The following is a 288,358-nucleotide window of genomic DNA, read 5'->3' on the forward strand; positions in this document are numbered from 1 at the left end:
GGCTGCTCTGCTCTCCATCCCTATGTGTAACTGAGGACATCACCCACCCCTCTAAAATGTTCACCATCGCTGATATAGAGGATCATATAGTGGAGTTGTTACATAGAAAATGGTTGGATTAGAATATGTCTGAAATGCCTTGAAACAATATAATTCTATGATGCGAAAGGAGAAAAATTGACTATGGAAAGATCAGTCATTGGCTATGTTTTTTTTAAGCGGGTGAAAATGAAAACAATGACTAGGAGAAATAAAATTAGCAGAAACTTTCAGGAAGGAGGGCAGAAGTTTAATTCCTAGAATTTGGTCATTGTTTGGATACTGAAGGAAAAGGAGGTGTCAAAGATCCCATTGTCTTTTTTAATGATTTTCTCTTTTTTTCCAGATTACATATTGATGCAAATTTTTATAACAATTTTCTGACATTTTACAAACCATGTTTTCTCCTTCTTTACCAATTCTCCATCTCCCCAATACTGCAAGTATGATATAGATTATAGTGGGGTTATCATACAATACATATTTCTATGTTTGTCGTGTTGTGAAACAAGACACATATCACTGAAACGAGGGAAAATTCATGGAGGAATATAACATTGAGTCTTAATGTATGACTGAATGGTAGATAAAATCAAAAGAGCTTTAGACTGGAAGGAAAAGAGGAGGAGAATGATATATGTATGTATATATGTATGTGTTTGTGTGTTTGTGTGTTTGTGGCCACTAGGCTAGATGTCATGAAGAAAAGTTACTATGTTGGAAGAAAAGCAGCTGACACTATCAAATCCAAACTCACTTCTCCATACTTTCTCATTTTCTTTTGAGGGATACTATGGAACAACACTTGTTACTGGAGTGGCACATAGAGAAGATATTGGAAAAAGAAGAGATCTCAATTGACTTCTCTCAGTCCTTGAAAGACACTATTAGAACCAGCAATTTTAACATAAATTCTTTGTATCAGAAACATGACACTCAATCATCCAGATGCACACACATCTACAACTCTTCATTCTCTCATCCTCTAAATCCAATCAGACAAGTCCTTCATGAAGTCTTCCATGCTTCCCCTATCTGCTATTACAGCAATGAAATGAAATGAACACAACATGCTTTGTGTATGTAAATATATGTATGTACATATATATATGCCTAATCATATACATGCATGCATTTTATTACTAATATATAATATCCACATGCACATACATGATGTACATATACAACACACATATGTATTATTTCCCTTTAGAGAATGCAAGCTCCTCAAAGTCAGGGATGATTTCATTTCTATTGGAACAATGGTACGTATCATTGTAGAGGACAGAACTAAATGGCTAGTATTTGATCTACTCTCTACATTTAGATGGTTGCTTGGAGTTTAAACACTTTGAACATTGACCTCTCTTCCCTGATTCCCTCCATTCTTTGTAGAATTAATTAGCCACACTTTATTGCAAAAATTAGCTCATTTTTCATGTAGGGTAATATAATGATTGTTAAGTTCACATGGTTCCTTTTGTACCATTTTTTGGAGTTTGTTTATTAATACAGCCCCAGATTAGCACAATTCCCAATAATTGAGCAGATCTTTAATTCTGTCCTAATTTTAATTTAGGACATTTGTACTTAAATCCTGGCTCCTTCTATTCTCTCTTTTCTCAGAATGGGTTAAGTATGCTATAGAAAACATCACAACTGGTCCCATATTTCCTTATATATGAAGCAAAATAAGCATAAAGGAAAGACAAATAAAAGAGGGGAGAGAAGTATATAACAATGCTTATTACTGAATAGGCATGTAAGAGAAGATATTGAGAAAATAGATCTTTTGGAACTTATCTCAGTCCTTGAAAGACACCATAATAACTAAAAGTTTCCATTTAAGTTCTTTGTTTCAAGAACTCTTCATAGACCTAATGGACTCCTCTGTTTATCAAAGTTCTTTACTTTTTCTTACTTTTTCACTTTCTCCATACATCCTGCTTCACCACTTGCCTCCATCTCAGCTCATTAAGAAAGTGGGCAGGGCCTAGGATTCCATCTATTCCACTACCATTACCATTCAATTCATATGTAGTCTCTGCTTCTTCTCAGTCTATTCACTCGCTGACTGATTTTTTTCAAAAATTTCTTAGTGATTCAAGTCCAACCTCTTGTTCCAAGATCATTCTAGACTAAACCATTCTTGGGCTGAGGAAGAACCACTAGGGGAAAATTCAATTGTGAATCTGATTCTTATCCACAAAAATATTGCTGGAACAGAAATGATAGAAATATGAAAGGAAGTGACCGTTTTCTCCTAGAATTTGTGATAAACAATAGCTGGAAATAGAATGATATACTTTGGATTATTGGAAAGCAGACTTCAAAGAGTTTTAGGGAAAGACAGACAGTATCCCAGAAACTCATACTCTACAGGAGAAACCAGGCTATCAGGGCGTTGTCTTTCATTAGAATTGAATTCTGAGGACTCAGAGAAATAATTATGATGAAGAGTGTCTAAAGTTTCTGATGTGGATGCATAGAGAACCCTCCAATCAACTTGGAGCTTTAAAAGACATGAATAGAAAGGGGGATTTATACAAAATATGGAAAGGACCTATAAAATAGTTTCAGAAAAGCTTCAACTCAAAATAATCTGAGACTGGTAAAGAAAGGTAAGAATTACAAGGGAGCTGTGGGCTACATTCAAAGAAAAGATAGAACTTTCGCTTGATGGTAGTAGATGACTGACAAAAAGGATGCAGAGCTGATTATATTTTGCTTCTGTTTTAGCTGTCAAAGACAATGACCTTTGAACTGGGAAAGACAACAAAATTGGCTGAGAGGGAGTTGATATTCAGTATAAGTAAGAAGATAGAAATAGAGTTTGGATGAATTTGAGTCACTTTGTGTGGATAGAGCCTATCTTCAGATTATTTAAAGAACTGTTAGACACAATTGCAGAGTAGCTATGACTTCCACTTCAAAATTTGTAGACAGGTAGATTAAGCTGGGGGAAAAAAGGTAAATAACCTAATTTTTAGAAAAGGAAGAGAATGGAGTCTGCAACTCTTTGGCCAGTGATCTTGACTTCAAGACATTTTCATGAACACATAGCAAAATAAATGGTGAGAGCAACAAACTAATGTGGCTTCATCCATATAGGTTATATTAGACTAACCTTGTTTCTTATTTTGACAAGATTAATAAACTATTAAATTATAGAAATGCTGGAGACAATTTACTTAAATTTTAGCAAAACATTTGATAAACTCTCTTTTATATTATTCTTGTGGAAAACGTGGACAAATATGGTCTACATGAAAACACAGTTAGATACAGCACTGTTTGAATGTCAACACGAAGAGGAGTATGGATCTAAATGTGAAAGCAGTAGAATCAAGTTCTGGTTAGAGTCAGAAAGAACTGGAATGAATTTCTACATCTGATACATGCTAGTTATTTAACTTCTGTAAATTTAATTGCTTTCCATGCACCTTAGATAAATCTCTGAGAAATATCTTCTAAGTCATAAATGGGTACGTAAGATTTCTCCCTAGAAAATCATGTATATTTAATACACTTATATCAGCTTAATGGATATCTCCAGTGGAATGTCCTAAGCATGTGTTTGACCCCATACTATTTAGTATTTGTTTCAATGACTTTTATAAAAGCATAAAAGACATTCTTATAAATTCGTATATTATACAAAGTACAAAGGGCTAACAAATACTTTGATTGACAAAATCAGGATTCAATTTTTTTTCTTTTAGAAATGGGAATTTATTTGTTTTCTAAAGAATTTTGGTCTTTTATTTATTTTTTAAAAATTGGAAAGCTTTATTTAATTAATTAATTTAGAATATTTTTCCATGGTAACAAGATTCATGTTCTTTCCCTCCATCTCCTCCTGTAGCTGACATGCAATTCCACTGGGTATTATATGTGTCATTGATCAAGACTTATTTCCATATTATTGATATTTGCACTAGGGTGATCTTTTAGAGTCTATATCTCTAATCATATCCCCATCAACCCATGTGATCTGGCAGTTGTTTTTCTTCTGTGTTTCTACTCCCACAGTTCTTCCTCTGGATGTGGATAGCATTCTTTCTCATAAGTCCCTCTGAATTGTCCTAGATCATTGCATTGCTGCTAGTAGAAAAACCCATTACATTCAATTGTGCCTCAGTGTATCAGTCTCTGTGTATAATGTTCTCCTGGTTCTGCTCCTTTCACTCTGCATTAATTCCTGGAGGCTGTTCCAGTTCACATGGAATTCCTCCAGTTCATTATTCCTTTGAGCACAATAGTATTCCATCACCAACATATACCATAATTTGTTCAGCCATTCCCCAATTGAAGGACATCCCCTCATTTTCCAATTTTTTGCCACCACAAAGAGTGTGGCTATGAATATTTTTGTGCAAGTCTTTTTTTTCCTTATGATCTTTTTGGGGTATAAATCTAGCAGTGGTATGGCTGGATCAAAGGGCAGGCAGTCTTTTAGCACCCTTTTGTCATAGTTCCAAATAGGATACAAAATTTTTGACAGGCTAAAACTTTGAGCCAAATCCAACCAATTAATTTAATAAGGATGAATGTGGTTTCATAAATAGATTTAGAAAGTCAACTTCTTAAGTACAAGATAAGGTGAGTGTGGGTTTTAGTGGAACATAACCTCAATATGAATCAAAAGAGTGATATGACAGTGAAAATTTTTAATAAGAAAATGGGATGCATTAAGAGAGTCATAGTTTCTAGTTCTCTATCCTTGTTAGACCATTTTCCATAGTATTATGTTCAGAGCTTACATTTTAGGAAGGGCATTGACAATCTGGAGAACTTCCCAAGGGGCCATATAGGATATTTATAAGTCAATAATCCATGTAATATGAATATTGTTTGAAGGAAATGGAGATTTTCATTGTGTAGAAGAAAAAGTTTAAGAGAACCATGGTAACTGCTTTCATGTATTTGAAGGACTAGGATATGGAAAGATTATGCTTGTATTGCTTATACCATAAAGGCAGAAGTAGAAACAATGAGTGGCAGTTTAAAAGAGGAAAATTTAGGCTTGTTATAGGGAAAAAACAACTTAATCTGAGCTATTCCAAAAAAAGAATGGGTTGCTCTGGAAGGTAGTTGGTTCCAACTCTACTGAGATCTTTAAATAAAAATTGGGTGATTTCTTGTCAAGGGTAAAGCAGACTTCTTTTCAGACTTCTATACCTTTTCTCATTAAAAGGGACACAGAAAAGGACAAGTGTTATTCTTCTATATGAAGAATACTGAGAAAGAAGCTCATAGAAACAATTCATCTGCTCAGGCAAAGATTATTTCATCACCTTCTTTCCCAACTGCGGGTTTATATATGTCCAATAGGAAAACTCTTGAGTTAATAGAGATAACCACTTTAACACTATCCTGTTTTCTGATTATTCAACAAGTGTACATTGTTTGCTTGTGGTTTAGTTTGAAGAGATAAGGATTTAGAACTTGTAGTGGTTCATCACAATAAGTTAGAATGGACTGTTTTATAGAGGAGACCTCTACTATTTTAGGAAAGTTGGTCTAAAAAGATACCTTAGAGTGTAATTGAAGAATATACCATTGCACTGGCATCTGCTGCCTGGGAGGTAGAATCATCTCAGAGCCCAGGTAAGGGAGCAGAAATTAGGCAATTTCTGCAAATCCCAGCATTCAGGTGTCTGCCCATCTTAGAGTGTAGTATTACCGCTCAATCAAAGAATCCAGACCTAGATGAATGCACACATCCAAGTCCAAGAAGTCAAACACAACCACAGAGCAGTCTGGCAAAAGTCTCCCATCCAAAGAGAAAGGACACAGAGGTCTAAAACTCCAAACTTGTGATTTGGTTTGACCTTGTGTGCTCCCTAAATATGTTTCTGACTACTTTTGTGCCTTAAGTTTGTGCCCACTTTCCTTCACTGGTGCTATGTGCATGTATGGGAATGTGAATCCTAGATTTATGGGTTCAAAGTTATATCATTCTTTTTCCTGTGCCTTTTGAGCAAATGCTATTTCTGGGAGTTCTGTGAATCAGTTGGCTCATTTGTTCATGGGAATCAAACCTGTAGGAGCTTAGGAATATAAAATAGGAATGTAGCTACCTATAAGAGTTGCAGCAGCAGCTCCTCTAAGGAACCACTAACCAGATTGTTTGGGTCCCAGTTGGGTGCTGAAGCTAACAGGAAGTTAGGGAATATGTTGAAGAGGAGACCCCTTTCCAGGTATGATCCCAAGATGTCCCTTCCAAATCAGACGTTTTAGACAAGAAATCAACAAATATCTTTTAAACAATTACTCTTGTTTATGACAGAATACAGGTCCCCTATTAAGTTTTAGGGATAAAAAGATAAAAGTGAGGAGGAAGAACAAATTTGATAAGGAAAATTATTTTGAACATCATGAATTTAAGATGCCACTGACACAGGAATAAATGTTACAACATAGTTGGAAGTTCAGAACTGGATGTCAGGAGAGAGTTAAGCTTTTAGGGTTGCTTTCATTTATTTTATTTTTTTAAAACCATTACCTTCCATCTTGGAATTAATACCGTGTATTGGTTCCAAGGCAGAAGAATGGTAAGGGCTAGGCGATGGGGGGTCAAGTGACTTGCCCAGGGTCACACAGCTGAGAAGTGTCTGAGGTCAGATGTGAACCTAGGACCCCCATCTCTAGGCCTGGCTCTCAATCCACTGAACTACCCAGCTGCCCCTGGTTGCTTTCATTTAGGAGAGGAAGTAAGGAAAAAAGAGTAGGCAAATGTGACAGAGAAGGTATGATCAAAGAGGCAGGAGGAGAATCACGAGAGAGCAGTATTAAAGAAACAAAAAGAAGAGAGGGTATCAATGAGGAGAGATAGGTCACTGACATCACATACTGAAAGGTGATCCAGGAGGATGAGGGATAAGAAGAGTGCATTTGACACTCAGGAAGTTCCTGGTTATCTTTGGGAGATCTGGTCAAGCATTGACTTTGCTAGATGTATTTCGTTTCGTCTGGTATTTTTGCCACTAGATGGCACTGCCAATTGCATAATTAAGTGGTCCTCTTACTAATATTAGCATATATAATGGAGACTTAGAGAAATCATGGCTTGGGGTTCAGATTTAGAACTGAAAGAGACAATGATTCCAACTCCTGATTTAACAGATGAGGAAACTGAGGCCCACAGAAACTCAATGACTTGTCCAATTTCATGAAGATATCAAATGGCAGGGTTAGAATTGAACCTAGGTCTTCTGACTACAACTTAATCACTCTCTAATTCATCAGCACCCATGATTCAGACATATCTCTGAAAATAAACTCAATAGAAAACTGGGTATCTGAGATAGAATAACTGCTTTAAAAGGAGCAGCAAGAATTTCAATAGAAAAACAATTTTAAGTACATTTAGGGTGCCCTCTACCTCACTCAGCACTATTTTCCTTTTTGTAAATTAAAAAGTAACTATTGTACTCCTAGCTTAAAATTGCAAGTCACTTGGAAGTTACATTGAAGCTTGAAGTCTCTTTTTATTAGCCAGTCTTCTGCTTTCACTTATCATAAGCAGTGTAAGACAAGATAACCAAGTGTTCCATGAAATTATGTTTTCTATTGCCTTTGGATACACAATGAAACCAACTCTGCCAAGTTTATTCTTTGCTTCTCCAAGGATAACTTGTGAAACATCCTTCCATTTAGTTTCCATTTCCTTATATTTTCTAGTTTTACTTATTATAAGACTGTTAATAATGATATAATTCAGTTCTTCTAACAATATGGTTTTTTTTTCAGATATTGGACAAAGAGTTCACATTTAGAGCAGTTACTATCAAATTAATATAGCCCAGAGTCACATAGCTAGTAAAAATATGGATGCTTATTGTATCCTTTCAACCACTCCACTGGACAATGATAAAATGAAAAAAAGAGGGGGCAGCTGGGTAGCTCCGTTAATTGAAAATCAGGCCTAGAGAAGGGAGGTCCTGGATTCAAATCTAAACTCTGACATTTCCTAGGTGGGTGACCATGGTTGGCTTTACCACTTTTTTGCCTTGGAACCACAGTATTGATTCTAAGACAGTTGGTAAGGATGTTTAAAAAAGAAGTGAAAAAGGACAACACAACTGAGGGACATTTTTAAATTTTTTTTTCATTTCATAGGCTACCACAGGCAAGAAATCTTGCAAATGACCCATGTGCTAATGATGTACTTTGCCATTTTCAGTTGTATTGGCCCTTGGACAGCAGACTGGTCCTCTTGGCAGAACTATGCCTTTCCAGCATGGGAGAAACTCCCAGAATTTATTCTCTTTCAGCATAACCTTTGAGAATTCAGGGTAACACAATGAAAAAGTAAGTACTAGAATTACTTCTTTTGAAAAAGAACTAACCTTGTGAGAAAAATTACCCTAAAGGACACCATCACTCATATTAAACTCCCTTTCTCTTAAATTGTTCTATGAGAACCCACTTTCTAGGGTAGAAGCTCATTAAAATTGGAAAGGATCTTTGAAATAATAAAATCTTAAATAAGAAAACCAGACAAATTAAATGACTTGCCCAAGGTCACATTGCTAGTGAGTGACAAAGACAGAGCAAGAAACCAGACCCCCTGATTCCCTTTTTCAAAGCCCTTTCCACTATGCCTTATTATTCCTCAATTCTATTACAAGAGATTTCATTTAACAGCAGTAACTTTCTGGAGATGCAGTACCCATGATATTGGTTACTTTAAATACTAAGCAGAATCCTCAAGGCTGTATACTGAATGAGAATCAGTTATGAAAGAAATTGCTACACGAGGCTTGAAAAAATCCCTATGGAACACACCGCAAAACAGAATAAGAGACACGGAAATAACATTCAGAAAAACCTTCCTGCTTACAGACAAAGGTGAAGGCTATAAACCATCTTAAAAGCTCAGGGTCTTTGTTTAGTGTTTCTGAGTGGGAACACTATTGGATAAACAGAAAGACCTCAGACCACATTGTCCGACTGAAGTCCCTTGGGAGTTTAGGGATTAGATGAAATAGGGGTTGGAGCAAGGCCAGAGATGGAGCTGTCTAACACAAATCCACTGATAACCAAAAAAAAAAAAAATTCCATCCCCCATATTTCCTTTGAATCCATTTGGAGTGGATTTCATTGTAATGAAAGGAGGTAGGGGGTAGCCACTCTCCAAAGATTAGGAACAGCATCAACAAATATCATTCTAAGAGTTTATTCCTTTGTCAGTCATTTTTTTTGGTAAGTGCTTTTCTCATCACTCTTTTCCTCTCTCCCATCTCTCTCTGAAGGCTTTACTCTTTATCTTTCTCTTAGTCCTTTAATCCCCATGCCACCCCACCTTAAGGTATTTTTCCCACTTCTCTATTTCTCTTCCATTTCAGAGGGGGAAAATACTTTTTTTCTAAATGAATTTCAAATTTTCTACCTGGGTTGGTGGGGAGAGATGTTTCTCCTTAAGATTAAGTCATGCTATCGATTCAATAGCCTCATTAGATTGCTTCTTGGACTTCTCTGGGAATAGAATCTCAGAAACTTCTCAAATGGATGTTATTTATTCTTTGGAGAAATCAGGGATAATAATTGGGAGTCAAGATAATATTTCTCATGGATAAAATCAGTGGGATCACTGTAAAATTTATGCCCCATTTGGAATTCTACCCAATTATCGACAAACTGGATTGAAAAAGCATAAAGCTAACTGGCTCAACAGGCTCTTAAGACTTGATCATTCAACATTATCCAACAGTTTGATCTTTATATTCCCTTCATCTGGGTCCTCTTTCTCTTGTATTCTTTCCAATTTAACAGCTCTCATTGAGATCTAGCACTCTTCTTATGACACTGTATCCTGTTTTATCATTCCCAGTTTTCCCTCTTCTAGTATTTCCTTTGCCTTCATCATTTGGCAGCCTGTTCCCTTTAGAAATCTATTCATTCAAAATCTTCCACCCAATCAAAAAATCATGGCAGTGGTATATCAAACCCTAAAGTAATTTTCTCTCTTTTCCCAAAGAATTCAGCATCTGACTCATCATTTTCCATTTCTCCTCAACTCCTGCCCTTACACTGGGACATTTTACTGTCCATTGTTATAGGGATTAGTAAAAGCAATGCTAAAAAGCCAGAGCAGAAATCTTGCAGGCATATTCCATAACTCTGAAGAGGACACAGACAGTTTCTGCTCAGGGAGAAACAATTGTTTTAGATAGATCATCCCAATTCCCTTCCCTTCCTTCTCATCCTAAAATAAACTGTTTCTTAGTTATATTTATAGTTCATACCCATTATTTAATATACTTATTTCACCATGTAGTTATTCCTTCAAAGTCCCTAGTTTTCCATTTCTTCAACCTTCTTACTCCTTTGTTCTACTTCTGTCACATATAGGAATGGCACAAACAAGATTACATCATTCATTATTCACAAATGTTCCATTTTCCTAATCAGAAAGTTTGACATTCCCTTATCTGATCATGACCTTTTATCATTCCACATATCCCAGTGATTGGATTCATGCTTCCTCCATCTTTTCTTCAGCCTCATGGAGTCCTCTGATCTCTACAATCCCCAGTACTTCCTCATATAAATTATCTGTTATTTGATTTTACTTTCCTCTTTACAATCAATCCCAAAGTTAGCCATTTCAATTCTACACTGTCCTCTGATCTTATATCCCTCACTTCCATGTGTTATCACCTCTCTTGCATATCACATCCTTAATTTCTCTCCAAGACTCTTTCATCTCTCACTAGCAAATGGCTCTTACACGACTGTTTTCAAACATGTCCAAGGCTATCTATCAAAAAAAAACCCACTTTAGTTATCTACTTTCAAGTTATCACCCTATATCTCTCTTCCTTTTCTCAGCCAAACTCCTCAAAAAAGTTGCCTGGATAAGACATATGAGTTCATGCCTATCGTACTTGCTGATGAGGATGCTCAGGCTGGTAGATGATTTGAGTCTGGAAGTTCTGAACTGCACAAGGAATAAGACTAAGTGTTCACATAAAGTAAGGCACTGATAGGGTGAACTTCCAGGAACAGAGGGGCAGTAGGCTAACTCAGGAGGGGCATGCTGATTCAGACTAGGAAAAAATCAAGCAGGTTAAAGCTTTTCTTTTGATCAATATTGGGTTGAACCCATGAGTAGCCACTGAATTTCCAGTCTGTGTAAGAGAGGGAGGGGAAGGAAAGGAATTCAACTTTCTTTTCTCGCCTTCTTTTTGAATGAAGACTTTTCTATCCCTGGTTGAAATAGAAACTCCTGGAAGTTTTAGAATATTGATTTATAGATTTAGCACTGAATGAGACTGGTGAGTTCATCATGGGTCCTAAATCTAAGGTCTAAGAACTTCTTTTTAAATACTATTTTGAGAACTGTAATTCAATATAGTTGGTTTCCTTTATAATCCCATGTATTTTACTTTATGATTAAAACATTTTACAGATGAGGAAACAGACTCAGAAAGGTTAAGTATTTGCCCCAAATCACATAGCAAGTGGTGGTAAATGAGCCCAGGTCTTCTACCTCTAAATATAATCAAATGCCAAGTATCCTATGCTGTTGATATGAACTGCCCATTTTCTCTGGAAAAACAGAAGAGAAATTGAGAGGACACACTGATATATTTAGCCTTGACTCTTTACCTTCTTTTCTCCTTTAACCTAAAGAAGGTTCCATTTTGCCAGACTTCATACTGAAATTGGTTAAATGAGCCCCAATTTCAGTTTGGAGCTCACCAGTTAGCTTTGCTAATGAATTAACTAGTGCAATGGACCACTTGCAGGACTGTCTGCAATATAATGAATTATTTAGACCCAAACCAAGACAGCATCTTTCTTTCTCTCTGACAAGCATAATTCTTTATTCTCCCATTAGCTGGTTGCCCTGGTCTCAGTAAACTAGTTATTGACTTGCTCATTTACAGAGCTTCTGTCTAAATGCTCCTTTCCTTATTTAACCCAGGCAAGGTTCTCTAATTTCCCCTCACACCACCCAGGCAGAGCTAGCATGTGAAAACTTCATTGCTCATTTGTTGCAAAGAAATCAAGAAGTTCAGTAGTTCATCATAGATAGATGCTCAGCCTTCGGAGGTCTGCTTGCTTGTCCCCAGCTATAATGGATACAAAACTGTATAGGACTTAGTGGCCCCCTGTAAGCTCTATAGGAAATCTGAAGCAATGAATCATGGGGACAGACCCCAACTGAGCGCTGTGTGTCTGAACAGACTGCAAATAGGCAGAAATGCCTCGTAAGTCAAAGGCTTCCATATGACAGGAATGTATAAATTAGGCAGGAGAGAGGGAATATTTTGCAAAGAATGTTTGCATTATATAAAGACGACAATAATTCTTCTGGCCAGGGAGTAGTAGAGACTTTGAAAGCAAACTGTTAATTACCCAGAATGCCCTTTGGGCCCACATTGACATGTTTCATTGGTATTTTCTGCCACCTTTTAATATCCTCTTCTCTCCTCTCCCCCTGGTTTCGTGAGTGTTACTGTGTCAAAATGTCACACCATATTGGCTCACCTTGGTCATGATGTATTGTGTCAGGTCAGATGTGATGAGACATAGGAGATGTGACCGGCATAGCCTCAGGTAAAGATTAGGTGCCAGGAATTAAAGAAACAATCCTAAACCATCACTCCAAACTCAGAATTAAACTCCTTTCTGGTTTTCTCTCTTAAAAAATGCTTGACTGAATCATATCCTTCTGCTTTTAATTACAAGGAAAAAGAGTTTCCCTACTTCATGTTTTGGGGGTTCATTTCTTATTTTTCTACCTTTTCTCTAAATAGAAAGGGTGGTATATTCAACCTACCTTCCATCATATAAATGTAATTGTGCTCCCTCCTTAAATAAATAAATAAAAATAAGCAATAAACACCCCCACCTTGGGGAAACCTTGTTAACATTTTTATTACATTTTTTTATGTTTGAATAATGATTCTCTAATATATCTTTTTCTTGACTGCAATTCCCAGGGTCCTTTTAAGAGTAACTTGGCTTGGCAGCATAGAAATTCTAAGATAAAGAAAAGATAAATTAGGAAGAAGTCTATGGGGGGAAAAAGTGCATTTGAAAGTCGGATTGGAGAGGACAATTTGAAGGAAGAGATCAACCTGGTCAACCAAGTATAATGTTACTTTTTTCCCCCTTATGAGATGCTATATGGCGGGTCAGCATAAGAAATCAAATGGAAATTGTTGGGGAGTCTTGCAGATGACACACAAAGACCAGCGAATGGCACAGAAAAGTTTAGAAACTCAATAATGCATTAAATATATGTATTGCATTGTATAATATCAACATCTTTTCTGTTTTAATACCATAAGTATATACATTTCTTTTTTAAAGTTAAAATAAGTAAAATGTTGAAGTTTACAAAAAGGATGTGAATGTTAGCAGATGGCACAGAAAGGATGGAAATGTTAACACTGACCTACATATATAGCCCATGACTTAACCCAAATTTTACAATAACATAATGTAAACACCCCAAAAAGCAGGGAAAATTCAGACTTCTTTTCTGATATGAAGGGAGAACCAAAAAATTTGAGGTGGATTTTCTAGGTCCCAAGCCTTGTGAGATGAGAGGGACATCAGTTTGTGTGGTTATTTTTTGATGACTTTTTTAGAAATTAAAGTTATGTTACTTCCTTGATCAAATTGCCATAATAATTGCTCAAATTAAATAATAGAAATCTTTATACTAGAACTACTAAATTCTCAACTCCAAACTGAACGAGATGAGCTAGAACCTGGGCCAACCTGAGTTACTCTTTTCCTACTAATGCAGAGGGGAAAAGAGAAGAGCCAGGGTAGGGCCCTTTAGAGGATCCTATCTTTTGGAGAGAGGTTCAGGAAAAGGCAGTCTACATCTGCACATGTGGCAGAAAGTAGCAAGGGAAGATGCAAGGACAGTAAGTGTCCCTCCCAGGAAAAAAAAATGGTATTTACTCCCAAATGTCAGTGAACTCAAACAAAGTCCCCTTTGTCTATGCTAGTTAAAGACTCTGTGTCTGTATTGGTTGGTTCAAGATATAATTTACTTTTATTCTGCTCAATAAAATTCAATAGAATTTGGAAATGAAGCAGTTAGCCTGCACAAGATGGAACGAATGCAGATGAAATCCATATCCCTGATGAGGGAGAAACTGAGGCAGCACTAATCCCATCCCTGCATTATTCTTAGCCCAATCAAAATATTTTTGTTCTAAAATAGAAGTTGTTAATTTCTTTTTATAAAGGCAGAGCATAGTCTGAATTCAGAGTTAGCTGAACTCCAACTGCAAGCTGCCTTGGTGAGCTAATAAGCTCATTTGTCTTATTTCCTGAGTTTGCCTCATTACTAAAATAAGACTCAAACAAAGATTTCTTTTAACAAAATATATTAACAGGAGCAGCTAGGTAACACAGTATGCATAAAGCTAGAATTGGGGGCACCTAGGTTCAAATGTGACCTCAAGCTACTTTCTAGCTGTGTGACCCAGGGAAAGTCACTTAACCCCAATTGCCTAACCCTTGATGTTCTTCTGTCTTAGAATTGATACTAAAACAGAAGTTAAAGGTATATGCAAACAAAATATTATTTAAAATGTGTTTCCAAATGCCCTGCTCTTTGTCAAAACCACATATAGCTTCTTATATTCTAATTTAAAAATTTTAAAAATCTGCCATTTCCCATGAACTTTTATATTTTCCTCATTCTACTGTCTTTTCAGAAAATATTGCATTTTTCCTCTCTATTCATTCTTCAATCAACCAGTAAACATTTATTAAGCACCTACTATGTGCCAGGATTGTATGAAGTACTAGGGACAAAAAAATAGACAAGAGTGTTCCTGCTCCAAAGGAGCTTATAGTCTAATGAGGAGGAGACAAGATGCAAATAAAAATATATATACAAAGCAAGTAATATACAGGCTAAATAAGAAATAATTAGCAAAGAGAAGGCACTAGAATAAGGAGGTTTGGGAATGAATTCCTTAAGAAGGAAGGATTTGGGTTGGAATTAAGCCATAGGATTTCTGTAGTCATAGCAGAGAAACTATCTTCCAGTCTATTGTGGGATGGTAACAAAATAGTCTATTGTGAAAAATCAATTTATTTCCTCAACAAGCATACAGTCAATTTATATGGTGCTTATAAAGATTTTGTGTAGTTAAGAGAATAGGAATATAGGTCTATAGTTGCTGATGTTTTTGCAGTCACTTTCTTTTTGAACCAATGAAGTTAAAGTGCTTTTGCTTTCTTTCTCTTGTAAGTCAGTGGATCAATAGCCCCATAATTATGTTGCCTCAAGTACACATCTCCACCCCTCTAGAGCTACTTTTCCCATATTAGTTCTTTTTAGGGTCATTCCTACTACTCTGAAAGCTCTCAGGGACTCTGATGTTGAGTACAAATGTGGTTTTCTCCTTCCTTAATGAAGAAATCATTTTGTTATAATCATTTTTGTATAACTTTTCCATTTTTTCTATTTGTAGTTCTTTTTCCATTTTAACCATTTATTATCCTTTGCATGACGTTGTTTAGCTGAATAACTTGCTAAGACTGGTCTTATCTTCCACTGTTCCTCTGTTTTCTGAGAGAATACTGTTTTATCAGCCTCTGTAAGTTTTGTATAGTTATTTTAATATTCTAATGAGAGTTCATTACAAGTTATTAAAATGATGGTTTGCAATGAGAAACTCCATTGGAGAAAGAAAAAACTAAACACAGTTAGTCATGGTTCTGAAGAACTTTTAATTTTTTTCATTTTTGGCAGGACATTTATGAGAATTGGACAACTGAGAGGCCACTCTGTTGGGTTTTAAGTCTTATATTGCTCTATAACTTCATATTTCTCTTTTTCTGTGTCAAAAATCTCTTCTTGGGGCAGCTGGCTGGCTCAGTGGATAGTCAGGCCTAGAATTGGGAGGTCCTGGGTTCACATCCAGCCTCAAACACATCCTAACTGTGTGATCCTGGAATGATTTTTTCCTTTATTTCCTCCAATTTCTTTCCCTTTATTGCTTTTCTGCCCTGGAAACAGTATCAATTCCAAGAGAGAAGGTAAGGGTTTAAAATTTTATCATGTTTGTTGTCAAAGTTTGCATATCCTCTTTTTGAATTAAGTACCATTAAAATGATTTGGAATTTTTGTTCTCTTAAATTTAACCTAGGTGGAGGTAGCAATGAAAAATTTCTAATTGGTCCATTGATGAGGAATATGATTGATGGTTCAAGGTATAAGTATTAAGCTAGTATTTAGTTAATTTTTTTAACCCCAATGGTTCAGGAAAACTAGTATGATACTCTATCAAAGTATCCTTACATATTGACTGGAGAGAGACAGAGAGAGAGAGAGAGAGAGAGAGAGAGAGAGAGAGAGAGAGAGAGAGAGAGAGAGAGAGAGAGAGAGAGAGAGAGAGAGAGAGAGAAATTTCCAATTATTTATTTATTTATTTATTAAACGTTATATGCCAGGAATTGTGCAATGCTCTGAAAATGCAAAGAGTAAAAAGACAATTCCTGACCTCATGAAGCTTATATTCTAATAGGAGAAGACCGCTAATAAAAGGGAACTCCAGGGGTGTGGAAGAAGGTATAGTGGAGAAGTGTGAAGAATCAGGGAACAGAGTCAAGAAAGGCATTTTGAGACTTTTAACTACTTAGTTACTCCCATTGTTATCATCACCAACTGTCTTTGAGATAACAGGGAATTTCTTCTTTTCCCTTTTTCCTTCTGGGTATTAGGTATAGCATATTTCTATTAATATATGGCTTAGGAATATCTAGCAATCTTTCAGGACAATATGAGTTCTAAAGCAATGCTGACCTCAATATCAGCAGCATTTCTCCTTTCCCCCCTCTTACTTGCAATCTTGAAAGAAGGAATTGTCTCCTATTTAGATTTTACAAATCAATTTGTATTCTAATCCAGGTTGCCATCTATGTCCATTTAGTAAAAATATAAATATTGGGAAACTAATGTACTTCATGAACTCTTTTGATCTTCTACTTGTAATGATTCATTTACATTTGTTAAATTTCTAAATGAAACCATGAGTTGATGTCAACATAATTTCTATTGTATATTTCCTTGAGTATGTTTAAATAATTAAGTACTAAATTTTCTTAATTATATGTCATATCTTTTCATATTACTCTTTTTATTTAACATAAATTCTGATTTTATTTCTATGGTTTCATTGTATTCTGTTTGGAGGAAAACTCCCACATCTATGTCTTCTTTCTGTTAAAATGTACTCAATTTCATTCTTTGCATTGTTATTCAGCATCCCTTATGTTCATTTGCAAAACGACATTATGTTAATAATTGCAGATTAAATACCAAATTTGGTTATTAATAACAAAATGGCAGAGAAAATTGGCAAGATCCATTAAATCACCCAACATATACTTTGATATGTAGTAACATCAATGCAAGGGAATATATGGGCAAATGTAGTTCAGAAGAAGGAAACCATAGATGCTAGACTTTCAGATTACACCTACAGAAGCCTCATGTCTCTATATAATGAACATTTTCTTTAAAAAATCAAATTTTATAGAGATAAACTTAAAATCTTATATTGGGATTAAAAATTAAATTTCATTAGTAGAAAATTATTAGATAGTGTTTCATATGAAAAAACTATTCCGGATGAAGTGCACTATAAGTTCAATAAGAATTAACTATGAAATAGCAGGCAGAAAAACTAATAAAATTTTGAACTTCATGGAGAGCCATAGTAACCATATTGCTAATAATGATAATGATATAACTAACACATATATTACTTTATGGTTTGCAGACCACTTTGTAAATATTATTTCATTTTATCTTTACAAAAATACAGAGATAAATAGTTGTCATTATCTTCTTTTACAAATGAAGAAACAGAGACTGAGAGATTCAATGGCACTAATAAGTGTCTGAATCAGGATGATCTTAGGTCTTTCTGACTCTGAGCCCAGTACTTTGGATAAAGCTTTGTCACTTCACTGCTTCCCACAGTGTTCAAAGCAAGAGGGATCATGGTCCCACCGTGTTCTACTCTAGTGAAACCACATCTAAAGTATCTGTTCAGTTTTAGCTACTATACTTAGGGAAGTCCTTGACAAGTTGGAAAGCATCCAGAATCATGACATATCACACACAAGAATTTCTCTTAATAGCTGATGCAAAGGAATAAGGAAATATGTATTGCATGAAATACTAGTATAACCTATATTAGACTATTTACTGCCTCAGGGAGTGGAGAATCTGAATTGTAAAATATCAGAAAACAGTTGTCAAAAATTGTTTCTACTTGTAACTGAAAATTAGTTAAAAGGTATTTTTCTTTCTTTCCTCCTTCCTTCCTTCCTTCCTTCCTTCCTTCCTTCCTTCCTTCCTTCCTTCCTTCCTTCCTTCCTTCCTTTCCTTCTTCCTTCCTTCCTTCCTTCCTTCCTTCCTTCCTTCCTTTCTTCCTTTCTTCCTTTCTTTCTTTCTTTCTTTCTTTCTTTCTTTCTTTCTTTCTTTCTTTCTTTCTTTCTTTCTTTCTTTCTTTCTTTCTTTCTTTCTTTCTTTCTTTCTTTCTTCTTCCTTCCTTCCTTCCTTCCTTCCTTCCTTCCTTCCTTTCTTTCTTTCTTTCTTTCTTTCTTTCTTTCTTTCTTTCTTTCTTTCTTTCTTCTTCTTTCTTTCTTTCTTTCTTTCTTTCTTTCTTCCTTCCTTCCTTCCTTCCTTCCTTCCTTCCTTCCTTTCTTTCTTTCTTTCTTTCTTTCTTTCTTTCTTTCTTTCTTTCTTTCTTTCTTTCTTCTTTCTTTCTTTCTTTCTCTTCTTTCTTTCTTTCTTTCTTCCTTCCTTCCTTCCTTCCTTCTTCCTTCCTTCCTTCCTTCCTTCCTTCCTTCCTTCCTCTTCCTTCCTTCCTTCCTTCCTTTCTTCCTTTCTTCTTTCTTTCTTTCTTTCTTTCTTCTTTCTTTCTTTCTTTCTTTCTTTCTTTCTTTCTTTCTTTCTTTCTTTCTTTCTTTCTTTCTTTCTTTCTTTCTTTCTTTCTTTCTTTCTTTTTCTTTCTTTCTTTCTTTCTTCCTTTCTTTCTTTCTTTCTTTTCACTTTTAAATAGTAGGTAGCTAGGTAGCTCAGTGGATTGAGAGCCAATCCCAGAGACAGGTTCGAATCTGGCCTCAGACACTTCCTAGCTGTGTGGTCTTGGCAAATCACTTAATCTTAATTCCCTAGCTCTTATAGGTAAGGAGGTTTGTTTGTTTTTTTAATCTCTCCCAATATGAGAAAATGGGTGTTCATTTTCTGTCATTGGAAGAAGTCCTCATATCAGTGAAGTTATTAATCTACTCAAATTTATCTATGCACAGTACTTTTATAGCTAAAAAATATCCTCTATGTAAAGTGCTAAGACCCCGTGAAGTGACTCATATTATTATATCCTTTTCACAAGAGAGTAAACTCAGAGAATGAAAGTTAACTGATTCATCATCAGCGTGTTCCTAAGTGTTGGAGCCAAGACTCCAAATCAGTTCCTCAGACATGAGGTCAAGAGCCTTTTTAAAAAAATTTCCTTATCCTGCAAATGCCTTAAGCCAAAGGAATAACCAATGGGAAGACTTAAAGATTTAGTGTGAATACTACAAGTAATATATATTATGAGGTATAAGGGTCTTCCTGAGACTACTTACATTCCACTCCATTGGTTGCTACCTAGTTAACCTAAAAGTATGTTTGGCCTAAATTAGTCCCTCTGATGACATTGATTCATAGAAAGATAATTGATCATAGAATCATAGATTTAGATGTGGAAAGGCATTAAGTCTAGTCTTTTTATTTGAAAGACAATGAAATTGAGACCTATGGATATTCAGTGACTTGTCCAGGCTCACAATGTTAATAAGTATCCAAGGCAGAATTTGAACCCAGGGTTTTCCTAACTAAAATCCTAGTGTTCCAACCATTCCATTATGATTTCTCATAATTAGAACAAAAGTTGTTAGCAAAAAATGCTACTCAGAATCATTCTATTATAATGTGCATTGGAAAGATCAGGATAAATAGGAGTTTAGGATCATCACTGGGGATAGAGATAAATGTAGCAGATCCCCTGGACCCAAGTATGCCTGGTACATCTGAAATCATCTGGGTGAAGAAAATCACGGGAATCAGGCAGAAGCAGAATTAGAAAATTCAAAGTTTGGCATTATTTAAGGCAGAACCTGGGGACTAGAGAAGAGACAGGCAGGAAAGTAATTCCAGAATTAAGAATGGTTCCAAATAAACTATTTCTCCAACAGAAATTTCAGGTCTTTGGGGCCTTTTAGTACCCAGCTATTGTAAGACTAGAAGGCAATTCTCAAATCTGAAAATGACAACATGGGTGAAAGGATGGAAAGATTTCTGGCTTAGAGTCAGACATAAGCTTGAAACCTAATTATTCATATTCAAAGACCATGAATGGGTCAGTTATACTCTTTAAACCTCATTTTCTTCCTCCAAAACATGGGGATGATATCCTACCTGTCCCAGAAAGTTTTTGCCTTGAAGCCTTAGAGATCTGTCCACAAGTGACCTATTATTTTTAGTATGGAACTGGGTAGGACTAAAAAGGAACCCACAGTAGTTAACGCTGATCTCTGACTCCTTCCAAGTGGGGAATTCTCTTCCTCAGTCTATGATAACCTTGTCTGAAGTGAGATCTGCAACCTCCAATCAGATTTGAGACTCCCACAGACAAGATAATTGTCCTCCTAGAGACTTGTACAGGCAGATCCTATTTAGGAGAAGTCCAGACCCTGTAGTTGGGGCCCAGGCCTTCCATTCTTTCCACTGGGCCAGGGTAGGGGGCCCTGATACTATTTGTCAAAGCTAAGTCTCCAACTCTCAAACAGCTAGGTTGTGGGGAAAAGCTTCTGAGGACTTTCCTGTCTGCAGCAGTAGGGTGCTTAAAATGGAAAATGACTAGCTAGAGTTGCCTCAGAGATGTAAATGAAATCTGCCTGGTCTTCTTCCTTACAATTTACACTTATTTTCCCACCCTAGAGACTACAATGCGACTTTTAGGACTGAGAAATAAAAGGAGAAAAGATAGACTCTGGGCAAAATTGGAAAGTAGAGAGTTTTGTTTGGGAGTCATCTCATCCCTGCTCCTTTCTAACTTGCTGCTCTCCTCTTAACTTCTTGTATTTCTCCTCTCCCCAGCCCACCCATTTCTTGTTCTTAGCTGGTTGGCAACCATCTGAATAAGGTTCTAGCTGAAAATAGCTCCAGGTGTTCCCTCCCAGGATATTTTCATTTTCATAGCTAATAGATCTACCTCCAAGAGCCAAAGAAATAAATTGCTAGCATTTCAGGCACCATAATAAGGAGTAAGAAAGTAAGATCCTTGGACACAACTTTCAACTCATACTAGATAGACAGCAAACTACCCAGCCATCCTAAAATGCTAATTTCTACCAGTTTCAAGTATGAGTAATTAGGGTAATTTACTATTGGGTCCCTCTTAGGGACTGGAGAAGAAAACAATTGTAACTGGAATATTAAGTATATGCTCCACTAATGTGGCTTGAGAACATCCTTTTATTTTAAGATTTTTCTTAAAACTCTAAAAGTAAAATGCAGGCAGACTAGCCTTGGTTAATAAATTTCCAACTTATAAACATCTCTTCCTTAGAATCAATTGACCCAGCTGGACACTTGATTCTCCTTACTTGAATTTCATCAGAATATCTCTTCCATTCCATCACCTTTACCGAGAGATGCTTTCCTCTCCCTGGCTGTTAAACCAAGTGTTTGGCCTCCCATCCTCCTCTTCTTTTGTACTCTATTTCTTTCATTGTCACTGTTATCCAATTTTTCCCAGAGTCTATCATTTCTCCTTTTATTTCTCAGTCCTAAAAGGTGTATTGTAGTCTCTGGGGTGGGAAACACTTTCCACAATAAATCTGTTCTGTTGCTACTGTTTCAGACCCTCCAGACCCTGACTCATCACCATTGTCATCTATGTTCTTGATCTGCTAGTACCTTTTAGACCCCTTTCTTCTATCTTAGGCAAAAAATTTGACCTTTTGCTATCATCATCAACTTTGCCCTTTCCCGGTACCAGTCCTCTGGTACTGACACTTGGCTCCTGCACTTCCTCTATTATGAAACCTCTGCTCAGGACCTGTCATACCCTGAATTTTTCTTTGCCACAAGAGCTGCAATATTGTAAGCTCAATATGTCAACAGTATTATCTCTGTTATTTTTAAACCTTCCCTTCTGTATGAAAATTGATTCTGAGTATCGGTTCCAAGGCAGAAGAGTGGTAATGGCTAGGCTATTGCCATTAAGTAACTTGCCCATGGTCATACAGCTAGGAAGTGTCTGAGGCCAGATTTAAACCCAGGAGCTTTTGTCTCCAGACTTGGCTCTCTATCTACTGAGCACCTAGCTGCCCTAACAGTATAATCTTTTTAAAATATTTATTTGACTTTTGTAGAGACCTTTGATGTCATCGGTATTAAGACTCCCTCTACAAAACCCAGGTGCAACTTCTCAGCAATTTTCTATCTTAAAAAATTGGCTGGGACCCCGAGATGTTAAATAATTTGCCTAGGGTCACAACACCAATAACTCAGAGTTGGGACATGAACCCAAGTCATTCTGATTCTAAGGTCAGCTTTTTATACGTAAAGTCATTATACCTTTCCATTAATAAGACTGTTAAAAAGCTATTATAATCTTGAACTTCATTAAAAGACAAAGGACTTTTCAGAATAGGGAAGTCAATGGTCCCATAGTACCCTGCTCTAGTCAGACCACATTTAGAGTATTATTTTCAGTGATGGACACTATAGCTTAGTAAGAACAGAGACCAGTTGAAACACATCCATTGTCATTTTTGATTCATTTTTTAGTTGTGTCCAACTCTTCATGACTCCATATAGAGTTTCCTTGGCAAAGACAATGGAATAGTCTACCAATTCCTTCTCCAACTCATTTACAGAAGAGGAAACTGAGGTAAGTAGGATAAAGTAACTTTCTCAGGATCCCATGGTAAGTGTCTAAGGTCAAATTTGAACTCAGGAAGATGAGACTTCCTGATGCCAGGTCTGGCACTCTAGTCCATATTGCTACTTGCTGCCCTAAAGAACACATCTAGGGAAATTAATTAATTTGATGAGAGACCTTGAGTTCATGTGCTATGAGGATCAGTTTAAGGAACCCAGAAAAGAAGAGGGGACTCAGGGGAAATATGATAGTTGTCTGTAAGTATTTGGAGGACTGTCACCTAAAAGAATAGAGATTCGATCAGTTTAAGCACAAAAGGGAGATCCAGGAGCAATGGGAGGAAATCACAAGAAATAAGCATAGGGTTGATATAAGGAAACATTGCCTAACATTTCAAGCTGTCCAAAAGAGAACTTGGCTGCCTGGGATAGGGAGTAGATTCTCCTTCACCAGAGCTCTTCAGGCAAATGCTAAATGACCACTTGTTTAATATAATATAACTGGAATTCTTCTTTAGGTACATGTTTGACTAGATAGCAACTAAAGTCTCTCAGTTCTTCAATTCAATGAGTCAGCAAGCTGTGTAGACCCCACTTTGGCTACTTGGGCACATACAGGATGTATGGAAGCAAGAAGGACAATTCCTCACTTCTGCTGCCTCAAGTTCCTACAGCCTACCGTGATCAGAACACAGTGCTCAGTATTGGGAAAGGTACAAAATTTACATGGGCAAGGTTCTTGTCTTCACAGAACTTAAAGTCTAGTAGAGAGATAGTTGTAACACATGAAGTATGTTTAGAAATATGTAAAGTCAACAGAGAAACAAGTGGAGAAGTGAAGGTGGAGATTCAAGGAGAGGATAATGCCAGAGATGAAATAGTCAAAAGACAAATTTCCTGATCCTTAATGAGTAATTAAAAAAAATAGAATGTAAGGGGAAAGGATACCTTGAATTGCCTCTTGGACAATGGTTTAACAAATTTAGATATACAGATGTAATGGAATATTATTGAGCTATAAGAAATTATAGAGACAATTTGAGATAATGCTGAATAATATGAATGGATGCAAAGGGAAGTAAGTAGAACAAGGACAAAGACATTGTAAAGAAAAATATCTTTGAAAGATTTAAGAACTCTGATCTCTGATCTTATCAAAAGAGTTAGTAGCCTGGATACCACCTCTCAAGGGATCTAGGATGAAGCATGTTACCTACTTCCTGACAGAGAGATGATAGACATAAGGCAGAGAGACATATTTTTGGACATGGACATGCTTGGCTATTCTTGTTTGTAAGAAGATTCTTTAAAAAAAACTGTTTCTTTCTCTCAGTTAATTTTGGAAGGTGATGGCCAGAGTAAAGGGCTAGCAATAATGATGCTCAAGAAGGAAGACCATTTTAAAATGCACAAAAGAGAACAGAAAGAGGTTTAGAATAAAGTATTGTCAATACATGTAAAACCCAGTGGAATTGCTCATTGGCTATGTGGGGGGGGTAAGAGGAGAGGAGGGAAACATGAATCATGTAACCATGAAAAAAAATTCTAAATTAATTAATTAAATAAAAATTTTCAAATAAAAAAGAATAAAGTATTGTCAAGAAGGTCAGTTTTAAAGTTAAACTTCAAATTTATTATATATGTACATGTTTTTAAAAGCAAGTAGTATGAAAAGTGGTATGGTTTCATACAGAAACTTCTTTTCTACTGTGTGGATGAAAAGGAACATTTTTCATTTTTAAATTAAGAATTATTCATAAAAGAAAAGAAAAATAATAGGCTTTACTGAATTGCAAGTTCAGTATGTGGATAATGGGTTAAGCCAGTCAAAATGACCTTACAAGAGGCATAGCATATAAGTCTAGGGATGTGAGTTCCACAGTACTTGTCCTTGATCAGAAAACAACAGCAACAGTAGCTAGAATCTATATAGTGCTTTAAAGTTTCCAAGATGTTTTACAAATATTATCTCATTTGATCTTCACAACAACCTTGAGAGGCAGGTGATATTATTATCTTTATTTTATAGATGAGGAAACTGAGACAATGATTTTCCCAGGGTTACTGAAGTCAGTAATCAAGAGGACGAATACGATGGCTTCTTTAGGTTTTCAATACTTTTCACTCTTAGTTCTTCTCCTAAGGTTTTAAATTGGTGGCCACAACATTACTTTAGAATCCTCATATTTAGCATAAAAACTAAATATAAATTCTTACTCAGATTTTTCTGAAGCTATCTCTCTTTTCATTTCTTATAGCATAATCATGTTCCATCACAATCATATACCATAGTTTGTTTTCCCATTCCCTAATGAATGGATATACTCTCAATATCTAATTCCTTGCCACCATAAAATGGCTGCTATAAGTGTTTATGCACATATGGTCCTTTTTCTTTTTCTTTTATCTATGTGGAATATAAATCTAGTAATGATATTGCTGAGACAAAGAATAGCATAGTTGTATAGTCCTTTGGCATAGTTCCAAATTGTTTCCCAGAATGGTTGGACCAGTTCATAGTTCCACCAACAATTTATTAGTATACCTTTTTTTCCCACATTCTCTCCAGCATTTATCATTTCTAACAGGTATAATTTTATCAATATTTAACTCAAGTTTTATTTTTCATATTAAAATTTTCTCCTACACCCAAACACTAGCAACTAGGGTGGGGGGAAGAGAAAACCCCAAACTATCTTGTATTTAATTTGTATATATTTATATAAGAGTTGGGGCTGATCCCAACCCCAAATAATCACAGAAATCCAAAACATCCTGATTGAATTAACAAATAAAATGGAATTAATAAATAATAAAGTAAGTGTAAATGAACCCCTTAAGTTTGAATAAAAGAATTTCATAAGCATTAATTCATTGAATGAAAGCAGATGTCAAACAGGAAATATCTTGGGATTGTTTCAAAGGAATCAGTCACGCCCAGTGAAGTTATTGGAAACTTAATAGCAGGTCTATTAGGAATTTGCATTCTAGTTGTCTAGTGATGAAGAAGCCCTGGGAGGAAATCTAAAAGCACCTTCATAAACACAATCCACTCAATATAATGATCTACAATTTTCAAATGTGACATAAGAAAGAGTTCATCTGAACACAAAAGTGTGTTTATGAGAAGCAACTGAGTCGCTCAATGGATAGAGTTCCATGCCTGTAAATGGGAAGTCTTGGGTTCAAATATGGCGTCTGACACTTTCTAGCTGTGTGACCCTGGGTAAATCACTTAATCTCAGTTGCCCAGCTCTTACTGATCTCCTGCCTTGGAACTGAAATTTTGGATAAATTCTAAGACAGAAAGTAAGGTTTAAGAAAAGTGTGGGAGGGGACAGGGGTCTACTACCAGAACAGAGTAAAATATGTAATGTCTTGCAAAGTTTCCAAGTGGAGTATTTTTTGTTTAATTGACTTTTCTTTGTCATAAAGAAAGGTTTAATCTAGGGCAGCGGTCTCAACCTCTCAATTTGTAGCAATGAGAATACATAATGCATATCAGGTATTTACATTCCGAATCTTAACTAGCAAAATTACAGCTTTGAAATAGCCACCAAAATAATTTTTGGGTTTGGGGTCACTGCAACATGAGGAACTGTATTGCAGCATTAGAAAGGTTGAGAACCACCGCTCTAGGGGGAAGGGGATGACTATGAAGAAAAGACAAAGGATAACAATAAGGCTTTTTTTTTTTTTTAAGCCCATCAAAACTATCAGCTGGCTCTCTCTCTACTCAAAGGATATGGCCCTCTCACTGTCATCTTTTATTTCTCAATCAACAACAGTGTTATTAGTATTCTCAGTTCACAGATAAGAAAATTAAGGCAGGCAGAAGCCAGGTTGGCTTTGATCAGCAGGAAACAAATGAGAATTTTAGCATGTAGATAACTGCACTGAATAATTTTTACTAAAGAACATAGTATGGAAATTGGATTCCCCCAACTTGTTGGGCAGTAAAATGGATTTATTAAATGTATAAAGTTTCTAATGACTCTTTCTATCCCAAGAGCCCATCCAACACCAAGCATCTAAAGGTGACATTGCAGATATTTGCTTCTAGAGGCTTCAACGGAATTGAATTCAACTCATTTGAATGAGCCCTTAGTAAGCCCTAAATATGTGCAAGTGCTATGATTAGAATTATCTGTAGTGAGTGATTTTAGGGTAAGAATATAAATTTATTGATTGTATCAGGATTATTGGTTTAGGCCAGTATCATAACTGATAAAGTAATATAGGTCCCATGGCTCTTGTGACCAGGGGTGACATGAGCTGGCTCAGGCAGCTTAATAAATGTATATTTTAGGAGCTCATTATTCAGCCTTTCTCTTGAATATCCCAAGACATCTTTAAATGGTTATAGCTAATTAAGAGGTGGCCCATCAACTTATCTACCCCTTTCCATACCTACATCATGGGAAACAGGTACACAGGGAAAGAACCCTTGCCCCACTCATTTATTAACCAAATTCTGTTAAAAAGGAAGACATTCTTTGGGATTTTCAAGGACAAAGAAAATGCAAAAAGCAGCAGACTTGATGGTGTCTCTGACCCAGATCCCAGACACAAGAACACACAGTAGTTTCATTAATATATAGGAATTAATACAGTATATGAAAATGATCACACAAGACACTGCTCAATTCTTCAGATACAAAGACAAAAATGAAACAGCTCCTGTCCTTCAGAAACATATATGCTACTGGAAAGATATAACATATACACATAAAGCAAAGATTCAAATCCTGTTCCAGATACTTAATAGCTAAATGACCCTAGAGAAGTCACTTAATCCTTGTTTGCCTCAGTTTCCGCAGCTGTAAAATTGTGATGTTAATAATAATAGCACCTACCTCCTAGGGTTGTTGTGAGCCTCAAAGAAGACAACATCTATGAAGTGCTTTGCAAACCTTACAGTAATGTTAATACAGGCAATTAAGTGACTCAGCGGATAGGGCACTGGACCTGAAGTAAAGATCTGAGTTTAAGTCCAGCTGCAGACATTTGCTAGCTTTGTGACTCTGGGAAAGTCCTTTAATCTCTGTGTGCCTCAATGTGTTCATCTGTAAAATGGGAATGATAATGGCACTTAACTCCCAGGGTTGTTGTGAGAATAAAATGAGATGATATTTGTAAAGCACCATACAAACCTTAAAGCAGTATGTAAGTGCTAGCCATTAGCTATTATTAGCTATTAATTATTAATTGAAAGAGACAGAGAACACTAACAACTGGGGAAATAAGGCAGAACTTTAAGAAAGAAAGGGCAAAGGGCACTAATACACTTCTGATGGAGCTGTGAACTGATACCACCATTCTGGAGAGCAATCTGGAACTATGCGCAAGGGGCCATCAAACTGTGCATACTGACCTAGCGATGCCATTACCAGCTCTGTACCTGAAAGAGATTAAAGAGAGAGGAAAAGAACCTAACTGTGAAAAAATATTTATAGCATCCATTTGTGGTGGCAAAGAACTGAAAACTGAAGGAAAAGGCTGAACAAGTTATGGTATATGTTTGTAATGGAATATTATGGTGCCAAAAGAAATGATGAACAAGATAATCACAGAAAAATCTAGAAAGACTTCTCTGAAGTGATGCAAAGTGCAGTGAGCGGAACAAGAGAAAGTTGCACACAGTAACAACAATGTATGAAGATCAACAGTGAATGACTTAACTATTGTCAGCAAAGGAAGGATACAGGACAACTCTAAGAGACACCTGGCCAAAAAATAAAAACAAACACAAAAACAACAATATCCACTGCCATAGAAGAAACAGATGGAGTCTGAATATAAATTGAGACATACTATTCTTTACTTTATTTCCTCTACTTGTCTATTTTAAGCAATCTGTGTCTTCTTTCACAACATGATGAACACGGAACTGTATATTATATAATAATGCATGCACAACCTATATCATATTACCTGGCTTCTTGGTGAAAAGGTTGGGGTGGTAAAGAGAATGTGTATTCAAAATATCAGAAAATGAATATTAAAAATTACATTTTCATGGAAAATGGAAAAATATTCAAAAGAAAGAAAGGGCAACTTTTTGTAATGGAAGCTAGGAATTCTTTGAGGCATTCTGTACACAAGGGATATCCTCTACAATGGCATAAAGATAGGGGATGGAACAAGGAAGAGGTAGGAGACCAGTGGGCATATTCCCAGCAACAAGATTGTAAATAATATTTTAAGAGCTATATTATGAAGCAGTAATTATCAAAACTGTCTAGTACTGGGTAAGAAATAGAAAAGGACATCAGTGGAAAAGAACAGATGTACAAAAAAAGTTCTTAAAGATTATAGTAACTTTGTTCTTAACAAAAGTAAAGATTTAAGTTGTTGAAATAAGAATTCACTATTTGGTAAAAATTATTGGGAAAATTGGAAAGCAGTATGGCAGAAACTAGATATAAACAAACGTCTTACACATTTACCAAGAAAAGATCAAAATGGAACCTAGACATAAAGGGAGATAGCATATGCAAATTAGAACAGGGAATATATTACCTGTCAGATTTATGGATAGAAGAATTTGTGAATAAAAAGCAGACAAAAATATTGAGACATAAAATGGATAATTTTGAAAGCAATAAATTGAAAAGGCTTTGTAGAAGCAAAGCTAATATAGGCAAGATTAGAAAGAAAGTAGTAAATTGATGTGTGCGGGGAGATCATGGACACTTTCTGGGGAAGCGGTCTCGTATCTAATGTGTAGAGAACTTTGTCAAATGTAGAAGACGAGTCATTTCCCTAATGATAAATGGTCAAAAATGTAAACAGGCAGTTTTTGGATGAAGAAATCAATGCTACATATGACTATATTAAAAATGCTCTAAATCATTTTATCAATTAGATAAAACTGATCAAAAATACTCTAAGATATCTCATCTCTACCAAATTGGCTAAAATGATAAAAAGCCAAAATGACAAATGTTGGAGATATGGAAAAATGGGGACACTGTTGGAACTGTGAATTGATCAAACAATTTTGGAGAGCAATTTGGAATTATGCTCAAAGAGTTATAAAACTGTATATACCTTTTGAACCAATAATACCATCATTGTGTTTATTTCCTAAGGTGATCAAGGAAAATGAAAAAAAAACTATAGGTTTGAAAATATTTAAAGCAGTTCTCTTTGTGGTGGCAAAGAACTGGAAATTAAAGGGATGCTCATCAATTGGGGAATGGCTAAAAGAAGTTGTGGCGTAGATTTGTGATGGGATACTACTGCACCATAAGAAATGATAAACAAGTTTATTTTGTAAAAACATGGAAAGACCTACATGAAATTATGAAGTTTTTTTTTTAGAATTTTTTAAAGAATTTTTCTTAAAGAAGATCTTTTCCTAGAGTTCAGGATTATTTAGTCTTACTTATTGAAATCTGAGACTGCTATATCATCAAGTGTATAAGATTTCACAAAGGAACCGTAGTCATGATATTGTACATAATCATTCAGTTGTTTAACAAACAAAAATATATTTTATTTTTCCCAATTATATTTGAAAGAAATTTTTTAACATTTTTAAAAGTATTAGTTCTAAATTCTCTCTTTCCTTCCTTCCCTCCCTTCCTCCCTAAGATGTAAGAAATCTGATCTTGCAATCATGGAAAACATTTTTCTATATTAGTAATTTTCAACAAACATTTTTAAAATCACTATCACAGGGGGCAGCTGGGTTGCTCAGTGAATTGAGAACCAGATCCAGAGATGGTAGGTCCTAGGTTCAAATATGGACTCAGATACTTCCTACCTGTCACTTACTTCCTGATACTTCCTGGGCAAGTCACTTAACCTTCATGCCTAGCCCTTACCACTCTTTTGCTTTAGAACCAATACACAATATTGATTCTAAGATGGAAGGTAAGGGTTTTAAAAATTAAAAAATGTTTAAAAATCACTATCACATACCAGGCTCTGTTCTAGGTAATATGAATCTTAGAAACAAACTAGCCCCTCTTTTCAAAGATCTTTTAAAAATTATAATAATATTAAAGCTGAACTTTGAATCAAGAAAATTTGAATTCAAATTCTGACTCACATTCTTACTTCCTGTGTGATTCTGGGCAAGTTACTTTCTCAAGCGTTAGTTTCCTGATCTGTAAAATGGGGACAATAAAACCTTTCTCCCAAAGTTGTTGTGAACATCAAAAGAGATAATATATCTAAAATTCTTCACAAATTTTAAAGTGATCTATAGCTATATTCCTCACCATCATGATTATGTAAACATTTAAAAGTGCCTATAAACAAAAGTGATGGACTTCACTCTAGCACTAGAAGAGTGAGTCTCTCAACATGCCTTAAGATGATCATTAATTTTTAATAGCATTAATGTTTATTAGTGACAGATGATTGGTTTTAAGTAGCTTATGAATAATAGATAAATGTGGTGGATTTCTGGTGCCTGTCACAGATTTGTTTTCCAGGCCTGTGGGACTGACCTTCACTCATCTAAAAGGACTTTGCCTGCAAAGACACGACTGCAATAGTCCCCAAGGAATCGGTGTGGACTTCTCAGATTTTTCACATTGAGATTTGTGGAGTTCTTGACATTTCCTTGGGCATCCGAGAGCCTCCTAAAGTCCTGGGATGATGGGGAGCTCATCTTCACAGTTAAAGCAAATAGAAAACTGCCAGAAAGGCTTCTCTTGTTCTCCAGCCCTGCTGCCTTCATAACACTTAAACACCTGTGTCCATCAAACAGAATACATCGGATCTCAGTCAGAGCCATTCTTGACTTCACAATTTCATTGACTGACAGTTTAATATCTATTTATTTTCACATCTGACACCAGTAAAGACAGGCTCGTATCATGAATGTCAAGATAGTATGCTGACAACTGTATTTTTTTCATTGCTTGGGGTGGGGTGCTGGGGATGGAGGCGGGGGGAGGGCTCAATATTTTTATGTAAAGGATAAGCCAAACTCTAAGAAGGACCAAAAGCTGGTTCTGATCTAATTGGTTGTAGCTGTTGATAGGTTACCTGTATAAGAAGGGATACAAGGGATAAGTCTCAGACATACCAGCAAACTCACTGTTGAAATGTTGCTCTGAAATGAAATGTGTAATTATGCTATTTAAATGGTTGAAACAGCTGCCATGACTGCGGACTCTGTAAATAGTGATTTCCAGGCTCAAATTGAATATTGAGAACATGGCCTCTTATTTTCAGCAGCTCTCATTTAGTCTCCAAAATAAAAACAAGGGGCTTTGCCCCATCCAAATCCCATCATGTTGAACAGAATTTTATGGTGAAACTATATAATATGTGAGAAATTTTATCCAAGTCAGGCCTGAATGACTAAAAGAACTTCCACAGACACAACCGATTAATAAAGAAGAAAAGGAGATTTCCCATTGGCACTGGGAGAGAAATTGTAACTTTGCAGACACTGAGCAACCAGTTTGTACCAAACTATCCTTTGCCTTCCTCATTTCCTTTCTGCCACGAAGCCAGAAAAGAATTCTATTGATTTCTTCTCTATCACAGGGCAAAGACCTTTCTGAAGCTGAGTTCACCAGACTTTCATTCTAGTATCTCATGAGCACCCTTGCTTTTGCTAACGGTAAGATTACTCATCTATAGAATCAATCTTCCCTATGGGTTCGTTAAGGAAATATCTTATAATCAGGCAGCATTGAACTGAATGACCTTATTGTCTTTATAGCCCATAATTGAAGTGTAGTAACTCATTGTATCACTCTACTGCCCAATAGCATTTTGCCAAGTACTTTGAGAATGAAATGTGCTCTCTAAACCTAATTTTTGCTCAGAGTGCATTCATTCCCTGGAATGGGTCTTGAGACTGATTGTGGATCTCCACCAAATCGCATCAATTTCAATTCTGGGCAGCTACTGTATAATTAGTATTATTGACACAGCAGCCTCATCCACACATGTTTTCAAAGCCCTACACTTGTCCATAAGCTCCACTTAGAGATTACATTAGCCTTGGACGAATTAGTCCATTCAGCTGAATTATTCCTTGGACTGGGAGAAGAGTTAGAGTAAAAGCTTTACAATATTCAGTCTTGCTCAGGTATTGCTCAAGCAAATCAATTGTTCCTGTAATTATTGCACTATTTGAAATCTGAAGAATAGAATCCCTAAGACCATTGTCCTTTTCCTTGCTTTATATAACCACTTTCCTTAATTTTTCCATATTTTGGGTCCACTAGTAGCCCACCAATATATAATCATTATTATTTCATAATATCTAAGGCATCAGTTCTCAAATCCATATATTTACTTATCTCCCAATGGGCTTCAGTACCTCACCCTCCACAACCAAAATATAATGGAATCATTCCACCATTGAGAAAAAAAATGCTTGTTATTCATGGTGATTTTTAGAAGCAGCATAGAATAGTGCATTGAGAACTGGCTTAGAAATCAGAATGGACTAGATTCAAGTCCTGCCTCTAACATAAACTGACTTGTGACTTTGGGCAAGTGTTTTAACCTTCCAGTAATCTAGGCAAACATCTAACTCTCTAAGTTCCATAGAAGGTGCCATCTTTTGACTTATCTCTTTTTGAAAGAATCATTCTCTTATCAAACAAAACCTATACAACTAGGGATGATAAAGAAGGTGCTACAAGTGTATGTGCAGTAAAAAAAAAGTGATTGCATGAAAATGAGAAGAAGAGGAAGTGACACTAGTTGAAAAGTAGTTAAATCATTGAATTATCTTAACTAGCAAAACATCGATGATCATTAGGTCAAATTCTTCACTTTTCAGATGAGGAAATTGAAGACTACAACGTTGATATGACTTGCCTAAAGTCAAAACAAGGTAGTAGCTGGCAAACACTAAGCTTAAAGAATCATTGATGCAGATAAATCACTGACAAGAGGCATCAGAGTCCATCTCATCCAGCCCATACCTGAATAGAAATCTATTCAACAACATATGATCTTTTTTTTTTTAAACCCTTATCTTCTGTCTTGGAGTCAATACTGTGTATTGGCTCCAAGGCAGAAGAGTGGTAAGGGAGCTAGGCAATGAGGGTTAAGTGACTTGCTCAGGGTTACACAGCTGGGAAGTAGCTGAGGTCAGATTTGAACCTAGGACCTCCCGTCTCTATGCCTGACTCTCAAACCACTGAGCCACCCAGCTGCCCCCAACAACATAGGATCTTGAGATAATAGGATGAGATTGAAGAGGTAGGGTCAAATCTCTAACAGTGGTCTTCAACTTCCTGCTGGAAAATCTTCATTGTGGAGACAATTTGAAAGGCAGCTTGTTTTCCTTTTGAATCATTCTAATTTACCTCAAGTAAAAACCTGCTTTCTGGCAACTTCAACATATTGTTCCTAGTTCTTCCCTACGGGACGAAATAGAGCAAGTCTAATCTCTCTTCCACAAGATAACTCCTCAGTTACTTGATGTTAGCAATCATGTCTCCACTCTTCCAAATCTTTTCTCCTTAAGATCAAATATCCCAAATTACTTCAACTGGCTTCTAATTCCATGCCTCTAACCAAGCTGAGCATAGAATTAAAGGAGTATCAAATATTAAACCTGCTACAACCTGCTTCACGATCAGTTCATGAGCTTTTTATTGAATACTTCTAATTCAATCAAAACACACTATTTCCCATGGTAATCCACACTTCTTTTAAAATTTTATTTTATTTTTCCCTAATTACATGTAAAAACAATTTCCAGCATTTTTCAAATATTGAGTCTGGAATTCTCTCTTTCCCTCCCCATAGAAATGTGTAGTGATTTCCCATAAATTTTACATGTGCAATCATATAAAACATATTTCTATACTAATCCTTTTGTGGAAGAAAATTTGAACAAAATATTATGAAAGTAAAAAAAATTTTCTCTGGTATGAATTCAGATTCCATCAGTTCTTTCTCTGTAAGCAGATGGCATTTTTTTTATTATGAGTGCTTTGGGATTGTTTTGAATCACTGTATTGTTAAGAACAGCTAAGTTATTCAAAGTTGCTCATTGTACAGTAATTCCTGCCACTGTGAACAATATCCTTCTGGTTCTGCTTAATTTGTCTGCTTCAGTTCATGAAAGTCTTTCCACGTTTTTCTGGGCTCCTCCTGCTTGTCATTTTTTAAAGCTCAATAGTATTCCATTAAATTCCATTAAAATCATACACTATAACTTATCCAGCCATTTCCCAGTTAATAGGTATCTCCTCCCTTTACAATTCTTTGTTCCCACAAAAAGAGCTGCTTTAAATATTTTCATCCATAGAGGTATGTATAAAATTTTTATCTCTTTTGTTTTTTATCTCTTTGGGATACAAACCTGGTAATGGTATTGTAGGGTCAAAGGGTATGTATGGTTTTATAGCCTTTGGGACATAGTTCCAAATTGCTCTCCAGAATGATTGACCCATTTCTCTTTTTAAAAGATTTTATGGGTCAGAAGTTTTCCCTTTATCAAGCCCAAATATGCTTCTTTTCAATTCCCCTTCTCCCCATTATTCTTTGACCTATCCTTTGTGGTGAAACAGAATGATTGAATCTAATCATTCTTCCACAGGATAATTACTCAGTTTTTAAATACAATGATCATGCCAGTTGTCCAACAGGAGACCAGGCCCCTTCCTGAGCTTATGGCTAGACCCCACTGAGCAGTGATGACAAACCTTTTAGAGAATTAGTACTGGGCGCCCATTTCCTCCCACAGGGAGAGAGAAAGCATTTCCACTGAGCTGCTGGATGGAGGGGTGGGTGAAGTGAGGAATGTCCTCAGCAAGTGTAGAGAGGGAGAGGGGAGTGGTCTGAGCATTTTGCTCCCCTCCAGCTCTGCCTCTTGTGAGCTGCCCACCTTACCCCCTATGCATTCCCATTGGGCTGCTGGGCAGAGAGGCAGATGATATAAAAAAATTCATTAGACATGGTGGAGAGGCAGAGGGGAATAGTTGCCCAAATCCCTCTGCCTTCTAGTAACAAACTCCAGGGTTGGGGAAGGAAGGCAGCTGCATGCCCACACAGTGCATTCTGTATGCCATTTTTAGCACCAGTGCCATAGGTTCTCCATCACTGCCATAGAGGAGGAAACAGACTTTCTTTCAATTTCTTCAAAGCAAAGCATTGTCAGTTCTTCTAATTCCTGTATGCATGATCTGGAGACCTTTCTACGTGTCCTCCTCTAGATATTTTCCATCCTGCCAATTCTAATCCTTAAATGTGGATCCTTCATCTGATAATGAGCCAAATAATGCCCAAGCATAGCAGAGTATAGTGAAGCAATGGTGTACTTGGGCATGAATACCAAATGCTTCTGCTTCCTTTAATGCAGTATAAAATTCCATTGAGATTCTTGGCTGCTATGTCTCCCTATTGACATATATCAAACTTTCAGTCCATTAAAATCCTCAGATCTTCTTCAGATATTTTTCTGTCTACAATGTCTCCTCTGTAGTCTGCTTATAAGTTTGAGTTGTTTTTTTTAAATACTGATTTTTCTTTATATCATCTTGGATTTCTTCCAATTCTCTGCTCACCTCTTAAGAGATCTATCCCATTATAACAAAAACGATTTTTAAAAGAATAAAGGAAAAAGGAGAAAATATTTTAAAATCAGCAAAACTGATGAACACATCAAAAAGTCTGAAAATATTAATAAGTGCAATGTTTTATACCTGTGGGCCTCTAACCTCTGCAGAGAAGTGGGTAGAAGTGGCATCTCTCTTCTTTGGATCTAAGCTTGTTCTTTATAATTCTTGAACATCCATTTTTGGTTATTTTATTGTGTGAAGGAATTGAAGGGATTAGGGACAGCAAGTGGTTAATTGTGGCAACTGAGTGAATCACACAGATTTTGTCATGCCTCAATTTTATTCCCTCATCCCCTATATCCAAACACTGGAATTTGTTTATATGTTGTCTACATTTTTTTCATTATGAATGGGGAGGACTCCCCAGGGAGGAACCCAACCCATCTCTCCCTCCCCAGTTTCATTCCCCTTTCCTAGGTTGGGTGAACCTAGGTCCACATTCTGGTTTCTACCCACCATGACTTAGCTTAGATAACTATAGATAGCTCACACTCATCCCAAAAGGAAGGAATAAAGACTTAGAGGAAAGAGTAGATGGGAAAGGGCTGCTGCCTCTAATGACACATTTTAAATAAAAAAAAATGGACTCCTTGAAAAAAAAAAGTAAGTACCTTAGTTTCTATTCAATTATGGACCTAGTCCAAATTCTGTCTTATGAGAAAGATATGTTCAATTGTAGGTATTGGGAGACTATTGAAACTACCCCTTAATGGCTGGGATACTGGACCACCAGTACCTGCTGTTTAGAGAAACTTAAGTAAGTTGATGGGAAATATAGTCAGATCCTATGACTTGCTAAGGAGTTTTTTCGAAATTTACATCTCAAGAAACCCATATGTCATATCTGAAAGCTGATCCTATATTGTTTAATCAATTAAATTATTGTTTCCATGTAGTTTTTATTGCTTAAAGATACTTTGGAAGGAATGAAATATCACTTTTTCTGAATTCAGGGAATTGCACATGTTCATTCTTCCCATCCCAACTTGGAAACTCCCTAATCTTTCATCCAATTAGAAAACAGATTATCTAATGTTGTATTGTTTCATTTTAATTAGTCTTCTTTGATTGTTTTTAATGTGCAAGTCTGTCTCTCCCTCTATTTGGGGTCCAGCTCTAAGCTAAGGAAGTGACCTAGTCCTTTGTTGAGCAAGTAGTATATATTGTCTAATAATCTGATATACTCAAAAGATCAAATGTTGGTTTCTTCAGGAATTTTATCTTTTGCTCATTACAGTGGTTATTCTTTCTACTTTCATTGTCTTCACTATTTTAAATACATATATATGCATATATATATTTATATAGTCTTCTTGACTTTGTTTACTTCACTCAGCATCAGTTCATGTAGCTCTTTGCATGCTTCTCTGTATTTATCAGTTTTGTCATCTCTAAAAGTACAGTAGTGTTCCATTGCACTCATGGACAATGATTTGTTCAGTGATTCTGTAACTGACGATCACCTACTTTGTTTCAGGTTCTTTACTATCACAAAAAGTGTTGTTATTTATATTTTGATGTGTATGAAGAATTTTTGCTAATCAATGATGACCTTGGAATATATCCCAGAGCCAAGTGTCTTGAGATTTGCCTACATCTTTGAAACTAATGCTTCTCAGTTAAGGATTTTGGTTTCGTATTCCTCACCTAATAAAACTTTGTTTTATAATACTATAAAACGATATATCTGCAAGTGAAGGGAATCAACCTCAGTACAATGGAAGAGGGATGGGGGTCAGAGGTTTAATGAAGAGGAAAAATGTGTACATGTACTAGATTTCCTGAATAGAAATCACAGCAAAAAGAGTGAGTCCCTCAAGAGCATCTGAACTTTTTCTGCCATGAGTCTTTGATACCAGCAGTACTTAAGTACAAAAAGAAATCTGGTAAAACTGTTTCATGAGATCTGAGGAAATTCCCTTCTCTTGGGAAACCAAATAGAACAAAAAGGGGAGCATGGTGATGTGGATGCAGGGGACCTAGAACACAAAATATGTGTAGAGAATTAGAATGAGATAAAGCTAGGTAAGTAGGTTGAAACCAGACTACATTGAGATGTGAATGATAGAAACAAAATACATGATTCTCTACTTAATTTGGAACCAATGAAGGTTCTTGAGTAGAGGATTGGCATAATCAGAGTGTGATATTGAAAAAAATGACTTGCATAAAGGCACTTTGGAGATGTGTGTGTGTGTGTGTGTGTGTGTGTGTGTGTGTGTGTGTTTGGAAGTGTGTGTATTTGGAAGATGGAGTCAGATCAAATCTCTTGTTACTTTGGTGAACTCCTGTGAGAAAACACCCACTATCAGTGCAGGTTAGCACTTACCCTCTAACTCTTATTATTAGAGAACTAACCAAGGGTCTGAGAGAAGCTAAGTACTTTGCCAGTATGCCAGAGGTTGGACTTGAACCCAAGTCTTCCTGACTCTGAGGTTATCTCTCTACTACATAGTACTACCTCTTAGGAGCTTGTCATAATTGTAAGAATTTAAATTTAGGTTTTATGCTAAATATGAGAATTCTAAAGTAATATTGTGGTTGTCAATTTAAAAATATTACAGTTTAAGTCAAAATGACCTTTAGCAGCTTTATTTACAAAGAAATGGAAAGATTTAAAGCAGAAGAAGATAAAGAGACAGAAAGTACTGCCTCGCTACAAAATACTCTAAGTTTAATCCTAATGTCTCAAGATGCAAATGGGAATCTGAAAATGAACCTCACCAGAGTCCAAAGTCCTAAACAGGAAGCCAAAATCTGAAGAACCAGGAGATGCTGAAGAATCTGCTAAGAACCTTCAGTGCACAGGAGGCTAAGACTGCCAAGAACCTCACCAGAATTTCAGCTGAAGGGAATGTCCCACCAGCAGGTCAACAAGCAGAGAGGGTCTCCTCACCAAAGAACCAAGGAAGGAATCACTGCACTCTCCACCACAAGCAGACACAGGATCCAGAGAAAGTCTTCTCCTCCAGTCTGGTTTACCAATGCAGAGATTCCTTAGGCCAGCTTTTTAAAAGCATTTTTCTCCTTGTCATTTCCTGTTGCTCCCCCACTTTAGAAGAACCAATTGCAGTCATTCAATTTGCCTAGCACTACCCAAAGAGGGTGGCAGTAGCCTTTGGAGGTGTGAGCTTACTCTAGTAGGTGACTTGTGAATTCTCTTACTTTGTTTCAATTAGGGGTTGCTTTGAGTTCTTGATTTGTTTAACTAAAAATAGACAAGGGGAAAGTTAATCCTATCTTCATGTAATGGAGACTCATGATAGATACTATTAGAGTCAATTACTATAAAAATCTAAATGAGAAGAGACTTGAGCCTAAATAAAATTTGTCACACAGTTGTAGTAGAGATGACTGGACAAATGAAAGTTGAGAAGCAACTTGATATGATGTTTAGACTGTTGTCCTCAAAGTCAAGAAAACTTGACTTTGAGAGTCCTCTCTGTATGAGAGTCCTCTCTATCTCTGATATAGTAACTTCATGACCCTAGACAAGCCACTTAAACTTTCAGTGACCTACACAACTCTCTAAGTTGCAGAGAAAGTTACAAACCATGTTGGTAAAATATGTTCCTTATCAGGAGCTTCTTATATAGATAAAATTGCAGGACCAGTCCAAAAAATGAAGGTAGGATATAAAGAACATAGCAACTGAAAGAATATGCAAGGGGAAAGAGAGAAAGAAGGATGGGTCCAAAAGACTTCAAGATTATGAAACTTCAAGGATGGTGATCCCATTAACAGAATTAGAGATGCTTTGGAGTGAATATATGATTTTAGTTTTAGTTATATTAAGTGGGAAATGTCTGCAGGGCAGTAATGGAGAACCTATGATGGAGAACCTATGGCACACATGCCAAAGATGGCACTCAGAGACCTCTCTGTGGGCATGTGTGGCATCACCCACCAGAGTTAGTTACTAGAAAGGCAGAGGGACTCAGAAAGAGCTGCTCCCTTCCCCTTCTCCACCGTGCCCTCTGCTCAGCAGCCCAGTGGGAGTACTTATTCCCTCCCCTGAGCTGAGTGCTTAGACCATTCCTCTCCCTTTAGCTCTCCCCTGTGTAAGGTGACGGAGGGTGGACTGGCACTCCCTCTCTGAGGGATCAGAATATGGCATACAGTCTGGGGTGGGATCCAGCATGTGATCTCTAGAAAGTTTACCATCAATGTTGTAGGGTATCCATATGGGAATATTCAACAATTGGGAATACATATGTGACACTGAGAAGAGTTTGGAGAAAGTGAAAGAGATCTGGGGGTCAACTGAAGAGAAGTGATAATTGAGACTCTGGGAGCAGATGAGATCACTGAAGGAGAGAGTGGAAAGAGAAATAATAAGAGGGCTTAAAAACAAACTTTTAGATAAATCTATATGTAAAGAACAAGAGATAAGGAATAAAAAATACAAACAAAAACAGGAGTAATCCGGTATCTCAAAAATCATGAAAATATTACAAAGTCAAGAGCAGAGAAGGTATCAAGATGGATGGAGCTATCTTGATTATCCACAGGGTAAAATGTCCTCACAGGAGTCAAAGAGGATGAAAGTGTGTGTGGGCGGTAGATTTCTGAGCCTCAGTCTCTCCATTTGGGGAAAAAAAAAACACAAGAATCATAATACTCATGCCACCTTCTTCCTAGGCTTGCTTATTGTAAAGATCAAGTGAAATGAAATATGAACCAGATGCATTTTGTAGCCATTAAGAGCTACAGAAATGTCAACTCTAATAGTGGATGACCCAGACCTGTGATTTCAATGTGAGAGGCAATTGTGCCCCCCCCCCTCCGCCCCAGAGGAAACTCATTTTGCCAAAGTAGGTTGTCAGTTACTGGGACATTTATAATCTTAGAATTACTAGAATTACCTAACCATTATTTGGATAAGTGACTTGTCTAGGTTCATGCAACCAGGGTGTGTCCTGGACATGACTTGAACCCAAATCTTCCTGGCTTTGTAGTCAGTCACAGTATAGTGCCTTTCTTTGGTTTTAGAGGACATTTAAGACCTTCTCCACCACCCAGAGCTTTTTGCTTCATTCAGAGGCTAAGGCAGGCACAATTCCAGCTCCTTTGCTTCCTGATCTGCTTCCAGCTTCCCTGCCTGAAGACTGTCTACTTAGACTTTCCTAATCTTATAACCCTTGGCCATGATCCCTTAGCCTGGATATCTCTGACCAGGCCAGGCTGTACATAGAGTTAGTGCATGTCTGTTGCATTATACCCAGGAGTGTACTCTCAGGAGAGCAGTGAAGACAAATGAGCCTCTCCCATGATCATAATGTCACTCTTTATATACACATAAAAAGAACAGAATTTTAAGAGCTAATGCAATTTTCCATTATAATGTCACCCTTAATAACAATACTATACCACTGAAGAGAGATAAACAAACAGAATGGAAAATGAGGTCATGCCATAAAGCAGATGCTTTATTTGGGGACTTTAAGACATTGTCTTGAAACATTTACTAACTTTAAATAACTAGCAGCAAATGTAATAAGAAAAAAATAAAAAGACCGCCTCTCCTGACACAAGATTGGAATGTTTTTTTACATGACTCTCCCTGCCACCACCACCATCTAGCATAAGTGGCAATAAGAGACACCATTCCAAACAGCGAAAGGGATGCATTGCAACAAACATCACACGCTGCGTACACTTTTACTCTGGCAATAATGGGTGGCCCCACCTTGATCTGTCCAGATTACTCCTCACCCAGAGATTATAATCACCATCACAAGTGGCGCACTCCAAAATGAAGGGCAACTCGAGACTCCTTAGAGAAATTCAGTAGCCACAAATCAAATTGGTATCTAATCAGCAAGAGGGTACATCTACACTGCCCTTTTCTTAGCTCAATGCAAATGCATCACAGCTACAGCTGATGAAATATTAAAATCTACCTGTGTTGGTTTCACTATGAGAAGCAGCATATCTTCCAACTTGCTTAAAGAACTGGAAGGAAATAATTTGAAATATTTTGAGACTAGCATACTGAGAATCTTGTTGGTACCTGAGAGTAATAGCCAATGTAACAAAGTGGATGGAACTAGCCTTACTTCCAAGAAGACCTGCATTCGAATCTTGATTTTGACCCAAACTAGCTATGAGAGCCCAAGCAAGGTGCTTGATCTCTCAGTAGCTACTCCCCATCCTCCTCACCACCATCAATACTCTAATTTGCAGACCAGTTGCCAGTGTGTATTAATAGTGGGGATTCCCTTGTAAGGAGTTCCATATACAAGGAATTCTCAATTCTAGATTTGGGAACCTATTTTCTGATATTATAATATATTATATATATAAATAATATGTTAATAATATATAATAAATATAATAATAAATAAAAAATAAAAATCGCATACAACCAGGATAGGGAAGGTGTTTGTTGGGATACACCATCTACAAAGGAACCAGTGGTACTAAGGTTTTTTGAGTTGGTTTCAGGATCTATGAGCCTCGGGGTGAAGTGATTGACTTGTGTGTATGTGTGTGTGTGTGTGTGTGTGTGTGTGTGTGTGTGTGTGTGTGTGTGTGTAAGACATAAAACACAGGAGGGACACAGAAAGAACTTTGAGGAAAATGATCAGAGAATAACCCAGTGACAGTGAGAAGAGATGGTATGATTGCAGAGATCCAGAGCTGGAAGGGACATGAGGTCCTCTTGTCCAAACTCTCAATTTTAGAAATTAAAAAATAAACTGAATCAGAAAGGCTTTGTGATTTAATAACAATAGTTAACATTTGTATGGGACTCATTATATTCAAGGTACTGTGCTAAGTGCTTTACAACTATTATCTTGTATGATCCTCACAATAAACCTAAGAGGTAAATGATGTTATTATCCCTATTTTACAGATGAGGAAATAAAAAGAAGCAAACAAATGTTAACAGATATATCTACTAAAAGGGTAATTTGAATACAAGTCTTTCTGACTCCAGGGGCAGTGATCTAGCCACTGTATAACCTAGCTTCCTAGGGACTTGCCTAAAATTACCCAAGTAGAGTGAGGATTTGATCTCAGACCCTCTATATTCTAGACCCACTATATTTTCCACTAGACCAACTGAGCCTAGGTCGCTAGTGAGCTCCTTCTTTCCAGGAATCTGTGGGTGCAGCTGGATGAGCAATCATTACTTTAGAGTAAATCAAGACAACATAAGTCTGGGAATCCATCTGAGCACAAGTGAGAATTGGAGATATCTAGCACCCAGAAGAATACCCAGTACCAGAACTGTTCATCCCCTGCAACTCATCACCTGCTTACCTAGCAAGTGCCAAGTGCTAATTGCCTTTAGGGATGAAGAAATCTTTCTTTTCTGTAGTAGGAGACAAAAGCATCTGTTTCCTTATTCAATCTCTCTCCCCTTGCTATGGTGAGGAACAAGCCCAGGGAGGAGAGGGAGATAAGACATATAACCTTCTGGCCTGGGATGGAGTGGAATGAGAAAAGATGAGGTGTATAGCTTGGCCACACATGTTAGGATGGCTGCTGACACAAATTCCCTTGATTTTTTCCCTTTTTTTCTAATGAACTTGTTTGAGGTGATGCATAAGTAATTTGCAGGGGCTAAGAGGAAATGGGCAATTTCCCATAGGTTAGGGGCCCATATAACAGTAGAACCTGGTAGTAATCGTTTTCTCTTACCATTTCATTAATGGATAGCACCTGTTACAAGAGCAATTATATTTTCAAAGTGCTTTTTGCATTTCATTTCCTATGTTATACTCAAACCTTTAAGAGAATACTATTTGGGCTGAACCTGTGATTTCATTGGTATGCTGACTTCTTGGTGAGAAATCTTCCTCCACCAAATCATAGAACCATTCTCAGACTCAGTTTCCTCTTCTATAAAATGAAGATAATACTAGCATCTATATAATAAAGTGTTTTAGAAGCCATAAAGTGCTACTATTATCTGTATTCAATGAATGGTCTTAGAGAGTGGCCTAAGGGAATTAAATGATTAAGTGCTTTGTCCAAGATCTCTCAGCCAGTATGTTATGGTCTTAGAATTTTCCTGACTTAAGATCATCTCTCTAGCCCAGGTGCCTCTACAAATACAATCAAACAAAGTCTTAAATATATCCACTAAGACTCTAAAAATGGCTGGAAATTCCAGTTGTTAAATATTTGTAGCAGTCCACACCTAGCTATGGGCAAGGGAAACAGTTAGTATGTACAGATTGTCTTAGAAGAGAGCATGCTCAGTCTTGAGCATGCTCAGTCTTGCACTTGGCTAGGAAAGCCTCTGACCCTTGACCCCAGCTTCCCCCAGGTTAGGCTGGAAAACAGGTTTCTTTGTGTTCACCTGGTTAAGAGAAACCACACCTATACCTTGACGATAACCAATGATAATCATCCTTATGTATTCTGTATATTTGCATATCAAAGAGATTAAATACAGCCACAGCAATCTCTGCCCTCTCTCTTCCTCTCTTCTTCTCTTCCTCTTGGATCTCAGCTCTCACTGATGTCTGTCCTTGCTGGAGCTTGGCCTCTGGCCAAGTTCCATCTTTCATCCTTCTCTATCTCTCTCACCTGGGACCTGGCCTTCGGCCAGGCACTTTCTTTTCTCTATCATCTCTCCGACCTGTGTGGTATTAAGTTTGGATCACTGGAGGGGTACAAGCCTTCTGAGTAGTCCACTGATCGGAGTTTTGCTGTGGCTCATTGATAATTAACAAGGCCTGGATTTCTGACTCATTCCTGCCACCTCATATCTATAATTTGGCTCCGCCATCCCCCTTGTGGTATCCAAAACTTCTATCCTTCCTCTATCTTCCTATCTTAAAGCTTCTCTTCCCCCAGGAAGCTTTAATATTAATTACAATCATTTCAATATTTCAGAAAATCTGTAATGTCACCAATGGGTTCGCTTCTTCATGACTTCTTAGAATAAGTGATTCTTAATCTTTCCAGGAATCCCATATTGTGACTACCCAGTGTTCTGGAAGTTATATCTTTTATTCTATATCTTTTTTTATGTTTTGATGGTATCAATGGAACGTTTTATTTACAAAATATAAATAATTCTATAATATCTAAATGATTCATCAGATTTTTAATAGCAACAATTGTTCCTACATTCATATAGTATGTTATAACTTAGAAATCACTTCTACTAGCATTTCAATGTGATCTTCTTGACCACCCTGTGAAGGATAGGACAATTCTGATTATCTCTTTTCTGTAGATGAAGAAAAGACAGACTCTCAAAGTTACATGACTCATTAAAATTCACAAAGCTAGTAAGGAGTGGAAACAGGATGGGAACCTAGATCTTTGACTCCAAATCTTGCCTTCCTTCTACATTATACTGTAGTTCTCTTCAAATATGATTTTGACTCTTGAATCAACTCTTGAAGAGACTTAAATGTGGATTAGTTATCACTCAGAATGGAATACCTCCCTGTATATTTACTAAGCTCCAGGCAAGAAGAAATCAACATAAGGACTTAAATGATGGTTATATCCAATTGTGTCCTTTTTATACTTTTAATTTCTGATGTTCTGATGCTTTAGAGTCACTGTGGACACTAAGAAGTCTGGGAGTTTGGGAGGAAAGAAAAAACCTTGTATATGTGTATACAGAAATACTCCTGAAAGACTGAGGGTTCCCTAAAATATGGAGTGTGACTAGAAACATTGTCAATGACATAATCCAGGGTGTGTGGTAGGCTATCCCCTCAGACAGCTTGATTGAAACCACAGCAGAGCACTTTTCTCTCTCCTTCTTCCACTGGTTAGATATGGTCAGTGAAAACCTTTTTTTCTTACCTCTGAGGGGGAAAAAAACAATTGGTCTTTTTTTTAAAAAAAGGATTTAACATGTATTAGAGTGATCAGTTAAAAAAATCATTTAGAATAATGAAAACTTTTGAAGTTCTTAAAAATGAAAAGAAAATACCTCCTTCTCCCTTGCCACAGGTTTTACATTTATCACTTACCCACACATAATTGGAAAATCTGTGAGTTAATAAGGCATCCATTATTAACAATGAGTCCCTAAGGGTGGTCCTAGCATTGGAATTTTGAAGTCTTGGCTAGCCAAGATATGATGACTTGGTTTTCACATGGAATTACTGTAATCAGCTTGTGAATCAAAGGGCAGTGCCCTAGGAAGGAAGAGGTCTTAAATGGAAGATTTGGGAGACATTCATCATTTTTGGTATGATTTGATTAATACATTTGACTTTCTTCAAATATTTTCTCTGCTTCTTAGCAAACCATGGCCAACTAGAGTGAAGGGAAAACTTAGTGCATTTCATTATGGGGATTTTTGTCTTCTACTCACATTGTTGATGGACAAAAAAAAGTTTACCAAGCCAACAGCAAGAAAATGGAAATTAAGGTTCATATCTAGATGGGCATTATCCTCTTGACTCCTTCCTAAAAATGTACTCAACTCTTAACTACACTACAAGCACACCCATATCTAATAAATGAATGGGGGTGAGAGATAAGGAACTTTGGAAAAGAATATGGAGAGGAATGTCTTCCCATCCCAGTTTGCAAGAATCCTGAATAGGAATTACTAGTACTTTCTACTCTTTTCTCACTTTGAATGAGGATGATTTCACAAGCTGGAGTGATCCAACATTTCTGATCCTTGAGGCTATTCCAAGCTAGCATTTTTTCCTCTTGGCTACCAAGTCTTACCTGTTAGTTTGACCAGAAACCTCTATAATGTAAAGAGGTTTGCTTTTTTTAATTCAGTTATATCTCAAAAGGATAAATGCCATCTTATTTCTGGCACCCCATATAGCAGGGGTTAGTGCAACCTACATTAGGGGCAATCCAGTAAAAGGTCTCAGAAAGATAGATACCTTTGCTCCCTCCCTGCAAATACATAGGCTTTGAGCCAGATGACCCCATAGAGATAATTTAGAGCAGAGCTTCACAAATTGGGATCCATAGGCTCCCCCCAAGGGTTCATGGGTACATTTCAGGAAGGCTGTGAACTTGGATGAAAAAAACCCACTATATTTTTATTTCAATATAATTGTTTTTCTTTGCAATCCTATGTATTTTTTAATATAAAGTCACTATATCTCTGCCTGAGTGCAAAATAAAACTCAACCAAGTTCCAAAATGTACCTTACTTCTGCTTCTCCCATTTTAAATTCATTTGCAATTCTTTAATTATTGGTCTTCATTTTTTAGACTTTATCCACATAACCACCATTCTATCGTATTTCTCATTAATCTGTATGGGGGGATGGTGTGTGTGTGTGTGTGTGTGTGTGTGTGTGTGTGTGTGTGTGTGTGTGTGTGTGTGTTTTATGGACTTGTAATTTCTTTGGTGTTGGGAATTCCCAGTAAGGAAACTCCATCTATAGGAACGATTCACATCTTTCCTACAACTTAAAGTCTTAGAGTGTTTTGTTTTGTTTTTTGCCTCTCCGAGATGAATTGGTCAAGAACCGATTGACCCTTTATAATTTCTAAAGTAATAATCTATTTTACATACAGTACACTCATACTAGTGAGATTTAAGAGACATGCTAATTCTATGATAAGGAACCTTGGGGGTACTAAGACATTTTGGTCATCCAGCTTTGAATGCTGGGAAACTTTTGCAGTTGAACAATCTGACCCATTATATTTTTGTTTTTATTGACTTCTACTCTGCCTGAAGGGATGGATAAGCTTTTCTGATTTCATTCTACAATTCTAGGGGCTCACTTATTTGGAGCCCACAGCCACCTTAGCACTGAATATGCACAGACTCTTTAAGAATGGAATGATGTTGTGCATTAATGATGTCCCAACATGTTCATAAACTCCTTCCTATAGGGCAACATCCTTATTGCCTATCTTATTTTAGTAAGAACAAGTGCATGGGGCCCTGCATAAATAGATCCTTAATATAAGAATATTTATGTTGGAAACTTCCATAATTATAAAGAAGAAAAACATAAAACAACTAGACTAATAATAGCAATCAGTGCCACCCCCCCAGCTTTAAGCTAGAAAAGATATATTTGTACCCACAGAAATGGTATAAAGGGCTGCTGAGGTTGCATATTGTTAGCTAGATTTGTACTAAGCCAGAGAGAGTCACTAAGATTAGGACCCAAAAAGGCCACCTATGTCCTCCCACAGGTTGGTTAGTTGGTTGGTCACTTAACCTCTATCTGCTTTAGTTTCCTCAACTGTAAAATGAGGATTATAATAGTCTCTCCAGGTTGTTGTAAGGACCATATAGAATAATATTTGTAAAAAGTGCTTAGTATAGTGCCTGACACAGAGTAGGTGCCATATATATGTTTATTCCCTTCCCCCTATTCATAATCTGTAGGGCATACTCCACGTGAGAATTTAAGGTTTATAAGAACAGGGATCTTTTTTTGGGGGGGGAGGGGATGAGGAAGGCTAATCTGTTTCTCTCCTCCTAATCCCAATAAGCCACCCACTACAAAGTGATAAAATAAAACAAGTCCTTAAAGGCATAAAAATGGCTTAATCCCACAATATCTGGTTTGAGAATACTTTATTCAAAATAATCCTGGTAGTTCCTGATGTTATCATATTAATATTACTAGAATTAATAGCAATACCCATGGTGAATCATTGGTTATTTTCCATGGAAACTCCATAGTCATAATTTATACTAATTGTATATTAAATAACTCACAAAAAGGAGAAAGAAAAGCCATTTGTGAATCATAAATTAGAAAAAGAAAATAGGATTAGGAAAAACTACACAAGAAGCAAATTAGCATAATATAGGGAATTGATCTTAGAATCAGGAAGACCTAACATATCCTGGTTTGTGTGACCCAGAGCAAGGCACTTACAAAACCTCTTAGTGCTCTGGAAAGCTTTCGAAGATTTGGAGTTGTGTAGAAAGTGCCAACCAACAATGGCAGAGGGATTTGACTCAGCTAGGAATTAGTTTGCCAATGATACCACAGGTCCAGTTTCTATTCCCTAAATTAGAAAGAAAGTTGACAATAAGAGAATAGCTTCCTTTTCTCCTAAGAAAATAACGGATTTAGATTTGGGTATACAACAATAATAGTAATAAAGATGATGACAATGGATTTAAAAGTTTATTTCAAGCAACTTCTTTTGTGTCACTGACACAAATAAGTGGTTTACAAAAATGTCCACTTTTCTGACCAAAAATGGCCTGCTGGTTGTTTCTGGGAATACAGTCTTCCCTCCATTCTTCCCCCATCCCTTTATAAAAGCTGTCCCTCATCCCTGGAATATACTCAGCCTCCTTTCTGCCTCTTGGAATTCCTGACTTCTTTTAAGTTTCAATTCAGACTTCCTCAAGTCTTGATCCTCTGCTATGGTGAAATTTTTCCTTAAGGTCTAGTTTTTAAAGCTCTCTTCTTCATGAAATTATCTTGTATTTATTTCTATACACATTTACACTGTTTCCTGCTCTTGGAGGCAGGGTCAATATCATTTTTCTTCCTGCTCTGTATCTCCAACACTGAGTACAGTTCTTTGCACATGGTAAACACTTAGTAAATGTATAAAGGTTTGTAGAAATGAATTTAGCCAAATAATAACTAAGAAGAAATTGAATCAGCCCTCTCTTTGGCCCTCATTAACTTTATGACTATGGAAACACTCAAATACTAAGATAGAACTCTCCTAAAAGCTCATTAGGAGTTTAAATTTAGGCCCTCTTTTCCTAACTAGAAACTTGAATTTTCTATGAGATTTTCTTTTAACACAGGCATGGATGAAGATCCCAGAGGCTTTGTTAGATGAAGAAAGCTCTCTGAAGGGGTTCTCTAGCCTTTGTTGGCAGGACTTGTTAACGCAGGCTTAATACTTAGGAGTAAAATAGAGTGACTGATGGTTACACCCAAATCCATTCAGATTCTAAGCCCTGAATAGTTCATTTTTTAAAATAAACTTTAAATGCTTAAATCTAAGCAATTGCTTCTTTCTATTTTAAAATCATTTTTAGAGCATGAGGAGGTTCCAATGATTGTCTGCCTCCTAGGCTACTATAATTCAGTGAATCTGTCACTCAGATCATAAATTCTTTACACTTTTCATCCTGTGCAAGTAGAAAACTTAAAAAAAAATCCTTACCTTCTGTCTTGGTATCAATACTATGTATTGGTTCCAAGGAAGGAGAGTGGTATGGGCTAGGCAATGGGGGTTAAGTGACTTGCCCAGGGTCACCCAACTGGGAAGTGTCTGAGGCCAGATTTGAAGCTAGGACCTCCCATCTCCAGGCCTGGCTCTCAATCCATTGAGCTACCCAGATGCCCCCTAGAAAACTTTTAAAAACTTAATCATCGATAAACAAATGTTGGCTACTTAAAGAACAAGAGAAGGAAAATCTAAGAAATCGTGAACTTCTTTTATGTATAGTTTAAGGAAATAAATATATGTGTATATGTAGCTATCTCCATATATATATATATATATATATATACACATATATACATATATATGTAGGTGAACACACACACACACACACACACACACAACTCGAAGATATGCTGGGTTTGACTCCAGACAACCTCAATAAAGTGAGTTGCATCATTTTTTTGTTGTCGTTTCCCAGTGCATATAAAAATTATGTTACACTATACCTTAGTTTATTTAGTTCGTGATAGCATTATATCTTTATAAAAATGTAAATACTTTAATTAATTTTTTTTTGCTAAAAAGTGCCAGCCACCATCTGAGACTTCAGTAAATTTTAATCTTTTTGCTTGTAGAGAGTGTCGCCTCCATGTTGCATGCTTTTGGCTTATCAGGGTGGGGGTGGCTGAAGGCTGGGGTAGCTGTAGCAATCTCTTAAAATAAGACAACAATGAAGTTTGCTACATCTACTGATTCTTCCCTTCATGAAAAATTTCTCTATTGTATGTGACACTGTTTGATAGTGTTTTACCCATCGTAGAACTTCTTACAAGATTGGACTCAGGTTTCTCAAATCCTGCTGCTCCCTGATCAGCTAAGTTTGGGTAATATTCTTCAATATTGTTGTGTCTCAGGAAAAAGATGATCTGAGGAGTGAGAAAGAGATGGGGGACAGTTGGTGGTCAATGGAACAGTCAGAACACACAATATATATTTATAAAGTTCACCATCTTATGTAGATACACTTCTTGGAGCCTCAACAATTATAATAGACACTTCAAAGATCACTGATCACCGATAACCATCACAGATATAAAAAAAAAGTTTGAAACATTGTAAGAATTACTCAGATCTGACACAGAAACGTTATTTGAGCACATGCTATTAAAATGGAACCTAGAGAATTGCTTGATACAGGGTTGCCTTTTTCCTGGTTATATCCCATGAGTGAAATACATTTCTCCTCACCTCTGCCTCTTACAGTTTCTAGTTTCCTTCAAAATGCAGCATGGATACCATTTTACATATGATTCCCCCAATTGTTAGTGCCCCCTCAATTATTCCATTTGGGATATTCTAAGTAAAGATACTGCACTCTTTGGCCATTTCTTTCTCCAGCTCCTTTTTTTCAGATAAGGAAAGTGAGGCAAATGATCACATAGCTGATACTTGTTGAGTCAAGATTTGAACTGAGATTTTCCTGACTCCAGGCCAGATACTCTATCCACTGTATCATCTAGTTGCCACCTTTGTTTTTGATTTCCTCAGCTGCTAGTGCCCCCCAATTAATTTATAAATTTATTCTTATATTTCTTATATGTGTATATATGTATGCATTGTTTTCCTTGGGGACTAATATGGTTGCTTTTGTCTTTATATACCCAATTCCAAGTACACAGGAGGTTCTTAATAAATGCTTATTGATTATTGTTTCATTTGACACACTATATGGGCTTTCCATCTGTTGTATCTATAATTTGCATCAATGTCCCTCTTAGAATAAGCTCATCACTTCTAAACTCACCATCAGCCACTAATTCAAGCCCTGACTGACAACTCCCCCTCAGCCTTCTCTCCCCTCTGAATGGAAAGCCTGAGGATGGATTATCAAATTGTTCCTGGCATCTTCCTTTATAAGGGGCAGAATCTGTACTTAGCTCTTTCTATCTGCTACCCTGCCTGGTTTCAACTCCATGAAATAAGAAACTTCTGGTCTCCCCATTCCCAAATTCCCCACCTTCAGCTTTCCTGCTTCCTTTTTGTTACACTATAAACGCCCTGAGGACAAGTACTATCCCTCTTTTATTAACTGTATCCCCTGGTGCTTAGCATAATGCCCAGCATATTGTAGGGTGCTTAATAAAGGTTTGTTGGATTGGTTTGGATTAGATCTCCTTCTTGTTTCACAATAAGCCTACCTCCTTTTACAGACACAGGTACTTAAAGATATCTGATAAACAAGTCCTGGGTACTGTATTAAAGAGATAATCTGCCCGAAACTATTTAAACCTGTACCCTCTGAAATATTCTTTTGCCCCTCCCCCAGATAACAAAATCCTAATTTATCTTAGCTATTCTGCCTACCTAGTGCTAAGCTAAGAATGGGTTATAGGAAAATGGTTTAGGTAAGTGAATTACATGAACATGTTTTTGCATAACCAATCCTGTAACAATTTTTCAAATCATTCCACCAATTTCACAAACATTCAGAATATGCACTTGTCCTATTTCCTAATATCTATAAATTTACTAAGTAAAATTTCCTATCACTAACAAATACTAACCTACAATTATGATGATGCAATCTACTTCTATACTTCAAGTCCTAAGACTTGAACAAATACACTAGGCTATCACTATTGTTCGTAGTTACAATATCAATAAACTACTCTAAAAAACGTTAGCTTGGTAGTAACTTAGTATTACATGTGTACATAGGACCTATACAAATTTACATATGTACAACCTTGTAGATTTCTGTGCAAACTCATGCAGACAAGAAATATCTTAGTCTGTTTGAATTTTCCACAGAAATTTTTATCAGTGTGTCTTTTTATTATGCAGCTATGCATGTGGTATCCTTACCCGTTCCATGAGTTATCTTCTTAAAGTGTAATTCTATGTAGCATGTGCATGCATATATGTAATGTTAACATGTATGATGCACTCTTACATATCCTCAAGATCCAAAGTTCCAAAATTTCAAAACTCCAAAGTCCTTCCATGTCCTTTCATGTTGCTTGTAGAAATACTTTCTTCCTCTCTGGTCAGCATGCCATTCTTCATCTTCCAGTCTTGATTGAAGACATGTTCTTCAAATCAGGATTCACTGGTATGAGCAGGAACCAGGAACATGTATGCAAGGCAGGTTTTTACATGTGCATGCAGGTAAGAATGAAATTGACATTTGCATGGAAGTAAGTTGACATCTTCATGAATGCCAGAATTTATCAATCATTCTTCATGTCTGAAAGTAAGATTTACATTTGTACATCTTCATGCATGAGGGTAAGATTTGCATATGTACATCTTTGTGAATGCAAGTAAGTTGTACATGTGTTTTTCATGGGTGAGTATGAGCATTATGCATAAGTTCTCAAGATTTCATTAAGAATAGCGATTTGAAATTTGCCAATTCTTCTTGTTTCACCTTTCACTAGAAGATTTAGTATATGGTTACTGTAATTGTTACTTGGATAGTTACTATACTTAGTTCTTGGAGATAGAACTTAGAAAATTATGCATTCATTTACAATAACATTGTTTCTCTTCTGTAACTATGGTTGGCCGGCAGACACTTCTTATACAAATTATATAGAAGCTTTTTTCTTATGGCTGCTAGTCTTTAAAGGCATAGTAGGTATTGTTGTTGTTTCTGTGTTGTTGGCTGCATATCTTACTGGAACTGTACTATATACTTCAGGGATGCTTTCCTGTTATCATTAGGCTCTCATTCACAAGGACTATTTTTGATTCCTTCTTGGACATTCATGTTGCAGTTCATGACTAGGACTTTTTTTTCTCATATGTCATCTATATGTATCTTCACTGATAACATGATCATATTGTTGTGTCTAATGAGGTAACTGAAACTATGAAGTAATATCTTCATGGTATACCCTCTCTCTCTTCCTTCCCCTTGTAGACACTGTTTTAGGATGAAGGTTGACAGATATGGATAACTTTTTCCAAGTCTCATCTATAACTTGCTGTTAAAGTCTTTTATAACAAATTCAACCAATGTGAACCCATGCTACCATATAATTTTAGATGTTTGTGTCTGTCCTAGTTATGAAGTTGGAGTTTAATGCTACAAGTTTAGGAGTGTTCTTGTTGTTGAATTACTTGTTCTTCTTTTGCTGGAATAACTTATTTTTTTATGCTACCCCAAGACTAGTCTTCATTCATAAAGTTTTGTGTAGTATTTCACCCTATGGAACTCCAACAAATCTTGGTATCACTGTTACAGCATGAATGGTATTTGTCATGTTTTTGAAGTTAGAGAATAGAAGTGAAATTGTGTATCTATATCTCCTCCTCCAGTACTCAATGTGTTTCATGATATTCTCCTTCCCATTCAACATCTGTATCTGTATAAGCCATGTAATTCAACTTCTCTATAAAGTCATCTTTATTATCAACCCCTAAGCTTGCATAAATTTCTTCTAATGGTATGCAACTTGTTCTATGCTCAAAGAATAATTCCTTCTCATAGTCTTGGTAAGATTTTGTTTGCATTGTTTCTAGGTATTCTGTCTTCTCACTTGTGTCCCACACATCCTCTTCTTCATCTACCTCTTCATAAAGCTTATAAAATTGATAAGGCATTTGTTCTAAATCATCTTCATCCATTATTATCACACCTTCTCGTATTCCTTCTGATTCAGTATCTGAATCTGAATCATTGAATCCAATCACTATGTTCTTTGGATTTTGCTCAATTCCATGTAAACTTTTGTCAGATGTTGGTAACTCTGGCTTTGCATTTTGATCTAAGCCTATGACACCAGCTTCTGTGTTTCTCAAATAAGTCTTAATTTGTTTTTCATTACTAACCTTTAGATTTTCATTTAGAATTGATAAACTTGATGGTCTAAGGTTAGCTTCTTCTTCCAGATCTTCTATAGTGTTAATAACCATAGATCCTACTCTACCACAAATCTGAGGTTTATGTTTATCTCCATTCTCATTTGACTGCATAAAGATAGGAATATTTCCCTCTATTTTATCATTTTCTTCAGGGAATAAGTTGGCATGTCCCCCTGCACCATCAGTAGGATGTGTGCCTTCATTCTGCCCCACAGCACAAACATATGTTTCTGGATTAGTAGCTAAGGTGTTCATAACCACTGAATTGGTGTCCATATCTTTGCTACTCTTTACCAGTTGCATATGTAACCCAGTTAATTCTTCTTGATTAGATTCATTCCCTATGAAGTCTACATTTGAGGTTGTATTTCCTCCTACAATGGAACATGAACCTAAATCACAGCTGTTGCTTTGGCTAGATTTCCCTTTGCCCCTTAGAATGTTGGATTCAAGTCTATCTTTTGAATCCATGGTCATTTTTCCAGTTGGTAAGAATTTCATTCCATCCCCATATTCAAATTTAACAGTCATGTCACCTCCATTACTTTGAATAGGATAATTGTGTTCAAAAGTAATGTCAGCTCCATTTTCAGTTAATTTTTCCTCATCTATATCACTCATTGCTGGATGGAAGGTATTAGTTTCTGGATCCAAATTAGATGTATTTTCTAAGGGCACCTGTGCCATATAGCTATTTACAGAAACAACTGAGTTTGGTGGGAGGTCATCTGTGAATGTTTTTAAATCATTATCATCTTTAGCAACACTAACCTTTAGGGAATTGAAATTATGTGTCTCTGTACCAGTCACAAACTGTTGCTCAAGTTCTTGTGACTTTTTCCTTCTTTTTTTTTTGCACAATTCAATCCCATATCCCAATCTACATTGGAAAAGGTTCCCTAAGTATGATTTGATTTCATTCAAACTCGTTTTCTCTGTAATTACTGTGCATCTCTTGTCAAAGTCTCTTATCTCATTTGCAATTTCTGAAATAATTCCTTTTATTTCTATTTCTGTCTCTTTAATCTATCTCTGCCTTTCTCTTGCTTTAATGCATGTACTATCATTCACAGATTCACTTTCTTGCACTGAATTTTCACTATTTCCCATTTTTTTCTACTATTTTCAACTGCAGCCTCATTCTCACTATTCCTTCTATCTCCATTTGTCACACTAACTAACTTATGGGCCTGGATTCATAACTCTTTACTAACCATATCAGAGTACTTAGGTTTGGCTCCAGAGTTAATTGCATTTTGCATCTCATGCAAATCCAAAACTTGCTGTGAGGACTTCAATTTGCAATGTGAACAAGTGGACTTCTTATACCTAGATTGAGAATTTTATGTGTTCTTGTGATTAATCTCATGTTTCTTCTTTAAAAAGCAATTTCTAATCAAGTGACCTTTCCTGTGACAAAAGAAACATTCCCTAGTTTCCCTTTGAACTGTTTTTTCCTTGTAACTAGGTTTCTTGTAACTAGATGTTGTATAAGTCCTAACTGTGTTCATTCAGTCTTTTGATTTCTTCAATCTCCTTTTGCTTAAGATTATTTTCTGTCCATTCTAACTTTTCCTTTAGGTTCTGAACTTGTTTACTTTGTTCTGACTCATTCTCATGCAAGTAAGATGCTGACTCCCACAATTTGATCAGAGAGACTGAATTATACTTGGGGAAAAGAGTGTTTGAAAAAAGTTTTCAAATTAGGTGTGAAATCGTCTTAGAAATCGTCTACAGACATGGCTAGCCAACTCTTCACTATTGACTTCTAGACCTAAGAGTGAATCTGCCATCTCTGACAGATGGTCTATGTATGTGGCAGGATGTTCCTCTCTATCCTACCTGATCTTGTCAAACTTAGCCCATGCATTAGGTTTTGAACAGCATAGTTTTATGGCCTGTAGCAAATCTTCCCTGCATTTTCTTAGTTAGGACATGCAAATAGGATTAGCAAAGTCCATATCTATCCTTTGCTCCACAGTTGGCCAGCTAGTTAAATTGTTATTGGATCTTGTCTTCTCCAGGAATTGTCTCTGTTCATGGGGGCTGAACAGTTCTGAGAGTAGGAACTCAACATCTTTGAAATCAGGATCAAAGATCCTGAAAGCTTGTTTCAACTCCTTCTGAGATTTGAAAGGATTGTCTATAAATTTTGGAAAACAACTCTTAATGGATTCAAGTTCCTGTGGGGAGAATTGCCTATGGGCTTTGAAGTGTATCACACCAGCATTACTAGATATCTTAGTGATCTCTTTTAATGGACAGAGTTTTTCAGGTTCACAGACAGGCTTGTTCTCATTGTCACCTTCATTTTTCTGAGGTACATTCTCTGTTTGCCCATTGTCCTTGCCCATAACCAAACCTAGCCCTTTTTCCTTAATCGATTGCTCAAACACAGCCTTAATCATGCCTTCCAGGTTGTTATCGATAACCATAACCTTTCCGTTTTAAGGAGGATCACAAATCTAAAGATCTTCTTAAATTGGGTTAAAGTTTGAAGGACAGTCATAAAGATCACATACACTTGATCCAGGACCTGCCAGAGCACCAGTTCATTTTGGAATGGCAACCTCAAAACAGACATTGTTACATTGCCAATATAATCAACAGATTCCATTAACATATGGGTCATTCTGCTATACAATATGTGGTAAATCCCAAAACAAGCAATCATAGTAATGACCATCACTCCGAAAACAACTTGTTTGAACATTGTTTCTTTCTTTCTTTACTGTGCTGCCTGTAAAAGGATTGTGGGGTTCAGTCAAACTTCAAAGTGCCAATTGTAATAGAGTTTCTAATCTGCTGGAACTATATTTCTGGTTGCAGTAACTGATGTACTCTGTCTATGACTAGAGAGAACTACTAGGGCAGTGGTTTTCAACCTCTCAATTTGTAGCAATGAGAATACATAATGCATATCAGGTATTTACATTCAGAATCATAACTGTAGCAAAATTACAGCTTTGAAGTAGCCACCAAAATAAATTTTTGGTTTGGGGTCACTGCAACATGAGGAATTGTATTGCGGGGTCACGGCATTAGAAAGGTTGAGAACCACTGCACTAGGGGAACCTTCAGGATGCCTATTTGTTACAATGGAGATAGAAGTATTTCTTCAGAGATAGAGATCAGAGATAGAGAGATGCTGCTAGAGGGGTTACTCTGGGGTTGCCTATTGATCAATATTGATGGCTAATAGATCAAGATATTTCCTACCCTCCTTCTCCTTTCGACCCCTCCCTTCACTACCCTCTTCTTAAAGCCTTTTGACTTCCTCCCTCACCCCTGAGTGGACTATAAGATTTATGAGGAAAAACTCTTTTCCTTTACTTTTTTAAGTAAGGGGGTTTATTGGGAACAACAGAATGAGGATTTAGGTAAGAGGGAAAGGGGGTGTCCCTAATCTATAAGGAGAATTAGGATAATTATGGAAAATGTCAGTCCTGTCACAACTGTGACTTAGAGAGAGACAGAGAGGTGGAGGACAACTGTTAAATCTTCTTTCTTCTTCCAATTACACAAAGCCACCAACAAACAAAAATTAATTTCTTCTCAGCCAACTCCAGAAGCCGCCCCCCCCCCCCAAGGGTCCTTCAGCCTGGGACAGAAGCTAACCGGGATCAGCTCTCAGCTTCTTCCCCCTTCAGCCAGAAGCCAAGGAAGTCTCTCCCCTGGTCAGAAAACCCCCCAGAGAAGCCAAGTCTCAGTTTCTCTCCCCTGGCCAGGATCCCAACTGACTTTCCTGGGAACCTTCTGTTTTGGAATGTTCACCTTGATTGACAGATCAAGTCCTTTACTTTGGTTTGCATGCTTGTCTTGTCTTGTAAATCCTCTCTTTCTTCATGCCTCTTCTACAGTACCTCCTTTTATGGACACAGGTACTTAATGATATCTGGTAAACAAATCATCATGGGTATATTATTTTGTAAAAAATTGAGAGAATGAGGGGCTACATGATTCATAGTCATGCAGAATCACCAAGACAATATTGGCATTAAATATTGATTTATGAGGAAAAACTCTTTTCCTTTCCTTTTTTAAGTAAGGCCTTTAGTGTCAAGGGAAAGTTTAAGATCATAATCACCCAACCAAGCTACAAGCATTCATTAAGCATGCTCTGTGCTAGGTGTTAGGGATACAAATGCAAAAAATTAAACAATCCCTACTCTTAACAATTTCCCAAGTGCAGACTTGAGCCTAACTCACTATCCAACTGTAGTGCCTGCATAAGAGAAACAGAATTATAGAGCTACAAGGGGTCTCATTCACTGTCTGTCCAATTGCATGGCAAAGTCTGGACTATCTGTGTAAATAAATAAACAAAATCAGGGAGATAACAATGAGAGAATCCATCTCTAATCAGATTCAATGTGAAGAGCATTAGCTCAAGGTCCATTGGGCACTCAGCACCAGCACACAGACAGTATACACACACACACACACACACACACACACACACACACACACACACAGAGTGTAAGAGAACAGTCTTAGCTGTGTGAGGCATTGAGATGATAAATGGCTTTTCCTGGGTAAGGGTCAATTCATATATGTCATAGATAGGATTTGAATCCTGGTCTTCCTTCCTCTGATAGTTCAGTTCAGTGAATAGAATGGCACTTCTGGAGTCAATATACATCTTCCTGAGTTCAATCTGTCCTCAGACATTTACTGGCTGTGTGGCCCTAGGCAAGTCACTTAACCCTATTTGCCTCAGTTTCCTCACCTGTAAAACTATCGGGAAAAGGGAATGGCATATCACTTCAGTATCTTTGCTAAGAAAACTTCAAATGGAGTAACAAAGAGCAAGACACAATGAGAGGCCTGAAGAACAATTTCCTTCCTTTAAAAGCCAGATCTCCATCCACTTAAATAACTATCACTTTATTATAGCTCCGTGCTATAGCTGTGATATAATTATAACTATGTTTATTGATTAATTGAACCATAGTGTCCAAACTCTTTGTATTTATTTCTAAATTAATATAGCTGGGGGGTCTAGAAAGTATGAAATAGTTGGGTTTGACAGGCTCCACATTACTTTTAAATTCTGTGAAATTTCAGGGACGACCGAGAAGGTTAGGGATGTTTATATTGACTACAGAGGCATTCTTGAGAATTAATGTCCCCAGTGTGGCCATGGCTCAGGTACCTCAGTCGCTCTCTGAGGTCTTGGTGTCTTTGTGCAGCTTTCTCTTGTGTTGTTTCTCAAAGCATGAAGACAATGTACCAGAGCCAGTCTCTGTATAATAAAAAGATAGTCTGGTACATAAAATGTCAAGCTGAGTGCCCCGTTACCTCATACAATGTAGGTGTAAATCTTGAAAAGGCCACAGAGTTCAACTTGCCTTCGGCAGAGTAAAGAAGCAATTACTTAGCTGTTAAGAAAAATCCTAATATTGTTACCAGATAACCTGAGTGCCCTCACGATATCTTTCTATTATTTTAAATGGATTTAAAAATATATTTTAAAATCTCCAATCCAAATCATATGGAAATAATAATGCAAGTTATCATAAAGGTGTTATGAGATAATTCTAAATGTCAATTTAGCATATTTTCATCTATTGGCTTTCTGTGCTACGTGAATAGCTTCTTTCAGGAGGTAAATGTCTTTTTGGTAAAAATGAAAGGGACAATAATATTTAAAGGTCATGTAATATGGCAAGTTGGTTTTAGTCAAGTTTGTTAAATATCTAACTGGATCTCCTTATACCTTTTGTCACAGCTCTTATTTAAATCAGTTTGGTTGCTTTTCTACTTCATTCTCTTATTTCTGCCATGATTTTGATCCTTGATTTTTCTTTCAAGTGTAACAATTTTGTTTGGTAACACTAAATTATTTTTATTCCACTTTGATGACAACATATCCTACTTCATCCTCTGTTCCAGTGGCTGCCATTTTCACAACCTCAAAAGAATCTAATTATCACAATTTTCTGTCCCTTACAAAAGAAATCAGTAGGCTAGAGTTTCTAGTTGTTTAAAAAATCCACTTTGGTTATAACTTACGTGTGCTATATCATCAGATATGGATTCAGAGCTGGAAGGGACCTTAAATGCTATTTTGTCAAGACATTCAAATTTAAAGATGAGGCAACTGAGGCCAAGAGACATCCTCTAGCCAATGGAAGCAATCCATCCCACTTTAGGATCCTCTTAAGCATTAGGAAGTTTTCTCTGATGTTAAACCCACCTCTCTCCCCCTTTGAAACCTCTATTCATTGCTGGTGGTTCTGCCATGTCCTGGGCCAAACCCAACAATTCTAATCCATCTTCTACCCCTTCAAATAATTGAATACAACTCTCCTCTCTACTAGCCAGTCTGTCTCTACATGGTACTATCAGGTAATGTTTGGAATAATTTGACTCTTGTGTGTGTGTGTGTGTGTGTGTGTGTGTGTGAGAGAGAGAGAGAGAGAGAGAGGGGGGGGGGGAGAGAGAGAGAGAGAAAGAGAGAGAGAGAGAGAGATAAAGAGAGACAGAGACAGAGACAGAGAGACAGAGAGAATAATGCAATGAAATCCCCAGATTGTATTGCATCCTCTCTACATTAGCTGTTCATTTTTATCAAAATGACAAACGGGACCAGGAGACAGGCAATTTAGACCCAGCCTCAATTTCTTTGGGGAAAAAACCCCAGAACAACCATATCAGTCCATGTGTAGTTAGAAACATTCTAGCCGATACTATAAAAACTTCCAAATGCATATTTGTCCAAATGCAAGGATGCATCCACTTGTGCAAGATACAAAACAACAGGTCAGTTCCACAATCAAGTCCATAATCAGTCGCTGCTTGGCTGATACCAAACAGGACTCATTTGACTGGCTTGTTCACTTTTCAAATAGTTACACTGGTATCAGTAGAGCTCAGGTTTGCTTGTCTAGGCACCTACTCTAAGGTCCTAACAGATGTTAGCAAGAGCCAAATGAAAATCGAAACTTGACAGAGAGGATTTATTTTTAATGCCCACCAAAAATCAATAGAAATTTTAAAAGTGACAGAACTCATTGTGATGATACCTTTTATTATGATTTTTTTTCAATGAATACCATTTGAGAATTGATGCCCAAGAGTCAGAATATGCTCATATGATGCCAAACTCCTCTTGGCCAGCATTCAGTTTTCACATCACTCTCTTCAATGCTATAAAAAAGAATTGACAAAACCTTTTGACTTAAACCAATAGAAATGATTTTGTGAGGATCCTTTCTAGTGACCATTGTACCTAGAAATGTATTACAAATCTTACAAGCACTTTTCAGGGGATTAAATAACAAAAATAAGCATGTCTTCAAGTAAAAAAAATATATATGGAGTTTAAAACAATTGAGTAGAATGATAGCAAATTAGAGTAATTGGATAAGAATGCTGCATTTGAGAAGGTAAATTGTGCATTTGAGAAATAATACAAATCAATGTGTTGACTGGGATTTTAAGGTATTTATTGACTTGAGATCATTTGGAGTTAGACTCAGAAAATATCTTTGAAGTCATCAGGTCCAACACCTTCATTTTTACAATATAAAAGTCAAGGCTTAAAAAAACTCAAGTGACTTGCCTAAGGTCACATAAGTAATAAATAACAGGGTCAGGATTTAAATCCTGGCCTTCTTGACTCCAAATACAATATACTTTATGTGGTTTCATACTATTTTAATCAAGATTAGATTTCTTAATACCAGAAAAAGTATTTTTTGTTTGAGTGAATGGAATGTTTTAGCTTCAAGTGAAGCATGTACATGAGAGAGGAAGTTCTTGGGGTGAAACATCCCTCATGTATTTGATCACATTTCCATTTAAATTCAAAAATTGAATAATTAATAATATATAATTGAATGAATAATTAATAATAATATAATATGTTACATGTTATGTGTAATATAATAATAATATTAATAGTTAAAAGTTAAGGATGTGTAATAGAAAAGATGATCTGTGTGGAAACTATTTCAGGTGGTATTAACTGGATACTCTGGTTTACTAGAGAGTGCTGTTAGTAGGGGGACACATGAGGGCTGCCTAGTTATAATAATGGAGATAGATGAGAGATAGTGCTAGGGAGACAGAGAGATATAAAGAGATGCTGCTACAGAGGAATGCTCTGGCGTTTGCCTATAATCTCTATTGATGGCTGATAGGTCAATCTATTTCCTAACCTCCTCCTCCCTTCACTCCCAGATCCCACACACTCCCTCACCCCCTTCCCTTCTTCCAACCTCTCCATCCCAGTTTCTTTTTGAACCTTGTGGCTTTGCCCCTCCCCTCTGAGTGGACTATGAGAATACTCTTGTTTTCTTTCTCAGGTATGGGGTTTATTGGGAAAGAACGGGATAGAGAACCAAGGAAAGAGGGATGAGGGTTTCCCTAATCTATAATAAGGGATAGGAGGAATTTGGGAAATCAGTCCAGTCACAGCTGTGATTCTAGGACAGTCAGAGAGATGGAGGACAACTGTTTAAAATTTTCTTTCTTCTTTTCTTCTCCACAACGGCCAAGGTCTCTCAGCCCAATTTCAGAAGCCCCCCTCAAGGGTCCTTCAGCCTGGGACAGAAACTAATAATATTAGTTCTCAGCTTCTTCCCCCTTCAGCCAGGCTTGCCTCCCTTGGTCAGAAAAACTCAGAGAGCCAAAGTCTCTTTTCTTGGTCAGTCACCCCCAGAGAGAGAGTCAAAGTCCCAGTTTATCTCCCCCTGGTCAGCTTCAACTGCCTGCTCCTCCTGGGAACACTCCGTTTGGAATCTTCGTCTTGATTGATAGACAGGCCCTCACCCTTGATTCTTGCATGACCCAGCTTGCAAGTCCTCTCTCTCTTCATGATTCTTCCACAGAAGTCAGCATGGAAGCCCAGTAAGAGAAAAACCTAGATACAACTTTCTTACTACCTCCATAATGCAGACAGGGCATCTCTTGCTAACAGGCTGTGTTTTATGAATTAGTTTCTAAACTTTGTTTTGGTTTGGTTTGTTTCTAAGTGTTTGGACACTTTCACATGAGCCCATTTTATAAATGATGCCATGGTTCCAAGACTAGCCCCCCAAAACTATTTAAATCATAATGTAGCTGAATAAAGTAGCCTGGAGGAACACTAAATTACCATGGGATTCACACGTCCTGAAAATGAGCCCTTTAGAAGCCAATCTTTTTTGAATCTAGAATTCTGAAGTCTCCTGAGATCATTCTCCAAATCCATCTGACTCCTGACACCTTATGACTTACCTCTGACCTCCAAAACTGGGCATCTTCCTTTTTAAACTTTCCAACATCTAATCATGAGTTTCTCTGGGTACTAAGGACATAGACACTAGGAGAAAGAGTGATAGCCCCCACAGTTGGCCAAAGATCATGGCAGGATAGAGAAAATGAAAGGAGGAAATAAGTGGAGAGATATCTGGGTAATGGCACTGGGGACTCCCAGAGCAGTGGGATTTCAGGTGAAATGATCCAAGAGAGCAAAATAAAACACACACAAAAAATGGAAAACAATAGGAGACATTCAGGCAAAAGGGGAGGACAAAGGGAGTGTGTTCCTTAGTCTTGAAGGAGACAACAATGGAGAAGTGAGTTTCATGAGTAGATGTGAGATATACAAGTTTATATGTGTAAAGAGTACACAAATACAAGCAAGTTTGCTTTTGTTTTTGAGTGCTCAGTGCCTAGCATGGTTTCTGAAACCATGTGTGCTGAAATAATTTGAAAATACTAATCATTATATATATATATATACATATCCTTGATTTTTGGTTATTAAGTAGGCTATTTATGGGCTATTTTTTTTGCTGTAAAATTTAGAATTTAAAAGCAATTTCCTCCTCTCACTAGCAACCTCTTGCAAGATGTTTTGGTTTCTAACCCATAGCCTATTTCTTTCTATCCCAATGTCTTTGATTCTTTTTTCAAAGGAAAGCTTGAGGAAAAAAAGATTTTCCTATCTAGGTTCTTTTCTGCCTTCTCCTGAACAGCCTGAATCATTGATTCCTGTGCTACTATAACCTGAAGTTCACCTCCCAAGTACTAAATGGGAAATCATCAGGAAATAAAGGTGATGATCTGCACATCTCTTTTCGTATTAGAAATGCCATTGGCTTCCTTGCTTAGGGCTATCTAAATTTCCACTCCACTTCTTGGATTGATGTTGGTGAAAGTTGGAAGTTCAGCTAAGATTGTGGAACAATGGCAGCAGTCTGTTGGGTTGCTTTGTCTCCCCCTAAGCCATTCTGCTTTACTAACAGCCCTTCAGAAACAGAAGCTTAGAGATGAGCTCTGTTGTTCATAATTCAACTAAGGTCAGCTAGACAAAAATGTGATCTTACACCTTGTTTTAGCATTCTGGTTCTGGCATCTGCTTTGGGGATGGTATTTGCATCAAGCTGTCCATGTCATCCTTTGCATATTTTCACACACACACCATTATGACCATGCACCTCCAGCCCCTGAATACACCCACTGGCACTATGCTTTCACCCTGACACCTACATTTAAAACATTACAACTTTGATTTCTCCATCAAAATTCTAGAACTCATCACAGTCAGGCTAGCTTCCAACCAATCCTTGCCATATACAAATGCATTCTATTAATTTCCTGATGCCTAGAAAGATAGGGATAAGAAATGACGATGATTGCATTGGTCTAAGAACTCCCAGAGAAGAAAACTGCCTTTAGGAAAGCAGGTGGGAAGCTTCTCTGCAGGCTACAGATGTACAAAGTTCCATAGAGTCTTGAGATTTTAAATGACTTGCCTATAGTTAGGTAGGCAGTATGTATAAGAGAATCTACTTGAAGCAAGAATTTCCTGATCCAAGGATGCCTCCCTAACCACTATTTTGCATCACCACCATATTGGTCCCTGGTGTTAGATTTAAATGCATATCCAATAACTCCAAGTTTTAGATTTTATAAGATTTATTAATAATCACTTGAAGTAGAAGAAATAAAAGAATAAAAGTAGGAAAGCCTAAGAAAAGTCACGTGAGTAAAATTCCCCTGCCTGGCACTCACCCAGCCTCCACAAACTATGTTCCTGGAAAAAGAGAGAGAGGGCAGAGCAACACATCTTCCCTATGTTAGTACTGTAAGATTAAAATTTAATATCCAAATACTCCAAGTATTATTTTTATAAGATTTAATAATAATAATAATAACTTGAATCAAAGGAAAAGATAGCTTCAGTAAAGAGAAAAGCTTCCCAGACTGCACACCCAGGAGAGAGAGCAGAGCCTCCAGAGAAGTCCCAAGGGCGGCATTTCCAGCAAACTTATTTCCCAAATGTAAGGACGCAAAGTCAGGACTTAAAGGAAATGGATGCTGGGTAATGTAGTTCAGGGATATAAAATTTCTGTTTGCACAGTACGTTAGTGTAAATAAGCAAATGGGATGCTTCGAACGAAAGTCCTGGGGTAGAAATTTCTAATTATGCAATGGGAAATTAAAATTTGTCCCAGAATTGCAGAATGTGTGAGTTAGAGAAGGCCTTAGAGGCCATCTAGCAAGGTCTATGTCAAATATGAATTCTCTTGTCCTTTCTACATATTTCAACAGGAGATCATGGAGCCTTTGCTTGAATTTGCCTAATGAAAGAATTCACTACTTTCTGAAATAGTAGATTGACTTTTGGAGAGCTCTAGTTAGTAAATGATGCAACCAACTAGGTATCTCAGTGGATAGATCTCAGAGTCAGGAAGATCTGAGTTCAGATATGGCCTTAATTGACTCAAGAAAGAAAGGGCAGACGATTCCATTATCTTTACCAAGAAAATCCTGTAAACAGCATGGTCTATGGGGTCACAAAAAGTCAGATACATAAAACAAAAACAACATAATTAGTAAAGAATTTTTTATGTTTTGTCTAACATGGGACTGAGGGCTCCAAATTCTGATGTGTTCAGTAATTATTCTCTACAAAATGAGAATCTTATATAGATGAAAGTCTTGAGCCCTGGATTATGTTTGTAATTTTCATTTTTTTATTGACATAATGGTCAAATTAGCCACTTTGCAATTTTAACTCTTTATTCCTAGTTCTTCCCTCAGGGATAAAACGATTAAGTCAGATATTTGCAATTTATAATAGTCCTTTAAATCTTTGTAGGAGGTTAGATTCTCCCCCTAAATCTTCTTTTCTCTCCTCTTTTAAAGCCCTATAAATAGAGAGAAGAGGAAGCAGATTAGGGTGAGATGCTGAGGAAACTTCTCATACAAGCAAATTCATTTCCAGCTTCTAGTTCAGTGCCACAAATTCCAGATGCAAATAAATAGTTAATAGGTGCCTAACTTTGCACCCATGGACCTTTTAAGGCGATATAGTTTGTGATCAAGCAGAGAAAACTCCATGTTTAAATAGAAAGATTTCTCAGCTTAGTGAATAGAGCATCAGGCTTGGAGTCAGGAAGACCAGATTTCAAATTCTATATCAGACATTGACTAGTTGTCAGCCCTCACTGAGTCTCAGTTTCTTTATCTGTAGAATGAGTTGGTTGGACTAGATGGCCTCTTCCATATCTAAATCTGTGATCCTAGAACTTATTCCCAAGGATCTCTGGGGTAAGAGGAGAGTAAGAAAGGTCTGAACATATGATCTTCTTTATTGTAAGAACTCTCTCTACCACTGAAGAAAATAATATCAATAATAAACAATTCAGCTTTATATAGCATTTACTATGTGCCAGGCACAGTGCTCAGTCCTTTACAATTATTTTATTACTTGATTCTCACAACAAACATGTAAGGTAGATGATATTATTATCCTCATTTTATAGATGAAGAAAATGAGGCAGATAGGTAAAATGACTTTTCCAAGGTGACACAATTGGCAAATGCCTGAGGCTGATTTGAATTCAGGTCTTCCTGACTGAGGACCCAGTATTTTCTTTACTACAACATTTAAACACTTAAGAGGATATTTTTGTTGTAATTTCTTATAAGAGAATTGTTTGGGGGCACTGAGGAGCTTTGTCTTGGTAGGGTCACTCCAGATCAGAGGCTTCACTTGCACTCAGGTCTTCTTGATTTCTAGGCTAGCCTCTGTCCATTATGCCATGTTGTCTTAGCTTTGACTTTGACAAAGGGATTAGCACTTCATCTTCTACCATAATCTCAATTCAGCTTATAGCCATTGTGCCTTGAAGAGAATCAGAGAGAAGATGAGGTGCTAGGTTCATTTAGACTAGCGTCGCCCCATAGCCTGGCCGGAATGTAACATCCCTACATAAACCATTAGGAAAACAGAACCGAGAAATAGCTAACTCATATCTTTAATGAATACCCAGTTTGTACTGTGAATTCAGAGAACAAAAACTAAAGGAAGTAGGAACAAGGCAGTGGAAAATCCTGTCGCTGCTAAGATATTGACTTTTTAGTCTATACATTTAAAGGGAGCGTCTAATGTAAAGGCAGATATATAATATAAGTCTGGCGCATTTTTTGTGTTGTTTTTTTTCCCCTTATACATCTTGCCGCTGTCTGGGGGCAATGCTCGAGTGACTACTGAAATATAATAGCTGCTTTCTCTCTCAGTACACAATTTGACAGCATTTATTCTTTCCTTCAGTGAACATAATTACTTCACATATGGAACCTGTGATAGCCTACAGGCATCTGAGAGAAGCCAGAATCATACAATCTGTCCCCTTGGTGAGCTTAATTTACATTCACAAGTGTCATTTTAATAGCCCCGGCAACATGTAGGATAAAAATTACAGGTCAGTTCCAGCGTGTCACAGGGAGCTGAGCTTAAGTCAATAATGTGGTATTATTACATTCTGGATAATTTTACAAGAGAGAACTCACAGGAGGAAGCTGACCCTTCTTTCTTAGTTTCCCAGCCTCGCCATTACCCCCACAAGGTAATTCATTTAGAAATGAGTGTTGTAGCCCTCGCTCAGCAATGAACAGTGAGTCAGCTACAAATATTTGTACTATGTGTCATCCCCTTCAGTCGATCCGGTGACATCACTTACCACCCTAATGGAACCAGAGGGTTTCAGGATTTTCCATGTTAACCATTTAAAGCAGCCTGGACCCCAATGCCTTGAATGGAAAAACCATACGTCAGAAATATCTACCCTTCTTTTTAATGGAGTCGATGATGGAACTTAAGAAAATCACCTCAATGCTCCCTTCCATTGAAGCCTTTTAATAGCTGTTTCATGAAACCAGATGCTATGCGGGGGGGGGGGGGGGGGGGGGGGGGGGGGGAGGAAGAAAGGCAGAGAGTCCCTAAGGAGGATCAAGGATTGTTTCCTTTTTGGTTGGTGAAGTTAGCTTGAATAGACCCATTCAGCTCATTTATTTGTTGGAGTTCATGAAAGTTATTTTTAAAAATCTAATTAGGAATTGCCTGTGAAGCTTGAACTTCCTTTCTTGGGGCAGGACATGGTGGCCTAGTGATTTAGAGTCATGGGTAGAATGGCTAGTGGTAAGCTTGGCTAAATTTCCCCTTTGCTCCAACCAGGGGCAGGACTTTCGATTTAGGACCTCTGATCAGTGATGCCTTCATCATTAACCCCGAGGAGGGATGAGAAGCTCTTTGCCTTATCATAGTTCTTGAGGACTGCAGGGACAACAGGGAGGTATTTTCACTTACTTTTTCCTTCCCTGTCCCACCACCAACACAGACACACACACACACACACACACAGTTTTTCACTTCATTCATCTTGTGGGAAACTCTAGAACCAGTAAACTCAGCTTCTCTGACTCTCCCTGAACTGTGTCCTATTTAAAAAAAACAAACTAAACAGCTCCACTGGCTTTTCTGAATGTACTGACTCAATACTAGGCTTCCTCAGTTAATTTTCTTACCCAAGGTGTGGACAGACCTCCTTTCCATTTAGTTTAGTGAAAACAAGATTGGAATTTTCCAAGAGGAATTTTAAAAATAAACATATCTAAGGGAAAGAAAATAAATAAGAGAATGGATAGAATCCTGGATTTAGGGTAAAAAAAGAATGAATTCAAATTGTATCTCAGATCCTTATGTTGTATTCCCCTGAATGAGTAACTTAACCTTCTGAACCTCAGTTTCTTAATCTATAATATAAGAGAGCTGAACTAGATGACCTAAAAAGTATCTTAGGACACTAAATTTATAACCCTACAAATAAGCAAAAGAAAGAAATGGATTAGTCTTCAAAGTGGAAGTACCTTATCCTAAATAAAGTTTTGGCGTAGGGGGCAGCTATGTGGTTCAGTAGATTGAGAGCCAGACCTAGAAACAGGAGGTCCTGGGTTCAAATTTGGCCTCAGATACTTCCTTAGCTATAGCTAATCTTAGCTGGGTAAATCAGTTAACCTCCAATGTTCTTCTACGTTAGAATCTAGAAAAAAAATTTTTGTTAAATTTAAAATAATTTATTTTGAGGGGAATTGTCTATACTTTTTAAGTTTATTTATTTAATTAATGAATTTAGCATATTTTTCCATGGTTACATAAATCATGTTCTTTCCCTCATTGCTCTTACTGCTCTCCTGCCTTAGAATCAGTAGATGAGACTGAAGGTAGGGGTTTTAAAAAATAAAGTCTTGGCACAGATTAACTTGACTAGCACAACCTTTAGTCTTTGTCATAAGTACCACTTCCCTTTTTTAATTTATAATTTAGATATATATGTATATATATATATGTGTGTATATATATATATATATATATATATATATATATATTTAATTTATAAACCCTTACCTTCTGCCTTGAAACTGAGTGGTATGGGGCAGGCAATTGGTTAAGTGACTTGCCCAGAATCACACAGCTAGAAGTGTCTGAAGCCAGATTTCAACCCCAGACTTCCCATCTCTAAGACTGGCACTCTATCCATTGAGCCACCCAGCTGCCCCAAGGATCCTTACTTTCCAGACAATAATTTCCTAGAGGTAAGTTGGGGAGAATTCATTCAATTTTTTTTATTTCCTGAGTAGTGTTGTGAGGATCAAAAGTGCAGAAACAGCATTATATACCTTAAAAGTATTACATAAAGGTCAGTTATAATTGTTAGTCAGATGCTTTTTATTTCAAAACTCATCTCAAGCATCACCTCTAGCTTACATGAAATGCTTCCTGTTCCCCCAAATGCTACAGTGCTCTCCAACTTATTTGTATTGATATTGTAAATACTTTTAATTTACCTATGCACGTTTATGCAGATGCAGGGTTTAGCATAGTAACTGTGCCTAACACCTGTGCCAGGTTGCCTGGGATGTACATCTGGACAAGCTCAGATCCTGCCTCCTGCATGCCTTTATCTATCTAAGTATCTAACATAGGAGGGATGAGGTGAATAAAATCAATAAATAGACCATTTATGACATGCCAGGCATTAGGAGGTGCTGAGGGCACAAAGTCAAAATGAAAATCTCTGCTCTGTAGAGCTTAGGAGATAACATTATTATGAGGGAAACAACACATGTATGCATTATATGTACACATTTAGATGGATACCTATAAGGTACATGTATATGGCATGTGCATATATCATATGAACATGCACAAATAGACATAGGCACATTCTCATACCTATACATGTATAACTCTATTTTTCCCCTCCAGAAGAGAACGGTCCTTAGAAATTTTAAAATTTTTACATTAAAAAAATTTTTAAATACATATCACATATCCAGCAAAGTAGCAACACCTCCCCATTCCTGCTCAGGCATTCAATCTATCATTGAGTTTTCTGACTTCTACTAGGACGATACATGTTTTTGTCCCAACTATCTATCTGATTTATGATTCAAAAATCATTTTAACATCTTTGTAACTTCTTTGTAACAGAAGAGGAAATATAATTCTTAAATAATCCCATATCAGAAAATGAAATCCAACAAGCCATCAAAGAACTTCCTAAGAAAAAATCCCCAGGGCCTGATGGATTCACCAGTGAATTCTATCAAACATTCAGAGAACAGTTAATCCCAATACTATACAAACTATTTGACATAATAAGCAAAGAGGGAGTTCTACCAAACTCCTTTACGACACAAACATGATACTGATTCCAAAACCAGGCAGGTCAAAAACAGAGAAAGATAACTATAGACCAATATTCCTAATGAATATAGATGCAAAAATCTTAAATAGGTTACTAACAAAAAGACTCCAGCAAGTGATCAGAAGGATCATTCACCATGAACAAGTAGGATTCATACCAGGGATGCAGGGCTGGTTCAACATTAGGAAAACCATCCACATAATTGACCACATCAACAAGCAAACCAGCAAGAACCACATGATTATCCCTATAGACGCAGAAAAAGCATTTGATAAAATACAAACCCATTCCCATTAAAAACACTAGAAAGCATAGGAATAGAAGGGTCATTCCTAAAAATAATAAACAGTATATATCTAAAACCATCAGCTAATATCATCTGCAATGGGGATAAACTAGACACATTCCCAATAAGATCAGGAGTGAAACAAGGATGCCCATTATCACATCTACTATTTGACATTGTACTAGAAACACTAGCAGTAGCAATTAGAGAAGAAAAAGAAATTGAAGGCATCAAAATAAGCAAGGAGGAGACCAAGTTATCACCCTTTGCAGATGACATGAAGGTCTACTTAAAGAATCCTAGAGATTCAACCAAAAAGCTAATTGAAATAATCAACAACTTTAGCAAAGTTGAAGGATACAAAATAAACCCACATAAATCATCAGCTTTTCTATATATCTCCAACACAGCTCAGCAGCAAGAACTAGAAAGAGAAATCCCATTCAAAATCACCTTAGACAAAATAAAATACCTAGGAATCTACCTCCCGAGACAAACACAGGAACTATATGAACACAACTATAAAACAATCTCCACACAACTAAAACTGGACTTGAGCAATTGGAAAAACATTAACTGCTCATGGATAGGACGAGCCAATATAATAAAAATGACCATCCTACCCAAACTTATTTATCTATTTAGTGCCATACCCATTGAACTACCAAAATACTTCTTCACTGATTTAGAAAAAACCATAACAAAGTTCATTTGGAAGAACAAAAGATCAAGAATATCCAGGGAAATAATGAAAAAAAAACACATATGATGGGGGCCTTGCAGTCCCTGACCTTAAACTATATTACAAAGCAGCAGTCATCAAAACAATTTGGTACTGGCTAAGAAACAGAAAGGAAGATCAGTGGAATAGAATGGGGGAAAGCGACCTCAGCCAGACAGTATACGATAAACCCAAAGATCCCAGCTTTTGGGACAAAAATCCACTATTCGATAAAAACTGTTGGGAAAATTGGAAGACAGTGTGGGAGAGACTAGGAATAGATCAATACCTCACACCCTACACCAAAATAATTCAAAATGGGTGAGTAACTTAAACATAAAGAAGGAAACCATAAGTAAATTGGGTAAACACAGAATAGTATACATGTCAGACCCTTGGGAGGGGAAAGACTTTAAAACCAAGCAAGACATAGAAAGAATCACAAAATGTAAAATAAATAATTTTGACTACATCAAATTAAAAAGCTTTTGCACAAACAAAACCAATGTAACTAAAATCAGAAGGGAAATAACAGACTGGGAAAAAATTTCATAGAAACCTCTGACAAAGGTTTAATTACTCAAATTTATAAAGAGCTAAATCAATTGTACAAAAAATCAAGCCATTCTCCAATTGATAAATGGGCAAGGGACATGGATAGGCAGTTCTCAGATAAAGAAATCAAAACTATTAATAAGCACATGAAGAAGTGTTCTAAATCTCTTATAATCAGAGAGATGCAAATCAAAACAACTCTGAGGTATCACCTCACACCTAGCAGATTGGCTAACATAACAGCAAAGGAAAGTAATGAATGCTGGAGGGGATGTGGCAAAGTAGGGACATTAATTCATTGCTGGTGGAGTTGTGAATTGATCCAACCATTCTGGAGGGCAATTTGGAACTATGCCCAAAGGGTGATAAAAGACTGTCTGCCCTTTGATCCAGCCATAGCACTGCTGGGTCTGTACCCCAAAGAGATAATGGACAAAAAGACTTGTACAAAAATATTCATAGTTGCGCTCTTTGTGGTCCCCAAAAACTGGAAAACGAGGGGATGCCCATCAATTAGGGAATGGCTGAGCAAATTGTGGTATATGTTGGTGATGGAATACTATTGTGCTAAAAGGAATAATAAAGTGGAGGAGTTCCATGGAGACTGGAACAACCTCCAGGAAGTGATGCAGAGCGAGAGGAGGAGAACCAGGAGAACATTTTACACAGAGACTATATAGTGTGGTATAATCGAATGTAATGGACTTCTCCATTAGTGGCGGTGTAATGTCCCTGAACAATTTGCAGGGATCTAGGAGAAAAAAAAAACACTATTCATAAGCAAAGGATAAACTATGGGAGTAGAAACACCGAGGAAAAGCAACTGCCTGAATATAGTGTTTGAGGGGACATGACAGAGGAGAGACTCTAAATGAACACTCTAATGCAAATATTATCAACATAGCAATGGGTTCAAATCAAGAAAACATGTAATGCCCAGTGGATTTACATGTCGGCTATGGGGGGGTGGAGGGGAGGAAAAGAAAATGATCTATGTCTTTAATGAATAATGCTTGGAAATGATCAAATAAATATATTTAAAAAAGGGGGGGAGGTTTGTTTGTTTTATTTTTCTTGCCCCTCCCCTTTTTTAATTACCTTTTGATGATTCTCTTGAGTTCTGTGCTTGGGCATCAAATTTTCTGTTCAGGTTTGGTCTTTTCTTTATGAATTCTTGGAATTCTTCTATTTTGTTGAATGACCATACCTTCCCCTGAAAAAATATAGTCAGTTTTGCTGGGTAGTTGATTCTTGGTTGTAGACCTAGTTCCCTTGCTTTCTGAAATATCATATTCCATGCCTTTCAGTCCTTCAGTGTGGATGCAGCCAGATCCTGCTTTATCCTCACTGTGGTTCCATGGTATCTGAATGACTTCTTGGCAGCTTGTAATATCTTTTCTTTGGTCTGATAGTTCTTGAATTTGGATATAATATTCCTGGGTGTTCTCAGTTGGGGATTAAGTACAGGAGGTGATCTGTGGATTCTTTCAATCTCCACTTTTTCCTCTTGTGCTAGAATATCAGGGCAGTTTTCTTGAATAACTTCCTGTAGTATTGTGTCCAGGCTTTTTCTTTTGTCATGGTGTTCTGGTAGACCAATGATTTTTACATTGTCTCTCCTCGAATGATTTTCTAAATCCTCTGTTTTGTGAATGAGATGCTTCATATTTTCTTCAATTCTTTCATTCTTTTGGTTTTGTTTTATAGTGTCCTGCTGCCTTGTGAAGACAATTAATTCTATTTGTTGTATTCTGGTTCTTAAAGACTGGATTTTATCCCTGGCTTTTTGGTCATCCTTCTCTTTCTCATCTGATTTTCTATGGAAGTCATCTTTCATCTTCTTTGCCTCATTTTTCATCTCCTTTGCCTCATTTTCCAGCTGGTTGATTTTGGCTTTCAAGACACTATTTTCTCATTTTAGTTCAAGTGCCTCTGTTTCCAGATGACTTATCTTAATTTTTAAGTTCTTTTCCCAATTGTCTTCAGCATCTCTTAATTGTGTTTTGAACTGCATTTTGAGTTCTTCCAAAGCCTATATCCAATTCACTGGAATTTCTAATTTATAGTTTGCTGATCTCTCCCCCTCTGTTCCGTTTGCTGCATAGAAGATGTCTATTGTAATTTCTTTCTTCTTTTTCTGTTGATTGCTCATATTCACCCCTTTTTTGTTCCCCATATTTGTCTGTGCTCTTTCTCCTCTCATTTTTATTTGGTTTTGGGGGCTTCTGTCAGTCTCCCCTCTTGGAGCTTTGACAGAAGATCTCTCGGTGAAGTCTCTTGGGGAGGTTTGTTGGGGTTTCAGCTTCCCTGTCCTCTGGAGGCTTTTGATTGGATTAAAGTCCATCAGTCAATGAGGGAAGGATGTGGATCCAGCCTGGGCTTCCCTGAGTTCTGAAGACTTTTGATGGGATTAAGTTCAACTTGGTTGGGCTGGGTGTGCTCTGAGGCCAAAACCTCCTGGAAGGCTGGAGCAAACATGGAGGATCTCCACAGCTCTGGCCAAGCTGCCAGGTCTATGCTCCCTCTCCAGCTCCTTCTCTGCCATCAGTTTTTGATGCTCTGAGATTGGCACAGCCCTGCCGGCAAGATAGATCCTCCAGACCAGCACCTTTGTTCTCGCAGAGGTTCCCACTGCCACTGGAGGCTCATCGCTCTCAGTGCTCTCAGTGGACCAAGGGAGGGGTCCTGGGACCTTCCTTCTGTCTTGCCCTTAAAACCAAGTGTTCTTGGATTCTGGCTTTTTTGGGGGGGTGTGGGTTGCGTACCTTTTGAATTGAGTCTAGCAGGAGAGTTCCTTGGCTCTGTCTTTTTGTTAGGTTTGATTTTCAGTCCCCTTGGAGCATTTGGTTTGTGATTGGGAAGGAAGGGTATTCAGAGGTATGAACCTCTGCACCTTGTAGACCACCATCTTCTGTTCAGGTAAGGACTCCATTAAATTTGTCCAGCCTAGTGGAAGAAGAAGCAGAAATCCAATCTTTAAATTCCAGAATACAACAACTAGAAGAAAGAGACTTCACAAGGCAGTAGGATGCTATAAAACAAAACCAAAAGAATGAAAAAATTGAGGAAAATATGAAGCACCTCATTCACAAAACAGAAGATCATTTAGAAAATCATTCCAGAAGAGACAACTTAAGAATCATTGGTCTACAGCAAGACCATGACAAAATAAAAAGCCTGGAAACCATACTACAGGAAATGATCCAAGAAAACTGCCCCAGTATTCTAGAACAAGAGGGAAAAGTAGAGATTGAAAGAATCCACAGATAGACTCCAGGACTTAACCCCCAACTAGAAAAACACAGGAATGTTATAGCCAAATTCAATCACTATCAGACCATGGAAAAATATAACGAGCTGCTAAGAAGTCATTTAGATACCATGGAATGGAACCACAGTGAGGATAACATGGTATCTGTCAGCATCTACACTGAAGGACTGAAAGGCATGGAATATGATATTCTGGAAAGCAAGGAAATTAGGTCTACAACCAAGAACCAATTACCCAGCAAAATTGACTATATTCTTACAGGGGAAAGTATTGGCATTTTAACAAAATAGAAGAATTCCAAGAATTTGTAAAGAAAAGACAAGACCTGAACAGAAAATTTGATGCCCAAGCACAGAACTCAAGAGAATCATCAAGAAGTAATTAAGAAAGAGGTAAAAAAGAAAAACAAAAACAAAAAAAACCTTTTTTAAGAGACCCAATAAGTTAAAATAATATGTATCCCTATAAGAAAAGAGGTAATTGGTAACTCTTCAAAAATGTTATTATTTCACACCCTACACCAAGATAAACTCAGAATGGGTGAATGACCTGAATATAAAGAAGGAAACTATAGGCAAATTAGGTAAACACAGAATAATATAGTTGTCAGATCTTTGGGAAAGAAAAGACTTTAAAACCAAGCAGTAACTAGAAAAAAATCACAAAACGTAAAATCAATAATTTTTTTTTACATCAAATTAAAAGGTTTTTGTAAAAACAAAACTAATGCATCCAAAATTAGAAGGGAAGCAACAAATTGAGAAACAATCTTCATAATAAAAACTTCTGACAAAGCCCAAATTTATAAAGTACTAAACCAATTATACAAAAAATCAAGCCATTCTCCAATTGATAAATGGGCAAGGGACATGAATAGGCAATTTTCAGTTAAAGAAATCAAAACTATTAATAAATACATGAAAAAACGTTCTAAATCACTTATATCAAATGTAAATCAAAACAACTCGGAGGTATCACCTCACACCTAGCAGATTGGCTAACATGAGAGCAACGGAAAGTAATGAGTGCTGGATGGGATATGGCAAAGTTGGGACATTAATACATTGCTGGTGGAGTTGTGAATTGATCCAACCATTCTGGGGGACAATTTGGAACTATGTCCAAAGGGCGATAAAAGACTGTCTGCCCTTTGCTCCAGCCATACAACTTCTGGGTTTGTACCCCAAAGAGATAATAAGGAAAAAGGCATGTACAAAAATATTCATAGCTGCACTCTTTGCAGTGGCAAAATATTGGAAAATGAGGGACTGCCCTTCCATTAGAGAATGGATAAACAAATTGTTGTATATGTTGGTGATGGAATACTATTTTGCTTAAAGAAATAATAAAGTGGAGGAATTCCATTGGAAGTGGAACAACCTCCAGGACTTGATGCAGAGTGAGAAGAACAAAACTAGAAGAACATTGTACACAGAGACTGATACACTATGGTACAATCGATTGTAATGGACTTCTCCATTAGTGGCAATGCAGTGATCATGAACAACTTGGAGAAATCTATGAAAAAAACCACTATTCACATTCAGAGGAAAAACTGTGGGAATAGGAACACAGAAGAAAAAGAACTTCTTGAATACATGGGTCGAGGGGATATGACTGGGGATGTCGACTCTAAATAAACATCCTAATGCAACCACCAAGAACATGAAAATAGGTTCTGATCAAGGACACAAGTAATATCCAATGAAATTGTGTGTGGGTTGTGGGAAGGGTGGGTAGAGGGAAGGGAGGGAAAAATGTGATTATTGTAACCAAGGAATAATGTTTGAATTGGCTAAATAAATTAATTAAAAAAAACAATAAGCACAAAAAATGTGATTGTCAACTGGGTAGCTAGAGGAATTACACTTAGAGGGAATAGTGACAAACTGTTTAGGATGAAAGGACAAGACATAAATATGTATATAGATATATGGATGCATAAATACAAACATATGTATATATATATATATATATATATATATATATATATATAAGAGGTTAGTACTAAAAGAAATGGGAAAAGAAACAAAAGGAGGTAAATTTATACGTCAAAAGAAGCTCATGGTGGGAGGGAGGAGAACATCAACACACTGGAAGGGTAAAGAGGTTGGAGATAGGAAATACTCAATTCTTACATGCATTGATATTGACCCAAAGAGGGAAGAACAATCCAATCCATAGGGGCAGAGAATTGATTTGCGCCCTATAGGGAAGTAGAAGGGTAAGAAATGGACTGGTGGGGAAGGAAGCAGTACAAGGGAGGGAGAAGGTGGGGTAGTATAAAAAGACTGTAAAGAAAATAAGAGGGGATTTAGAAGGGAGGGGTGATAGAAAGGGAAGTAAAATAAGGGTAGGAATTAGGGGGAAATGATCAAAAACAAAACATTGGTGTAGAAGGAAATAGAGAAAGAAGAAAAGGAAGGAATAGGAGTAGAAATCAAAATGCTGGGAAATACACAGCTAATAATCATAACTCTGAATATGAATGGAATGAACTCACCCATAAAATGCAAGTGAATAGCATAGTGGATTAGAAACGAAAACCCTATCATATGCTGTCTACAAGAAACACACATGAGGAAGGTAGACACTCATAGGGTAAGAATAAAAGGATAGAGCCAAATCTATCAGACATCACTTGATAAAAGGAAGGCAGGAGTTACAATCATGACATCTGACAAAGCCAAAGTAAAAATAGATCTAGTTAAAAGAGCTAGGGAAAATAATTACATCCTGATAACAGGCAGTATAGACAATAAAGTAATATCCATATTCAACATGTATGCACCAAATGGCATAGCATCCAAATTTCTAAAGGAGAAACTAGTAGAGCACAAGGATGCAATATATAGAAAATCTATACTAGTAGAGGACCTGTACCTTTCTCCATCAGAATAGATGAATCAAACCAAAAACTAAATAAGAAAGAGGTAAGAGAAGTGAATGAAATCTTAAAAAATTTAGAGTTAGTAGACATGTGGAGAAAAATAAATAGTGACAGAAGAATATACCTTCTTTTCAGCAGTACCTGGTACATTCACAAAAATTGACCATTTTTAGGATATATATTATTGCAAACAGGTGCAAAAGAGCAGAAATAATAAAAGCAACCTTCTCAGATCAAAATGCAATGAAAATAATAATTAGTAAGGGTACATGGAGAGGTAAATCAAAAATTAATTGGAAATTAAACAATGATACTCCAAAACTGGTTACTTAGAGAACAAATTGTGGAAACAATTAAAACTTTTTTGAAGAAAATGGCAATGATGAGACATTCTTTCAAAACCTATGGGAAACAGCCAAAGCAGTACTCAGGGGGAAATTTATATCCTTGAGTTCATATATAAACAAATTTAGAAGGGCAGAGGTCAATGAATTGGGCATGAAAATTAAAAAAAACTATAAAGTGAACAACTTAAAAATCCTCAGATGAAGACTAAATTAGAGATCCTAAAAACCAGAGAAGAAATTAAAAAATTGAAAGTCAAAGAACTATTGATTTAATAAATAAGACTAGAAACTGGTACTTTGAAAAAAACAAATATAATAGACAAAGTACCAGTCAGTCTAACTTAAAGAAGGAAAGAAAAAAAAAACAAATTGATAGTATCCAAGATGAAAAGGGATACCTCACCTCTAATGAAGAGGAAATTAAGGCAATCATTAAAAACTCTTATGCCCAACTATATGGCAATAAATATGGCAATCTAGGTGATATGGATGAATATTTACAAAAATATAAATTGCCTACACTAACAGAGGAAGAAATAGTCTGACTAAACAACCTCATATCAGAAAAAGAAATTGAACAGGCCATCAAAGAACTCTCTAAGAAAAAATCCCCAGTTCCAGATGGATTCACAAATGAATTCTATCAAACATTCAAAGAACAACTAATCCCAATATTATATAAACTATTTGACAGAATAAGGAAAGAAGGAGTTCTACCAACTTCCTTTTATTGCACAAATATGGTACTGATTCCAAAGTCAGGTGGGTCAAAAACAGCGAAAGAAAACTATAGGCCAATCTCCTTAATGAATATAGATGCAAAAATCTTAAATAGGATACTAGGAAAAAGACTCCAGCAAGTAATCACGAGGGTTATCCACTATGAACAGGTAGGATTCATACCAGGAATGCATGGATGGTTCTATATAAGGAAAACCATCCACATAATTGACCATATTAACCAGCAAACCAACAAAAATTACATGATTATCTCAATAGATGCAGAAAAAGCCTTTGACAAAATACAACACTCATTTCTATTGAATACACTAGAAAGTATAGGAATAGAAGGGCCTTTCCTAAAAATAATAAACAGCATATATCTAAAACCAACCATAAACATCATCTGCAATGGGGATAAACCAGAATCTTTCCCAATAAGATCAAGAGTGAAACAAGGACGCCCATTATCCCCTCTATTATTTAACATTATACTAGAAACACTAGCTGTATCAATTAGAGAAGAAAAAGAAATAGAAAGTATTAAAATAGGCAATGATTAGATCAAGCTATCACTCTTTGTAGATGATATGATGGTCTACTTAAAGAATCCTTGAGAATCAACCAAAAAACTAGTCAAAATAACCAAAGCCTTTAGCTAAGTTGTAGGATGCAAAATAAATCCACATAAGTCATCAGCATTTCTATAGTCATCAGCATTTCTAAGGAAAGAACTAGAAAAATAATATATAAAATCAATAATTTTGATTACATCAAATTAAAAAAGTTTCTGTACAAACAAAACCAATGCAACCATTTCAGGAGCAAGAGTTAGAAAGAGAAATTCCTTTTAAAATCACCCTAGACAATATAAAATACTTAGGAATCTATCTGCCAAGACAAACACAAGAACTACATGAACACAACTACAAAACACTCTCCACACAATTAAAACTAGATCTAAACAATTGTAAAAATATCGATTGCTCATGGGTAGGATGAGCTAACATAATAACAATGACAATCCTACTCAAATTAATTTACTTATTTAGTGCCATACCCATTGAAGTACCAAAGCACTTTTCTACTTAATTAGAAAAAAAACATAACAAAATTCATTTGGAAGAAGGAAAGATTAAGGATATCTAGGGAAATCATGAAAAAAAAAATGCAAAGGTAGGAGGACTTGCAGTACCAAATCTCAAACTATACCATAAAGCAGTGGTCATCAAAAGAATTTGGTACTGACTAAGAGACAGAAAGGAGGATGTGTGGAACAGACTTGGGATAAGTGACCTCAGCAAGACAGTCTATTATAAGCCCAAAGATCCCAGCTTTTGGGACCAAAATCCACTATTTGATAAAAACTGCTAGAAAAATTAGAAGGCAGTATGGCAGAGATTAGGTTTGGATCAACATCTCACACCCCACACCAAGATAAACTCAGAATGGGTGAATGACTTGAATATAAAGAAGGAAACTATTAGCAAATTAGGTGAACACAGAATTGTATACTTGTCAGATCTTTGGGAAAGGAAAGAACTAGAAAAAATAATATATAAAATCAATAATTTTGATTACATCAAATTAAAAAGTCTCTGTACAAACAAAACCAATGCAACCAAAATTAGAAGAGAAGCAACAAATTGGGAAACAATCTTCAGAACAAAAACCTCTGACACAGGTCTAATTACTCATATTTATAAATAGCTAAACCAATTGTACAAAAAATCAAGCCATTCCCTGATTGATAAATGGGCAAGGAACATGAATGGACAATTTTCAGTTAAAGAATCAAAACTATTAACAAGCACATGAAAAAGTGTTCTAAATCTCTTATAATCAGAGAAATGCAAATTAAAACAACTCTGAAGTATCACCTCACAAAGTGATAAAGGATGGCTAACATGACAGCACCGGAAAGTCATGAATGCTAGGGGTGATGTGGCAAAGCTGGGACATTAATGTATTGCTGATGGAGTTGTGAATTAACCCAACCATTCTGGAGGACAAATTGGAATTATGTCCAAAGGGCACTAAAGGACTGCCTGCACTTTGATCCAGCATTAGAACTGCTGGGTTTGTACCCCAAAGAAATAATAAGGAAAAAGACTTGTACAAGAATATTCATAGCTGTGCTCTTTGTGGTGGCAAAAAAAAAGGAAAATGAGGGGCTGCCCTTCAAATGGGGAATGGCTGAACAAATTGTGGTATATGTTGGTGATGGCATACTATTGTGCTCAAAGGAATAATATAAACTGGAGGAAATCCAAGTGAACTGGAATGACCTCAAGGAATTGATACAGAGTGAATGGAGCAAAATCAATGGAACATTATACACAGAGACTGATAAACTATGGTACAATCAAATGTAATGGACTACTCCATTAATGGCAATGCAGTGATCCTGAACAACTTGGAGGGATCTATGAGAAAAAACACTATCCACATTCAGAGGCACCCCTGTGGGGGCAGAAACACAGAAGAAAAACAATTGCTTGAATACATGGGTTGAGAGGATATAGCTGGAGATTTAGACTCTATTGAACACCCTAATGCAAACACCAACAACATTTGAAATAGGTTTTGATCAAGGATACTGTAATACCCAGTGAAATTGCATGTCAGCTACGGAAAGGGTGGGGTGAGAGGAGGGAGGGAAAAATATGATTCTTGTAACCAAGAAATAATATTATATATTGACTAAATAAATTCACTTTTAAAAATTGCTATTTGTCATATGAAGTGGCTCCCTGGGAATGGTAAAGGAAAGAATATGTGGGGTAACTATGATGATATAAGAAATGGAAGATATCAATACAAAATATATTTTAAAAATAATGTAAAGGATGGCTTCAGAGATATCTGACTTGATTGTATGAATGGATCCAGAGTAAAGTGAGTAGAACCAAGGGAATAGTTTATATGATTATAAAATTATAAATAATTATATATAAATATGTAATTTTAAAAATTACAGATAAAAGTAATTTTGAAAGACAAACTCTATTCAAAGCAATGATTAATCATAATTGCTAAGAGACTTGTAATGAAGGTTCCTACTAATTTCCTGACAGTGAAGTGATAATCTCAAGATACAGAATAAGGTATATTTTAGACATGGCCAATACTAAATATATACAATAATATTTGGGTTGATTAAAAAAAATATGACTTTGGCTTCAACAATTGGCCTATGATTTCATTGGTTTAATGAACTTCCATTCTTCCAAAGAGAGGAATTCCTCTCCCAATGGAAATCCACAGCTACTCTGAAACTGAGAGTCTCAGCTAGCCGTAGGGGGCATGAGAAAGTAAATGATTTGCCTCGAATCAAGCAGCCAGTACATATCAGAATCAGTTCTTAAAGCTGATACTTCCTGACTCTGAGGTCTGCATTATATCCCCCCCCTTTAATACTCCTTTCAGTTCTAAATCCATGATCCTTTGGTTCTATGACTTTTGATTTTCTGACTGCATGAAATTCATAATTCAACCATTATATTACTATTTATTATAAACCTGCTACTTGCAAAATGTTATAATAGTCACTAGAGGAGATACAATGATGATGATTTATCATTGTTAAAGTTAATAAGGGGAAGGGTGATTGAATTAGTGGTTTACAAAGAAAACCTATCTGAAAAGAGAGGTGTAAGTATTTTCAGCTCCCTCAGCTAAAAACCCTTATTTGCTCTTGGTCATTATTAAGGTTTGCCATCACAAGTCTGCCTTGGCTCTGTTTGTTATCGGGTGAGACTTTATGGTGTTCACTTTCATCCACATATCCCTGAAAAGTCCAGACACCAGTCACCTCAGAGATTACCTCTCACCTTTTTTGCAGCAATTGCTAGTCAGAGTTCCTTTATTAATAGCCCTATGATGTAAGAACCCAGAGGCCTGTTGGCCAGTCATTGTTCAGATCAAGCCCTTAGTGGGACAATGACCTCAGTTTCTTATTCTAACAAAGTCTAGGTTAATTGCCTCTCAGAGCATAGTGGAAAACATTGTTAAGATTTAGCCTCTACCTCATTATTTGGAAAGAGCCTTTTACATCTATCATTATTTTGTATTCTGTGTGACCGGTGCACCTGTACACTGCTGAATAGATAAAAGTATATTTTTTAAAAGAGCCTGTGTGGATGGTTATGAAAATAATATTCCCTACTCCAGATGATCAGTCCCAAAGAAACCAGAATATGCCTAACTAAAATGTTATCAAAATTAAATCAAATATATGTCATAACTAATAGCTAGCATGGAAAAACTGAGTTATAGTATAGTAAAGTGACTTACTCAGAATTATAAAACTAGTATGTATCTAAGGCAGGATTCCAACTCAAATCATCCTCATACCAAATCCTGAGCACTATCCACTTATAGAGAGATAGATAATATATACATATATATGTACACATACATATGTAGTTTGTTTTCATCCATATATCCCTGAAATATCCAGACATATGATAGATAGATAGATAGATAGATAGATAGACTGATAGACTAATAGATAGCTAGACAGACAGACAGATAGCTAGACAGACAGACATACCGACAGACAGATAGATAGATAATAGATAGATAGACAGACAGATAGATAGATAATAGAAATAGATAGATAGATAGATAGATAGATAGATAAATAAATAGATAGATAGATAGATAGATAGATAGATAGATAGATAGATAGATAGATAGATAGATAGATAGATAGATAGATAGATAATGTTTGGGGACTTACAGTTTTGATACAAAATAGACCCTATCTTATGGGACCCTACAGTCAAGTACAATGATGGAGAACCTTATAGACATAGTGCTCGGCCCCACCCTCACTCCACTCCCCAGACCAAGTGCCATGTCTGTCCCCTCCAGAGATTGAGTGCCACACCCTGCCCCTTAGTCCAGACAGGCGAGGGAGGAAGCACTCCCTTTGGGCTGCTGGTCAGAGGGGTGGGTGAAGTGAAGAATGTCCTCAGGAATATGGAAAAGGGGAGGGGGAAAAACTCTGCTCTGAGTCCCTCTGGCTCTTTCTAGTAATGAACACTGGTGAGTAACTGCAGGTGTGCCCACAGAGAGGGCTCTACATTCCCTTTTTGGCATGCATTTCATAGGTTCGCCACCACTGGTCTAGTAGATTGATAAGACAGCAACAAAAATAGCTATAAGACACCGTGTTACAATATGAGTTCATTAGGTAGTAAAAATGATATATAATGTCTGAAGGATGAGACTTTCTATCACCAAAGAGCAGAAGTGGGGTGAAAAGTGATTTCTAGATTTCTAGAAAAAAAGATTTCTAGGAAAAGGTAGAACAAGTAGAGTTTTATTATTTGCCCAGCCTAGTACTAATTCTTATTAGCAGCTTCTGTTTCCCAACTAACTTCCTGCTGTGCACAAATAGACATTGACTAAATACCATCCTCTGAAGAACAAAAACAGAGAATATACTCCCCTTTTGTCTATAGCTAAGGCTCTTATGCAGAGGAAGCAAGGCACACTCATACAAATGGCCAGATGGGGCCAATATCTAACATACTAGGGAAGGAGGTCCTTGGGATACAAGATTCCAAAAACACCAATGGAATTAAACAAAAATTCCCTCTCTTCAATAACCTTTTTGAATGAACTGGGAAAGTCACCTAATCAGAATATATCATTGGATAACTTCCCATTCCCTGCTGATATTGCTGCCGGCTAACTCCTACTGGTGAGGGAAAACTTTGCTGAAAAACACTATTCCTGCTGGGCCATTAACAAGAAGATTTTCTGGTTACCCTGTCCCTTTACACTTGTTTTATTGAGTGGTTCAGTCCATTCTGTTTAAACTGATCTGTTGCCTATGGTGATTGGTGGCTTTAGCTCTGGGTCACAGGACTGATTAAATATTGCCCCAAGTCTGTGCTTCCATGGCCCCAGGGCATCTTCCTCTTGGAAGCCAAGAAAAACAGTGTCATTGACACCAGATTTGTCTCTGAATCTTTAAGAACCCAGTATGTATAATGGAGCATGATAAATAGAGAATTCTAAATGCCTGAATGGAATGTGTAGGGTAAACTGAACATCAACAAGTCTTGGTTTTCTCTTAAGAAAATCCCAAATCCCTCACAGAATTCTCTACATTGCTTTTTAATCTATGGTGGTTGTTGGGATTTATGTGTGTGAGTGTGTGTGTGTGTATGTGTGTGTGTGTGTGTATGTGTGTGTGTGTGCATTTGCATAAGTAAATTTATATATATGAACACTTTCTTTGCATAATATAATCCATCAAATGAGGAAAATATAATAGGTAGTAATTAGGATGACTTCTAAAATAAGTATTATCCTCATTTTATGGATGAGAAAAGTAAGATTTCAAAAGTTGAAGTGATTGATTAGTCCATGGTCACACAGCTATAAGTGTCAAAAGTAGTATATAAAGCTAATAGTGCGTTCCTCATTCCAAGTCCATTTCTCTTAAAAATAGAAGACTGGAAATGGTGGCAGGCAGAGGAGAAGTGGCCAGCATGATAAGTGCTTTTGATGGAATTTGACTTGTTCCATTTGACTCTAGAGGGTAGAAATAGGAGCAGTTGGTAGGAGTTTGAGAGGACACATTTGACTTGGTTTTGGGAAAAAATAAGAATAAGAGTTATCTCAAGATGGAAGGATCTACCCGGAAGAGATGCATATTTTGGAGTTTGGGGAATCTTTAATTACAGACTGGGTGACCATTTGACAGCTATGGTAAAATGGGGATTTCTTCTGTGTATAAGAAAAACTCAGTAACTGTTGAAGTCCCTTCCAATTCTCAGATTCTATGATTCTGATTCTCTAAGAAAGGGATTCTTAAACCTTATTCTGTGAAGGATCCTTTCTCAGCCTGGGAAAATTGATGGACCCCTTCTCAGGGTACTGTTTTTAAACACATGAGATAAATTCATAGGATTGCAAAGAAAACTAATTAGCTTGAAATGAAAATGCATTTTTTCCTGTCCAGGTTCAAGAAAAAATTATCCATGTCCCAGTTAAGAACTTCTGCTCTAAGGTTCTAATTTAGCTAAGGAGAATCCTCATAACTGAGAAACAACTAAAGAGCAAGAAGAGACATTCATAATAATGAGAAAGAATAATGATTACTTATTATTTTTTACTTTTAAATTTAGTGATTTATTTATAATGTATAATACTATATACTATTTGTTAAATTAATAATCATACTGTACTTGATGACTTAAAAGTGCTGTCCTCACAGCAACTCTCTGATGCAGATAGCATAAATATCTCAATTTTAAAGATGAAGACACTTAGGTATAAAGAAATCAGTTGATGCCTGAACCATGACTACATAGAATCAAGCTGTTATTTTCAAGAAAAGAACTGAGACACTACAAAGACTTTAGTCTTGGAGGGAGTAAGAGATAAGTCTAGGAGCAGAAATTGATAATTACAGGGATGAGATGGAGTTGGGGATTTCTGGTCAAGTATTGGGTGGACTATAGAAAACCTCAAAGATTATGGAAAGAGTCTAAATACATTGGGGGAAAGATCCAGAGTATATAAGAGAATCTGAACCAAGAGAAAGTAACAGGATTAACAGTATAATTAGAGAGACCCCATCTCTGGAGGATAGTTTTAACTATGGAAGATGATCCTATTCCTGAAGGACAGTCCTGCTATGAAAGAGCCTAAATCAGAGGAGTGTTCTGCAGTGGGCAACACATTCAAAAGGAGGATCCTTGAGTGTCTTTGAGGACCTCAAAGTAGGGACATTGGTCAGTTGTCACTGCTCCAGGATCTCTGTTTCTTGAGACCACTCTCTATACCTTCTAGAGACTATCAGCAATCCCAGGACGCTTTCCAAGATGGCAGGAAAGAGCCTGGAACAATCCATCTGGTTTAGCAAGGGCTATATCTCGATGAAGCATAATACCCTTGAAAGAGATATGTCAGTGGCAGCCATATGGTAGAGTTGGTAAAATCTGAACTTTGAACAAAGAAAATCTGAGTTCAAACTCTGCCTCAAGTATTTGTTAGCTCTTGGACTTAGGACAAGTCACCTTTCTCAGCCTCACTTTTCTAATCTATAAAACAGGGACAATAATAGCTGCTATCTTACAGGAGTATTGTAAGGATAAAATGAAATAACACATGTGAATTGGTCTGCAAAACTTTAAAGTGCTACAGAAATCCTATTTCCATCATTATCATTTTCTCCCAATGGCTGTCCCACAGCTTAGAACTCTCATTATCATCCTAGGCATTACTCTGGCTATTGCCCAAAGCTCCATCCCTTAATAACACTGTTGAGAGATTTGTCACTGACCCCCAACTCAGGGTGATTTGTCGATCACCTCAAACCTCTTTTTTTCTCCTTAGAGCAGGGTGGATGATCACACCCTAACTCTCCAGGGCTTGGCAGACCTTTATAATTATTCAATTCAGTTTCATGAGGCCCTGGGGTTCATTGTGCAAATTATGCACACAAACAAAACAGCTCCACCATCCATCCATCCCTAAATTATGACTTACATAAGAGTGTGGGTCATATCTCCACATCTGAATTCTAGCTTTATACTACTTCAGCTTGAATTTGTGAGGACCAATTCTACTTTTACTGATTATATATCATATGTGGGAATTATGCAGGGCTTCTGTGGGTGGTCTGGGTGCCATGACAACTCTGCTAATGCTTAGAAACATGAGATTGCTAAGAAAACCAACCAAAAAATAAATCCATGCTGTGTTTTAATCTTCAAAAATAATCAGTTCTTTTTCTCAGCTGAGTAATACATTGCACAAATGGGAACTAGATACTTCCTGCTCTCAATTCTTTGAATAAACAATTCAATTACTTTGTAAACAAAGGCCACCGTCTACCACAATAAATTCCAAATGGAAACACAACCTAAATATAAAAGGTCACATCATAACAAATAAAATAAATGTAGCTGACTTTCACAGCTCTATATATAGAAAAAGTTCTTGCCCCATCAAGGAACTAAAATGATCACAAATAGTAAAAGTAGATTTAGATTACAAGAATTTTTAAATATTTGCTCAAAATTAATATAGCTCAGATAAAAGGCAACTATTGATTAAGAAGAATCTCTGTATCAAAAAAATCACAGATAAAAATGTGAAACCCAAGATATAGAGGAAATTTTAAAAATGCATAGAGTCCTTTCCCAAAATATGTGGTCAAAAATATGAATAAATAGTTCTTGAAAGAATTGCAAACTTTTAACTTCTATGGCTATTGGATATCTGTGAACTCTATGAAAAATTGTTCCAAATTAATAATTATAAGAAAAAATGCAAGTTGCATTGAGGTCTGAATTCATAAAATTAGCAAAGACGATTAAAAGTGGAAATAGTTGATATTAGAGGGATATTGAAAAAATATGCATTCTAATATACTGTTGGTAGAACTATAAACCAGTAAAGCCAGTCTGGGAAAAATTGGGAATTATGATTTTAAATAGTCAGCTAAAATATCCAGACTTTTGGGTCCAGAGATTGCTTTGTTAGACATATATTCCAATGAGGTTTAAAAACAAAACAAGCAGAAAGGTCCCATAGACATTAAAATATTATCAGCAACACTTTGCAATAGCAAGAAGTAGAAACAAGATGGATATCCATCAACTAGCGAATGGATAAATAAGTTGTAGTACATGAATGTAATGTAACACTATTCCATTGCAGAAATGATGACCATGAAAAACTCAAAGAAAATGGGAAAACATATGAACAAATCCAGGGAATGTTTATATATATATATATATATATATATATATATATATATACATATATATATATATATATATATATATATAAAGGGAGGGAGAGAGAGAGACCATGACAATATGATTGGAAAGAATTGTATAATTATAATATTCAAATTTGAACTTAGAGAATAAATGAAAAAAGCACCTTCTTTGCTTCATTGTAGAGGTATGGGGCTGAGTGTGGAATGTTGCTTGTATTATCTGACACTGTTCTTGTGGTAGCTGGTTTAGAACTATTTTTTTCTTCTTAGTCTTTGTTACAAATGAAGGCTCACATGACAGGAAGGAAAAAGGGATATATTCTGAAATGAATGGAAACAAAACTAAAGTATGAAAATTTATGCTAGAGGGAGAAAAAGGGAAAAAAAAAGAGATTTGATGGGATTTCACAAGAATCTCAGCAAATAACTTTTCCAGTTGGCTTTGCTGGCTCCTTGAAAGTACTCTTCCTCATCCTTTAAAGGTAAGTGGTCCCTATGGATTTATCCTGGGACTATGCTCTCCTTTCTACACTGTCTCTACAATCTTGTTCACACCTATTGATCCAACTACTACTTGTGTACCTATTGCTCCCAGAACTATATCTTTGGCTCTAATCTTTCTTCTGAAATCTACACCCAAATCTCCATTTGTCACCAAGGTGGTCTCCATTGGATGTCCCATTAACACATCAAAATCAACATGGCAATAGCAGAAATCATTTTTTTTTCTCCTTTGGAATTCATTATGCCAATCATTTACCAATTTCCATGTTCAAAACATTGCAACTACTTTTGGTTCTTTCTTCCCCCTCATGTCTAATCAGTTTCACAGTTCTTACTTCATGGGCACAAAACCTCCCACTTCAGTCCCCTTTTCCCTATTTTTACTGACTTCTGCTGCCTAGGAAAATCACTTGTTATTACCAGGGATGACACAGTAGGCAAAGCATTATACATGGTCAGAATGACTTCAGGTTGAATCCAGGATTAGATAGTTTCTAGATGTAACACCCCAGGTGAGTCACTTAACCTCTGTTTGCCTCAGTTTTCTCATCTATGAAATAGGAATAATAATAGTAAACATTTCTTAGGCTTGTTGTGGGGATCAAGTAAGTTTATATATATACATATGCATATATATATATCTTTGCAAATCTTAAATCATTATATAAATACTAGTTATTATTATTTTAATTATACAACTATACTACTTGAATAGCTTCCCAATGGAATTTTTATTTGTATTTATTAGAATTAATTATTTATCCCACTCCCCAAGTCCCACCCTTCATCCCTAAATCCATCATTCATCACTGCCTGACTGATGTTCCTTCTGCTGGTCATGTTACTCCTTTGCTCAAAAAATTTTGAATGGCTTGCTGTTATCTAATAAGTAACAGTCTCACTCATTTATATGGTATTTGAGGCAAATTCTAGTATCTTTGTAAAACAAAAACAAAAACAAAAACAAAACCCAAATGGAATCACAAAGAATCAGACATGACTGAAAACAATTGAACAACAACAAGGCTCTCCACAATCTCATAACACTCAACGACTCCAAGCTAATGTCCCTTATTCTTCTCATATGCTTTGCTGTCTAGCCAAATTGGAATGCTCTTTCCTCTCCTGAATTGGCCCTTTGTTATTCCTGTGTTCCTTAAGTTTGAAACATCCTCTGTCTCTTGCTTCTTCTGTTGAATTCTTAGCCATCTTTCAAAATCCAAGATCCTTCATGATGACATTTCTGCATTCTACATGGAGACATTTTTATGTTAATATTTCTTTTCTAATATCAAACTTGGCAAAATAAGGTAGACTGGATGATAGTAAGCTGACTCCCCACCCCCAAATCAGTAATGATCTTCTTTCATGGACTTCGCATAGCACCTTCTTTTGTGTCTCTTAAATGTAGTTGTGACAAAATATATTATAGTTATCTATGAAAATGGTATGTGTCTCTCATAGATGTCAAGGACCTTGTCCTGGCTAAATTCTTTATCTTCCCTGGTGTCTAGCTCATAGTTTTATTATTAAAGTGCTAGCCAGAGCTAAGTAGTACTTGGAGTCATGAAGACCCAAATTAAAACCTAACCTCCAATCTTGTTACACAGCTCCTAAGTCACTGGACCTCCATTTGTCTCAGTTTCCTCATCTAGAATCCAAGAATCACCTATAGCATAATGTTGTTGTGAAGATAAAAAAAAGATAATTATAAAATGCTGTGCTAATATTAGGGCAGCTAGGGTGGCTTAGTGGAAAGAGTACTGGGCTTGGAATCAGGAAGACTCATCTTCCTGAGTTCAAATCTTGTCTCAGACAATTACTGCCTCATGATCCTGGACAAATAACTTAACCCTATTGTCTCAGTTTCCTTATCTGTAAAATGAAATGAAAACCACTCAAGTATCTTTGTCAAGAAAACCCTAAATGAGGTCAGGAAGAGTCAGATATAACTGAAATGACTGAACTACAACAAAATGCTAACCTTAAAGTGCTATATAAATGCTAGTTATTATTATTAGTTAGAACCCTGGACTTGGAGTTATGGAAAGCTGAGATCAAATATCAACACAGGTACTTACTAATTCTGTGATCCCTGGTCAAGTTACTCAACCTCTCGCAGCAGCCTCACTTTCCTCATTTAAAAAATGAAGATAACATGATGCATGTGTATAAATGGAGATTTTGAGCCTTTGGACTTCATCCCTCCCCCACAAGTTCCTTAGTATTTCCCAAAATTCCATTTTCCTGCATCCCCACGTTTTGTGTGATTGTATTTAAGTGGCTGTAACTCCTCCCTCTTGCTCTCTTGGACCTGTGACCAGGCTGAATTCAGGCAGTTATTTTGTTTTTATTATTAATAAAACTTTATAAAATATAATGCTAAGTTATTGATTATTAATTTTTATAACCCACACATGTATGTGAGAATCAAATAAGATAATATACTTAAAAGCACTTTGCAAGCTTTAAAGCTTTACATAAATAGTTCTTATAATAAATTTTAAAAGAATTTTGATTTATATCAAAATGTAATGTTTGCAAAGCTCTTTTCTACTCCAACCAAGTAAAACAGGTACTAGAATTCCCATTTTACATAAGAGGAAACTGATTCTTTGAGAGGTCAAGTATTTTGCTATTGGTTATGTAGCTAAGTAACTGAGGCCAAGTTTAAGTCCATGTTTTTATTTTTTATTTTTTTTACCATTTTAATTAGTTTATTTAGTCAATTTAGAACATTATTCCTTGGTTACAATAATCACATTATTTCCCTTCTTCCCCTCCACCCACCCTTCCCACAGCCAATGGGCAATTTCATTGGGTATTACTTGTGTCCTTGATCAGAACCTATTTCCATGTTGTTAGTGTTTGCACTAGGATGTTCATTTAGAGTCCCCAACCATATCCCTTTGATCCATGTATTCAAGCAATTGTTTTTCTTCAGTGTTTCTACTCCCACAGTGTTTCCTCTGAATGTGGATAGTGCTTTTTCTCATAGATTCCTCCAAGTTTTTCAGGGTCACTGCATTGCCACTAATGGAGAAGCCCATTACATTCAATTGTACCACAGTGTATCAGTCTCTATGTACAACGTTCTCCTGATTTTGCTCCTCTCACTCTGCATCACTTCCTGGAGGTTGTTCCAGTTCCCATGGAATTTGTCCACTTTATTATTCCTTTGAGCACAATAGTATTCCATCCCCAACAGATAGCACAATTTGTTCAGCCATTCCCCAATTGGACAGCATCCCCTCATTTTCCAATTTTTTGCCACCACAAAGAGAGCAACTATGAATATTTTTGTATATGTCTTTTTCCTTCCATCTTTTTATAAAAAATATTTTATTTTCCCAATTACATGTAATAACAACTTTCAACATACATTTTCCTAAAATTATAAGATGTATATTGTCTTCCTCCCTCCTCCCTCCCTTTCCTAGGCATAGTAAGCAATTTGATCTGGATTACACATGTATTATCATGTAAAATGTACTTTCATATTGTCCATTGGTCTAAGGAAGCATTCACAAAACCAAAACCCCAAAATAAAAACACAAATAAACTAAACTTAAAAACAGTATACTGGGACCTATATTCCAACTCTAAAAGATCTTTTTCTGGAGATGGATAGCATTCTTTGTCCTAAATCCTTCAGAATTGTCCAAAATCATTTTGTTGCCTGGAGTATCCAAGTCTTTCCCAGCTGATCATTGTACAATATTGCTGTTCCCGTGTAGAATGGTCTCTGAGTTCTGCTTATTTCACTCTGCGTCTCTTCCTGTAGGTCTTTCCAGCTTTTTCTGAAATCATCCTGTTCATCATTTCTTATAGTATCACAGTATTCCATCACTATCATAATCACAATTTGCTCAGCCATTCCCAAATAGATGGAAATCCCCTCAATTTCCAGTTCTTTGCCATTGTATAGAAGTTACTATAACTATTTTCAGACAAGTTGGTTCTTTCTCCATTTTTAAAAATCTCTTTGGGATATAGACCTAGTAATGGATTACAGGATCAAAGGCAATGCACAGTTTTATAGCCCTTTGGATATAGTTCCAAATTACCCTTCAGAATGGTTGGATCAGTTCACAAATCCCCCAACAACATATTAGTGGGCTAATTTTGACACATCTTCTCCAACATTTATTATTTTCCTTTACTGCCATGTGGATCAACCTGATAGGTGTGAGGTGGTATCTCAGTTATTTTAATTTTATTTCTCTAATCAAGTGTAATTTAAAATATGTTTTCATACGATTATTGATAGCTTTGATTTTTCAACTGAAAACTGCTTGTTTATATCCTTTGACCAGTTTAAGTCCATCTTGCATAAGGTAAGTCCATTGTTCCATCCACTACCATGCAGTGACCCAAACTTGTGCTGGAAGCAGAACACTATGCCAGGCACCTGGTCAACACAAAAGAGACACATCTATATTTGTCAAAGAAATGAAAGGGGGGAAAACCCTCCACAAAAGAAATGTTTGTCCCACTTATACATGTCCCCAGGATGTCCCCAATTAATGTTTTTCATGTCACTCTGCATGTAATTTGATCCTGGCACTGAAAAGTTGGCTGTCACTTTCCTGGTAAAGCAACAACTTCCTCTCAGTTACCTGCTGATTCCTAGCATGTTCTTATAGTACCTCACATAGTTCATTGTTATTTATAGACTGAAGGACCTTGCCTATTGCTTCTGGTGGAAAACCGAAATCTCTGTCTGGGTAGGACATGATCCTATTGTAGAATGTACTATAAAGGTAGGAATTAAAAGAAAACAAAACTTCATAAAATTTCTTTCAAAATTGGCAATTACCCTCAGGTTAGTGGCAGAATACACCCAGAGCTGATGTCTCTAATGGGAAGAGCCATAAAATTTGCAGATTCTAAATGAATATCTAATTTTAAAATGATAACTTATCATATGTGGCTTTTAAAGATTTGCAAAGTTCTTTATCTATTAGTTCATTTGATCTTTATGATGATCTTATGACATAGGTACTCTTGTTTTCCCCATTTTACAGATGGGGAATTGAGGCTGAGAGGTTAATTAACATGCCCTAGGTCACCACAGTGGTAAATGTTTAAAGTCAGAGGAAAGAGTACACCATTTCCCTTGATATAAATGGTCACACACACTGTCTCCTGCAAACTGAGAATTCAGACTGAGAGTGCATTTCAGTACTAACAAAGAAGGTAGCATCCTTTAAGCAAAGGAAAATAACTATAGAAGGACCTTGTTTTATGGAACCAATATGTAATGGTCTTTGTGTAAGTTGAAAATCATACATCATAGCAAACCCCATTATTTAATAAATATTTCTTATATAGCATACCTAGGCACTTTATGACTTTTCTCAAGCTTATCAGAGTTACCAGCATCACTACTCTTGAACTTTGAGGTCATTATTAATAACTAAATATCAATAATGAAACAAAGAGAAGCACTGCTCTGAATCAGACATGACTTGTACCAAGCAAGAACACTGGGCAAAGACTGATATGGGAACCAGTATTTGTTACAAAACAATATAATGACTTACATTAATGGTTCTCAGAGTGAGAATGAGTGTGATTGGGCAAACTGCTGTGAGACTTTATGGTGCATAGAAAAATGGTTCAGATTTAGTGCATAATTAAATATTTTTCTTTTACATATTTTCTGCCTCGATTTTTTTGATTCCCAATTGCATATACATGAATGTGTGAGTATTGAGTTCAAGTAAAATGAGATCCTACTGGAGTTGACTCTAAAATTGGAAAACACTAACATGACATCTCAGAATGGTTTTACATCCTGTATTCTTTTTTTTAAGAATTAAAAAATGGATTTGTAGAATGTAAACATCTTGAGGGAAGGCACTCATTTTTTATCTCTGTCTCATTTTTTTTTATTTCTGTCCCCAGAGTCTAGAATAGTGTATGTTCCTTTAATAAATGTAAGTAGAACTGAACTTACCAGAATGGAGATAATGCATTTCTCCAGCTTTGTTAATCTATGGGATTCCCAGGTCCTTCTCTGGCTCCTCTGTGCTTTTATGGCCCAAATACAAAGGAAGTAGGACGGTAGAATAGATTCAGTTTGGCTGTGGAATCAGGGTGCTTTGTCTTAAATCTTGCCTCAGAAACTTACTGTTTGCTTCTCAATGAATGAATCTCTCAGTGAATTTTCTTTTCCTTAAGATGGGGTCTATAATATTTAGACTCCCAATTGAGTTGTTCTTAAGAGGATCAGCTTCTGAATTAGGAAAACCTCTGCCCTGCCACTGACACACATTGGCTAACTGATTTTGGACAAGTCATTTAACCTCTCCATAATCCAAGACCAAACACTCTTTCCACTACATCATACAACAACCTCTCTCAAACCTGCCTGTGTAAAGAGCACCATATCAGACTAAGACTAGGTACCAGCCAGCATTAGTGGATGATATTTTCCCAACTAACATTCCAACAACAATGTCATTTAGCTATACTTCATTTTGGTTTCTCTATCTGTAAAATGAGAATAAAAGCACCTCTTTCACAGGGTGTTATGAGCATTAAGTGAAATATCATTTACAATGTGCTTACAAACTTTAATTGCTGTATAAATGCTAGTTATTTTCTGGACTATGGCTTGCAATTAAAAAGGTTTTTTTGGCCAAAAAAAAAAGGTCCTTCTTACATAAATTTACCATTATCTCTTTGGTGTTCAAAGTTCTTCAAAACCTGTTCACTCTCTCCCACACACACATATCTGGTCTTCTTACTCTTTACTCCTTCTCTTTCTCCATACTTTGTTACCCAGTAACACTGGCCTCCTTGCTATTCCTTGAACCAGATACTCCATCTACCAATTCTGGACATTTTACTTGGCTCTCTCTCCTCACCTCCTCCTTGTGGGTTCCATGGCTTTTTTCAAGTCTTAACTGAAATCTTACCTTTTGTAGGAAGTTGTTCCTGATCTCCCTTAATTCTTTTTTTAAATTTAATTTATTGATTAAGAAATTTTTTCCATGGTTACATGATTCATGTTCTTTCCCTCCCCTTCTCCCACCCACCTCCATAGCCAACGCACAATTCCACTGTCTCCCTTAATTCTTAATTCAACTGAAATCAAATGATAATAGTGTTCATAAAGAGCTTAGTACACAGACTAGCAAATATTAGTAGCTTGATAAGCATTTATTTCCTCTCTTAACTCCTTCTCTCTGTTGAATGTCTCCAAATGATACTGCCTATAGCTTGTTTATCCATAGTAGTTTGTGCATGAGTTCTGTGAGAGTAGGGACTATCTTTTACCTTTCTATATATCCCAGAAACTTAGCACAATGCCTGGATCATAGGCGGCATTTCATTTTTTTTTCTATTTGAGTTTGATATTTTTTGGCTATTGGAAAATTTTATTTAATTTGTTAATTTAGCATATTTTCCATAGTTACAAGAATCATGTTCTTTCCCTGCCCTCCCCCCATCCCTCCATAGCTGACCTGCAATTCCACTGAGTTTTATATATGTCATTGATCAAGACCTATTTTCATACCATTGATATTTGCACTAGGGTGATCACTTAGAGTCTATATCTCTAATCATATCCCCATCAACCCATGTGATCAGGCAGTTGTTTTTCTTCTGTGTTTCTACTCCCACAGTTCTTCCTCTGGATATGAATAGCATCTTTCTCATAAGTCCCTCAGAATTGTTGCACTGCTGCTAGTAGAGAAGTCCATTACATTCGATTATACCACAGTGTATCAGTCTCTGTATACAATGTTCTCCTGGTTCTGCTCCTCTCGCTCTGCATCAATTCCTGGAGATCATTCCAGTTTACATGGAATTCCTCCAGTTCATTATTCCTTTGAGCACAACAGTATTATAGAAGGCACTTCAGAACATTTATTGACTGACTACTTGACCACTCAGTCTTCAAAGGTGGTTCCTAACTATCTGTACCTACAGGCAGTCCTATGAATGCTTTTACACTGTCACACTAAACCTTAAAAAAATTTTTTTAAACATTTTTAAAGAGAGGGAACATTTTTAAAGGGAGTGAACATTTTTGAAGGGAGAAAAAAAGTTTCCTTCCTCATTTCATTCACATAGGCTATTCTTTCTGCTGATATAACCAGCTCTTGACTGTTTCTTCCCAAGCATCATTCAATGATTTCTCCTTCCCAGAGTTCTTGCTTCTTCTTTTCAAAACATCCTGGGCTGAAAGGATCTGTTCATTTCCTATCTCTCCTCAAGACCAGAATGATAGGATTTGAGAGATGAAAAGAACCTTAGAAAAGATACAGTCCAGCTCCTCTCCCCTTATTTTATAAAGAAGAAAACAGTAGATATAATAGGGAAAAAAGCAACCCAAAGGGGTCTGGCTTCACATCCTATTTCATATTTACCACCTATGAACCTCGGTCATCTTCTCAATCTGGGCTCCAGATTCTTCCTCTGTAAAATGAGGAGGTAAGATGAGATGATCTCTGAGGTCTTAGTCTATATTTTCAGGTATATTATCCTAAGAAAGAGGTTCAAAGAGATGTCTTGTCTAAGATTACATGGTTAATTAGCATCTCTTCTGAACTGTATGAAGAGATGGGTGTTTAGTCAAGCTTTTAAAATATCTAAGGAAGATGTTAATACCTTCTTTTATAAGAAATCTCAGCATTTGTTAATCATTGCAAGAAGCTCCCTAGTTTCCAGTAGTAATTCAGAGCTGTTTCTTTTGGTTTAGACTGATTAAATATCACAGAACACCTAGTGGTTTCATCTATTTTTTTGAATAATAATAATGGCCAGTGCTTTAAGTGTTTAAGGCAAAATGCTTCACAAATATTATCTCATTTAAGTATCACAACTTAAGGTAAGTGCTATTATTATCCCCATTTTACAGATGAGGAAACTGAGGCTGTAAAAAGTTAAGTAATTTGATCAAGATCACATAACTAACAAATGTCTGAAGTTGGATTTGAAATTTAGGTCTTTTCTTTTTCTTCTTTTTAAAATTATTATTTTCTGATTTAGCAATAAATCTAAGGTAGAAGGGCAAGGGTTAAACCAACAGGGTTAAGTTGTTTGCCCAGCTGGGAAGTATCTGAGATCATATTTGAACCCAGGTCCTCAAGGGCCTCCCAACTTCAGGCCTGGCACTCTAACCACTGTGTTACCAAACTGCCCCTGGTTTATCTTTTTTCCAACAAATTAAATTCTTCATCTGCCTTCCCTCATATAATACCACACAATATTACCTATTCTGAATGTTTATCAGGGGTCTGAGGAGGTCTCTGAATTCTGTGGAATTCAGAAGTTAATGTATGAGAAGGGGGCCAGCCAAAGAAAGGTAAATTTGAGTATTTCTCATTCTTTGAGTAATATCTCTTGCTTGCATTGCTACCTGGCAATCTTGATAGAAACCCAATTTGACCTTCTTGCTAATTGAATTTTGATAATAATTCATTCAACATCCATTTATTAATACTTCGTGCAGAATATTGCATTAGATGAGGTAGGGGTAAAAAATAGCTTTAATAATATCAAACCTTCAGAATTTCCAATCTAGTGGGCATGTAAAATAGTTCTGTTTTTTTAACTTTTACCTTCTGTCTTAGAATTGCTACTGGTTCCAAGGCAGAAGAATGGTAAACACAGGCAATGAGGGTTAAGTGACTTGTCCAGGGTCACACAGCTAGGAAGTGTCTGAGGCCATATTAGAACCCAGGAATCCTTTCCCTTGGGCTGACTCTCAATCTACTGAATCATCCAGCTTCCCCCTATAAAATAGTTTTAGAACATCATAATACATAAGGATATTGTAGTGTTGCCCAAGAGACTGGGAAAATCAAGAACGGTGTCTATTGGACTTTAAAAGAAATATAGAAATATAATCATGAGAGGAGAGAGGGCATGCCAGATCTGAGGAGGTAGTCATTAGATTAGCTTTAGAATAATAACTTGGCATTGAGACCTTGACTCTTCTAAAAGAGAATAGATCATTATAACCCTGTGCTGTAGTTGTTTGATCCTATCATACTCTTTGAGACCTCATTTGAAGTCTTCTTGGCAAAGATACTAAAGTAGTTTACAATTTCCTTCTCTGGTTCATTTTACAGATGAGGAAACTGAGGCAAAAAGAGTTAAGTGACTTGCCCAGAGTCACACATCTGGAGAGTGTCTGAGGCTACATCAGGAAGATGATTCTAGACTTCAGGTCTAGCACTCTAATCCACTGGGCCACCTCCAACTCTCCATGAGCAGAATCAGATTATTTCCACTTAGATGCAATGTTGTCAGTTTTGATAGCTGTTATCAGCTATATTGGAAGAGAGGGAACTTCTTGGATTATGAAGCAAACAGTCCATGGAGCTGTTCTATCCCCTGGCAGAAATGCATAGGATGTAAATCACACATCTGGTTGTCCATTTCCTACAAAATTAAAGTGTCTATTAAAATAACAGCATGGATTTGTTCACTGCGTGCTGCAAGAGGAGGATAAACACAGAGATATTACACCTGTAGCAAGATCAGAAAGAAATAGAATACCAGATCCTTAAGCTGACTTTGAACTTCACTTGCAGTTATCAATTATAGGATAATAAGAGGGAAAGCTGAAAGGAGTCTTGTCGATCATCTGCTCCAACCCTCTCATTTTATAGCTACAGAAACTAAGACCCAGAGAGCTTAAGTGATTTTCCCAACGTGACACAGACAGTAAATAGCAGAGCTGGGGATTCAAACTCAGGTCCCCTGACTCCAAGTCCAAAGCTCTTTAATCGCTGCTTTTAGAAATCTTGCTAGTGTTTGTTATTTTCTTCCCTTCTTTTTCTTTCAAGAAACTTTTCCATTTGTCTCCTATATAAACCTCTTAGGCATTGAAAAGCTGCCATGGATCTTGGCCCATCCCAGGCTTCTGCAAATTGCCACTAGTTTTAGCATCAGAAGTCCTCCAGGTGTCTTATCAGAGTGAAGCTTCACCATTGCCTGGAAGCTCTGTTAATGACATTTACCTGCACAACCTCACACACCTGATGTGGCAGCTCAGTTGCTACTGTTGATAAATACAGAGGAGTTCGACTCCAAATGCAAGTTCCTTAATCATTTTCTCTCTACCTGTGTAGCTCCCCATCACAGCCACAAGATAGCATCATGCATCTTCCCAAAAGAACATTTTCCCAGAAGGATGTTTTAGTTATTAATTGTGCCATAAAATGACCTATATGGTGCAGTAGAGAGAGCTCTGGGCATGGAGGCAAGGAGACCTCCATTCAGCTTCAGAGATGTACTTGTTCTACAACCCTATGTAAATCTCTGCTTGCCTCAGTTTCTTGATCTGTAAAATGGGAATAATAATAATGCTTACCTCCTGGGATTGTAAAAAATGAGATAACACCTCTAGAAGAGTTTTACAAACCTTAAACTGATATATGTTAGCTAGTATCTTATTAATGACAATGATAGCAACTATATCAGTTTGTGTCACCACTTTTATTAAGTCTTTTCTGATCCCCCAAATTATACATTATTCTTCCCTTCTTTGAAACTTCTTATTGAGCCTTACTTAGACATTTATTATATCTTGCCTCAAATTAGTCATTTGGATGTGGTCAAGTACTGGAGAGGAGAGCAGTATAGGAGGGAAGGGTTATAGATTATAAAATGTACTCAATTATAATTTTAAATTTTAAATTATATATTATTTTAAATAAATACATTTAATTATATGTGATTTCTATATTTATAGTGATATAAATATATAATCATAATTTATGTGTTGATAAATAATTATATTATAAAATGGACTAAATTATAATTACATTTTTAAAGTAAAGGTCTAATTACTCTTCTATATGAAGGACTGTCATCTAGAAAAGGGATTTAACTTACTATGACTGACTCCAAAAAATAAAGCTAGGGACCAACGGGTAAAAGTTTAAGAGGTAGATTTTGATTCAATGTAAGGAAAAACATCTTAACAATTAAAGCAGTTCAAAATTGGAATGGGTTTCCTGGGATAAAAATGAACTTTCATCATTAAGAGTTTCTTTAGCTGGATTGCACAGTGGATAAAGTTCTGTGCTTGAATTCAGGAATTAAATTTGTCCTCAGACTTTTGCCACCTGCATAATCCTGGACAAATCATTAAGCCTCGGCTTCAGTTTCCTCCAGTATAAAATGGTGATAATTATAGCACCCACTCATAGGTTTATTGTGAGGATCAAAAGATAATATTTGTAAAACATTTAGTACAATACCTGGCACATACTAGGCACTTTTAATAAATATTTGTACCCTTCCCCTCTATTAGAATTTGGATGATCACTTGTCATTGGCTGTTATAAGGGATGTTCATTTTTGAATATGTGAGATTAGATTACTTCTGAGATCTATTCTAATTCTCTGATTCTGAAAATTTGTATTTTTCTCTGTAATTCTTATAGCACCTAACCCAATGTACTGTATATCATACTGTAGTCAGAATAAAGAAATGTCCATAAAAAGCAGCAAATTGTCTCTGCAATTGAATCTGGAAACTTTTTAAGAAGATATCTGTTGTCTTGTTCTATTCTGCCCTCTCCCTCAACTCTCCCTCTCTCTTTCTTTTCTCCTTCTTCCTTCCCTATTTTCTTCTTCCTTTCTTGACTTTCTTTTCTTCTTTCCCTTCCTCTTTACATACCTTCCTTCCTTTCCCACTTTTGGTCTCTCCTCCCATCTTTTCCCTCCACCGCCTCTCAGCTGTGTGATCATGTTATTTCATTTTTCTATGCCTCCATTTTCTCATCTGAGGATAAGAATGAAAGATTGGACTAGACTTGTGAGGTCCCTTCCACCTCTAGTATTCTACAATTCTGTAAAATAAAAATCTGCTGAGTATGGTTTACTGAAGTATAATGAAACTTTATTTAATTTCAATCTCATTCTTCATTGTGATTTATCTGTTTGTACCAATTTATATAGTGGGACTCCCATAACTGTTTCCATCTTCCATGAGTATGCATGATTATGATTGTCTTTTTTTCCTTATCCATAGGACTTAGCATAATGCTTGGCACTTAGTAGATGCATAATGAATATTTATTGAATGGAATAGTATATGTAATGGGGAGGATTTCAGGTAACTTAACCCACTTTCTAATTAAAATATCAACCAGACTTCCGGTCTGTTGGCAGCTTAGAGAAAGCTAAAATTCAGAGCTCCAGAAACCCTTCCTTACCGATCTCAAACTGAATGCTCCTAGGGCACCGAAATTCAAAACAAACAACAGAATAGACCCCGGGAACACTCCACCTGGACCTGGATCAAAAGGTACGGCCCCCCAAAAGACAGAACCCAAGATCACTCAGATCTAAGGGGTAGGCAAAAGGAAGGTCCCAGGACCCATCCCCCCCCAACCCAGAGTGCTGAGATCGAGGCAGCAGCAGGAAACTCAGGGCAGGCAAAAGGGCCTCGGGAGCCGGCTATTCTGAAGGCCGCATCCTGAAAACAAACTGACCCAGTCGAGGGGGCACCCAGACAGCAGGGAAACAGAGAGAGACAGGAGGAGCCTGTAGCCCCCTGACCAGATCCTTCCATCTGAGTCTCACTGAGAAGGTCCCTGCTTCAGGGCATACTCAGTCTGAGGTTAATCCTATCACCAGCCCTCAGAGCTCCTGGAAGCCATAGCCCCTCCCCCTCAGAGTGCAGGCTCCTCTGGCCAGCAAAGGCATTGAAATACATCTGAGAGTGTCAAGCCAGGTGCAGAGCATAGAAGTAAGGCAACAGAGAAGCATCAGGAGGGAACTAAGGAGGGAAATAACACTGAAACACTGAAAAGCCAGCAATTCCAGGCTTCCTGGGGAAGACAGACAATTTGCCTGGGGCTAAAGTCACTGAACACCAGACAGATAACAGAAGAGCCAGCCCCCCTCACCCAGATAGAGATGGCAAACAGCACAGAAGTAAAAAAGCCTCAAAACAACAAGAAAAACAAGAAGGGGGCAACTATGGACACACTTTATGGAGCAAAAATACAAAATACAGAGGAGATAGAGGAGGAAACACAAGCAAATGCGCCGAAGTCATCCAAAGGAAATGGAAACTCTCCACAAACTTTTGAAGAATTTGAATCGAAAATGATCAAAAAGATGGAAGCCTTCAGGTAGGAAAAGTGGGAATTAATGCAAAAGAATTTCACGCAACTACAAAACCGGTTTGACCAAACTGAAAAGGAAAACCAGCCTTTAAAGGTCAGAATTAGGCAACTCGAAGACAATGAGCAGGTAAAAGAGCAAGAATCAATAAAGCAAAGCCAAAAGATCAAGAAATTAGAAGAGAACATAAAATATCTCACTGACAAGGTGACAGACTTGGAAAATAGATGAAGAAGAGATAATTTAAGAATAATTGGACTACCAGAAAATCCAGAAATAAACAGCAAACTCGACATCATAATACAAGATATAATCAAAGAAAATTGCCCAGAGATCCTAGAACAAGAGGGAAATACAGGCACTGAAAGAGCTCACAGAACGCCCTCTACACTAAATCCCCAAAAGACAACTCCCAGGAATGTAATTGCCAAATTCCAAAGCTTTCAAACAAAAGAAAAAATCCTACAAGAAGCCAGAAAAAGACAATTTAGATATAAAGGAATGCCAATCAGGGTCACACAAGACCTTGCAAGATGCATTCTGAATGATCGTAATGCATGGAACATGATTTTCAGAAAGGCAAGAGAGCTGGGTCTTCAACCAAGAATCAGCTATCCAGCAAAAGTGACTATATACTTCCAAGGGAAAGTATGGGCAATAAACAAAATAGAAGATTTCCAAGTTTTTGCAAAGAAAAGACCAGAGCTCTGTGGAAAGTTTAATATTGAAAAACAAAGAACATGGAATACCTGAAAAGGTAAATATGATGGAAAGGGAAAAGGAGAAAATTGTTATCTTTTCATTTATTCAAACTCTCTTCTATAAGGACTACATTTATATCAATCTATATATATATATATTAATATATGGAAAATGTAATGTGTAAATAGGGGGAAAAGAAAAATCAAATAAAATAATCTTTCTCACACAAAGATTCACACGGGAAGGGGAGGGGAAGAAAACTACTATAGGAAGGAGAGGAAGAGAGTTTTTACTTAAACCTTACTCTCAGGGAAATCAACTCTGAGAGGGAAAAACATCCAGATCCATTGGGATCTTGAATTCTATCTTACCCAACAAGGGTAGGGTGAAGGGAAAACCAAGCGTGGGGGGGGGGGGAACAAAAAGGGAGGGAAGGAGAAGGAGGAGGGGGAGGGAACAAAAAGGGAGGGGCTAGAAAGGGAAACATATTAAGGGAGGGGACAAGGGGGACTGATTTAAAGTAAATCACTGGTTTAAAATGTTAGAGCTAAAGAAGAAAGGTTAGAATTAGGGAAGGATATCAAAATGCCAGAGAATTCACAAGTGACAATCATAACTTGGAACGTGAATGGGATGAACTCACCCATAAAACATAGACAAATCGCAGAATGGGTTAGAATCCAAAACCCTACCATATGTTGTCTTCAAGAAACACACATGAGGTGGGTAGACACCCACAAGGTCAGAATTATAGGATGGAGTAAGACCTTCTGGGCCTCAACTGATAGAAAGAAGGCAGGAGTGGTAATCATGATATCTGATAAAAGTCAAAGCAAAAATAGACGTGATCAAAAGGGATAGGGAAGGTAATTATATTTTGTTAAAAGGGACTTTAGATAATGAGGAAATATCACTAATCAACATGTGTGCACCAAATAATATAGCACCCAAATTTCTAATGGAGAAACTAGGAGAATTGAAGGAAGAAATAGACAGTAAAACCATATTAGTGGCAGATTTGAACCAACCATTATCAAATTTAGATAAATTAAATCAAAAAATAAATAAGAAAGAGGTAAAAGAAGTGAATGAAATCTTAGAAAAATTAGAGTTAATAGACATATGGAGAAAAATAAATAGGGACAAAAAGGAATATACCTTCCTCTCAGCACCACATGGCACATTCACAAAGATTGACCATACACTAGGTCACAGAAACATGGCATACAAATGGAGAAAAGCAGAAATAATAAAGGCAGCCTTTTCAGAACACAAGGCCATAAAAATAATGATCAATAAAGGTACGTGGAAAAACAAATAAAAAATTAATTAGAAATTAAACAATATGATACTCCAAAATCGTTTAGATAGAGAAGAAATCACAGAAACAATTAATAATTTCATCAAGTAAAATGACAACGGCGAGACATCCTTTCAAACCTTTTGGGATGCAGCCAAAGCAGTAATCAGAGGTAAATTCATATCCCTTTGTGCATATATTAACAAACTAGGGAAATCAATTGGAAATGCAAATAAAAAACATGAAAGCGATCAAATTAAAAACCCTCAGCAGAAAACAAAACTAGAAATCCTTAAAATTAAGGGAGAAATTAATAAAATAGAAAGTGATAGAACTATTGTTTTAATAAATAAGACTAGAAGCTGGTACTTTGAAAAAACAAACAAAATAGAAAAAGTACTGCTCAATCTAATTAAAAAAAAGGAAAGAAGAAAAGCAAATTAACAGCATCAAAGATGAAAAGGGAGACAGCACCTCCAATGAAGAGGAAATCAAGGCAATCATTAAAAATTACTTTGCCCAATTATATGGCAATAAATACAGCAATCTAGGTGATATGGATGAATATATACAAAAATACAAACTGTCTAGACTAACAGAAGAAGAAATAGAATTCTTAAATAATACCATATCAGAAAATGAAATCCACCAGGCCATCAGAACTCCCTAAGAAAAAATCCCCAGGGCCCTACGGATTCACAAGTGAATTCTATCAAACATTCAGAGAAAAGTTAATCCCAATACTATACAAACTATTTGTCATAATAAGCAAAGAGGGAATTCTACCAAACTCCTTTTATGACACAAACATGGTACTGATTCTAAAACCAGGCAGATCAAAAACAGAGAAAGAAAATTATAGACTGATCTCCCTAATGAATATAGATGCAAAAATCTTAAATAGGATACTAGCAAAAAGACTCCAGCAAGTGATCAGAAGGGTCATCCACCATGATCAAGTAACATTTATACCAGGGATGCAGGGCTGGTTCAATATTAGGAAAACCATCCACATAATTGACCATATCAATAAGCAAACCAACAAAAATCATATGATTATTTCAATAGATGCAGAAAAAGCCTTTGATAAAATATAACATCCATTCCTATTGAAAACACTAGAAAGCATAGGAATAGGAGGGTCATTCCTAAAAATAATAAACAGTATATATCTAAAACCATCAGCCAATATCATCTGCAATGGGGATAAACTAAATGCATTCCCAATAAGATCAGGAGTGAAACAAGGATGCCCATTATCACATCTACTATTTGACATTGTACTAGAAACACTAGCAGTAGCAATTAGAGAAGAAAAAGAAATTGAAGGCATCAAAGTAGGCAAGGAGGAGACTAAGCTATCTCTCTTTGCAGATGAAATGATGGTCTACTTAAAGAATCCTAGAGATTCAACCAAAAAGCTAATTGAAATAATCAAGAAGTTTAGCAAAGTTGCGGGATACAAAATAAACCCGCATAAGTCATCAGCATTTCTATACATCTCCAACATAGTTCAGCAGCAAAAACTAGAAAGATAAATCCCTTTCAAAATCACCTTAGACAAAATAAAATACCTAGGAATCTATCTGCCAGGAGAAACACTGGAACTATATGAACACAACTACCAAACACTTTCCATACAACTAAAACTAGACTTGAGCAATTGGAAAAACATTAACTGCTCATGGGTAGGAAGAGCCAATATAGTAAAAATGACCATCCTACCCAAACTCATTTATCTATTTAGTGCCATACCCATTGAACTTCCAAAAAATTTCTTTACTGATTTAGAAAAAACCATAACAAAGTTCATTTGGAATAACAAAGGATCAAGGATAACCAGGAAAATAATGAAAAAAAAATATAAAGGAAGGGGGCCTTGCAGTCCCAGATCTCAAACTATATTACAAAGCAGCAGTCATCAAAACAATTTGGTACTGGCTAAGAGACAGAAGGGAGGATCAGTGGAATAGACTTGGGGCAAGTGACCTCAGCAAGACAATATATGATAAACCCAAAGATCCTAGCTTTTGGGTAAAAAATCCACTATTCGATAAAAACTGCTGGGAAAACTGGAAGACAGTGTGGGAGAGATTAGGATTAGATCAACACCTCACACCCTACACCAAGATAAATTCAAAATGGGTGAGTGACATGAACATAAAGAAGGAAACTATAAGTAAATTAGGTAAACACAGAATAGTATACATGTCAGACCTTTGGGAAGGGAAAGACTTTAAAACCAAGCAAGACATAGAAAGAGTCACAAAATGTAAAATAAATAATTTTGACTACATCAAATTAAAAAGCTTTTGTACAAACAAAACCAATATAACTAAAATCAGAAGGAAAGCAACAAATTGGGAAGCAATCTTCATAAAAACCTCTGACAAAGGTTTAATTACTCAAATTTACAAAGAGCTAAATCAATTGTACAAAAAATCAAGCCATTCTCCAATTGATAAATGGGCAAGGGACATGAACAGGCAGTTCTCAGCCAAAGAAATCAAAACTATTAATAAGCACATGAAAAAGTGCTCTACATCTCTTATAATCAGAGAGATGCAAATCAAAACAACTCTGAGGTATCACCTCACACCTAGCAGGCTAACATGACAGCTATGGAAAGTAATGAATGCTGGAGGGGATGCGGCAAAGTAGGAACATTAATTCATTGCTGGTGGAGTTGTGAACTGATCCAACCATTCTGGAGGGCAATTTGGAACTATGCCCAAAGGGTGATAAAAGACTGTCTGCCCTTTGATCCAGCCATAGCACTGCTGGGTTTGTACCCCAAAGAGATAATAAGGAAAAAGACTTGTACAAGAATATTCATAGCTGGGCTCTATGTGGTGGCCAAAAATTGGAACATGAGGGGATGCCCCTCAATTGGGGAATGGCTGAACAAATTGTGGTATATGTTGGTGATGGAATACTATTGTGCTTAAAGGAATAATAAAGTGGAGGAATTCCATGGAGACTGGAACAACCTCCGGGAAATGATTTAGAGCGAAAGGAGCAAAACCAGGAAAACATTGAACACAGAGGCTGATACACTGTGGTACAATTGAAGGTAATGGACTCCTCCACTAGGGACAATGCAATGTCTCTAAACAATCTGCAGGGATCTAAGAAACACTATCCACAAGCAGAGGATAAACTGTGGGAGTAAAAACACCGATGAAAAGCAACTGCTTGACTACAGGAGCTGAGAGGAAATGACTGAGGAGAGACTCTAAATGAACACTCTAGTGCAAATACCAACAACATGGAAATGGGTTCGAACCAAGAACACATGTGAAACCCAGTGGAATTGTGTTCCAGGTATGGGAGAAGTGGTGGGAGGGTGTGTGTGTGTGGGAAGATAATGATCATTGTTTCCAATGAATAATGTTTGTAAATAACCAAATAAAATAATGTTTAAAAAGTCAAAAAAAAATCTACCAAATGGGATTGCTTTACCTTTCAAACCAGGGGATGTCCAAATGCTATACTATCAGGACCAATGAGAAGGAAGATATACTTACATTTAAAAGATCCTCTTGGTCCCCTCTTGGGTTCTTTGGTCATTAAACCAACTTATTGGTTATTGTTCAACTAATAAATTGATCATGCTCAGGTTCTTGACTTTTTGTCTGAAATTGCCAGCATGATCCATTTTACAGACAGTTTATGCATCACCATTAATAAAATGTTTTCTTGCCCTGGATAAAATTGTGTCTCAACCTGCCTCTGTTGTAATTTTACTTGTCATGATACAAAAACTGTGGGAGAGGTGTTAAAGGAGTTCCACCTTAGCTATAGGAGTTCTGAAATGTTATATGAAGTGTGTGAATATGTTGAAGAAGCTTCGCTGGATTCTGTGCTGGTCAGGATTTTTTTAAACATATGACTATACTAAGGTCAGGTGATTCTAGGTAGGTAATGATGTACCAACCTGTCTTTTCACCTGATGCTAGTATATGGAGCATTTAAATCCATCAAGATATGTGACTTCTATATATACAAACAACAACAACAATAACCCTCCCATCCCCTCCCAAAATGAGCTGGCTGAGAAAACAGGCTAACTTACGTAACAGATATTTCTGCCATGTCCATCTCCAGATTTGTAGACTTCCTTCTCTCTTTCTTGCACAAGGATGATGGTGCAACAAAAAAGCACGCTGGTTCAGGAGTCTGGAAATTCAGATTTTAGTTCTGATTCTGACTTGACTAGCTTTGGAACCTTCGGCATTCTATTTAAACTCTCTTGCTGCCTTTACTTCATGTTGACATCATGATAAAGTGCTGGGTTTGAAGTCAGAGGACATGAGTTCAAATCTTACTTTTTTAAACATACTATATGGGTGACAGTGCCTGTGTGACTTTCAATGGCTCATTAAACCATTGTTGACCTCTTATCTTTTTATTTATAAAGTGAGATGGAAGGACTAAAGTACTGTGAGGATGCTCCCAATTCTAAATCTATCATTTTATAATTCCTCTTTGTATGTAAAAGGGATCCATTGCTGGGGATAATCTCTAAGGTCCCCTTCTGAATTTGTAAATCAATAAACCAACATATGAATTCTTTGTGTGTGTTCTAGGAAAGACAGACAATATGAACCCATCTCTTTGTTTAAAATTTTCAAGCACCAAGTTATCTGCTGCTAAGATTTTGCTGGCCTGTTAATCAATATTCTACTCTGAAATATTTTGCAGCAGCTTTTACTTCTACAACTTCTTTGGTTGATCATTATCCCATGTAGGAATCTATTTACTGATATATTTTGGTATTAGCTGTTCATGTATAGCCCAAACTGCATTATTATTCATATTGACTTATAAATGGTAGTTGGAGGGGGGTAGGGTTATCTGTCCCTCCAAGTAGCTGCTCTAGTTTCCCCATTAACCTCTACCAATCATCAAGCAAACCTTCCCTCATTAGGTACTTGAGATCATTTTAGTGACCACAGAAGAATAAGAACAACAATAATAATAATCTATCAAACCCTTGCAGAGAATAGTAACTAGGTTTTAAGCTTAATTCTCCCCCACATGATTTCTTATCCTTTATTGCCATACTTCATGAGGGGAGGCTCATATGTATAAAGTTTTATGAGGCTTTTTCAGCAGATTTGTGTCTCCTAGTATGATGCTGGGGCATTGCTACCCCCAGAAAAATGATGCAGTATCAGCTTCGATTGTTTTAATATAAAAATCAATAAAAAATTAAATAGGAGGGAAAATTCCTTTTATAGCCTAGGATGTGGCTAAACAGGAAGGAGAGTCAAATAAACAGAACCCAGACTATTCTGTTTTTCTCAAACATCATCAGTTAACCTTATTTCCCCTTTTTGTGCTCCCCACAAAAAATGTTTGCTGTCTGGCTCATTTGTAAATAGAGAATGAGACACTAACCATATGTCTAAGATGCACAGTGATGTCAGGGCAGGCATTGCTACTGATCCATCTGTAAACTAGGCCACATTTTTTGACCATTTTTACACAGTGTGAGCTAGGAAAAGGGATCCATTAAAGATAGAGGGCGAGAGAGTCTATGGCATCATTAAGGACCACTATTCTCATCCCAATGCTCTCCATTATCTCTTCTATTTTTCCTGATGCCCTGTATTTTTCTTCTTCCTGAAATGGCAGTAGTGTTCAGTCTTGGTGAGAAAATGATACTTCTCCTGACCTATGGGTGATGGATGAAATTCTTCATCGAGGTCCATGAATATAATGTAACCAATCAAGTAACTGAGCCCATTCAGATTCAGGTCACAATGAGAGTAATAAGGTATAGACACAAAACATAGACACTCATAGTTTGACATTTAGTTGGATTTTTTACAAATCTAGGTGCTGATGATGGGGGTCTCAATCCTAAACATTTATCTTCTTTTCTCCAGATTTTTGCCATTACAAATATAGCCAGATAAATGCAACCAGTGCCTACACTGAGACCGTTGATTAATTAAGTCCATTGATTGAATGGCTGGTCAATCAGTAATTATATATTAAACATTTACTATGCACCAGGCACTCTGTTCTAGGTGCTGAAGTGAGAGTCAGATACATCTTTTTCTTACTTTTAGTTAGTAAAAAAATTCTCCTGAATAGGGCATGAGTTTTTTCTCTCCTCTTGCTTCAAAGTAGCACTTCTCTACCCCTTCCTTTCCTCTCATCCCACTTTGCTCCTTCCCTTTTTCTTTCCTTCTTTCATTCCTTTTTTCCTTCCCTTCTTCCTTCCAAAAATTTATAAAATGTCTTCTAACATTTTGAGACATTGTGGTGAGTATAGATGATACAAAGATGGATACAAAAAAGATGCTTTTATAAATATGATTTGTGGGAAAATGAAGTAGGGCAAATGAGAAAGTAAGGAAGAATGCTATAAAAATGCAAGGCTAGATATCACTCTAACATGTGACAATAATGTAACGAATAGAAATCAAGAAATCATAGCTATAATTAAAGTGGGGTGATTTGGGCTTTGCCCCTGAGTGTGCAAATTTAGAAAGCACCAACAGTATTGGCATTCCTTCAACATCCCAGGTGTCTTGACCCAGGTGAATTCTAAACCCATGTGTCTTCACCTTGGGTGCACCACCAATATACACATCCCAGGCACAGAGTATCTTCATCCTGTTACAAAAAAGTTGCTTTGAGTCCACTTTTGGTGTTGTTTGCTCAATAAGATTTTCAAAACTTATCTTAAATGTGAAATGTTCCAGTTAAAACTTTTCTAAAGAAGACTTTAGACAAAGAAGAAAGAACTAATAAACTTTGATTGCACATTGAAGCATATTTTGTTTTACTTTCTTTAATTTTACTGTTTATTTTGTTTGTATTTTCATTTGAAACATGGCTAATACGGAGATATGTTTTGTAGGACTTTACAAGTATAATAGATTCCAAATTGTTTCCCTTCTCAAGGAAAGGAAAGGGGCAGAAGGGAGGGAGAGAATTTGGAACTACAAATGTTTTAAATTATTGTTGAATATTTTTACATGTAATTGATAAATATTTAATGAAATAAATGCAAAATTATTTTTAAATAATAGAAGCAAATGAATTAGTCATTGAAGGAAGAGGACTTCAATCAATGAAGATGAGGGAAATCTATTATAGGACTAATGAGGTTTATCAGAAATATTGCCCCAATATGATTGAGGAGAGACTCTAAATGAACACCCTAATGCAAATACCAACAACATGGAAATGAGTTCAAATCAAGGACACATGTCCCAGTGGAATCGCATGTTGCCTATGGGAGGGGTGGTGGGAGAGAGGGGAGGAAAAGAAAATTATTTTTGTTTCCAATGAATAATGTTTGAAAATGACCAAATAAAATAATGCTTAAAAGAAAAAAATGAAGAAATATTGCCCCATCTTGAAGTCCACTTTGTATGCTTGAGCAGGGATATACTGAAGGAACAAATACGTAGCTGACTCGACTTCTTCTGGAAACTTCTAGTGGACCATTTTTACTTTGCTTCATTGCTGAAAGAATTAGTGCTTTGCATGATACAGAAACATCTTATTCCCAATGTTAGCAACAAGGAAAAGGGGATGTGTTAACAGAAAAGTGGTTTTTGAGTCAGGAAAAGTCACCCATTCAACAAAATTTAAGTGGGAAGCAATGTATATTCTCACTTTATCTTTTTAGCCAAATATATGGAGAATGAGTCTCTCTCTTACACATTCCAGGAGTAGAAGTAGAGGCCACTCTTCCTCCAGTGTCTATGGGGTATGGTCCTCCTACAAGGCAGCTAAAGCATATACTAATCAAGGTGAAGTAGAGATATTATTTCAAGACCCCGGCTGGCTCTTCTACTTTTTCTGAACATAAATGATTGCACAGTGATCCTAAGATGGATGTTTATAACCTTGGAGGCAAATTTTTGAGAATAAGAGGCCAGTCTATCAACATGTATTTATAAGCCATTTACTCCATACACTGTGTTAAACTTTGAGGATACAAAGAAAGTTGAAAATTCTTTTTTCCTTTAATATTTTCCTCTTCATAGAGCTCCTAGGTGAGGAACTACTGGATTCCTAAACTGTATATAACTGGTAGCAGAAGATTTTTGCAACTTCATTCTTCTCAGAGATGACAATTGATAGGAGGATGAATTGAAACCTACTCTGACAATGAAGAGCTGAGGTTAACATGAAATTTCCAATCAACCGGCTTATTGAATGCTCCATTTTTTGTATTTTAAGCATTTAAAGAATGAGTAAGAGTTGTGTTGTATTATGGTTTAAATCTCTGACAATACACACTTAAGAATATTTTGCGTTTTAAGAATTTCTCTTGTAGTTCAAGAAATTTAAAAAAACTCTCTTCTATTTGATTAACCTTTTATATTGGGGTTATTCTTCACTTGAACCAAATTTTAGCTTTTTCAAAAGTGATCCTCCCCATCCCAAGTGACTGGGAGTACAAATGGAGAATACAAAGAAACAAGAACTATGAGAGGGAAAAGGCTTGACCCCATATCCCTTATCCTATCTCTCAAGACTAATTTCAGGTCTACACCACTAAGTGAAGCTGCTTAGAAAAAGAGGAAAACCCAATCCTTTATTATCCCCCTAAATTACACTTTGTTGTTACAGACACAGCAGAGGATGGAGTGTGCAAAATCATAGAGATCAAGAAAGGATAAGTCAAGAAGAAAAGTTAATGAAAGTTAATAAAGTTTTACTGGAATGACAAGTAAATTCAATAGCATGTTAAGGTAGGCTTAGTGTAAAATAGCCTAGAAAAGTAGGTTGGAAGCAGATTGTGGAAGACCTTGAAATCTCAGTAGTTTATGATTGATGTGGTGAACAATGGGGAGTCACTGATTGTTCTTGAATAGAAAAATGGCATTCCCCTAGAATCCTTCCAGGAAGAAGATGATATACCTAATTATATCCAAAATAAATCTGTTTGAATGTGCCTTAGATTGGAGAAATTAGAAGGATCCTAATTCTCTACTGAAAAAGCTTCTGAAAATATTTTTTACTGTAGTTTTTGAGAAGAGAGGAAAGGAAAAGAAATGAGAAGAGGAGGGGAGAGGGGGAAAAATAAGAGAGAAGAGGTAAGGAAAGCAGAATCTCTCTGGAGAAAGGATCTTGAGATTCAGTTGCAGATTTGGATTCAAACCTACCTTTGATACTAACTGTGTAATAACCATAAGAAGTTTATTTAATTTCCTGAGCTTCTATTTCTTCATATGTAAGATGGAAATAACAACATCTTGGTAGTAATTTCAGAGGATTGTTATGAGGCTCAAATGAGAAAATTTATGTAAAGCACTTTAGCGATTTCAAAGTGTATTTTGAAAGAATTATTAGATATATATGTGTGCATATAATGATTCAAAAGCATGATGTGGTTGGGGATGAAGGAAGGAGGGAAGGAATAAATGAATGAACAAATGAACAAACGAACGAAGGAAGGAACTTATGTTAAGGCCACCTGAGAGTCATTCACAGGGGTGGTGGCCATTTACTCTTCAATAAAACATGAATACTTACCATAGCAACCACAGCAGCACCCAGTACATATACTGCCTCTGAGATACAGAGTGCTTTAATAAAGAAATACTCATAGTGAAGAATGAACAAACACATAGGCACTTTTTACAGTCTTATAATAGGAAACAATATCTTTTGCAAAAGCATTTATATTTTCCCAATTTTTAATACCCAGAAACTGTGTGATAATCAATACTGTGTGCTACACACCATTTGTCTCTTTCTTTGAAGCTTTTTTTTTCTGAAAATAGTGGTTTTTGCTTTTTTTTTTATTCTTTTCAACACAAGGTTCAAAATGAAGGTGTTCCCTTTAGGGTCATCCTGCCATTGTCCATCTCTTCGATATTCCCATATTTACTCTGGGGAAGCCAAGCCTTCTGTTAATGAGTTATTGAGAATGTGCTAGTCCATGTCTACCTCCATTTTTTTTTTGCACAAAGATGTTTATAAAGAGCTTTTCTTTCTCTTCATCTATTATCTCCTAATTTTGGCCCAAATTGCCTTCAGAGTAAGATTGTTCAGCTAGGCTCTTCTGAATATACCACTTAGCCCACTGAGTTCAGTTACAAATCAGAAACCCCATGACTCTTTTGAAGCCTTTCATTGACCCTAGATTCAAGTTTATGGGTTCTAAAATCTAAAGCCTTGCATCTATAAAGATTCTTGAATGATCCCATAATATAATTTCTCCCTCCAAGTTAATTACGAGTTCTTTCAACATTTTTGAAACATTATTTATATATCACAAGATCATTATTGATCCAGTCATTCAGTTATTCCTTCAGGAATTTTTTTAAAGTATCTACTATGTGAGAGAAGAGAGGAAGCAACTATCAAATTCAAGAAGACCTGAATTCAAGTCCCACCTCTGACTCTCATAGAAATTAACCCAAATAGAATTAAGCAAGGACTTATTTCTATTTTCATTTAATTCAAACTTAAAGTAAGGAAGAGAACTTAAAAGATTGAAAAGGAAGAAAAAGATTGTCTGAAATATCTAGATATTTGAGACTGTGTTACCCCATCATCACATATATCTTTCAGTACCCCCAGACAACCTCTAAGTTGCTAAGGAGAAGAGGTGCAAATCTTTATTTGTATGGCTTTCTCCACTATGCTTCCCCTCAACTGATGAAATCACAAATATGGTTCTCTCCCTTCCCCCTGGGTTCCAGGCAAATAAAAGAAATGTAAGCCTCAATGGGTTTACCTTTTATGGGGGAAAACAAAAGGTACAGAGATACAAAATATATACAAACCAAATGTAAAATTATTTAGGTCTAAGAGAATAACAGTAGCAAGATACATTCTATTCTATATGTTATCAAAATTTAAATTTTTTTACTTGAAATTCACAGCAAAGTATCATTTTTTTCCAGTGGTAGTAATTTAAATTGAAGTAAGACCCCCTAATACCACCATCTGTCCGAGTAAATTACTTTCAGAGTAATTAAATATGCATATCTGGGCTGTGTACTGTACAGATGAACCTAGTTTTATTGAAGCAATATGCTTATAAATCCCCTAGGTATTAAAGATGAAGACTCAGTGGCATTCTGTATTCATGCAGTCACAAATAAGCAGGGGAAAGAGATATTTTAGCAGTAACTTCTTTTTTTTCCCCTAAGAAATGGATTTTATTAACTTTTCCAATTTAATTAATACTTTTTCAGCCAGTTGTCAATGGGATGGTTGTATTTATTCTGCTGACATTTCACACCGACTTAAAGCTCTACCACTGATTTTAATGTGTATATATGTCGGAATTTACAACAGGGCCGCACACTCACTTATCTTCAGCAGATTCCCAGGAAGCAGAGCAGTGCAGTGCGACTGAAATCATTATGTGGTCGGAATTCATTACGCCAGGACTTGCCCCTCCATGAAATAGCACTCCACAGCCAATTGGAATTCATGGTCACAGCCCTTTATTGGATCATCATGCTTTATTGTCCATAGCAAATACAAATACAGAGAGGAACAAAAATGATATGATACATCTGACCTGCCATTCCACCTTCAAAAGCTTTGGCCAATGAGCTTGAGCCCAAGTCACATGGGCCAGAAGCAGGCGAGGGACTTGCTGGCTTGAGCCCTGAGGACAGAGGCCACCTGAGATTGGTGGCCTCTGTCCTGGTTTTAAACCATAAAACCAGCACCACAAGGAGCTACTGTATTTCAGCAGAAGAAAGTTAGAGTTCATTTGTAGGATATCAAGACTCTGCTTTTGAATTAAGAAAAAAGTATAGGTGAATTCACAACGTGACAAACTCATAATCTACATTTTTTTAAATAAAGAAAACAACTACCTAACATATCCAGATAATTAAAATAGTTGCTGTTTTTTCCCCTGATGCAAAATGTTTTGGATAGTTACCTTATTTAACAACTATAACAACAAAGATTAGCACCTGCAGACAAAGGAGGAAAACACAATAAAATAATAATCCTATAACCAGATTTTATGACATATTTTCCCAAGAGATGCCCTCCTCCCATTTCAAATATTGAAGAAGACAATATAGAAGAATAGAAAGCAGTGACTTGGAGTCAAAGGATCTGGGTTCAAATTTCACTTCTGACACTTACTATTTGAACCCAAGGTGGTTAAATGGAATAACTTCTGAATTCCTTTTTAATTATCAATACTATTGTATCTACCTCTTGACCCTGAAGCTATTACTCCCCACAAAACTCAAATGCTCACTTTGGATCTAGAAGGAGATGACTAAAATTCAGATTTAAAGTGCTCTGCATTTTTGAAATCCTACATCTAAAGCTCAGGAGTCTCCAGCAGTGAACTTACCCTTTACTGTCAGCTGAACAATATCAAGGAAGTTTGGTGGTACAATGGATATGAGTTAAAATTTTACATCAGGCACTCGGTAGCTGTGTGACCTTAGGCAAGTCATTTAATCCTGTTTGCCTCTGTTTCCTCATTTATAAAATGAACTGGAGAAGGAAATGACAAACCAATCTAGTATCTTTTGCCAAGAAAACTCCAAATGGGGTTTTGAAATATCAAACATAATTGAATGACAACATTCATTGTCTACATTGTTCTCCTAGTTCTGTGTATTCTGCTCTGCATCCCTTTAAACAATTCTTCCTACATTTCTCTGTATTTGCTAGATTAGTAGTTTTTTACAGAATAATAATATTCAATTATATTCATATACCATTTTTGGTCACTAATTTCTTCACTCTGTATCTAGTTATTTGCTGCCCAAAAAATGTGCTGCTATGAATATTTTGGCATCCTTAGGGGAAAGGGGATTTTTATATTTGATTTCCTTGGATTTATCCTACTTATTTTGTTTAGATCTGTTTACTAAAAAGTGTACTATAGAACTAAAAAGACTAGAAATAGGAATAAAGTAAGGGCACCCTGGAGGAAAGACTGAAAGCTACAAATGAGCACAACCCACTGACTCCTTTCACCCTGGGACTAACACCTCCAAAGCAGGGCTGGCAAGGGATATAACTTGAAATGTTCTCTATGGGTTCTCATGGGAGCCTCCAGGATAATGGTCTTCAGGCCATAGAAGAAAGAGATCTGTGGTGATCTAATGTAAGGCTGTTGGGAAAACTTTGCTCCTGGTCACATCACTCTCCTACTGGGACATAGAGGTACAAGCCTCATGTCAGGGCAGACAGTTCAGAGGGTCTAGGATCAAGATAGCTAAGGTATTTTCTAGAGAAAGGGGGAACCCTACTCAATTGGGTCTGATTGAGTTCCCACCCCTGAGGTCATAGACAGAAAGATTCCACTCAGCTAAAACACTAGTGATTTCTATCTTGAGATAGAAGGCTCCAAATAAGGGGCATGTGGGATGGAGATGTCCAGAGAAGATTCAGAATATAATGAAAGGAGTAGTAGTATGTAAGGACAGGGATTATGACTAGGGAATGGAGAGGTGCCGGACCAAGAAAGGCTAAGATGGGAAAAAAAATCTCTGGTTACAACATTAAAAAATAATAAATCATTGCCTACTCTCTTCTTGACTGATAGAGAGCTCAACCCTGGAAATCTTCTGATTATTTTTAGGCAAATAAAAATGGACTCTTTTAAGGAAGTGCTTCTCTCTGCCCCCACCATCTACAACAGATGGAGTGCCTCTCAGATTGTTCTTAATCCTCAGGAATTTAATAATCAATTTTAATTTCCTTCACATCAATAACTCTCATTAAAGGCAAATTAAATGTTTATTGGGGAGCCTTAAAGCTTTGCTTTACTTGCTACTTTCCCCATCTTTTCAACCATGTTCCAAGTGTGTGAAAGCTGGGAATTGTTTAGGCAAATTGCTTTTTTTAGACATGCAATTTCGTAATAAAGGAAATGGAAAACAGAAACCCCATATTAGTCTGGCAGCTTGGGAGTTGGGTGTTAATGTGATTTCTCATTTATCCTCACAGGACACATCTTCCACTGTATCAGCTGCTTTGTTTCTTCAGCCATGTACAATATGTTAATATTACAAGAAATTGTGTGAAATGTTCATAAAGTCATAAAACTAGAGGATTAGAAGAATCAAAGAGACCTCTAAGGGAAAATGAGTCTACTCCTCTCCCTCCTCCCATCTCCAGACAGGATGACAGAGTAAATATCACTGATCTATCTTTTGAAAGGGGAAAAAACCCATATCTTATGTCTTGGAATCAGGTAGAAGAGTGGTCGGTAATGGCAAGGCAATGGGGGTTGAGTGACTTGTCAAGGGTCACACAGCTAGAAAGTGTATGAGGTCAGATTTGGACCCAGGATCTACTATCTCCAGTCCTGATGTTCTATGCCCTGAGTCACCTAGCTGCTTCCCTGATGTACCTTAATATGGAAAGTCTCCTTTGGAAGAGAATTCTTCACCTCCCTTGGCTTTTCTTTTTAGCAAGGAAACTTGAGCTTTAGTTTCAACTCTTCTAATTTCAACCCCTCTTGCTGCGCTATAAGACCACTTTCCTTTGCTTTTAATGATATTGGGAAATTTTTTTCCTCTGCCCTCTACACTGTTATCCTCCTGTTATCCTACACTGTTATGTTGTCTTAAAATTTTTAGGAAACAGCTAGGTGGCTCAGTGGACAGAGATCCAAAACTCGTGGTGAAAGTACACATTTTCCAATCTGGCCTCAGACATTTCCCAGCTGCATCCACCTGGACAAATCACCTAACCCCAACTGCCCAGCTCTTAACACTCTTCTGCCTTGGAATGGAGAATTAGTATGGATTCTAAGGCAGAAGGTAAGGGTATAAAATGAATGAACAAATAAGAATAATAGAATTTGCTTAATACTTTGGGAAGTAAATGAGTGCAGTGGAGTTACAACTGACTCCTGAGTCAGGAAGACCCAGGTTCAAGTGTTGCTTTTCACACATATTGATTATGTTACCCAAGGAAACTTCATCTGTGGTGCTCTAGGTAGCATTCTAAGAGGATAAGCTACAAAATAGCTGATGATGAGTCACTCCCTAGAATAAAGTCATAGGTCTATTTTAAAAAGAAGAAAACAGAAATAAACATATATATATATGCATATATGTAATATTCATGTATAAATAATAAAAATAATAATTCATGTATAAATAATATATATTCACTTATCAATCTGTACATATATAAACATTTGTACATGAATATAGCATTTCTCCATGGGCCTTCATGCATGCATATACATGTACATATTCATGATACAGTATGTATATCATATATTTTTATATAAGCCCACCCCTATGTAATTGTGAATGGCATAACACAAATCATTGGAATGAATTGTAACTTCTGAAAAGAAATTTGAAAATGTGTAAGCAAAATTCAAGAAAAGAAATATCCCTTTCTAAGTCAGAAAAAAACTTCAGAATCACAAGATTTACCCATATGTGTTTAAAATATGCATATAAATATATACATAGATATGCAAGAATACCCATGAGGAAATTGAGGAAGCACATACAGCTCTTCAAGACAATTATTCCAATTGGTAAATTTTGAGTGTGAGTCTTTGCATCTAGGAAGTCAACAAACAATATGGATCTCAGCTTGTTTTGTTGATTTTTGTAGACTGTCTAGGCTTAATAAAGTGATAGAGAAAATGTTAATAATGAATGCACATTCATCTTAAATGTATGTCTTCTTTGTTTGTGTATGCATTGGCGAGCCAGTCATTAAACATTTACCAGACCATGAACACATGCATATGCAGATATATATTATATTCTCTATATAATTACATTTACACATATATATTATGCATATGTAATATACAGGTTCACAACATTATACACATACACATATACACACAAATATGCATTAGATACACAGATATTGTACATATACATATATGCATCATATATATAAATTGTATATATACATATATTATACACACATTATATTTCAGAAGTTTTAGGGAAGTTTTAAGCAATAGTTTAAAGACTTCTGAGACATACATATTGATTGTTTTACCTACGGCACATTTCTCTTCTTCTTAAGGATAATTCTCTAAGGCTATAAGAAGGAGCTTATCTATATTAATAGACGGAACTTCTTCCTCTGGGAGTTTCTTATATGAGTGAAATCACAGGTCCAAGCTATATCCACATTTTGCTAGATGATTTGGTAGCTGGGCACAAGGTGCGGTGTAGGGGAGAAGGGAGACAGAGGGAGAGAGACAGACAGAGACAGAGAGACAGAGAAACAGAGACAGACAGAGACAGAGAGACAGAGACAGAAAGTGTGACAGAGAGACAAAGAGACAGAGAGACAGAGAGAGAAAGAGATGCATTTCAGGTGTTACTGCAATACCCAAACTTTTTAGAAACTCATTAGTAACAGACAACTTTAAAAAACTTTAAAATACTATAGTAGTGCCTTCATCTTCTCCTGTCTCCTGTATAATTGCTGCTTTTCAGAAGATATTTAGATTTTAATGTGAAAAATGAGTAGTTAAAATGCAACTGTTTTCATCTTTCTGGAACTGTTTGTTTTTCAGGACCTTAGAAAAAAGGTCTAACTTACTAAACTACTGCTTATTGTTCCTGAGGGATGGGAGGCAGCCAGAGGATTTCAAATGAAAATGAGATCCCTTAATGAAAGTGGGTTTCAGGTGCCCATCCCAGGCCTTGTGCATTTTCATTTACTCTGATCTTCTCACATATATAAGATTTCACCTCTTCACCTTTGAACAAAATTCTGCTAACTTTGATCTTTTCAATTTTGTTCATCTCCAAGAAAGGAGCAGCTATTTGAAATGTGTTATCGTTTAGATGTTCTTTTTTCTCCTTTTTTTCCCCCTGGGGTGTAGGAAGGGGCAGAGTAGGTAGAAGAAGAAAAAAAAAAGGAAAGAAGATGATTGAAAGCTTTGCCCTGTACTAAAAACTGTAGATGTTCAACTTGAACATGACCTTTGAAAGTAGCATGATGTGTAGAACTCCTTTAGTGCCTAAAACAGGAAGCTTTTTTAAAAAAATGACTTTCTAAGGAGTAAGAAAAACAGACCAGGATTTCTCTATTTATAACCATTAGGTATTATATTATTTGTAGAAATTCGAACACATCAACAAATATTCCTTTAGAGGCTACATTGTTCAAGATACTCTTCTAAGTCCTGAGGGATCCAACATATATAGGGCATATCCTTGTATCTCATGATTATCATATTTAATGTGATGGAACAATATTAACAGTATTAATTATGATATGAGGGAATGAGAACATTTAAGTGTGAGATCCAATTAAAGTTCTATGAGAAATTAAAAAGGGGAAGTTTACATGGATGGAGTAGGAGGGTTGGAGGGGTAAGTAGTGGGGAACAGAATTAATCAAAGACTCCTTCATGGAGAGGAGAGTATCCAAATTGTGTCTTGAAGGAAATAAATGGAGACCGGAGTGTGGGGGGAATACAGAAGTCCTTAGCAAAATGAGAGATATATTGAGAGAGTAGAATCATAATAAAGTAAAAAAAGAGTACTATAATTTCTCTAGAACCTACATTACATGAAGGGGATGTGACAGAAGCTGGCACTAGAGAAAAAGTTCCAGGCTGAAGAGTATGTGAAATTGATCACCTGGATGGGGGAGGAGCCCAGGAGTGGATTCCAGAGGAGGAGGAGACTGGCTGAGTGAGCAGTGGCTCTCTAGGTCTTGAGAAGCTGAAGAGAGAGGTTGGGAAAAAGACTCTCCTGAGGGTTACCCACTTTTCCTCAGGGGGCTGTAACCACAAAAATGTGGGTTTCAAGACTGTGAATTGCCAAAACTGTAAAGATAATTTTTAGTGTCTTGATTTAAAATTAAAAATAAGTGTTCACCAAGGGAAAAATTCCCAAATATGAAAATACCCAAGTCAGCTGGATTTTTATGGAGATTTTAATTAATACAAATGAAGGAATTAAGGGAAGGGAGAGAGACAGAATAAGAGGAAATAGTAGGAAGGGCCTAGGCCAAATGGCTAGGCCTGAGCTTTAAGAGAGACTAGTCAGTCTTTTATCCACTCACCAAAAGATTTGTCCCAAGCAAAACTCCAGTCCTTCACTGAAATCCTCAACTCCTGAACTGAGATTCAGAGACCCAGCTCCTCCAACTAACTCCAAACTCCAACCTCCATGGTGAACTCCAACTAGTCTGAACTCCAACTAAGTTTAGAGAGCCAACTCCTTTTAAAGAGAAATTTCTGTTATGTCACCTCCCCTAAATTTTCACATCTACCAATCACAGTAGATGTTTTCCCCAGGACTCTCCATTCTTAGTTCACATCTTCTTTTGTTATCACCTTCTCTGAGTAGACTAAAACTTCACACCTCTTGCCTTTTGTAAGTTGTTTGACCTTTTTAGTGATTAATTTAACCTTTATAGGTACTTAGCACCCTTTTATATTAGATCTAAAAATAGACCTAGCTTAAGGTTTTAGCTTTACTATAAGTATAAGTTGGGGACTTTTCATTGTTCAGTAAGGAGTTTACAACTTTATCTTCCCCTAAGGCACTATATGGGTGGAGTAATGTTAAAATTCCCAATACATTCCTGACCAAGTACCTGCATTGTTTAAAATGGGGAATAGCTTAACCAAATATTCTAAGGTATAGTCTGAGCAATTTTTAGATTCACAGGACTCAGGCTACCAAGGCCTAAGGCCCAAACTTGAGGAGGGAGGAAAGGGGTTTAGATAGAGACAGGGACCCCTTTTTTCCCACTTTCCTTTTCTCATTCTTCCCTGCCCATTATTCCTTTTGTATTACCTGATTGAGTTAACATTAAAAGTTATCTGTTCCCCAAGCTGAGTGTGAGTGAACGGATCAAGGGTAGACCTTTTAGTTTTGAGTAGTGGAGGGGGGACAAGAGGAACAAGAGCAAATTGGGGAGAGCAGCTTTTGCTAAGGAGGGAAAAAACCCCTCTCCTCTCTCTGAGCCAACCCATTACATCTGCTGTCTCCCCTTAACCCCGCTTTGAGAAGGGGGGTTCTCCTCTCTTTCCCCCTTTCTATACTGAAAGTCCAAGCTTCCCTCAATGTACAAAACTTCCCTTTTTATCTTTTTTTAAATACAGGAACTAGTATAAAGAGATTGTAAAGATAAGCTGTGTCCAAATTGTTGGGGACTTTAAATGTTATAATCAGGAATATATCTTTTATTTGGAAACCAATGGGGAATTAACTACCTTTTTTGAGTAAGGAATGATATTATAACTACTACATTAAGACAATTACTTTTTCAGTAATTTTTAGTCATCTCTAAATCTTCATGACCCCAATGGGGGTTTTCTTTTTTTAAGTTTTTAACTTCCAACTTAGTATTGGTTCTAAGGCATTAGAGTAATGAGGGCTAAGCAATGGGATTTAAGTGACTTGACTGAAGTCACAGAGCTAGGAAGTATCTGAGATCAGATTTGAACCATGACCTCCCATCTCCAAATCTGGCTCTCTATCCCCTGAGCTCACCTAACTTTGCCTCCCCTCCATTTAGAGTTTTCTTGACAAAGATACTGGATTGGTTTGCCATTTCTTTCTCCAACTCATTTTACAGATGAGGAAGCTGAGGCAAACAGGCTGAAGTGACTTGCCCAAGGTCACACAGCTAGATAGTATCTTAGACCAGATTTGAACTCAGGAAGAAAGATGAGTCTTCCCAACTCCATATCTGGTATCCTATCAACTGTGCCACTCAGCTGCCCAATTACTTAGACGATTACTTAGGCATCATAAAGATATTGGATCATAGACAGGATAGAACGGAAGCACAAAGACTGGGTAAGAAATTATTTTAAAAGACAAGAACAATGAGGGTGTCAAAACTGGAGAATGAAAAGGAAGGTGTGTGAGAGATACTGACAAGATAGAATTGACGGGATTTGACAAGTGATTGACTGTGGAAGAAGACAGAACGAAAGATTACTCAAAGGTTACAACCATGCATCCCTGAGAGAATTAGTTAATTGTGCTATGAACAGATATAGACAAGTTAGATGGAAGAGAAGATAAGAGGTACAAGATGAGGAGTTCACTTTGGAGAAGGTTGAGTTGAAGATAAGAAGTTCAATTTTGACATCGTTGAGTTTGAGATGCCAACAGCACATTCTGGTGGAGATAACTAGCAGAGCATTGGAAATAGAAATCTGAAGCTACAGAGAGAGTTTGAGATTGGAGACATAGATTTGGAAGCAAGGATGCTCATTCAAGATATGCTATGTGGGTCCAGGTATAACCTAATGCCTCAAAAAAAGGCATCTATGCCTCATCTTTAGGTTTGTATTTTTAATATAAAATTTAGTTCTTATTCTTATTCTGTAGTTTTTAAATTTTAATTAAGTTTTCATTTCTTTGGTTTAATTAATAAAAGGGATTGTTTTATTGAGTATTCAATAGATATTCACTGTGAGAAAAAATTTTTTATCTTATACATACTAATGAAATATGCTTCATATGTGTTTGTGTTAGGATTAAAATTCTCTGGAGACTGCATATTAATTTATAATTATTTATTAGATAGAGAAAGTAGGTTGGAGAGAGAAAAGGCATATAATCACATGGCCATTCGCCTAAGTTTCCTGAGTTTGCTGTTCATGGCATGTCCCATTTGCCCCAACTGCTTTCTAGTCAAGACAATGCAAGCTTCCTTATTCCATAATTTATAATCCTGGTGACATATTTTTTATGGATCTCCCTGACTGGATAAACTTGACTTTAATCTGGGTTAGAGTCTAGTCTTCCAGACACATGGAACCAGAGGCAGGTGTCTTCTGGGATGCCAGGCAGCCTTATACAGAAAACTTAAATCCCCAACCCAATCAAAGGGTAGGGGTGAAATCAAAATCGATTTTCATAACTTTTCTTTCAGAAAGGAAAGAAGAATACAACTTTATGTTAATTTATCACATTTTTCTGGTAGACACCTTGTCTTCTTGGACTGTCACCATTGAAACGGTGACAGTAAGGACTGGCAAAGAAATCAAAACAGAGAAGAAGGGCAAGAGATAAAGAGAGACAGATTATGATGGAGATAGATGGAGACAGACACAGAGAGAGAGAGATAAGTAGACAGAGAGACAGTATGGGAGTAAGAGATAGAGACAAAAAGAAGAGGGATAGATGAAGAAACAGGAAGAACAAGTCTTATGAAGACTTGTTTCCCAAGTTAGAAAAAAAAAATACTCAGCTCCTTCAGGTCATTCCCTCAGACAGAGAGAGAGGCAAAGATGTTCCTTCATCCTCCTTCAGCCTCTGCCAACTGCTAGAGACAAACTGCCAACTGCCAGAGAGAGTAACTGACACAGAAATGGTTATAACTGTCAACATTGGAAATTGACATTCTCTCTCAGCTCTCCTTCAAGCTCCAAGAGCCAGCCACTCTACTTCTTATCTCTAAACTAATAAAACAATACTTATTTTCTAATATCATCCTTATACTACAAGTTGGGTGACAATGACCAAGTCAATCAAGCCTTAGTCTCCACATTTGTAAAAGAGATTAATAATACCTGCTGTGGTAGGAAGGTGATTTAATGGACAGAGCACAAGTCCTAGAGTCAGGAAGAACATATTTCAAATCCAGCCTCAGACATTTACTAGTTATGTGACCCAGGGAAAGTCACTTAACCCTGTTTGCCTCAATTTCCTTATCTGAAAATTTTGAGCTAGAGGACCTAGCCACTCCAGTATGTTTGCCAAGAAAACCCCAAAATGGGGTTACAAAAAGTCAGATATGACTGAAATACCTGAACAACAAAATACCTGCTGTGCATAGCTATATCCCAGGATTGTTGTGAGGATCAAATGAGGAAACTACCTAAAGTACTTTGGGAACCTTAAAATGCTTTATAAGTATCAGCAACAAATATCAGCTGGTTGTTGCCTTCTGTAAATATATTTTATCCACTTGTGGTATATAATTATGAGAAACAGTATGACAAAATAATGATGACTACCAGAGAAAGAATGAAATTTTAAAACACAATTTTTAATAACTTACAGAAGGTCAAGGTTAAATCTCATGTGGATAAAATGGACATAATAATAGCTGTATTACCTTTTTTCCAAGGTTGTCTTGAGGATCAAATACGATGACTTTGAGAAGATATCTTGCCAACCTTAAAATACTTTGGAAGTGTTTATTATTATTATTATAAAGAAATTTAAGTATCAACTCTGTAACAATTAGCAAAGTTTCTCTAATAAATGAGCCATCTGAAATAGTTGCAGACTCCTTGTTTATAAATCACACTGCACAAGTAGCAGTCTATCTTTTTCCTAAGTTAACTGCAAATAAAGAGACATTTGTTGCTTCATTTTAGTGCCACAGGAGGAGTTTAAATTGCTTTGCACATCAGACATTAGCTTTGGAACTCTATTGTCCAGTGTCTTATTTTACATGTTTTGGGAGGTTGGGGGTAGAGGATGGGGTCAAGGAATTTTCACTAATGAAGGGGAATTTCTCATAGAAACTCCCTCATTGGATGCAGACTTGCAAATTGTTAGTAATTTAGAGTTCTAAGTGCATAGATATAGTCAGGAAGAACTAGTGAGTTCAAATTCCTCCTTACAAATGAGGAAATTGGAGCCCAGAGAGAGAATGGCTAAGTTGGAGTCAGTGTCATATAATAGATGTGAATATTGACTTTGAATTTCAAGGACCCAAGGACCCACACCTCTGACACTATCAATTGTTTATGAGCTATTGTTAGTTCCTTTTGTTTTTGTTTTTTTAAATGCTCCTAGAAATTATCTATTGATGTAAGGTTTATAATGTTTACATATGACTCATTTGGTTCTTACAACAATCTGGTGGTGTAGGTATTTCTATTACCCTCATATTTTTATTAACATAACTTATTCACAAGTGTCTTGGTCCCTCCCACCCCTTCTCACATCAAAGAAGGCATCATCTGGGAGACACATATGTATCTAGAAATTATGTCTTGCATGTTTCCATTTTTCAGTCCATTCTCTGGAGGTAGTATTCACAAGTTATTTTTCAAGTATTAAATTTATAGCTGTGTATAATGTTCTCATGGTTCTACATATTCTGTTGTTTATTATCTCCTGTAGTTCTGTCCAAGTATTTTTTTTAATTAACCTGCTCATCATTTCTTATGGCACAGTAGTATTCCATCACAATCACAAAATACAATTTGTTTAGCCATTCCTCAGTTGATGGGCATCTCTTCAATTTCCAGTTCTTTGCCACCACAAAGAAAGCTGCTATAAATATTTTAGAAAATATAGATTATTTTCTTTTGTCCCTGATCTCCTTGAGAAACAGACTCACAAATGGTATTGCTGGGTTTAAGAGTATACACAAAAAACATGTATTTATTAAATACACATTTATAAAAATGACAACTAAACTTCAAATCTATAGCTCAAAATTCATTATCACAACATGAAACTCAGTAGAAAAGAATGATGGAATTGGTCTCCAACTGCCTCTATGAGGATTTACATGTATTATGGTTCAGTATTGAAGAACTTGCCCTTTGGGATAATGCAGCAATTCCTTATGGTCCCAGTGATTGGTAGATATGTCAAAGGCAATTGGCAACTGCATGAGAAATAGCTGTCTATTCTGTGGTTTATAAGGAACAAGAAAAGATGGCTTCTTGGTCTCTTTCAAGGTTGCCTTTGCTAAAACATAGTCAAAGCCTCAGATTTCCAGCCAGATGTGATAATGGAAGAGATTGCTCCCTCCTTATACCCTCTGGTCATAATGTGAGAACCAGTGTTAGCCCAGATAGGTGTGAGATTGGATCTTAAACACCTGGCCAATTTGTATATGTTGTGTCTCTTTCAATGATCATAGATGGCTAACAGAGATCCTGAGACAGAGACACTTCTGCCCTTGGCAGCTACTTCTTGTGTATGAGACTTCTTGGATACCTGAGTCAGTGATAGCTTCCCAATAGGAGATGCTTTGGGTAACTACATCACTTTTTGGAGGAGATCACCAAAGCCAGGATGATGCAGCTGAAAGGACCATGAAAACCTACACCATGCTCTAGTAGGCTAGAAAATCTGGACTTGGGAAGTTACACAGACAGAGGAAAAAGTGAAATATCTATTCAGTAAGCACACAAAGGGCCTTTAGGGGAGATTATGATGATGGTGATAAATTATTGTTTTATGTTTTAAATATTTTAAATGAAGGTTTATAAGTCTTTTGTGTTTTAAGCATTTCTTTTGTGCTAGAGGAAACAAATAATTGTTCCATACCCAATAACTAATTTGGATGTTAATTATCTTTTCTTGACAAGATTCTCATAATCCTTTTAAAAGGAGACACTAGGCATAAGTCATACTTAAGCTTCATTAGGAAATATTCTGTGAACCTCTAAACTGAGGGAATAGTAAACTAAGGAGTGATAGAAAAGAATCCCATCTTTGGGGTGAGACTTCCACTGAGGGTAAGCCTGCTGCATGTGAGTTCAGAGCTCAAGTTTATTGTGAGAGTCTGAGCTATGGATGACAGTAGTTCATAATTATTAGTTATACAATTCTGGATAAAATATGAAACTTCAAACACATTTTATTAAAGCAATAAACTCACAATTTTATCACAAAACTGAAATTGACTACTGATTTGGATCTCCTCATTGCTAAAAGGAGTATATGCATCTCTTGTAGATCATATATGTGTATATATACATAGTAAGTGTGTGAGAGACAGTTTGTAGCAAAGTCTAGGGAAGGTAAACACATAGAGAATTTTTGATATATGCATAATTTCTCCTAATTCCCTCCTTGGTATTAGTTTTATATATTATTATTTAGAACAAAACTTAAGATGTGCTACTTAAAAACAAATTCTCAACTATGTCAATTGCTTGCTAATAAAACTACCAGAATACAGGAGAGGGGCAAAAGTGGGGAAAATGTTCATGCAAGAGCCTTTCTCTAATAAATAAATAAATAAAAGACATGAACAACTAGTTTTCTAAAGAAGATATGCAAATGCTCAGCACTCATGAAAAAAAAATGGCCTAAATCATCAACAATAGCAAATGCAAATTAAGGTAAAGGTAAGGTTATATAAAGCTCTTCACATCCATGGAGTTGACAAAGTTGATAAATACAAAAACAGTGGAAGATAAACACACTAATCCACACTATTACTAGAGCCACGTATTGGACCAATTGTTCTGGAAAACAAGAAAAGAAACTAATCTGTTCCTACGTCCCTCATACCCTTTGAACTTGTCATTTTATTCAGGAGTATATATTCATTCCAACAAAAAGGAGTGGCTTAAACACTCAATATTCAAAAGTATGTGATCTCACTGATGTGGGAATGTCCAGTGCAGCTCATATAATCTAATCATACATGCCCATCCTGATCACTCTAATCAATGTGCTTTCCTCAAATTTTCCAGAGGATCCACTCAACATGCTTGAGACCTGTACCTACCATCTCTCAATTTTCACATATAAGTAGTCCATTTTTTTCTCCTCACTTGTCTTTGATTCATTTTTAATTCTGTTCTTCAGAATTATTTTTTGTTAAATGTTATACAGCCTCTTTATACTATAGATTTTAAAATTAATATTCAAATATATTTTATAAGATTTATTTACAATAACTAAAATAAAAAAAAAACTGGTGTAAACTCAGTCATGTTTGGGAGAGAAGAGAGTGAGAGGGAGGAGTTACAAAAACTTATATACAAATGTGACCACTCAACAGTGGTGGAGAAGGGAAAAGGATGCTGGGAGATGAAAAAGAATTCTGGGAGATGGAGTCCAAAGTTACAAGATTTTTTTTCTAATTACACAATACTCACCATGTATCTTTCCATTTCCCTCTTTGTAATTATTACCTTTAATTCTTTGGAGGTAATATTAAGGATAAAATAAGATTTGAAGTTTGATAAGTAAGTGACAAGAGTCCGAATCCTGCCAGGCTGGCAGACTGCCTTGAAATGGAGCTTTTAGCTAAGATCTGACTTGGGAATTCTGTAAAGATCTGGGAATTGGAAGTTCTGTTAAGACAATTGTCTTTTCTCTCTCTCCGAAATTCCTTGAACTGGAGTGACAGTTGTGGAAAGAGGAGGAAGTTGGGAATTTGGGGAATAGCTGTGAAAGGAAGATCTACAGTTAAGAGAAGAAAATCTGGTTTTTGGTCCTCTGTGGTTACATAGTGTAGCAGGCTGGACTCAGCTTTTTCAGGCCAGAAACCATTAGGCAAAAATTCAGACTGACTGGAAGTTGGAAACCTAACTGAACAAGTACAAGGAGACAGTGACAGAATATTATGAAAGACTAATTATTAGAAATGGGCTTAGATAATTAGAAATTGGGTAAGTTAGTAATAAGGAGAGAGAACAGGTCTAGTTTTTACCAGATGGAAGCAGATCCTAAGAGGGACCTTGAGTTGGTGTGGTTGGAGGTAGTACACTTTTATTATTTAGAATTTTTCCTGCTTTTACCTTTCTGTTAAACTCTTTTAATTCTTTAAACCTTAATAAACAGAGGTGTTGTTTTTACCTATTGCCTCCACAGTTGTGTCAGTTCAAATCCCTTGAGAAGGCCTTAATGTAAAAAGGTCCAGTGTTCTTCTCAGCCTATATCAACTTTATTACAAAGTTAAGCCAACTGGTCCTTCTTACTAACAAACAGATACAATCCCCAAACATCAACAACAGTTCTGATGTTCCTTTTGGTAGTAATATTTCTTGTAGCAGCAATAACCTGGAAACAGAATGAGCACCCATTGATTAGGGAATTTCTGAACAAATTATAGTATATGAACATAATGCAATATTACTGAGCCATATGAAAGTACTATGAGGAATTCAGAGAAACATGAGAAGGCTTTATGAACTGATACAGGATAAAGACAATAGACCCAGGAGAACAATGTGCCTAATTACAATAATGTAAATTAAAATAAAACTAAATCAAACTCACAGAGGTTGCAAGAATTAAATCTGGTCATAAAGAAATGATGATAAAACATATTTCTGTCCTCTCAATAAAGAGGTAAGGACTATGGTTGGGAAATAAAATATTGCATATGCTAACATGTAGTCAATTATTTGTTAGGTTCTCATCACTGTTTTCTTAGTCAAAAGGGGAAGGTTTGATGGAGGGAGCTACTTTGGGAAATGGTTGTGATTTTTTTAAAGCATCATTAAAACATATGACAAACAGTTGTCTTAACCTCTTTTCCAGGTTAAAATTCCTCTAATAACATTACTTTGGTATCTACTGCCTAAGGGAATAACAGATTGTAGCAAGAGCAGTTTATACCATATTATTTCATCCCTGAACCCATCAAGCCTTTCTTAGTCTTTTTCTTTCCTTCACTCTCCCTCTAGTCCACTTAAACTTACTTTTTGTTTACTCTTCCTCTTATTTGGATCTATTCCTTTTATATATCTATTTCTATTTCTGTTTGGTGAAATAAAGTTTTTTCTTACCACCTTTCTTTTCTCTCAGAATTTTCCCCTTTTCCTCTTTCCTCTGTCTTTCTGCATCTCTTTCTAATATTTCACCTCATTTCTAAATTAACCTCATTAACTAAACTGGTTGAAAAATGGAAATGAAGTGTAAATATACATATATAATTTACCTCTATTATTATTTCTGTATTTCTTTCATTGATTTTAGTAATTATCACCTAACTTCATTATTAATAATTTTACATTGATTATAATTTTATAATTTTTATTCTATTATTTATTTCTATTACATTATTGATTGAATAAAGTTTTATATCCTCTAATCTTTCTTTTGAAAGGCAAGAAAATTAAACAGTGTAACTGTTTCTAAGAGAATATTTTTACGTTTTACTTGCATATGGCCCTTCATAGTTTTTTTTTTTTTCTCTCTGTGGGTTAGTAGCCCTAAATGTCTTAAAAGACCCAGACACTCACTTTAAACATTTCCTCATTGCAACTGTCTCCATACTTTCCACATTTCTCTAAAAATTTAAAGCACACAGCAGAACTGTTGAAGACATGGCAATAAGCCATACATTCTGGCCATGAAATTTAAAAGAACCATTCCAAGTGGTCAGCAGAGCATAGACTGTAGACTTATAATCTACCAGCCTTTTAAAATCTCTTGCTGGGATCTCATCCCTGAGCAAGCTAGCGCCACATCTTTTTCTACTCTTTTTCTCTTGTTCTCAGTATCCCAGAATCCCTTTCTCTCATGCTGCTTTGGATACCACAGGGAAGATATACCTCCTACTTGTTAGTTAGTGTGTCCCTTTTATTGATGGCCTGATATCATGTCCAGCTTTTCGGTTTTCTCCTGTAACACACGTGTGTGAATGTTTCTGAAAGTGAGACATCAAACAATGAAAACTGGTTGGCTCTTTTCCAAAACAAACTTGTTGTTCTAAGACCCCAAACTGTCTCCAACATCATTAGGAAGTGGCAAAGCCACCCGAGGCTGTGCATTAATTAGCAATTAGGTCACACATTGGGTGGTGGGAAGTCACTCAGACATTTTGGCCTCATTCCTCACAACACACCCAAGCAAGCCACCAGCAGTCAAACAGTGGCCACCCTGTTATATCTTGTTACTTAATTGGGGGAAGTTAAAGATGTTAATGTGCACAGGCAGACTCTGTAGCTTCAATTAGAGATCATTAGTGGCTGTGCCAGCGGTGACCACTGAAAAGTGATATCTGCTCTGGGGAAGGCTTTGTAAGGTGCCCTAAGTTCCTATAGGAAAATAACAGGACCATGTTGGACATAGCTTCCAGCTGTGCACTTTTCCTTCCATCCTCTGTGCTCATTGGCAGGACAGCTTCCCCTGTGGCTTCCATTACTTTTAGTGGCTGTGTTCCCATGGCTTGGTTATTAAACCATGACTGCCGCTGTCCATGGTAGCAGAGTGGCGCCTTCACAGACCATGGACTTGCAACAGGGCTGGCATCATCCTGCTCTGCCACCCATCATTTTTTAAAGGAAATGAAGAAGCTGCTCTCAGAGGTAGGCCTGTGAAGTCTAGAGTTAACACTGAGCAAAACCTCTGAGCACTCAGAAAGTGATTTTTGGCCGACTACAAAGCAAAATACAGAAAACAACCATTACGTGTACGGGAAGAAGAGAGAATATGTTGTCTTTTGGTGTTTAAGATCAGTTCCTGATTAAAAAGAAAGTCCCCACTTCCTCCTCAAAAAAGACAAACAAACAAACAAACAAAAAGCAGATGTTTGGGGATGTTTTCAGGCATGTAAATTTTGAAAACATTCATTATGGTGGAGCTGACTCAAGTAGCCTGGAAATTAGATACCTTATGGAGTGCCTACACTATATGATAGTACAATTTATCTCAATGCATTTAACACTTTGGAATAGGAAACCAGTGGCTGCTAAAAATGTTGCATACCCACATACGTGCTCACTTTCTTTCTCTCTCACACACTAACATACAGCCCTTGCCAGATGTTACAATGACCTGTGCCACTGCCTTTAAAAGAAGACACAATGCAATGTTGTGTCAGGGTCAACAGCGCAAATCCATCTGGATTATTTTGCTGTCATATTCCACTGCACACCCCATGCTAACAAGAGCTACAGCTCTACAATTGCTGGGATGGCAGGATTTCTTACAGTAGGGGGCTTAGAACCTGCTGCCACTAAACCTAATTCACTCACAAGTAATTAGATTTTTGCTTTAATAATATCAATTAAAAAACTCAGCACTTTGTAGGGAAGGGGAGGAAGTGAAGTGAATACATTAGCAGGACAGGAAAAGAGATGAAATCTTCATTAATAGGGTAAGTTCAAAAGTGTGAATGTCACTTCTCTGTGACAATTGCAGGTTTTAGAAGTGCCAAGGCATTTTTTGGTGTTTTTGTTTTTGTTTTTTAATTTTGGCTTTGGTTTTCTTGGTCTCATTGTACCAAATAAGTTGCAATTTCTACCTAAACAATTAGCCCCAGAATATTAGAATCTAGACATTTATTACACTAAGAGCTCTTAGAAATAAAGTAATAATAGGCTTTACCAAACAACCATTTTCATTAGGATTTTTTCACCCACCCCTCCCCCAGTTCCTTGCCCACATTCTTCTTCTTGCCCCTTGACTTGTGTGAGCTGTTGCTGCAGAGATGGCAGGATGTCAATGCCCCCAAAATTGAACCTGTGATTTGTTTTTCTTTGATTTATGTGCTTGTAGTCAATAAACTTTATAAAGGAAAGTATCAGACTGAACAATCAATCAAAGATAAACAGATTCCTGTCCTTTAAAAGCATTTCAGCCCAGTGTGGGAGCGCCTCATTCATCTTTTCCAGGCATGTTCGTAGCCCTCATGCTCAGACAGAACTGACTGCTCACTACAGGCAGCTTTGCTTCCCTGTGGTAGACCTGGGATTTATCAATTTCATAGCCCCAGTCATCCTAAACATCCTCAACATTGTCAGGGGCAAAAGAGTTAATTTTCCTACTTTACATGCCATGACCTAGGCTTCTTTGTCCACTTATAGTTAGTATTTCTAAGAAAGTAGGTCTGAATTTAAATTCTTTAAGCATTCAGGCTAAAGCCCTACAAATAATGGATATTTGCGTACTTTTCATTTGAAAAATATAAACTCCCTGCCCCACTGCCAAAACCAATCCCCTCTTCATTCTATTAAAAACCTTCTAAATCGTCTCTGGAATAGACCAAATTCTAGCTGGCATGTTTCACTTCTCTGTAGCACAGATGGTGTGCATATGCAGATTGGTGATTTTCTAATCAATACAGTGGCACTGGGGAATATCTGTAAGTATTGTAATAATGCATTAGTCAAGAGTGATGTTGTAACACACTGAGATCATACACATAAATCTAAGACACCATGTCTAGACACTCCAGGGAAGATGGCATGGTGTGGGTTAGAGCAGGCATTAAGGGAGGGCAATATTTCAAATATGATGGGGAAATAACACAATTTGCAGACTTTAATAAAACCACTGGGGAATTAATTTCAGTAAGGGTACAGCATCTCCTGAAACATTCCCATTCTTGCTTTGGCTTCATGGGTCTTCAGAATGAGGTACTTTTCACCTGTTATCTCAGGCATGAATGCAGAACGGGATCTGTGAATTGAGTTGGATTTTTAATGGGCTGAATAGGAAAATAATCCCTTTATAGGTAGTACTTTAGCAATATAAAACTACATTATGCAAACAATGTGCAGACAGTGTAAACCTAAGAGATCCAGAGTTAGAAGAGCTTACAAATTAATCAACTAAACACCCATTGGAGCATGCTCAAAAAGTCCATTCTATCATAAAACTTGACCAACTGAGCCCACCAAGTTTTAATAAGGAGGCTTTTGAGGATAAAGAACAAGAGGCAAAATGTACATCCATTTATATTCAGACACTTTCTTTCTCCTGAAAATTGCTGCCTCATTCCACTACCTCCCCTACTTCAGAATCTGTTAGCCCTTTGCAACCTGAACAGTTTCAGGTATATCATTTTAAATCCACCAGATTAAGCTATTTTTCTGCCAGGTAAGAGATACTCTAAAGTAGAAAACCTCCTACCAGCAAAACTGGACAAAAAATTAAAAACAAAACAAAAATAAACTTAGAAATTTAGCCCAGCCAGCACTAACACAAGAATCCCTGTAGATAAGCCATAATCTCCTTTTCGCCAGTGAGATCCAACTTGTAGTCAAACAGGTTTCTGGTCTAGCCAAAAACTTACTTCACTTCTTTTAGACAATTCACATTCCACAGAAACCTAACTAGTGTGAAAAAATCTCAAGGAAGTACCACACCTTTACCATACTACAGGATTTTCATTTAAAACAAATGAGAAAAGGAGGTGAAAGTGAGAAGGAACCAACCTAATTATCTCAGCATCCATAGGAATGAATATGAGAAATGAACTTCAATCTTTCCCTGATTTCCAGACTACCTGGCTTATTAGAAGAGGCATAGTATTCTGTGAGTGTGAGGAAGAACTTTTTTTCTTTTTTAAAAGAAATTTTAATTGATCTTTTCCCCTATGTTTCCTGATAGCTTCCTTCTTTTTCCCATATTTCCTAATGTCTCCCCTCTTTGCTTTCCAAAGAAGCATCTATTATAATTAAAGATTAAAAAAAGTTCAGGGAACTAACCAATTGATAAGAAAAAATACATTACATACAGTGTTCCACATCTACCAATATGTGCTGGTTAAATGAAGAGGAAAATGGCATTCACTTGATAAAATATCTCAAGCCAGAATATGGTGAACACCTTCATAGTATAGTCACCTAAAGCTATGGTCTAGACTACTATCTATAGAGAACCTGAGTTTTAATATTTCATTTCTAAAAACATCTGCATAAACTTTGGATATCTGTGTTTACTACATGGATATCTATTTATTACTCTTACTGTACTTTGTCATTTTTAGAGTCATATAGTTGTTGTGTAACCCTGGGCAAGTCACTTAACCCTATTTGCCTCAGTTTCTTCATCTTTAACATGAGCTAGAGAAGAAAATGGGAAAACCACAAACAGTGTCACAAAGTAAGACATGACTGAAATAACTGAACCACAACAATATTTGGAGAGTTGTAGATAAGAGTTTTTGAGTTGGAAGGAGCTTGAAGAAGTCATCTAGTTCAAATCCCTCATTTCTATAGATGGAAAAACTGAGGGCTAACAGTTTAGTGACTTGCCTAAAATCATACAGATATTAAGGAGCAGAGCTGATATTTGAACCTAGTTCTTCTGACTCCAATTCTAATGCTTTTACCATTTCACCTTTTTCTTTCCTTTTGCCTTCAGGAGATTATTTGTAATTAGAATCGTGTAAGTGTGTTTTATTTCCTAAGCTCTTGACCTTCTTTTCCTCTCTCTGAAAGGAAATTTTATCTGTATTAGAAGAGACATATACATCTTATGAGAAAGGGTGGAAGACTCCAGCAGGGCAGAGACAGATGGCAGTTTTTCCATATTATATAAAATCCCTTGAGCTCTGAATACAGTGACATGCACCCAGTGGGCACTCAATAAATGTTAGTTGGTGTAGATGATGATGATGGGAGGCTGCCAGAGAATCTGAATGAGTGATGTCCACTCATTATTCGGGGTTGGGGGGGATAATCACTTTTTCTTTCACATTGAGAAAACAAATGAAATTCCAGTCTATTTCTCCTTGAGCTCTTATTCCACTCTAGTACTTCCTCTTTAACTTAAGCAATCTTTTCTGCCAAAGCCAGAAATACATGGCTATGAGCTTCTTTTATTTTTTCCTCCCTGGTCTGCTTGTAGTTTTTAGTATTGCTATGGTCTATCTCTTATGTATTCTTAGTCACACAATAATCTCAATTTAAACCATCATCTTCTCTTTACTCTGTTTTCTCTGTCCTAGTCTAAATCCATTTCAATTCCCCAGCTCCTCATTTGGCCATTTTTATAATACCTATCACTGAAGTATGTAGATGACTAAAAATTATCCCTTCAAACTCTATAAACCATGTTCTTTTCATTATTCTCACCTTTAATCTACCCATGGCTTCTAAACTAACTGTAGCTTACCCAATTTCCTATTCTTGGGATCCCAAATAGATCTAAATGCTAGGGGAAGAATTATAATAATAATAATATCTTTATATATCACTTTAATGTTAATAAAGTATTTAACTGACACTGGCTACATAAGGCAGTGAAGGAGGCAGTGCAAATGTTATTATCGTGAAAATATAAATGATAACCATTTGACTGGGAAATTCAGTGACTTGCCCAAAGTCACAAAGCTACAAAGTACTATAGTCGGAATGCAAAAACTAAGTCTCCTAACCTCACTTCTAAAGCTGCTTTTGACACATATTGCCATTTCTTTTAAAATGGGGAATAAAGTAGATATATATTGCCAGAGATGAAGGAAAAGAAAATGACCCATATGTGCAAAAAATTTAAAGCAGCTCACTTTGTAATGGCAAAGAATTGGAAACTAAAGATGTGCTCATCAACTGGGGAATAGCTGAACAAAATTTGGTATTTAAATGCAATGAAATAGTATTGTTTCATGAGAACTATGACATGAACAGTTTTAGAGAAACCTGAAAAGATTTGTATAAACTGATGTAAAATGAACAGAACCAGGAGAACTTGTACAATAATTGCAACATTACAAATACAAATAACTTTGGCAGATTTGAGTACCCTGAATAATGCGATAGACAAAGCATGATCCCAGAGGACCAATGTCAAAACATACTATTCAGTTCCTGACAGAGAAATCGTAAGCTCAAATTGTTCAATAAGGAATACATTTTGGCCATGGTCAATGTGGGAATTTGTTTTGCTTCACTATGCATATTGGCTACCAGGTTGTTGGGTTTTTTTTTTTATTCCCCTTCTTCCTCTTCACCTGAGGAAGTAGTAGGGGGAGGTGAGAGGAAGAGAAAATGTATTCTCATTAACTCATGTAAATACATGTCTATGTGTTTGTATGTATTAATCTACATGTGTGTATAAATAAACATGTGTATATACAATGCATATATTTTCAAATGAAGGCTGATACATACATATCCATCTAAATATGTATGTTTATAAGTATATGTGTATACAAAGCAATAATTAAATGTATATGTGTATAAGTAAATATGAATGTGTGCACACACACACATATATGCATACCTATGCTCTAAAACCTGCTCCCATTTAATGATGTTAGGAGAGAGGGAGAGGGAGAGAAACAAAGGAGAGCAATGAAATTATGTTGATTGTGATTATCATTATTGAACCATAGCATGCTGTCCTTTAAGAGCAGGGGTTTTTTTAACCTAGAGTTCATGATTTGTTTTTGTTTCTTTGAGGTTTTTTTAGTAGTTTGATAACTAAATTCAAACTATGTATTTGGATTTGGTAATTCAATGCATTTTATTTTATACTTCTAAAAGTATTATTCAAAGAAAAGGTTTAGGTCCATAGGCTTTACTACATTGCTGAAGACATCATAATACAAAAAAAGAACATTAAGAATCTATGCTCTAGATGTAGAGGGTGAAAGGGTCTTTTCAGAGGTTCTATAAGTAATTTTGATCTTCCATAGATCATGATGAGTTCTTAGAAGGGAGACTAAGCTCCTCAGAATGAATCATACAAAGCAGAAAGAAATACTTTAATCATATTCATTCACATTTTCATAGGGCTTTCACATTATTATCACAACACATTATTTGATTGTCACAACAACCCCATGGGGTTGGTAAGGCATGTATTATTATTGGCTCTGGGGATTTTTAGTGGACTTGCAGATCAATATGAGTCAACGGGGTCATAAGGCAGCCAACAAAATCAATATGATGCTAGACTGCATTAAGAGGAGCATACTGGCCAGAACTAAAGAGATAACAGTCCCACTGTGCTCCACCCTGGTCAAACTGCACGTGGAATATTGTCTTTAGTTGTGAATGCACTGTTTATGCTAAGACATTGCTGATATGAAGGACAGTATCCAAGGAAGAGGAGCCATAATGGTAAAGGATCTTGTGCTGATGCCACGTGAGGAATGATTGAAGAAACTGGACATGTTAAGATAGGAGACATGAAGATTTACATAGAATATAAAAACTGTGTCCAAGGATTTAAATAACTGTCACATACAAGACAGATGAGATTTGTTCTCCTTTGCCCTAGAAGGCAGAAGGAGGAACAATGGGTGAAAGTTGCAAAGAGACAAAAATAGATGATGTCAAGAAAAAAAATTCCTGGAAATTAGAACTATTCAAAAATAGAATGGACTTGATTAGGAAATAATGGCTTCATCTTTATTGGGGTAAGCTAAGTGGCACAGGAAATTGAGAGCTAGACTTGAGGTCAGAAAGATCTGAGTTCACAACTTGACTCAGATATTTGCTAGTTGTATAACCTTGCTATAAACCTTATTTTCTTCATCTATGAAATGGAAATAATAGCATCACCTATATCCTAGGGTTATTGGGAGAAAAAATAAGACAACATTTGTAAAGAATTTTGTATTACAAACCTCAAAGTGCTGTGAAAATGCTGGTTATGATAGTAATTATCATTCTATTACCATTTGTATATTATATGTAATTATTAGAGAAAGATCTTTAAACAGAGGATGGATGATTACCTACCAGAGATGCTATGGAGGAGATTCATCTTTAGGTATGAGTTGAGTTAAATGCATTACATCACCAGTTACAGTGTGAACTCCATTAGAGCAGATATTTCCTTCTATTTCTATTTATATTCTCAGTTATTACAGATTTTGGAACACAGATATTGCTTAATAAATTATTTTATTCTTATGTACATGTATACATACATTCATTTATTCATAATATCTGAGATCCCTTCCAATCTAATATTCTGTGACTGTGGGTTCAAAAATTATTGATAAGAAAACAGGCCAGAGAGAAGGGTCATGTGCAAGATCACACAGCTATCTATAAATGGCCTCTAAACAAGCTCTTATGATTCCAAGTGTCTTGCTTTTTTTAAATAGTCAAGCCACTTACATCTTTATGCAATTACTCTAGACATATGTTATATCAAGAATTTAATTTCTTATGTAGTGAGTAGGTTTTGGTTTATTCTCCCAACGTCAGGACAACTTTATAACCCATCTCAGGGCTCCAGGGGTACCCTAAAGGGGTTAAGAAGTGCTTTTTTTCTCTAACATCATTGGCTCAAGCCACCATTGGTTTTATTCCTCTGCCCCCAACTATTAGCTAATAATGATTAGTGCCCTCAGGTTAATTTGGCCATTTAACATCAATCAGCTTTTATAAATTATATAATACTTACTTCAATATTAATTACTTCAAATATAAAAATATACTTACTTTAATATAATAATTACTTCAAATATATCATAAACAAGAATAAAAGCACAACTCTTTCCCTCTAATACATCAGGGGATACATTGTTCTCTATTATACCTCAATGTCTGGGGAGAATAGATTCATTCTTAGATTAAACTGGTCCCACCAAATTTATGCCCAAATATGAGATTGTTAATGTATGTATCTTCATTTTAGCTACCACTGGACTAGATGCCAAAGATCATCCCATACTTCTTGAGGCATAGATGTTAAACTGGTTGCAAAATCTAATATGGGATCACACTCCCAGACTCCTAGAACCTCTCTCGCCTGACCTAAAAGCCACAATGTTAGAGTTTCCAAAACCTAAAACAGAAAAAAATAAATGCTGAATCAGATGGACTAAAGTCTTTTTCCCCCACGGGTTCATATGTTGGCTTCACAGCAGAAGTCCCAAAGCATTATCTCTCACTGGACATTATCAGTGAAAGAATTCAAGATAATGACCAACAAGGAATAGCAGGACTAGGAATGTCTGCTATTGCTATTGAGGTGGCTAGGTGACAGAATGTAATATCAGCAGTCAAAAAACCCATCAAGTTCAAATTCTGCCTCAGACACAAACTGTGAGTTTAAGCAAATCACTTGTCCTATCTCAGCCTCATCTTACTCATCTGTAAAATGAGAACAATAATAAAAATAGCATCACCTCACAGGGTCATCATCCTCTATATAAATGCTAGCTCTTATGATTATGATTCATTTACATCTTATTGTAAATGTCTTCCTCAGACACTTTTCTGAGAACTGGATTTGGTGAGAGGAAATGGGCAAAGAGAGATACACTAGTTTAATTGAGAATGTCATTGCATGAAAGAAAAACCAGAGTTAATGATGCTAAAGACAAACTTCATTTCTTCATAATTTTCCCAAGGTCTGGTCATGGTTTTACTAAATGAAGCATTACTCCTCATAAACCCAAGCTGTTAAGATTTTGTCTTATAGTTGAGATGTTATTTGGGTAGATGTAGTTATAGAATATGAAGTAGTTTTTGCCTAGATTTTGTCTCCTCTTCTATTAAGTTTGTGTTACTATGTATGAAACTAAATTTGCATTATAGACCCTCTCAAAAATATGGTCTAACCTCTTGCAACCTCTAATGCTATTTAAGATGATTGCCACAAGAGGGCAGGTTTGGATTGTGAAACTAAGTGGTTGGGGGTCTCTAGGGAAGTTTTCCAGATCATTGAGCAGGAAACCTTGATGAAGAAGAATAGGCAGTGGTCAAAATTATTATTTACTTTCACAACTTTTTAACAAAAATATACACTATTTTTCCAGTTGAATGCAAAGTACCAATCAAAGTTTATAAAAAGAGTGAGATTAACCAAAAAAATTGCACCAATTGACAGAAAACAGTGCAGAAATTATTTATTATGGCAAATGAAAATAAGGTCAAATTTGGGGTTGACACTTGTAAAACTTCACTATAGTAACAAGCTGCCAAGAGACCTCTGATCTAAGGAAAAATAAAAATAACTGCCACATATGTTTTTTTTAATTTGCAAAATAATTTCCAAAAATTATCTCTTTAACTATTTGATAATACTGTGAAGTATATATGTAATTATTTACATACCCATTTTACAGATAAAAAAAACCAACTGAGGGTCATGGAACTAATAAATTCTGAAAGCAGAATTCATTGAATCAGAGTGACTCAGAATTTGAGTGGATTTAGGGTGCCATCTAACCCAACCTGTTAAAATTCTTGAGATTAATTGTCATACTTATCTTATTCTCAGGAGCACCTAGCAGAGTGCAGGCATATTGCAGATGCTGAATTGAATTAAACTGATTTAATTTTAATATCCAACAAGTGGTCATTTTGTCTTTAGGTCACTTATTTTCTAGGTAATGTGGTGGATAGAATTCCAGCTAAACCTGGAGTCAAGAAGAACTGAGCACAATTTTACCCTCAGATGCTTCCTAGCTATGTGACCTCAAATAGGTTACTTAATTTCTATATAGTCTCAGTTTCTTCATCTATAAAATGGGAATAAAAATAACAACCACCTTCCAGATTAGTATAAGGATCAAATGAGATATTTATAAAGTAATTTACATACTTTAAAAAATGTTATAAATGTTAGTTATTATATTATTTATTAAATATCTTAAATAAAAGAAAACCTACTAGTTTCCAAAGCTGCTCCATCTACTTTTAGATATTTCTTATTGTTGGGAGTTTTTCCTTCCATTGAGACTTACTTTGTCCTTTGTAGATTTCTCTGATTGCTCTTTATTTCACACCATGTCCTTTCGGATCTTCTCTTCCTCGTGATAATCATAGCCAGTACTTTGAATCAGTCCTAATTAAGAATAATCTCATGGCCTTTCACAATCTGGTCCATAATCCTCTGGATGCTCTCCAACTTATATTTTTGCCTCTGATTGTTCCTTGTTTCACCATCATGTCCTTTGGGATCTTCTCTCTTTCACACTAACCATAGTCAGTCCTTTTAACCAAATCTCATTAAGAATAATTTCATGGCTTTTCACAATCTGGTCCATAATCTTCTCAACACTCTCCAAATCGTATGTCTTTCTGCTGAACACAAGAGAAAAATAAAGTGGAACATCACCTTCTGAACGTTATCCTATATATCCTATATATATATATATATATATATATATATATAGGATATATATATATCCTATATAATAGGATATATTCCTATATTCCTATATAATATCCTTTCCTTATAATAACTAAAGATTTCTTAGCTTTTTTGGTTGGCAACTCATATTAAGTTTGCTATCCACTAAAATTCTTATCTTTGCATGAAATACAATTTGTTTATGCCTTTCCCGTCTTTTATTTATGTTATTGGTTTTTTAAATGTAAACATAAAACTTTACATTTATCCTTTTTAATTTTAATTTAACTGAATTTGGTCTAACATCAATAGCCTGTCAAAATTTTTGACCTTGTTCTTCATGCAATATATTAGCCATCTTTCCTGGCCCTATGTCCTCTGAAAATTAAATAAGAGTATCATTTATTACTTTATCCATGTCACTGATAAAAATATTACCCAACAGAGAAACAAACATAGATAATTGGTGCATTCTGCTAGAGGCCAATTTCTAAGTTGATTTCAAACCATTAAGGATATCATTAGATTCTAGTCATTCAACTAATTCTTGAATCAACAAAAGAATACAATAGTCTAGGTCTTTTTCTATTCCAAACCAGCTGGTAACTAGTTAGTTGAGACTGCAGGATGCACCAAAGCTCTAAAGGTCTAGGTCATAAAAGATCCCAAGTTCCATAATCCAATTAAATGAATTCCATTTCCAGGGTTCCTCCAGAGTTTATCCCTCTGCTTTCAGTAGGATGATTAGTCCTACTTAAAGTATGAACTGAATATCCAATGGAAATTGTGATATTCACACACCATTGTCAATTCATAGAGAGCATAGATAGTTATAGGGAACTAACAAACTCAAATTGTATATATCCTACATATATCCTGGATCCAGAAAATCCCTATGTTTTGGGGAACATTGGGGATTTAGGCAAGGAGAGCTCATAACCACTTGGGATTTTATTGGTTTGTTATGCTTGTTATTTATAAAACAACTTATTACAAACATTCTTGCTATGGTGGGCTATTAATTCTGCTTATGGCTTCTTTAGTGAGTCAATACAGCATACTGCATGTAGGAATAGCCTATCTACTTCTATGTAGTTTACCTTTATTATGTTGTAGCCACATGGCTAAGATAAAGCCATTTCAAGAAAAAAAGTATGTGTTTTGACAATGTATGAGGACTTAGAACTAAGTTCTGATTGAGTAGAACTCCATTCACTCCTTGAAATAAGTTGGAACCTCCCTGTAAGGAGAGATGGATTGGAGGAATCAGTCATGCCCGGGGGGATGTAAGCAAACCACAAGAGTGAACATGTAAAAAAGCCCATCTCCTGACCAAGAAAATGGCTATCTAGGCTACCTGGCAATTAAATTAAAATGAATGAAAAACTTATATTGCTCAGATAATAGGCAACCCACTGAGTTAATCTATACAGGATGTCCCCAAAGTCTTAGTGCTGCTTTAAGTTTTAATAGCTCTAACAGTGTAGAGCTTAGTTCTAACCTATTAAAACTTAAAATGGCATTATGTCTTTGGGGCCACCTTGTATAGGTACAGAGGTAGCTGTGTAGTGTATGTAACATATGTAGCTGTGTAGTATACAGATGCTACAGATGGAAAACATAGATAAAAACTGAAATAGAGGATTATTAATAACAAAAGTATAGAAAACAAAACATCTTTTTAACCCATTATTTTTAGAATGATGCTCCACGGAAAAAGCATAGGATACTAGTTTCAGAAGAATTGAAATTGTAAGTAACCTAAAAGATAAATGACAAGACACAAGGATGGTTGCCAGCAGAGTGCAGTATATTAGCAACAATAAAACGTATACACAGACTGAAAAAGAAGTGCTTATATGGCCAGAAAAGATGGTTCAGTCATATATAGAAAATGAGGGAAAAAAGAAAATAGCCTAGGTGTTACAGTGATATTTAATTTTTTTAATTTTATTTCATTGATAGAGAGCATTTCTACTTCCTAAGGATACTCTTTATCAGTACAGTTCAGTGCCTCCTCTCTTATAGTCTTAAAGAGTTTCTAGGGTACTAAGAAGTTAAAAAACTTATTCAGGATCACACTGGAAGTAGGTTTCACAGATCAGACTGGGACTTTGTTATTTCTTTCTGCAACTACTTTGCCATGTTGCATGACACACTATAAAACCTTACAAGTGGCAGAACAAGCTCTCCAGTGCACTGGATATTTCCTCTATGGAGTGATTCTCTCTCCCAAAAATTATGGAAGATAATTCTATCAAATGAGAAGGTATAGATCAAATACCCCCATTAGTACATTGAAAGTTCAAAACTGTTGAACAGCACACCATAATAAATAGAGCATTGGAGCTGGAGCCAGGAAAATCTAGTTTCGAATCCTACCTTGGATTGTCAGCTCTTTCCTCATTTGTAAAATGACGGACTTGGACTAGAAGGCCTCTAGCAGTGTCTTTGCTCTAAATCTATGATTCTGCAGACAGTGACAGAATAGAATTTTAAAGTTCAAAGAGAATTTACAATCTGTCAAGTCCAATCTATTCGTGTTACAGATGCTGAAATTGAAGCCCAAGTATTGAAATTACTTTAATAAGGTCACACACTGTTCATTTATAAAAGTCAAAAGAACAATTATTTTTATTTTAAAAGTAAACTTATTCTTAAAAATTAGTGTCAATGGGTAATATTTACACTCCGAAACATTTGGCTTTCTTTTGTTAGCTTACATACAAGTGTGCCACAATCATTAATATCCATTTTGTTCAAGTGTTCTCATTTTCTGTAATTACTTCCATATTTCAAAGGAATGTACACATTTAATAAACACCTCTATATGCTACATACTAGGCTAGGCATTTTACAAATACTATATTACCGTTTTTTAGCAATGATGACAGTCCATATTTACTTAGAGTTATATAGACTCAATAAATGCTTTTGTGGTCTTTTTTTTAGTTTCTACTATTTCTTTGATTTGTTTGTGTGTTACATTGAAATTCCCAGGTATCACTAGCCCTTCCCCACCCTCACCGCAACAAAGAAGGCATCATTCTACAAAAATATATATGTTTATATAAAACTATGTCGTGCTCATTTCTATTCATCATTTCTTTCTCTGGAGGGGTACATACACAAATTATCTTTCAAACAATAATTTTGTTGTTGTATATAAAGTTTATTAGTTCTATTTGTTTCACTCTTCATAATTTCATGTAAATCTTTCCATCCTTTTTTTTTAATTAACCTGCTCATCATTTCTTATGGCACAGTAGTATTCCATCACAATCAGATGACACAACTTATTTAACCATTCCTCAATTGATAGGTATCCCAATAATTTCTAGTTCTTTGCCACCACAAAGAGAACTGCTATAAATATTTTAAAGCACATAGAGTTATTTTTCCTTTTTTTCCTTTCAAGGCTTTCTTTAAAATTTTTGACAAGTTCAAGTTTTTCAGACTCAACCTCACCTTTATGGAGGTCTTGGACCTTTGCATACTGGTATGTTCTGGGACGGACACCTAACACTTTACTATGCACTGATCCTTTAGGTGGGGGAGGGAGGAGTGGTAAATGTATGTAGTTCTTGTTGTTGATTCAAAACTGTGAAATCCCACATGGCTAGACCACTTTGCCAAATTGGCCAAGGCCTTCATGTTTGAGTTGCTTAATTACTACTTTTTCTTTTTTTCCTAAAAAGCTAAAAATTTCACTGTTGTTTCTTAATCAGCTATATGCCCTATAAATAATGTTGTTTCTCATCTCACTGAAAGCCATTTAATTCTCTATTATCTCACTTCATTAGGAAAATATACTGTTTAGGAAAACTCGGGATATGATGGACACATTGAATGTCATAGGACAGTATTTAGAACGAGCCTTGAGCTGTCAACACTGGAAAAAAGAGAAGCCACGTGAGCTTTGCATCCTTATCTTATTCCAAAGTATTTATGCATCTGATTCTATCATGAGCAGCCTAAGAACTCAATTACTGTCTATGCCACAATGTGCTGAATGAGCTATAAAGACCAAAGTGGAGGAGGGGCAGGCAGATGCCATCAATGTATTTCTAAAAGAAAAATAAGGTGATAATGCATGGTGAAAAGAGTATTGGTGCAAAAATCAGATAAAAGGGGTTCAAATCCCACCTCTGATGTATTGTATCTTTGTGAATTTGGACAAGTCACATCACCCTTTTTAGATTTTAGTTTCCTCATCCTCAGAATGAATTAGATGAGATAGTTTCTAAGATCCTTTCCAGCTCCAAATTTATAGTAATATCCAAGTGCATCTCTCAAACCAAAGATTGTCCCCTGCAGCACCCAGAACAAATTACAATTACATAGAGGCTTCCTGATCAATCCCTAAATAATTTTTGAATGGAAGAAGTCATTTAGAAATAAATTCCAAAAGCAGCTTTAATAGTAAAAAGAAGGAAGGAAAGGATGGGGGTGGGAGGCTTGATTAAAAGTTTGGAACCTACATAACTAAAATTTGAGTGTCCAGATAATTAGAAAAACTATATTTCCTTGACAGAAATGGAAAATTTTAGAAGCCAGGTGAGATTTGGTGTGGGGGGGGAGGGGGGTTGAATACATGTATAAGGGAAAGAAAACTAAATTTGTAGTCAGAAGACCTGAGTTTAAATCCTAACTTTCCTATTTATTACTTATATGATTTTAGACAACTTATTTAAGTACTCTGGGCCTCAGTTTTCTAATTTGTAAATGAGAGGCTTGGAAAAGATGACCCCTGAAGTTCCTACAAGTTATAAATCTATGAAAGAACAGTTTATGATCTCTCCTTTGCTTTCTTGATGGTTAGTAGAGTTTATGGTCTGATTATCTGTATAAGAATGCTAGACTATTTTTCTAAGACTAGTAAAAGCTAGTCTCTCTTTCTTTCTTAGGAAGCAGACTGATATAGTTGACAGAATGACAAGCCTATAGTGAGCAAGAAGTTTTGAGTTCAAATGTTGCCTTTGATACTTGCTAGCTCTGTGACAAGTAGGAGGTAGTAAAGTGACACCATATTGGTGAACACGTGGCACGCATGCAAAGCTGGTACTTGGGGAACTGCTCCTTACCCCCTTTTCCCAGAGCCCAAGGACATTTTTTGCATGCCCCCACCCCTCTGTCCAGCCACCTAAAGCAAGCACCTTTTTTTTCCTCAGCTTTCTTCAATAATGCAGGGACTTACAGACAGCTTGAATTTTCCTTTTGAGCACTCAAACTCATTAAAGGTTCACCAACTCGAGATTGGATTTGGAGGATGGTTAGGAAGATGCAAATCTGAATCCTGCTTCATATTTACTAGCTATGTGATCTTAGGCAAGTCACTAAACTCTCAACCTCAGTTTTTTCATCCATAAAATTGAAATAATAGGACCTACCTCATAGGATTGTTTTGAGGAGTAAATGAGATAATATTTGTAAATTGCTATCCTAGCTATTAAACATTACAGTTAAGATAGCCTATGTGAGGTACTTTTCAAACCTTAAAGAACTATATAAATTCTATTATTAGTACTTCAGACATGTGACTCTCTGTGACCTCATTTGGGATTTTCTTGACAAAGATACCTTGATTAGTTTGCCATTTTCTTCTCCAGCTTATTTTTACAGATGGGGAAATGGAGACCAGCAGATTTAAGTGACTTGCCCAGGGTCACACAGCTAGTAAGTGCGTGAGGCTGGCTTTGAACTGAGACAGATGAGTCTTCCAGACTCTAGAATCTGAACTCTATACCTACTGCCACCTAACTGCTCCTATATAAATGGTAGCTATATTTAAATTTTACCCTATCTGAGTGTTAGATTCCTCATCAATAACTTGGAAGAAGGATGGTTAGGAAATTTTACTATCTACCTAAAGATATAACTGTTGTGAGGCTGAAATGAGAAGGCGCTATATAAATGTATTATCACCATCATCACATTATACTATTATCATTTCTGTATACCACACTGTTTGCCTTAATAACTGCCCAAGGAACAGAGACATTGAGGTACCCAAAGCATATAGCTTGCGACAATTGCCTGAAAGCCAGCTGTAGCAAAGTCCCCCAAAATATAGCAGAATTGTACTTGTTCCTTAAAGAGGATTGAGAATGGTTTATTTGAACCCGTAGGAATGGAATGCAAACAATGAAATTTTGCCAGTATTTTATTTAGGCATGATAAAATTTAAAGAGTTGAAATAAAACAGTGATGATTTTAAGTGCCTGGTGGATGTATGACTAAGTTCCATAGAGTTTATTAAAAGGTACAAGAATTTTACCTGCCCTCCAAGAGCTTCCTTTCCAATTTGAGTAGAAAGGTTAACACAGATGAAATAATCAATTAAAATATAAGGAAGTTTAGAACTACTAAATGAGGACCATGTGATTTCAGATAACAAACTGGGGTTAGACTCCATGGGGATTGAAGGGGTAATTAGCATTTAGATACACAAATAGACAGTGGAAGAACTTCCAAAGAATTGAAGTAGAATATGCATATACAAAGGTGCCCAGACAAGTGTAGCCCCATTCCTGAGGGTGTTCTAATTGCCACTAGACCGGGCAATTATCCAAGGGGTAGCTAACTACTTTTCCCCTCAGAGAAAAGTCAGTTTTTCCCTAATACTTTAGCTCATGAGCCCACAGCCAGTATATCCCTTTAATATCATTTAACCAGTTACAATTACCCTACTATCAATAATGAACATAAATTAGTTTTTATCAATGTATTTTTACCAAGAAGATACATTGGGTTCTTGATTTCAAAGCATCCCCCCACCCTTTAAAAATGGGACCCACTCTCCTACAAGTAGCTACAGAGTCCAGGCAAAGTGGGCTCAAGCTGAAAGAGAGCACACGTGATAATATTGCAATTCATTTTCTAGTTGGATGCAAGTCCTTTCTTGAATCAGTCATTAGTATTGGTTTCCTGGTGAAGGGTCACTTGACCATGCAATCCTCTTCAGCTGCCATTTCTCATCTTTTTCACATCCAAATTCCTATTTAAAAAATCCTGTCTGTACTCATTGACTCTTCTTCCTCTTCTCTCATTTACTTTGCATTCCTTTGTAATATGATTGTCAGTCATCATTTGACTGAAGTTGCTCTTTCCAATGTTATTTCCAAACATTAGAGGCTTTTCTCAGTTATATTTTTCCTTCTTGACCTTTCTGAAGTATTTTATACTGTGAAATAGTTTCTCATCTTGAATACTTTTTTTTTTCAAACCTGACCTTCTCTCTTAGAATCACTATTAAATATCAGTTCAAAGGCAGAAGAGTGATACGGGTTAAGCAATTGGTGTGAAGTGACTGTCCCAGGGTCACATAGCTAGGAATTATCTATGGATAGGGTTGAATCCAGGACCTCTTGTCTCCAGGCCTGGCTTTCTATCCTCTAAGCCACTTAGGTGACCCTTGATATTCTCTTTTCTCTGAGTTTTTATGACATTGCTCTTTCTTGCTTTACCTTCTAATTTTTTGTCTACTCCTTGATCCTCTTTGCTGTATTTTCATATGTCATCTTCCCCTAATTTTGAATGTACTTCAAGGATTTGTTATGGCTTTTCAAACTTTGTAAACTCATGAGTTTCCGTGGATTCAATTATAATTCAATTGCAAATATTTTCCCAGATCTTCATAGGCAGTTGCTGAACTCCAAACTTGCATATTTCTCTGTCTATTGGATATTTTGAACTGAGTATTCCATAAATATCTCATGTCATATATTCAAAACAGAATATACTATTTCCCCCCAAATCTCACCTCTCTTCTGAAATTCCCTGTTTCTGCCAAGGAAAGATAAGCTTTCCAACTACCTTCCCACTCAAATTCCATTTATCTAGGTTCCAAACCTCTAATCACCTTCCTTTCCCCACTTGTACTCATCACCCATATCAAATAAATTTTAGGTCATATTGATGCATGCCCTATATAGCTCAATAAGTCCTCTTCTTCTGCTCACCCAGTCACTCTAGTTCAAGTCATTTCCTTCCCTCAATTTATCCTCCACACAACTACCTGAGTGATATTATTAAAAGACATTTCTCATCATGCCATTCCCCTATTCAAGAAAATGCAGTAACTCAGTAATTTCTTTTGTCTCTAAGATCACACACACACAAATATATATATACTCCTCTATGGGTCTTTAAAATCCTTAATAATGTGGTCTTAGCCTACTTGTCTAGGCTTACTGTGCCTCTTTTTAAAAAATTTCTTGTCATCCAAATCTACAACCAAACCAATCTAGTAGACTTGTTATTCCTCACACATGCAATTCCATGTCCCATCTCCATGACTTTTTACACAGGGCTCTCTGCCATGCTTGAAATGGACCCCTTTCTCTTCTCTATCTCTTTTTTGAAGTTCTTCCAAGAGTTCAATTTGGGCTTGACATCCTTTCACATTTTTCTTAGATGCTTCATATGTTTTCATTTTCATATTGCCCTCTTCTTCTGAGCTTACATTTTGGTCATCTTTGTTGCCAAACTATTTTTCTAGCATTGGACTTTTTCTCTGCCTTTTGCTCATTTGGGAGCTATTTTACCCCCATGATTTTGTCTATGTGCAGAGTCTTAGCTCTGTTCCTGGAGTGGAGGGAGTACTTTTCCGCCCTTGTACTGTGCCTGGGGTCAGCTCAGCTTTCTGGCCCCAAATTAAGCAAACACTCCACAGTGGTGGTTTCCTTGGCCTGCTGGGTGCAGGTTTGCAGCTCTTCAGTTCAGATACCATTGGCACTGGGTCAAGTTGGGTTCTGCCCAAACCTCCCCTCCCTAGGGCTGGACCTTGTTGGGCTGAGTTCCTCCCACTGTCACCCATTCAATATCCTGTTGGTTTCTGCCCTTACCTTTTGAGGCAGGACAGATAGCTGTATTCTCTCCCCTGCAGCTTGTGCTGGATCACATTTGAGTTCTGCTAAAGCTGTTCATCACTCTCTTCTCATACTCCAGCAAAGACAAGTCCTCCTTGCTATCCACAATGCTCTAAACCAGAGCACTATTTCACCCTTTCTGTTGGTTCTGCCACTCCAGGAGTTGTTTTGAATTTTTGTTCTTCTATAACCTTGGCGGGGGCAGGGGGGGGGGGTGTGGAAGGCTCTGAGTGTTTCTTATTCCACCATCTTGGCAAACAGAAATCATCTGGATGAAATACATGGTATAACCCAACAGAATTATTTGTTAGCTGCAGGAGGGGGAAGGAAATAGGGGAGGGAGAAAACATGAATCATGTAACCATGGACAAATATTTTAAAGATAAATGAATAAAACTATTTTTAAAAAGAAAGAAAAGACATAGAAAAAATAAATCAACTAGAGAAATGGTTTGTCACCTCTATCTCTTAGAATTTAAATTTTTGTTCAAAGTTCAATTCAAATGCTACCTAAGAGACTTTTTTTTTAATTTTGTGATCACTCTGGTTCCAAATGAGTATTTAACTATCTGTGCTCCTTGCATCCCCCTTATTAAGCTCTTTGAGGACTTGTTTCATGACTTATTTGGCTAAGAGAAATGAGAAACTGAGTTGCTTAGCTGATAGAGCTTTAGGCTTAAATTCAGAAAGATCTAAAATCAAATCTTGCATTTGACACTTCTTGACTACTTTGCTATGGTCTTTGAGTGAGATGAGGTTAATGAACAAAGACAAGGTCAAAATGGACTTATGTGGCTTTTCTTTTCATAGTAAGGAAAAGAGGAATGTTAGGAAGGAATAGGAATATTCACATGAATAGATGGAATAATGATACTTGATGATGAGAAGGTAAAGACTGTTTCTAATTTTGTTTTAGTTTCTTGTTTTGTTTTGGTTTACTTAGCCACAAAAGGATTTGTTTGTTTGCTTGTTTTTGGATTGCTTGTTTTCTTTTAATTGGAAAAGGTAGAGGAAGATTCAGAATTTGATAAACACAAAAGTCCAAGAGGAGTAATTAATGGTTTGATGATAACTTAGAAGGAAATTTACATTGGAGAACTCCAAATATCTGTGCTTAATCTTTTACAAGTCAACATTGCAGGGCAATAATTCATTTAAAGGAATAGATCCTATGATTATCCAATTTGCACATGACGCAAAGCTGGGATGGAAGTTGTAACACAATGGATGACCAAGCACACAATCAAGAGTCCAAAAATTCTCATAGACTAAACACTAAGTTAAATCCAATATGGTCAAATTATTAGGGTTAAATAAAGGGATTCAAGAAAATAATTACAAAATACAAATAGAGGAAGCATTATTAAATAGCAGATCATCTGAAAAAAATTAGGGTTTTTACTAACCCTTGAGTTTAATATGAGTCAACAATACAATACAATAGCTAAATATATATATATATACATATATATAATATTAGTAGCAGTTATGTAGCATAGTAGAAAGAATTAAGAAACCTGCCTGAAATCAGGAAGAACTGAAATCAAATTTGGATTCAGACTTTTACTGACTATGTGACCCCTGGGCAAATTGCCAGTCCTCTGTTTGCCATAGTTTCTTCAACTGTAAAATAGGGATAATAATAACATCTCACAGGGTTATTTTAAAAATAAGGTGAGAGAATATTTCTAAAGTACCTCATACATAGTAGAAGGTACTTAATAAGTGTTTACTTCCTATAATACAAAAAATTAAATAAAAGATATAAGTAAAATTATTTTAAAAACGATTGAAGAAATTTCTGTTTTTATTATTATAATCCTACAAATTCATAGATGATGTTATTGTATATAAACTGTTAATTTCTATTAGTAATTGTAACTGAAAAGAAAATATGTGGCCATTAGAATTTCTACAGCAAGTAGACATGCAATACAATGTACTAGAAAGAGTAGTCAGTTAGTTACCAAGTATTTATTAAGCTATATGTTGGGAGTTATGATAAGGATTAGATACAAAGTAAGGCAATACCAGAATTTGCCATCACGAGGAATATGGTAATACAATATGTAAATAACTACAAACATACAAGATATTTAGAAGGAAGGTAAATTTAGAAAGGTTGACACTAGCAGCTGGGAGGATTGTTCAACACATCTTATAGTAGTTCAGGAAGCCCAGGAAACAAAAAGTCAGAGCTAGGACCCAGCATTCTAGAATAGGGAATAGTTAAGGAGAAGTCATGGGACAATAGTTGGTGTGTAATATTAAAGGAACTTCAAGTGGGCCAGTATAGCTGGATCAGAAAGTCCATGGAAGACAGTAAAGTTTAAGACCTGGAAGGTAGGAAGAAACCAGTTTATAAAAAGCTTTAAATGGTAAACTGAGGACTTCATATTTGGAGACAACAGAGTCACTGGAGCTCATTGAGTAAGAGTATAACATAGGGAAGACCTATGCTTTGGAAAAACCAAATTGGCAACTGAATAGAGGTTTCTATTCAGGAAGTTCAAAGTGAGGTTGATGGCACAATTTACATTTTTTAATGAAGTTTGTGGAACTGGTTACTAGAAAAACAGTGAAGATTAGAAATCTGTCACAATATCTTTTAGACATTATAAAAGGAAGAGATGAGGCAAGGAATCAAGGCAATAGTTCAGGTGAGAAGTGACTGGGCCCTGAAATCTAGTATTTTAGCTCTATGAATGGGGAAAAGGAAATATATTCAAGAGATGTTATGAAGGTAGAATGACAAGAATTAAAATTTAGCAAAAGACTGGACATGTGGGATAAGTGGGAGTAAGGGATTGCGGATAGAAAGCAATGGAATAGAATGGAAAAACATTCATTAAGCACTCCCTATATTCTAAGCACTATATTAAGTGCTGGGAATACAAATAGCAAATTAAAGCCAGTCTCCTCCAAAAAAAAGAACACATTTTAATTGAGAGAAATAAGACAAAAAGAAAGGTTCATGTTCCTAGTCAGTTCATGGCAGATGGAGAGGCCAGAAAGTACTTGGGCAATTAAAAGTTACAGGACAGATGGTAAGGTCCAGGGTATCTTGAAGAGTAATGTCAGGGCAGATAGTTGATCTACAAACAGAAGACTGGGTTTAAGTCATAGAGGATATCATTGGATTAGAAAATCTAAGTGACCAAAAAGATTGGTGGTACCAAATGTATGATGGAAAGATCAGAAGAGGGGATGGTTTCAAAGGAATTATAACAGGAAAAGAATTATGAGTCGAGAGACCCAGGTTCTAATTCTTATGCACATATTAGACACAGTCAACATTCATCCTTGCTTTATTTTGGTAAATGTCACCAGAATTATCCTTAAGGCACAATTGAATAATCCTGGGCCTTATAACCTCTTTGAATTTCAATTCCTCATCATTAAAGGGACTACTTGGATTGGACTCAAAGATCTTTAAAATCCTTAATATCACCTGTGATCAGTGGAAAAGACACTGACCATATGAGAACCAAGTTCAAGTCCTGATCCTCCTTAGTTATGTGACCATGAAAAAAATAATTTAACTTTATAAACCTCAGTTCTTTAATCTATCAAAAAGACATAATACTTCTACTATCTTTTTTAAGGAGTTTTGTATGAAAAAGGCACTTTTGAAAGCATAAAGTACTATTTAAATGTGAGCTTATTATTTTGGTTTGGTTTGTAGGTAGATAAAATGAATAGCAAAATTACAACAATAGCAATAATAATAATTTGTCAGTGGTACCAGTCAGCTTGGACTGGCTTAACTGATTGTTAAACATTCACTGTGACCACTTAAACCTCAGAAATTGGCAAGTGCTACAAATCAGGGTTTACTTTATTGTTTTGTAACTTATCTAGACTTAAGAAACTGTTAATAACACAGATTGAACTATAAAGTCTTTTTATTCGTCCTTCCTCCACCCCTGACCCCAAAGCAAGTTGTTAACTATTTATCAACACACTTCTGGTTGTGATATATATTATTGAGGAAATATTTGCATTGATGAGAAATATGAAATTACTAGAATAATTGCCAGTAAGGGTCTGGAGCTTTTCATTCATGTGTATTGGGAATTCCCATTGAAGAAATACCCTTTATAAATGCAGATCAGTCTATTCTCTAAAACCTACAGTCTTAAGAATGACCTGTGGCATTGAATTACCTGCCTAAAGCTCATACACTGGGGTGGACTTGCCCAAATCCCAAATTTCCCAACTCTGAGACAGTCTCTGTCTCTTCTATCATCTATTCCAATCTGCTAGGAAGTGATGTATAGGTCTGGAAGAGTTGTCATCCTGCTATTTCATCTGATAGTTTCCTCTTTTTTTTCCATTTCTCATTGGTTGAAATAATCTAAAATGTTCCATTTGGTCTGCCCATCAATGTCCAACAATGATAGATGGCTATGTGGTTTGCCTTGATGTTTTGCTTCAGCATGCCCTCATAGCCCTTCTTTTATTTGACATTCTTGAAGCCTCTGCAATTCAGCCATAGTGATTGCTTAGGCATTCTGGTACTGTGCATTTGCTTCATATCCACAACACATCAGAGCTGAAAGGCAGAAGATACACTGATAGACACCTTTAAGCTTGACAATCCCAACTTGTTTTCTGATGTTATTGCTGCATCTAGTCTCACTCACCAGTTTGACTAAATTCTATGCTGAATCCAATGAAACCAATAGTTTTAGTTTCATTTTAAAAAAATAAATAAAAAGTCACATTTACAATGTGTTGCAAGTATTAAAAGTGCTTTATATACATTATTTCATTTGAGCCTCATAACAACCCTGCAAGATATATGCTGCCTTTGCTAACAGATTAGAATGTGGCTCAAAGAAATTGTGGGTTGCCCTGAATCATGTAGCTAATGAGTTTCTTGAGGTAGTATTTGAACTCAAGTCTTCTTGACTCCAGGTCTATAACTATATCCTCTAAGAGGATGCTGACCTTCTTGATATCAAACAATTGGTGGAATGAAATGGTTGGATTTTTCCCCCACTTTCCAGCAGGTTCACTGGAATATAAGTCTTCCCTAAGACTTAAAAAAAAAACCTTACCTCCTGCCTTAGAATCAATACTGTGTATTGGTTCCAAGGCTGAAGAGTGGTAAGGGCTAGGCAAAGAGGACTAAGTGACTTACCCAGGGTCACACAGCTGGGAAGTGTCTGAGGCCAGATTTGAACCTAGGACTTCCCATCTCTAGGCCTGGTTCTCAATCCATTGAGTTACCTAGCTGCCCCCTTCCATAAGACTTTGAGGGGACTCTAATGTATCCATTCAGGGAGTTTGACATTTGGTTGATGGCACAATTTAAATTTTTTAAAATTAATAAATGCAGTCTGTTGAACTGTTTATAAGGATACAGTAAAGATTAGAAATTTGTCAGTTACTAACTTTTTAAAACCATCTTCCTTATTGTGGAGGTTTCACACAAACTCATGATGGACATTAGCACATATTTCTTGTAAGCTATTTCATATGCTTCTTCCCAACTCAATTCTTTTGTTTTCAGTTTCTTTAGAATTGATCCTTTAGAATATCATACAAAAAATAGAAGAAAAGAAACAACAAATATTGTGCCTGAAAGCTTTGACTGATGAGAAAGCAGTCTTAAAGATATTTTTATATATTTTTTTTTTACTCTTCCTTTTTTCTCCCTTGTTTTTCTTTTTATTTCTGCCTATGGAGTAAACACTGTTTTGAATAAGTGGGCTTGTGATTTTTCAGAGAATCAATGTGCAAAGGATGAGGAACAGTACACTAGGTATGTGGATGCGAGTTTTAATTGCAAGGATTGTGGTGTGTGATGTAGAATTGTTTAAGGGCTTGGAAGAATTAAGTCCTTGTAGCTATTGGTATATACATGTATTTTGGTTTGTCTACTCCTGGGTTTGTATATATTGTGGGTTTATATTTTCTTCCTTTTAAATATTTCAACAGGTGAGAGGGTTAGAGAGCAGGCTGAAGATGATGTTTTGTACCTAGAGGTCTTATGGAATTCAGACTGTATTTGTAAGCAGTGTAAACAACATTGGAGAATAGTTTAATAACTGCCTGTGGTCAGGCTCATTAAACAAAAAACAACTCTCCATGCTAGGCTGTTCTTATGCTTATTTCTTCCTACTATCTAAGAAAGCTTTAAATCCCAATTTCTCACCAGATGTCTTGTGTCTGGCTTCCTGAAAAAGCCATGAAACTAGAATGAGAATCACACATCCCAGCTTCCTTTGAGTTTAGACTTTAGTAGCTAATAGACATGTGGGTAATTGTCAGAATCTTCAGTGAGTTGCATCTCATCTGACTAAGGGCTGAGATGTTCGATAAGGAATAGAAGAAGGCAATTTTAACCTTTGAACTCTATTTCCATGCTTTTGCCCTCTAGGAATAAAGGGTGGAGGGGGGTGATGAAAGTCAGAAATTCTTGTGTTTTCCCTCTAGTGAATTAAAACTATCACATTACCTAATTATCTCTTAGTTAGAAAATGGCTACAGCATAATTAATATGAAGAATCATCCTTAAGTTCTTCAGGAAATGGTGAGGAAAAAAGCTAAGCACTTCTGCAGTTTATAATTACAGACATTGGAATCTATCCATCTTATTTTTCCCCTCTCTTAGTTTTCTAACCAGATCTCATCTCAAACTTGTAAAAGTGATGTGTAGGAAGCACCCAGAAGTGTATCTTGTATACAAACTAGACAGAAAAAGGATTCACTTTCACTTGTCAAGGAATGCCCATAAGGATTGTTGGTAGGCGTCTAAATGTGGAGGTGAGTAATAAGCAGGTATTGACTTCTGTTGAGATCAATATCAAGATTTGTTGACCCAAAGAGGTTAAAATTGACTGAAGAGTGGGGCAATAAATCTTGTTATTGACTAAAAGGCAGAAGTCAATATATGTATTATTATAAGCATCTTTCTTTTGGTGGAGACTATAGGGGTGGAGTCATTTTTAAGACTGTAAATGTGTGTCTCCATGTATTGTTTATGTGATAGAAGTGGCCAACGTGGGATCCTTGGCTTTTAAAATGTTATGATTGGAGCTACACCAGTTGGGCTACAATGGCTATGCCTGGATCAGCTCCCCCACTGTAAACTTGTGTCCTCATTGAATTTTATAGCTCATCTCTCCTGATTAGTTTCAAATTGAAATTTGGTTTAACCAGTCTCCCCTGATATATGTCTCTGTAAAAATGAAAAACAGAAAATGGTTCCAATTCTTTGGATCTGCTCACAAGTTGAGTGCAGCAAGGGAAAATTGAGAGAGGGGGTCTTGAGCATCCCCTCACTAAACCTTTGTAGCTTGCTTCTGGCCCCTCCCCATGTGTTCTCTTGTCCCTTTAGTCATTCTTCAACTGTCTTTTCTCGCCATCATTGCCTTTCCAGCCATTGCCTTCTGATTGGCCAACTGGCAGGTACCAAGATGATCTGGGGCCCCAGATGAGCTATTATACCTAATCAAAAGCTGCTTTGGACTCCTAAAAGCCCATCAAGCTGTAGATACTTTTTTTAAGCATATTCATAAAAGGAGTTTCTTTGGAAAGCCACAAATGTATGTGAGCTACGGGGTCATTTTTGAATTTTTCTATTCACCGCCACCCACTCACTCGCCCATGAGCCAAGAAGAGATTTTATTTTCCCAGAGTTGAAGGGAGCAGGGATGGAAAACAATTTTCCATTGCTCCAAATAGCCCTCATGTTGATAAGAAATCAAATGCTGTACATCCATGCTGAACATAGCGTGCTGTGCCCCGCTAAATGTCTATGTTTGCTCACTTATGTAGCCTGTCCTGGGACTGGAGCAAATGCATCAGGGTCTGAATGCCCCTTCGCCATATTTTAGTTGGGATGCTGACATTTCAACCTGTGCTTAAAAAACCATCCCCATCACATTCTTCCCTCATCTCTCTCCTCCCTTCAATTTCCTCGCTTCCTAAAAATAAGGAAGAAAAGAAATAGACTATCCCTTCTCCTCCCCCCTCCCTGGGGTAATACATTGCAAAGACTGTTAAGGTCCATAAATGCTGAGAAATCTACAAGTTAGGGATGAAACATGAGAGCTGCCCTCACATCCCTCACACTGCAGGGGGCCTGGATTCCTCAGCACACCCCATTGTGCCTCTCAGTTGGAGAGAGTGCTGTACAACCCATTTCCTCCCTTAACTGTGAATTTCCTCGCTTCTATGGTTTTAGATCTTAGTGGGTGAATTACATTTACATCTACTTGTGCACTTGCCATCAGCGGCCAGGCTCCACCAGCCCGAAGCCTTTACCAACTTGGAAAGCAAGTTTTTCCATAAACAGCCTCACTTGGTTTATCTAGAGACATTCACACAACATTTCTTTGCCGGCCTGATACCTCCCTTGTACTTCATGGGCTTCCAGGCCCTTTTTGTTCCTTTGGTTAAGACCCTTTCTGGCTGTCTTCATTAGTTTTAAATACTTTACAAAGAATCATTGCTCCAGACAGATCTGTAATTAGGCCGCAGTAATTCCAAAGCCACTGGGAATCTGGCAGAATGTTGGCTGGCTGGAGGGGTTCCTAATCAGCAGTGATAAGCTGGAATGCAATGGAATTAAATTTTAGAACCTGGCGAACATGCATGAAAATCAGTGCTGCAGAATGGAAATAGTCCTGGACTTTCAAAAAGGCCTGGGTTCCAATGGCATATTTTGTTGTTTTTAGTCATTTCAGCTGTGTCCAACTCTTTGTGTACCATTTGAGCTTTTCTTGGGAAAGATACTGGGATAACTTGCCATTTCCTTCTTCAGCTCCTTTTATGGATGAGGAAACTAAGGCAAAAAAGGTTATATGACTCATCCAGGATGATACAGCTTAGCAAGTGCTGAGGCTGGATTTGAATTCAGGTCTTTCTGACTCCAGGATGAGTACTTTTATCTACTGCATCATCTAGATGCCCACGATGACTTATTTGAACTCTCCTTTAGTCAAAATCAAACACTATCATTTTTAATTTTTACTAGCCAGTGTGGTTTGGTAGAAAGAATACTAGACTTGAAAGCATAGTGATTCCCACCCCCATATTTAACAATGAAGAAATCAGGGTACTCTATAAAAACATTTCTGACAAATGTTTAGAAATACATTTTTGTTAGATAACTGAAATGAAATTATTAACCATGTGATTGTGTTAAATAATAAAATAGTTAATTCTTTTAGCATGTTACTAATACTTAATTAGAACAATTTGCATTTTGCAGGGGTAGTGGAATATTTCTGTAGTTGGTCCTGAGCCATCCACGTGTTCTCACCTGTGTAAAGAAACTTGTTATAAACATAACAAGGATCTCACCCAATTCTGGAACTCTTAATACTTCAAGTTCAATATGGAGTCATTTAGATAGTTACAGTTATTCCAGGCTGGTTTAAGTCCAAATGCAGGGCTTTCTCTACAAACAAATAAGCAATGAACCCAAATAAAGTAGCAAAACATTTAAATGGGACAGAATAAAAAAGACAGCAAATAGTTAGTAAAGCAATACATAAGAAGGTACAGTCTTTCCTCCTAAAACTTAGTGTCCTCAATAAGATGGGTGGCAGTGGATTACCATATACATACTGTACCTTCTCAAGCCAGATGACCTTTTGTTGAGTATGTTATAATAGAGATTCATTTTAAAGTACTGATGGGGTTCGATAGTTGCTCGGTTTCCTTCAAATTCTAAGATTCTTATATCTCATAGATGTGCACATGTGAGATGAGTGGAACTCTTAGGACATTCATGTTTTCAGGTGGGAAAGGGTTATGTTGAGGCTGAAATACTTTTCACATTTCTGTCTCCTGGTCTGTATTTTCCTTGGTTCTTCTCTGCTCCTCCCCTCTCAGCCAGTTTGGTCTATGAATTCCCCTTGCCCCTACAATTCTGCTTTGCCTTTTTAATCATTTTTTTTTCTAATGCATTTCCCTATGTTATTGCTTTTTGCCTCCAAATCTCCCCCCTGCTTCTCCACAGATGTCCATGCTTCTGTTGCTGCCGTTCATTACTTTAGGACATGTCTCTCTCTTCATGATCCTGTTTGGGGTTTTCTTGGCAAGGATACTGGAATGGTTTGCCATCTCCTTCTCTACCTCATTTTTAGAGATGAGTAACTGAGGTGAACAAGGTTAAGTGACTTGCCCAGGGTCCCAGAGCTAGGAAGTGCCTGGGCTCAGATTTGAACTCAGCAAGATGCGTCTTCTTGACTCCAGAACCAGCACTCTCTCCACTGTACCACCTAGTTCTATTCTAGTTCTGCTCTATTTCTGTGGCTGGGGATCATTCCTCAGAGAGGTGTTAAAAGAATACTTGTGCCTACATTTGGGTATTCATTACCACATTTTGCACTCTTTGGTTACTAGGGACTACCTTACACCCATCTGAAATGAAAACAAACAAATAGAAACAACTTCAGATCTTTAAGACTTGCTTAATTGTCCACCCCATCCAGAGAGTGCCTCAATCCTCTCTTCTAAGAACTTCTTCTAAGAACAATGAAATCCTTTCAACTTTTCTCTACTACACACTTCATCAAATGAATCTCTCCCACATGGGCTAAATCTCCAACTGAATCCCTCTGAGGTTGGTTATCTTCCTATGTAGTCCTCTTTATTTTCCATTTCAGAGGCAGCTAGGCATTCCAAGTCTGGAATCAGAAAGACTTGAATTCAAATCAAGCCTCAGATACATAGCAACTATATGACCTTGGGTAAGTCCTTTAACAACAGTATCCTCAACCATGAAAAGGAGATATTAACTGTACCTATTTCACAGGATTGTTGTTAGAATCATATAAGATAATATCCATAAAATGCCTAGCACAGTGCCTAGTACATGGCAGGTACTTAATAAATGCAGGTTCCTTTATATTTCCAGTTCCAATCGTGACATAAGCCATGCAGATTGCCATTAAATCTTCCCTAAGTCTCTTCCCTAAGAAACTTTGACAGGAAAGGAACAGAGAAAGCACTATAAATCCTATATTTAGACCACCATAGCCAAAAAAGTGCCTGCCCCACTTAGGGATAGAGGAAGAGGGATTTTGTTAGTATAGGCACCTCCCAGATGATCCTGAAGCCATACTTGTGCCCGAAGAAGCTAACTCTAGCAGCTTTATAGAGGATGAGTCTAAGAGAGAAGAGGCTACATGTCTAGAGTATGAAAGATTGTTTTAGAAGCAACTGCCACAATCTAAGAAAGAAGTGACAGGGACATGGCTTTTTTTTTTTTTTGGTTTGTGCTTGTGAAATGAACATCATCATTCCACAGTAGGAAGTCTTGCTGGAGCTTTTTAACTGGAACCTGAGGCTTTCAAAAAAATTGCTTCGATAAGGTAGCCAATCTCATAAATGGGATGAAATAATCAAGAAAACAGGGTCTGCTCTAATTTCTCTTGAGAGCAAAGGCTTCCTGGTGCTTTTGGAGCCCAAGACTCTCACAAAATACTCTTCATTCTAGACAAGTTTCACTATATTCTTTGGAGACAATTCTCAGTCTGATTACACACACACACACACACACACACACACACACACACACACACACACACACACTCACAGGAGAGTTTGCTTCACAATACACAACAGTTGCTAATCCAGGGGGCTCCATGCTAAGAGGTCTAGCATCTGGTAGCAGCTGGAAGTCAAGTGAGGAAAGTCCTCTTAACATTTCCAGTTAAAAGTCCTGTGAGTTTTCCCAGAAATAAGTTGCCACCAGTTTTCAGAACTGTTTCATGACTTCCTGACCTGTGACGGTCCAGCTTCCTATACAAATGTACTTTTTTTAAACACTCTTAGAATCAAAACAAAGTATTGGTTCCAAGGTAGAAGAGCTGTAAGTGATAGTCAATTAGGGGAGTTTAGTGACTTGCTCAGGGTCATACAACTAGGAAATGTCTGAGGCCAAATTTGAACCCAGGACCTCCTGTTTCCAGGCACTCTAAACACACTGAACCACCTAGCTTCCCCTACCAATGTACTCTTCAGAAGTGAACTGTAGTTTGAGTTCTGTTGAAGTAAATAGGGAATTGCTGCTTTCAACAGCCAATTCTTGTTAAGCTTCAGTTGCCCTTCTCAGTCCTTTGTAAATTAGGGTATGGCCTTGAGTGATTGCAGCCAGCACTCAATGACAATTTTGTTCCAGGTGTTATTGTGATGCTTACATCAAATCTTGCATCAAAGACCATTGGATCTTCCTACAACTGTCAGGATTTCCTTGATTCAGAGATGACAAAGTAATTTCCTTTAAAGCATGGGTCTAACTTTGTCACCCCTTACTCAGTAAACTACAATGGCTCCCCATTAGTTCCAGGATCAAATATGAAATCATCTGTCATTTAAAGATCTTCTTGACTTGTCCCCCTTCCTACATTTCCAGTTGCCTCACAATTCATTGCTCTATAAAATACAATTACAATTATCTACTTGCTAATTGTCTTCCATGAAGCTCTATTTCCTAATCTTATATCTTTGCACTGGTTAATCCTTATGCCTCATCTCTCTCCATCTTCTCCAGTCCCCCAGCTTCCTTGAAATCTCCCCTTCCATAGTAAGCCTTTCTGTCCCAGTGTTCTGCCCTCTTACTAGTGCCTTTCTTCACACATTACTTGCCATCTGGTTAAGGGGTTCAAGGAGAAGCTGCTGGGTTGGTTTATATCTGGAGTGTATCAAGTGTTCATGGACAACTAAGACCTCTTGTGTGAGGGTTTGCAGAGCCCTTTTCAGACTGCTAATCCACCTTTGTGTCTACCTTTCATCCAACTCTCACCTATGGCTCCAAGAAGCTAGAGCATGCACACCTGTCACATTCTACTAAACCAGTTTTGGCAAATGGGCTAAACCAAGTTGAGGGTAACCAACAAGCCTCAAACCAGTTGCAGTTAAAGGGATGTCTACACCAAGCATGTGAATACTTCCTTGGTTGGAATGGATAGGGAAAAATAATTTGTTCCAAAATCCATGAAGGGGCTAAACAGGTGTTGTGAAGTGTTTAGAGCTTGGTTAGACATCAAAGATGCCAAGGTCATCCACTGCATCTAGGGCCATTACCAGTAGTGCTGACTTTTGTCTTTTGACTGGTCTTCAATGAAGGGAGAATGAGCCTGACGACTTTGTGTAATCTTGCCTCAATTAAATCCAATCCACTCACAAGTCAAGACATCACCTGGTGACTGCATTGGTCCTATTCAAAATGAAGAATGAAAATCACCTTTCAACTACTCCCTATATATCTACTGTCTACAAAGTCATTTACATATTGTCTTCTCCATTAGAATGTACACTATTTTTGGCTTTCTTCGACACACAATAATGCTTACTGACTGACTGACTGACTGATTGATTGACTGACTTCCCTGAGACTCATTTCCTCACCTGTTAAGTGAGGGAGTAGTTCTAGAAGATCTCTGATACATTTTCTAGCTCTTGGGTCTCTGAAGTAATCATCTGACAGCAAGAGGAGTGGTCAATATTTTTTGGTATAGATTTGTATTTCCTGGTATAGGAAGTACCCTTTGCCAATTTAGATTTACATCTTAGGAAGGAAAAATTGCCCAGAACATTAACAGGTTAACAGAGTAAAGTTCATAGATTTGGATATGGAAGAGATCATAGAAGTCACCTAATATAACGTCCTCCTATTACAGATGATGAAACTCAGACACAGGGTAGTTAAATGACTTGTCTAAGGACACAGAACCAGCATTTCAACACAGGTCCTCTGACTCTAAACTCAAGAATATTTAGACTATGACAGCCTATATCCAAGGTCAGCTATCTGGTATGTGTCAGGGGCATGACTCAAATAAACCCAAGGTTGTCCTGACTTCCAGACTTGCCCTCATTGACCAGACCAGGCTAGGTTTTTTTCTTCGGTATGATCATGGGGAAATGAAGACATGAAGAATTTGTGACTTATCCAAAAGTGTTTTTAATGAACCTATGATTAATTCAGGACTTAGCCACAAGTCTCAAATTTCTTAGTTCAATGTTGTATCAATTTGAAATCACCTTATCCTTTTTTCCTCCTCTCTGACCCTTTGGCACTGTTCATTACCCTCTCCTCCTGAATATCCTCTCCTCTATGGATTTTTGTTTTTTATTATACTACTATCTTCTAGTTCTCCTATTTATATTCTCTTTCTCATTATTCTTTGCTATATAATTATTTATGCCCTGCACCCCTTGGGAGTTGCCCTAAGACTCTGCCCTAAGTTTTGTTCTCAGTATATATTTCTCCCCTTGGTAACCTCAGCAATTCTTATGGATTTAATTATCATCTCTGTACAGGTGACTCTGAGATGTTCATTCAGCAATAGTCACACCTCCAAACTCTAAATCAAAATGTCCAACTACCTATTGAATATTTTGATTTGGGTGTCCTATTGTTCTAATGATATGTCTAACTCAACCTCTCTTTGATGTATAGAATGCATCGCCTTTTTTCCCAAACCCATCCTTCATCTCTATTTCTATAGAGTTTTCACCATCTTCCCATTAGCTTAGATTTGCAAACTTAGTGTTATCTTTGATTCTTCATTTTCCCTGACCCTATAATTTTGGCGCAGTTGTCATATCCTGAGGTTTCTAACTCTACAAGCAGCACTTGAATCCATTCTTTTCTTTCTACTCATAGAATCACCACTACTTCAAGCCCTCAACACCTCTTTCCTGGACTTTTACACTAACCTTATAATTCATCCCTCTGTCTTAAATCTCACCCCACTCCAATTCACTGTCCATAAAATCACCAGTGTGATTTTCTTGAGTTGTAGGCATGACCATGTCATTCTTTCTATCCAATAACTTTAGTGAGTTCTCTTGGATCCAATATTAATTCCTCTTAGGGCATTCAAAACTCTTCATAATCTATATTCAACTTACCTTGAAGCATTCAGCTGTTAAGTACATAGAGAACTGTGCCCGGAATCAGAAAGACTTGAGTTCAAATCCAGCTTCAGACATTTACTAGACTTGTGAGTCTGGTCAATTTATCTAGCCTATTTTCCTCCGGTTCCTCCACTATAAAATGGGGATAATAGCACCTACCTCACAGGGTTGTTGCGAAGATCAAATGGATTAATGTTTGTAAAAAAAAAAGCACTTTGCATAGTGCCTAGCACTTAGTAGGTTCTATATAAATGCTTATTCTCTTCCCCACTTCTTTTTCCAAACTCATTATGCCCCCTCATGCTCATTAAATCAAATTTGCCTCCTTGCTATTCCTCATACAGGGCACTCCATCTCCCATCTCCATAACTGAACCAATTGCTCTCTCTCCCTAGGATGTACTCTTTCCTCACTACTGCCTTTTTGAGTCCTAGTTTCCATCAAGAATTGGTTGAAGCACTACTTTCCAAATGAAGACTTTCCAAATTATCTCAGGTCCTAGTCCCTCCCCACAATTACCTTATATTCTTTTTGTATGTATTTCTATATATGTATGCTGACACATTTGTCTTTCTTAATAAAACATAAACTACTTGAAGGCTGGAACAGATCGTTGTTTTTCTCCATGTCCCCAATGCTATGATTACCACTAAGTAACAGCTGAGGAAACTGAGGCAAACAAAAGTTAAATGATTTTCCCAAGTCACATAGCTAGTATCTGAGGCTGAATTTGAACTCAAGTCTTCCTGATTCAAAGCATAGAAGTTACTAAAAATCAAAGGTAACGTTCAGCTTTTCAAAGGAGTTTCTAGTTCAAATATCCATGTTTCTCCATCTCTTTTCATGAGCACTTATTGGCCCTGCTGTGCTGGTTTTCATTGTGATATGGCACAGAGCTGCAAGATACACAGCAAAGGACACAACAGTGACCCTATCGACTCAAAGGAAGGATATGTAAGCTCTGCTTTAGTGCCCACTGGGCTGGTAAGCCAACCAATTATGCGGTTTCCCCAGGTGGCCACATGTCCGCTGTGTGGTTGTTCTGCCTCTATTGCCTGAGTCATCAGAAAGCACAGAACTTAAGAAATCAAGGCCATACATTTCTATCCACACAAGTTCCTTATTCTCCTCCCGTCCAAGGAAATTTACGTTTGCACAAGTTGGAAGAAGTTTCTTAATTTGACACATTTTTGAAAGCCAAAGAGCATTCTCCAGTCCATAGGTGCTAGTAAAAAATAATGGACTTAAGAAAAGAAATGATTCTTAGTTTTAGAAGTAGTTTTATTTTGATCCTGAATGATTCCTTGCTATATCTTTAGTGTATGTTCCTTTTACAGTCATATATGTTCCTATATTAAATTTATATATTTATATCCTTATGTATGGTTCTAGTGCATATTTCTCCTTATATATTGTAGTATATTCCTAGTATTAATTTTGTTATGATTATGTTATAGTAAAATATTTTATAATTATGTATTATCTTTAGGTAGGAAGATTTTCTAATTGTTCTTCTATTGGATTTGAAGGTTGGATTTGAACTTTGATCTTCCTGTCTCTAGGACTATCATTCAATACATCATATTAGAGGCCATCTGGTAGCTTCCAAAACACCTACTTTATTTGTCACACTATGCTAGATGCGAGGCACAAATTTTAAAAAGGAAAAGAGAAAGGGACATAGACAAGTAAAATCAGAGAAGAGGCAGAAGTGTGTAGGCATCATAAGAGACCCAGCTTGTGCAAATGCTTAAAGAAAAGAGATGTAGATCAGTTTGGACCAGTTAAATGAAAACTCCTTGAAAGAAGAGAAAGTCTAATTTTTGTATTTGTATCATTAGCACCAAGCATCGTATCTGGCATAAAGCAATTACTTTATAAATATTCACTGATTGATTAAATTAAGAATAGGAATGAACCATGCATGAAGGGGAAGCTATATGGCTCAATGGAGAGAGAACCAGGCCTGGAGATGGGAGGTCCTGGGTTCAAATCTGCCCTCAGATATTTTCCAGCTATGTGACCCTGGACCCCCATTGTCTACCCCTTATATCTCTTCTGCCTTGGAACTGCTATTTAATATCAATTCTAAGAGAGACGGTAAAGCTCTTAAAAAAAAAAAAAAGGATGTATTGTGAAATGCCTGGAAAGGTAAGTGGGAGCAAAATTAGCTTAGAAAGGGAACTTTAAATAGAAGGATGAATAATTTGTATTTTATTCTTTGGGTAATAGGGAGCCATTGAAGAGATTTTAATAAAAGACTGGTCTGCTCTGACTGTCATGTTCATAAGATAATTTAGTAACTGGTTTCCTTCTTTTTTCTAATGCCTAGAGAAGCATCTTTTCTTAGGGGGGACAGAAAGTCAGTCACAAAATCAGAAAGACTTGGGATCAAGTCCTCTCTCTAGCACACAATGACTGTGTGACCCTCGGCAAATCAATTAACCTTTCCATACTCTTGTTGATCATCCTTCATTTCCAAAGAGAACCAATGGCATCCTGGAATAATATCTTGACTTGAGCATGAATTAGATTTAAGTGAGGTAGAACTGCACAAAATCATCAGTCGCATTCTCTTTTTTATCATATTTTCCCCAATCACATGTAAATACAATTTTAATACCTGCTTTCTGACATTTTACAATCCATGTTCTCTTCTTCCTCCCCCTGCTTCCTCCCCAAGACAACAGTTAATATAACACATAGGTTATATATATGCTAAAATGATTATATATTTCCATATTCATTAGGTTATAAAAGAAGATGCATATCACTTATCCAAGAAAAAAAAAAAAAGCCCTCATGGAAGAAATACAGTGAAGAATGCTATTGCTTGCATCTACACTCAGACACCATTAATTCCTTGAATGGCAGTGGATAGCCTTCGTCTTCATGGGCTCCTCAGAATTGTCTTGGCAACTTTGCTCTTTTTTCCAAAATCATCAAAAACCAGTGGCAAGACAAAAGTCAGGATAACTGGACATGTCTTGAGATGCAGCGAATGCCCTTGACATGTTCACTGTCCAACTAAATTCCAAGGATTCCACAGTACCTGCTTCAGCATCTCTCATGGCCATTGGAATATCCATTCATTTCACTGGAGAAAGTCTTCACATGATTGAGGTAGACATCCCCCAAATTCGCTGAAGAGTTTGAGGCCCATCAGTTACCTTCAACCTGGTTTAGTCCATCAATCAAAAAGGTTTTACAAAACTTTTACTCATATTACAGCTTCTTGGAGCCACAGGTGAGAGTTGGATGAAAGGTGGACACTAAATGTGGATGAGTGTCCAGAAAAAAGCTTGAATGTCTTTCACTCCAGAGACGTTAGTCCTCTCTAAACACCCCATACACCCCTTCTCCTTGATCTGGCCAACTCTGAAAGACTATAACTCAGAGAAAAGCTGCCAGCCTGAATTAGTATAGAGCTTTCCTCACCTGGACATTCCTAGACCAATGGAATCACAAATGTAATTCCTACCTATATACTTGAATAATATAAAGTCAAATATAGAGCCTTACAAATAGTAGGCACTTAATAAATGTTTCTTAATTTAAATTATCTTTTGAGAACCTAAGAATAGAAAAGCAAATTTCTCTAGTATTAGAAATTCAACTAAATTCTAATATCCAACAACCATCAATGAAAATTAGCTAACACTAACATCTTTAAAGTGTGAATGATGGTTCAATCTGTACTTGTGACACTGAGAGAAGGTACTCAGAGAAAATTGGTGAGTCATTTTGTGATGAATCTGGACAAATAAAAAAGTGCAGAAGGTCCCTGCATATAATAATTAGGCATTATTGACTTCTGCCAAGGTTAGGAACATGATTTATTAACCTACCAGATAAATATTGACAGAAACTTTGGACAAATCCTTTTTTTTTCCTTTCTAGAGAGGGATGTGAGAGAACTTGGTAAATAACTCAGACTGCCACTCAACAACTACAAAATTTATTTTTTAATGTCCATTTTATGTCCATTTTTAATTATGGCCCTCTTGAGAAAAGAAGATCTGAGCAGTATTTTAGATGGATATTTTATGCTGCTAATTATTATTTCTTTTTTATCAGTTCTTCAATAGCCTGGTCAAATTACTATTGGTGTAAAATTTTTCCAATTCCTTTTTGTCATCTGAGATGTCAGCAACCCATCCCTTGTCTCATTTGGTCGCGTACCTCTGCTTCCTTTCTTTTACCCCCTCTTTTTTATTTAACCTTACTTAAGAAATATTTTTTCTTCTTTTGGAAAGGCACCCTCCCACTCCCCAAGGGCTTTCCAAATAGATTCTCCAATAATATGGAGCTTTTGTTGCTGTTCAGTCATTTCCATTGGGGCCAACTCTTCATGACTCCATTTGGAATTTTCTTGGCAAAGATACTGAGATCTTGGGGTGATTTGCATTTCCTTCTCCAGCTCATTTTATAGATGAGGAAACTGAGACAAAGAGGATGAAATAGCTTGCTCAGGGTCACAGAGCTAGTAAGTATCTATGGGTAGATTTGAACTCAGATCTTCCTGATTCTAGTCCTGATACTCTAACCACTGCCCTATCTAGCTGCCCAGTAGTATGAATGCCCTGGGATAATGTGAGCACTGGACTTGGAGTCAAGACTACCTGAGTTCAGTCACTTTGTTACTTAAGTCAGTCTCAGTTTCTAGTCAATAAAATGGGGATAAACAGAGCACTTACCTCCCAGCGTTGTTATGAGGATCATTTGATCCTCATAACATCTTGGTGCATAGTATGGGTATATATAAATATGTATTCCCTTCCTCTCTCTTAATAGGCTAGTCCACTTCAGAAAATGTGGCCCCAACAATTTTTTCTTTCACCTATTGTTTGATTGACTCTTTTTTTCAATTTGCTGGTACCCTGTGGTATTCTCACTGCCATTGAGCAGAAGTAATAAGACAGGGAAAGGAATTTTCTATGACAAACTACTTAGGTAAAAAAAGTTTTCTGACTTAAAAATACAAAAACAAAACAAAACAAAAATTTTAAAAGAGGAAATGGTCTATCTCTGCTTACCATAAAATAGCTAGGTCTAAATCAAGGAGTCTTAATCTAGGGTCTCATATTTTGACCACTATATTCCAGTTTAATTGGTGTCTTTGGTAATCTTATGTATTTTTGTTTATTATTACAAACTTTTTTTTTTTTAATGTAACATGATTTACTCTGATTCCACTAGCTCAAAGATAGGCCTTCTTCATTTTATCTTCTGAATTTACCAGTTCCCTGAGGAAGTTGAAAATTGTTTCTTTTATCTGTCATTAGTGCAACCTCTCTGCTAGCTGTGTGCACCCCTATTTTAACAGCCAAATGACTAGACCCACCATTCTATTTAACTATTTAACATCATTCGTTTTTACAAAAATATAGCAATAATAAACATACATTTTCCCCAGTATCTCAGGGAATAATCCCCTTAATACCACTTAGATCTTTTGGGGAGTTGGGAGGGCAGGTAATGAGATCAGATTCACACCTTAACTCAGTTCCTAGAATCTCCCAGGCACGAGTGCCACCAAGTTTGGTCAGGAACCCATCAGGTCTTTGCTACTGGGCTGGAGCTAATGTTCAACCTGTATTCCTGAACTTTGGGATCCATGTCTCCCTCTCCTAGAGACAGATCAGAAAACTCCCTGTCTCTGAAATGAAAAAGAATGAATGAAGAGACAAAAAGAGGCCAGTATTTTGGAGTCACATGGACTAAGTGAATGGGAAGGAAGGAATGAAACCCTCATTCTCTACCAAGCAGGGGAATCCTTAACCCTCGGATGCAAATGCAGCAAATCCCTCACCAGTTTTGAGCTGGGCCATTTTAAAGATGTCAGCAATTCCAACTACACAGCCAAAGAAAAAAGGCTACCCCTAACTATATGGTAGACCATTGTAGAAGATCCACATCTGCCCCAGTCTTTCAGTCTCCCAGAAGTAGTTCCTCTATATCTTCCACAAGAGTGACACCACCTTAGGTGGTCAAAAAATATACCAAATCCCCCTTTAAATGGAGAAGGGGGATCCAGACGCTTTAGCAGACTGTCAAAGATATCTGTCACACATTCAAAAAGTTAATAATCCCTGGTCTAAATAATAATCAGTAGAAAGGTTTACAACTTTAATCCCAGGAGACGTTAAACAATGCTTCTTTTCTAGGTTTGGAGCTGCTTTTTCTGGGCTTTAAAACACAATAATACTCTTCCATTGTGTTTTTGCTCGGATACCAAAAATCTCTTTCCCTGACTATAATAAATTGCCATTAGCATCCATTCTCACATCATCTCAGATGATGCTGAAATACTGGTGTCATTAGCATATAGTCATTGCTTTTCTGGCTTTCTTGTGAAGAGGCACATGTGATGCTATATCTTTATTCTTTAGTTCTCTTTTCATTTGGCTATTTTGCATTTGCTAAAAGGCCTGGGTAGAAATGAGGACATTTTTCTTTACTAGCATACCTTCTCCCCTCCCCTTTTCTCCAGGTACTCCTCTTGAGGCTGCTTTGCATTTATAATTGCAGAAGATGTTGTTGCCATATTTTCTAATTCTTCCTGAAAGTTTCCACCATGTCTTGACATGAACAGAGCAACTGCCGAGTATCGATTGCTACATGCTGCTTATGAGACAGGCTGGGAGCCTTGCTTGCAATTTTTAATTGTGGCCTGAGCAAAACCTTTCTTCCCTTCTGGCAGCATAATAAATACATCTTTCTTTGTTTCTTTACTTTGTCCCCCTCCCCAAATTTCTCTCTCCCTTGCTCTCTCCCTTCCTCTCTTCTTTCTTTTCTTCCATCTTTCTTTCCTCCCTCCCTCACTCCCTTCCTTCCTTCTTCGCTTTCTTCCTTCCTTCCTTCTTTCCTTCCTTCCTTCCTTCCTTCCTTCCTTCCTTCCTTCCTTCCTTCCTTCCTTCCTTCCTTCCTTCCTTCCTTCCTTCCTTCCTTCCTTCCTTCCTTCCTTCCTTCCTTCCTTCCTTCCTTCCTTCCTTCCTTCCTTCCTTTCTTCCTTCCTTCCTTCCTTCCTTCCTTCCTTCCTTCCTTCCTTCCTTCCTTCCTTCCTTCCATTCATCCCTACCTCCTTTTTCTCCCTGTCCCTCTCGCTCTCTTTCTCTTCTCTTTCTCTGTCCTTCTGTCCAGTCTTTCTGTCTGCCAAAATAATTATAGTCAAGTAGGGTTTAGGCTGCTTCCAGCCTGCATGTGGGTACAATGCTTCCTTTTGCTTGAAATGCAATTCTTGATATTGTAATGCAAGTTGGGGTGGATTTTGCTAGAGGAAGGGAGGGGGGGGACTGGCAGGGCTAGGGCTGTGTTGACAATCAGAACTAATCTGTTTAATCTCCCATGCACAGCCTGTGAATGGTGAGCATACCCAGGCACTCAAAGACCTGCTCCGTGTTTTTTCAAAGGCTGCTTTTCAGAACTAAATCCAGGCAGCAGTCAACCCAATGCAAGCCCCAGGAATGATGCTGGAGAGGCAGAACATAAAGAAAGCTTTGGGTCTCAGCTGAGTTCAGACTAAGCCCTTGAAACAATCCACCCGCAGAGAACCAGAAAGGCCGAAAAACAATCAGTGGCCACCAGGTGGCATAATTATAATAGTGTCCTTTGTGCTGCTGCCGGAGTGCGGGAAACATCTTCTTCCCACTCCCCACCCTTTGCCCCCCAAACCTCTTCATGGAAAAATTCTGAGGAAAAAAGATAACATTTTTATATTTAAGCAACAGCCTTCATTATCAAAAATTGCAAAGACCGTATCTGTCTAGACCGTACCAGGATTGTGTACGTCCGGATGCCGAGAGTGTTTTACCAAGAGAAAAGCAGGAGCTCGCTTGCTTGCTTTTCTGTAGCTCTTTCTACGGAGGACCGTTCACATCTTCTTTGTTCTCTTTACGTCTTTGATAGGTAGGGATCAGAAGACCATACTTTAGGAGACAGAAGGGACCTCGGGCGTCATCCTGGCCAGCACCCTCATCTCCTAGATTAAGAAACCGTAAATAGCTGCCGGCGGTCACCCAAGTACTAAGTGAAAGTTAGTATGCCAACTCTGACTCCAATTGTGTCACCCTTTTTCCACTCTACTATTTGGTCTCTCATGTATGTGCATGGTACTCTCTCCTCCAAGGTACAATTTAAATGGAGTACCCCTGGCGACACCCCGGTCCCGAATAGCTATTTTACTCTACTACACCACTTTTCTCTTTTATTAAACCAAAGAAGAGACCCATATCTCCAACAGCAAAGCACTTAATTAAGACCTGGAAGAACATAAATTAAAAAAAGACCATCAGAGAGGAAAACATCTTTTGCTGCTAGAACAGAGTCTTCTATACCTCTAGAGGTTATCATTGTATTTGCCTTGAATTCCTTTCATTCTTAGCAAGGCAGAAGGACAATAACTTCAAAACCACTGGTTCCACTGGCAAATGTTTGGAGTGCTCTTAGAGTTTATATGACTCCCAGAGTTTCTTTAGTGTGTGTGTGTGTGTGTGTGTGTGTGTGTGTTTTAATTTTTATTTTCTCTTTTAGTAACAACTCTAAGATGGAAGAAGAACTAGTGGATCTGGGTCAAATGATTTGCCCAGGATCACACAACTAAACATCTGAGGCTAAGTTTGAACCTAGGTCTTCCCAACCCCAGACCTGGTGCTCTATCCACTGTGCCACTTAGCTGTCCTTTATGTTTCTTGAAGAAAATAAAAGAATGACTCAAGACTCTCAGCTGACATCTGGAGTACGATGACCCTACTTTATTAAAGATGGCATGAACATATAACAAATGTGGTTTATCTGCTCCCACCTTAGTCCCTCAACTTGCTTCGCTTTGTTTGTTCTCTCTGGCTCCCAGTGACTCTGTTTCCTGAACTTTACATTAAAGTTCTCAATTGATCTATGAACTCATGCAAACCCTTCTTAGAAATATGATCCAGAAAAATGTCCCAGAAAAATGATGTTCCTTAGGCCCAAACATTAGGGAAAATTAAGTTCTGTGTTCATGCCAACTACTTAAGATTAATCATTGAAAATGTTGAACACCTTATAGAAAGTGATCTCTCCATCAATATGGATGGATGGAAATAAGAATTATTTATTAGTTAAAAACACAGAAAAGGTTTAAGTGGTATGAAGAAGAGAAGGGAATCAGGGAGGTGATCTCTAAAGTCCCTTTCAACTCGAATTTTATGACTCTCATTCAAGTTCTTCAAGCAAAGGCTAAAAATTGTGCAGGATATTTAAAAGGAGATTCTTTTTTTAGTTATGTGTTTGACTATATGATAGTTCTCTTCTGATACTTATATTCTGCCATTCTTATTCCATAAGAGGAACTAGATTAAGGGTTCTTAACTTGGGGTAAACAATACACCTTTATTTTAACTTAACTCTTTCCCCTTTATTATCCTTTGTATTTATTTTGTGTGTTTACAATTTATGAGAAGGGGTGCATAGGCTTCACCAACTGCCAAAGAAGTCCATAACACAAAAAAGGTTCCAGGATGTGTGTGTGTGTGTGTGTGTGTGTGTGTGTGTGTGTGTGTGTGTGTGTGTGTGAATTTTGACCTCATTGAATATCTGGTGAAATCTTTTCAAAATAATGTTTTGTTGTCTACAATCCTAATTGAATGAAATGCTAAATTCCAGTTAGAGTAATGAAAATAAAAACTTAACTGTTTTTCTTTCCAAGTTAAAGAAACCCTTTAAACATGCACAAATATCTTAGGAGTTAATGGACTCCAGAAGAAGAACCCTGGCTTTAGAGTGAATGTCAATTTGTATGTGACATTACTAATTTCCTCCAGTGTCTAAATATTTTATGCGACGGGCCAGCTAACCATTAAATACTAATAAGCCAAATCTCTCCAAGTGGTTTTGTTTGGCTTTGATGATAAGAATAATGTTTTACTGGGGCAGGTAGGTGATAGAGTGCCAGGCCTAGAATCAGGAAAACATCTTCCTGAGTTCAAATCTGGCCTTAGACACTTACCAGATACATAACCTTGGGCAAGTCCTTTCACCCTGTTTGCCTCAGTTTATTCATCTGTAAAATAAATTGGAGAAGGAAATGGAAAATGACTACAGGATCTTTGCCAAGAAAACCAAATGAGGTCACAAAGAGTCTGAAACTACTGAAAAACAAAAATGATGTTTTATTCATCTTTGTCCTCCCTTCATCCCTAATAATTAACATAGTATCTTAAAATGTACATGTTGTTTCCCCCAATGGATTATTTTCTACTTCAGGGTAGAGATTATTTTGTTTTTACTTTAGTAGAACTAATGCAAAGCTCATGGTAGTCATTTTTTTGTAATTTATTTAATTGAACTGAATTAAATAATAATTGCATATATAGTTTGCAGTAAAATATTTAATGAGTACTGATTGGTTCATTATTTGTGCTTCAGGTCCTGGCACAGTGCTGTGCACACTATATGACAGCACTGTGTCATATAGTAGGGGCTTTATATTTTTTTGCTTAATTTACCATAGCTCTAATCTATAGACAGCATTTAAGATAGTAACAGGAATAATTCCTATTATATATATATAACATTCCTATTCCCCTACCATCCTGCTACAAAACCCAAGTTACTCCACCCTAGTTATGGCTCTGAAAATAAAAGGACTAAGGGGCCAGGGACCAAAGGGCTATGGGACTGGACAGCATTCAAGTATATCTATTCTACCAGGAGTCATCCCCATTGCTCCCAGCAAGGCAAAACAGCCTACAAAGAATAGGACTTGGCCAAGGGTGAGTAGGGTCTTAAGAAAGAGAGCACTATATAGGCAATTTTCCATCTAAGTAAAACAACTGACAACATAGGGAGAAGTGAAGAAATAAATATGGGGGAGGAATAGAAGTACAGAGCTCTTTTCCTTTACAGTTTACAGCTGGCTCAGAAGAGGATTCAATTCCCATTTCAGATGAGGTATAAAGAGGGCTCACTTCTGTAGTTTCATAAGCTGCAGAAGAAAAACTTCCATTTCCATCATTTATTTTTAGAATGCAGGTGGCAACAATGAGGATGTTTATTTTACCAAAATGGGCATTTCAAAAATATAGGTAGAAGTTTTTTTTTTTTTTTCCAACTGGGGCAAAGGGGAAGAGGGTGGAACATAACTTAGAATACAAGGAAAAAATAATATGTTTTAATGACTTAATACAATTAAGTCAGTTTGGATATTTTTTGAACTGCTCATTTTCTACTCATTTTAAAAGAAAGCAGCTTTGTTTTCTAAAATGAAAATTTCCAAGCTGTCACATTTTAGCCCAAAGGCCATAAGCCCTTTTGACATTATCTTTTTGTGAAGAACTTTGAATGTAGATATGTTATTAGCACAAGCACAACATTTGGCTTTTGTTAAACAAATGCTAACCACTACTTTTCTCCATTTGTTTGATGTGCTTCTGAGTGTAGAACTGTAATAACCACAAACCAAAAGGCTCTTGGATCTGAAACAGTTTTCCTTTAAAGCTGGGGTCTTATTCAATTTAAGAAATCACTCATTAAGAACCTACTATGTGTAATGAAATATACTAGGTGTTGGGGAACCTAAAATCAGTTGGAACACTGAACTTACATTTCACTGGGGAATAAGACATACAATACAATTTATCTACATAAAAGTCAACATGTATTTATCAAGACTTACTATGTGTCAAGAACTATGCTAAACTATGGGAATACAGACACAAGTTAAAATAAAGTTCCTGCCTCAAGGAGCTTACATTCTAAAGCGGAAGACAATACATGAAAGGAAAATGAAAAGGTATATGTTGGGGAAGAAGAGAGATATGAAGATACCCTCTACTCTCCAGTCAGAGGGAGGGACTTAAGTGATCTTCCAAGGTGAAGACTTTTTTGGAGCATCATGTCCAAAAGAATGCAACCTGGTGGGAAATTAAAAGTGCATAAATAAAAAAAAATACTTTAATATTATTTCAAGAGTAGAGTGCAAATAACTAAGATCAGGAAAGATCTCATGGAAGAGATGGCATCTAAGAGGTTGTCAACCCACTATCTTCCTGACTGTCTGACCCACCAAACCAGACTTTCTGAACTGAGTGAAAGACTTTAAAAACTGAAGAAGCATAGAGTATTTTAATAGATTCTTTTCAACAGAATGAGCATGCATGTGGGAACCTCTCTCCTAAGGAAAGGTCTCCATAAGATACAAAAATTAGCCAGCTTTTATTGTTTGAAAGATGAAGAAGAAAAAAGGAAAAAAACAAGATTATTCCTTGAGGGACAGAGTATATCAGCAAATTCTTGACATTAAGTTCTTAGAGTGACTTTTGGGGTTTCAAGGAGATAAGATGATAATGGTTGTTTTATCTAGGAATCTCTGGAGCCCTTCTTGATGGGATAGTGATCATCATATCAAGGAAAATTTCCTTGGATTATTTTCAGTTCAGGTCTAGATACAATCAAGGCAGGGCAAGTTATTGTTCCAAGAATTAGCTTTATTCCAGAGTCAGGAATCATTGGAAAAAAATGGAAACTCAAGTTGGTCCATGTGATGAGTATAATCATTGTTTATTTCATTTTTACAAGGTATTTTGATGAAAGATGGAAATTGCACCAGGTGAAGATATAGAGAGAATGCATTCTAGCCACAGGCAGTGGTAGATGGGAGATCATATGTGGAGAACCAGACCACTTTGAATGGAACAGAAAGAACATCAGGAGGATTAAGATAGGAAAAAAAAATTGAAAAGGTAGCCAGTAGTCAGATTTTGGAAGTCTTTAAGCTCCTGGGTAAAAATGTTGTGTTTTATCTTTGAGGCAATAGAGAGATATTGAAGATATGTAAGTCTACCCATAGCACAATCATGTTGAATACTTTCAGGACAAATACTAGTTAACTCCCACAATAAAATTCATGGGATTCACCACAGCCAAAGGAAAGGCAATTCTGATTTTCAAAGGAACTCTCACTAAGAATCCTAACACTGGTCTAGACTGGAGCATTCAGTGGGACAAAGTGCTTGGAATACCTTGGCAAAATTTCTATGGATTCAGTCACAAAAATCATTTGGCAATAACACTGGCAGCGCAGTTTCCCCTAGGTGTCCCTGCAATGCCTCTGATGTGACAATTAGATCAGAGCATCTAATATGGGTCAGCCCCTCCCAATGTTCTCACAAGGAAGTTGGAGTTTCAGTTTTCTAAGATATATTTTTAATCTCAGTCACCAATTCCAACTTTATCTAAAAGACAAGAGTAGGATCTCGTTTTACTCAACTAATACATTCAAAGACCGTTCATGTAGATTGAAATTTATAGTTCTAGTGGTAGTCTCTCGGTGATCGAGAATGACTATTGTCTTTGTGCAGTTTCATCTTCGGTGTACCCTCATGTGGCTTTGGAGTCCAAAGGCTGAGGCGCAGAGTTTGTGGCACATGGGGCATGGGACGCCAGTTGTTACGGGAGGTGCGGCTGTGGCCTGGTGTCGGCATTCATGCGCAGCGGGAAGACGTCGATGTCGTTCATCTACAAAGGTGGTGGCAGCATGGTTAATGTGGGTTCGCCAGCTGCTTCTGACAGAGGCAGCGAGTTCTAGTTGCTTTGGTGTCATGCCAGCCCACTTCAAGTTGGACTTTAGCTGATCCTTGAATCTTTTCTTTGGTCGGTCTTGTTTCCTGAGTCCAGCTGACAGTTCACCGTAGAATACCTGTCTTGGTATTTGCTGTGGGTCCGTGCAGATGACGTGTCCAGACCATGGTAGCTGGGTTTTGAGGACCAGGACTTCGATGCTGGTGGAGTTGGCTCTGTCGAGGACTTCCTGGTTGGTGATTCGGTCCTGCCATCAGATCCTCATGATTGACCGGAGGGAGCGTTGGTGGAATTGCTCCAGCTGTTTCATGTGCTTCCGGTACAGTGTCCATGTCTCGCAACCATACAGGAGCGAGCTGAGGACCACTGCGTTATACACTTTGAGCTTTGTCGCAGTGTTTACACCACTGTGTTGGAGGACTTTGCAGCGCAGCCGCCCGAGTGCCTGGCTGGCCTTTTGGATCCTGGCATTAATCTCGTGGTCTAGGGACCCGTCGTTGGCGATGGTGCTGCCCAGGTACTTGAAAGTGTTGACATTAGAAAGCTGCATGCTGTCGATTGTAATGCACAGCTTGTTAGTTGGCCTCCCTAGTGCAGGTTGGAACAGCACCTCTGTTTTGCTGAGGCTGATAGTCAGGCCAAACCGTTTTGTTGCGGTGGAGAACCTATCCACAATGGTTTGAAGATGATTTTCTTGGTGGGCCATGAGAGCATAGTCATCTGCAAAGAGAGCTTCCAGGATGAGTCTCTCTGTTGTCTTTGTGTTTGCAGTCAGGCGGCGAAGGTCGAATAGTGCCGGTATTCGATATAGATGCCCAGGTCTAGATCCATCACAGCATGTCGTAATACTTAGGTGAAAAATAGGTTGAATAGTACCGGAGAGAAGACACAGCCTTGTTTCACACCATTGGAGATGTTGAAGTGATCAGAAGTCTCTCCACCAGATAGGATTTCCCCTGTCATGTCGACATGAAAGAGCTGGATCAGTTTGACGAATTTTGCTGGGCAACCGAGCTTGCTGAGGATCACCCACAATGCATCCCTGTTCACTGTGTTGAACACCTTTGTCAGGTCTATGAAGACAACGTAGAGACTCAGGTTCTGCTCAAAGCATTTTTCCTGCATTTGCCTCACCATGAAGACCATGTCGATGGTGCTGCGATCTGGTCGGAATCCACATTGTGATTCAGGTAGGTTCTGCTCTGAAACAGATGATAGGAGTCTGTTGAGTATAACACGGGCGATCTTTCCAGCAGTGGAGAGTAGTGAGATGCCTCTGTAGTTGTCACAGGCTGCTCGTGAGCCTTTGTTCTTGTATAGGGCTACAATGGAGGCATCTCTGAGTTCTGGGGGCATGTCTTCCTCTTCCCATATGCTGGTCAGCACTATGTGGAATGCCTAGAGCACCTTTCCATTTAAGGCCTTGTACACCTCGGTTGGGATCCCGTCTTTATCGGGTGCCTTGCCTGCACTAATTTGTTTAATGGCTTTTTGGACTTCCTCTATTGAAGGAGGGATATCAAGTTGTTTAATGGAGCGGTTTTGGGGGATCTGGTCAAGGGCACTTTTGTCGACTAAAGAGGGTCGGTTGAGAAGCTGACTGAAGTGTTCTTTCCACCTGTTGCTGATGCCTTTTTTATCTTTTATGAGAGTGTCACCATCAGAGGATAGCAAGGGGATGGTGGTGGGTTTTAATGGTCCATAGACAGTCTTGAGGGCACTGAAAAATTGTTTGTAGTTTTTCATATCAGCAAACCACTGGATTTCTTCTGCCTTTTTTTTCCCCACCATCGGTCTTGCATCTTCCTGATCTCACGCTGCGCCATGGCTTGGAGAGACTTGAATCTGTCCTTTTTAGGAGCAGAGTTTGGGTTATTTTGCCACTCCATAACTTTGTTCTTCTTGCTCAATAGGTCTTCAATAGCAGTGTTGTTCTCGTCGAACCAGTCCTGGTGGTTGCGTTGTTTTGGGCCTAAGATTGCCTTTGATGTTTCCTTCACTGCGTCTCTGAACTGGTTCCATTTCTCGGTTGAGCTTCCAGTGAGTGGTCCCTTGGCAGACAGCTTGTTGTCCAGGCAGGACTGGAATGTTTGCAAATAAGATGGATCTCTAAGATGACTCATGTTGTAAAATGCGCGAACTGTCTGGGTGCATTTTGGATGGCGAGGCGCAATGCGCATTTGAAGAGTCGCTCTAACCAATCGGTGGTCTGTCCAGCATTCAGCTCCTCTCATGGCTCTGGTGATCTGTACATCCTGGATGTCTTGCCGGCGTACAATGATGTAGTCAATGAGATGCCACTATTTTGATCGTGGGTGCATCCGCGTTGTTTTATATTTGTTCGCCATTCTGAACACAGTGTTCATGATGGTGAGTTCGAACTCTGAGCATTTGCTGAGTAGCAGTAGGCTGTTGTTGTTCATTTTGCCCACGCCGTGTTTGCCGAGCACTCCTTTCCATCTTTCATGGTCCTGGCCAATGCGGGTGTTGAAGTCTCCCAGTAGTATCAGCCAACCCATTATTTAGTTAGTTTGTCTTATATGAACACATCTAGTCACTTTATGACTTTTCTCAGGCTCATCTGCCCGGAGGTGGGCATGACTTGTTACAAGCTAGAACTCCAAGATAAAGGCTGATACAGGAACTAAAGTTGTCACAAAACAATGCAACAACTACATTCACTTTTCTCAGAGCAAGGAGGAGCATGATTGGACAAATTACTGTGAGACTTTATAGTGCTTGAGAAAATAGTGTGAATTTAATAGATAATGAAAATATTTATTTAACTTCTTTTTGTCTTTTCTATAGATAATCACATTTACTTGAATTTGTGCATGTTGACTTTAAGTAAAACAAGGTCCTACTGAATAGATCATTCAAAACTGACTTCAGTCTGCATAGATTACTAAAGTTTGCTCTTATTTTCAAGCCATTATTTAATAAACATTTATTCATCACTTTCTATGTGCTAGCCACTTCTCTAAGTACTTTACAAATTATCATCTCTTTTTATTCTAACAATGACCTTTTGAGATAAGGAACTACTATTATTTTCCTTAATTTTACAGATGAAAAAAATTGAGGCAGACGGAAGTTAAGTGAATTGTCCAGGGTCGAAGAAATAGTGTCTGAATCTGGATCTGAACTCAGGTCTTCCTGAGTTCAGAGTACTGAGTCCAGTACTCTCGCTGCTGTATCACCTAGCTCCCCTTACACACCAAGGAATTATGGTACGTGGCATCTATTCTTTCATTTCTTTCATAGAATCTAGTATGGTGCATTGCATAGAGCAACTGCTCGAATTATTCATGAATTTAATTGATGGAGTATAAGAAAGTTCTCAAAGAATCAGTTAAATGGAAATGAAATGGCAGTTCTATTAGGACAAGGAAAGTTGCAGTTTTGTCTTTTTATCCCTAGAACATAGTGTCTTTTCAAGGACTCCTGATTGTAATGGTTACTTTTCCTCTATGTCAGTGTCCTTCTGTCATATGAAGATTTAATCCAATCTAATTTAATTCAATTCAGTTCAGTTCAACAAGCAGTTAATCTGTGCCTACTTTATGCAAAGGATCTTGGCTAGGACCTGAAGATATAAAGACAAAAATGGAAGAGAGACACAAATTTGTCTTATCAAGAAAGGATTCAGACAAATGAATGGAAATGAATACAAAGCACTTTGTAACCACAAACTTATAGGTAAATGCTAAGTAATGAATCTGTAAATAACCATTCTATGAATTTCAGGAAATAACTACTTGAGGAGAGAGCATCCTTTGTTTAGAAAAAAAGAATTTTTTCCCCAAAAAATTAGTCCTGCATATTCACTCACGTCTATAGTCAAGAGAAAAGGGAAGCAAGATAAACAATCAAAGGAACAGAACAAAAAACAGTGGGAATAGTCATTAGAATCTGCCACACATGGCTATTTATTTTTCAATTTTTCAATTAAGGACATTTATCTGTGTCTCTGTCTCTGTCTCTTTCTCTGCCTGCCCCTCTCCTAGATTAAGATTTTCTTAAATGATTACTCTAGGCCAGTGATGGCAAACCTTTTAGAAACTTTAGAGACAGAGTGCCCAAACTGCAATCCTCATGCTTCATGCTTGCCTTACCTCCAGACAGGGGAAGGAGGAAGCACTCCCATTGGGCTACTGGACATGCCTTCATGTCATAGGTTCACCAACATGAATCTAAATTCATATAAAAAGCAAGAAGGATGAGAGAAATTGGAAAAGGAAGAAAAGTTTGATGAGAGAGAGAGAGAGAGAGAGAGAGAGAGAGAGAGAGAGAGAGAGAGGGAGAGAGCGAGAGTAAAGACCATGGCAGATTCCCCTAACCCTCACCTCTCATGAATATGCAGAAGTGGCAAAGAGCAACAGATCAGGGGATAGGAGAGAAAAAAAAAAGTAAATTTGTTCTGTGCACTGCACGTGTCACTCGGCAAGAGGTGAACATGAAGCTCAGGGATCCCCTGATATTAGAACTGTAGGGATGCTGTTGGGGAAAATATTCAAATAGCATCATTAGAAATTAGATATTGAAGGAGCTAGATAAGCTCCAGATTACTTTTTAATAAAATATAGCTCTCATATCCTTACTTAAAGAGTTTTTTCCCCTTCCCAGAAACCCTGCCATTAGCATTAATTGAAAGAAAGTACCAATTGTGCTTAAATCCTTCAGGCAGAAGGAAGAAAAAATCCTCTAGATGCCCAAGAGGACTAAAATAATTCCCTGAAGGAAAATACTGGCAAAAAAGGTTATCTGAAAGGGAATACTCATACACAGGCATTACAACTGGGCATCTAGCCTAATTTAAGACAGTAAGTACTTATGGAAGGCTTTCTTTATGGATAGGACCTTAGGTCCTTGAAGGTTATGATTGGGCACCTTGATCTTTATTTAGCAGCTCAAAAGTTTCCAAGTGCTATCTTACTGAAAGTCTATCTGATATCCCATCTTAGTACAAAGAGGATAGTGACTAGAATGTTGGCTAGAGTGAAGATTTCTTGGCCATCACTTGGGAGGGGGATGTGAATCCTACACATCCAGGGAAGCACCTATATCAATGAGAACATGGTTTTATCAAAATAAGAACTACATGTGTAGTAGTATATTCAATGTCTTGTGGGTGGTAAGAAATGTAATACAGAGGACCTGAGTAATACTCTTGAAGAATATATAATATAATTGGAAAGAGAATATCTGTATACATAAGATAATAAAGTTACAATGCAAAACAATTTCTAAATTAGTGCTAAAGTGACTATTTCAAGAATCCTAGTAATCTCTTTGTCACAGATAAATTTTGCCAAAAAGAGGAGAGAGGGAGATAAACATTAGCTGAGCAAAATGAATACAGTGATCCCTCACCTATAGTGGTCCAGTGACCCCCCCCCCCATAGGTGAAAATCCACAAAGTAGTAGCATTATATTTATTTTATTATTTATATGTTTTAATATTGTATAAACCTTTCCCACTCTCTTATGAACCTTTCCAACACTCTTATAAACACTGAGCTAATCAGTCCCTAGGATACAGAACACAGCATGTAGTTGGTTGCCTTTAATTCCACCAGCCAATAATGTCCCATGTACAACTTCACTTGGCAAACTTGTGTACTGCATTTCCATTATGTATAGTATGGTATTCATTCACAAAATCCCATGATATAGCAAAAACTCCGCAATACACAATTAGATACATATTTTTTTATTTGTTCAAAGTTTAATTTATTATTTTTCCCCCAAATCCTCTCTTCTTCTGAATTTCTCTATTCTTTTTTTAAATAATATTTTATTTGATCATTTCCAAGCATTATTCATTAAATACAAAGATCATTTTCTTTTCCTCCCCCCCACCCCCCATAGCTGACGCGTGATTCCACTGGGTATCACATGTGTTCTTGACTCGAACCCATTGTCATGTTGTTAGTATTTGCATTAGAGTGTTCGTTTAGAGTCTCTCCTTTGTCATGTCCCCTCAACCGCTGTAGTTGGGCAGTTGCTTTTCCTCAGTGTTTCTACTCCCACAGTTTGTCCTCTGCTTATGAATAGTGTTTTTTCTCCTAGATCCCTGCAGATTGTTCAGGGACATTACACCGCTACTAATGGAGAAGTCCATTACATTCGATTATACCACAGTGTATTAGTCTCTGTGTACAATGTTCTCCTGGTTCTGCTCCTCTCGCTCTGCATCACTTCCTGGAGGTCGTTCCAGTCTCCATGGAATTCCTCCACTTTATTATTCCTTTTTGCACAATAGTATTCCATCACCAACATATACCACAATTTGTTCAGCCATTCCCCAATTGAAGGGCATCCCCTCATTTTCCAATTTTTGGCCACCACAAAGAGTGCTGCTATGAATATTTTTGTACAAGTCTTTTTGTCCATTATCTCTTTGGGGTACAAACCCAGCAGTGCTATGGCTGGATCAAACATATTTTTTTAAAAGCTATGATACAGTGAAGTCGAGATAAGTGAACCGTGATATTACAAGGGATGACCATGTACCTTGGGTCCAGTGAGAAAGGCTCACTAAAGAAGGTACTATTAGTAGGTTAGCTACTAGAGGGTTCCTGGCTGCATTTGTTTTCTTATCTATTTTACTTAGCATATAGTAAAAGTTTAATGAATACATTTTCATTCATTCATCCATCCATCCATTTACTCTTTGAACAGCAAAATTACTAAGAGATAGAAAATCTAATGATTTGCCAGAAACTAATAATAATTATCTCAGTACCATAAATAATGCTTCCACGAGCAGTAGTTTTGATTATTAAATAGATCTTGTAAAGAACAAGGGCAAATCTAAATGCAATAGAAAATAGATGATATGAAGTCAGAAGAGGCAGAAATTTAAAAGGCATAAGGAATTAAGGAAAATTTAATAGAGTTGGAAGCATGATACCATATTCAAAGAGGTGCAAGTTTTTCCAATATAGAGGAAGAAATATAATCCTCCATTGTGAGACTAGGTAAACTAAACAAGGTCTATGAGTAATTGTTTGAGTAAATGAACATTCACCTCTCAGCACAGAAGAGTAACTGCTGAAAACAATAACCACAAGTTGAGAAGATTGAAGATGAAACACTCTACTCAACCACCTCCAACAATAGACATGATTTTTTTAAATGCAGAGACAAGATTGACATTTCCAAACATGGCCAATATAAGAATTTATTTAGCTGGACTATGTATTATTTTGATAAGAATTTTTTTGTTTTATTTTCTCAATTGGGAAAGAAGTTGAACAGATTCTACATGTTTATAAAATAAACATATTATTAAAAAGCACTAATGGCTTCTGAAACAGTGAATTTTCTGAAGAGTCATCAACCTTAACATATCCACTCAAAATGTCCCTACAATTTGGGGAGGTGGGGACTTTCATTTGATAAGGAACTGGTATAAACTTCAGACCATCTAGTCCAAACTTATTATCTTATAGACTGAGAAAACTGAAGTCCAAGAAGCTTTAAATTACTTGGCCAGGAAATATATATATATACACATATATATGTATGTATATGTGTGTGTATTGTAAACCTCAAAATTCCTTAGACTTATAAATGTTGGAAATTTCACCATTGGGATATTTCATACTTGGAAAATTTCTTACTGATAGTCTATTGGAATGGGAACCCCATTGGCATGGGAGGTTCCTTCTCTTCCCTTCTTAAGATTACTTTAGGACAGAAACCTTTTGCTGAACAATGGAAAGGACTTTGACCTATGCTTAAGCATAGAAAAGGAATTTCTTTGAGTCATGATTGATTTTAGAATTGATACAATGGAGATACTTGGAATCAATCTCCACCCTATTCAGTCCTAACAGGATTGAGTAAGGGCTGCAGCCTAGATCAAAATTTAATTATTTCAATCTCTACCCTACTCAGGTTAACAGGATTTAGAAAGGGCTGTAGCAAAGGAGCAAAGATTTAATCATTTGAAAATATGACCTTCAACAGACATGTGCAAAGCCTCTGGGCGGTCCTGGGTTAAGCTAGAGCCTCCATTGGCACAGGGAAATTGATGGACAGTGATTGGTAGATGTGAGAACTGAGGGGAGGCAACTTGGATGGTTTCCTTAAAGATCAGGGGGGTCTGAAGACTCGAGGGGGTTGAGGAGTTGATCAGAGTGGTGGCAGTGTACTCTGAGAAGCTAGCTCTGAAGGAAGCTGAAGGTGGGGGCCTCTGAGACTGTTTCTCCATTTTGGTCACGTGAGTAATAGGGACTGATCTCCTTTCTTTGCCCCAGCTATCTAAGGGCTTGGGCCTTTTGGCCCAGCCTAAACAGAAGGGGTATTTAAGCCCTATTCCTTTCTCTCCCTTTTTCTCTCTCTCTATCTCTAATTCCTTTCTTCCTCCTATTGTAATTAAACTCCATAAAAGATTGACTGCAAACTTGAGTTTCATTTAGGAATTACATAGCTGAATTCCTTGGCGACCTTAAATTAATATATATCAGTCTTTTAAAGTGATTCCCTTGTAACAGTATTTGTATATCATACACATATATCTGCATGCATTCATACACATACATATACATACCATTAAGCAGATCTCCATTCTTCTGGCAATTAGCAAGGTGTTGTATAGATGATAGGACCTACATAAATAGAAATAACATATAACTACACCACTTAAATGTTTTTAAAATTCTTTACATTTATAACACTGATGTGTGTGAATTTTGCTGTGAAGGATATAGTTGGTCTGCCAATACTGGTCAACATCTTCTCTCTGGAGGTTATCTTTCATCTTCTTCACCTCATCTTTCATCTTCTTCACCTCATCTTTCATCTGCTTTGCCTCATTTTCCAGCTGGTTGATTTTGGCTTTCAAGACACTATTTTCTGTTTCTAGATGACTTATCTTAGTTTTTAAGTTCTTTTCCCAATTGTCTTCAGCCTCTCTTAATTGTGTTTTGAATTGCATTTTGAGTTCTTCCAAAGCCTGTATCCAATTCGCTGGGATTTCTGATTTTTTCTTTGCTGGGTCCTCCCCCTCTGTTTCATTCGCTCTTTGCTCATTACCTGTGCAGAAGCTGTCTATTGTAATTTCTGTCTTCTTTTTCGGTTGTTTGCTCACATTTACCCCTTCTTTGCTCCCCGTATCTGGCTGTGCTCTTGCTCCTCTCATTTTGTTTTGGTTTGGGGGCTGTCAGTCTCCCCTCTTGGAGCTTTGTCAGATCTCTTGGTACAGTCTCTAGGGGAGGAATGTTAGCTTCCCTATCCTCTGGAGGCTTTTGATTGGATTGAGTTCAACTGGGTTGGGCTGTATGTGGTATGAAGCACTGAGGCTCTGAAGACTCCTGGAAGGCTGGGCTGCCCAGGCTCTCTCCAGTTCTCTCCAGCTGCTTCTCCACTGTTTGCAAGTGCCTTTGCCCGCCTCCCTCAACTCTGAGGAGTTCTCATTGAATTGGGTTCAGCTGGATTGATCTGGATGTGCTCCGAGGCAAAGGTGAGGCTGGAGCTCTATGGAGGGACCCAGCCAAGGCCTGTCTCTCCCTGGCTTCCTCCCTGCTGTCCAAGCTGGAAGCTCAGAGCCCGGCGCCCCACTGCTCACAAGGTAGACCCTCCAAACCAGCACCTTTGCCCGCTCAGAGGTTTCCGCTGCTCCCGCCGCGGGCTCAGCCCTCTGGGTTGTGGGGGAGGGGTCCTGGGACCTTTGCTCTGCCTTCCCCTTAGCCCTGAGTATTCTCAGATTCCGGCTTTTGGGGGGGGCGTACCTTTTGATTTGAGTCCAGAAGGAGGGTTCCCCCTTCTGTCCTGTTGTTCAGCTTGGATTTCAGTGCCCTAGGAGCATTCAGTCTGTATCAGTAAGGAAGGGTCCTCCACGAGGTCTGAACTTTTGCTGCTTGCTAAGCCACCATCTTGACTCCGCCCTCAACATCTTCTCTCAATGATACTCTTTGACTCTGAAGACCTGATGAGCCATATTTTTTTTTTACAATTAGGCTTTTCTTTTAGCTGAGGAGTAATAAAATGGCCCTTTCTTATCCCCCATCCCTAAGTCTTCATATATCCCTCCTCTGTAACTTTAAGAAGCTTATAGTAAATGAAAAGTTAGGAATAAATTCTTATGATTTAGAAAATAGTCTCTCTGTCCTAATTTCAATTTATGTTTCTCTCTTGCTAATGTTTGGCTTCTTTATGTTTGAGGCAAAAAAAAATAAAGAAAAAGAATCTGTTAACCAGGTATATTATTATAATAAACTAGGAAGGAGAGAACTTTTCTTGGAACTTCCCTCAGTTCTTGAAGAAATGACTAATTCAGCAAACTTTGGTCCAAGTCTCTATGGTGAGATGTCTATTGTGGCCAATCACCCACCCTCCCTTCTCTGCCTGTCATAATAAATCTCCATTTTTAGGTTCTTCTTCTCCCTGTTTCCCCAGTGCCACCAATTCTTTCTGGCTAAGCTCTGAAGTCTTCCTTCTTTCTGTCTCTCATAGCCTTTGTGTCTCTTTAAGAACTCTAGATTCATAGTCATGCTCTTTGTGGTGGCAAAAAGTTGGAAAATGAGGTGGTGTCCCTCGATTGGGGAATGGCTGAACAAGTTGTAGTATATGATGGTGATGGAATACTATTGTGCTATAAGGATTGATGATCTGGAGGCTTTCCATATGAACTGGGAGAAACTCAATGAATTAATGCAGAGTGAAATGAGCAGAACCAGAAGAACATTGTACACAGAAAGAAAAACATTGTGGAAAAATCCACTATAATGGACCTTGATACTAGTAGCAATGCAACAAGCCAGGGCACTCCAGAAGGAATTATGTAAAAGGATGCTATTCACATTGAAAGAAAGAACTATGGGAGTAAAAATGCAAAAGCAAAATATAGCAAAAAGATATCACTTATCATATGTATATATGGGTATGTGCTTTGGGGTTTAGACCTTAGAAACATCCCTCAATAGCAAAACTGAATAAAATGTAAATAAATATCAAGTGACAACATTTGTACAACCCAGTGGAATTGCTTGTTGACTCTGGGAGGAGGGAAGAGAGGGGAGGGAAAGAAAATTAATCATGGAAACATAACATAATATTTAAAAATAAATTAAAAATAAGATAAAATAAAATAAAAAGAACTCTAGGATGAGACTCTTATCTTAAAGATCTCCATAGTTCCAACTCTTCTGTTTGAAAGAGAATGTGAGGCAGCTAGGTGGTACAGTAGATAGAGCTCTTGGCCTGGAATCAGTAAGACCTGAGTTCAAATCCAGCTAGATGATTCTGAACAAATCATTAATCTCTGTTTGCTTCAGTTTCCTCAACTGTAAAATAGAGATGGTAATAATACCTACTTCCCTGGGTTGTTGTGAGTATCAAGAGATAATATTTGTAAACTACCTGGCATCTAGTAAGCACTATATAAATTCCCTTTGAAATTACAAATTCTAGGTTATATCAGTACCTAAAACCCTTTCAAATATGCTTTTATGAAAGATCTCCTTTCATTTTTACAGTCCCTTGAAGGAGGAAGTATTATCCCATTTTACAAATGAAAAGAAACTTGAGAATAAATTATCAGTCCACAGTCCCACAACTAATGAGTGTCAGGAGGCAACCCTGAAAGGAGATCCATCCTGATTCCAAGACCAGCCCTCTTTCTACTATGGCATGCTTCCTTTAAAGTGATTGTTAAATTTAAATGAACTGAATGCAGAATGAAAAGCAGGTACAAAGCACAGAGAAATCAGAGGTTAAAAATTTCATAGGGTTCATATTATTTTTTTAAACCCTTACCGTCCATCTTGGAATACTATGTATTGACTCCAAGGCAGAAGAGTGGTAAGGGCTAGTTAATGGGGGTTAAGTGACTATCCCAGGGTCACACAGCTAGGAAGTGTCTGAGGCCACATTTGAACCTAGGACCTCCCATCTCTAGTCCTGATTCTCAACTCACTGAGCCACCCAGCTGACCCCCCTATAATTATTATTATTTTTTGATAATTGATATTGAGCTCAGAAGGATCTTAGGGATCATCTAGTCTGACTCCCTGAATTTAGAGAACAGGAAATTGAGTCAGAAAAAGTGATTTGCCAAAGATCAGACAGGAAATAATAGCTGAAGTAGGATTTCAGACTTGGATGATCCTACTCTCCCTTGCCTCTCACTTCTACACATCTGCTGTTGAATGAAGGTGGAGAAAATCATGCAACTATTCTGCCTGGGTCAAGAACAAATTTATATTCTACAATTTCAACCTGACTCTCACTGCTACTAGATAAGCCTACTACACCTTCTTATAAATTCATTATCCCCCCAAAGAGATAATAAGGAAAAAGACTTGTACAAAAATATTCATAGCCACCAAAAAAATTGGAAAATGAGGGAGTGTCCACTGATGGACATGGCCGAACAAATTGTAGTATATGTTGGTGGTAGAATATTATTGTGCTGAAAGGATTAAAGAAATGTAGGAATTTCCCATCTTCAATTAATCCTTGCTTGATCCTTCCATCCCTGGTAACTATGGTCCTATATCTCTTCTGTCCTTTGTGATCAAAATCATTGTAAAAACAGTCTACCACTTTCTTCTCACTTTCTTCTAAGCTTATCCTTTACAACCTAGCTTCTTATTTCACCATTTCACCAAAATGTCATCATTCCAACAAAAATGCTTTCTCTAAAGTTATCAATGATGTCTTAATTGCCAAATACAATGCCTTTTTTCAATTCTGATTATTCTTAACTTCTTAGCAACCTTGACCTAATTGATCATCTTCTCTTTGGTATTCTTTTCTCTCTAGACTTGTGGGGACTAGCTTTGGCTCTACCATCTATATAACTCTGAGTGAAATATATCCCTTTTTTGTATTTCATTTTCCTCACCTGTAAAATGCAGGAGTAGAATAATTATATCTATATTTATATGCATATGTATAGAGAGATAGGTATGCATGCATACATATATATATAAAACATGTGATATATATCCTATATTACATATATTCTGTTTGTCATACTACGATTCTATGATCTTACCAGAAGTATACCAAAGGGAGCCTGTGCTAAAAACTATCTTGAATTTGCTGAGATTACCAGAGGTCAAAAGGCTTAGTACTCAAGGAATTCAGATGTTATATCATTCTTTTAGACCCCTAGGATTTGGGGAAGCAAGATTAGGTGGGATTATCCTCAGTCACAGAAAGTTGCTGAATGCTTCATCATTCTTCTACTCCCAAACAAAGGAAGTAAAGCATCTGTAGCATGGAAAAAAACTGCCACATAATTTAAAAGATGGTCCTAGCCATTAAACAAGGGGGCAATGGGGTCCCAAAGAGGCAGATTTCTGCTTGCCTGTAAGGAAAATTTTCCTAACTACTAATGCTATCACAAAATGTAATAGGCTTCCAGCAAAAGTAGCCTATCCTTTCTCATTTTTTGTTTTTTAATCTCTTTCAGTTGTGCGAACTCCTCCAACAATCCCATTTGGGGTTTTCTTAACAAAAATTCTGGAGCAGTTTGCCATTTCCTTATCCAGCTCATTTTATAGATGAGGAAACTGAGGGGAACAAGATATAATGATTTGCCAGGATCACATAAGCTACTAAGTATCTGAAGTCAAATTGAACTCAGAAAGATGAGTCTTTCTGACTCTGGGCAGGGCTCTCTATCTATAGAACCATCTCCCTGCCCCTTCCTCACTAGAAGCATTCAAACAGGAGCTGGTTGTCTACTTACCATAGATGGTATAAAATACTATAGAATCTATAGTATCATCTATTGTACAGATGATATAAAAAAGGGAAATTCCTCTTTGGGTACATACAGGTTGAAATAGATAATCTCTAAGATCCCTTGCAATTTGTGAGCCTCTATGATTCTACTTCATCCCCTGAAAAAGCTCTCTTTCTCTCTTTCTGTCTCTCTGTCTCTCTGTCTCTGTCTCTGTCTCTGTCTCTGTCTCTGTCTCTGTCTCTCTGTCTCTCTCTCTCTCTCTCTCTCTCTCTCTCTCTCTCTCTCTCTCTCTCTCTCTCTCTCTGTCTCTGTCTGTCTCTGTCTGTCTGTCTCTCTCTCCTCTCTCTCCTTTGTCTCCAAACTTCCCTCCTTCCTGTGTCCTCACAGACACACACATATTCATACTCTCAGTTTGTCATTTTTAACAAAATCTGTTAGCTTGAAAATGTCAGTCTTCAGAAAACTCCAATTAAACAATTAAAGAAAATAGCAGCAAATTCCTCTTTAAAAAATAAATAAATCCCTTCTTAAAAATTCTCATTTGCTTATCCATTTCCCTCACATCTTTTTAGCATTCAGCGTGACTCCTCTAATCTCTCCCTTGCCTTCCCTCCCTCCCCTCTTTTGTGACTTTCCCTCCATTCTGAGTGTTCCTCCTTTTCCTCCCCCATTCCTTCTCCCTCTGATTTCCTTAGCTGACCCCCCTCTCCTTTCTGTTCATGCAGCTACTGCTCTGACACCTCTTTCGACCAGCTTTTTGCCTCTCTTCTGCCTGGATGGCTTCCTTTTAAAGGCTTGATTCTAAGGAACCCCAGTGAAGAAAAAGGAGCGCGGAGGGAGGAGACATTTTTAAATGGCTACTAAGTGTTAGCCGGGGTGCTCTCCCTCTGTGCTGATATATTGCAGCCCGAGTTTGTGGCATGCTTAGAATTTCTTATCAGGGAAGCATAAAAGCCCTTACAGAATCATTTCTAAACCCTACTGAAAATCCACATAGGCTGGCATAAATGAGTGGCAGTTAACAACCAATTCTCACATTGGGAGGTAAATTATCATTTAAATAATCTATACATCCAGAAGGACCTTAATTTTGCAAACGTTCCTTCCGTTTGGAAGACTCCAACTCTTGTCAGGACTTGTGCTAAAGCAATGTAGCCAAGCTCACGTTGAGATCTACTAACTTCTAAAATGATGGCGGAGGGAGATCCCAGAAGAGACTCACAAAAGTGAAGGTTCTTTCTGCTTTACAGACTCCCCTTTGATTCAACAAAGAAATTGGCCCCGCCAGTTGGGTTTACCGATGCTGCCAATCCAGAGTTTCACATCTAAACTACAATCTACTATTCAGCCTAATCAGAAGTGCCTATGAGGGGCCCTTGCCACTTTGGAAAATACATTCCCAACATTTCTGGGGTGACCTTCATAGGTGCTAATAGCTCAGCACAGATTTTGGGAGAATCCGGAGTGGGTACCTGGGTGTGAAATTGTATAAGAAAGACAAGTACAAGGCATGGTTGTTGGGGAGGGATTGAAATAGAGAACGAGAAAAGAGATGGGGCAAAGATGTATGGGGCGCCATGATGCTGCCCAAAGTTGCACTGAGCTCCTGCTATTGTTAGCAGTAGGCTTTCCCTCAAGCATGCCTTTTGTACCCTTTGTACTTAGAAATCCCAGGATTCCTCAGACTTTGAGGCATGTGTTCATCTAATAGGCAAGTCATTAACATCCTGTTGATCTCATAACTTTCTACACTGTTTTGATAAGCTCACACAGGGAACTGGAATGAGTGACCTCAAACTCTTCTAGGACCAAAGTGTGGGAGGATATAGTTTTAGGAAATTGGTGATGATGGAATTTGTTGCTTGATCCTAATTCTTGGTTATTGACCTTTTTTCTTTTTAAGCAAATGTCCTTTTGATTTTCTATGAAGTCACATAATTATTACTAGAGAAGAAGGGGAGATTCAAAAGGAAGTGGAGGCTCATGAACAGGGTTTTAAATCAGTGATGAATCCAAGGAGGTTTTAGGAACTTGAATGCAACCATGGGATGCCACATACCTTTAGAGGATTAAAAAAAAACATTTTATATTTTGCTTAGTATCATGTCTTGACATTCATTACAAATGACAGTTTTAAGCTATAAACTCTTCCTATTTTAATCAATTGATTAAAGATAATAAGATGAGGTTTATTGAGGATAAATGCAAAGTCTTATACAAGAAAGAACAGGAAACTCGGGCCCATAAAGAGGAAATGATTTGCCCATAGATAGCAAATAGAAGAACTAGAATTAAAAGCAAGGTCCTCTCCATTCCAGATCTAGACTGCTTTCCACTACATCATGTTGGCTTCTCTTTCTATACTTTAAGATCGGTGTTTTATTGTCTTTTTAAATGAGCAAAAATTTTTCTTTGCCCTTTTATATTTCCTGGACCTTCATAATAATTTATAGAGCATTTTAGAGGTTTTTAAAGCTATGTATATATGTAATCTCAACTCTGTGAGGTGTGTGCTATTATTAGTCTCATTTTACAGAAGAAGAAACCGAGGTTCAGAAAGGGTTAGGTTTTTTAAGTGGCCTTGTGGTCATACAGCTAACGTGGTCAAAGATAAGAGTCAGATTTATAGTTATGATCAGCACATTTTCCATCACATTGCACTGCCCATGCAGTATCTGCTTGCCTTCCATTATTGGGAAGGGTAAGTTATTTAGCCAGTAAATGATTAATAGGAACTGATTTTTTAAATTTATTCTTTTTTTTTAACCTACTGGATCTATATTTTAGCTCTGCCCCACCGACACTACCCTTTGAACTCTTACCTTTCCACTGAAATAAAGGATAAGATGATTAGTTCCTGATTGATCCATTATACTAATTCTTAGAGGAGGCAGTTCTGATTTCCCCTGAGGACAGGAAAACCAAGTCTACCTGGCAGGTTTTCTATATTCCAGACAGACAAAGAGGTATTCTTGGATTGAACCAGAATAAGGCTAAATCTAACCTTAGAAAAGGATCCCAAGAGTCTGAAGGGCTGCATGGCATAATGAATAGGGACCTGGACATGGCTATAGGGAGTCTGGGCTTCTAATCCAATCTCGAACATTTACTAGTTACAGGATATTGGGAAAGGCTCTGTAGCTCAGTTTCTTCATCTGAAAAATGAAAGTGCTGGGTTTGACATTCCCCTAAGGTTCCTTTCAGGGGATCAGACTCACAAGTGGAGGGAGGTTGATTTCTTCTTTAGATTGTGAATTTCTTGGGGGCAAGGGACTACCTTTCTTTTTATTAATTGGACACCCAACCCTTAGCACAGTGCATAGCACATAGTAAGTATTTAATAAATGTTTATTGGATTGGATTTTCTTCATAAGAAGAGCCAAATTTTCATCTGAAATTTGAAAGTAGGAGAAATAAGGTAGTTGGTGATATTGAGGAGTTTTTTCATTATTGATTCAGAGTTACAGAATTAGGAGATGCAAGAGTTCATATGACTTCTATTTTTAGAGCTACTTTTATTTATTTATTTATAATTTTAAAATAATTTTGCCCTTTTTTAGTATTTTAAATACTTAATATCATACCTGGCATATAGAAGGTATTTAGTAAATGTTAGTTGACCAATTAAGAGTAAAATATTAAAGGAAGTCTTCTGTAGAGAGGATAATAATAGTTAGCATTTACATAGTACTTTAAAGTTTGCTCTGGGCGCTGTATGTTATCTTATTTGAACTTTATAGCCCCTTTGTAAAAAATTGTGATTATTTTCTCCATTTCATAAAGGAGGAAACTGAGGCTGAGAGATTAAATGTATATAAGTTCAAAGTTTGAATTCCACCTTTGGCACTGACTAGCTACATAACATTTGGGATGTCACTTGGTCCAGATGACCACATCTGTTGGATGCCAGACCTGCTGGATGTGATTTGATGAATGATTGTCAGTAATATTTAAAAGATTCTGGAAAACTAGATCAGAAGTTCTTTACCTGGGGGCTAGAATCTTTAAAAAAATATTTTGGCCAATATATTTAATACAATTGGTTTCCTTTGTAATTCTCTGCATTTAATTTTATCCATTTAATACATTTCACCAGAGACCAAAGGGGTCCATGACACAAAAATGTTTAAGAACCCTTAGACTAGATGACTTGCTTTATATCTCTGATTTTATTATTAAAATGTCCTCATTTTTCAATCCAGAACAATTGTTTTAAACCCTTACTTTCCATCTCAAAATGAATACTGTGTATTGGTTCTAAGGCAGAAGAATGATAAGGGCTAGCCAGTTGGGGTTAAGTGAGTTGCTTAAGGTCACATAGCTAGGAAGTGTCTGAATACAGATTTGAACTCGGGACCTCCCATCTCTAGATTTGGCTCTCAATCTACTGAGCCACCTAACTGCCCCCTCCAAAACAATGTTCAACACTCATATTGAAAATCAGACACAACCATTGGCACCAAGGAAGAAATAACATTCTGGCTCAATTTTCTCTTTCTTCTAATAGATTTTTTAAACAGTTACCTGATTAATTAACCTTCATTGTTATTAATGTGTTTATTACATGGAGAACAAGAAGAATTGTTAACAAGAATCCTTTCTGCTTCTCTGGGAGGCAAATGTCAAAGGCCATCCTCACTTTGGCAAGGAAGCTCCCCAATCTAAGAAGGATTTGAAGCTGCCAACAAGATTGCTTCCTTTCTTCTCTTCCCTTCCCTTTCCATTCCAATTTGACTTGGCTGATGGTTCTTAATCTCCAGCTCCACTCTAACTGCTGGACTACAACAATCAGTTCCATCTAAATCATTAACCTCCAGGGATTAGCAACTCTCCATGACTGAATGGTCCCAGATTAGTCCCCAGAGTGAGCCACCTGCCAGGCTAAGGAGCTACACAAAAAAGATTTAAAGTTAAAACTTGAACACAGTAATCAGTCTTTCCCAACTCACAGCTGCTGTGACATGACCTAATTCCACAGCCATCCCACTTCTGCCTAATTTTGAGGGCCTGACCTGTCTGACAGAGATGATTTCATTTAAGTTTATAGAAGAATTTCCATTTTTCTAGGTAGAGAATTAAAATAAGCCTTGAAGCCCAGCAGCCACTTCCTGCCCCTTATAGTTTTCATTATAAATACTAATGTTTATTGCTCTTCCTGGTTGATGTGGGGCAGGGAGTATTAAAGTGTTGGTGGGGGTGCCAACTGTCCTTCCATTCATGTGATCTGGGCACTTGGCTGGGGAGAGTGAAATAACTTGAGGGGAAGCCAGCAGACTCTGAGTTGCCCAAAATTCCAAAATGCAAAGGCCCCAGGCACGATTTGCCACCAGTTGAAATACTGAGTAGACCAAGCAATAAGATGAAACAAAGTCAGCAATTTGAGTTCAAGGGTAGTTGAGAAAGGGAGACTTTTCCCCCTTGGTACTCTGCTCCTACCTGTTCAGCATCTCTTCAAATCCTATATCTCCCCTGAGATTTCTAAATAAAAAGCCAAAGGATGAAAAATCTATTTTATTCTTAACTGTTTTAAGCTAAATCCAAATCCTAGCAATGTCTTAGTCATAAAATAATTCATGTAAGTCAGTTTTTTAAACTATGAACTCATTCTAAAATATTTTGATGACCAAATATCCCTATAATTTCCTTTATAATTCTTTTATTCATTCAAAAGTTTTATTTTGAAAAAGTGTTCATAGATTTCTCCAATCTTCCAAGGGGCTCATAATGCAAAAAATGTCAAAGACCTCTGATAATGAATTTCAATGGAATCCAAATGAAATCCAATGGACAATACCATCATAGATTTCAAGCTAGAAGTTACTTTGGAACTCAAATAATCCAGTCCCCTCATTTTATAGACAAGGAAAATGAGTTCTTCGGGTTCATATTGGTATTAAAGGCTGGTAAAAATTACCCAGCTCTCTTTTTAAAATGGGATCCAATAGGATAACAAAAATATTTACTGTAATGGAATATTCCTGCCCACTTCCTATTGTTTTCATAAAAAAATCTCTTGTGTTAAAGTTTGGTTACCATTCATTTCTATTACTTGTAATAATTTAATAATAGCTGGCATTTATAAAGTGTTTTAGAGGTTTCAAAATATTTACTGTACATGATGTCATTTTTTATTTCAACAGTCCTGTGAGACAGATAACTATTATCATCTATACTTTATAGATAAGAAAATTAATGTTCAAAAAAATTCCCTGATTTGCCCAACATCACCCTGCTAGTAAGTGTCAGAGAGGAATTCAAATCTAGGTCCTCATGAGTCCATAACCTTTATCTATACCATGTTACTAATTTAGATGAAATTAAATATATATTTTCCAATTGAAGAGGAAACCTTGAAGTTTTCTTTTTTAAGTTTTTTTTGAAGGGTTTGTTGTTGGTGGCCATTATATTGTTTTGATTTTGAAGAAATACCCCCTTTCCATTTCAGTTGGTTGAGGTGCCAAGCCAAAATAATTTCTCCAAGTCAAAGTGTGAACTTGTGATGTGGTCTGACTTAAAAGTGTCTGTAGGGATTAATTCCTTTTTTGAGGAATGAGAATGCAAGCTCTCAGAGACCCACATGACCTAGTCAATAAGAAAGGATATTGTTTTCCCTGCACATAGATTTGGAATGTTATATAAAGTCCCCCAAAAGCTTCTAATCCCTCTGCCTACTACTATCCAACCCATCTGATTCACTTAGGAATGAATGATACTCCCAGAAGAAACCTGGAAAGAATTTCTAAGGATTGTAAAATCATGGACAGGAAACTGAAGAGTTTAGGAGCATAGGTGGTGTTTACATCACTATTTCTGGCTGAAAGTTTGGGGCTTTAGAAGATATGGAAAATGAAAAGCTGGTTAAGGTGATGGAGAATGGGATTTTGCTTTCTGGGTCAAGGCTTATGCTACAGGAATCACAGGCTCTTGGCCAGGAACAAAATGCTCCTCTGATCAAAAAAGCTTTAAACTGAAATTGGAAGTGCAGAAAGAAAAGTGTCCAGGTATAATTGCAAAATCAGAGACCATAAAGAGCAACAGGTATGACAGGAATAAGAGTAACTGTGCAGGGGTACAGAAATTCACAGCATAAAAAACCTGGAAAGACAGAAAGGCATGATACTTATGGCTTCATATATGAATGACAATGGGCTGAAGAGAAATCAACTGAACATGTGTAATGGAGAAAGTTTGTAGGTGATAAAAGAAACAGGCTCTAGGAGAGACAGCTGATGTTTAAGGTTGGCTCAGAGAGAGAAAAGGGGTTTGAAGATTTTCCCCCTTTAGCCTTCCCTCCTCAGCTATGGCTACTCTCACAGATTGGCTCTTATCTCTCTTGTCCTCCTCCACTACTAAAGCCAAAATGTTTCCCTCCCTCTTTAAGCTGTTCCACTCAAACTTGATTCAAATTTGGGAAAGGATAACCAGTTTAATGTAAATTAATTCAATTAGGGTAATACAAAGAAATGGCTGACAGGGAAAAGAATGGGAAAGTAAAACGGGGGAAAAGGGGTTCCCTTTCTCTAACTAAACCCTTTTCCCTCCATCCTAAAGTTTGGGGGAACTCAGGCTTTGGCAGCCTGAACCCCCTGTGAGATAGTCAGGTTGACTGACCCTGGGTTTGGCCTCCTGGCCACAGTTCAGACCCAGGGCAACAGGAGCTGAAGTAAAGTCTGACAGAGACAAAAATCTCTTTTCTCAGGTTTCTCTTCAGTAGTCTTTTCAATTGAGAAATGTTGGGAGGAAGGATTTCCAGTCAATAGCAGGAAAAAGGTTGGTAACCCTCAGGAGAAAGTCTTAACCAGCCCTCTCTCTTCAGCTTCTCAAAACTGAGAGACCAACTGCTCTTCAGAAGGAACCTTCTAGTTTCTCTTCCCCCAATGAGGAGAGAGATTCAGCCTGGTACTTTTCTTATGTGCCAACTTCTGTCACACATGACACTTTAAAAAATGAAAGTCAACAAAATCTCATGGATATTTTACCACTGAAACTTAGTAAAAGGACAAGAATATGGAAGAGAGCACATTAGCATCACTTGTCAATATGATATACCCCTTTGTGGAAATTCACAAATCAGAAAGGAGTAAAAAGCAAGTAAGAGAGCATTTGGGGCAGTTCAATGGTACAATGTCTAGAGCCCAGGGCCTGGAGTCAGAAAAACCTGAGTTCAAATCTAGTCTCAGACATTTACTAGTTTGTGGCCCTAGGCAAGTCACTTTACCCTGTTTGACTCAGTATCCTCATCTATAAAATGAGATGAAGAAAGAAATGGCCAGCCACTCCAGATATCTTTTCCAAAAAAAAACCCAGAAACTCAAATGGTGTCATATAGAGTTGGACATAACAGAAATGACTACACAACAAATAAGAATGCAATTGGGCAATGCGAAGAAAGGAGAAATACATTTGAAAGTCTATTATGAAATAATTAGACAGGTAGAATAAAGTCATATAAAATTACCAATACAAATGCTAAAACCAACAGAGAATCAGGCTGAACTAGTTACTGAATACATGAAATATGTGGATATCTATTAGATTTATTTTTGTGCTAAAAGCAGGTTCATCTGATGAATTCTTAACTTGTCCTATTCATATCATTGATAATTTAGAAGTACTTAACTATGACAAATAGAGTTGATAGATTTAATAGAAATTTCAGAATTATTAGAAGAAAATGACCATACTGTCTCTGGGTTCATGAGTCAAAGAAGAATAATTTTGAGTATTTTGTGATGCCTGCAGTAAACTTCAAGTGAATAGAGTTAAAAAACATCAGATAACAAATAGGTATAATCTTCTGGCTTGGAATTTCAAGAGAGTTCAGTTTAAGGAAAAAAGATTGTAAAGAATGAAATTCTGTAGAATGAAGTTCAGTAGAATGAAAGCTTATTATGGGCAAAGATTGTTTCATTTTTGTCTTTGTGTCACTGGCACCTATGATATTGTCTGAAACTTATTTTTTTAGTGCAGACCTGGGTGGTCATTGCTGTAGGAAACTCCTTTTGAGAAAATTCCTCTTACCAATGCAAATCTGCAACTGTGCTGACACTTAAGAGTTTTAAAGAGTTTCTTGGGACATTAAGAAGCTAATTAATTGTCCCAGGACATTACAGAATCTGCTGGTGAGTTGACTGCAAGCAAAATAATAGAACAAGTTATTAAATGGATTATTGGTATACTGTTGGAAAGGGAAATAGCTATTTCAATGAGCTAGCATGGGTTAAAGAGGAAGACATCATATCAGACTAAATTCTCTTCATTTTGACAGAGTTAAAGATCGGAGGAATGTCTTAGATATATATAGATTTTGATAAACAGGAAGGTATAATTTGTATGATAGCATACTTAATTAAATTTGAAGCAGATTGAATGACCAGAAATAGAGAATAACATTGGAAATACATCTCTGAGAATCTATGAGCCAGATGTAAAAGATAAATGCTGGCTAGAACTTGGAATCAAAAAGAGTTATGTTCAAATCCCATTGCTGGTACTTGCTGGCTTTATTTTTGTTGCTCAGTTTTTCAGTAAATCACATCCAACTCTATGCGACCCAATTGATACTGTCCACAGGGTTTCTTGGCAAAGATACTGGAGGGATTTGTCATTTCCTTCTCTTGTGTGTTCCCATTTTATAGATGAGGAACTGAGGCAAATGGGGATTAAGCCAGTTGCCCAGGGTCAAACAGGTAATAAATGTCTGAGACTGGATTTGAACCTTGATCTTCCTGATTCCAGACTAGCTATAAGATCATGGGCTATGAATTTAGTTTCAACAATTCTCAAAGACTATAACATAAAGATGAGTTACTTTGTCTCACAAGTGGTAGGGATCTGTTAAGAATTAAGGGGTGGGTATCATCCTGGAAGGAATTCTTAAGTAGAGTGCTGAAGACTTCTGTTTGGCCATATTCTATTCAATCTATCCAATAAAATTAGAACTCCATTACCTTTCAACGGTACCCCCTAAGACTCAAAGAGGAGAGATGCAGCTAGTAAAGCCTTAGGGACCCAGCCTTCTAGCACACATGGATTAGAATAGGTTCAGAGTCTAGCTAAATATAAATAAGAAAATTGCAGTTCTGAGAGGTTAAGAGATTTGCTGATGCCCACATAACTATTAAACTTCCGTTTCTGTATTTGAATCCAGATCATTCCTTCCTTTAATAAGATCAGTGCCCTGGACACCATGTTGCTCCTCTTAGTAGTTTCAATTAAAGAATCAAGTGTGACAATGTCTAAATCTTGATGGGCTGAAGGAATCACAAGCCATATTTAATACAGGCAATTTAAAGCCTTAGGTTTAGAAATAAATAGCACATGTGAATGGTGGAGGACAGGAGGTTGCAGTATACAGAAGTTCATATGAAAAGGTCCTAGAGATGTTGGTGAATAGCAATCTCAATCTAAGACATGGCAATTCTAAGATGATATGAATTTAGACTATATTAATAAAAGTCCAGTGCCCAGAAGAGGGAGGTGATGATCAGATGTTTCTAGAATTCAGTGATGGCTCTGTGTGTGTATGTGTGTGTGTGCTGGGGTTATTGAGCTGCTTTGTGCAGTAAAATAGTTGAAACTCCCTTGAATTTCGAAGATCTTGACTGCATGGCCCTGCTCCATATTAATAGTTAAACGACATGTTGCTCATGTAATCAGATGCTGACCTAGGTCCCTCAGGACAAAGAGCTTTCTCGCTTTTCAAGGTAAAAAAGAAAAGACTTTCTTTTCCAATTTTAAATGGAATAAGTAAGAAATATATACATATATCCCCTTGGAAGTCATCACATGCCACTAGCTTTTATTCTTCAAAAGAAAATTTCTAGGAGATGCATATAGCTGTCAGGTTATTTTAGGTCTTTAAGAATGCCATTGCTGTACCTAAGGGTAACACCTGCCATTGTAGCAAAGGGCAACAGCTTAATTTGAGGCCAGGAAGCAGCCAGAGTAATTTCCTCATTCCAATTTCAATGCATATGCCGTTTAGTGCCCTTTTCAGGACAATAAATTGATTTTGGTTTTTAAAAAATTGAAGACATTTTACTTATATTTTCAAACACAATTTATAACAATTAGCAGCCAGTATAATTTTTAGAAAAGGGTACCAGTTCAAAATATGTAACCTGTAAAACCTATAATATATATTCTAGCATATGGGAAAAGATACAGAAGCACATAGAGAAGAAAAGAAATTAAAAGATTTTATTTATGAAAAATATTTCATTCAGAGGGCAGCTGGGTTGCTCAGTGGATTGAGAGCCAGACCCAGAGGTAGGAAGTCCTGGGTTCAAATTTGGGCTCAGATGCTTCTTGGCTGCATGACCCTGGGCAAGCCACAACTCCCATAGCCTAGCCCTTAACATTCTTCTGCCTTAGAACCAATACACAGTATTGATTCCAAGATGGAAAGTAAGGGTTTTAATAATAATAATAATAATAATATTTAATTTAATTTAATAAGAATCAAGACAGAGTGAGATCAGCATTCTACTAAGATTTCTTAACTCAAATCTCTAACAGACTTTTTTTTTTAACGTAGGGAATTAAATCTGAGTGGAATAACAAAAAAAAGTCACAAAGACTTATTTTTCCTTTCAAGGACAGCGTAGAAGGTCAAAAAGAGAGGTCTACAGATACTGAGTTCAGGGATATCTGGGAGCACAGTGTGATAGAAGCAGCACCAGTTCTGGAGCTTCAGGGTGGTAGTGGAAGAAGTAGAAGCATCAGCAATAAGAGCTATGGCACAAAGAGTGATGAACACTTAAAGATGGTAAGCAAACTAAATACATTTTCTGAAAACTATCACAGGGAACACCTGTGCTAATACTATGTTCTGGACTGGGCACCATTTGGCAGCTCCTTCACTCATCTCCCAATTCCAAGTCATAGTTCCAGGGTAGAGAGGAGAAGATAGGATTTACAGATAAGGGAGCAGGGTACTAACCTGGGTGAGGACCAGAGCCCTGAACAGAAGGATAATGACTAGAACTTTCTCCAGATTTCCACTTTAGAAGCACCAAAAACCTATAGGTCTCCAGATCTAACCATAGAACTTCAGGTATAATAAAGAAAAATTACAAAATGATTCTGCAAAATGAACTGCATTTGATTGACAAGGACATGTGACAGAGAATCACATGGGAGCCTGGCTCAAGATTCTAAGGTCCCAACTGGAAAAAAAAAAAAAACAGACTCTGGGGGAAACTTTGGGAGTTAGCTGTGATCCATCTTTTCTACAAGATTTCAGGCCCCTTCTGAGATACCAGCTTGAGAGGAGAAAAACTACTTTTACTGAATGCTGGCAGCTGGACAAAAGACCAAAGAAGAATCATCACTTCACTGCTGGACCTACTTTGGACTTTACCTCTGGGATCTTGGCTCATTTACTGGAGACTTTGTTTTGTGAGCTTGTGTTTGAAGGGAACTTTATTTAGCATAGATAAGTTAGCCATTAGGATTGTATTAAGGGAATTTAGGTTTGGGGATACAGTTAAGAACTTTTCCTACTCCTTTGTTACCCTCCTTCCTCTCCCTTTCCCCATCAATAAACTTAAAATATTTAGATGTTTCCCTCATGTCTCTTTCCCCTAAACAATCCCATAATAACACAGACAAGTCATCATCCCCAGAGTTGAGCAGAGACCAACTCTAACATAAAATCCAAAGTCAAGAAATGATCTGAAGAAATGAATAAATAACAAAAAAATGACCATAGAAGTCTTCTGTGGTGACAGGGAAGCTCAAGACACAAACTCAAAAGAAGACAATGACATGAAAATATCTATAACAGAGGGGGCGGAGTCAAGATGGCGGCTTAGCAAGCAGCAAAAGTTCAGACCTCGTGGAAGACCCTTCCTTACCGATACAGACTGAATGCTCCTAGGGCACCGAAATCCAAGCTGAACAACAGGACAGAAGGGGGGAACCCTCCTTCTGGACTCAAATCAAAAGGTACGCCCCCCAAAAGCCGGAATCCAAGAATACTCAGGGCTAAGGGGAAGGCAGAGCGAAGGTCCCAGGACCCCTCCCCCACAACCCAGAGCACTGAGCCTGCAGCAGGAGCAGCGGGAACCTCTGAGTGGGCAAAGGTGCTGGTTTGGAGGGTCTACCTTGTGAGCAGCGGGGCACTGGGCTCTGAGCATCCAGCTTGGACAGCAGGGAGGAAGCCAGGGAGAGACAGGCCTTGGCTGGGTCCCTCCATAGGGCTCCAGCCTCACCTTTGCCTCGGAGCACATCCAGATCAATCCAGCTGAACCCAATTCAATCAGAACTCCTCAGAGTTTAGGGAGGTGGGCAAAGGCACTTGCAAACAGTGGAGAAGCAGCTGGAGAGAACTGGAGAGAGCCTGGGCAGCCCAGCCTTCCAGGAGTCTTCAGAGCCTCAGAACTTCATACCACATACAGCCCAACCCAATTGAACTCAAACCAATCAAAAGCCTCCAGAGGTCAGGGAAGCTAACATTCCTTCCCTAGAGACTGTACCAAGAGATCTGACAAAGCTCCAAGAGGGGAGACTGACAGCCCCAAAACCAAAACAAAATGAGAGGAGCAAGAGCACAGCCAAATACAGGGAGCAAAGAAGGGGTCAACTCGAGCAAACAACAGAAAAAGAAGAAAGAAATTACAATAGAAAGCTTCTGCACAGGTAATGAGCAAAGAGCGAATTAAACAGAGGGGGAGGACCCAGCAAAGAAAAAATCAGAAATCCCAGCAAATTGGATACAGGCTTTGGAAGACCTCAAAATGCAATTCAAAACACAATTAAGAGAGGCTGAAGACAATTGGGAAAAGAACTTAAAAACTAAGATAAGTCATCTGGAAACAGAAAATAGTGTCTTGAAAGCCAAAATCAACCAGCTGGAAAATAAGGCAAAGGAGATGAAAGATGAGGCAAAGCAGATGAAAGATGAGGTGAAGAAGATGAAAGATGACCTCCAAAGAAAATCCGACCAAAAGGAAAAGGACGACCAAAAAACTAAGGATGAAATCTAGTCTTTAAGAACAGAATACAACAATTAGAATCGAGCGACTTCACAAGGCAGTAGGACTCTATAAAACAAAACCAAAAGAATGATAAAATTGAGGAAAATATGAAGCATCTCATTCACAAAACAGAGGATTTAGAAAATCATTCAAGGAGAGACAATTTAAGAATTATTGGCCTACCAGAAGACCATGACAAAAGAAAAAGCCTGGACATTATATTACAGGGAATTATTAAAGAAAAATGCCCTGAAATCCTTGAACAAGAGGGAAAAGTGGAGATTGATAGAATCCACAGATCACCTCCTGTACTTAATCCCCAACTGACAACACCCAGGAATGTTATAGCCAAATTCAAGAACTGTCAGACCAAAGAAAAGATATTACAAGCTGCCAAGAAGAAGTCATTCAGATACCAAGGAACCACAGTGAGGATAACTCAGGATCTGGCTGCATCCACACTGAAAAAAAGAAAGGCATGGAATACGATATTCCGGAAAGCAAGGGAACTAGGTCTACAACCAAGAATCAACTACCCAGCAAAACTGACTATATTCTTACAGGGGAAAGTATGGACATTCAACAAAATAGAAGAATTCCAAGAATTTGTAAAGAAAAGACCAGACCTGAACAGAAAATTTGATGTCCAAGCACAGAACTCAAGAGAATCATCAAAAGGTAATTAAAAAAGAGGGGAAAAAAGAAAAACGAAAAAAAAATTTTTTAAGAGACTCAATAAGTTAAAATGATATGTATCCCTATGAGAAAAGAGGTCATTGGTAACTCTTAAAAACTGTTGTTATTACCTGGGCAGCAAAAAGAAGTATACTTAGAGGGAACAGCAACAAATTGTATAGGATGAAAGGACAAGACATAAATAGGTATATAAATATATGCATGCAAAAATACATATGCATAAGTATGCGCATATATAGAGAGAGAGAGCTTAAAAATAGGTTAATATTAAAAGAAATGGGAAAAGAAACAAATGGGGGTAAATTTATATGTCATAAAGAAGCTCATGGTGGGAGGGGGGAGAACATCAATACACTGGAAGGGTAAAGAGGTCAGAGACAGGAAATACTCAACTTTTACGTGATTTGAAAGTGACTCAAAGAGGGAAAAACAATCCAATCCATTGGGGGCAGAGAATAGATTTGTACCCTATAGGGGAGTAGAGGGGTAACAAACGGTCTGGTGGGGAGGGAAGCAGTACAAGAGAGGGAGGGAGCGGGGGGTTAATTTTAGAAAGACTATAGGGAAAATAAGGGGGGGGATAAATAGGGAGGGGAGGTAGAAAGGGAAGTAAAATAAGGGTGGGAACAAGGGGGACTGTTCAAAAGCAAACATTGGTGTAGAAGGAAATAGTGAAAGAAGAAAAGGCAGGAAAAGGAGCAGAAATCAAAATGCTGGGAAATACACAGCTAGTAATCATAACTCTGAATGTGAATGGAATGAACTCACCCATAAAACGCAAGCCAATAACAGAGTGGATTAGAGTCCAAAACCCTACCATATGCTGTCTACAAGAAACACATATGAGAAAGGTAGACACACATAGGGTGAAAGTAAGAGGGTGGAGCCAAATCTATTGGACATCAACTGACAAAAAGAAGGCAGGAGTCGCAATCATGATATCCAACAAAGCCAAAGTAAAAATAAATCTAGTTAAAAGAGATAAGGAAGGTAATTACATCCTGATAAAATACAGTATAGACAATGAGGAAATATCTGTACTCAATATGTATGCACCAAATGGCAGAGCATCCAAATTTTTAAAGGAGAAACTAGAGGAGCTCAAGGATGAAATAGATAGAAAAACTATACTAGTGGGAGATCTGAACCTTCCCCTATCCAAACTAGACAAATCAAACCAAAAAATAAATACGAAAGAGGTAAGAGAAGTGAATGAAATCTTAAAAAAAATTAGAGTTAGTAGACATGTGGAGAAAAATAAATAAGGACAAAAAGGAATATACCTTCTTTTCTGCAACACATGGTACATTCACAAAAATTGACCATGTATTAGGGCATAAAAACATTGCAAACAAGTTCAAAAGAGCAGAAATAATATATGCAACTTTCTCAGATCACAATGCAATGAAAATAATAATTAGTAATGGAACATGTAAAGGTAAATAGAAAATTAATTGGAAATTAAACAATATGATTCTCCAAAACCAGTTAGTTAAAGAACAAATCATAGAAACAATTAATAACTTCATTGAAGAAAATGACAATGGTGAGACAACCTTTCAAAACCTATGGGATACAGCCAAAGCAGTACTCAGGGGGAAATTTATATCCTTGAGTTCATATATAAACAAATTAAGAAGGACAGAGATCAATGAATTGGGCATGCAAATTAAAAAATTAGAAAGCGAACAAATTAAAAATCCTCAGATGAAGACTAAATTAGAGATCGTAAAAATCAAAGGAGAAATTAGTAAAATTGAAAGTCAAAGAACTATTGATTTAATAAATAAGACTAGAAGCTGGTAATTTGGAAAAACAAATAAAATAGACAAAGTACTAGTCAGTCTAATTTAAAAAAAGGAAAGAAATAAACCAAATTGACAGTATCCAAGATGAAAAAGGAGACCTCACCTCTAATGAAGAGGAAATTAAGGCAATCATTAAAAACTACTATGCCCAATGATATGGCAACAAATATGGCAATCTAGGTGATATGGATGAATACTTACAAAAATATAAATTGCTTAGACTAAAAGAGGAAGAAATACATTACCTTAACAACCCCATTTCAGAAAAAGAAATTGAAAAAGCCATCAAAGAACTCCCTAAGAAAAAATCCCCAGGTCCAGATGGATTCACAAATTAATTCTATCAAACATTCAAAGAACAACTAATCCCAATATTAAACAAACTATTTGACAGAATAGGCCAAGAAGGAGTGCTACCAAATTCATTCTACGACACAAACATGGTACTGATCCCAAAGCCAGGCAGGTCAAAAACAGAAAAAGAAAACTATAGACCAATCTCCCTAATGAATATAGATGCAAAAATCTTAAATAGGATACTAGCAAAAAGACTCCATCAAGTCATCACAAGGGTCATCCACTATGACCAGGCAGGATTCATACCAGGAATTCAAGGATGGTTCAATATTAGGAAAACCATCCACATAATTGACCATATTAACAAGCAAACTGACAAAAATCACATGATTATCTCAATAGATGCAGAAAAATCCTTTGATAAAATACAACACCCATCCTATTGAAAACAATAGAAAGTAAAGGAATAGAAGGGCCTTTCCTAAAAATAATAAACAGTATATATCTAAAACCATCAGCAAACATCATCTGCAATGGGGATAAACTAGAAGCCTTTCCAATAAGATCAGGACTAAAACAAGGATGCCCATTATCACCTCTATTATTTAATATTGTACTAGAAACACTAGCAGCAGCAATTAGAGAAGAAAAAGAAATTGAAGGTATTAAAATTGGCAATGAGGAGCCCAAGCTATCACTCTTTGCAGACGATATTATGGTTTACTTAAGGAATATTAGAGAATCAACCAAAAAGTTACTCGAAATAATCAACAACTTTAGCAAAGTTGCAGGATACAAAATAAACCTGCATAAGTCATCAGCATTTATATATATCTCCAACACATCTCAGCAGCAAGAAATAGAGAGAGAAATTCCATTTAAAATCACCCTAGACAATATAAAATATTTAGGAATCTATCTGCTGAAACAAACACAGGAACTATATGAACACAACTATAAAACACTTTCCACACAGCTAAAACTAGATCTAAACAATTGGAAAAACATTGATTGCTCATGGGTAGGACGAGCTAACATAATAAAAATGACAATCCTACCCAAATTAATTTACTTATTTAGTTCCATACCCATTGAACTACCAAAAAACTTCTTTACTGAATTAGAAAAAACCATAACTAAGTTCATTTGGAAGAACACAAGGATATCCAGGGAAATCATGAAAAAAAAATGCAAAGGAAGGAGGACTTGCATTCCCAGATCTCAAACTATAATATAAAGCTGCGGTTATCAAAACAATTTGGTACTGGCTAAGAGACAGAAAGGAGGATCAGTGGAATAGACTTGGTGTAAATTATCTCAGCAAGACAGTTTATGACAAACCCAAAGACCCCAGCTTTTGGGACAAAAATCCATTATTTGATAAAAACTGCTGGGAAAATTGGAAGACAGTGTGGGAGAGATTAGGTTTGGATCAACACCTCACACCCTACACCAAGATAAATTCAGAATGGGTGAATAACTTGAACATAAAGAAGGAAACTATAAGTAAATTAGGTGAACACAGAATAGTATACCTGTTAGACCTTTGGGAAGGGAAAGGTTTTAAAACCAAGCAAGACTTAGAAAGAGTCACAAAATGTAAAATAAATAATTTTGACTACATCAAATTAAGTTTTTGTACAAACAAAACCAATGTAACTAAAATCAGAAGGGTAGCAACAAATTGGGAAAAAATCTTCATAAAAACCTCTGACAAAGGTTTAATTACTCAAATTTACAAAGAGCTAAATCAATTGTACAAAAAACCAAGCCATTCTCCAATTGATAAATGGGCAAGGGACATGAACAGGCAGTTCTCAGCCAAAGAAATAAAAACTATTAATAAGCACATGAAAAAGTGTTCTACATCTCTTATAATCAGAGAGATGCAAATCAAAGCAACTCTGAGGTATCACCTCACACCTAGCAGATTGGCTAACATAACAGCTATGGAAAGTAGTGAATGCTGGAGGGGATGTGGCAAAGTAGGGACACTAATTCATTGCTGGTGGAGTTGTGAATTAATCCAACCATTCTGGAGGGCAATTTGGAACTATGCCCAAAGGGCGATAAAAGAATGTCTGCCCTTTGATCTAGCCATAGCACTACTGGGCTTGTACCCCAAAGAGATAATAAGGAAAAAAGACTTGTACAAGAATATTCATAGCTGCATTCTTTGTGGTGGCCAAAAACTGGAAAATGAGGGGATGCCCTTCAATTGGGGAATGGCTGAACAAATTGTGGTATATGTTGGTGATGGAATACTATTGTGCTAAAAGGCATGATAAAGTGGAGGAATTCCATGGAGACTGGAACAACCTCAAGGAAGTGATGCAGAGTGAAAGGAGCAGAACCAGGAAAACATTGTACACAGAGACTGATACATTGTAGTACAATCAAACGTAATGGACTTCTCCATTAGTGGCAACGCAGTGTCCCTGAACAATCTGCAGGGATCTAAAAAACACTATCCACAAGCAGAAGATAAACTGTGGGAGTAAAAATACCAATGAAAAGCAACTGTTTGACTACAGGGGTTGAGGGGATATGACTGAGGAGAGACTCTAAATGAACACTCTAATGCAAATACCAACAACATGGAAATGGGTTTGAATCAAGAACACATGTGATACCCAGTGGAATTGCGCGTCTGCTGTGAGAGAGGTGGTGGGAGGGGGGGAGAGAAGAAAAGAAAATGATCTTTGTTTCCAATGAATAATGTTTGGAAATGACCAAATAAAAATTAAAAAATATATATCTATAAGGGAAGTCTCACAAATAGTAATGCAGATAGAACTCAAACCTAAAAAAAATTCTAGAAGATCTAAAGAAAGAGTACGACATGATTTAAAAGTCAAATAAGAAATGAGAGCATGTAAAAATAATTATGAAAAGAGAATTAGAAGCTTGGTACAAGAGTTACAGAACCTCACTGAAGACAATAACTCCCTAACAATTGAAAATGGTTAAGTGGAAATTAAGGCTATGAGACATGAAGAAACAATAAAATTAAGTTCAAAAGAATGAAAAATAGATGAAAATGTGAAATATCTAATAGGAAAAACAAATAATTTGGAAAAAGATTTAATAGAGATGACTTAGGAATTATTAAATTTGAAAGCCATGATAAAAATAGTCTATATATTATATTTCAAGAAAGTATAAAGAAAACTTGCCCAATTTATCACAGAACTGAAGGGAAAGGTAGAAATTGAAAGACTTTGCCAGTCACATTATGAAAGAGCTCTCAAGATGAAAACTCCAAGAAAATCAGCTAAATTCCAGAGCTCCTAAGTCAAAGACAAAATACTGCAAGTAGCTAGAAAGAAGCCATTCAAATGCCAGTCAGGATCACACAAAATTTAGTAGTTACAACTATAAAGGAGTAGAGGGCTTATAATATGATATTCTAGAAGGCAAAGGAGTTACCATTACAACCAAGAATAAGCTACCCAGCAAAGCCAAGTATGATTCTACTAGAGAAAAAATGTTCATATAATGAAATAGAGGACTCCAAAGCATTCCAAATAAAAAGACTAGAGTTGAATAAAAAATTTTGCATTCAAACATAGGACTCAAGATAATCATAAAATGGTAAAAGTATTTTTGTTATTAATATCAAATTTAACTCATCTACTCTTCCAAACTACTATCACATACTACTCAGCATAGTCATTGGCAAAGATGTACTCCAATATTTTGGATATTGGTTCCCATATCCTGCAGGGCTTTCTGTTCTAGGAAAACTGACTATAGAGTACTTCATTTCCTGCCTGGTGACATCTATACATTCCTATACCCTATATCAGGTTTTGTGCAGTTATTAGTAGCGAAGTACTGCATCAAATAGGGTTCCAGGCCTAGAATTAGGAAGTTATCTTCCTGAGTTCAAATCTGGCCATGAACACTAACTGTATGATCCTGGGCAAATCAAAAACCCTATTTGCCTTAGTTCCCTCATTTGTAACATAATCTAGAAAAAGAAATGGCAAAACACTACACTCTCTTTGTGAAGAAAATACCAAATGGGATAAGAAAGAATTTAACATAACTGAAATAAATGAACAATAAACAGCAGAACCTTGAGAAATTGCTCATTACCAACCACTCCTAATCATCCTAATTGCTCCTTAATGTTGAAATCCAATTAATTCCCCAAATATTATCATTCTCCTGAAAACTTTGTATGATTATGATGCGTGAAACACCACAATCTCCAAAGAATCAAAATTGCAGGTGACCCAAATAATATCGAAAAACATATGATGAACGTTAATAAATTACAGTTTATTACCAATGATGACTGGGTCAGGCCACGTAATAAATAGATTTTTAGGAGCTTGTAATTTAGCCCCTCCTTTGAATACCCTGAGATATCTTTAATTGGTTACAGCTAATTAAGAGATGGTCTATTAAGTTATCTAACCATCCCCATCTCCACAAGTGGATATGTCATATACACAGGAAAATAATCCCTGATCCCTTCATTTATTTTTTTTTATTCTTACCCACAGTTTTTCATGTCTTGCATAGACTTCTTTATTTCTTAAATTTCTTTATTTATTTAGAATATATTCCATGATTACATGATTCATGATTTTCCCCACCTCACTTCTCCCCCCATCCCCCATGGACATGAAACAGTTTCATTGGGTTATACATGTATCATTGTTCAAAACCTATTTCCATGTTATTCATATTTTAAAGAGGGTGATCTTTGAATATCAAAACCCTAATCATATCCCCATTGAACCATGTGATCAATCATAAGTTTTTCTTCTGCGTTTCTGCTCCCACAGGATGTGGATAGTGTTCTTTCTCATAAGTCCCTCAGAATTGTCCTGGATTGCTGCATGGCCACTAATGGAGAAGTCCACTACATTCAATTGTACCACAGTGTATCCATCTCTGTGTACAACGTTCTCCTGGTTCTGCTCCTCTCACTCTGCATCAGCTCCTGGAGGTCATTCCAGTTCAATGGAATCCCTCCAGTTCATCATTCCTTTCAGCACAATAGTATTCCATCACCATCAAATACCACAATTTGTTCAGATATTACCCAATCGATGGCCCTGTCCCCTTCATTTATTAACCAAATTCTGTTTAAAAAGGAAGATATTCCTTGGGATTCCCACGGACAAAATAAATGCAAAAAAAAAAGTCAACTAAATGGTATCTCTGACCCAGATCTTAGACACAAGAATACACAGTAATTCTCCCCAATAAATAGGAATTAATATAGTATATGAAAAATGTTTTCACAGATTATTTCAGAACTTCAACACCTAGGCAAACACCAGTCCCTTGAGATAATATATTATCTGTTCACTTTCATCCACTAGGTTCCAAGAAGATATTCACCAGATCTATGAACATGTTCAAGGGTGGGTGATAGCCATCATTCATATTTGCCAGGGAAGTAGTATAAAAGATCAGTGCTGTAGGAAACCTGGAAAAACAGATGCAATGAATGGAAGCTTGAAGAACTGTCCATCAAGGAAAATTCCAGAGGAGAATGTGACCTGGGGAAGGCAGTTAAACAGAGAGACAAAAAAACTGCTACTTATGGACTCTTTTTCCTGAGACTTGAGGAGGAAGAACTAAGGAGACTTCTCTGCCTTTTGGTTATTGACTTCTCTCTGAGATATTTGGAGCTTGGCTCTGAAGAGCCTTGAAAACTGTTAATGACATCCCTCTTATAAGACTATATAATCTACTTGCTCGTTTTAGGATTTACAATAGATCAGGGAAAATCTTAAACCCCTCTCTCTATCCAAACTCCCTTACCCCTCCTTCCTTAAAATAAACCCCTGTTAATAACAATTTAGAGAGTGAATTATCTGTTAAAATTTCAGTCAATGTACTCATTCTGAATCCCAGCTTGATTCCAACTGAAGAGGATAACAGAAGTTGGTGGGGGGAGAGAAGGGAGAAAGAATCCTGACTTCTTATTACCTTATTGCTCAGTGTGCTTGCCCAGCAACCCCATATTACCATAAATAATCTAACAAAAGGAGCACCTAATACAGTAGGCAAATAACTATATCAGAGATCATTACAATTACTTCTGCAAGTGACAAGCTAAACAATGAGCTTATGCTTTCCTGTTAAGATCAGCTAATTTTTGGGAAACCACAGAAGGCATCTTGTTTTTTTCAACAATATTAATCAACATTTTTCTATTATTCCTCTTTGTCTCTGTTCTCTGAATACCTCTCTCTCTGTGTCTCTCTCTCTCTGTGTCTCTCTTCCTCTCTCTGTCTCTCTCTGTCTCCTCTCTTTCTCTCTGTCTGTCTCTGTCTCTGTCTGTCTGTCTGTCTCTCTCTCTTTCCCTTTCTTTCTGCCTTTTTCTGACATCACCTCCTTTAAAAACTCCATGTGCTGCTTCTTCTATGTCGGACATGATGTAGTTATGTGTTGAATACAAACAATCTGGACAAGGTTGGCACCTAACCAGAAATCATCCTAGTCTTTACAGTCTCAGCAAAACAACATATTACAAATAGACACATTCCCTCCACACAAGCAAGAATGAACAGAGCTCATAAGCGGACTCAGGCCCTCCAATACCTTATAATATACTAAATCTCAGGATGTGAATAGACTAGTGAACTCTTGCTTTATCAATGTAGGATCATACCTGCTCTATAATTTATTGTCTCAGTGTTGCCTGGGACTCTGAGAGTGACTTGTCCAGGGTCTCAAAAACAGTATTGTAAAAGGCAGAGCTTAAACCTAAGCCTTCCTGGCTTTCAGACCAGTCCTCTATCCATTAGGTCATATTGTCTTTCTAACTATTCCTATTAAAAGAAATTTAACAGAAAACACATATTGCCAATTATGAACCAAAGACATGCATAAGAAGCCATCTAGATTACTGAACCCCATGTAGTTGGAAAAAAATTGGGGGGAATTTCCCCACCAATAGAATGCCCAGAACAAAAACCTCTATTAATTACTGAGTCTCTATTTGTCTGGCTGACTCCATGCTGAGGAAAAAGATCTCAAGACTTTAATCTCACACTCATTTTTCCTTCAGTTTAGTCTCTAATTGAATAACACATTTTATTCTACTGTTTTAGAATAAAAAAGGATGGTTTTTTTTAATGGGATGGCATACTATGTTTATAAAGGTCAATATCTGCCAAATGGGAAAATTAGCTCCCTTTGAAATATATTTCAAATAAGATGTTTGATAGGACAATTGTAGGAATGGAGAAATTCCTCAGTAACATATGAGAGCTGTAGGGGAAAAAAAGTCTGTACCATATGGCACTGCATTTTCTTCAGGAAAGCAAGCCTCCTGGGACCAAACTCTTTGCTACTAATCACAGCAGTAATTAGCGATGATGTTGGTTAGCACTTCTGAACAAGGGCGCCATTTTAGCTGTGAGTGCACCATGACAATATCTGCCTACCTTTTCCTTCTTAGGCTCCCGAATTCCCCATCCCTGACATGAATGAATGAGTTTCTCAGATGTCTAAAAATCAGCCCAGTTTGGGCATATTCGGCTACCGAGACGCGTGCACACATTTTTGAGGACGAAAGCTGAAAGTAATTTCTTTAGCGGAGAATGAAAGTCTTCTTTTAATTGTAGTTGGTTGGTTTAGAAGTAACATAGCTGAATTATCAAGGGAAATAAAGGTGGGGAATGAGGGTGGTTTGTTGGATAAGAGAGAAGTTCTGAGGCAAGTTTGATTATTTAAATTATGATACCCAAATGAGCAGACAAATAAAATATTCAAGGTTTAGCCTTATAGCATTTCTTATCATTGTTATTTAAATGTGTCATAAATGTATACACCTTCTTAAACTGGGAGGGGGTAGGAAATCCATCCTGAAGGGTTTTATAATCCACGATGTATGCATTATGGTGGAAGAACAAATAAACATATGTTGTGGGCAGGTTGCTTTCAGCTGGAATGCTCTATCTTGAAGGGTCTATGGTGAAATTTCAGCAATTTCTTAAGGAAGGAGAGATAAGAAGGGATTAATGTACAGTAATTGGCAGGCTGTTCCAGGCCGACAGGCAGAACAAAATATGGAAGTCAATTAAGGACAACCAAAGAAAAAGAGAGCTGGTTTCTTCTGAAGAGATGGCTGGAGGGAGCAAGGGAAGGAAGTGGGGGAAGGGAGGAGAAGGGATGGAGAGAGAGGAAGGGCACCTTTGGAAAATACAGAGAAGAACTTCTAGCACCTTTCCCTGTGGGGTATGGAGCCCCAAGGAACCAAAAAGCTTTTCTCTTGGTCACTTGGCTGGGTGAGAAGGCTGATGCCATTTCCTAGTTTTGCATAAGAAAACCAGAGCCTAGAGAGGGTAAGTAATGTGCCCAAGGCAACTCAGCAAGTGCCCACAAAAGTAGTTAGCAAAGGCTTTGGATTCCTCCCTCTCAGGCCTCCCCCAGACCCCCAGGCCATGCTGTCTCCTAGTAACAGGTCTTGGAAACATTGCAACAAAAGTACCTCCTGTAGGACTGCCTTATTATCTGCTAAAGTCACGGGTGGAAGATACCCAGGGGTGGGCAAAATGACTGCTAAAAACAAGGACAGAGTAAGCTTCTTTATGGAAAAGGTTTACATCTAAAACTTCAGAGGGTGGCCCAGATTTTTTTTCCTCCAGGAAATTCAAACTTCTAACACTTATGCAGCTTCAAATTTTAACTGAGTTAAACATGCTGTTTCAAAGTGGTCAGGAGGCATTTGTGAGCAATTTAAATGCTGAGTTTCTAGGAGAGCTCAACTGTAACCTCAGCTAAAATTGATGCTATTCAGCACGCTAATAACCTGTATGAATGGAGATGTATAAGCAATTAATTCTTGATTATATGCACTAATGGAGAGAGGAAAGGAGGCTGTTCATCTGAAACAAAGGGAAGCCCAAGTTTATTTTTTCTGATTTTTGGAAGGCTTTATTTGAATTCTCCCCACCCCACCCCCAAGTATTTTACCTGTGTAATTGGCATTAGCTTGTGCCAATATTAAAATTGGGTTTTATTCCCCCAAACAAAATAAAAACAAACAAACAAAACAACTAAGTGAGATTACACAAAAGTCAAGTCTACAAGTTAAAAAAATCAACCTAATTTTAAAAAGAAAAATAAACAGATAATCTATAAAGTGGATATTTTGTCTGTCATGATGACATCACAAAATCCATTTTGTTTTTACCTAATCTTGTGGACTCATCACATGAATACCATCTGTGGGTTTTCCCTGACAAACATATCAGAGTAGTTTGCCATTTTCTTTTTTTTTTTTAATGAATTAAGGTAAATTTACCCAAGGTCACAAGGATAGTAAATGTCTGCAGCTGAATTTGAACTCAAATCTTACTGACTCCAGGCTCAGCCCTCTATCCACTGCCACCTAGCTGCCTTTGTAGAATCCCTAGAAACAGATAATAGGGGAGTAGGAAAGATAGTGGTGAAAGTAGCCTAATCCAGTTACCTGCCTGAAGTAGGAATCTTTTCCTAGTAATTACAAGTAATCATCCAGTTTGAAGAGCTCTGGTAACAGTGAATTTATTCTTTCTTATGACAACCGTTATTTTTTGGAATAGCTATAATGGTTAAAAGAGTTTTTCCTTAATATTGAACCAAAGTCAATGTCCCTTTAATTTCCATTCATTGATAGCAGCCATCATGGTCCCTCTAAGTTTGTTTTTTCAAAAATTATAGTTTTGTCTCTCTTCTCCAGGGGACAATTTCACATGCATATTTTGTGTGGATATGTTCTCTTCCCCCCTTCCCCCAAAGAATAGAAGTTCCTTGATGGTAGTGACAATTTCATTTATATCATTATATTCCCAATGTCTATATTCCACATAGTGTGTTGTTGACTTATAGTGAAAAGTTTAAATTCTAGGGTAAGAAACTTGCTGCCTCCTAGAATCCAGAAAGTGAACTCCTTGCAGAAGATACCATAAAGATGCCTGCAGAGACCACACGTTGTTCCAAGAGATCCTGAGCAAATTTTTGGATGTGCAAAATTGAATTTTGGGAGGGTTAAATGCATTTGTTTTGTTGAATACATTTGCTTTGTATACTGTTATGCAAAGGGGACTCCCTCTAATTGGTTTTGTTCTTTTTCTCTTCTGTTTCCTTATTGTCCTGAAGTTGTTGTATTTTTCCCTTATGAAACTGTATGTATCTTTAGTTAAAGTTATAAGTTTGGTTGTATTTGTAGGATCCATTGAGGAGACTGGTCTCCAAAATGGATCCCAGGGGGAAATGTGTGCTTTAAAAAAAAAAAAACCTGCACTGGAGAACTACATTCCCCAGCATTACACCTTTAAGAAAAACTATATGCTGGGGAACTACATCCCCCAGCATGCCTTGTGCTTCCCACTGTTCCCTTCTTCCTACATCCTGGCATGGGATTGGTCTATAAATGGACCAATACCACATTAGGGAGGGAAGTTTGAATGGGTTTTGGCCTGGTTGAGCTGCAGAGGGGAGAGCAGGAGCTTGCCAGAGCAAAAACACTTTCATTTATTAATAAAGACCTTTCTTTTCCCTATTTCCCCGGCTTTCATTTATTTATTTTTTATTTCCAATAGTAGGTACTAGATAAATGATTATTGTTCAAGTATCCTATACTTTGGACTAGACATTCACATTTTGAGGTTCTTCAAGTAATCAAGGGATGACAGGGCTTTGAAAACCCTTACCATCCTGTTTAGCTTCCTTTAGATCATCTTTAATTTAAGTTCACAAATAATCATATCCAGAATTCATTCTTTTCATTTCAGTTGTGATTTTTACACCCCATTCCCCAGGTAGAGTATAAATTCCCTGGAGACAGGAACTTTTAAAAAAAATTTTTCCATTCCCAGTATCAAATAGAATGCCTTGAACATGGTATCATGAATGCTTAATTCTTGGTTACATGCATCTAATCATTGCAAATATAAAAGGATACAACTTCCTCATCCTTCCAATTTCTGTTTACCTTTCAAAGTCAGTTTAATTATGAATTACTACTCATTTAGTACTATAGATCAAATCTCCTGGGAAAAATAATTTTCCTATTAGTAGCCATGTGCTGGTCTATAGATTCATATTGATCAGTGGCCCTTTTAGTGGAAGAATCAAGTTTAAAACACAATTTATATGATTTTTTTCAAAGGCAAAAAAGAATCCAATCTCTCCTCCCTTTGATTGCTACTCTACCCTCCTCCCCTATCCTTCCTCAGTAAAGAATGTTATATATTTGATTAAAATATTGGTGCAAAGACTGACTGATCAGCCTAACTGATTCCCACCTTTAAAGTCAAGTAGAACTTGATATGTCTTCAAAAACATGTAGTATTGCTACCATGAGCATCATGATTGTGTACATGGAGAGAATAACTTTCAGACATGATGATGAAAATGGGTTTTCCCTGCTCTAACCAGATTTTAAAAATGAAAGAAACCAAGCACTTGTATATTACTTTAAAGCCTCATACCAGTATATAATGCTTACCTTCTTCAAAAACTAGAGAGTCATAGAGATGAAAGGCATTGGTCAAGGTGAACTCCAAGAAATACAATGGAAAAAGCAGCTTGATTATATCATAGCAGACAGGAAATTAGTTACCAATGTGGGAAGCATTTCAGAAGCAGCAATCTGGGCAACTGTATCATAGATTAATGAGAGCTGAGATCAAAATTAATATCAAAAATAAAAGTTTAAAAGCTCTACTGAAAATTATAACAGCTCCAACCTGACCTATTAATCAGCTCTTAAGTCTTAAAAAATAAGAAATCATTAAAAGTAGACATTGACTATGATTATCATCCCTTCTAAGAGTTTAAAGACTATAAAATAGTTGGGATAACAAGTTAGCCAGAGCAATCCAGAATTTGATTCAATTGGCAACAAATTGATACTCTTACTGATTAGAGAGATGTCGCTTTCCTGGACAGCACCAGTTTGAATATATGCTTTAGTTTGTTCATTTTGAATTCTAGCAAAACTTTCTAGAGAATGACTCATTCAAATTAAGTTTGCAGTAATCTGTGGATTTTACTTATCCATCTGGTCCCTTTTTTAGTTATCATTACTACTGATCATTTAAAATAGACTATGTGCTGACAATTCTTGATTAATTATGCGTATGTATGTATGTGTGAGAGAGAGAGTGACAAACAGACAGACAGAAAGAGAGACAGAGAGAACCAGGCTGGAGGTACATAATGCTTTCTACAATAAACTAGTCCACCTATGTCTCTTTGTGTATGGGTGTGTGTGTGTGTATGTGTATAAAGGAGGCATCTAATCTATAGTTTCCTCCCACAATTTACACATTTACTTACAAGTTGGGTCCCTAAAAAAAAGTGTCTGCTTCCTCCAATTCAACAATATTCAGAGGATCCATACTTATAACATTATACCTGGTTCTCTCACTGGTCCACCTACTTTTAATAGTTAGCCAGTAGGCAATTATCTCAAAGCAAAGGCATTTGTTAAGACTGTAATAAACCAAAGACAAAATACCTCCCCAAAGCCTGTGGCACACTCTCCTACAACACACAGAGCATAAATGGAAAGTATAGGCACATAAATAGAATGCCCTGGGATCAAGACACTTCCTTAGGGAATGCATGTGGTCAAGGCAACATGCACTTCCAGTGCTGTAAGGTTCCAAAGGTCTTTCTTCTCCTAGTGATATTCTTTTACTGTTCCCCACTGGGCAGCATGGTATTTGTATTGAGCAGATGACCCCGCTGCTAGGGACTCTCTTTTCAAAAAAACAATGTTTCTGCTGGACTGGTCAGTTCCCTGGACTCTCTGGGTTTGGTCCATACTGATCATCTCTACTTTCCTATTGGGTGAATAGCTCCAATGGTAGACACCATAACCCTAGAGGATGGAAAAAGAGAGGCCCTCTTAAAAAGCTAATTTCATTAAGCACAGATGGTTCTCTATACTGCTGAGAATCATGCTCCACAAAGCTCTCTTGCCACGATTCTGTGGAGATATAGTAAGCTAGCTTTGTACAATTCTCCAGGGTTGTGGCCAATATTTCGCCAGCCAAAGGCAAACTGCCCTCCAATTTCATCCAGGAAAACCTTTTCACACTTTATACAAGGGTAATAAGAAATAGATATGTTTTCACACTTTGTTTAACACAAATCCACCTGGTTGTCTTTTATCTGTCTTTCTGTGATTATATCACTAGAACTGGGGGGTGGGGGGACGGAAGCATTTGATGAGTGCTATCCTGACCCCCCCAATTACGTATTTGCGTAAATGTGTGTATACATATATGTATATATTTTGTATGGGCATGTGTATAAATGTGAGATTTTTTAACACATAGTTCTTTTTCCATTGTCTTGATTTTACACTACAGAGAATTTCTTGATGTTTGAACTTCCCAAAATGCCGAGTGTCCCTCAAGGTCTGCTTTGGTTGCTCCCAAAACACTAATTTAAATGCCATTCTGAGAATCCAGACAATCTTAAAAAAAAACAGATTAAAATGAAAGAGGAGGGGTGGGCTGGCAAAGCCTGTAAGTATAAGAATCTTAAAAGGCAAGTTCTTTTTCTGGCAATAATCCTCTAAGATAGGAAAGAATTCAGCAAAAACATCATTGCAGATTTAGGCAATCATCAATCCTTTCTTGGTATACCTGTAGTGGATGCTGAGGCTAGTTTTCAAGATGCCTCTCAGATACTGGGGGCTGGCAGAGTGATACTCCACCACAGCATTGGCCCTGACCTTGACAATGTAAAATTTATAGCAGGGAAGGGAATAAGTATTTATATAACACCAGGCACTGTGCTAAGCCCTTTATAAACATTATTTCATTTGATCTTCACAATGACCCCAGGAGATATGTGCAGTTCTAACACCCATTTTACAATTGAGGAAAACTGAGACATATAGATGTTAAATGATTTACCCAGACACAAAGTAAGTGTCTGAAGTTAGATTTGATCTTTATGTCTTCCTGACTCCTGGTCCAGCACTCTCTCCTTTGCACCATGTAGTTGCTTATAGTAAGTGAAAAGGTAGTGAATAAATAGATGCTTGTGTGACAGTCTAGAATTATAATCCTTTATTGGAGTAAATAGCATAAGAATCATAGCTGGTCCAAAAATGGACCAAATTCATTGGGTGATGGAAAAGGTGATGCAGACAAAACAAGATGGATACCAACATGATGGCTATTTTATGATTTCTTGATTTCCTTTATTTTTTTCTTCTTTTAGTCAGAGAAACCTTTTGGTGAACAAGCTAAAAAATTAATTTTGAACTCAATCTAATTGATTTTTTGTCTGATTCATTCAGTTCTAAAATGAGGGGCTTCTGTAAGAAAGGCCTTCCTTTGTTAAATAAAAATGAGGGTGAAGGAAAGGTGATATATAGCATTTAATGAAGTCACTTCCAAGGTTAATTTTATGCTTCTTAAGAGCTATGCACTTAATAATTCCACTAGTAGTCCTTGAATAAGAAAAAAAAGGACGTGCAGACACTATTCAGGACAAGGTTATGATCATACCTTATATTCTAGATTCTACTTCATTGATATCTCACTACCAGATGAGGTAATAATATTTTTGAACCTTTACCACTGAAAATTTCACATTGCTAAATACATATATGTAAACTTGAGGAGAAATTTGGCATTTAATTGCATATATACTATTATGTTATTTTCTATCAACTAATGATCAGCAATGACTCAAGTCTGCTAATGATTCAGTGTCTTTCTGGATTTTGGAAGTATTTGGTAAATGTTTATTGATGGTAATTGTCATTTTGTGTAAAGTCCTAAAATAGTTTGGATCTCAGTCCTGGCTCTGCCATGGACTGGTTATATAACTTTGATCAAGTTATTTTTACTTACCTGACAGCAATTCTGAAACTTGGGGTAAACAGAGTGTGAAGGAAAGACAAGTACTTCTGATATTAAGGGCTTTTCAGGTCCTTTTTGGGATGCTTTCCTTTTTGGGGGTCCACCTGTCACCTAGCTCTCACCTGTGGTTCCAAGAAGTAGGTCCAATATGTACAGTGGTCACACCTGGGTAAATTGTCTCAGCAGGCAGGCTTCAGACTCCTCAATGACTTGGGTATCTTACCCTAGGCATCTAAAGATTTTCCCTGGCAGAAAAGATGGATGAGAACAATTTGTTCCAGTGGCCATGAAGGTAGCTGAAGCAGGCACTATGGAGGCTTAGAGCTTGGCTAGACATCAAAAAAGTCAAGGTCATCCACTGCATTCTAAACCATCACCAGTTGTCTTGACTTTTGTCTTGCCACTAGACTTCAATGACTTAAAGAGAAAATGAGGCCAGCCACTTCATGCACTTCTGTGTCTTTTGAATCCAATTTCTCTGTGAGTCAAAAGACATCACTTGCTATCATTTTGGTTCTGTAAAGATTAAAATTAAATCTTAAATAATAAGAAAATATTATATTTTAGGAGGTTTATTAAAGGATCATTAGAAATCAAGGAATAAAGAGAATACAAAATAAAAACCACGTGCCCATGGCTGGTTGGCCATTTTTCAAAATCCCCATCATTGGTTTTGTTCTCTTTTCCTCTTATATTCAAATTATTGTAATTTCAAAATTGGCATGTTTACAAGACCCACTGGAGAGACTAGTCTTCAGTGGCTCTCAAGGTGGGGAGGGGGTATGTATAAATGGAGATTTTGAAACTTTGACTTCATTCCCCAGAAGTCCTTAGTATTTCCCCAAATTCCCTATAATCTCTCCTGTGTCTCCATGTTGGTGAGATCACGTTATTGGTTTTTAACTGGCTATAACTCCTCCCACGCTCTCTTTGGCATGATGCAGCAATCAGTGATGATGGTGGTAAGGTGGGGATTTTGAAAAATGGCCAACCAGCCATGGGCATGTGGTTTTTATTTTATATCCTCTTTATTCCTTGATTTCCAATGATCATTTAATAAACCTACTAAAATATAACATTTTTTATATTTGAGATTTAATTTTAAATTTTACAGTTCTCTTCAGATATGAAGGACAAAACCAATCCAATCTACAAATTCGAATATTCTCTGATTCTATGAAGAGATGATAGTTTGGATAGACCTATACAAAAGTTGAGGCCTTCTTAATACACTGAATGACTTTTCCATCCTAAGTTGGAAAATAATGGTGGAAGTAATTCATGTCCTCACTGACATAGGTAGCTTGCCATTTTAAAGCTAATGTGTAAACCCTACCCCAACTCTCAGAACTATTTGTCAGTTCTAGTGATGGGCAAGTAAAGTCTATCAGTCAGTCAAAAAATATTTATTATGTGTCAAACAGGAGGTCTCATCATTTTTTCCTTAAAGTCAAATGTATAAATCACCTAAAGCTGGGAAGTGATAGCGCAAACATTTGATGGAAGAATGAGAATCACCAAAAAAAGATTTTTAAAAGAATGAGTTTTGTTGTAAGTTGGATACAGATCAAAGCATACTATTTTTTCAAATTAGTTTATTTATGGTTTTATTTTAGGGTTTTGATTTTATTTGAGTATACTCTTACAGTAATGACCAATTTGGAAGTATGTTTTGCATGATAATGTATATATAACCCAGATCAAATTGTTTACCATCTCTAAGTAGGGGGAGGGAAGGAAACAGAGGAGACAATTTGGATCTTATAATTTCAGAAAAATTATGTTGACAAATATTATTACATGTAATTGGGAAAATAAAATACCTTTGAATAAAAAAAAAACAAAAAATACATTAATTGGTTTTTCAGGAAAAAATAGAATTAAGGTTCCAAAAAGATCTTTATAGGCTAAAACTCTGAGTTTAACCAAATATGATGAATTTTAACAGGGAGAAATGGAAAGTTTTCCAGTAGGGTCAAGGAACTAACTTTATAAATTCAAGACAAAAAAGGCTAGATTTAACAATAAAACATCTGAAAAAGTATTGGGGTATTGGAAGCTCATTATGAGTTAGCAGGGTCATTAGAGTATTCCAATACTCCAATGAATCAATTATCTAATAAATTTAAGTATGCCCTCTAAGATCATGGTCTCTTGACAATATGTTCCCACAAGTTCAGCACAGGGGATCTACCTAATATTCTAGAAGCCATCTTCATGCTTTGCTTTTGTTTGACATTACAAAGATATCATTGTTATATGGTAGACAAAAGGGCTAATATAGATTGTGTGTTATTTTAGTTCACATATCAAATCTAATCTTCTAAATGCACTTAATATTGCTTTGTGATAGTTATTGGCAAAGTCTGTGAGAATCATTCTAATATTAAATTAACCAAGAAGCATATATTAAATGCCTATACATTCCACATATAGTTGCTAAATGCTATAGATAAAAAATGAAACAATTCTTGATTTCAAGAAGTTTCCATTCTATAGGAAAAGACAATAATATATACACAGGAGAATTTTGAAGTAAAAATATATAAAATATAGGGATATGGCTAAGCAGTGGATCTGTGATTTAAATGGGAGATGGAACTCTCCCAACTAAATGGGAGTTTAGAAATTCTCTCTTCTAATGGTGCAGGCCAACACTCTGTCACAGAAAAATTGCAAATTAGCCACCTTACCCAGAGTTAGACTCAGTATGAAACTTAAACCCAAAGTTGCAAGGCTTTGAGGCCAATCTCTAACCATTACACCAAGCTGCCTTTCATATAAAATATATGTAAATCAAATTCAAAGCAATTTGGTGAAGAAAAGACTGGAAGCTTGGAGAAGTAGGAAAGGCCTCAGAGGCAAAAAAAAACAACCCAGAATTTTATCAATCATAATATAATATTATTAATAATTATTGATATTTATAATAAAATTGTTACATTTATTAAAATATTTATATGGTGCTTTAAGGGTTACAAAATACTTCATAAATATTATTCTCTGTAATCCCCAATACTTAGCACCAAGCCTGACATATAGAATAATGTTTGTTGATTGGTTACCTCATTTTTATCCTTTTCATAACAAGAATAGGTGCTATCATTATTCCATTTTCATAGATGAAGGAACTGAGGCTTAGAAAAATTAAGTGACTTGCCCAGGGTGACAGAGCTGGTAAGTATTTGGAGCTGGATTTGAAGTCAACTGATTCTTGGATCCAATTCTCATGCTTTCTCCACCATACCACCTAGCTGCCCCTTGAATTTCAGTGTTGGAAGGGACCTTAGAGACCACCTAGTCTAACCCATACCCAAAGTAGAATTTTTACTATAACATACCCCACATATGACCTCTGCCACTACCACCATTACCACCTCCACCAGAAATTTAGAAAATTAGGTTGGCTTGTCAGCTCTGAGAGTGGGGAGGGAGAGAACATGAATTCTGCAACCATGGAAAATATTAAAATAAATATAATAATGTGCAAAGTAAAAATAGTAATACTACTAATAATAAAGACTTAAAAAGAAAAGTAGGTTGAGGAACAATTCTGAGGTTCGGGTCTTTCATTTTATATTTTTTCATAACTAAAAGTGAAAAGAATTACCTCCTGAGGGCAGGATAGTAGTCTCCCCCTTTTCAGGTAAGATTTATTTTTATTTTCTTTCATCTCCTATCCATCAAAAAAACCAACAAGATTTGGGAATTCTCCACATATCTTTAAGCTCTTTTCCTCATTTCACTCATTTATTTTCTTTTTTGGGGGATAATTTTTAATCCCAAAGTGCCAAATATTCTAGCTCCTTAATACATAATTATTAAATGATTTTTGGTCCCTGAAAGTAGGAACTAAGTCATAATCTAAATTTTATATTTTTGATAGCCTAGCACCATTTTCTATGTAGTAAAACCCTCATAGCTAACATTTATATAGAAATGTAAGGTTTATGAAGCTCTTTATATATCCAGTTTCATTTGATCCTCTCATAACCCTGGATCCTCAGTATCCCCAATGTAAAGAAGAGGAAATTGAAGCTCTGAGATATTAAGTGACTTATTCAGAGTCACACAGAAAGTATCTGAGGTGCAATTCAGGCCCAAGTCTTCCTAATGTCAAATTTAGCTGTTGCCAGCTACCTCTTAAGAAAGTGATGTGCCCAACAATCATGTATTTATTTCCTAGTGTGAGCAGAATTCGCTGCTAGGACATGAAACAAAAGGGAAATTTATATAAATAATTTATATATATCTATATAAATAGTTTATATAGATATATAGATATATATATATATATAGTTTATATATAAACTAGGGACTCAGTATCCTTGCTCTCACAGATATTATAGCCAAATTAGAAAATAAGATAGAAACACAAGCAACTATTACAGATTTTCCATTAATCAGCAAACATTTATTAAGTGTCAACTACATTCTAGGCATTGTTGAACTGAATAGAATGACTTATTCTCCAAAATTAAAGGTCTAAGATAAAGGCTAATAAAATAAATTTCTTTTTTGTTGGAGCTTCTATCAGTCTGTATGCTTTATGAATCATCTACAATAAGGCAGAGAAACTTGAGAATTCATGTCACTCCATCCTCAAAACAAAATATCCATGAAAAAGTTTACTCTCATTTCATCAAGATCTCCTCAATTCCCAAATGCACCTCTATGCTAAATGCTTCCCTATAAATGGAACCCAGCTGAGAGCTGTATGTCATTATTTTTATACTTTAAGAGCATCCTTTCTTCCTTTTTAGCTTCCTGAAACAAAGATTTCTCCAGAGGTATCAGTTTGCTATTTACCATGGACTTTTCTTTTCTTTTTTACTTTAGGTAGGGGTAAAGGTTTTACAGGATCCCAATCATATTGCTTTCTTCTGAGTGTCACACAGTTTTATTATCTCAACCTTGGGAGAACCTAATTACTTAAGCATTTCTTGAATAAATTTAAGAAGCAGTCACAGTCTATTTGTAAAAGAACAACTATTACCTCTGGTGCAAAATGTTTCGCCCAGAGGTTGGGGTAATAAAAGCTGTGTGAATGTCAACCCTATTACTGAATGGCTAGGAGAGGCTGTCTCTATGGGATGCACAAACAATTTTACAAGGCCAAAGCTGATTGCCTGTCCCCGATGAGATGATGGCAGAGGGGCAACAGAAACCTTGAAGGGCATCCTCCAAAACAGAATGGCCTGCCTGCCTTTAATGGGGAATTTGTGTAACATCATGCATTCAGTTTGTGTGAGGCAATTGAAAAATTCCAGTAAACAAATGTTTGTACCTGCCTTGCAAGGGAGCAAGGAGTCCAAGAGTCACAGGGGGAATAAGACACTGGAATGATTTGGGTTTTCAAAAACAGCTGAACAGGACAGCTATATCCCAGCTGCAGGGAAGTTCCATGGCCACATCCAGTCAATGTCATCATAAACCTAAGTAGAATGAAAAGAGTGAGAGAATTCTGGAGCCATTCTATACTCATTTTCTAAACTGGCTTCTACCATATGAATAAAATTATGTGCTCTCAGAAAGCCTGGACGGAGTAATTTTTTTCCTTATGTTTTAATTTTTTAGTTCAAGTCCTCTCTCAGATATTCACTAATGATGTAATCATGAGCAAGTCATTTAACTTCTCTCCTTCTCAGTTTCCTCATTTGTGAACTGGGACAATAGGATTGTTGTGAGGATCAAATGAGACTATACATATGAAACATTCTATAAATTTTCAAGCACTCTATAAATGCTTGCTATTGTAAAGTAGAGCTCTACTCTATTAGAAACAAAATAACTGTTAGGCATTTATGCTTTAAAATTTAGATGGATCTGGTAGTTTTATTGGGGAGGGTCATAAGCCTTCTTGTTCTGTGATATTCTTGCCCCTATCCTAACGTAGGCTCTCCACCCATCAAAACATTAGAGGTTACACTTTACATCTTCTAACACTTCATGGCTATCTAGATGTTTGATTCCATCTTTCATTGCTCTTGATTTGTTACTGGTACTCATTCTTTTCCAATGTACGATTCTGGATGTTGTTCCTTATCAGTTGTTGATCATTTATAATATATAACATTTGAAATTCTTAGGCAGTATTTCTTTATTTAGAATTAATTTATTAATTGATCTTTAAAGAGATCTTAATCTGGTCGGTTGTCTCTCTCCATAACCTAAAAGGAAAAAAAAACATCATTTCTCTGGTGTAGGACTATATACACCACTTGTGAACTCACCACTAAGTCTCTCCCCTGGACATCCCAAGATATCTCTAGCTGATAAATAGCTATTGAGAAGGTAAACGAAGAGATCTCAACTCTTCCCCTCAATATGTAATCACAAGAGATGTCAACACATCCTACCAGATGGCCAGGCTACTTTGCTTTGAGTGAGTTCAATACAGCTCTTTAGCCCACTCTTAATCTTTCAACTGGTCAGGGTACACTTTGGCCAGCTCTGCCCTTAATCCCTTTATGTTTAACAGAAAAAAAGATCCTAATCCATTTTCATGCACTGGGGGGAGTATGAAACTGAGTGTTACCTCAGTTTAAAAACATATTACTTCTGCCTTTCCCTTGGGGTGGAGAGGGCTAAGAGAAAAAATACTTCCTCAAAATATCACAATTCAATATTAATTTTCTCATTAATATGTATTATAGCCTGCTTGTGCCCACCATATATGCCCTCTTCACTGCCCACTGGATAGATATAATTTTGATTCTTCAGAAACCATGACATTTCAAGATTTATAGCTACACAAAACTATTAGAGATTGTTTTGATAAAAAAGATGACTGCCAAGGAAATGGAAAGAACAGTGACCACAAAATAATCCAAGCTAAATGTTGCAAAAGTATAAAAAATTATTTTGATAGTAATGAAATATGACACATCCCTTGTGCTTTTGTGGAGGTATAGAAGAGGCAGTCTATAGATGTCCAACGATGGACATCAATTATTTTTTCAACGTACAGAATAGTTTTGCTGAACTTTCTTTTAAAAAAAATCTTTGTTATAAGAAATGGTTTTATAGGAGAGAGAAAATGAGGGTTAGAGGAGGGAAATCTAGGTAATGTAAAGACAAAGATTTCAATTAAAGTCCTATAAATTTCTAAGAAGTCGGCTTTGTAAATTGAAGGAATTCAAGAGCTCCAGTGTTGGAGGGGATGTCTGTGGCAATTTATGTAGGATTTTTATACGGGATATAAGAAAACCTATAAATGGCCATCTAGTTCCCTCCTGGAAATTTTCAGTTTGAAAGAACTTTTTCACTTTTCAAGATAGTTCTCTCCACCTCTAAAGGCTTCCAATGTTTAGGATATTCTATGAAATTGAAGCCTTCTCTACAACCTTACTTCTAATTCTCAGCTGTATGAAGAATGAGTTGCAAAGAAAAATGAATAAAGGTAAAGACTGGTTTTGTCACCATTTTGGTAGAAATTTTACTGATGTAAAGCAGTCATCCAAAAGAGGAAGACAAAAGAGCTTAGAAACTGCTTCAGCCAGGAAACACTTGATCTTTTTGCCAAGCAGAGAAATGAAAGCCATGTGCAACCCCAGTTTGGAAGGAAATCTCATTTGTAAAACATTAGCATGACAGAAGACTATAGTGTCAACTCACAAAATAGTGAAAGGCAGTGGAGGGGAAAATGAGTCTACAAAAATCCTGGCATGAACCCCAACTAAGTCAGCAGATATGAAATAGCACAGTTCTGCCAGCATTTCCATAGTGATCTACTCTCATATCTGCTGACAGTGAAACCACCACATTTGGACTTAACACCTCATTACTTTATATATTATATCAAATAGTAAAAATGGCATTTAAGACTATTAAATCAATAAGAATGGTTGAACCAGTCAATATATACACAGAAAGAATATGTGCTAGAATGGATATATTTGAAAGGACTATATGGGAGTTGTTTTCAGATATTTCAAAGTGGGAGGTCAGGGGAATGAATAGGAAATGACTAAAGAAATTTATAGACAATATTATGTTGGAAAAGGACATCCACACCTATGGAGCCATATGCCTCTATTTTCATGACTATAAGATATTTGGAGAATGATCTACACGTATGCCAAAGATATACTTGGTAAAAATATGAGAATGTTGGATACTTTGGGGAAATGTCTGAAATATATTGGTTTGCTTCAATTTGGGGGGGTGGAGTGTCAACATAAAACTAATTGAATTCAGTCAAGCAACTGATCTGTAACCAGTTACTAATTGCTTTTCAATAATGAGTTGTTTGAGTCCCATGGCTGTTTTTAAATAGTGCTAAATGTTTGTTTCCCTCCATCAGTTCAATTCAATTTAAAAGTTCTAGGTGCCAGGAAGCATGTAGTAATGATTCCAAAGACATCCTTGCATTTGGGAAGACCTGACTCTTCCTCTGACCACTCAAGTCTGATATACACTGATTGTGTAACCTTGAATGTAACTTCTCAATGATCCTAAACAATACTCTTAGAATGTAACATAAACATATGCTGATGAACACTGGTAGAGACAATTTCTTTACCAGTAGTTTCCTAATCCAAAGAAAACACAAACACCCACCTCCTCCCCTGATGTGCTAGCTCCTTGGGATGCAAAACCAAAATGTATACCTTTTCTATTTTTAAGGAGTTACTATTCTATTGGAATTTACAATAGAATGTAACCTTCTTGAGGGCAAGAGCCTTTTGTATATTTGTTACTTGTGGTGTCTAGTACTATACCTTGAACATAACAGTTTTTTAAATAAATATTGATTTGTATTGCTGTTGAACTTGATGAATGAATTTTAAGAACTTATTAAATATTTATTGAATAGAGCTATTGTTTCTGACCATTTTAATAGAAAACAAAGCACTATTTGAGAGAATATGGAGTAATAATTTCAAAGGCAATTAGGCAAAAATCCTGAGTAAATAATCAAGAATGATTAGGATATGAATATAAGAAAAATTCCCAAACTCTATAGGCTTACTTCAGGAAAATGGAATTACATATAATGAAAAGCAGCAATAAATACATCCTTAATGTTGACTAGATAATACAAACTTGTGATGAAAATGCAGATTTGAATGTCAGACCTAAAAGACAAATCATCACACATAATTTTAAGATTACTGCCATCCAAGAAAATTTAGAAATATAAAAGGAAGGAAGGAAGGAAGGAAGGGAGGAAGGAAGGAAGGAAGGAAGGAAGGAAGGAAGGAAGGAAGGAAGGAAGGAAGGAAGGACGGAAGGAAGGAAGGAAGGAAGGAAGGAAGGAAGGAAGGAAGGAAGGAAGGAAGGAAGGAAGGAAGGAAGGAAGGAAGGAAGGAAGGGAGGGAGGGAGGAAGGAAGGAAGGGAGGGAGGGAGGGAGGGAGGGAGGGAGGAAGAAGGTGGGGAAGGGGGGAGGATTGAGGAGGGGAGAAGGGACAGGGGGTAAGGAAAGGAGGGAGGGAGGGTTTGAGGGAAGAAGGGAAGGGGTAAGGAAGGGAGAAAGGAAGGAAGTAGGGAAGGAAGAAAAGAGGGATGGAGGGAAGGAAGAAAGGAGAGATGGAGGGAAGGAAGGAAGGAGGAATGGAATGAAAGAAGGAAGGAAGGAAGGAAGGAAGGAAGGAAGGAAGGAAGGAAGGAAGGAAGGAAGGAAGGAAGGAAGTCCAGGAGACACAAAGGGACTAATTTTGTTCCTACTCTCTTTATTTTAATATACACTTTTTAAAAAAATGAACTGTCCATAACAATTTTACATTTCCATGTACAATCCTCTTTTCTCTTTCTATATTGTATTATTTATGTTTGTTCACTACTTTAAGTTCACAAAATATTTTAAAAGATTTTTAACACTACATTAGTAAAAATCATCAAAAATATAAGAATTATCCAAAAGAAAGAAAAATAACTACAAAGATTCTATAAAACTCTAACAAGTAAGAACATGGGATTTAACACATTTATACACAACAGAGTTAAACTCTAACTATGATGAGGAAAGAAATATTTCAAGCTGCCAGATGTTCAAGGAATCACTTACTCAGTAAAAATAACCAGAATTAATAGTGGACTTTTCAATGAAGACAAAGAAGAATCAGAGAAACTAGAATGCAAAATTTGCAACCTTAAGAACACTGAGTTCTATCCTTAAAATTACCTACTCAGCAGTTTAGTATTCTCTATTAAGGAAGATGTAGGTTGTAAAGAAGTAAATAGAGTTTGAAAAATCTAGAGACATATCTACTACAAGGAAATCTTCCAAAAATAAATAAGCTTTTTAGACTTAAAAAAAAGTATTTAAAACAACTCATTCTAGAAATTTATATCAAATATCCTGAGATTCTGGATTTCTATTCAGAGAAATAGAGTTCAAATCTCTTCTCTCTAACACTAGGATGACCCTGGGAAAGTCATTTAATCTCTGAAGGCCTCCATTTCTTCAGCTATATAAAAAAAAAAAAAACCAAGATGACTTCTAATGTTTCTACTAGCAAAATCTGTGATCCTGCAAAATCAAGATACACCAATTGATTGCTCATAAAATGTGAAAACTATTAGGGTACTGAATTATCTAAATCATTAAGTGTTTTGGAAAGGCATCTCAGAGTATCACAGAGGAAAAAAAAACTAAGACCAAATGATCCCAATAAAAAGCTCAGATCACTGATAAAAGGAATCCTCAAGCTAAAGAAATCTATATGAGTGTTAATATTATACAGAAGAATTTTGTCTGGAATGATTTAATTTTGAATTAGCAATAACACTAAGAATGAGGAAATGTTTTTTTTTCCAAGCTAATAGAATGCCTGAAGAAAATATAAGCTTAAAAAGTTGTAATGCTTGATATAAATGGTTTTCCAGAAAACAAAAAGGAATAAAATAAATTAAAATGTATAGCCCATCAATATGTTGCTTATGAAAATAAATTCAATATAGAAATATCTCAATAAATTCAAAATGAAAGTCTAATCTAAGTTTTAGCATGTTGATGCCTACTCATGAAAAGTGGAACTTCTATTAATCACATTGAATGAAGCTGAATTCAAATCATAAAGCACCAAAATAGATCAACAAAGATATGTCATAATTGATAAGCATTAAAAAGTTTAAAGTCAGCTTCTTCCCTCATTTTCAGGGGTATCCTGGGGCACATGCAAAATAAGAGAGTACAGAGAGACATAGAGATACACATGAAAAGTGATATCTTGTCAGAGCAAAAAAGACACAGAGGCATGACCTAGGGAACCAACCTATCTCTTTCTTCTTGATACTGAATTGTGGATTATGAATGTCTAAGTTGTTCCACAGTAAAGAATTTAAGATCCACCAAAGGGAAAGATTCACTATATTTCAAGTCTTTCCTATATATTGTAGTGAATATAAATTATTTACAATATGTAGTGCACTTTTTGTCCTAAGTTTTTACAGAGGAACTGAGGACTCTTTTGAGAGTACAAAATGAGACAATTGCTGGAGTAGTCCAACAATTTTCAAATATTCTCTTCTATATCTATTTTCTAGGTCAGTTATTTTTTCCAATAAGATATTTCACGTTTTCTTCTGGTTTTTTATTCCTTTGATTCTCATGAAATCATTAATTTGTAGATAGTCAATTCTTATTTTTAAGGCCTGATTTTTCTCTGTCAGTTTTAGATTCTTATTTTTCAAATGGCTCATTTCTTCTTGCATCACTTTCATTTCTCTTTTACTTTTCCTCTGCCTTTCTTAATTGGTTTTTGAAGTCTTTATTGAGTTCTACAAGAATTTGTGTCAAATCCATATTTTTCTTTTGGACTTTGCATGTGTTTCCCTTGCTTTCACTGTCCCCTTCTGTGTATTTACCTTGCTATTTGTCTTTATAAAAATTTTTTAGAGTTGGGTGCTTTTTTTGTTTGTTTTCTCACTTTTCCTAATTATAGGTAGGATCTATTTTCTGGGAAGTTGGGGTACCCTCTTAAACTTCAGTCCTTCCTTGATGTTATTCTCAACTTATTTTCTGGATTTTTACCAGTTTCAGTTCTCGGAGGCTGATGTGATGGTCTGAGGACTGAGACCCTCCCCTTGTTGATTCAATTGACCCTTGAGATGCTGATAGCTTAAATACATGCCTCAGGCTTGGGGATAAACTTTTGATCTCTCTATGAATTTGATCAGGGGCTGATCAAATTCTAGCCCCAGGCTTAGGCTCAATTTTTTCTTCTAACTGTGCATTTGATCAAATAAAGCACACCCTTGAAAGCCCTGTCCTGGAGCTCTGCCCTTAGTTTGTAACAAAAAAGTTGAGGGGAGGGGGCAAAGGAGGGCTGTGAACTCTGTCCTCACCCCAAAGTGTGAAATATGTCCTCATCCCATGCTCAGAAAGGGATTCCTGGCTTCGCTCTGGGTCCATATGGATCAGCCTCCTTTGACCCAGACTACCCTGGCCTGGGACTCCAGACTTCTCCACAGGTTTGAAATTTAAAGGGATATGTGTTGACTTATACCATTCTTTGCCCAGGTAGGAGCTCAGGGTCTGGATGTTGGCTTGAACTTTGGTTCCAAAACTCGGATACCAGATGTGGGATGGTCTTGTGTGACTTGCTCTTGGTTTGCTCTTCCCTCCTTGCTACTGCTTCTTACTGGCTCTGCTTTCCTCTCACCCCAATGTCCCAGATGCTGTCTGTCTACTTTTTGTTTTTTTCTTTTCTTGAAAGTTTCACTCTGTTTCCTTATTGGTTCTTTCACTCCTGAATTCATTTTGTGGAAATATTTTAATCTTGGTCAGAGAGGAGTCTCATGGTGACATGAACCTGCTCTGGCTTACTCCTCCATCTTTCCTTCATCCCAGGAAGAGACCAGAGAGATTTTTTTAATGTTCCAGATACTGAAAATACTAAGAGTCCTCTGAGTTGAAGCAGGTTGGGGTGGGGGAGGGGAGACATGAGCCAGAAATATTTTGTGATAGTCCCAAAATTGTACTTGAGAGCAGTCATCATGGTCTGACACCAGGATCATATCATATGATGTAAAAGTATTTTTTTCAAAATATATGAAACAAAAACTCATGTTATTATAAAAAATATTCTTTTTTTCTTTATTATAAAAGTGATTCTTGGGGAAACTTAATACTTCACCATCAAAATATAACAAGTCTAGCAAAAAGATTTTAAAAAACAAAGACTAGACTTTGACAGAATCAAATCAACTAAACAAGAAACATGGTACAGTAGGAGGAGTGTTGAATTTGGACTTAATAGGTAAATATGTAAAAAGAAGGAAAGAAAGAAGTTGGAAAACAACTTTGTAAATACAGGATGGGAGAGAAATGTTTATACAACTATTCATATGATTAGAGCAGAGAATTTCATTGCATCATAAATTCACTATGACTCAATCACATAACATAATAATCAAAACAAAAACTAACAAGATATTAGGCTATATTTCTCAAGAAAATATATTGAGCAAAAAGAATTTGATAGTACTACTCTATTATGCCCTGATTAGAACACATCTCAGGGATTTAAAAAATTTCAGTTCTGGTGCCACCTTTAAGGAAATCACTAATAAATCAAATTCCACCTAGACAAGGGTGACCAGCCTCATGAGATAATTAGATGTCTTTTTAAATAAGTATCACTTGAAGAAAGTGGATATAATTATGTTTAACTTGGAGAAAAGGAAGCTGATGGAGGAGCTCCAGTGCATGAGAAGGCTAACTCAAATATTTGAAGAATTGTGCATGTAAGGCATATAATATTTTTGCTTGAAAGCAGGGATATAAAATATAGTGGCCTACAGGCTGCATGTGGCTCATAATGCTCCCAAGTGTGACCCAAAACAGATTAAAATGTAATCAAAAAATACTTAACAAAATAAATAAAAATAGAATAAAAATAGATTATATTGCTTTTTAAAATTGTGAATATATGACCCTCATGAATCCTTATATACAGATTAGTGACCCAGTTTATATTTGAATTTGACACCACTGTTTTAAAGGAATGTTAGACTTGGCCAATTCTGCCCTTCCTCCTCCAACATTTTGAGTCCCTTCCTTCCTTCCTTCCTTCCTTCCTTCCTTCCTTCCTTCCTTCCTTCCTTCCTTCCTTCCTTCCTTCCTTCCTTCCTTCCTTCCTTCCTTCCTTCCTTCCTTCCTTCCTTCCTTCCTTCCTTCCTTCCTTCCTTCCTTCCTTCCTTCCTTTCTTCCTTCCTTCCTTCCTTCCTTCCTTCCTTCCTTCCTTCCTTCCTTCCTTCCTTCCTTCTTTCCTCCTCACTCTAGAAGATACCTTCACTACCTTATCCAAACAGACTTTTCACCCTGGAAGATGTTCCTGAAGCTCCCTTCTCTGATTTATCAGTTCAACCCAAAACTTCCATTTAAAGAAGTTTCCTAGTTCAGCTACAATCACTCCTTTACTCCTGAGAATTTAGCTCATTATATTCTAGACTTGTTCTCCATGATTCCCTAAACTAGGTACCTTCTCATCCCCCATGATTCCCTAATTTCAGCTTTCATTCATGTTGTCTTCCCTCTTTGAAATGTAAGTAGATAGGGGGCAGCTAGGTGGCTCAGTGGAGTAAGAGCCAGGCTCAGAGACAGAAGGTCCTGGATTCAAATTTACCCTCAGATGCTTCCAGCTATGTGATTCTGGACAAGTCATTTAACCCCCATTGTCTAGCCCTTACCACTCTTCTGCCTTGGAACCAATACTTGGCATTGGTTCTAAGATGAAAGGTTAAGGTTTTTTTCAAAGAATATAGGTAAATGACTACATTAAGAAATTCCATCAGGTATAGATAATTGAACAAGAATGGAGAAATGTTATAGTTATGGGAGACAGATGGACTCCCCAAAACTCTCCTTTCCTCTGACTGTGAATCTTGTGGGAGTTTCTTTCTTTCCTCATAGATGTATGAATCTATCAGATAATGTGCCCATTTCTAAGGATACTGTTGCTTGTTTTCTCTCTGCCCTTTATTTTGTTATTCTATTTCAATTAAATACTTTATTTGATTTATGGTTCAACATTGGATAAAGAAATAAATGTCTATGTGAACCATTTTGTATCCGTAAATGAGACTGCTATTGCATCTGTGATATAGAACTTTGCAAACCTTAAAGTGCAATATAAATGTTAACTATGATTATTCTTATGAATAAGCAATCCTTCATGAAAAATACAACTACATAGAAAGAGGATATAGCAGTAAGGAATCTAGAAGCAGTCGGCAGGATGAAGCTAGCTTTGAGGAATCATTTAATGTTTACTTATACTTGAATGTTGTTTGCACTTGAGAGGGTAGCCAGTACATTATTTGCTATTCCTGATATGCTTTTGTGTAATTTCCACAAAGAAACTAAAACATTTTAGAAAGCCTTATGTAATTGCTAAAAGATACACTGTTTAGGTACCCTTACTAATAATAATCTAATTGATCCACTTCTTACTACTCCTTAATTGAGATAATTAATAAAAGTACTTAAATGACCAATGATGACAGCTATTGCATTTATTTGTTTATTTAAACCCTTACTTTCCATCTTAGAGTCAATACTGTGTATTGGTTCCAAAGCAGAAGAGTAATCAGGGTAAAGCAATTGAGATTAAATGATTTACCTAGGGTCACACAGCTAGAAAGTGTCTGAGGTCAGATTTGAACCCAGGTTTGCTTGTCTCCATGTCTGGTACTCTATCCACCTAGCTACCCTGTGCAATGTACCCTTTACACAGATGCTATCCACAGAGCAAAATCGAATACATTCCTAACATATAAATGAGAGATAACAAATTTTAGTTAGGACATGTAAATGTACTAATGGATGTAGCTCACGCCCCCTCCCCCTTTATCAACATGTAATTCAGATTTCTAAGCCTATAAAGAGGTCATTGTTCTCTCCTTCTTTACCCTGATCCTAAATCATGCTAGTGCCTTTCCTTGGGGAATTACTTCCAATTTTCATTTTCATCTTATTTGCTTATTTATTTGTATCTTTTATTTCTCTTTCATTTCTCTTTTATTTATAAAATTGTTTATATATTGTCATTAGAACATTAGCTTCTTGGGGACAGGGACTATGTTCCTGTCTTTCTTTGTATCCAGCACTTAGCATAGTGCCTGACCCAGAGTAATCACTTAAACATTTTTTTGATGATCATGAAGTTATAGGCAATTCTCTTCCTCTTACAGATAAGGAAATTGAAGAGAGAGGATATAATTACTTTTTTCCAGATCACACTTGAAATCCAACCAGATCCATTATCTCCAATACCAATGTTTTTCCACAATTTGCTTTGAGATCCAAATAATCTTAGAACTAGAATGGGCTTTAAATGTCATCTAGAAAACCTTTACCCACTTTAGTGAAAGTGAGAAAGATCATTAATTTTATTTACTATTTTGACACAAAAGATACTTTGAGACATGGCCCTTGTTGCTACCACTTATCTTTTAGATATTCTAAGATCCTATAGTGAAAGATATTATATTCATTTAATTCATGTGATATGTATTTACTGATTTTTTTATACCATCAAAACTATTTATTCTCAGAAGTAGGGATAGGAAACAGGAGACAGGAAAATAAGAAAGTATATCTTAAATTCTTATATTATGTCTAAAATTCTAATCCTATATTAAATATCTAAATAGCATCCCCCAAATCTAACTGCTTTCTTTGCAGTTTCTTCTTGTCTGACAGAACAGACCTCCTTAAACTTTCTCTCACTAATCTAAAATAATATTTTCTAACGAAACTATCCTGTTTAATAAATTCTTCTTCAACCTCCTTAACCAAGGTGATATGCATTTATTACAGGTCCATACTAGCCTGGGGTTTTGTCCCAGGCCATGGACTATGGGAGAAGAAAACATGTAGCGCTTCTCCCTGAAAGTACAATTTTGTAGTGGACCTCTACAGGATGATATTGGGAGATGGTTACCTTCCTCTGGTATTATTGCATCCAGGAGTGGATGATTCTGTATATTCTACCTTCATACTACAACTGAATTAGCCCAGGCACAGTTTTGGCTAGTTATAGCTCTAGTGCCATATGTAGGTAGACAGTTAATAGAGACTACTTGGAAAAGAAATAGGACAAGTCTAAACAAAAACTATGAATGTGAATCAATATCTGTAGATTGAATGGATGAGTTAAAATTAGAGAACAATAATAAGAGAGTAAAGAAGAATAAGATGGATTAATAATGTAGCAGGAGAACTAGTGAAATAGAATTTAGCTAAATGGTCATATGGGGCATCAAACATTCTAAGCGCAGTTTCTATTTGTAGGACACTTGTTTGATGCCTTTCCTGACTGGGTCCCTCCTCCAGCTCTTGTCAGCCTCTTTTCCTTTGTGCAGCTCAGGAATTCAGTAACCTCATACTTCTCTGTGTTTGCCCTGTGGCAATCCTTTAAGGCAACTCATTCTCAGAAAACTAAGTTTCTACAAGATAACTTAGTACCTCCTTTCTCTTATCAAAATTCTTATTTCTAATACAGAAAGAATAAGTGATTAAGCACAATTATATAGACATATGGCTGGTACATGTTTGAGGCAGGATTTGAACTCAAGTCTTCCTAATCCCAAACCTAACACTGCCTCCTGGTGAAAGACCAGACAGGGAAGACTTGAGATTCATAGATATATGGAATGTCCGACAGAAAAGAGCAACACAGAAAGATCAGGAGGATAAGAGATGAGTTTTTCTCTTTCTATGCAATGCCCTTTCCATACAGGTGTCCTGGACACTTGTGAGAGGCAATGTAGAATTATAGAGAGAAGTTTAGACTTGGAATAAGAATGGCTCTGGTTCATATCCCTCAACTTTTTAGTGCTTGGGTGACCACTGATCAAGTCAGTTAACATCTCTGGACCTCAGTTTTTCATTTCCAAAATGGAGAGTTTGTCAAACGGTCTCTAAGGTACCTTCCAGTTTTAATTTATGAATTATACTGCTTTATCACATGTGATCCTTATATAAAGGAGCCTAAAATAGTTGAGTTCCCTTGACTACTACATAAGTAAATATTACATTGGAGTCACTTAATTAGAGGCAGCTATGTGGCTTATTGGATAGAACCCTGAGTCTAGAGTCAAGAAGACTGTATTTTTAATTCAGCCTCAGACATTTGCTAAGCTGTACGACCCTGAGCAAGGCACTCAACCTCTTTTTGCCTTAATACATTTCCTTTGTCAAGAAAATTCCATGGATAGCATTTGTGTCCATTGTCACAAAGAGCCAACATAATTGGACAAGGAGAATCCACTGAATGCCTTTTAAAATTTGAGTGGTGTCCTTAAAGGAATTCAGAATCTATTCCTTTCTTAACAGTGCAACACTGAACTAACCAGGCTTGTGTGTAAATAACAATTCACTTTCAAGGTCTTGCAGTTCTGGGACTAAACAAAAACCCAACCCTGGCTGGTATAAAGCCTTAGAAATAATATAGAACTATGAGCTCTTCCTCCAAGCATCTTCCATGCCACAGGTAATTATATAATCACACAAATCTTTACAGTGGCTTCCTCAAATGTTACTAGTCAACAAATTTAGAGTTGTCCCAGCACTTAATTACCTTGATAAAATGATATTGCTTTATAATGCCAAAAAGATAACCTGAGTTCCCTACAGCATGATCCAAGCACTGGCAGACTGAACAACCTTTCAGAAATACTCAAAAGGGCCAATAAGCTTTCCAATCTAAACTCTTGCATAATTGATGTGCAATGGGACATCCCATTATTCTGTGACATGTCCTCATAAACTGGCTAATGACCAAGAGAGAAGCTGTATCAGCATGGATTTGGATTGATACTGAAGAACTACAAAGAGAAAATATTCAGCTAATAGTTTGTCAGTGAGCATTTATTGAATGTTTGACATTTATTTAACTTTTATGGGTGATAGGCAACATAACCAAATGTATAGACTTGTAACATGGAATTGGGAGACTGATTTTTTTCAAACATTTCAGACATTTATTAGCTTGGTTTTAGCAAGTTGTTTACACCTCAGACCTTCAACTTTCTCATCTATAAAATGGGGATAATGATATTTTAAATCTTTCCACATCATAGTGAAGATTTTTAAAGACTTTTACATAAATATGAATTATTACTATCCCATAGAGAACAACTACTCTGGGCAAGGAATAGCACATAGAGAAGAAAGGTGATATGGCAAATGGCATGACTCCTGACTTTCCTGAATGATACAAGTAGGCTTGGGGCATTTCTGCTTTCATTCCTAAAATATATTTTGTATCCTTGTTCAAGAGAAGGGACATCAACTACTTCATCAACTACATCAGGCTACTTAATTAGTACATGATTAAACACGAAAAAATCCTATAGACACTAAACAACGTGGATAGACCAAAGAAAATCTGGCTATGTGACTTGAAGTTAAACTGGTAGTCCAGGACAGCAGGCAGTAATGGAGAGTGGGTTGGTAAAAATGGCTCAAAAAGGGAGTGAGGAGTTCTTAGAACATATATATATATATATATACATATATATATACACACAAGCATATATATCTTTATATATACACACTTATACATGTAGTACATTAATGTATGTACATATATGTATGTGTGTGTTGTTAAATTTAATTGTGGTTGAGATTGAAACATATTAATTATGTGGTCACCAGGGATTTAAATTTCTAAATCCCAAATGAATTACTAAAGTAAAATGAATTTATGGTAGTTTATTTACAATAGAAGGAAGATATTAAGAAATGAGAGAGAGAGAGAGAGAGAGAGAGAGAGAGAGAGAGAGAGAGAGAGAGAGAGAGAGAGAGAGAGAGAGAGAGAGAGAGAGAGAGAGAGAGAGAGAACGAACAAACGAACTCTGGCTTCTTCTGAGACAGTTAGAAATGTCTAAGCCCCAGCCAGAGGAAGAGAGTCTCAAGGGGTCACTAAGTCAGCCTTTCACTCACCAACGATGCCTGTCTAAATGAAAAGAAGTCTGGGTGTCTGTCTTCCAGTCACTCCTCAAGTGTCTGTCTCCGAGTCCAACTCTAAGTCAGAGATCCTTCATCCAACTCCAAACTCAAATCAAATAACTTTCCTCTTTTGGCCTTTCATCCTCTTTTTAAGGAATCTTTTCCTCTTGTGTCACTTACCCCTAAATTTCACATCTATCAATAACAGCAGATGGTTTTCTCCAGGACTGCCCACTCTTTAGTCCTCACCTTCTTTGGTTCGATTATATCTTTTTGGGTTACTTAACACCTTTTTTGATAAGTTAACCTTTTGTGGTTACTTAACACCTGTGAACCTTAAAAATTTCCCAGACCCTACTTCATAAAGTTGGGTTAAGACAATTCCCCATTGGGACCATTCTCCATTTGGGCAGTGAAAGTAACTTAGATCAGGAATGTGAAAACTCTACTTCACCATACTTAAGCATGCCTTAGGGGAAGATAAAGTTGTAAACTCCTTGCTGAACAATGAAAGATACTTAAACCCATACTTATAGTAGGACAAAAGTTCTTTAAGCTATGCCTATTTTAGGACTAATACAAAGGGGTGCTAAGTATCTATAAAGGTCAGACAACTTGTGAATTTACAAGGAACAAAGAGGTGGAAACTTACTCAGAGATTAGTCTACTCAGGTGTGAACTAAGAATGGTCTGTCCTTTGAAAAACATCTACTGTGATTGGTAGATATAAGGATGTAGGGGAGGTGACATAGGAGAAAATGCCCTTTAAGTAGGAGCTCAGATTCATTCAGAGAGCATTAAGATTGAGGATTGAGCTGGTGGAGGCAGCTGAGATGATGCTGGCCTGGTGTCACTAGAATCCTTGCTTGGAAAGATCTTGTGGTGAGTGATTAAGGACTGACTGATCTTTCTCTTAAGGGCTTAGGCCTGGGTTGGCCAGGGCTGCACTGGGCTGGCCTATCCTTTTCTCATTATTCCCCCTTTTCTCTCTTTCTCTCCTTTTCCTTAATTCCTCATTTATATTAATTAAAATCTCTATAAAACCCAGCTGACTTGGGTATATTTCATAATTGGGAATATTTCCCTGGCGACCACCTTATATATTTGATTTTAAAACAAAACACTGTAGTGAAAACATATTTCCTGGGGTCACAACTTACTCATCCATTATTTTAATCACTACAGTTTAAATCCTACAAGTTAAAATGGGTAGATGTACTTAAAATACTGAGTTACCACCTTTTTGTAGATTAAAATCTAAAAATAGATTGTGGGTTACAATTCCAATCTTCCCAATGAAGGAAGAACTAAGTATCTTCATTGTTACAATCAGAAGACAGCTAAATCCAATCTTCACAGTGTTCATTTCATTCACTCAGCACTGATGACGCACATAATTGAGCAACATTCAACACTCAACAGACACTGATGATGCGCAAAATGAAGTTCTTTAACATGTAGGAGAGATATGAAACACTCATACTCCAGGAATATAATTTCATTGCTGTGGATCCTCCTTTAACCAAAACAAATGGCAAATATATCTGTATTTGCATAATCATAGGGTCTCAGGTCCAAGGAGAGCACAGCACAGCTCATTTCTCAATACAATATGTCTCACACATTGTCATTCAACTTTTGCTCAAAGATATCTCATGAGAGGGAAAGTGTTTTCTCTCTCAGGGTACTCATACCTTCTTTGCAGAGCTATAATACCCAATGCAGATAATGCTTGCTGATAGTTTTAGACTAATACTACTCATCATTTTAAGAAAAGCTCCACTTATTTCTATGTTTTCTACTGTTTTTAATAGGAATGAGTGTCAAAAGCTTTCTATATGTTTGAGATAATCATATGATTTTTGTTAAGTTTGTTATTGATGTGGTCAATTATGCTAATCATTTTCATGATATTAACCCAGCCCTGAATTTCTTATATGAATCCTACCTGGTGATCATATGTTGCTCGTCATATGTTGCTTCCATCTCCCTGCTAGTTTTTTTTTTTTAACCCTTACCTTCCATCTTGGAATCAATACTGTTTAGTGGTTCCAAGGCAGAAAAGTGGCAAGGGTTAGGCAATGGGGGTCAAGTGATATGCCCAGGGTCACACAACTGGGAAGTGTCTGAGGCCAGATTTGAACCTTGGACCTTTCGTCTCTAGGTCTGACTCTCAATCCACTGAACTACCCAGCTTCCCCCCTCCCCCCACTAGTTTTTTTATTTAAAAGTTTTACATCAAGATTCATTAGAGAAATCAGTCTACAGTTTTCTTTTTATGGTTTTGTTCTTACAAGTTCAGATATTAGCATCTTATTTGTATCATAAATTGTAGTTGATATGAATCTTTTGTATATTTTTCCAAATAGTTTATATAATATTGGAATTAATTGTTCTTAAAATGTTTCGTAGAATTTACTTGTGAATCCATATAGTCCTAGTGATTTTTTTAGGGAGCTTATTGATGACATTTAATTTATTTTTCTAAGAAAGGACTTCTAAAATATTATATTTTCTCTTCAGTTCATCAGGGAAATTTATATTTTATTAATATTCATCTATTTCACTTGGATTGTCAGGTTTATTGGTATATAATTAGGCAAAATAGCTCCTAAAATTACTTTAATTTCCTCTTCATTGGTTGTGAATTCATCTTTTTCATTTCTGATACTGGTCATTTGATTTTCTTCTCTTTTAGAATGAAGTTAACCAATTGCTGATCTTTTTATTGGCTTATTTAAGACTAACTCCTACTTTTATTTAATAGTTCAATAATTTTCTTACTTTTATTTTTATTATTCTCTTCTTTGATTTTGAAGACTTTCAACTTTGTGTTTAATTGGGAATATTTAAATTGTTTTTCTCCTAGGGTTTTTTTTTGTTATTGCATGTCCAATTCATCAATCTGCTCTTCCTCTATTTTTGAAATATAGGCATGTAGAAATATAAAATGTCTAAGTACTACTTCATTTTTTTAAACTCTTACCTTCTGCCTTTATTGTTTCCAAGGCAAAAGACTGGTAAGGACTAGGCAATGGGGGTTAAGTGACTTGCCCAGGGTCACACAGCTAGGAAGTGTCTGAGTCCAAATTTGAACTCGGGACTTCACATCTCTAGACCTGATTCTCAATCCACTGAGCTACCTAGTTGCCCCCCTAAATACTACTTTAGCTGCATCCCACAAATTTATTATGTTGTCTAATTGTCATTCTCTTTAATTAAACTACTGATTGTTTCTATGATTTGTTCTTTGACCCACTCATTCTTAGGATTAAATCATTTAGTTATGATTAACTTTTAATGTTTCCCACCCTTTATTGAATATAATTTTTATTGCATTGCAATCTGAAAATGAATTTAATATTTCCACTCTTCTGTATTTGGTTGTGAGGTTTTTATGTCCAAACACATGATCAGTTTTTAAAGGTGCTATCTATAGATGAGAACAATAAAACTCATTTCTATTCCCATTCAATTCTCTCCAAAGAGAAAATTCTATCATATCTAATTTTTCTAAAATTCTATTAATCTCCTGAACTTCTTTCTTTGTGCATGTGTGTGTGTGAGTATGTGTATTATGGTTAGATTTAGCTAATTCTGAGAAAGACAAGTTGAGGTCCCCCACTAGTATAGTTTTACTGTCTTTTTTCCTCTTGTAACTCATTTGACATTTTAGAATTTGAATGCTATGCCATATGCTACATATGTATTTAATATTGATATTACTTCATTTTCTATAGTATCTTTTATCAACACATAGTTTCTCTGTTTATCTCTTATAATTAAGTCTATTTTTGCTTTTTTATTTTTTGCTTTATGTGAGATTATGATTGCTACCCCCTGCCTTTTTTAAATCAGCTAATGCATACATCCCCTCATTGTGTGTGTTTCTCTGTTCCATGTGTGTTTTCTGTAAATAACTATTGTTGGATTATAGCTTTTAATCTATTCGGCCACTTGCTTCCATTTTGTGGGTGAGTACATCACATTTACATTCACAGACATGATTATTAACTTTTTCCCTCCACCTTTTCCCCCTGTTTATTCTTCTCTCTCTTTTAATCCTACCCCTCCCCAAAAAGTTTGTTTAGCTTCTGACCACTACCTCCCTTATTCTATACTCCCTTGTCAGCCACTTCCCTTATCTTATCCCTATTTCCTTCTATTACCCTAAAGAGTAATATAGATTTCTATATCAAAATGAATGTGTATGTTATTCTCACTTTGAGCCAATTCTTTTGAGAGTAAGGTTCAGTGTTGCCCATCATTCCCACCTCCCAAAATTTTCTTTTTATTAGAAAAGCTCTTCCTTTCATGCCTATTTTATGTGAGATAAATTTCACTGGTTTTCCTCTCCTTTCCCCTTATTCCCAGTTCATTTCTCTTTCATACCCCTTAATTTTTTTGATCATGCCATCATAGTCATCTCACACACATGTCCTCTGGTCTAATAAAATTCTCAAGAGTTGCATTTATCATCTTCCCATACAGAATATAAACATTTTAATCTTATTGATGCTGTTATGATTTTTCCTTCCTTTTTATTTTTTATGTTTCTCTTGAGTATCATATTTGAAAGCCATATTTTCTATTCAGTTCTGCTGTTTTCATCAGGAATGACTAAAAATCTATTTCACTAAATATCCATTTTTTCTCCTATAGGATTATACTCAGTTTTGCTGAATATTCTGTTGTAGTTCTAGCTCTTTTGCCTTCCAGAATATCATAGTCCAAGTTTTCCAATGCTTATGTACATGTTTCTAAATCTTGTGTGACCTTGATTGTGGCTCCATAGTATTTGAATTTTTTCTTTCTGTCCACTTGCAATATTTTCTCCTTGACATTGGAGCTCTGGAATTTGACTATAAAATTCCTGGAAGTTTGCATTTAGAGAGATCTTTGAGGACATCAGTGAATTCTTTCAAATTCTATTTTGCCTTGTGGATGTAAGATATCAAATCATGGTTTTTCTTGATAATTTCTTGAAATATTGAATGAAATCTAGCCTCCTCATTTTTTCTTTCTGATCATGGCTTTCAAGTAGTCTAATATTTGTTAAATTATCTCCCTTAGATCTATTTTACAGGTGAGTTGCTTTTCAATGAACCATTTCTCATTCTTTCTCTTTATGTTATTGTTACTTGATGTCTTGTGGAGTCTTTAGCTTCCATTTGCCCAATTCTAATTTTTAATAATTATTTTCTTCAGTGGATTTTTAAACACCTTTTCCATTTGACCAATTCTACTTTTAAAAACCTCTTTTCTTCAGCAAATTCTTGTACATTTTTTTCCATGTGGATGATTCTGCTTTTAAAGGAGTCCTTCCCTTTAGTGGTTTTGTGTGCCTATTTTACCAAGTTGTTGAATCTCTTTTACTAATTTTCTTGCATAATTCATTTCTTTTCCCAATTATTCCTCTAACCATATTATTTCATTCTTTTAAATTATTTTAGACTCACCTATGAATTTTTCTTGAGTCTGATTGTGATTGCCATCTTTTTTTTTTTTGAGGTTTTGCTTATAGCTGCTTTGACACAATCTTCTTCCTCTAGATTTGTGTCATGAAATACCCTTTCCCATAATGATTCACGATGGTCATATTCTTTTTCTATTTGTTTGTTTTTATTCATTTTCTAACCTCTTTCTTGACTTTTTTACCTTTTATTAAAATTAGGTTTTGCTCCCAGGCTAACTCAAGCTTTGGGTCTTTTTGTTGTTATCATGGGAGTTAATTTCAGGGATCTATGGGGTTTTAGTGATTTCAAGGTGGCATGAGGTATGGTCACTGCTCTCCTGGTCTTTGCTCTGGTCCTCACCTAGGAAGGAAACTTGTTCTCTTGTAACCACTAGCACTAGCACTCCTCCTGACCTTGAGACTGTGACCAGAGGCCCTACTTTCCTGAGGCCACAAATGCTAGTGCTCCTCTCTGTCTTAGAATTGTGAGCATTGCCCCTACTTGCCTTTGAGTGACCATAACCATTCCTCTCCACCTTGAAACTCCAAACCACGCCCTTGATCCCCTCTGGCTGTAAGTGATATCATTTCTTTTTGTCAGGGACCATAAATGGAAACGGCATGAAACAGAGTCCTGAACCCAGCACCAGCAAAGGGTCTCTGCTGTCTTCTTCTAACCACTTATTTGGTTAACAATATTGATTGCCTGAGAGCTGCTGTAGTCAATAAAGCTGACGTGAGGATGAGATTAGGATCTTGTACAAAAAATTAAGGACTCAGGTAACCTCCATGGCAAGAGAACAAGCTTTATTGATAAAGGGAGGAAGGTGATAGAATGGCTCTGGTGGGGGGAAAGGTTCTAAGAGAGGTTTTCTGGAATGTTTTTATCTTGGTTAGTTACTAAGGAAGGGGTGATTTGATTGAGTAGTTGTTGCCCTGCCATTCCCAAGGAACCTATGTCATTTTACTCATGGTCCACCTTGGTCTGCATGGCTTTATGATTAACTCTGTCCACACAGAGGAAACAAACCACACCATGAAATGGATGCTTATGATATGCTCAACACCCTGAGGTAACTTCAGGTTGCTTTTTACTGATCTACCCAGGCTTCAAAGGAGGGAAAGTCCCTAATCCAGCCTGTCTATGCTGATCTGGCCAGTTTCAGAGCCCCTGTCTACATCCTTAGAGCAACCTATCAACATCCAACAACCAACCTGCCAACATGGCTCCCTACACCATAGCTTCCCCCAAAGCATGGTCTGCTTCCTGCTCTTAGGGCCCACCAAAAACCCAGTGAGACAAACCTTTCCTGCAAACCTACAATACTTGTCTTGGGCTAGATTTATTTCCACCAACCTTTTGTTGGTTCTGCTATTCCACAATTCAAATTGAGGCATTATTTTAGAGTTGTTTGGAGGAGAAATGGAAGAGCTCTGCCAAGTACTTCTCTACTTCTCCATGTTTTAATCTTATTATTTGAAAGCCCAATTACATGTTTTGAGAAGCTCAATAAAACCACCCCTCAATAACATTTATATGAAAGTAAACTAGAAACAAGCCTACTCTGGAGAAGATTTATATGTAACCTACCTTCCTTTTAGAGTAAGCGCCAAGGGTTTAAAGTTGCTATTGATTCTCAGTCAAGGTATGAAAAGATGCAGAAGAAAATATGGATGTAAACATTTCTGTGGTATTCAAGACTAATTTTTCTTCAAGGTAAGAAAATGTCACATTGGACTGTAACAAAATAAATTCATTATTTGCTCTTCATAGGATGAATGAGATATTTAGCTCAACTTCTAAATCAGTTGCAACAAAGGACATTCCTTGGTTCCTTGAAAGAAAGAGGAAAAGAATTAAATTATTAATGAAGCATCAAAGCGATACAGTGGAGAGGATTAAACACTCAATTTGGAATAAGAAGAACTTTTGTTGGATCCTATCTTAGTCACTTACTGGCTGTGTGACCCTAGGCAAGTCACTTTCTGAACTTCAGTTTCATCATCTGTAAAATGGGCATAATTATGGAACTCAAGTGAGATAATATGAAAAGGTTTTTGCAAACAAAAAAGTGATAAATAAATGCTTGATATTATTGCTATTATGATTGGATTGGTCTTTTAAATCATTAAAGCTTTTTCTATCTGGCACCTTTACTAGAAAATATTCAGTAAATTCTTCATAGAAACACTAGCTAACTTTTTAAAAATTATTTTTACTTTTAAAATGTATTGCAATGAATTACATAATTAGCTATCATGCAAAAGCATCCAATTGCCACATTTCTTTGGAGAAAAGATCACAGAGAAGAGATAAAATGTACTCCCATACAATACTTGAATTGATATGTACATGTGATGTACTAGACCAAAGAGAATCTGTAACAACCACACATTTCTTTTAGAAAGCATTCCATTAATACTCTCTTAAATTAGCATATTATAATAATCCCACATAATTAAAAACATATTTAAAGGCAATTTTACTGGTTAAAAAGTAAATTAAGTACTATCTCTCTTTCCCCCTTATCTAATAAATGCATACATAGTATCAAAGATTTAAAGTTGGGAGAGAACTTCTCTGTCACATAGCCTAAAATTTTTAGCATATAGGAGATCGAAAGATTCACACAGTCACAAAGCTTTTAAGTGGAAATGTCAGAATTTACTTTCAAGACTTCCTCCCTCTAAGTCTAGGCTCATTCACCATGCCCATCAAGATGATTTTATGTGCCTGTATCCTGTGAATTCCTCCTATTGAAATTCCACATTGTTGAAAGAGTTCCATTTTTAGCTTTACAGTATTATTATTTGTAGCTCCTGAATACTTCCTTATAAAGAATAAATTCAATTCACAAAGGCTCAATTGACAATAAAAAAGCAGGTAGTTCAAATTTTTAATCAACCAATTCATTTTAAAAATATTAATCATGGGACACATTAGCCTCTAAAGGAGCAAATGAATAAAATCTAATTATTAAACAAACATGTAGAATCCTGTGATAAGTGCTGGGGATACAAAAGCAAAGACAGTCCCTGCCCTCAAAGAGTTTACATATACATAGGCATATAAGTGTATAAATTCAGAGAGGGACACTTTTATTCAAACCATTGATATAATGAGTGGGATCTTGGAGAACAGATCAACACAATTTATACAGAAAGAATAGTGGAATTGATCTGATCACAATTCATAGCTCCTCATATGACAGCAAAAGTATTGTTGAGGGGTTTTAGAAAGTTGGCTGGAAAAGACAATATGAAGTGAAGAATGTCCAGAGTTTTTCTGAAATAGTATTCCATCAGAAGCAGTCACCAATCAAGAGAGCAAGGGCCTATGGTTTAAATTCCTCTACCATATAATCTCTTGGCTAGTGAGATCTTGGATGGTTGATGAAGAAGTGGTGAAAAGGGTAGTCAGAGGGGAAAGTTGAACATAATAGTCTCTTAAAAGTGAAATTGAAGATCTACAAAAAGACAAGAGAAATATGAATGATATCTGATAACATGAAAAATTATTCAGAAGAAGCAGTATAAAGAAAGTCATCATCCATGTAGGACTGAAAAAAATAGGGTCAAGTATCAAGGGAAAGTGATAACAGATGGAAATCCTGCCTGTGCCACTGGAATTTGTGAAATATTTACCTTCTATATAAAACTTGTGAAAGGCCATGAAAAAAATCATAGAAGATAGGTTATACAAAGACCCATCACAAAAGAGTATTCAAACTGATGAGGACTCAGATTCATTAGAGTATTGGCATATAACAATATAATGAAAATGTGAATCCTACCTAAATTAATACACTTCTTAAGTGTGATACCAAAAGAATTGCCCAACAATGATTTTATACAACTAGAAAAAAGCGATAACAAAATTCATCTGAAAGACCAAAAGGTCAAGATTATCAAGGGAAACAATGAAAAAAATGTGAAATAAGGTGACCTAGGAGTAACAAATCTTAAAGATATATTACAAAGCTATATTACAATGCTATAATCATTAAAAACAATATGGTATTGGCTAAGAAATAGAGAAGTTGATCAGTAGAATAGATTTAGCTACACAATATATAACACAAATGGCCAAAGTTTTTAAGTGATTAATAAAATCCAAGATCTAAGCTTTGGGGACAAGAAACCACTATTTGAGAAAAACTTCTCAAAAAACTGGGAAAGACTATGTATGGATCAACATCTCACACCTATACTAAGGTCAAAATGGAGACATAAAGGATAAAACCATTAGCAAATTAGAGAAACATAGAATAGTCTACCTGTCAGATCTATGGATAAGGGAAGACTTAAGACCAAACAAGAGATAGAAATTCATAATTTTTATTATATTAAACTAAAAAGGTTTTGGACAAACAAAACCAATGCTACCAAGATTAGAAGAAAAGGAAAGCAATGGAAAATGTTTTTACAAGTATTTCTGATAAAGATCTTATTTCTCAAATATACAGAGAACTGAATCAAATTTATAAGAATACCAAAAACATCCCTAATCGATAAATGATCAAAGTATATATATATATATAGGCAGTTTTCAGATGAGGAAATCAAGACTATGAAATCTTATAAAAATGCTCTACATAGCTCTTAATTAGAGAAATGCTAATTAAAACAACCACTTACACATACCAGATTGGTTAATATGACAGAAAAGGAAAATAATAAATACTGGAAAGAATGTGGGAAAATTGGAAGACTAATTCACTGCTGCTGGTGTTGTAAACTGATCCAACCATTCTGGATCTTTAAAACCATGTACACCCTTTGATAAAGCAATACCACCACTATAATTTTGTATTATATATCCAAAATAGATTTTTAAAAGGGGAAAGGTCATGCTTATAAAAAATATTAAAGCAGTTCTTTTTGTGGTAACAAAGAGTTGAAAACTCAAGGGATATTCATCAATTGAGAAGTGACTGAGGAAGTAGTTGTATGTTTGAAGGGGAAATAAATGTGGCTATTGAATTGTTGAGGCAAGTTGTTCAGTAGCAATAATTGGTTATAAGTTTTAAACAGGTACATAGCATGAAGTTTTAAATACTCAAAATTCAACCTTCTCTTTTCAGAACTAGATAAATCAAACCAAAAAAATAAATAAGAAAGAAGTAAGGGAAGTGTGGTAGGGACTTGAAGAGAAAGAGGTTTTGTAGGACAAGCCAAGATGCAAGAACCAAGGCTGGGGACCTGTCTGCAAAATCAAGAAGAAGGTTCCAAACAGAATGTTCCCAGGAGGAGAGGCAGTTGAACCTGACTTAAGGACCCTTGTGGGGCTGGCTTGGCTTTGGACTCTCTGACCAAAGGAGGATCTGATTCTGTCTCTCTTTCTGAGATTTGACTGACCAAGAGTTGGAGGAAAGCCAGGCTGAAGGAGAGACTTTTCTTGGTGGCTGACTGAGGGGAAAGGAGCTGAACTGATCTTGTTAGCTTCTGTCTCAGGCTGAAGGACTCTTGAGGGGGGAACTTCTGAAATTAGGCTGAGAGACCTTGGTGACTTTGTGAAGAATAAAGAAGATTTTAAACAGTTGTCCTCCATCCATATCTCTAACTGTCTCTGAGTCACAATTGTGACAAGACTGACTATTTCCATAACCCTCCTAAATACTTCTTGTAATTTAGGGAAACCCTTATTCCTCTTTCCTCAGTCTCCTTGTCCTGTTTTCCCAATAAACCCCTTACCTGAGAAAGAATACAAGAGTATTTTATAGTTCATATATATGGGGGATGGTGGAAGCCAAAAGGCTTCAAGAAGCAAGTGGAGAAGGGAGGGAGTAAAGGGAGGAGGAGGAGATTAGGAAATAGATTGATCTTTCAGCCATCAGTAGAGATCAGTAGGCAAACCCCAGAGCATTCCCCTGCAGTAACATCTCTCTATCTCTGTAGCAAATGTCCCATACTAGCAGCTCTCCCTAGTCACAAGCCAGAGTATATTCCAGTTGGCAACAACAAGAAATAGTGTCACACAAATTATCTTTTCTGTTTCAGAAGTGAATGAAATGTTAGAAAAATTAGAGTTAATAGATATCTAGAGAAAATTTAACAGGGATAAAAAGGAATATACATTCTCAGCAGTAGATAGTATATATACAAAGACTGACCATGTACTAGGACATAGAAGTAGTGCAAAGAAATGCAGGGAAGCAGAAATAATGAATGAAACTTTTAAAAATCATAATGAGATAAAAATTATAATTAACAAACATCCATGGAAAGACTAATTTAAAACTAATTTGAAACTATATCATCTAATTCTTCAAAACTGGTGAGTCAAAAAAGAAATCATAGAAAAAGTACAGTTTTAATTAATGAGAATGGCGGGAGACAACATCAAAATCTATGGAATACAATCAAAGAAGTATTCAGGGAAAAATTTATATCTTTGAGTGCCTATAGCAATAAAATAGAGAGGGAGGAGATCAATGAATTGGGCTTGCAGTTTAAAAAATTAGAAAAAATAACAAGTTAAAAATTCCCAGATAATCACTAAATTGGAAATCCTAAAAATTAAAGAAGAATTTAATAAAATTGAAAGTAAAAAAAAGCTATTGATAAGACTAGGAGCTGGTACTTTGAAAGAAAACAAATAAAATAGATAAATTATTTGTTAATCTAATAAAAAAGATGAGAATCAAATTAACAATATCAAAGATGAAAAGGGTGATCTCATCTCTAATTAAGAGAAAATTAAGGTAATTATTGAAAACTATTATGCCCAATTATATGGCAATAAATATGAATCTAGGTAAAATGGGTGAAATTTACAAAATATAAATTGCCTAGATTAACAAAAGAGGAAATAGAATTCTTAAACAATCCCATCTCAGAAGAAGAAATTGAACAAGTCATCAAGGAACTTCCTAAGAAAAAATCCCCAGGGCCAGATGGATTCACAAATAAATTCTATCAAACATTCAAAGAACAACTAATCCCAATATTATACAAACTATTTGACAGAATAAGTGATGAGAAAAGAAAAAAAAACTGAAGGGATTAAAGTCGGCATTGAGGAAACTAAACTATCACTCTTGGCAGATGATATAATGGTATACTTAAAAAATCCTAGAAAATAAACTAAAAGGCTAGTGAAAATAATTAACAACTTTAGCAAAGTTGCAGGGTATAAGATAAACTCACATAAATCATGAGCATTTCCTTATATTTCCAACAAAACTCATCAGTAGGAGTTAGAAAGAACCAAATTTAAAAGGAAAACAACAAACCAGGGAAAAAAATGTATAACAAAACTCTCTGACAAAAGTTTAATTTCCCAAATATATAAGGAACTAAGTCAAATTTTCAAAAACCAATCTCTTCCCCAATCAACAAATGGTCAAAGTATATGAATAGGAAATTTTCAGATGAAGAAATAAAAACTATCAATAAGCACATGAAAAAGTCTTATAAATCCCTCCTGATTAGATAAATGTAAATAAAAACAACTATGAGGTACCACCTCATACCTAGCAGATTAACCAATATGGCAGCAAAGAAAAGTGACAGATGTTGGAAGGGATGTGAAAAAGTTGGGACACTAATACACTGCTAGTGGAGTTATGAATTAATCCAACCATTCTGAAGGGCAATTTAGAACTATGCCCAAAAGACTTTTTAAAATGCCTTCCCTTTTTTCCAGCCATAGCACTACTGTGTTTGTACCCTAAAGAGATAATAAGAAAAAATACTTGTACAAAAATATTTTTAGTTGCTCTCTTTGTGGTGGCCAAAAATTGGAAAATGAGTGAGTGTCCATCTACTGGGGAATGACTGAACACATTATGGTATCTGATGGTGATGGAATACTATTGTGATGAAAGGAAAGATGAACTGGAGGATTTCCATGTGAACTGGAAAGACTTCCAGGAATCGATGCAGAGCAAAATGAGCTGAACCAGGAGAACATTGTACACAGAAACTAAAACATTCTGGCTCAATCAAATGTAACACACTTTTCTTCTAATAGCAATGCAATGATCCAGGATAACTTTGAGGAACTTATGAGAAGGAATACTATCCACAACCAGAGAAAGAACTGTAGGAATAGAAATGCAGAAGGAAAACCTGTTCGAACACGTGGTTAGATGGGGATATGATTAGGGTTTGGGTATTAAAAGATCACTCTATTGCAAATATGAACAATATGGAAATAAGTTTTGAACAATGATACATGCATAATCCAGGGGTATTGCTTATCGGTTTTGGTAGGGGGAAGGGAAGAGGGGTAGGAAAAATCATGAATCATGTAACCATGGGAAAATATTCTAAATAAATAAATTAAAAATAAATAAATACTCAAAATAGTCTATATGAAGACTAGAAATCTGAAATAGTATTGAGAATAGGCTTATAAGTAGAGGTATAATATATATATATATATACACATACATATATGAAGCATATACATACATGCATAAAAATATATACATTCTCAGAGAGAAGGCACTAGAAATTGAGGCTAGGGGAGGGTTCCTACAAAAGGTGGGATTTGAGCTGAATATTAAAGGAAGCCAGGGAAACCAAAAGTTGAATAATGACTAAGGAGTGCATTCCAGGCACTAGCAACAGAAGGTTTAAAGGTACAGTCAGGAAATTAGCATCCTCTTCAAGGAACAGGAAGCAAATCAATGTAGCTGATCATAAAGTACAACAGTATAGCACAAAGAAAATATATTCTGACCAAATAGGCTTTATACTGAATATGCAGGGATGGTTTAACATAAGGAAAATTATCAACATTCATTATATCAATAAAAAGTAACAAAAGTCATATTATTATATCAATAGATGTAGGAAAAGGTTTTGACAAACTACAACATTATTCCTATTTAAAACACTTGAAAGCACAGGCATAAGTAGATTTTTCCTTATGTTAATAAGAAGTATATATTTAAAACCATCAATAGCATTATCCATAATAGGAATAATTTCAAGGTCTTCCCTATGAGATCAAGAATAAAACAAGAATGCCCATTATCACCAATATAATTTAATATTATACTAGAAATGCTAGTCATAGAAATAAGAGAATAAAAAGAAAGTGAAAGTTTTGGAATGGGCAAAGAGGTAATAAAACGATCTCTTTTCGCAGTTGGCAGGATGATATATAGAGAGAATTCTAGAAATTCAACTAAATATTAATTGAAACTATCAATAATTTTATCAAAGTAGTAATGTATAAAATAAACCCACATAAATCATTAGCATTTCAATATGTCACTGACAATGTTCTGCAAGAAAAGATAGTAAAAGATAACCCATTAAAATTAACCACAAATAGAATGATATATCTAGGAGTATATCTTCCAAAAGAAATTCAGAAACTATATGGATTATTAAATACCTTTTATACTAATACTTGGAAAAATTTGGAGAAATAGTAAGTGTTCATGGGTGTGCAGAGATATAATTAAAATGACAATCTTACCAAATCTACTTACTAAATTCCATCCCAATTAAATTGCCAAAAATTATTTTATTGAACTAGAAAAAAAATCATTTGGAAAAACAAAAGATTAAGAATATTAAAGGAAATAATGAAAAAATGTTAAGGAAGAGGTCAAGCAGTATCACATTTTAAACTATATTATAAAGCATTAATTATCAAAACTATCTGGTACTGACTAAAAAATAGAAATGAAGATCATTGGAACAGAATAGAGATACAACAAACAGTCATAAAAGATTATAGTAACCTTATGCTCAATAAAGGTAAAGTTCCAGATTTCGGAAATAAGAATGTACTATTTGGTAACAATTGTTGGGAAAACTGTAAAGCATATAAATATATAGACCAACATCCTTTATTACCATTTATCAAGATAAAATCAAAATCGATACACATCCTGGGTATAAAAGGAGATATTATTAACAAATTAGAAGAACAGGGAACATATTACCTATTAGATTTATACATAGGGAATGAATTCATGAATAAGCAAAAGAGAAAGCATTGTGAAATATAAAATAGATAATTTTGAATACATTAAATTGAAAAGGTTTTGCTCAAATAAGACTAATATAATCTAGACTAGAAAGAAAACAGTAAATTGGGGAAGTTTTCTTAGATAGTTTCTCAGATAGAAGACTCATATTTAAAATATATAGAGAACTTTGACAAATATAGAAGCATATGAGCCATTCCCAAATTCATAAATGGCCAAACAATATGAATCATTTTTGTATGACTAAATCAAAGCCATGTGTAACTATGTGAAAGTGTTCTAAATCACTATTGATTAGAGAAATGGAAATCAAAAGAACTCTGAGATATCAACTCATACCTATCAGATTGGCTAAAATGATAAAAGGACAAAATGACAAATATTGGAAGGGATGATATGGACACTAATAGGGAAGATAGGGACACTAATACTTTTTTGGTGGAACTTTGAGTGGATCCAACCAACTGATTCAGTTTTAGAAAACAATCTGTAATTATATTCATGTTTAAAAACTATATGAAAAAGTGTTTTAAATCACTATTGATTAGAGAAATGGAAATCAAAAGAACTCTGAGATATCAACTCATAATTTTAGACCTATTATGGACCATATTTTGGGCTATATAATTTTGGACATTATTTGGTTTATTTACTAAGGTTATAGAGGAAAAGGGAAAAGAAACTACATGTTCTGAAATATTTTTAGCAGCTCTTTTTTTGTAGTGGCAAAGAACTGGAAACTGAAGGGATGTTTATCAATTGGGGAATGGATGAACAAGTATATGATTGTAATGGAATATGTATGCCATGAGAAATGACAAACAAGATGATCCCCCCAAACCCTAGAAAGACTTAAATGAAGTGATGCAAAGTGAAATGAGCAGAGCCAGGAGAATGTTGTATACAATAACAACAATAATGTATGATGTTCACTTGTGATTGAGTTATCTATTATCAACAAGGCAAAGCTCCAGGACAACTCTAAGGGACACAAGACAAAAAAGTTCACTGCCATAGATGAAACAGATGGAATCTGAATGTAGATTGAAACACATCATTCTTCACTTTATTTCCTCCATGAATTTTTCTCTAGTGTAAGCAATATGTTTCTTTTTTTTGCACACCATAATGAATAGGGAAATACATATTATATAATAATATATGTACAACCTCTGTAATATTGCCTGCTTTCTTGGAGAGGGGAGAGAGGGATGAAGGAGGGGGAAATAAGACATAGATTTTTGGACATAACTAATGTAAGAATTTATTTCTTTTGGATAATCATATTTTTATAATTTATTACATATTTATAATAAAGCACATATATTATATTATGCTGTATATTATATTGTTATATATAAAAATAACAACAAAATAAATAGACTTGACTGAGACAAACTTGGTTCTAAAAATCAATCAATAAATAAAACATATAGATATGGAGCAAAGGATAAAAAGACTGGAAAAAAAAGGAGCCAGAATGTGAAAGGCCTTAGGAGTAAAAAAGATATTATTATATTTGCCCCTGCTTTCATCATAGGGGGAGATGAGGTGTCATGGTTAGACCTGAATTTCAGAAAGTTCGGCTTGACAGGAGAGGGGAAGACTTGAGGCAAGAAGACCAATTTGTTGCAGTATTCCAGTAGTGAAGTGATAAAGACCTGAATCAGAGTAAAGCAGGGCATCTAGGTGGTACAGGAGATAAGAGTGCCAGTCTTGGAGTTGGGAAATGCTTAGTTAAAATCTGACCTCAGACACTTATAAGTCACTTCTCTGGGTAAGTCACTTAACTCTGTTTGCCTTAATTTCCTTATCTGTAAAACAAGCTGGAGAAGGAAATGGCAAACCATTCTAGTATCTTTACTAAGCAAAACCCCAAATGGTGTCACAAAGAGAGAAAAGTGATTGAAATGACTAAATAACAAAAATAAAAAGAAGGCAGAGGTCATAAGCAGATGGTATAAAGTTAGAAATGGCAAGCCTTGGCAAAAATTGAAAATGTGAGGTAGGTTGCAAGTGAGGATTTGAGGATGACACCTACATTGTGAGTCTGGGTGACTGGAAGATAGTATTGCCCTTGACAATAATATGGGAGTTGGAAGAAATAAAGGCTTTGAAGCTGTGTGACCCTGGGCAAGTCACTTAACCCCCATTGCCTAGCCTTTACCACTCTTCTGCCTTGGAGCCAACACACAGTATTGACTCCAAGATGGAAGGTAAGGGTTTTAAATAAAATAAATTAAAAAAAAGAAATATAGGTTTTGAGGGAGAGATCACTAATTAAAATTTAAACATGTTGAGTTTGTGATGTCAATGGGATGTACATTTTGAAATGTTTAATAGGTAGTTGATGATGTGGGGCTAAAACTTAAGAAAGAGACCATGATCTGGAAATCATCTATATAGAGATGACAATGGAACCCATGGAAGGTGATGAAATCACCAGGCAAGATAGTATAGAGAAAGAAGAGGTAGAAGGACTCAGGACAGAGTCTTGGGTATATCCTTAATTAGTGGCTGTGATCTGGAAGAAGATTCAGCAAAGGAGATTGAGGAGGGGTCCCACAAGTATAAGAAGAAATAGAAAAGAATAGAATTATGAAAACTGAGAGAGAGAGAGAGAGAGAGAGAGAGAGAGAGAGAGAGAGAGAGAGAGAGAAAGAGGATGATCTTTAGTGCCAAAGAAGAATAAGGAATCAGAATGAATCATTAGGATTGGTAATTCAAGGATCATTATCAATTTTGGAATGAGTAGTTTCGATTGAATGATAAGGTCAAAAGCCAAATTGTAGAGTGTTCACAAGAGAAAGAGTAAAGGGGAAATGGATGCACTTATGGACAACTTTCTTAAGGAGTTTAGCAATGGAAGAGGAATGTTCAGGATTCTTATTTCTTCCAGAGTTTAATGACTGCTACCTATGTTACAAGTGTAGATTGCTCTCCCTCTCAGTGGTGAAGATGAAGGAATGCAAAAGACATTTCTCCTTCAGCCAAGTCATTAGGGAGAATGAAGTGTTAACAAAGAAAGAGAAATAAGGTATCAACAGAGGAAAAAAAGTCATCTGAGATGGAGGATGCCAGATGGATGAGATGTCAGAGCATAAGGCAGTAGAAGAGTATTATACTGGAGAGAGGCACAAAGAAAAGGGCAGTTTTAGAATTAATATTTAAAAACAGACTTGCAGCTCTTTCTGAAAAGTAGAAGGCTAGAAGGTCTCATAAGCTGTTTGTTCTTCTAAGAAGGTTTTAATAAAAGCCATCAGGGAGAGATCATCAAGCCCAGTTCAGAGGAAAAATTAAAGGAAAGTAGTAGCCAAAAGCTGCAAAACTCATCAGGTTAGCTATCTCTGGACACCAGAAATATAACCAACCAGCTTTAACAAGATTCTGTGTTGTCCAGAGGGCACAGAAAGCAGCACAGGTGAACTCAAGGAACAAGGCAAATCAGTCTAATGTGCGCTCTTCACCCACTAGGATTCTTTGTCATCCAATTAAAACTCATTGATCTTCTTATAAAACAAAACAGCTGAGATAGCTGGAATTCTTTTTCTGCAATCCCCTTTCAAACCAGGAATCCCAAAGGAATAGAGGTACTTCTGAGGAATCTATTTTCTTAAAAAACAAAAAGTCTGTAACTGAAATTTTTGTCCACTGAGCCTCTTTCCAACTAATCTAGAATCACATAGCTGAAGCCTTCTGTCCACTGACTGCCCTGGCTTTTGTTTCTATAGTCAGATAACCCAGTTGCTTTTCAAGATCCTGCTATTTAATTATTACTTGCCAAACCTTCACTTGCCATTCTTTACTCCCAGCCTTAGCCTCCTAAATCTTTACATAGCTTAAATTAGAGCCTTCTAACCCTAATTGACTCACCTTTCACATACAAATTAACAGCTCACCAAATTATTCCCTTTATAATAAACAACATTTTTCAGTCTCCAGTTATATGATTTTTCATTTTTTTAAATTTCATCCTCTTAAGTCTTAAAAATAATTATGTACAAATGACCTAAAGGGCCATAATTCCCTATAATTACTACTTCTCAGCATCACATTTAATGCCTTTGAAAATGTTTTCATACTCATATTTTTTTCCAATTTTTAATAGATAAAAGTTATTTTTCTGCTCCTTCAAAACATCAGACTAGTCATATGCAAACAAGGTATCATTCTACATGTTTTACAAAGTGATTTTTCATCATCTTCATGCCATAGTTCATTTTCTCCCCCAAATGATCAAATTTCATCTGACTTTTTTATACATATTCCTATTTTATCAGTTTATATTAAGCCAAAGATTTTTTGTCACTCCCTTCAGCCATCAAAGTGATCATCTTTAATAGAGGCATATCTTATATTTTTTGCCAGTTGATTTGCTTATTTTTTCTTTGTGCAGAAGCACTCTTTCTATACTAAAATATTAAGGGACAATATATTATAGGATGATCTCTTATACGTATCTATCAGAAACAACAAAAGTGTTGGTCTTTGTTTAATATTCCTGATATCAGCATATCAAACTAGTCTCCTTATATTTACAAAAGTGATAAAAATGAGGGGTGGATTATGAATATCTGCAATACTGAATTTTGTGTTTTATTCCTATTCCACTGAGTAAGGGGGACATGCCAGGCAGTCACAATAATCAAAGACCACAAGGAGCGTTAGACTAAAAATATCTCCCCCATTTGTTCTATCAATTAGAAATTTAGGAAAAAATTATTTTTAAAAAACAAAAATACTACGAGTTGGTTAAACTTCATTCAGTTCTTAGTATCAAATATTTTAATCATTCATACATATATTTTACAAATATGCATGCAACATATGGCTATTGTAAGGCGCCATGATAGAAATTGGATGTAAATGATTGATATTCAAAGCAAGTTGCCTGTCCTTGTGGAACTTACTGCCTGGTAAGGAGATAAGAAATAAAGGCAGATGGGATAGCTAGGTGGCAAGGATGGAGAGCCAAGTCTAGAGTCCAGAGGTTCTGGGTTCAAATTTGGCCTCAGAAGTTTCCTAGCTGGGTGACTCTGAGAAAGTCATTTAACCCAATTGCTTAACCCTTTCCTCTCTTCTGCCTCAGATCCAATACTAAATCTTGATTCTAAGACAGAAGGTAAGGTTTTTTTTTTTTTTTTTTAAGAGAGAGACAGAGATAAGGACAAGTACCCAAATTGCAATATGAGGACAATGTCTGGAAGGAATCAAGAGGTAGGAGGTGAAACATGAACTTAGAAAAGGATATGGGGAGGGTCTAAAGGGAAAGTATGCCTACTATAACATGAAATGTTGCTCAGGGCCCTGGCATCAGCTAATGTACTGAAAAATGTCACACTAGTTTTCCCTAATGCTGTCCAGTATTCCAAGTTTGAGGTTAGCCTGGTAATTTTAGCAAACCTATTTTATTATATTTACTATACTATTTATTATAGTTTATATCTCCTCAGTTCCTTCCCCATTGTGGCAAGGAATGATAAAAGGGAGGCAGAGGTATATAGATATAGATATAGATATAGATATAAATATATTCCATCATATGTGATGGAATATATCTATATTCCAGCAAAATTATCATGACTCTTGAATCTTTGGGCTTTACCTCTATTAGAGGTTGCGGTTGAATATGAGATTGGACTAATGGATTTCATTGGTAAACTCTCAGGAAGGAAATTTCTCAACCAGTGGAGTTCAGCACCTTCTGGACCACCCAACACATTGAAGCAAGGGATAACCAAGCTATGACCCTCCAGTCCAATCTATCTTGCCACCTTTTATTTTATGACATCCAGCATTGGAATATAAATTGACTTTCCCATGGTCTCACAAGCAATATGTATCAGACATAAGACTTAAACCAAAGTGATTCTGACTTAAGGCTGGTTCTCTATCCCCCATGCCAGATATTGGGGATCTGATGTGTTTTGCTTAGCCCCAAAGACCAGGAGATCACACATAAATGCTTCTTTAGTGTTTATTGGGCTTTTATCCCCTTCTTCTCCTTTACTAGACTGTCTTCACCAACAACCTACTAATATCAGATGCTACATCTACCTGAGAATGAGGACCTCTAATCCCATTTCAAATTTTCACTGCAGCAAGGTCAGTGTCTCTCTTTTACCAAAGTCATAAATGCATTCTACACAGTTTTAAACCAAATAATAACCACTCCATACAGACCAACTCTGACTTCAACATTATTGCTTTTTTTAGGCTCATAACTGTCTTAAAATTACTGTTCCCTCCAGCAGCAGAGATGCCGTAAAATTTTCAGGGACAAACCTTTACTGCTGATCACCACTTCCTGCTTTATTGTCTGACAATTTCAATTCATTTCATTTCGATGTCAGTGTCACTCCAACTTCTCCCTTCAGCTCCAAGTGGTGTCATGAACTTCAGAGTTAATGCTAGGAACCTTTTTAATAGAAAAATAATATTCTCTTTAGCTTTTCTCCCCCTTTTACTTCTCTAGCCAGTCAAGGCTATTCCTCCAATGCAGCAAAATAAAGTCTTTTTCAAATGTCACCCGGCCCTTTCCTTATATGTGCCAAGTCAAGGATAACTTTGTAAGGGGTGGACTAGTACAAGTTGAAGGAGAGAGAATTGGCCACAAGAGCCATGCTGGAGCCAACTCAAAACAGCTATAACTGACTATTAAATGTTCAGTGGGAGCATTATTACCTCTGCTACAAATCAGAGGATTTGTTGTTTTGTTGATTGTTTAGAGAGAAGAAAACTATAGAGAAAATATTAATAATGCAGATAATACTTAAAAGTGTCTTGAATACATTTTTCTCAAGACCTGGTTGTTAAATATTTTCCAAAACAGCCCTGGGGGTAGGGAGGAGGGAGTATTAAATGAAAAAATATCAAGTATGTTTTTAGAGGTAGACAACGTGACAGATAAACACAGGTTCAATTTCTAACTTTACAACAGAATTTCCAGCTTTGCCAAGCACCACTCTGAGGAGAGTTGGTGGTAGTTACTTACACTGATAAATATCATATTCTCTTGGGAATGAGAGAGGTATTTATTTTTGTGTCAAAGGTCTGTTGCCAGCTCCTCAGGCGAATACATCTTCTAAGGATTCTCCTTCCTCCACTCTTCTTTGCAGTTAAATCTATTTGCTAGATATTCTCCAAATATGATGCTTCCTTTTTTGCTTCCATTAAATTTTCACATCTGGACCCCTGGGTTAGGAAGATAGTTCTCTCTCACCTCTGCCTCAAAGATTTCCTAGTGTCCTTCAAAACACATTTAACATACTGCTTTCTATGTGAAATTTATGGTAGGTAATCTCAATTGGGCTCTCATTGCAGCAAGGCAATCAATCCTTTTACACCACCTGATAAATTTGTTATTCCATTCACCACAGTGCCTTTATGAAATATTTTCATCCCTTTTCAAACTTTGCTTGACTCCCCCTTCTTCTACACTCTTATCTAAAACCTTGATCATATTGCACTGAAAAAATGAGGCTATTCATTAAGAATTTCATCCTATCCCCTCTTCCTCATATCACTTTCGGCTTTTTTTTTTTTTCGGCATATACTTTCGGCTACTATTTTCTCTACCCCATCCCACAGGAAAGAGCTGCCCTTCTCCTTTTATAACTAAACTCTCCAGAAGCACAAATGATTCCAATTCATGCCACCTTCTCCAATAGATCTCGTGTATTATCTCTTCTCTCTTCCATCTCTCTTCGTTTGGTTCTTTCCTACTATCTACAAACACAACTTTTCTTCCCCATCCCTCCTTAGTCCATTCATCCCTATTATCCTCCATCTGATGTATCCCTGCTTTTTGTGGCTAAATTGAATGTTGTCTGCAGTTGATGCCTTCACTTCTATTCCTCTCACTCTCTTAATTGTAACTCAGAGTCTAAACTGAAATTTCAATGGAAATTTTTCTCTGCAAAATTACTAATGGTCTCTTACTGAACAAATTTCATAATCTTTCCTCAATCCTTCTTGATCTTTCTGCAGCTTTTGATAGTTGATCACCTTCTTCTTGACACTTTTTTTTTCTGTTTTCAGACACTACTCTCTACTGGTTCTCCTCCTATATGAACTATATGAACACTCCTTAGTCTCCTTTGCTAGGTTGTCATCTAAGTCATTTGCACTAATTAAAATTGTTTTGCAATGCTTTATCCTTAGTCCTCTTTTTCTTCTCCTTCCATTTTATTTGACTTAATGATCTCATCAGTTCTGATGGATTTGATGATCATCTCTATGCTGATGACTCCCAAATCTCTTTATCTAAGCCTCATCTTTCTTATGACTTTCAGGCTCATGTCTCTAACTGCTTATTGGATATCTTGACTGCTAATTCTCATATTATTGTCAATTGTATCAGCATCCTCCCAGCTATCTAGGTTTACATCTTATGTGTCATCCTCAACTCCTCATTCTCTCTCATTCTCCTACCCAGTTTGTTGCCAAGTCCTGTCAGTTCTACCACTTTAATATTTATTTTGTCTACCTTCTTCTCTCTGATGATACCCCTCTACCCTGGTACAGGCTTTCACCATTCTATACCTGAAATATTTCATAACCTTTTTGAGGTCTCACCATCTCATTACTCCTCATCCAGTGCCACTCAGCCATCAAACTGATCTTCCTAAAACACAAGACTATATCATAATCCACCTCCCCTAGTCCATAAATTCCATTGCTTCTCTATTTCCACCAGGGTTAAATATAATCTTCTGTTGAGCTATTAAATCTCTTCATAACCTGCCTTATTCCTACAATTTCAATATTTTTATATCCCACTCAACCCCAAGAGCTCTGCAATCCATCTCCCAATTCAGTGCATTTTCAGTGACTATTCTCCATGCCTGGCACTCTCTCCCTCTTCATCTTTGTCTTTTAGCTTCCCTGGACTTCCTTCAAGTCTCAGTTCAAATCTCACCTTCTTCAAGAAGCTTTTTCTGGGCCTCCTTAAAGTTAGTCTCCTCACTCTGAAATTATACACACTCTATCTTGCATTTGTCAATTTTCACACATAAGTATTTGCATGCTGTCTTCCTCAATAGACTGAGAGTTTTCTGGGAACATGAATGTATTATGCTAGTCTGCTTTTGGTTTTGCCTTTCTTTGAATCCTCAGGCCTTAGAATAATACTTAATAAATTTTGTGTTCAGTCATGTCTTACTCTTTCTGATCCAATTTGGGGTTTTCATGGCAAAGATTCTGGGGTGGGTTTACCATTTCCTTCTTCAGATCATTTTACAGATGAGGAAACTGAGGCAAACACAGTTAAAGGACTTGCCCTGGGTCACTGAGATAGCAAATATCTGAGGCTAGATTTGAATTAAGTTTTTCCTAATTCCAGACCAAATGCTCTTTCTACTGTACCATCTAGCTATCACCACTTAGTACATGGTAGGTACTTACATACTTGTTGATTGGCTGAGGCCTTTTCTCACCCTACCCAGTTTTTATCATTTTAATGTCAATTTAATTAATTTAATTAATATCATTTATCATTCTCTTCTTGAAATGATTTTGTGTTACTTTGTATTATCTACTTTGCACATATACCTATATGTAGTAGATAGATAGATAGATAGATAGATAGATAGATAGATAGATAGATAGATGGATGGATAGATAGATACTGTAGAATATAATCATATAGTGTAGAATATAATCTCATTGAGGGTAAGGTTTTGCTTTTTGTTGTGTACCCTAGTCCCTAACACAGTATTATATGCTTAACAAATATTTTTAAATTGAATTAAATTGATTAATAAATTAAATTGATCTGTGACTGAGTAAATCTTATCATCTCATTCCAAGTCCCAGTTCTTCTTCTCTACTTTGATCTTTTCATCTCCCTTCTGAACATAACTTCTTAAATTAAAAATACTTGTCATTGCTACTTATTTCCAAGTCAGGAATGTTTTGTATATTTAGGTGATGGGGAAGATAGAGACCAATGGAAGAAAGCTGTTAAATCAATCCAAGACATCTTGTTGGTCCTGACAATGAACTTGACCTGGTATAAAACCAAGATGAGCAACATTATTTCAACTGGGAGGAAACTACTATTTGAAATGAAAGAATTCTTCCATGTCCTTGAAGAAGAATAAGATTGGTTCATAGATGTCCCCTTGTATTCATTCTCTTCTGTATGTGAGTTGCCTTGATTCTACATACAACCAAGTCAATAGCAATATTTTTTTGGTTCCTACCATAAACAAATTAAAGAAAAATAATTGAGATATTTCATCTTTTTTTTAAGAAAAATGTAGATTAAGGTAAACAAAACTTAAGTAACTTGGCTAGGGTCACAAAGGTGGTGAGTATTTGAGGCTAGATTTGAATTCAGGTCTTCTTGACTCCAGTACTCTATCCACTGAACCACCAAGCTGCCTTTTCCAATGTCTAGAATTCCAATGTCCAGCTGTACTAAAGCTGTTTCCAGGGAAGAGAATTTAAAAATATTATATCAGGCTCCCATTTAGCAAACACTTATGAAGTTTCCATTTGCAAGATATTATGATTATATATCCCTTGTTATCAAGAATTTATATTGTACTGGTTAAAGGGGATAGAACATAGACATTGACAAGTAAAGACAATGTAATATGAGAAGAGACAGAATTTTGACATCAAGGAAAGCTTCCTGAAGGAGGTGACGCTTGATCTGAGCCTTAAAATGCCATAAAAGGTAAAAATTGCTAAGATATAATTTTGTATCATTTGGTAATTATGATGTTAGAAGTCTCTTAATATTAAGGGAGCAACTTGATTTATGACTTTGGAAAAGAAATATTAGGTTTTCTTTCCAAGATTTCTAGTAATTTGACACCTATGGGTGATGTTACTTGACCTCAACAGAATTGATTCTCATGAAGAGAATTCGACAAGAGAAACATATATTGCTCAATTTGCCTTCATGCTATAATACTGAAAAATTTCTCTTGAGTAACTTCAATAGGAACATTGAATGGGGCTTGTATGTCCCTCATAGTGCCAGCTAGGACTATTTGGCACTAAATTAATGCCACTGGGGAAAAAGTCTACATCTTCAAGAAAACTTTTTTTCCCCTAGTTCAGAAGTAACAATTTAGTCATCTGCTCAGAGCAGGCTGTTAATAATTAAATATAGGGTAAATAAATGAATGGATGGAAGGAAAGTGGTGATTCAATGAGACAGAAGAGGAAAGGAATTCTTTGCAAACCAGCCACCTTAGGAAGGAAGAGTTCATGGGAAAATGTCAGACTAGGATTGGTGCTGCTTTGATTTCCACTTACCTTTTCATTACAGATCAAACTTCGTAGCATACATGTCAAATACATGGCAGCATCTGGTATATTGCCCCTCTGGCTCTCCTAGCAAAATCAAGAGAATAACAGGTCTTGTAGCTTCTGAGACTACAACACCATCCATAAAGGCTTTCTCTGAACTCTCTCTCTCTCTCTCTCTCTCTCTCTCTCTCTCTCTCTCTCTCTCTCTCTCTCTCTCTCTGTCTCTCTCTCTGTCTCTCTCTCTGTCTCTCTCCCTCTCCCTCTCTCTCTGTCTCTCTGTCTCTCTGTCTCTCTGTCTCTGTCTCTGACTCTTTCTCTCTCTGTCTCTCTCTGTCTCTCTCTCTGTCTCTGTCTCTCTCTGTCTCTGTCTCTGTCTCTCTCTGTCTCTCTCTGTCTCTGTCTCTGTCTCTGTCTCTGTCTCTCTCTGTCTCTCTCTGTCTCTGTCTCTCTGTCTCTCTCTGTCTCTGTCTCTGTCTCTCTGTCTCTCTCTGTCTCTGTCTCTGTCTCTCTCTGTCTCTCTCTCCCTCTCTCTCTGTCTCTCTGTCTCTCTGTCTCTCTCTGTCTCTCTGTCTCTCTCTCTCCCTTCTCTCTCTCTCTGTCTCTCTGTCTCTCTCTCCCTCTCTCTCTGTCTCTCTGTCTCTCTCTCCCTCTCTCTCTGTCTCTCTGTCTCTGTCTCTGTCTCTTTCTCTCTCTGTCTCTCTCTGACTCTCTGTCTCTCTGTCTCTGTCTCTCTCTGTCTCTGTCTCTGTCTCTCTCTGTCTCTGTCTCTCTCTGTCTCTGTCTCTTTCTCTCTCTGTCTCTCTCTGACTCTCTTTCTCTCTCTCTGTCTCTCTCTGACTCTCTGTCTCTCTCTCTCTGTCTCTGTCTCTCTCTGTCTCTGTCTCTCTCTTCCTCTCAGTCTCTCTGTCTCTCTGTCTCTGTCTCTTTCTCTCTCTGTCTCTCTGTCTCTCTCTGTCTCTGTCTCTCTGTCTCTCTCTGTCTCTGTCTCTCTCTGTCTCTGTTTCTCTCTCTGTCTCTCTCTCCCTTCTCTCTCTCTCTCTCTCTCTCTTTCTCTCTCTCTCTGTCTCTCTCTGTCTCTGTCTCTCTGTCTCTGTCTCTGTCTCTCTGTCTCTCTGTCTCTCTCTGTCTCTCTCTCTCTCTGTCTGTCTCTCTCTCTCTCTCTCCCCATCAACAGGATTTTATGTTTTTCTCACTAGAGAAGGGGGAAGGAGAAGAAAGAAAAGAAAAGTGGGAGGAGGTGGAGGAGAGGCTTTCAACACTTGAATACCGAATTCTCCATCCTTTATAGCTTAAACTCACAGGGTCACAAGTCTTTTCCCTTAATCTGTATCTTCTCTCTGAGGGCTTTTCACGATCCTCTCATCTAACCTGAAGATAGCACTTTTTTTGTTGTTGATAACATGTGGCCTATATATGTATGTGTATATGTAAATAGGAGATGGGAATTACATATGTGTTATATACTAATATATAATACTATTAATAAAATAAAATCAATAAAATAAAAATGATATATATGCATATATGTATACATAAATAACCTAAATATACACTTAAAATACTATTCTGGGTAGGGGTCCATAACAAAAAAACCTGATCATGTGTATGTGTGTGTGTGTGTGTGTGTGTGTGTGTGTGTGTGTGTGATATAAATTTCATTGGTGTGGGAAATTTCTGAGTAAGGAAACTCTCTGTATCCAAATCAGGTCAATAACTTCTCTGCATTTCTTTAAGAATTGCACCACGTACTAATAGGTTTCGTGACTTAACCATGATCATACAGCCAGTATTTGTCAGAGGCAAGGCTTACACTCCGGTCTTACTGGCTCTGTGACCAAATGACTATCTAGTAAACCATTTTACTACTCATTTATACACAGAAATAACATATCTTTCAATATCTATGTTTATGCCAATATTTATGTAGTTCTCTAAATATGGATATAGTTGGAGCAATTGCATTTACTTATTAAGGTGCAAGGAAGGTCATTGTTTTTGTTTCCTTCATAAATCAGTACTATAAGAATTCAGGAGGTCCTTTTCACCTCAGACTTTCTGCTTCTTCAATGACTGGCTCAGGTTGCAGAGTACTCGCTCCCTTTGGTCCTTCTTCAATATGAACCTCCTTACTTTCTTCCTCAATATAGATTGATTCTGCCCTGTTTAAAGGATGCTAAGCGTTTGCATCACCCTGGTTAACTAGGTCACCAAGAACTGTAGCATGCCTATCCTCATGCCCTGGAAACATAATTAAAGCTCTAATTAGAATTAAGGAACTTTAATTAACTAATCTAACTAAACACTAACCAAGGGATTGGGTCCTCTGAGGCATTGTGGATCATGTTCTTGTATTATATAAGTTAATGTACATATGCCCTCCCACCCATTGGGTATTCTCTAAGTAAAATAAAATAAAATAAAATAAGGCTCCTATTTGCCAGGAATGAAAAACACCTATTGCATATATAGCATGGAGTATAGATTCATTCCATGTCTTCCTGCAGGATCGGAAGCATCTTACTTATTCTACATTTTTGGAAGGCTCAAATTAATGCTAGTCTTAAAGTAACAGTGATATTGCCTGATTTCACTATAGTCACAAGCAATGTAGGGCAAGTCATTTTAACCTCGCTGGGCCTCAGCAACTTTGCATATAAAATGAGAAGGTTGACCTAGATCAGAGTGGGTTTTTTTTTTTTTGGTCATGGATCCCTACTCAGAATAATATTTTTAATTGTATATATTATAATATACATAGTCTACAATACATAAATATTAAGTGTACATATCATATATAAATGCGTGAATTTGTATATGCACACATATAAGTGAGTATATACATACATAAACATGCCAACACATACATATATAGAATCCTTCTTTCTGTGTCAATGGGCATGGGAATCACATCCATGGGAGGCCACTGTATTTCTAGAGTGGGTAAGACAGAAAAGACTCAGGGTCAAAACAAGAACGTATTAGTGGAAGTCATGTGGCTAAGTAAATTCAGAACTACATCTAGAGATGGGTTCAAATTTGGCCCCAAACATTTTCTAGCTGTGTGGCCCTGGGCAAGTCACTTAACTCCAACTGCCTAGCCCTTGCCACTCTTCTGCCTTGGAACTGATACTTAATATCGATTGTAAGACAGACAATAAACTTTTTGTATTTTTTTTAAAGAGAAAGAAAGTAAGGGATGATTTCATTCTTTGTATTTGGATACCCAATGCCTCTCAAAGTGCTAAGACAGAAGGTAAGCTTTTGTAATTTTTATTTAAAATTGTTAAAAGAGAAAATAAGGGATTTCATTCTTTGTATTTTTATACCCAATGTCTCTTAAAGTGCCAAGAGAGAAGATAAACTTTTTTGTATTTTTTATTTAAATTTTTCAAAGAGAAAAGGGTGATTTCATTCTTTGTATGTATACCCAATGGCCCTTAAAGTCCAACACAGAAGGTAAGCTTTTTGTATTTCTTATTTAAAATTTTTTTAAAAGAGGAAGAAAGTAAGTAAGGGATAATTTCAGTCTTTGTAATTTTATACCCAAAGCCTCTTAAAGTGCAAAGACAGAAAAACTTTTTTGTATTTTTTACTTAAATTTTTTAAAAGGGAAAGGGATGATTTCATTCTTGTGTTTTTATACCCAATGCCTCTTAAAGTGCTGAGACAGAAAATAAACTTTTTTGTATTTTTAATTTAAAAATTTTAAAAGAGAAAGGGATGATTTCATTTTTTGTATATATACCCAATGACCCTTAAAGTCCAACACAGAAGGTAAGCTTTTTGTATTTCTTATTTAAAATTTTTTTAAAAGAGGAAGAAAGTAAGTAAGGGATAATTTCAGATTTGTAATTTTATACCCAAAGCCTCTTAAAGTGCTAAGACAGAAAATAAACTTTTTGGTATTTTTTATTTAAAATTTTTAAAAGAGAAAGGGATGATTTCATTTTTTGTATATATACCCAATGACCCTTAAAGTCCAACACAGAAGGTAAGCTTTTTGTATTTCTTATTTAAAAATTTTTAAAAGAGAAAGAAAGTAAGGGATGATTTCATTCTTTGTATTTTTATACCCAATGCCTCTCCAAGTGCTTGACAGAGTAAGTACTTAAGTGCATGTTGATTGATCCCACCTGGGACACATATAAACCATTTTCCCTGGGCTCCCTGGGACACATATAAACCATTTTCCCTGGGCTCCTGCAAGTCCCACAGATAGAATTCTTGTTTTTCGTCCCTTCTTGTCCCAGCTCCGGCGTCACCCCGAGGAACCTTGCACAAAACTGTCCTGAGAGGAGACTGTGATAAAGGGGATGATTTTCGTTTCAGGCTTTCTGGAGGGTATAAAACCCCTGGCAGCATCTGAAAAGGCTGGGTCACTCAGAGTACAATAGCCAGGCCCTTCTGTAATTTCTTTTCCATCCCTAGTGTCTGCGGCCTGGCGAACCCCAAAGGCACAATGCCATGTTGAATGATTGCACTAATGGAGCTTCTGGCCAGGGTTTGAGGCGGCCCCTGGATGCCTGCATTAGCCTGCATATCATTGCAATAAATAAATCCTATTACTAACTGGAAGTGGTCTGTGTGCCTTCCTTCCAGAGAACTCAGCCCAGACAGCTGGTCTGGAGGCTAAGACAATTCTTCAGCTTAGAATTGATTTAGAATAGATATCTTCGCTTCTGCATCCACTGAAGAGAAAGCTGCCCAAAGGCAGGGAGATGGAGATACTTGCGGATGTCACTTGCAACTGAGGATTTCTCTGTTCCTGAGATTGCTAGGAGCTCTGTTTGCCATTCATCATTAGGCAGCCCATAGGTAAGACCTGAGGCAACAGAACATATGGTTTTTGAAAGAGCTCCTTAAATTCATCATGATGCTTCTTCATTTTTCACTATTTCTCTTCCTTTCCAACCTACTTCATTTATCAGTGTCTCTCAGTGCGCTGTGTGTAAATAAGTACTCAATGTGCTTTTTGATAGGGTTCCAAGAACATAGCTTAAAACCTTTCTGAACTAAATTATTAATAACTTTATCTGTGCTTACTCCTAAAAACCCACAGCAGCTATTCTCTATGATAAGCTGAATATCTGGATAAACAGTTTATAAAGTTCAATTAAATATCTGGATCTTTGGTCTAGAAACTGTAAAATAGCTGAATCATTTACATAATTTCTGATTTTTCATTCAGATATTTTAGTATTGTGTCAATGGAGTATAAATGTTGCAACTTACAATCAATATTAATTCATTCAATAAATATTTACCAAAAGTTTTTAATATCTGTAACGTAGGATATCCTAGAAGTCTCCATTGAGTTATAAATTTTTAACAACCAAAAACAGTAGTACTGAGACTTTTGGAATACCCTGTAAAATCAAAAGCTTTTGATGTCTACCATGTCTTTTTGATAGCTATCATTTTATTTATTTCTTTTTAAGCCCTTAGCTTGCCTTTGAATCAATACTAAATATCAGTTCCAAGGCAGAAGAGTGGTAAGGACTAGGCAATGGGGGTTAAGTGACTTGCCCAGGGTCATACAGCTAGGATGTGTCTGAGGTCAGATTTGAGCCCTGGTCCTCCCAACTCCAGACCTGGCTCTTGAACCATGGAGCTACCTAGCTGCCTCATTTATTGTGTGTGTGTTTTAATTTAGAAAAAAAATTTCTAAGGAAATTGTTACTAACAATGGAATAGGTAGCATTGTGAATAAAATGCTAGACATGGAATCAGGAAGACCTAACTTCTAAACTTGCCCAACATAGTTCTAGCTGAATGAACCCTAGCAAGTCATTTATATCTTAGTGACCTATAAAATGAGAAGACTGGACTCAATAGTCGCTAATATCCCATGGAGTTCTAAATCTATGTTCCTATGAATGCCACATGGCCATGTAAACAGAAGTTTTAGACTCAATCCCAAAAACTAAAGGAAAAACTAGAAAGGTCAACAAGATACTGTGGGAGTACTTATTTAGGTGATAGGATGATCACCCCAGACTAAGGCAGAAAAGGTAGCATAAAACAACTGAGAGAGAATAGGCACTCGGAGAAATAACTCCACTCTTGAACTGGATGGAAGAAGATTAGGTGGAAGAAAGAAGCATCATGGATAAAGGAGGAAAAGGCTTACATTCTAGAAATTCTATGGTTTTCTCTGGTTCCAAAAAATGTGAAGGAGTTTTGGAGAGATTTATGAGGAAGATAAAAGATTAAAAATATAGGGAAGGAAAAATGAGAGGACCCAAAGAAGAAGATTTAGGAAGGGGGAGGATTTAATTCCCCAATGGATATGCACTAATAATCTTAAAAAGTTATATGTTTTTAACATGAATAGGCAATTTTCAGTTAAAGAAATCAAAACTATTAATAAGCACATGAAAAAGTGCTCTACATCTCTTATAATCAGAGAAATGCAAATCAAAACAACTCTGAGGTATCACCTCACACCTAGCAGATTGGCTAACATGGCAGCAAAGGAAAGTAATGAATGCTGGAGGGGATGTGGCGAAGTAGGGACATTAATTCATTGCTGGTGGAGTTGTGACTTGATCCAGCCATTCTGGAGAGCAATTTGGAACTATGCCCAAAGGGTTATAAAAGACTGTCTGCCCTTTCATCCAGCCATAGCACTGCTGGGTCTGTACCCCAAAGAGATAATGGACAAAAAGACATGTACAAAAATATTCATAGCTGCGCTCTTTGTGGTGGCCCAAAACTGGAAAACGAGGGGATGCCCATCAATTGGGGAATGGCTGAACAAATTGTGGTATATGTTGGTGATGGAATACTATTGTGCTAAAAGGAATAATAAAGTGGAGGAATTCCATGGAGACTGGAACAACCTCCAGGAAGTGATGCAGAGCGAGAGGAGCAGAACCAGGAAAACATTGTACACAGAGACTAATACACTGTGGTATAATCGAACGTAATGGACTTCTCCATTAGTGACAATGCAGTGATCCTGAACAACCGGGAGGGATCTACAAGAAAAGAACACTATCCACATTCAGAGGGAAAACTGTGGGAGTAGAAACTTCAAAGAAAAACAACTGCTGAATTACAGGGGTCAGGGGGATATGATTGGGGATGTAGGCTGTAAATGAACATCCTAGTGCAAACATCAACAGCATGGAAATAGGTTCTGATCACGGACACATGTAATACCCAGTGGAATTGCACATCAGCTATGGGAAGGGGTGGAGGGAGGAGATGGAGGGATAGAATATGATTCTTTTAACCAAGAAATAATGTTCTAAATTGACTAAACAAAATTTTCTAAAAATAAATAAAAATAAATAATTTTTTAAGTTATATATTTTTAAATAGAGGAGAGTGGAAAGATATCTTTATTTGCAATGAACAGGGAAAACATTTTAAACAAATGCAATAATAAAGGTCATCATGTAAAACAAAATTTACAGTTTGAAGTAACACAGTAGGTAGTGGTAAAGCAGATAGAGTGCTGGACTTGGAGTCACGTTACACCTAAGTTCATATCCTGCTTCTGACACTAGCTGGTAACCTTCAATAAGTCCCTGAAGCCTTATAGTGGTTACTGGATGACTTAAAAAAAAAACAACTCTGACTTTCCATCTTAGAGTTAATACTGTGTATTGGTTCTAAGGGAGAAGAATGATTAAGGGCTAGACAAAGGGAGTTAAGTGCCTTGCCAGGGTCACACAGCTTGGAAGTATCTCAGGTTAGATTTGAACCCAGGACTGCTCCTCTCTAGGTCAGGCTCTTAATCCAACTAACTGCCCCCCAGACTGGATGACTTTTAAGGTTCCTTCTAGATCTAAATCTATAATCTTGTGAATAGATGCATATAATTTGAACATTTTTTTCAGAAATAATGTTGAGAAATTAGAAAAGTAATTAGTTAAGGGAAGACTTTGTATTAAATACATTAGTGGAATTTTTATATATAAGATACAATAAATAGGTATCGATATATGTCAAAAACATTTCCCAACAGGTAAGGGACAAAAGAATATACAAAGTTTTCAAGAGAACTGATAGTTTTTGTTGTTGTTCAATAGTGTCTGACTCTTCATGACTCCCATTTGGAGTTTTCTTAGCAAAGATACTGGAGTGATTTGATTTTCCATCTCCAGCTCATTTTACAAATGAGGAGACTGAGGCAAACAGGGTTAAATGTTCAGGTGTCACATAGCTAGTAGGTATCTGAGTCTAGATCTGAATTCAGGAAGATGACTCTTCCTGATGCCAGACCTGGCCCTCTACCCACTGCACCTCCTGGCTGCCCAATATAGTTATGAATAGTACCTATGAACAAACAAATAGAAAATATGCTTCAAATCACTAATAATAAATACTAAGTAAAACAGTTAAGCTGTTTCTTCCCACAAAACATATTTTCAAAAATGGAAAAATGGAAACCAACATATATGTTCCATGTTCTTATCTAACGACAGACAAGTAGTTAGATGATAGAGACAGACAGACGAGAGATAATAGCCGGATGGACAGATAGATAGATAGATAGATAGATAGATAGATAGATAGATAGATAGATAGATGGATGGATGGATAGAAAGATAGATAGAGGGATAGATAGAGGAATAGACAGACAGACAGACAGACAGATAGATAGATAGATAGATAGATAGATAGATAGATAGATAGATAGATGGATGGATGGATGGACAGATAGAAAGACAGACAGACAGACAGACAGACAGACAGAAAGATAGATAGATAGATAGATAGATAGATAGATAGATAGATAGATAGATAGATAAAGACAGACAAATAGATCTATCTTAGAGAAATAAACTATATGGACAATGAGCTGGACTCAAAGTTGAAAAGAAGATTAGGTTAAATTGCATCTGAGAAACTATTCAGTTGTTCCAGAAATCCCAAGCTGCTCTGCTGCAATGGCTCATTTTTTTTAATGCCAGTATTTTTCCAAATAAGAGTGCATCTGAATATGCTGAAGTTTATCACTAACAATGACTTCCATGCAAGCTGAACTGGTGGAGGGAAAGTCCATATCAATAAAAGTATATACCCTTGAAGTTTTGAAGTGTCATTATAATGGTTTGGCTTTTATTTCATTTATTTCATTTCGGATGTTTCCAACTATTTTTTCTCATGGTTATTTCACTGAGTTGGTTAAAACTACTCACTAGTGAGAACAACACTATGAGTCTGTTGCCTACATTGACCTGGAAGGATCATTCATCTGAATGGCCACAGATTATAATCTTATTCTTGCCCAACCATTCTGCAAATTTTGCCATTGATCCTTAAGAAGACTGGGTTTTTAAAAAATGAATGAATTACTACAATTATTCATGTGTTGAAAAATGCCACTCCAAGAATATTAACCAGACATCTGGTAAATATTGGGGCCTGTAATATAACAAAAGAGAACAATTATAGGAAATATAAGCTACAAACCTTTAAAAAAAGAAACCAAAACTCTTGGTGCTCATTTTTTTTCTTTGACAGATTATAATAACCAAGGCATGAAGTATTTGTTGCTATTTCTTTCTGAAATTATCCAAATTACTGACTCAAATTTTTCCATAATTTTGCAAGTATAAATAGTCTTAACAGACTGCTAAGTCTGTGGGCTTCCATTGACTTATATAGCTACTCTTTCAACAGACTTACTATGCAATAAAAAGTGGCTAGATATGATCATTTCTAAGATTACCTCCCAATCAAAAATCTTATGAGTAAATGGATAACCCTGAGCCTAATTGGACTAGATGGGTAGGGAATTAGTCCATCCTTTCAAATACTATATGCCACTAGGATATAAGTTCAGGAGAAAAATAAAAGAGTATCCAAGCTAAGAGTGCAGAAGGCAGTTGGGCAAAACTGAGATGGGGGGGGGGCAGGCAAAGACAGAGAGACAGACAGAGACAGAGAGATAGCGAGACAGAAAGATACAGAGAGACAGAGAGAAGGAGAGAGAGAGAGAGAGAGAGAGAGAGAGAGAGAGAGAGAGAGAGAGAGAGAGAGAGAGAGAGAGAGAGACAGAAAGATACAGAGAGACAGAGAGAGAGAGAGAGAGAGAGAGAGAGAGAGAGAGAGAGAGAGAGAGAGAGAGAGAGAGAGAAATAGGAGGAGGGAAGGAGGGAGGGAGAAAGAAGAGGAAAGGAAAATAGAGGGAAAGAGATAGTGAGAGAAGAAGAAGTAGAAGAAGTAGAAGAAGAAGAAGAAGAAAGAAAGAAAGAAAGAAAGAAAGAAAGAAAGAAAGAAAGAAAGAAAGAAAGAAAGAGAAAGAAAGAAAGAAAGAAAGAAAGAAAGAAAGAAAGAAAGAAAGAAAGAAAGAAAGAAAGAAAGAAAGAAAGAAAGAAAGAAAGAAAGAAAGAAAGAAAGAAAGAAAGAAAGAAAGAAAGAAAGAAAGAAAGAAAGGAAGAAAGGAAGGAAGGAAGGAAGGAGACAGGGAGGGAGAGAGGGAGAGAGACAGGGAGGGAGAGAGGGAGAGAGGGAGAGAGGGAGATGCCAGAGCTGGACCCTGATCATTTGATTCCAGATTATAACATACAATACTTGGAAATATTATATTATATATATGTAATCTATATGTCTCCCAGCAGCATGCTCTTACCCATATGAACAACTTTCATTCATTCAATAGACATTTATACAGTACTTAAGATGCATGGATCAGTGAGAGAGCGAGACTTTAGGTGATCCTTACCTTCACAAAGTTTACTATTCAAGATGGCATGTTTCTGTATTCATTTTTGACATGTTCCAGAGTTATAAGGATAAAGGAGAGGCATTGTGGGGTGATGGAATGAGCTAAGCAGCTATAATGGAGTGACCTAGACTTGAATCCCAGTTCTGGTGTTTGATAGCTCCACGAGCATGTGTGTCTTTTTTTAATGTTTTATTATATTTTTTTATTTTATTAAATATTTCCCAAGTATATTAATCCAATTTGCAAACCCATGTGGCTTGTGTTTTGCACTTTTGACCCTACAACCAATGTTCTTTCTTTCCATATAATTTTTTGCTAGATTACATCAATACAAGTTTCAATAATCATTTTCTGACATTTTGCAATCCATGTTCTCTCCCTCCCTCTAATCCTTTCCCTAACCTAACATGGCAAATAATATGATATTGGTTGCACATGTGACCATAAGTCTCTTAGCCCCACTTTATCCGTAAAATAGAGATGTATGTTTAAGTGCTCCAAATGATATCCCATATTTTCCCTGAGCTTTCTAGAACTGCTGAGAGATATCTTGTTCCAGAGTAGAGTTCTTTTTTCACTAGGATATCAAATTAAGGATTTTGAAGTATTACTGAATCTTTTTTAGGCCTTGCTAGGAAATGGGACCTTTCTCAAAATCTCAGTGCCTCCCTACTGTCCCATTAACCTTTCTTTACTGCAGTTTCTTTAGCTTTGTAGACTAAATTAGTAAGTCTAGCTCTAGCTCAGATTTCCTGACCTTACCTATTCCTGGGCTAGAGAATAGGGGGAAGGAAGAAGGAAAATCATAGCAGAGTACTGTAATAAATGATGCCAGTCTCTCTATGTGAATTATGGAAAAAAACAAGAACCATCCTTCTAGATAGCTTTAATATTTCTTATTTAATGTTAAAACTATTCATATTCTGTGCCATAGTTTCCTAGCTAGCTGTGATTAGAAAAGACAAGGAGGACATATGGGATACAGTGCTGAACCTGAGTTAGGAAGATCTGAGCTGAAATCTGACTTCAGATGGTAAACTTCATCTCTCTGAGACTCAGCTTCCTCACTGTAAAATGGGGGTAGTATTTTATTATAGCACCTATTTCGCAGGGTTGTTATCAGGATCAAAAAAGATAATATTTACAAAGTGCTTTGGAAACATTTTTTAAAAATGTTTAAAAAGCACTATATAAATGCCAACTATTTTTTGACATGATATGATGGATATGGATATGTGTAGATTGTAATTCCATTTAATTTAGCACATATTCACAACCTAATCTATGTGAGATTTTCTTCTTTACAGTATAAATTAAAAGACAAAAATGAAAACAGCTCCTGTCCTCAGGGAGCTGATATTCTACTGGGAGAAACATATACATAGATAAGAAAATTAAATACATGTTTACATGCATATATATTATAAAGAACATA

Source organism: Monodelphis domestica, chromosome 2 (genome assembly GCF_027887165.1).
Source record: "Monodelphis domestica isolate mMonDom1 chromosome 2, mMonDom1.pri, whole genome shotgun sequence".
Lineage (NCBI taxonomy): Eukaryota > Metazoa > Chordata > Mammalia > Didelphimorphia > Didelphidae > Monodelphis > Monodelphis domestica.